The 288,358-nt window shown below is 39.6% G+C and overlaps 3 protein-coding genes across 16 annotated transcripts in view; 2 read left to right on the forward strand and 1 right to left on the reverse strand.

The window, feature by feature from the left end:
• The first annotated feature begins 2,094 nt into the window (after window positions 1-2,094).
• ipo13b (importin 13b) lies at window positions 2,095-203,064 on the forward strand. Of its 5 annotated transcripts, XM_069938710.1 has the most exons (21): window positions 2,095-2,541; window positions 24,355-25,088; window positions 36,164-36,304; window positions 51,514-51,655; window positions 74,836-75,002; window positions 76,413-76,533; window positions 77,197-77,344; window positions 78,602-78,783; window positions 79,620-79,646; window positions 80,498-80,632; window positions 140,612-140,755; window positions 140,923-141,003; window positions 148,388-148,525; window positions 150,559-150,655; window positions 164,493-164,545; window positions 165,679-165,745; window positions 167,146-167,204; window positions 173,897-173,986; window positions 188,469-188,650; window positions 194,827-194,938; window positions 202,623-202,735. In XM_069938710.1, exons 1-21 carry the CDS (start codon window positions 2,479-2,481, stop codon window positions 202,635-202,637), a joined length of 2,898 nt encoding a protein of 965 aa, XP_069794811.1. In that variant the 5' UTR covers window positions 2,095-2,478; the 3' UTR covers window positions 202,638-202,735. The 5 variants fall into 5 exon arrangements, with proteins under 5 accessions (XP_069794811.1, XP_069794812.1, XP_069794813.1 ...); XM_069938711.1 differs by lacking the exon at window positions 194,827-194,938 and having other exon boundaries at window positions 202,623-203,064; XM_069938712.1 differs by lacking the exon at window positions 140,612-140,755.
• Window positions 203,065-214,779: 11,715 nt separating this feature from the next.
• LOC138763854 (AP-1 complex subunit mu-1-like) lies at window positions 214,780-255,673 on the forward strand. Of its 4 annotated transcripts, XR_011357861.1 has the most exons (13): window positions 214,780-215,042; window positions 217,096-217,252; window positions 217,344-217,411; window positions 228,642-228,772; window positions 230,712-230,859; window positions 241,334-241,460; window positions 247,845-247,987; window positions 249,555-249,626; window positions 250,540-250,698; window positions 251,041-251,166; window positions 252,739-252,814; window positions 255,318-255,428; window positions 255,538-255,673. XR_011357861.1 is itself a non-coding variant. In XM_069938715.1 (12 exons), exons 1-12 carry the CDS (start codon window positions 215,001-215,003, stop codon window positions 255,335-255,337), a joined length of 1,269 nt encoding a protein of 422 aa, XP_069794816.1. In that variant the 5' UTR covers window positions 214,780-215,000; the 3' UTR covers window positions 255,338-255,673. The 4 variants fall into 4 exon arrangements, 3 of the variants coding, with proteins under 3 accessions (XP_069794816.1, XP_069794817.1, XP_069794818.1); XM_069938715.1 differs by having other exon boundaries at window positions 255,318-255,673; XM_069938716.1 differs by having other exon boundaries at window positions 247,848-247,987; window positions 255,318-255,673.
• A 9,116-nt stretch (window positions 255,674-264,789) lies between these two features.
• LOC138763856 (fizzy-related protein homolog) overlaps window positions 264,790-288,358 on the reverse strand; it is a 56,972-nt gene continuing 33,403 nt past the window's right edge. For 5 of the 7 annotated variants that reach the window (XM_069938724.1, XM_069938723.1, XM_069938720.1 and 2 more), the window contains 11 exons: window positions 283,339-283,466; window positions 280,361-280,443; window positions 279,230-279,413; window positions 274,739-274,804; window positions 272,583-272,685; window positions 270,404-270,588; window positions 269,857-270,090; window positions 269,123-269,227; window positions 267,265-267,357; window positions 266,682-266,757; window positions 264,790-265,430 (listed from right to left, as the gene is read on the reverse strand). In XM_069938724.1, coding sequence (XP_069794825.1) covers window positions 266,698-266,757; window positions 267,265-267,357; window positions 269,123-269,227; window positions 269,857-270,090; window positions 270,404-270,588; window positions 272,583-272,685; window positions 274,739-274,804; window positions 279,230-279,413; window positions 280,361-280,443; window positions 283,339-283,466 — 1,241 coding nt within the window. In that variant the 3' untranslated portion in view covers window positions 264,790-265,430; window positions 266,682-266,697. The remainder of the gene's footprint in view (window positions 265,431-266,681; window positions 266,758-267,264; window positions 267,358-269,122; window positions 269,228-269,856; window positions 270,091-270,403; window positions 270,589-272,582; window positions 272,686-274,738; window positions 274,805-279,229; window positions 279,414-280,360; window positions 280,444-283,338; window positions 283,467-288,358) is intronic. The other 2 variants (XM_069938726.1, XM_069938725.1) reach the window with 2 other exon arrangements.

Here is a 288,358-nt window from a genome sequence, read left to right on the forward strand (position 1 = left end):
AAGATAGACATTAATTCATCTCAGGTATATATATATTAGGCTCCAAAAATTGATCTAATTGTTCTGCACATCCCTGAGGGTCTTCTACCAGAGAGGTCATTTCCTTTTTAAAATTGCGCACCTCAGTACTAGTCAAAGGCACGTTTACAAATCCGAGACCCCCTCCATCCCCTCCCAAGGGAACCTCCCGTAAAGGTCTCATCCAGTTAGGTTCTGGCTTATCTCCTCTTCTATGATGGTTAGATTCCAGCCCTCTGGGAGATAAATTAAAGAGTCCAGCCCCTTTCTCCCGAAGGGCCTCACACTGTTCTTCTGAATGACCCTCACAATCAAAGTCTCCTCCCTCTCGTGTCGATTGAGGCGGTAATCTTGCACTCTGTGAGCGAGTCCTCATACCACTCCTACTTTATCCTTCTTTCTTTAACTGTGGAGGAGAAGGGGAAGATAAAGAAGGGTAAAGTGTAGGGGAGAGGGAAGGGATGGGAGCCGGTACAGGGGAAACATAAGGTGGAGGAAGGGAATATAACACATCCCATCCTTTTATTTCGGGGGCAGAAGGTTCCTCATCCTTCTTATTTGTAAGTTTCTTCTCATCCAAAATCATCTGATTAGACAATCCACTAAGCCAACAGGCTGCATATTCCCTACTCCCGGTATTGTCACCTTGATTTTGGTAGAGCCAGATGTTCAATGCCTGACACATCCAGTCCTTGTCGGATCCAAACTTTGGCCAATATACTGAACTCCCTTTTATCGGATTCTTAACCCATTCCTGTCAACAATGCCTGACCATGGTCTGCTTATCCTTCCCACGGGTTTTCCCCGCACTCCAATTGGATAACATTAGTTCTAACGGACTATGTTTCGATATTTTATCCTCCCGTCCTTCTTTAGGACTTTTTCCCTTGCTACTTCCTCCTCCCATATTGGCAGGAAAATAAAATTCCTCTTACCGGAATCCAGTAGCTATTCCTAGCGTGCTTCCTTAACGTCCTCCCGTCATTTGTTCTCAGTGCCTCTTCTTGGATATCACTCGCTTTGTCCACTGACCAGCTTTACGTTGACTGGGAGTCCAGCTGAATCAGCCGGGGTGCACCTACCCCCGTCGTCAGGCGCTCCGTCAGTGGAGGGAGTGCAATCCCGGACAAGCCCTCAAGTTGTGAGAAGCAGAGGTGCCTTCACAGATTTCACTCGAGACAAAAATTGAGAACAAAGAACATTTATTTTACAACAGTGCAAAGCTGGGTGCTTCCCCTTACCCTGGGAATACAATGCCCGACCATGGTCTGCTTATCCTTCCCACGGGTTTTCCCCGCACTCCAATTGGATTACACAACTTTTTATACATTCTATTTCAGTACAGAGGTACCTCCCCCCTTAATATTCTTCTGCCTCCTGGATTGGTTTAACATTAGGTAATTCTGCCTACAGTGCAGTTTATGTGCCTTTCTGTAAACTTGTTTACCAGGAAGTGACATGTCTTTGTTCTTATTCATAAATCTCAACCCCCAGGACTTGCTAAATCTATCTACTTGCTATAAGACCCCTATTCTATTATACTTGCTTAACCCTCCCTCACATTCCATTCTTACTCCACCCTTATTCAACCCATCATAATTCATTCCTATTTAGCACTTGCTTGACATCCCATATTCCATTATCTCTCACAGAAGGGTCTAGTCTTAATGCAGCTGAATGGGGCATATAGTGAGATAATTTGACCACCGTACAGAACACTGCAACCTCCACATTACAAGGCCAGCAGGCCACATCATCTGGATATATTGGGACCCCTCTAACATTTCTCATCTGCTGTCTAACAGTCAAGCTCGGTGAAGGACTACATCACCCAGAATCCAGGAAGGCCCCGTGAAGCATTACGTCATTCAGGTGGCCGGTTGCTCTTCGTAAAGTAATGCCGATTTCCAGGTTATTGTTGCACCATTCCAGAAGGGAGACTCATAATTTTGTTTTAAAAAAAGATGAGGGAAATCTTTGTTAAGCAATACGCTAAACCAGGATCATTTAGTAGCTTGCTGAATGGGTCTCTTAAAGCCGGCGATTACTCGGACTCCTTTAGCATGGTCAGGACCCGTGGACCTGTCACTGCAGGCCTGCGGTGCCTGCCAGAAATCTGGGGTAGGAGCAGCGCCGATTGAATGGCCCGAGTCTCTCGAGTACAGCCATTGTTAGCGTTAAATGTGTGCGTGTGATTACTTTTAAAGGCGAATGATGAGTTGATCTTTCCTAGTTTGGCATAAAGTGTGAAGCGGGTGGGCGAGGTGGTCAGGACCAGGAGGTGGACACAAAGGATAGATCCGAGGGGCTGGAGGAAAGCGAGAGCTGGAACAGGGTCATCCTGACTGTCAGCAACCCCTCCCCTTCCCCACCCCCTCCATCTCCATCTCCACAGGGCTGCTGCTCAACTGAGGAGGAAGAGCAGCAAGAGTGATTTTCTTCTTTCGCAGCCCGGTTAAAATGGATCGCGAAAGAGGAGAGAGCGAGGATAATCTGGATTTCTCGGTTGCCAATGTAGAAAAGGTAAGGTTATACAACAGGTTTATTTCATTTCTGACGCTACATCTTTCGACATCCTATTTTAATTTCAGTGATCTTACCGAAACATAAGAACGTGGGTAGGTTTAAACCATTTGCGGGTAAATGTATGGGTTGTCATCAGTGTAACAGTCTAAAGGATAACTGGTTATTTTTGACAGTTTGTAATACAATGGGTTGTAATCTTTATTTTTGGTGTATATTTTGTAAGGTACCTTGCATTTTTCATTTCATAGAAACGGTGGGCCACAAACTCACACCTGACAAACTCGTATTGTTTTTTTTAGTGGTAGCGTTTATGGACATTATTTCAATGTATTTTTTAGAGAGCATTGGACTAACGTCTTGAATAAGTAACTGCATGTGGGAGATAACACCTTTTTGAAGGCATTTTGTCCAGAGCAGTCTGGAAAATTAGTTGAATTGCAAGACACAAGGAGTTCAAAAGCTGGGCATCAGAAATGAACATTGCCACAATATATAATCTCATGGACGGGCACATCCCATTATCAAGCAAGGTGTCAATCCCAGCTCAGTGACAAGTGCTGATGGTCACATCGGGACTAGGACCAGGCATACATAAAAATGAGGTGCCAACCAAGGAAAACTGCAATTCAGAGCTAGATTATGCTAATCTACATCGATGAGACAGCCAATGGATCATATTGAAGTCTGCAGTTCTATTACATTTAAACCTGAATGTTTCTGGCCTATTAAATAACATGTGTTAAGAATATTTTCATCTTTAACAGCGGCGGGGCCCAAAATCTGAGTGCTTAAGACCAGGCTGAACCATTTGCAGCAATGTTTATAACTGCCAGATGTATGATCCCTCCCAGGTTCAACCTGAGATTCCTGCCATCTCAGAAACTAATCTTAAAAAAATTAGATTAATTCCAAGTGGCATCATGGCTGAAATCACTGAATACAATGATAGATGTGGAACCAGACAACGCTCCAGCTGTTGTATTGAATTGTATATACTTCAGAATTGGATGTGCCTGTAGGCAAGCTGTTTCACTTCTGTTGTGACACTTGACCTTGTGGAAAATTCCTGAGGTATATGCAAAAAAAAGTACACAATTTAGGATCATTACCTAGCTAGTTCTTTGGAAGTGGCAAGCAACATTTATACATTGCAGGCACTGATCATCAACAAGAGAGAGAGATACTTGACATGCAGTGGCATTACCATCCCTATGTCCTCCATTGTAAACCTCCTGCTGTTCCCTTTGACCAGAAACTCATTTGAACCATAAGTACAAATGTAGGTATGAGGCTGGGTATACGAGTGTGATTAATTGGCCTTCTGAAACCCCAAAGCCTTTTTCACTATATCATAAATGAAGAATGTGGTGAAATGCTCCCCACTTTATGGGGTGAGTGCAGGTTGACATCATCTCAGACAAAGCAGCTTTCTTGATTTGGCACTCAAGGCATCCTAAACATTTATTCCCTTTACAGTGTTTATTTACAACAAAATGCACTGCACTTGTTCCCTTGGGCTTCTGCAACTTCAAGGGTAACAGATGTTTGGGAACACCTGCAGGTGCCCATTCAAGTCATGCACCATCCTGATTTGGAAACATTGCCATTCTTTCTTTATCCTGCAATTCCTAACTGAATAGCACTGTGGAAGCACCTTAGTCAGAAGGAGTCTAGGAGCTGAAGGGAGCTGACTACTGGGCTCCAAGGACATTTGGATATAAGCAATGCAGATTTGATTTACTATTGAAACCCAAGAATCTGAAACAAAATGAATCAATTAAAAATAAAAGAAACTGCCCTGGTATATTATAGCTGAAACTTTTCACTGCCTGCATTCAACTTTGTCACAGATGCACAATTGGCAATGTAAACAGGAATAAAGAAACTAGTGAGTGTTAAAGATTTTAATAACCAAATGGGAAAAATTGAGGTAAATATGAAGTCATTCACTTTTGAATTCTGAAATTAATTCTGTGCATCATTTCTCTGAAAATATATTATTCTCAAAGGGAAATTAGATTTATAGGAATGTTATCTAGACTTTGAAGGATTGATATGCGTGAGATCACACAGATTGGAGTTGTATTTCTGAAATAGAAAAGATTAAGGGGTGATTTGATCAAATTTATCAGTGTATTGAGGGAAATGGAAAATATTTCTGATGCCTGTAACATCAAGAATAAGAAGGCATCTTTCTGGAAAGTGGAGTTAGCTTTCTACACAAGTGTCAATAGAAATTTATAACTTTCATTTTCAAAAGAATAATTGATGCTAAATAAGTTGCTGACTTTAAAATTGAAATTTTTGTTGTTCAGAGATCAAAAAATGTGTAGTGTTATGGGTTATATTATATATTATATATTAAAATGTTTTTAAAGGAGATAGATTGTGGGGGTTTAGTGTAGGTCACTTCACAAACTGACATTAACATTTCACAAAAGTCTTCTCATTTGAAATGTAAGAGCTATGCATAAGCAGAGATGTCATGACCACAGTGACTTTACCTAAACTTTGAAGAATGCCTATGCAGACTTCACAAGTAGGTATTAATTGGACTGATGTTGTGGAATAAATGGACTATTGTCTTTAAAGCAACTGATGTGTAGGCTCAGAACTGATTCCAGTGCCAGCAATCTGTCTGGTTGCAGTTTCCTGTTCTAAGAGGGGTCGAGAGAGAGAGAGAGAGAGAGAGAGAGAGAGAGAGAGAGAAAGAGAGCAGTTCTACAGTTCTGTAGTGGCTTTTGGAGGCTGCAACATGGAAAGCTGGGAGGCTTGTTGAACACTCCATTTTGAAGATGGGTTGTGAGTTCTACAGCCTGTTGAAAATCCTTGTGGTGCTTACAAGAGGAAATGGCTGGCTAGAGTTTCTCCTGAAATAAGGGAATCAAGAGGAATTCTGTGGTGACCTGGAAAACCCAAGATGGGGCAAGTTTCTTTAGCATGGCACTGAAGTGTATGATAGGAGGAAATCAGTTTGTGTGTCCAACAAGCAACGGATCTCTCTCTGAAATAAACTAGAACCTTCCTGAGCGGTAACTATTTACTTGTAAGCACCAGAGCATGATGAAAATTTATAAATGTTAAATTCTGTGCACAGTGTAAGAACTGTCTGATGCCAGTGAACTTGGAGAAGTGAGAAGTGAATAACTGGACTATTAAAGCAAAGAACTTTCCTGAACATGTATACACGTATGCTTAGAATTAGAAGGGGGTTAAGTTAATAGAATCAAGTTGAAGTTTGATCCTGTTTGTATGTTTAAAGAAAATTAAAAGCAACTTTTGTTTAAGTAACATTTGTCTTGATGAATTTCTATTGCTGCTGGGTTTTGCGGTCCTCTGGACTCATAACAGTAGTGAGCATTAGATCTTAGACCAGCCATAAAAATGCATGATGAAAGTGTTGGATGGTTAAAATGCATTTCATGTTACAAGCTGCCCACAGATAATGCAGCTAAAAGTCAATGAAGGAGGATTCAATTAGTTTTGAATGATAGAATGACTTAGAAGATTGGTTGAAAGAATGGAGATCGAAGAGAAATTTTTTTGTTTTTTTTTGTCTTAAGTTGAAAAATACACAAAAATTATTCTATATGGTAACTCCACCTCTAGTGTCTTTTAATGAATGACATCAAAAGAACTAAAGAGTGATTAAAACAATTAGTAAATGAATTTATACATATTTGTTGGACTTGTGAATTTAATAATAATAATGTATGTAGTGGTTGTCCATAAGCTGGTCATTCATGTTTGGGGGATGTTTTGTATTATATCATGTAATCTTCCTCTGGCTTGTCATTGGAACAATTGTTGGAGCTGAACTAGTTATAAAATAGCATTATAATAAAAATTCTTAATCCAACTACTAAGGTAACATTTGTATATTTTCTAATGATTGTATAATTATACATTCCAGAATAAAGTTAAAAAAATATTTGGTGGGGTTTACCAGAGGAGAAAATGTACATTTGCCTTTTTCTCAGAAAAATAACACAAATACTTGATAAAGGCATATTGCACAAGAAACAATTTGATTTGCATGCTTGTCTGTAAACCAAAACCTGGTAAAGGTATTTGATTTTTGCGACTGTGAGTGAGTATACAGAAATTCTGCCTTGTCTGCAGGCGGAAAAAAATCAAGTGTTTTATATGATGTCATGTACCTACTCTGACAATAAATTTCAAATTTATTTGTCAATGGTAAAAGTTCTTGAGAAAATGATCCCATTATCTTTCCAGTCCATAAGGTAAAATTATTTGCAATTTGTATTATTGCAGAAACAATTTCTGTAAAATCAAATGAATTTTGAAAACACTCAGGAAATGATAAGAGCAGAAAATGGGTGATGTGACCAAGGCCTTGATATTAAGCAATGGAAATTGAGATTTGGTATGTCTGTTTTAAAACTGGGAAATTGTACCAAGGGCAGAGTGAATTTTAAATCCTTGTCTTTAACACCTAATTGTCTACAATTTGTCCTTAATCATGAGAAAGGCAAGAACTACAGATCTAGATCAAAAAGTAAGAAGCTGGAGAGACTCAACAGGTCAGGCAGTGTCCCTGGAGAGAAATACAGTCAATGTTTCAGTATGGGACCCTTTATCAAGACTGAGGTGAAAAGGAGAAATAACATGCATAAAAGGAAAGGGTGGGAGAGGGCTGGAAAGGGTACAAGAGGGTAAATGGAGAAGATAAATTAAGAAATTCCGTGAATTTGAAGAATTCAGTTTTCATGACATTGTTTTTTGGGATACTCAGGTGGAATACCATATGTTGTTCCTCAGGTTTATGTTTGGCCTTGCCCTGACAATGATTGACTGCTCTGTGTGAGAATAGGATAGGAATTAAAATGGCTGGTTGGCAACTAGGCATTCTGGTCTCTACTAAAGTAGAGAACACAGACGTTTGGTAAAATAGTAATGCCGTGAACATTGAGTTCTCCAATTTTAGGTAACCTCCAGCCCAATTGGGTCCACTGTTTCCATCTGTCCTTGCTCCCATTTTCCAAGACTGTTCCAATATGCACTTTTCTCTCAACTCTTCTTTCCTAAGGGTCTCTCCGCCTCTCCCATTTAATTTGTTCAGCATCTTCCCTGTGCCCTTCCCTCCCCCACCACCTGCCTTTCTATTGCTGAAAGCTACATTGCCAATTTTAAAGCAGTTTGGGGAAAAAGAGTCAGTGATTCTATGATAGACAACTACATTTGAAGGATTTGATAGATGGTAAATAGCTAGAGAATTTATAAGGAAAAGCAAGTTCTGTTTATAGCTTTAATATTGGGGGGGGGGGTGCTTACTGTAGCAGTTAGTGTGGAACTGTTAAACTGCCAGCAATGCGGGTTATAATCCGGCACTGTCTGTAAGGGTTTTGTAGCTTCTCCCTGAGTCTGCATGGGTTTCCTCCGAGATCTCTGGTTTCCTCCCACCCTTCAAAATACATGGGGCTTAGTAGGTTAATTGTATATTTGGGCAGTACTGGCTCATGGGCTGGAATGGCCTGTTACTATCCTGTATGTTTAGATTTAATTTTGAAAAATAATTTGAAACTGAGGCAAAGCAAATGTTGGGCAAGCTTGATGAGGACCATAGAATAGAAACTATGGTCTTCTTCTTGTGCCAAACCTTTTTTGGAGAGTCTTATTGAGCTGCACCTGGACAATATCCCTCCTTACCCTTCTGTTGTCCAAATTTTTCTTAAACATCAAAATTGAGCCTGTATTTACTGATTCAGCTCGGAGATTGATCCACACCCCCACCATTCTCTGTATGAAGAAGTTCCTCTAAAATTCCCATTAAACTCATTCCCTCCCCCCCCCCCCCCACTTTCACCCACTCAGTGGAAAAAGCCTGCATGCATTTACTCTACCAATATGCATAATAATTTTGTATATCATTATCAAATCTCCCCTCATTCATCTGCGATCTAGAGAATGAAGCCCTAACCTGTTTAGCCTTTTCCCTGTAACTCAGTTCCTGAAGTCCAGGAAGATGCTAGTAAATCTTCTCTGCACTCTTTCTATCTTATTGATATCTTTCCTGTAGTTAGGTGACCAAAACTGCACATAGTACTCCATATTTGGCCTCACTAATGTCTTGTACAACATCCCAACTCCCACACAGGTGCCTAACCTTTTATGGGGGATTCCGAAGACTGGCAACCTCTGAAAACTGACACTTTTTTTTAGTAGATTACATCTGCTCATCAAAGATGGAGTTTGGTGTCAAACGTGACCCAATGTGACCCTCGCTCAAGTCCCATGTATCTTGCCATGTTTCAATTGCTAATTAGTGGTATCATTACTTTATAAGTAACCTAACTGCCAAGCATAACCCTTGCTCAACTCGCATGGGAATATCCTGTGTCGTTCTGCTACTTTATAAGTGTCTCTGAATCACCATGTACTAACGCCTGTCCAGTGTCGTGGCACTTTCAGTCGGCCCAGCAGCGATGGCTCAATGGCCATCTTCGCTACTCATAATCTCCCATGCAGCTGAAGCTGCTGTACCAGTGCCAGCGCAGGGGAGCCAAGAAAGGGGTACTGGTACAGCAGTGGCGGGGGGGGGGGGGGGGCGGGGTGAGAGAGAGATAGCAGTGTGACTTGGGTGATTGCAGGGTGGGGGAGAGATGGCAGCACGACTCGGGCAGACAAGGGGTGGGGAGAGAGACGGCAGTGCGACACGGCTGGGGGGATGGCGAGGTGGCAGAACAACTTAGGTGGGCGGGCTTAAATGGGCTAAAATCAAAATGATTCCAGAATCCAGAAGATTCCAAACAATGGCAGGTGTCCAGTCCCAACAATCTCTTATAAAAGGTTAGGCACCTGTACTCAGTGCTCTTATTTATGAAGGCTAATGTGCCAAAAGATCTCTTTGACCCTATCTAGCTGTGTTGCCACTTTCAGGAAATTGTACATCTGCATTCCCAGATCCCTCTTCTACTACATTCCTCAGTGCCCTACCATTTACAGTGTATGTCCTACCTTGGTTTGTCCTACAAAAGTGTAATACCTCACATTAAATTCCATCTGCCATTTTGCACCCTATTTTTCCAGCTGGTCCAGATCCCTCTGCAAGCTTTGAAAGCCTTCTCACTGTCCACAATGCCTCCAATCTTTGTGTCATCTGCAGACTTGCTGATCCAGTTTACTACATTATCATTCAGATCATTGACATAAATGATATACAGCAGATCTTTAATGCACACCTCTAGTCACTGGCCTCCATTAGAGAGGCAATCAACCACTACCAATCTCTGGCTTCTCCTTTAAAGCCAATTTATTACCTCACCATGAACACATAGTGACTAAACCTTCCTGACTAACCTCCCATGTGGACCATGTGAAAGGCCACTAAAGTCCATGTAGAAAACATTCACATCCTTTCCTTCAACATTTCTGGCAACCTCTTCGAAAAACTTCATAAGATTGGTCAAACATGGCTTAGCATGCTCGTCCATGTTGATTATCCCTAATCAGTCCCTCTTAATCCAAATGCTTGTATATCCAATCTCTTAGAATGCCTTCTAATAACCTATCCACTACTGACATCTGGCTCACTGGCATATAATTTCCAGGATTATTTTTAGAACCTTTTTTAAACAATGGAACAACATGAGCTACCCTCCAATCCTCCAGCATCTCTCTTGTGGCTGTTCCCCTGCCAGGGACCCCTCAATTTCTATTCTAGTCTTCCCTCAAGGTCTGAGGCAATACCTTGTCAGGCCCTGGGGATTTATCCATCTTCTTAGGATTTTCCCTTTCTTTGTCTGCCAAAGCAACCTGATTTCTTTCTTAATTTTTGTCTTGCTTTTTTTAATACTCCTCAAATACTTCATGTGTTCCTGGTTGCATATTTCTGCTATATTCCAGATCCCCAGTATTTATCAAAAACCAAGGTTCTCTTTGCTTGTTAATTTTGCCTTGAAATCTGACAGGACCTACAAACTCTTCACTCTCAAAATTTCACCTCTGACAGCCTGCCACTTTCTAGCCAGAAAACCTCCTGTCCCAATCCATATTTACTGGATCCTTTCTCATTTCCTCAATATTGGCCTTTCTCCAATTTAGAATCTCAACATGAAGACCAGACCTATCCTTCTCCATAATTATCTTGAAACTTCAATTTTTGGGAGTCACTATCTTGGAGTAGCTTTCTTGGACCTGTTGTATCAATGTCACCCTGAAATAAGCATGTTTGCACCTCTACTTCCTCAAGAGTTTGCAGAGGTTTGGTATGATATTGGAAACCTTGGCAAACATCTACAGATGTGCAGTGGAAAATGTTGACTGGAGGCATCACACCTCTGAGTGAAAAGCCTCCATAAGGTAGTGAACACAACCCAGTACATCAGGTAAAATTTTCACCATCATCAAGAAAATCTACATGGAGAGCAGCATCAATCATCAATGATCCACAGCACCCAGGACATGCTCTGTTCTTACTGCTGCCATCAGGAAAGAGGTATAGGAGCCGCAAGACATGTACCATCAAGTTCCAGAACAATAGCTACCAGTTTACCATCAAACTTCTAAGTTATAGATTCAATGAAAGACTTCTATTTGCACAGTGAGTTTATTTCCAATAAAAACATAATGCTGGAGAAACTCAGCAGGGCAATTAGTGTCTTTTAAAAAGCAAAGGTACAAATACATAACTGATGTTTTGACCTTGAGCCCTTTTTCAAGATATGGAAACATGAATTAAAAGACCACTGGGAACTAAGGGACACCTTCATAGAGTGAATGATAATGCCGCTGAGACAATCTCCCACAATCTGTCTTTAACTTTCTTAATTGTAGAGAAGACTATATCGTGAGCAACTTTCTAACTTTGAAGTACAAGTACATTACAGCTTCAGCGGAATGGAGAGTTGGCTTTTGGATAAAGGGAAGGAAGGAAGCTGCATTTACTGTGGCTTCTTGTTGGGTTTGCTGTGGGAAGGGGAGTAGGAACCAGAACATTGGGAAACTTTAGGGAAGGGGGAGATGTATCTGATGAGAACATAGCATTGAATGTGTCAGCAATTCTGGAGGATGATCATTTGAATGTGGGGACCGGTGAGGTAAAGGCAAAGGTAACTCTTGATCTGGGTTGGAAAAGAGAAGGTGAGAAAAGAAATGTGAGAAGTGGAATAGAGAGTCCTGCTCATTATGGTGAGTTGGAGCCAGACATTCTCTTTTTTTTTAAATTTTATTTAAAATTTTATGACATGAATAAAATAAAAATTACATTTAAAGAAATAATAAAAAATAAGATAATAAAAATTAGAATACTACATCATTAAACTACACAAATTAACCCCCCCAATAATTATAACACAACATTAATCATCTAATTTAAAATTAATCCAACCCTCCCCCCAAAATAAAGAGAGAAGAATTAATTAACAATGTTGTAAATAAAATAGAAAAAACCCCACTTACAAAAAAAAGGATAAAACTTAACAACAAAAAAATTACTAACAAAAAAATCAATACTAAAATAATACCCTTAAACATATATTTAAATCAAACATAATTCATGTATTTAACAAATGAAATCCACTTTAAAACTAAATTCAAATATTAAAATCATATATCAACCACATATCTGTTATACAAAAAATCATAATTAATAATATATAAATACAGATTTACATTAATACCAAGTTTCCTTTATAATTCATCGAGAGAACAAAAACATCCCTTAGAAAAACAATCAGATAAACTTTTTATTCCCTTCCCCTCCCCTTATATAAAAAAGAAAAAATGTTCAAACTCTTATAAAATTCTCCATATTCTTCATTTATAACATCTTCAAAATTCTCTATCGAAATTAACTTAATTTTATTAAACTCTTCTCCCTCAATGTATTTGTACTTAATTTTCTTCTTCTTCTTCTTATCACTTCCCCTCATCTTCCTCTTCATCTAATTCAACATCCTCAATTTTGACTTATTATTTTCTGTGACATCATCCTCTTAAAAAAGAAAGAAAAAAGAGAACCCCCCCCCCATTTTTTAGAAAAAGAACTCCCCCCCCCCCCCCCCGAGCCAGACATTCTCAATGGAATGCGATGTAGCAGTGGAAAAAAGAAGGGAATCCAAAACCAATGATGATGAAAACATAGAGGGAACTTTAGCAGATCTTCTTCACCCAGAGAGTGGTGGGTGTGTGGAATGAGCTGCAAACTGAATTGGTAAATGCAGTCTCAATTTTGACATACAAAAAAAAAATCGGACAGGTACATGGATGGGAGGGCTATGGAAGGATATGGTCTGGGTGCATTTAGTTGGGACTATGCAGAAAAATAGTTCAGCAGAGACCAGCAGGGCTGAATGGCCTGAGATGATTGATGCCATTTCGAAGAAGTTGGGAACCTCTGACTGCAACAATGAGAGGTTGAAATGTTCGTGAACACTCCGGCTACTTAGTTGGCACAGATTTTCATACCCTGCCAGGTATGCCATCAGGGCCTGATGCCTTGTGAGGGTTCACCCTCTTGAAAGTTATTTTGACATCGGTCTTAGAGACAGATCTCACAGTGTCCTCAGCCTTTGCAGGGATTCTCATAGGCATATTGGGTTTTCTTTCTCAAAGTGGGCATAGATAATGTTCAGCTCAGTGGGTAGTGAAGCATCACAGCCATCTATGGTGTTTGCCATTGCTTTGTAGGCTGTAATAGCCTTCACTCCCTGCCATAGCTGGTGTGTGTCTGTCCCTGTCTCCAGCTTCCTCCAGAATTGCTACTTTTGTTTCACAGATAGCTTTTCACAGGTCATCCTGGACGTCTTGTAGAGATCTAAATCCCGACCTTAAACACCTTTGATCTCACCCTCAGCAGGTTGCAAGTCCTTTGCTTCATCCAGTGATTCTGGTTGGGGAACACCTGATATGTGAATGTGGGCACACACTTGTCCAAGCAGGTCCTGAAGTTCGTGACACATGTTGCATATTCATTCATGTGTATGGATGAGTTCTTGAATTTGAATATGCTGTTTTGGTCTTCTTGCTTAAGGATGTGCTTTCCATGAAGGGAGTTTATTAAAGACCAGATTGTTTCTTGGGATGGCAGGACTCTTTGGGGAGAGATTGGGTTCATTTGAAATCACAAATAAAGAGATGGTGTGCATTGAGATGTATACAATTCTGACCGGCTGGAGAGACTGGATGTGGGGAAGAGTTTCACTTGGTTAAGGAGAGGGATAGATGTAGAATAATGGAGTCTCAATTTTGGGAAAGAGGGTAAGCATGCAAGTGAGCTAACAAAAAGCAAAAATGCTTATTTGCAGTTGTGAAGCTGTGGAATTACTGTGGGTGGTGGAGGCCAAGTTGCTGAATATTTTAAGAGGACGTTGGATGGATTTTGAGGCATAGAAGACATTGATTTGCATAGGAAATAGGGGGTTGGCAATAATCATTGAATGGCAGAGTATGGCTAAATAGCTGCTGCCGTTTTGTGTTTCTATATTTGATGAACCTGATTGTTTGCACCATCTCCCCCTCCCCCCACCCCCTACAAAATTCCAAAAGGGAAGTAATGGAAATAGTGGATGTATCATGGATGATGTGTTAGAATTACTTAGATTCTGGAGCAGGTCAAGCAAATTGGAAGACAGCAAGTGTGTCACTGCTATTTGGAGAAAGGAGAGAAAATGATGGGGAGAGGGGAAAACTCATCCAGTTAGGCTGTCATTTGTTGGCAGAATGATAGAATTCAATATCATGGATATAGTGGTAAAATTGCACTTAACATTTTCATTTTGTCAAAGATTTTATATTTGACAAATTGAAAATTAATTTTAAGGATGTAACCAGCAGATTACATAAAATATTTCACTAGATGTAGTATATTTGCATTTTCAGAATTAATTTAGAAAGGTGCCATGGAAAGTATCTTGTGTAAAATAACAGCTAATGGTGTTGATATGTAGTAGCATGTACAGGGGAAATAAACATGCCATTAAGTTGGCAGACTGTTATTAATTGGATGCAAGAAAAATCAGTAGCAGAACCTCAATCATTCAAAACTTTTATTAATTACTTGATCACATTTGATCAGGTACTTGGGTAAAGAACAACTGTGAAGTGAGAATCTGCAGAAAGAATAGATTCAGGTTAAGAATGTGAACAATGGGTGGCAGGAGAATTATCGGAAATCTTGAAATATGGGAGGAAGATTTTTATTCTGCGTTAGCAAGCAAATGATGAGTAGATGTGAAGAGGCAATTTCCCTTGATGGTAGGTAAGATTTAAACAAGAGGTCATGAGTTGAGAGTTAGGGGGTAAAAGTTTAGAAGTAACACGAGAAGGAACTTCTTCACTCAGAGAGTGGTGGCTGAGTGAAATGACCTTCCAGAAGAGGTTGTCGCAGCAAAGTCAATTTTGTCATTTAAGGAAATGTTGGATAGGTATATGGATGAGAGGGGTTGAAGGGTTATAGACAAAGTGCAGGTAGATGGGACTAGAAGAGGTCACTTGGATCGGTACAGACTAGAGAGCAGAGATGGTCTGTTTCCATACTGTAATTGTTATATGGTTACAAAATAATCTTCCTGTTCTTGTTGCTTAGACTGTCACTTCACATTGCAAATAGTTTCATTAATCTGTCCACAGTGTCCAAATTCACTTTTCTCTATCATATCTTGGAGCTCAATAACTTGATAAAATTTTCAAAATAATTAAGTTGCTGCTTCATTTTACTCTTGTCAGCATTGCATTTTCATTAATCATTTCCAATTGGCCTCTCAACTCTTCATCTAGTTGATCTATAGTACAGGTCCTTATCTTTTGAGATCCTTGGGACCAGACATTTCTCAATATTCGGATTATGAAATTAAAATGGCGAGGGTACAGATTCACGCAAAACATAAGCCCTTTCTATGGAGCAAAGCTGCATTGAAGGTGGCTCATTGAGCAGTGGCCATCTTCATTATCCATAATCCCCCACACAGCTGGAACCGCAGAGCATTCCAGCTGTGTAGGGGATTATGGGTAACGAAGACAGCTTTTGATTCCACATGAAAGCCCAGTGTCCCCTTGTCCTCTCTTCCTCTGGCACCACCACCTTCTGCTTGGTGCCAGCTTGATTCTCTCCTCTTTCCTCCTGGGCCATGGAGCAGAGCACCCAAGTTCCTTTGCGCTCTGGCCCTGGTGGCTCTTTGAGCTGCATTCGCTCCTCGCTTCTCGCCCGGGCCGTGCTCTCTCTCCACCTGCCCAGGCCATGTTGTTTCCTTGGTCTCTCTAGAACAGCTGGAAATATACTGTGCATGCAGTAAAAAAATATTCGGTTTTCAGAATTGAGGATAAGGACCTGTACTTTTCCTTTGGAGCTTGTACCTTTTTCACTTTTAGATTTTTTTTTGTCTGATCCTTGGATCCTTCTTAAATCATTGTGTTTTGTAGTAAAAAGCCAACATTTTATTGGGGCTTTTAGCTAATTCCTTTTCTGCCACCAGCCAACCTACAGGTAGTCCCCGACTTATGACCTAATGGGGACGGAAGGATTGGTTACAACTCTGGTTTGGTTCTAAGTAGGGGAATGGGGTCCTTGGGTGATCACAAGGAATGGGGACTTTGGGCTGCTGCCGGGAGAAGGGACCATTGTGTACAGTTCTTTTAATACAAAATATGTACTTGGACAGTAGTTTTAATAAAGATTTTTAAAAACTTTAGTTGTGTGTGTGGGTGGACATAACTTGTATAGGTTGGAAGTCGAAGACTACCTGTAACTTGATGTATAACCGGTCTCTGCCTTTTTATTATAATTCCAAATCTACTTCAATATCTGTCTCGCCTTCCTAATTTTTAGGTACCACCTGATTATATAGTATTAAATTCAAAATCTTGTAGATGGAAAAAAAAACAAATTGCTATAAGCATCTGTGGAGGGGAGTGGGAAGGAATTAATGATATTTCAGGTCAGATGCTGTATCAAAATTGAGAGGAAACATAGCCACTGTCAAAAGAAGAGCAGAGCAGAGGGGTGAAACAAGGGCTAGAAGAGATGAAGATTGATGGGCAGATGCTGCGAGGGGGAGAGGACAGAGGCAGGTGGGTGAAATGTGCAAACAGATTGGAGAATAAAAGAGAAAATGGAGCCAGATGAAGGCAGGAGAGCATGAAGGTGGAGATAGCTGTTGGAATAATTCCCTCTATGTTCTCCATCTTGAAAACAAGATAGAGAACACAGAGAAAATTAGAAAACCAGAATGTATCACTTGCATTTCCTAATTATTTCCATTTCTTCTTGGCCCCAAATTATTATGCTGGTTTGCACTTTACCAGAAATTTCATGATAGTCTACTTCATTGGTATTGTGATGGATTATATTATATTTTATATTGTATATAGATATGTTTTTGAAGGAGATAGATTGTGGGGATAGTGTAGGTCACAAACACTTCACAAAATCAATCTTATTTAAAATGCCAGAGCTTTGTTCAAGCCAGACGGTCCAGGCTCCGAGTGCCTTTGCAAAAACTTTGAAGAATGCCTATAGAGACTTCACAAGAAGCTGTTAATTGGACATGCTGTGGAGTCATGGATTATTGTTTTTTTAAATATTTTTAAAAATTTTAAATTGTATAACATTAATTATAACATATTCATATATTATATAAGTAAGTAAACCCCCCCAACCTCCCACATCCATCTCACTAACACCTTCCACCTACAAAGACAGAAGAAAGGAGATCATCACTTAAAGACAATCATATTTTTAGTTATGGAAACCGAGACAACCACCGGAACAGACCGAGAGATGAAATCTTCAAACCAAGAATTTTTAAATATGGGCTTCATACTTTTACAAAAAAATGATATGTATCCCTCAAATTATATGTTATCTTTTCTAAAGGAATACAGGATTTCATTTCAGTATGCCATCTTTGCATTCCTAAAACTAAATCAGATTTCCATGTAATAGCCAAACATTTTTTTAGAAACTGCCAAAGCTATAAGTAAAAATTCAATTTGATACATAGTCAATCTTGGTCCTAAAACAATTGACATAATGCCCCCTAATAAAAAGAACATTGCATTTAACGATAAACTCCCTTTTAATACTTGCTCTAAAAACAATTGAACTTGTAACCAAAAATTCTTAACTTTAGAACAAGTCCAGGTTGAATGAAATAAAGTACCTATCTCTTGTCCATATCTAAAACACAAATCTGAGGAATTTAATTCAAATTTCTTTAATTTTTGAGGGGTTAAATACAATTGACGTAAAAATTATATTGTACTGATCTAGACTTTGGTTTATAACCTTAGTCATACTATCCTTACACAAATTTCTCCAAACATTTTCGTCTATCTTCCTGTTTAGATCAAGTTCCAATTTCATTCTTGATTTATGAATATTCAACTTAGGCATTTTGTTTTGTAATAACTTGTACATCTCAGAAATAAACTTATTTGTTTCTTCCTTAGTAAGCAATAATTCCAAAGCAGATTGTCTAGGTAATTTTAAACTATGGGCTAATTTTTCCAATAAAAAAGTTTTAACCTGATAGTAACAAAAAAAAAGTATTGCTAGGAACTTGAAATTTCTCCTTCATTCGATTTAAAAGATACAAACTTCCCTGCTTCAAACAATCTTCAACTTTTTTAAATCCCCAGTTGATTCCATATCTTTAAAAACTGATTATTTACAGAAAAAGGAAAAAGTTTATTTTGATATAAGGGCATTTTCACTGAAATCTTTTCTTTTCCACTCATCTCAATCAATTTTATTCCATATTTCAATTAAATGTTTCAAAATTGGTGGATCCTTACCAATTAACAATTTTGAATTCCATTTGTAAATAAATTCTGACATAGACTTCTCATCAATTTTATCTATCTCTATATTTGCCTAAATAGAAGGTTTAATTGAGATCAAACATTATTAATCAATTTCAAATGTACAGCTTTATAACAATTCTGAAAATGTGGAAGTTGTAAACCACCTAATTCAAATTTCCAAGTTAATTTCTTCAAAGATACCCTATTCATTTTCCCCTTCCATAAAAATTTCCTTACATTTGAATTAAGATCTTTAAACATTTCTTGAGGTACCAAGCAAGGAACAGATTGAAAAAAGATATTGAATCCTTGGAAAAATATTCATTTTAATACAATTCACTCTGCCTATTAAGGTAATAGGCAAGTTATTCCATATATTTAAATCATCTTTAATTTTATTAAATAATGGAACTTAATTTTACATATTTAGATTGTCTAAATTTCTATCAATTCTAATACCTAAATATTTAATTGGGTTATATGCCCACTAAAATTGAGCTACACATTTACAACAATCATAATCTCCTTCTACTAATGGCATAACTTCACTCCTATCCCAATTAATTTTATAACCAGATATTTCTCCATAATCTTGTAATTTTTTATATAAAGAAATTAAAGAATTTTCAGGATCTGTTATATAAATCAATACATCATCTGCAAACAGACTAATTTTATACTCCTTATTCACTTTAATTCCTTTAATACTAAAATCTTGCCTTATTGATTGTGCCAACAGTTCAGTTGCTAAAACAAATAATGCAGGAGATAAAGGACAACCTTGTCTAGTCGATCTAGTTAATGAGAAAGAAGAAGAAAGTTGTCTGTTAGTAACTACTCTAGTCAAAGGATTTCTATATAAAGCTTTAATCCAATTTGTAAATATTGACCCAAATTTAAATTTTTGCAAAACCTTAAATAAATAATTCCATTCTAATCTGTCAAAAGCCTTTTCAGCATCTAACGATTAAATTAATGCTAAATCCGATTGTTTCTGAGAACAATGAACTAAACTAATTAATTTAGCTAAATTAAATTGATCTAAATGAACTAACTCAGATAAATATTCATTCAATCTATTAGCCAAAACTTTAGCAACAATCTTATAATCAACATTTAATAACGATGTAGGCCTATAAGACTCAGGTTTTAATAAATCTTTATTTTTCTTGGGTATTACTGTTATTACAGCATTTGAAAAGATTCTGGTAATGAACAAGTTATAGTCGCTTGTTTAAAGGCATCAATAAGTTTTTTAATTTTTTTATAAAATTCAGACGTAAACCCATCTTCAACAGAAGATTAACATTTTGCATAGAATTTAAAGCCTTAATAACCTCTTTCAATGTTAATGGAGAATCTAAATTCTTCTGAGCTTGGCAATTCAAAGATGGAAGTTGAAGATTCTATAAAAAAAATCATTAATTTCTTCTTCATTGTTCAATGATTGAGATGAATATAACTTAGTATAATACTCTCTAAAAAAATTATTTATATCCTATAGTTTATAAATAATTTTTAAATTCTTTTTTAACTGCATTAATAATCCTTGATGCATGCACCATTTCAATTGCCAAGCTAATACCTTGTGTGCTCATTCTCCTAATTCATAATATTTTTGTTTAGTTCTATCAATTAATTTCTCTATCCTATAAGTTTGAATTTAATTATTTGGCATTTTTTATTTATCATTTCCAACTTTTTTTTATTCAGATGGGTTTTTTGTAAATTTTTTTCCAAAATTACAATTTCCTTCTCAAATTTATCTACTTCCTTAAGATATTTTTTCTTCATTTTGGTTGAATAACTTATTATTTGGCCTCTTAAATAAGCTTTTAAAGCAACCCATGAAACAAATTTATTGTCAACTGAATTAATATTTAAATTTAAATACATCTGTATTTGACTTCTCATAAAGTCACAAAATTCTACATTTTTTAATAATGACGAATTAAATTTCCGTCTGTAAATTCTATCAGAATTTAAACATGACATCAATAACGGTGAATGGGTTTGATACAATTCTAGGTTTATATTATACATACTCAATCCTTCCTTGTAGATGAGCTGAAATAACAATCAAACTGATAAGAATAAAATGAATAATCTCTCTCTTTAGGATTTAATTTCCTCCAAATATCCACCAAATTTAAATCTTCCATTAATGTCAATATTCTTTTAGCCATTTTCGTTTTCATTAAAGATTTTGTAGATTTATTGAAAGTTGGATCCAAACAACAATTAAAATCTCTACCAATTATTATATTTCTATTTGCTTATACCAGATTAAAAAAAACATCTTGAATACATTTTTCATCATCTATATTAGGAGCATACACATGCATAAAAATCCAAGATTTTGAATAAATTTGACAATTTACCAACACAAATGTGCCAACAGGATCTATTACTGTTGATTGTAATTTAAATGCAAAGTTTTTATTAGTTAAAATAGCCACTCCTCATGCTTTAGAATTAAAAGATGACCAACCCATTCTCTCTTTAACTTTTGATATTCTTTCTCAGTTAGATGAGTTTCCTACAAAAAAGCAATACCTACTTTCAACCTCTTAATATGAGCTAAAATCCTCTTCCTTTTAATTGGGTTATTGAGCCAGTTCACATTAAGCATTACATAATTCAAACCATGTGTTATCATAATATAATTTAGAAAATACTCTCCTCTCCACCCCGGGTCGTCCCAGCTTTCAAAACATATCATCTCCAAAGATAGAAAGCAAGAAACTCCAAATAATAATAAATAAAAGAACAAGAGAAAAAAAACAAAAGCGCTGATTAGGTCAGTATTAACTCCCTTAATTACAAGTGGCATGAGGCCTCAGAAGAGGGAAAGTGAGGGAAAAAAAGAGAAATCTGCCTCCCCCAGATAGAATATCACAATTTAATTTCAATTAGTCAAGAATGATAATCTTCAAGGTCTCTATTAACTTGATCATTATCAGTTTCAACTTGAACCTCAGTCGGCTGCCTTCCTGGTGAAATCCCTTCTTTCGATTCTTCTTGATCCCCTTCCATTTGTTGAGACAAATAAGATGGTCTTCCATTCTGCTTATAATTAGGCAATGAATTGGCAAATTCCAAAGCTTCAGACTCATTAGCAAAAAATTGTGCTTGAAGATGTCAATAAAAAAACTTTAAGAACTGCTGGATATCAAAAAGCAAATCTATATTCCTTCTTCAACAAAACTGACTTTGCTGGGTTAAATTCTTTTCTTCTTTTGACAATTTCATTACTCAAATTTGCACAGAAGAATTCTCTATTATTCTGGATTATTAAACTGCCATTTTCAAAATAATTTCTCTATCTTGGTAACGTAAACATTTAATCAAAATAGAGCGTGGCAGTTGTCCTGGGTATGGTTTTTTTCCTTAGAGCTTTATATGCTCTATCAAGTTCCAAACTATTTGGAAAATTCTCTGATCCCAGAATTTCAGGCAGGTGATTTTGACAAAATTGTATTGGATTAGTGCCCTCAAAGTCCTCAGACACACCAACAATTTTTACATTATTTCTTCTACTCTGATTTTCCAACATATCAACTTTTTGCAATAAGTTTTTCTTCTGAATTTCCCATGCCATTAAAGAATCTTCTATCTTGTTAACTGTATCTTTATATTCTTCTACCTCCACATGACATTCCTGAAAATCTTCTTGAAATTTTGAATTTTGATTTTAATTTTGTCAACAGTTTTATTATACTTTGACATTCATTCCTTCTTCTGATTCCTCTCCCTGTGATTGTGGCACAAGACTTTCCTCTTCCACTCCTACCTCTTCTTCTTCTGTGGAAGTTGCCAGTGGTTGAAATTGCAGGAGAGCTTTCTGCTGCAACCATAGAAGAAGTAGGGTCCGCAAACTCTGACAGTCACTTCCGCAGTGTGCATGCGCAAAGTTCTGCACATGTGTGTTGGTTCCACAGTCAGTTCTTCAGTTTTCTTCCATGCTTCAGCGCCATCTTCTCCAGCTCCCTGAGAAAGTGGTGCTGGAATTTGGATTCTTACCTGTGGAGGCTTTGAAGATAGAGGTTGGAGAAGAACTAGGATCGGAGGTTGAGTCTTCAAGATAGGCCCAGTTTCTTTCATCACAGTAACTTCAGTTATAGCTGTTTTTTTTGCAGTTAGTGTTCTAGATTTTTTTGCAGCCATCTTTTAAGACCGCTAGAAGAATTTTAAAATTATTCAATACATTTAAAATTTTTTAAAAAAAGTCGAGTATTAATTAATTCTGCCAGGAGAGACGTTTTCCACATCTTCTCCCTACGCTATCACGCCACACCCCCTGGATTATTATTTTGAAAGCAACAGATGAATGGACTCAGAAGTTTGGGCCTGGTGTCACAATCTGTCTGGTTGCGGTTTGCTGCTCTCAGAGGTCATATGTTTTTGCAAGCAGAGAGAGAGAGGAGACCAAAACATGACAAGCTAGCAGCTTGTTGAAACCCCATTTGAAGACTGGTCATGAGTTCTGAGTTCAGCCTGTTGAAAATGCTTGTGGTCCTTACAAGAGGAAATGGTTGGCTAGAGTGTTTCACCTGAAATAAGGGAAACAAAAGGACCTGCAGAAAAAGAGGTTATCCTTTGGAAACTCAGATGGGGCAAGTTTCTTCGGCAAGGCACTGAAGACACTGATGGAAGTAAATCAGTTTGTGTGTGTCCAATGAGCAACAAATCTGTTTCAAACCAACAAAGTGGTAAGTATTTAAGCACCAGAGCTTGATGAAAATTCATAAATGTTACATTCTGTGCACAATATAAGAATTGCCTGATACTGGTGAACTTGGAGGAGTGGGAAGTGAGATTGGAATATAAATCAAATAACTTTTCTGAACTTGTACACATTATATACATGTGCATTTAGAGTTAGAAGGGGGTTAAGTTAATAGTAATAAGTTAAAGTTTGATCTTTTTTTATGTTTAAAGAAAATTAAAAGTAACTTTTGTTTAAGTAACCATTTGTCTTGGTGAATTTCTATTGTTCTTGGGTTTTAGGGTCCTCTGGGCCAGTGCCATCATATAATTAAAAGTATTTGTATTTTGCATTAACTTCAGATCATAAATTTTAATCAACTGGCCAATGGCCTTGACTTATTTCAATATCTTCATCAATGGTTCCTTTTCAGTAATTACTATTCTTGTAATTTTGTCCTTTCCTACAGAATCAGTCCTTGCTCTGAAAGATCAAGAGCTACCTTGAACACTTGCCAAGAAGCTTGATTTTTTTTTTCAGTTACCTGGTTCTACTTGTATTTTCTAATGATTGCAAATGTTCTGTATTGCAAAATTTGTAAATTTCAAATGTTCTTTATTTGGGACTTTCACATAATCTGTTAGAACATTTACTTTATTTGAAGAAACATCTTTATTCTCAGTCTATTTCTCATCCCTCTTTGCATGTCTGTATAGATTTGTTTATTATTGTCCATCGATTTCTTGTCATTCTGCCCATCTTCCATGGTAATGGAAATATTTTACCCATCGTTATATTTTCATATTGCATTATTGTGCAGTATTATACATTAACATGCATTTAAATGTATACCAGTTCTTCGTTCAGTTTTTCCCCATAAAACTTTATTCCATTCCAGTTTATTTTTAAATTTGTCATTTGTCAATTCTTTCTTCATATTTTATGATTTCAAGCGTGTGTGTACTCCCCACATATTTAGATTGTAAGATAAAATTTCCATATATAATCTATTTTATTTTCAGAGTCTTTTGAGGCTATATTTCTCTAATTGATTTAAATCAAAAGATATTCATTTAAAAAAAAAATCACCCAATGTACAGTATTTGGTCAGGTGCTTTTTTTCTCTTGTTTGCTGTGCTCTACTTTATTTGCTGTACTACGTATGGGTTGCTTGCAAAACAAACTTTCTCACTGATCTTCTGTACATGAGCTAATAAACGATCTGCAGATATATCTGTGCAATTTAGGATTATTTGTTTTGTTTCAGTATGTCCATTCTCTTATCCCTCTCATTGGGTAAAGGAGGTTGTTCTCATATTTTCATCTCTTTATCTTTGCAGGCATTGCATCAGTTGTACTATGATCCAAATATTGATAATAAGAACTTGGCTCAGAAATGGCTGATGCAGGCTCAAGTCTCTCCACAAGCATGGCAATTTAGCTGGGCACTGCTCAGTCCAAATAAAGTGCCTGAGATTCAGTACTTTGGAGCCAGTGCTCTTCACATCAAGATCTCCCGGTACTGGAATGATATACCCTCGGATCAGTATGAGAGTTTGAAATCCCAACTTTTCAATCAGATTGCATGTTTTGCTTCTGGATCCAAGATCGTGCTCACCAGACTATGTGTGGCATTGGCATCATTGGCACTCAACATGATGCCTGAGAGATGGCCAAATGCAGTAGGTGACATGGTAAAGATGTTCCAGACTGAAAGTTCAGATGTGGACGGCAAAGCTAGATGCATGGCTTTGCTGGAACTGCTAACTGTCCTCCCCGAAGAATTCCATACAAGTCGTCTGCCTCAGTATCGGAAAGGTGAAGTGCGAAATGCTCTAGCACAAGAATCTGGTGCTGTTTTTCCTCTTCTTCAGCAACTGCTACAGACAGATTCGCCAGTGTTCATCAGTCAGAAGGCTCTTAAGTGCTTCTCAAGTTGGGTGCAACTGGACATTCCTCTTCTGGATTGTGAATCTTTGATGCAGGCTTCATTTTCATCACTACAGAATGCCGAACTCTTTGACATAGCAGTTGAAGCCCTTGTCAATGCAATTTCACAACCTGATGCTCAAAGGTAAGGGAATTTGCTGACAGTATGTTAACTTTCTGTGGGTTGTTGGCATCTCTAGAGAACAGGGCAATTTGTGCTCTTGGTGCACTATTTTTTTAATCACAAATTCCTTTTGTTGTTAAAAACCGATGATGAATATTTAATGTTTGCTACAGTGTCCAATTTGCTTTTGAATTGTATAGAGCTGGCACAAGTGCAGGACAGGATTCTTTCATCAGATTAAACATTCATTTTCATTTTCTTTTTGCCCCAAATAGTTTGTTGTGTTGGAACAAATTAATATGCATTCTATTTATTCATTATATTTTCAATGTTCCCCAAAGGATCCTGGATTGATATTTATTTTCTTCTGTTCCCTGTGCACAAATATGTGTGTATGTAAAAGGCCAAGTTTAAATTTTGTCACATGAACATATTAGCATAGAGGATCAAAGAACCTGTACTGCAGTGTTCTATGTTGTGCCGACCATATTTTCCCACCAAAAAAAGACCTTCTTATCTCATCACCCTCTATTTTTCTTTCATCCATAAGAGTCTCTTTAAATGCTCCTAATGTTTCAGCCTCCACCACCATACTTGACAAGGCATTCCAGGCACTCTGTGTTTATTTTAAAACAAACTTGCCCCTCATGTCTTGCCTTCCTTCACTTTGTACATATGTCTTCAGATGTTTGCTATTCCTGCCCTGGGGAAAAAGGCACTGGTTCGCCACCCTTTCTAGACCTCTCATAATTTTGTAGACCTCTATTAAGTCTCCCCTCATCCTTCTACACTTCAAAGAGAAAAGTCCCAACTCTGCTAGCCTTGCCTCATAACACTTATTTTCCAATCCAGGGAACTTTTTAGTAAATCTCCTCTGTACCCTCTTCATAGTTTCCACATCCTTCCCATAATGAGGTGACCAGAACTGAATATAATATTCACTAGATCTCACTAGAGATTTGTAGAGTTGCAACATGACCTGTCAGTTCTTGAACTCACTCCCCTATTAATGAAGCTCAGCACCCCAAAGGCCTTCTTAACTATCCTAACATTCTTTTCAGCGACCTTGAGGGATATATGGGTTTGGACCCCAAGATCCCTCTATTAATTCATACTCTTAAGTAACAGACCATTAACCCTGTCGTCAGCCTTCTGGTGAGGCCTGACAAAATGCATCACCTCACACTTATCCAGATTGAACTCGATCTGCCACTTCTCCGCCCAACTCTGCATCCTGCCTATATCCTTTTGTACCCTTCAGCACTATCCACAACTCCTCCAATCTTTGTATCATCCACAAATTTACTGACCTATCCTTGTCTTTTCATCTGGGTCATTTATAAATATCACGAAGAGCATGGTTCCCAGAACAGATCCCTGCAGAACTCCATTAGTCGCTGACCTGGCAGAATACTTTCCATCCACCACTACTCTCTCCTTTGTACATGCAAGCCAATTTTTAATCCACACAGCAAAGACTCCATGGACCCCATGTCTCATGACTTTCTCTCACGAACGACCTTGTTAAATACTAAAATCCATATAGACTACATCTATCGGCCTACCCTTATCAATTTCTTTTGTTACCTCCTCAAAAACCTCGTGAGGCACGACCTTCCCTTTACAAAGCCATGCTGATTATCCTTGAGTTGACTGTACTTCCCCAAATGCTCATAGATCCTATCTTTAAGAAATCTCTCCAATAGTTTTCACACCACTGACACACTGGTCTATAATTCCCAGGATTCTCTCTATTACCGTTTTTAAACAAGGGGACCACATTTTCCATTTTTCAATCCTCCGGCACCTCTACTGTGGCCAAAGAGGACTCAAAGATCATACCCACTGTCCCAGCTATATTTTCCCTCACTTGCCACAGCAACCTGGGGTGTATCACATCCAGCCCTGGAGACATCAATATTAATATTTTTAAGAAGATCCAGTGCTTCTTCTTCCTTAATCTCAACATCATCCAGCACTAAAGCCTGTTCTATTCTGACCTTACCCTGATCAAGGTCCTTTTCGCTTGTGAATACTAAGCAAAGTATCCATTGAGGACCTCAGACACCTCCAGGTACATGTTGCCTCCTTTAGAGGCCCCACCTTCATTCTCGTCATCCTTCTGTTTTTCACATATGCATAGAATGTCTTCAAGTTCTCCCTAATCCTACTTGCCAAGGCCTTCTCATGGCCCCTTTGAGCTCTTCTAAATCCTTTAAGTTTCTTCAAGGCTACCATATACTTCTCATGAGCCCTTTCTTTTTTGTGTCACCTGTTTTGGGATTAATTTTGTGATTTTTTTTTTGCTTAAAAAATATTCTAACTTCAGGTATTACTCTTGCCCATAATCTTTAATAAATCTTTGAGGTGAATGAAATATAGTATATTTTTGTGTTGGTACATCTTCAGGATATTTTGCAGAATTTAAAAAAAATATTTTGATTAGTATTGGTTGTTAACGGATTGTTTTGGTTGCTTTGTACAATTTTTAAAAGTGTTTGTGAAATATAATTTTTTTTAAGCAAATCTTCTTTAGTACGTTAGATCACATGGGGTCTAAGGTGAGCTGGACAATTGGATTTCAAAACTGGCTTAGAGGAAGGAGATGGAGTGTAGTTGAGGAGGGTTGTTTTTCTCATTGGATGCCTGTGTCCAGTAGTGTGCCTCACGAGTGAGTGCTGGCTCCACTGTTTGTTATCTAAATCTGTAATAGAGATAACAAAGTTAATTACATTGGCAGTTGACACCAAAATGGGTGTTCTAGTGGCCAGTGAGGAAGGGTGTCTAAGCTTACATCAGAATCAGTTGGGAAGATGGGCAAAGGAATGGCAAGTATAATTTGTCTCTGAGAAAGATCTGTATCTTCATAGTTCCCAGATAGTGGCAACGCAGTGGACAGGGCATGCTTGCCTTCATTGGGCAGTGTGGTGCAGTGTTACAAGTCATTGATGAGGTAATCATGGAGTAAATACTTAGGGATTCATGATTGCCCAGCAATTGGAAGGGTTTAATTAAGTTGGAGAGGGTGCAGAAGAGATTCATCTATTACTAGAACTTGAATTATAGAGAGGCTGGATAGTCTGGGGCCTCGTGGGGCTGAGGTTGACCTTGTAAAGGTATACAAAACCATGAGGCCTGGATAAAGACCTCACATTTCCTTTCCCCAGGGTAAATTATTTATGGAACTAGAGGACAAAGGGTTAAAGTGAGAAGAGAGACTTGAGAATGACCTGAGGAGCAATGTTTTAACTTGAAAGTGTAGCCCATATCTAGAATGAGTTACTAGAGATAGCTATAGATGTAGGTACAATTTTGAGGTTCAAAATTGATAGGAAGAGTTTGGAAGGATATGGACCAAATGCAGGCAAATAGGACCAGCCTGGAATGACTACTTGGTCAGCATGGACCATTGGATTGCAAGGCCTGTTCTGCACCATTTAACTTTCTCCAGAAGTCTAAGACTTTGAACAAGTTGTTCATCTCATTGTTGTTGGTGCACTTTTCCTTGCTGCACTATAAAAATATTAATTGTCAAATTTAGATTTCCAGATTATGCATGATTAAAATGTTTAAAGTAAATTAACATTCATAATAGATGATTGTATTGAAGTCTAGAATATTATTTTAAAAAAGTGCTTGGGAAGAATTATTGGCCTGCATTTTGCATTCAGCTGGTGACCTGAAAAATGCATAAAATATAATTTATATTTCTTTGTGAATTCCATCTACTGTTTATAAAATATTAGCTTTTGGTTCTTGAGAGTTTGCTGAGCATTAACAATATCTGGCTGTTATCCTTTGCTGTATGAACAATGTTTAAAAATAACATTTTCACTTATTTCTGAATATCTGAATTGTTAAGCACTGATTCAACTGATCATAGAATCAGCATTCATTGTTGTGAACATCACGAAATTTGTTGTTTTGTGGCAGCATCACAATTCAAACATTTATATGAACCACTTTACAAAATAAATATAAACAGTGCAAGAAAAAGTTAAAGTAAGGAATCTGAAGGCAGAGGGGAAGAAGCTGTCCTTGTGCCTTCGAGCACTGACTGGGGGTAACCTAGAGAACAGTAGAGCCCAGTGGAGGAGGCTTGAATTGGTAACAACAAACAACTTTATTTGTGTTAAAATATGAGCATGGCAAACTGAATGAGATCATTTTCATTATACAATAATTGCAAATACTGTCAAGACCAAATCGTAGGCCATTGTTATAAGAATTTTCTTTGTTTCATTATTCGCTCTGGTCAGTCGGGAAGATGAAAAGTACAGTATCGTAAGAAAGTTCTCCATTCTTCCCACCTGTCAGAAGTGTACAACAGCAATAACTTACATTATTGGCACTGTTTAAATGCATCCAGGGAATTGCATTATTTGCATTTGGCTTCACTGTGGCAATGAAGAAGGACGATGACAGACGGGTTGGTGTGGAAATGACATGCAACTGGAATCTCAAGATGGCTTTTGAGGATGGAGTGCAGAAGCTCTGCATACATTCACCTCGTCTATAATTGGTTCTGCTAGCATAGAGGAGGCCATGTCATGAGTAAAGAATCCAGTGGACATGGTTTGAGCTGGTGTGTGAATCTATGGCTCACCTGGAAAGGCTGTTAAAGTCCCTGGATGGTGATATAGGAACAAATAATTTTTCTCTCACATTTCAAAGACCTACTGGTTAATTGGTTACATGGGTGTATTTGGGTGGTGCAGGTTTGTGGTCCAGAAGTGTCTGTTATGGTGTTGTAATTTTAAATTGATGAAAAAAGATTTCTGCAGCAGTTCCAGTGACCAGTACGGGGACCAGCAGCGGGCCTTCAGGAAAGACCAGGTAGCGGTCTTCCGAGGGAGAGCAGGACAGCAGTATTTATTTTATTCTGACAAAGGATCTTCAACCTGAAATGTTTCAATGTTTTTTTTTGAATATTTTATTTGATTTTCCAAACTCAAACTCTAACAGATATCAGTATTGTCAGTGTCCATGTTAACAATATCAGCATTGAGTACATTTTACAATTGTCAGTTCTGTACAGATTTCTCTGCAGAGTTCAAGCTCTTTCCATCCCCCTCCCCCTGCCAGACCCTCAACATATTAACACTTAACTTCTGATAACAGACCTCTATGCACCTTATGCCATTATGACACCAGATAGAAACATAGAAGATAGGAGCAGGAGTAGGTCATTCGGCCCTTCGAGCCTGCTCTGCCATTGAACGAGATCATGGCTGATCTTAAAGTTCAGTAACACGTCCCCGCCTTCTCTCCGTAACCTTTAATACCCTTATACTGAAGAAATAGATCTAATTCCCTCTTAAATAGATTTAATGAACCTGCCTCTGTCCAGGATCTTGTTACTTACTGTCAATGATATTAATTTTTTTGGTGTTGGGAGTGTTTTTGGGGACAGCCCCAATTTTATTCCAAATAGTGATGATTTGTTTTCTTATAGGGTTGCCTGCTTCCTCATTTAGCAATTTAGTATCCCATTTGTAAATAAAGTCCTCTGCTACCGTTTCGCCCACCATGCACAGGCCAATTTGTGCCCAGGATGGTACATCTCCCCCTTCAAAGGAGATATATCTTGATTGGGCTGCCCAGTAGTATTTCTTGAAGTCTGGCATTCAAAGTCCGCCCAGACTGTAATCCCAGGTCAATTTTTCCATAGAGACCCTGGCTACTCCATAGAAATGTTCTTGCTCGTGAGAGCAAGAATCCCTAGGGCAATGCCACAGGCAGTGTCTGGAAGAGGTACTGAAGCCTTGGCAACATAGTCATTTTAATACAGTTGACCCTGCCCACTAAAGTTATGGACAGGGACCTCCACCTATTCAAGTCCTCCTCGATTCTCTCAAGCAAGGGGGTATAATTTAGTTTATATAAATTATTCAAGTTGTTGTCTATTCTAATTCCTAGATATTTGATTCCATTTTGTGGCCACTTTAAATAGATGTTTCTGTTGAAATTGGCTGTAGTTCCCCTTAGTGATTGGCATAATTTCACTCTTGTTCCAATTATCCTTAAAGCCGGAGATCTCCCCATGGTCTTCCAGAGTAGAGCGCAGTTTGGATAATGAGTTTACTGGGTCTGTCAGATATATCAGTAGGTCATCTGCAAATAAACTGATTTTATGTTCTTCCTGGCCTACTCTGAAACCCTTGACTTTGGCCCCCTGCACTGATTTAAAGAAGTTAACTTGAAGAATAGCATCTCTTACTTTGTCTGGCCAAGTTGCAGCCATTTGAACTCTTTAACTCTGTTTCTGTGTTTATATCAGACTGGGCCATTTCTGCTGCAATTAATTCATATTCATCTGTTTTCCCCTGCGTGGGCGCTTCCCCTATCTGCAACGCATTTTCAATATCTCTGCAATTCATAGCTTTTGGCTGCCCTTTTATTTATCCCCCTCTCCTTTTTTTCTCCTGTTCATCTTTCAGTCATTTGTTTATCAATCTGGGCCTCACTCTAGCAGAGATAGTTTCTTTATTGCATCCTCTTTTTGCAGCTTAACCTGCTCTTTCTCTTATTGTTCTTGTGAAGTGTCTTCCATCCAAAATGTTTAAATATAGAAAAGTACATACAGCCCATGTGTCGGTGCCAAATATGATATCCAAATGAAAGTAAAATATGCTGCTTACACATGATTTATATACCATCATCCCCTTTATATTCTTGAGTTTCTATTAAAGCTTCATGAAAACTACTATTGTACATAACTCTTGGGAGCCTGTTCTAGGCTCCCAGTTTGCCATGTTGCAGCCTCAAAAAGTGACTGCAGCCCTGACCTCTCGTGCACTCTCTCTTTATCAGCAGCACTTGAGCCTGGACTCTTCCATTTGCACTTCCTTTTGAAATTCCTTCTAAAGCAGTTCCATTGCCTTTTGTAAAGCCACTGGTGTCTGAATGTCCAGCTTCAACAAAGCTCTTGCATTTTAAATGAGATATGAAGTTTAAGTATCTGTTTGAGAAGTGACCTACATTAAACCCTCCACAATCTCTCTCTTTTAAAACATTTTAATATAGCCATAACATCTTGCTGTAGGATTAAGCCCCGTCCAATGAGTTTGGAGGGATTTGGTTGAACTTGAACAGATAAAATGTTTCTATGTACCTCAGAATTCATTTTGCGATTAATTATTGAAGATAAGTGATTAATGAAGATAAATGAGCCAGTACCTGTGGCAACCATACATGCCAAGACCATAACACCCCCACCATCATGTTTTACAGATGGTTAATCTTGGTTTCATCTGTCTACATCCTTTCTCCAGAATTCTTTTAAATACTTCTTGGCAAACTGTAATCTGGCCATCCTGTTTCTATGGCTAACTAGGGGTATGCATCTTCCTCTGTAGCATCTGTATTTCTGTTCATGAATTCTTCTGGTGATAGTAGTCATTGACACATCCACACCTACCTCCTGAAGAGTGTTTTTGATCTGCGGGACAGATGTTTGGGATTTTCCTTCATTATGATGAGAATTCTTCTGTTCGTCAGCAGTGTAAGTCTTCCTTGGAATACCAGTCACTTTGAAATTACTGAGCTCACCAGGATGCTCTTTCTTCTTAATGATGGAACAAACATCATTAATCCTAAGGTTCTCTTCCTATTTTGTTATTGTTTTTTGGCCTAATAATGGCTTCTTTGACTTTCATTGGCATAACTATGCTCCTTGTGTTGAAAAATGGGAACTACAGATGCCAAAGGTGATTAAAAGTGTAGAAGCAAGCTTAGCTATCTTATACCTGCACGAATGAAGCAATTAAACATACTTGAGTAATCATAACGCCTGTGAACCCAAATGTCCCAAATATTATGGTGCTCTGAAATAAAAATAACCTTGAATAAAATCTGGAATATGCTTTTGAATCACATGTGAATTATTTGCTCCACAGTTTTAAAATTGTAATCACAGAAGCAAATATAGGAATAAAAAAATGTCTTTGTCCCAAACATTATCATTATAACAGTTGTTACAACGTAGACCAGCAGCAATAGAAATTCACCAAGACAATGGTATCTTCAAAACAATAATCTTGCTTAACTCTAAAATTAACCCCATTTATGCAGAAATGTGTGTGGCAGATCCAAATCATTACAGTTCTGAAAAGTCATTTTCAAAGTTCAGACTTATAAATCTTTTGTGTTGAAACTCAGTGTCTTTAGCTGTTGATGAAAAGTAATTATGGAGTAGGTGAGGTGCCAAGTCATCAGACTTCTCAACTCACAAATTCTTGTAGAGTTGCTTTCAGATCAATGTTTCTTCATACGAATGATTTTTCCTCAATTTTCCTCGCTTGTGTGGAGGTTACGGAACCTCTGATTTCCACCATGATTTCACAAACCCAGGCAAGGGATATAGATGAAATACCGATTACAATGGCCACAGTAGCACTGCTCTGTCTTAAAGAAAGACAGTTGAAGTAGCCATCTTTTCTGAAGCCACTTTGATTCTTTGTTCCTCCCTTGATAAGGAGAGCACAATAGTAGTCCTTTCTCACAGTACGTTGCTGCATTTCAGACTTCAGATGAAAATTGGTTGAATACTTAAAATGCTGCTTCAAATATCTTTCAATAACATGACTGCTTTGATCATGACATGATTTTTAGGTTTCAATCTCCAATTTCTCCCAAAGTATGGGTTAACAAGGAGATGGTCTCCAGTTTGTCCACACAGGGCAACAAGCAAATGGCTGTTTGTGTACACAGGTGCTTTTCTGTGCAAGCATCCATTCTATTTTCTATTTCTATAGAACAATCAACTCTAGTTTAATGGCTCTCCAGCTTCAGTGAACAGTCTTCAGTATGTTATCTGAGTAAGTGTCTTTGTGTGTGTGTTTCTGTTTCCAACCCACAAAGTATTTCTTTAAAATATATTTAATATCACAAGTCTGTAACATAGTACTTTGGTGATCATATGCCTGAGTGCTATGCCTTAGTTGGTCTTTTTTATTTAATACCTGCATTGGAGGATAAAGGAATAGCACTGGGAATAAATTGAGCTGGTTGTCTCTATACTTATTGTAGAATTTAAAAAAAATTTACAAGTGTGCATATTGGAACACAAGATTCTGGGGGGATTGATGGTCAATCTCAGTGAATGTTTACTTTTGTGGAGTATCAGTGGGCTGTAGAGTTTCAGAATAAGGGTCCACCATTTAAGGCAGGCAATGTGTGGAATTTCTTCTGAGTGTTGTACATCTTTAGAATTTTCTCCCTAAAGAACCCTGGAGGCTAATTATTGGAGAGCACTTGATTAGTGAAGAGGTTTGCTTGCATAGTTCTTATTGCTTTATTGGATGTGAAATGTTCACAATTTATGTTTCCACAGATGCTGTCTAATCAAAGTATTTCATCACGCTGTTTTTATTTCAGATTCTCAGCATTTGTAATTTTTTTCACTTTTTTTTTGTCTTCCTCGTCTAACAGCATCACCATTGAGATCCACCCAAAACTTTAGATGAAGCGTTCATTCTGCGGGTTATGCAGTCTGCAGTGTAACAAACTGGCTGATTAATTTATTTTGAGGTTAAATGTGTATTTTATTGTCTTGTTCTACTTATTTTGTAGTTTGGAGAATTGGAGAGGACTAGTGCATCATTAATAGATACATCTTAAAAAGGAAAATTAAACTGCCTCTGCAGTTTCATTCCATGTACTACTTAAAAGAATTGGTTGACTCCGTGTGTTACTTCAGAGATATTTTTTGAATATTTTAAAAACAACCATGAATACAAAGATAATACAACAATAAAATATATAAACCATGTTAGAATTATGATATATAGGAAAAAAATTCCCAAACCCCCCACTCCCCTACCTACAAATACATCCCACCCCCCCAATCTTACCCCTATACCTACTGACCCCTGAAAAGGAATAAGAAAAAGAGGAGAAAAAAGAGAATACCAAACACCAATTCTTATATTGTGGATTAAGGAAACCCCATTACAACCAGATCTCCATCTTCAAATTTTCCATTTAAAATAATCCAGATATGGGTTCCAAATCTTTTTAAATACATTATTTATCCCTTAAATTATACATTCTCTTCTCCCAACAGAATACCTTAATTCCGAATGCCACCTTTGCAAATTAAGTTTCATCTGATCTTTCCACGAAATAGCTATATGTTTCCTTGCCACTGCCAATCTCAAAAAAAGCTAATTGAAATTTATCCAATTTATATGACAAACCAAACTCATTAATATCACCAATTTTAATTAAAAAAATGTTTTGGATCTAAAGAAAATTTTATTTTCAAAATAATCCCTAAAAAATCCTTAACCTGAGACCAGAAGGATTTAACCTTATCACAAGACCATAATGAATGTAAAAACATACCTCTCTGACCATTATGTCGAAAAAACAAATCCGAATAATGCAAATTATATCTTTTCAAATACTCCAGAGTCAAGTATAATTGATGTATAAAATTATAAGTTACTAACCTCTACTTAACATTTATAATTTTTGTCATATTATCATTACAAATAATTTTCCAACAATCAATATCAAAATCAACTCCTAAATCTTTCTCCCATTTAAGACTTGATTTATACAAATCAATTTTAGGTATTTTCTGTTGCAATAATTTATACATTTTCTTCCCTCTATCACGAACCAACATTTCAAATTTCGACTCTTTGGGTAAAAGCAAATTCTTCCCAAAATAATTATGTAACATTGATTTAGTTTGATAATAACAAAAAAGGGTATGAGTTGATATTTGATACCTTTCCTTCATTCTTTCAAATGATTAAAAAATGACTTAATTTACAACAATTATTTATCATCTTAATCCCTTTCTGATCCCAAATCTTAAGAAGGTAATTATTAACCGTAAAAGGAAAACATTTATTCTGATACAAGGGAGTATATCTAGATATTTTACCCTGATTACTAATTTCTTTATATATCCCATCCAAAATCCCTATCAAATGAGAATTAATTGTTTTGAATGTTCTTATTTCTATTCACCTGATTTGCCTGGAATTTGTCAGTTGTAGTTTTAAATTGCTTAAAAGATTTTGTGCATCCAATATATTTTCTTTTCCATCGTTTAACGCTGGGTTCTTTTTGGGAACCTACAGATACGTAAACACTTTACTGAAGCTGATCCCTCAGGTCTTGCAGCTGCAGGAGCAGCTGAGACAAGCTGTTCAAAATGGAGATATGGAAACATCACATGGTATCTGCAGAATCGCTGTGGCACTTGGAGAAAATCACTCAAGGTATAGCTTGCAATATTTGTATTTTGATCATTGTTACAGTACAATCAGCTTACAGAGAATACTGCAGCACAGTACCGACTCTTCGGCCTTTGGATGTTTTGCTGACTCGTGCATTCCTTATTTATTAAAAAAAAGTACTAAACCCTCCCTACCGCATAACCCTCTATTTTACTTTCATCCATGTTCCTGTATAAGAGTCTCTTAAATGCCCCTAAAGTTTCAGCCTTCACCACCATCCCCGGCAAGGCATTCCAGGCACCCACAACTCTGTGTTATATAAATTTTTTTAATCCCTGATGTCTCCCCTAAAAGCCTCTCCATTAACTTTGTACATGTGTCCACTGGTGTTTGCTGTTCCTACCCTGGGAAACAGTGCTGGCTGTCCACCCTATCTATGCCTATCATAATCTTGTAGACCTCTACTGTGTCTCCTCTCATCCTTCTACATTCCAAAGAGCAAGGTCCCAGCTTTGCTAATCTTGCCTCATAAGATTTGTTTTCCTTCCACATCCATGAGGTGACCAGAATTGAACACAATACTCTTAAGTCTGATCTTGCCAGAGATTTGTAGAGTTGTAACATGACCTCTACTCCTGAACTCAATCCTCCCCCCCTCCCCCCCCATTAGTGAAGCCCAGCATCCCATAGACCTTAACTATCCTATCAACCTGTGCAGTGACCTTGAGAGATGTATGGATTTGAACCCCAAGGTCCCTCTGTGCATCCACACTCTTAAGTAACCAATCATTAACCCTGTACTCAGCCTTCTGGTTTGCTCTTCCCAAATAGATCACTTCATACTTATCTGGATTGAGCTTCATTTGCCACTTTTCTGCCCAACTCTGCATCCTGTCTATATCGTCTTATAACCTTTGACAACATTCAGATCCATCCACAACTCCTCCAACTTTCATGTCATCCACAAACTTGTTGACCCATCCTTCTGCCTCTTCATCCAGGTCATTTATAAAAATCACAAAGATTTACCTTCTTGATAAATGAGAAACTAAAACTAACTCCCAGAAAACATTGCATTTCTTGAAGAAATAGAACCATAGATCACTACAGCACAGAGACAGGCCCCTTCAGCCCTTCTAGTCTGTTCAAATCTTTTTATTTTTGCCTAGTCACTCTGACCTACACCTAGTCCATAGGCCTCCATACCTATCACATCCATGTACCTGTCCAAATTCTTCTTAAATGTTATAATTGAGCCTGCATTTACCACCTCAGCTGGCAGCTCATTCCACACTCCCACCGCTGTCTGTGTGAAGAAGTTCTCCCTCTCGTTCCCCTTGAATGTTTTTCCTTTCTCTCTTAACCCATGTCCTCTGGTTTGCATCTCACTTATCATCAGTGGAAAAAGCCCATCTACATTTACTCTATCTATTCACCCTCATAATTTTAAATATCAAATTTCTCCTCATTCTTGAATGTTCCAGGGAATGAAGTCCTAACCTGTTTAACTTTTCCCTGTAACTCAGTTCCTGAAGTCCAGGCAGCATCCAAGTAAATCTTCTCTGCACTCTTTCTATCTTATTGATATCCTTCCTGTAGTTAGGTGACCAAAACTGCACACAATACTCCAAATTTCTTGTAGCTCATTGGCAGCTCATTCCACACTCCCACTGCTGTCTGTGTGAAGAAGTTCTCCCTCTCGTTCCCCTTGAACTTTTTTCCTTTCTCTCTTAACCCATGTCCTCTGGGTTAATGTCTTGTACAACTTTACCATAACATCCCATTTCCTGTACTCAATACTTGGATTTATGAAGGCCAATGTGCCAAAAGCTTTCTTTACAACCCTATCTACCTGTGATGCCACTTTCAAGGAATTATGTATCTGTATTCCCAGGTCCCTCTGTTCTACTGCACTCCTCAGTGCCTTACCTTTCCCTGTCTATGTTCTTTCTTGGTTTGGTGTTCCAAAATGCAATGTATCACACTTGCCTGTATTAAATTCCATCTGCCATTTTCAGCCCATTTTTCCAGCTGGTCCAGATCCTTCTGTAAGCTTTGAAAATCTTTGTCGTTGTCCACAACACCTCCAATCATAGTGTCATCTGCAAACTTGCTGATCCAATTTACCACATTATCATTTAAACAATTGATATAGATGTCAAAGAGCAATGGTTGCAGCACTAATCTCTGAGGCGCACCACTTGTCACAGGCCTCCGATCTGAGAAGCAATCATCCACCACTACTCTCTGGCTTCTCCTGTCGAATCCAGTTCACTACTTCACCATGAATACCTAGCACCAGAAGCTTCCTATAAACCTCCCATGTGGGAATTTGTCAAAGGCCTGACTAAAGTCCATGAAGACAACACCCATAGCCTTTCCTTGGTCAATTTTTCTGTTAACCTCCTCAAAAAGCTCTATAACATTGGTTAAACAAGACCTACCATGCACAAAGTCATGTTGACTATCCCTAATTGGTTTCTGGCTATCGAAATACTTGTCTATCTGATCTCTTCAGAATTTATTGTCATGAACAAGTCATGAAATTTGGTGTTTTACAGCAGCATTGTTGTGTAAACATTCAGATTCGAACCATCTTACAATGTTACTATATATTTTGAAAAAGCACAAAAAGTTACTTTCATTGATTATTCAGGAATCTGATGGCAGCAGGGAAGAAGCTGTCCTTGTGCTGTTGAGTGCTTGTCTTTAGGTTCCTGTACCTTTTTCCCAATAGTACCTTTTTCCCAATTGGGCATGGCCTGGGTGGTGGGGGTCCTTGTGGATAGAGGCCTGCTTTTTTTTTTAAAGACACTGCCTCTTGTATATGTCCTTGATGGAGTGAAGTCTGGTGTCTGTGATGTTGCAGGCCAAGTTAACAACTCTCTGTAGTTTATTCTTGTCCTGAGAGTTGGCATCTCTATACCAGGCAGTGATGCAACAAGCCAAAATGCTCTTCATGGTACACATAGATGTCGCAAGTTTGATAGTCTTTGGTGACATACTGAATCTCCTCAAACACTTCACAAAGTAAAGTCACTGACGAGCCTGCTTCATGATTGCATCAACATGGAGGCTCCAGGGGAAGTCTCGTGATGGAGTAGTGGCTGGTTGGGGAAAACCAGCCCTCCACAGAAAAAGTAGGGGAAAAAAGTAAAAAAAAACAAAGCAGAGAAATAAAACACAGAGAACCTGCAAGATGAAGAGTACAAGAAGATCCTGAGGATGGCTCCAAAGAAAGAAAAGACCAAAATGACAGACAGAAGAAACAAGAAAATTTCTGGAAAAAAACGAGGAAGGCCTTACCTGTGCATGGGACCGGGGAGCTCCCACCAAACCTACAAAGCCAGAGCGACAATGTTTCCCGGGGGATGCTGCAGCACCAGCTGGAGAAACCGGAGGAGAGACAATGATGGAAGAAGAAGCAACACGGAGACAAGAAAGGGAGCCAGAGAAGGAAGACAAAGAGCAGGATAAAAACTTACAAGGAAAAATAGGTAAAAAGCAAAAGCAGCTGATAAATAAAGAAAATTTTGACAACCAAACAAAGGCAGTAATGGACACAATAATGGCAGAGTTTAACACAATAAAAGAAAATATACAAAATGCAGAATTAAGAATGCAAAGAATGGAAAATGCTATAGCAGATATAGGAAAGAGAGTTGATGAAGTGGAAGAAAGAGGGGCAGCTGTAGAAATGGAAATGAATGATTTAAAAGAAAGACTGGAAGATAGAGACAAGGAGATTAAGGAGACAAAAGATTTGGTAGCCCAAAAAATTGATGTTTTGGAGAATTTTAGCAGATGTAACAATATAAAAATAGTGGGCGTGAAAGAAGGTGAAGAAGGGGAAGATATAAAAGGATTCATAAAAAGATAGATTCCACAAATCTTGGGAGTGGAAAAACTCCAAAAAGAAATAGAAATTGAAAGAACCCACAGAACACTGACACCAAAGGCATAACCACATCAAAAACTGCACTCCATACTAATAAAATTACTGTGATACACAACGAGAGAGAAAATATTGGAGCTGGCAAGGAAAAAAGTGAAGGAAAATAAAGAACCATTGGAGTACAATGGGGGGAAAAATTTTTTTTATCTGGACTTCAGTTTTGAACTTTTAAAGAAACGAAAGGAGTTTAACTTGGCAAAAACAGTACTATGGAAAAAAGGTTACAACTTTGTGTTGTGACATCCAGCAGTGCAAAATGGTGAGCAAAATAGACTGCTTTCAGATCCAGAACATGCTCATCGCTTTGCTGAACGATTGCCAAACAGACAATGGGAAGAAGAGTAGAAGGAAAAGAAAAAAAATATTAAAAAGTCCATTAAGATAATGTATAGAAAGTTGGAAAGTTGATAATTTGAATACAGACATTTAAGGTTAAAAAGGAAAAAAAAAGAAAGAGCTTTGTTATATTTTTAGAATAATATAGTGTTTTCTCTGAGGGAGGGCTGGGAAGGGGGAAGATCTACCCACTGCGAAATCTGTTGACATTTGTGGTCAGTATCGCAACGCAGGTAGAAAGGGGAGTTGTGGTTGTCTTGCAAGGAGCCAAGGACAACTCAATACAGGGGGAGTTCATATTTTTTTATATAAAGTGTATATCTTGTTTTTGTTGGGGTTTTCGTGTTTTTGTTAGTTATATTGTTGTGTATAGTAAAGAGTAAGAAAAATTTAAAGAGTGATTTTGGAAAAAGAGAGATGGAAGGGTTCAAGAGGCGAGAGAGAGAGCTGAAAATGGATGAGTACATTGAACTATATGACTATTAATATTAATGGAATTCTCAACCAAATTAAGAGAAAAAAGTTATTGACACTACTTAAAAAGGAAAGAATAGACATAGCATTTATACAAGAAACACACTTAACTGAGATAGAACATGGTAAATTGCAGAAAGACTGTAGTGGCATCATCATACAACTCAAAAGCCAGCGGAGTAGCTATACTAGTTAACAAGAATCTGCCAATTAAGATAAAAGAAGAAATAACAGACCCAGTGGGTAGGTATGTAATGATGAAGAGCCAGATTTATTCAGAATTTTGGAATTTGCTAAACATTTCTGCACCTAACAAAGAAGATCAAGAATTTATGCATGACATCTTTCTAAAGATAGCAGATACACAGGGGCACATTTTACTGGGGGGGGGGAAACACTTTAATTTTAACCTTGACCCAGTGATGGATAAAACCGGGAAGATGATCAAAAAAAATAAAGCAACCAAATTTATGCTAAATTCAATACATGATATGAAAATAATTGACATATGGAGAAAACAACACCCAAAAGAAAGAGAGTATTCATATTATTCAAATAGACATAAAACCTATTCTAGGATAGACATGTTCTTGTTGTCGGCTCAGATTCAGGGGAGTGTTTGAAAGACCGAATATAAGGCAAGACTTTATCTGACTACTCACCCTTGTTACTAACAATCGAGTTTAGAAGGTTTTCCACCAAAAACACAGATGGAGGCTAAACCCTATATTGTTAAAAAGGCAAGATTTTCACGAATACATTGAACGACAAATTAAAACATATTTTGAGATAAATACAAAGTCAGTAAAAGATAAATTTATATTATGGGATGCAATGAGGACAAATATTATTAGAGGACAAATAATTAGCTACACTATTAAGATTAAAAAAGAATATAACCGGGAAATAGAACAGTTGGAAAAAGAGATAATAACTATAGAAAAGGATTTAATGAGAAGGGAAGATGCAGAGAGAATTGGCAGAGAAAAAACTAAGATACGAGACATTACAAACATACAAAATGAAGAAAAACATTATGAAAACAAAGCAAAGATATTATGAATTAGGAGAGAAAACCCACAAAATGACAACTTAAAACAGAACAAGCAAAAATAACCATTTTAGCAATAAGAAAAAGGATACGCAGATCTCATATCACCCATTAAAAATTAATAAAAATTTAAAACAATTCTATAAGCAATTGTATCAAACCAAAAATACAGGAAAGAACTATAAAATTGACAAGTTTTTATCAAACATTGAATTACCATAACTATAATTGGAAGATCAAAATAAATTGATAAAACCTTTTACAATTGCAGAAATGCAGGATACATTAATGAAACTACCAAATGATAAAATACCAGGTGAAGATGGATTCCCTGCAGAGTTTTATAAAGTATTTAAGAATCTATTAACTCCACCCCTTCTAGAAGTAATGAAACAGGTGGAAGAGACCCAAAATCTGCCTGACTCGTGTAAAACAGCAATAATCAAAGTAATTCCAAAAATGGGAAAGGACTGCTATCACTGGCGTCATATAGACCAATATCCTTACTAAATGCAGAGCAAATTCATTGCAAAACTACTAGTTAATAGATTGACTCTGTAGCAAAATTAGTGAAGTTGAATCAGACCGGATTTGTTAAAAATAGAAGAGCAGCAATGTCTGTAAATTTATTAATATAATCTGTACAGTGCAAATTAATAAAATGCCAATTGTGGCTGTTACTCTAGATGTGGAGAAAGCTTTCGACAGGGTGGAATGGAACTATTTATTTAAAGTATTATAGAAATTTAAATTACCAGAAAAATTAATTAATTGGATTAGAGCACTATATAATGGACCTTTAGCAAAGGTATAATAAATGGGTATGTTTCAGACTACTTTAAATTGAGTAGGTCAACTAGACAGGGGTGCCCATTGTCATCTTCCCTGTTTACCTTGGCTATAGAGCCATTGGTGGAGCTGATAAGGAAGGAAATGATAAAAGGAATAAAAATAAAAAAGAAATAATTTAAAATTAGCCTATTTGCTGACGATATTATAGTATATAACAGATCCAAATAAATCAATAAAAAGGCCATATATGAAACTGAAAGAATATGGAGAGAGATCAGGATGCAAGGTTCATATTAATAAAAGTGAAGTGATGCCAATGAGCAAAGTTGATTATAAAAAAAATGGAAAAAAAAATCCCCTTTTAAATGACAATCACAGGCAAAATGTTACCTTGGTATCAGGATAGATAATAACCTAAACCATTTCTATAAATTAAACTATCAACTGCTAATAAGGAAAATACAGGATGATTTAGAGATCTGGAAAGAGCTGCCGTTAATTTTAATAGGGAAAGTAAACTGCATTAAGATGAACGTATTTCCACGGATACAATTTCTAGGGTTACTTTTGGAGCCTTTTCTAAACAATGGAATAACATGAGCTACTCTTCAATCCTGCTGCACCACACCCGTGGCTAAGGACATTTTAAATATTTCTGCCAGCACCCCTGCATTTTAGACAGTATCCTTCCTCAAGGTCTGAGGGAAGTTCTTGTCAGACCCTGGGGATTTATCCACCCTTATTTGCTTTAAGACAGCAAGCACTTCCCCATGAATCTGAATAGGGTCCATGACCTCACTGTTTGTTTTCCTTACTTCCTGAGACTCTGTGCCTGATTCCTGAGTGAATACTGATTTAAAAAAAATTAACATCTCCCCAATCTCTTTAGCATCCATACAAAGGCGCCCGCTCTGATCTTCAAGGGGACCATTTTTGTCCCTTAATAATACTTTTGCTCTTAATATTACCTGAAGAAATCCTTGGGAATTTTCCTTCACATTGTCTGCCAAAGCAACCTCATGTTTGTTTTTTTTGCCTTCCTGATTTCTTTCTTGAGGTTTTTCTTGCATTTTGTATACTCCTCAAGTACCTAATTTGCTCCTTGTTGCCTTTATCTGCTAAACACCTCTCTTCTTCTGAACCAGATCCCCTCAAAAGCCAAGGTTCCCTATGCTTGCTAACCTTGCTTTTAATCCTGACAGGAACACACAAACTCTATACTCTCAAAATTTCACCTTTGAAAGGCTTCCACTTACCTCACATATACTTGCCTGAAAACAACTTATCCTAATCCTCACATTCTAGATCCTTTCTCCTTTCCACAAAATTAGCCTTTCTCCAATTTAGAATCTCAGTGTGAGCCCCAGACTTGTCCTTCTCCATAATTAATTTGAAACTAATGGCATTATGATCACTGGACCCAAAATGTTCCCTACATATACTTTTGTCACCTGTCCTGTCTCATTCCCTAAAAGGAGAACAAGTATTGCATTTTCTCTAGTTGGTACCTCTATATATTGATTTATAAAACTTTCCTGAACACATTTGACAAACTCCAAACCATCCAGCCCTTTTACAGTAATGAATTTTCATGTAATTGAACATTTGGGGGCAGAAATACAATTGGGATTCAAATGTGAAGAAACTATATAACTAGAAAAAACAAATGCATCAGAACCCATGCCAATAAATTAACTGCTGCCAAAATAACAGAACAGTAACCTCACAAATTGAGAGTTTAGTGATCTGAAGCATTAGTAATTTTGTTGGGCCAAAAGAAACCTCCACTATATAGAACAATTTCGACAATGAGCAAGTCTGAATGTCCTTTTCAGAAGTATAGTAAGATGAAAATTGATGCCAAGCTAAAACTAAGTAACAATTAAGAGGATAACTCAAAACCTTGCTAAAAGAAGGGTTGAAGGAAAAGCAGGTGAAGAGCTTCAGGGAGGGAATTTTGAGAGCTTGTAGCTTGTTGGTAATGATGTGTGTATTCATTTAAAGTCCAGAATGGGAGGACTGCAAAATTAATGTTAGGAAAGTTCTGACTTTTGTTTAAATTAACTTATGGTTGTGAGCCATTTTAATTTTTGTGTCATGTTCATTAAGATTGTTTTACTTCTCAACAACAATAAACCGTGAGCACTGGAAAAATATTGAAGTATTGTAACTAAGATCAAGGCAAGTGCCTACTTTTTTTTAATGAAAATTGTGGATTTTAAAATTTTTAAAAAATTTCTCACACTATGAACGATATTAACCAAAATACACACAAACATTTCCCTCTTGAATATACACAGTGTCATTTTCTCCCCTTTCCCCCCTCCCTTCCCTCCCTCCTTCCCACCCCCTCCCCACCTATTAAACGTTCACATATCCAATACATTAAACCCATTAAACAATGTCATCATACAATGAAAATAAACAAGAAAATTGTGTCATCTACTTTTACCCACTGGGTCAGTTCATTTCGTCTTCTTGGGTGGTGGAGGTCCACGGTAGGACCTCTCTGTTGGTATGGTTCCCAAATTTGTTCGAATACTGTGATGTTATTTCTTAAATTGTATGTTATTTTTTTCCAATGGAATACATTTATTCATTTCCATGTACCATTGCTGTATTCTCAGGCTATCTTCTGATTTCCAGGTTGACATTATACATTTTTTTGCTACAGCTAAAGCTATCATAATAAATCTTTTTTGTGCTCCATCCAAATTGAGGCCAAGTTCTTTATTTCTTATATTACTTAGAAGAAAGATCTCTGGATGTTTTGGTATGTTATTTTTTGTGATTTTATTTAATACCTGATTTAGATCTTCCCAAAACTTTTCCACTTTCTCACATGCCCAAATTGCATGCACTGTTGTTCCCATTTCCTTCTTACAACGAAAACATATGTCTGATACTGTTGGGTCCCATTTTTTAACTTTTGGGGTGTGGTGTACAGCCTGTGTAACCAATTATATTGTATCATGCGTAACCTCATGTTTATTGTATTTCTCATAGTTCAGGAGCATAGCTTTTCCCATGTTTCATTCTTTATCCTTATGTTTAGGTCTTGTTCCCACTTTTGTTTGGGTTTACAGCTTATTTCATCGTTCTCTTTCTCTTGCATATTGATATACATGTTTGTTATAAATCTTTTAATTATCATTATGTCTGTAATCACATATTCAAAACTGCTTCCTTCTGGTAACGTCAGCCTGCTTCCCAATTTGTCCTTCAAGTAGGTTTTCAGTTGGTGGTATGCAAACATTGTACCATGAGTTGTACCATATATGTGCTTCATTTGTTCAAAAGATAATAATTTATTTCCCGAAAAACAATTTTCTATTCTTTTGATCCCTTTTCTCTCCTATTCTTTAAAGGAAAGGTTATCTATTGTGAAAGGGATTAGTTGATTTTGCGTCAATATTAATTTTGGTAGTTGATAATTTGTTTTCTTCCTTTCTACGTGAATCTTCTTCCAAATGTTGAGCAGATGGTGCAGTACTGGTGAATTCCTATGTTGCACCAGCTTTTCATCCCACTTATATAGTATATGTTCAGGTACCTTCTCCTCTATTTTATCTAGCTTTAATCTGGTCCAATCTGGTTTTTCCCTTGTTTGATAAAAATCTGATAGGTATCTTAATTGTGCTGCTCTATAATAATTCTTAATGTTTGGTAGCTGTAATTCCCCTTGTTTGTACCATTCTGTTAATTTATCTAGCGCTATCCTCGGTTTCCCCCCTTTCCATAAGAATTTCCTTATTATTTTCTTTAGCTCCTTGAAGAATTTCTCTGTTAGGTGAATTGGTAATGATTGAATTAGGTATTGTATCCTTGGGAAGATATTCATTTTAATGCAATTTACCCTTCCTATCAGTATTAGTGGTAAATCTTTCCAATGTTCTAAGTCATCTTGTAATTTCTTCATTAATGGCTGATAATTTAATTTGTATAGATGACCTAGATCATTATCTAGGTGAATACCCAGGTATCGGATTGCTTGTGTTTGCCATTTAAATGGTGATTCTTTCTTAAACTTTGTGTAATCCGCATTATTCATTGGCATCGCTTCACTTTTATTTGCGTTGATCTTGTAACCCGATACTTCTCCATATTCCTTCAATTTCTTATGTAATTCTTGTATTAATAATTCTGGATCTGTTAAGTATACTATAATATCATCTGCAAATGGACTGATTTTATATTCCTTCTCTTTTATTTTTATCCCTCTTATTTTATTTTCTGTTCTTATCAGTTCTGCCAAGGGTTCTATAGCTAATGCGAACAGTGAGGGAGATGGTGGACATCCCTGCCTAGTTGACCTGCTTAATTTAAATTGGTTTGATATATATCCATTTACTGTCACCTTCGCCATTGGTCCTTTATATAATGCTTTAATCCAATTAATATATTTCTCTGGAAGGTTGAACCTCTGTAGTACTTTGAATAAATAATTCCATTCTACTCTGTCAAAGGCTTTCTCTGCGTCTAAGGCAACCGCCGTTGTTGGCGTCTTGTTTCCTTGTACTGCATGGATTAAGTTAATGAACTTACAGATATTGTCTATTGTTCGTCTTTTCTTAATAAATCCAGTTTGATCTAGTTTTACTATTTTTGGTACACAGTCAACCAATCTGTTTGCTAATAGTTTAGCTATTATCTTATAATCTGAGTTGAGTAGAGATATTGGTCTATATGATGCTGGTGTTAGTGGATCTTTCCCCGTCTTTGGTATTACTGTAATTTTTGCTGTTTTGCATGAATCTGGCATGTTTTGTGTTTCTTCAATCTGGTTCATTACTTCCAGGGGAGGAGGAATTAATAAGTCTTTAAATGTTTTATAGAATTCTATTAGGAATCTGTCCTCTCCCGTCGTTTTATTGTTCGGTAGTTTTTTTTTAATATATCCTGTATTTCCTCTATTTCAAATGATTTTATTAATTTGTTTTGCTCCTCTTCTTGCAATTTCAGTAGTTCAATTTTAGCTAGAAACTCATCTATTTTGTCTTCTTTCCCTTTGTTCTCAATTTGATATAATTGCTCGTAGAATTCCTTGAAGTTTTCATTGATCTCCGTTGGGTTATATGTAATTTGTTTGTCCTTTTTCCTTGATGCCAATACCGTTCTTTTAGTTTGTTCTGTCTTAAGCTGCCAAGCTAGTATTTCGTGCGTTCTTTCTCCTAGCTCATACTACTTCTGTTTTGTCTTCATTATGTTCTTCTGCACCTTGTATGTTTGTAGTGTTTCATATTTTATTTTTTTTGTCCGCCAATTCTCTTCTTTTTGTTGTATCTTCCCTTATTGCTAATTCTTTTTCTGTACTTGCTATTTCCCTTTCCAGCTGTTCTATTTCCTGATTGTAGTCCTTCTTTATCTTAGTTACATAACTTATTATCTGCCCTCTGATGTAGGCTTTCATTGCATCCCATAGTATAAACTTATCTTTCACTGATTCTGTATTTATTTCAAAGTAAATTTTAATTTGGCGCTCAATGAATTCTCTAAAATCCTGTCTTTTAAGTAGCATGGAGTTTAATCTCCATCTATACGTTCTCAGTGGGATGTCCTTCAGCTCTATTGCTAATAACAGGGGTGCATGATTCGATAACAATCTAGCTTTATATTCTGTTTTTCTAACTCTCCCTTGGATGTGGGCTGACAACAGAAACAGCTCTATCCTTGAGTATGTTTTATGTCTGCTCGTATAATATGAGTATTCCTTCTCCCTTGGGTGCTGTCTCCTCCATATATCCAAAACTTGCATTTCCTGCATCGATTTAACCATACATTTGGTTACTTTATTCTTTCTGCTAGTCTTTTTTCCAGTTTTATCCATCTTTGAGTCCAAATTAAGGTTAAAGTCCCCTCCTATCAGTATATTCCCCTGTGTATCTGCAATCTGCAAAAAGATATCTTGCACAAATTTTTGATCCTCTTCATTGGGTGCATATGCATTGAGCAAATTCCAAAATTCTGAATATATCTGACACTTTATCATTACATACCTCCCTGCTGGATCTATTATTTCCTCCTCTATTTTGATTGGTACATTTTTATTGATTAATATAGCTACTCCTCTGGCTTTTGAATTATATGATGCTGCCGTTACGTGCCTTAATTTCTTGTGTTCCACTTCCATTAGATGTATTTCCTGCATGAATGCTATATCAATTTTTTTCTTTGTTCAGTAAATTTAACAGCCTCTTCCTTTTGAATTGGTTATGTATTCCATTAATATTTATAGTCATATAGTTCAACATGGCCAATTCATAGTTCGTTTACCTCTCATTTCCGCTTCCTCATCACCACCTTTCCCCCATATCTATTTCTGTTTTCTTTTTTTGAATGCACTGTAAGATAATACTTCTAAAACATAAAATATTTCCACTATTCCCACATCTAAAATTCCCTTAACCCCAAATTTCCCCGCCCTCTCTGAGTTTCCCCTTGTCTCTTGCCGGGCAACCACAACTCCCCTCTCCATTTGGATTGCGAACCCGCTCGCAAGCGTCAACTGATTTTGCAGTGGCTGTTATTCTCTCCCACCCAACCCCCTCCAGATAAGACTTTTATCTTCACATATAACAAAGCTCACCCTCTTTATTCCCCCCTTCCTTCCTTCCCTTTTCTTCCCCTCCATAGTTCTTACTTATACATTATTTTTCTTCTTTATATGAAGTTTGTCGTCGTTCTTTGTTCTTGTTACATCTCTTCGTCTCTCTTTCTGTTTTGCAGGCGTTTTGCAAATTCTTGTGCTTTCTCCAGATCCGAGAACAGTCTGCTTTGCTGCCCCTGGATAACTATTTTAAGCACCGTTGGATATCTTAACATAAATTTATAGCCTTTCTTCCATAGGATCGATTTTGCTATGTTAAACTCTTTCCTCTTCTTCAGGAGCTCAAAACTTATGTTTGGGTAGAAATTTTTTTTTTGACCTTTGTATTCCAGTGGGTTTTTGTCTTCTCTCATTTTTTTCATTGCCTTCTCCAATATATTTTCTCTTGTCGTATATCTTAGGAATTTTACTAAAATTGATCTTGGTTTTTGTTGTGACTGTGGTTTCGGGGCTAATATTCTGGGTGCCCCTTCTATTTCCATTCCTTCCTGCATTTCTGGCATTCTCAGGACCTTGGGGATCCATTCTTTTATAAATTCTTTCATATCTTTGCCTTCTTCATCTTCCTTAAGGCCCACTATCTTTATATTGTTTCTCCTATTATAGATTTCCATTATATCCATCTTCTGATCTAACAACTCCTGTGTTTCACTTTTTTATCAGTTTCTTCCAATTTTTTTAGGCCGTTCACTTCCATTTCTATGGCTGTTTCTCGTTCTTCCACCTTGTCTAATCTTTTCCCTATTTCTGTTATGACCAGCTCAATCCGACTCACTTTTTCTTCTGTACTTTTCATTTTTCTTTTTATATCACTAAATTCTCATGTCAGCCATTCTTTTAATGCTTCCATATATTCTTGAAATATTTTTTAAATCTATGTACTGTCCATTCTCTTTATCTTCTATTTCTCTGTGCAGAGCTTGATGTTCTTCTTCTTCTTCTTCTTCTGTGTCTGCTCTAGGGTTTGTGTCTTCTACTTCTCTTCCTTGTATCTGTCTCTTCTGACTTTCTTGTTTGGCTGCTTGTCTCAGTTTGTTGGGTATATTTTTTTTAATGGTGTCTTGATGTTGGTCTTCTTCTGGGCTGTTTATCTGTTGTGTCTCTGGTTTCCTTTTTTCATTCTCACCCCTCCCGTTCCCATTATTTTCTGAATCTTCCCGCTGGGAGCCCTGCTGTCGGGTCATTCTCAGCTGTTCTGCTGTAGAGTTCCACTCCACAGCTGGTCCCCCCTTCTGTCGGTGGTGTCTTTGTCGTGCTTATCGCGCATGCGTAGTTGCGCACCTCTGTTTGGGTCCGTGAGCCATCTTTGCAGTCCAGAGTTCGATGGGTCGCAACCCTGCAGAGTCTCCACTGACCTTGGTGAGTGGGCTTCTCTTTCTACGGCGAGCCCCTGCTTTTTCGTACAGGTAAGGCCTTCACCTTTCTCTTCCGGCATCTTTCTTTCTTTTTTTCTTCCCGTTATTTTTGGCTTTTCTTTCTTTGGTGCCATTTCCTCCACACCATATTTTTTATTTGTTGTGATTTGTGTGTCTGGGGCTTTGTTTTTTCCTCACTTTTTTCCTTCTTTTCTGGAGAGGGCTGGTATTCTCCATCACGTGACTCTTCCAAGGCAAGAGCCTACTTGATCAGAACCTTGATTGATGGTGTGGTATTGCTGCTGAATACATCTAATTTTTGTAAGATCCAGCTGTCTAACTATAAAGGGGTGTCAAAAATATTTTTGTCATGTAAATTTGAAAATAAAATATTTTCCTAATTTCTATAAACCTGCTGAGGAGGTCCATATATTTATTTTGGTGTAAAGCAAAGTAAAATTGTGATTTTTTTTTTCTTGCATTGAGCAGTTTGGTTGCAGCAAGATTTGGACCATTTATCTGAAACCAAACGATAGTAATATTAAATTTTGCTGATATTCAATCTTATAAAAGATTTTACAGTCATTGAATTACCTTTAGTATTTTGCTGTTCCTGAATTATGTTGTGAGTATGTATTTTCTGGAAATGTTCTGACTAAATCTTCCTTGTTTCCTGTACAGAGATTTGTTGGAGCAGGTAGAACACTGGCAGACCTTCCTTGCACTTGTCAACATGATCATGTTTTGCACTGGAATTCCAGGCCACTACCCAGTGAATGAAACTACAAGCTCTTTAACGCTAACCTTCTGGTACACACTGCAGGTATGAACAATGTATTTATGGATGTATATAAACTAAATACACCATGCCAATTGAAGATACAAATTTTGTTCTTAATAGTGCATAGTGTGATTTTTCTTTTCTCTTCATCTATCTCAGTTTTGCACTATTGTAAGCTGAGAAATCTTTTGAATTTTCCAAGGAAAATGGACAATATTTGAAGGATACTATTTATGAAAAATAAAATCTTTGAGTTCCTTACTTGCTGATTGTTCCTTTACTTCTTTTGGTATGTCAGCATCAAGAATTTTTGCTCTTGATTTTCATTAGAAATATTTGTTCACTTTGCTTGTGTGTCATTAATACCTCAAATCAAACATGAGAAGTTAACCCCGTAGACTTTTAAGTCCTCTTTGTCAAAAATAGAGAGTATATTTGACAATGAATGGCCACAAATAATTTACCAATCTCTATTCAGAGCTAGAGTAGAACTAGCATACAGATACCATATAATGATTTATGACACAGAAACAGGCCAGCTTGGCCCTACTAATCCATGCCGAACATCTAGTCTCACTGACCCGCATTCGGCCCATAACCCTCCACACCTCTCCTGTCCAAATACCTATCCAACCTTTCCTTGAATATTAACATCAATCTTGCTTCTACTATCTCTGCCGGAAGTTCATTCCACATCTCCACCACCCTCTGCGTGGAGAAATTCCCCTTCCTGTTTCCCCTTTTACTCTCTATCTATGCCCTCTTGTTTGAATCTCTCAACAGAAAAAGCCTATCCACATTGACTTTATCTTTCCCCCTTATGATTTTGAATACCTCTATCAAATCACCTCTCTTATTCTTTATTAACCATAACAACAGAATTCATCAATTAATTACCGTGGATTGACCTCAAACCCATATAATCCAAATAAGGGCTCCAAGTTTTACGATGTAAAAAAAATTAATTATCACGCAAATTATATGTTATCTTCTCCAATGGAATACAAGACCCCATCTCTGAATACTCAAATCAGTCTCATTTTTCCAAGTAATTGCCAAACATTTTCTAGCTACAGCTAATGCCTTTTAATATTACCGTACAAAAGTACTAAAGGATGTAATGAAAATTTCACTTTCAAAATAACTTCTAAATGTTCCTTAAGTCTATTGCAAAAAGGTTTTACAGTTTCACATAACCAAGTAGAATGTAAAAAAAAACTTGCATCCTTGTGACATCTAAAACATAAATCCAAAGAAATAAAATTGTATCTCCTTAATTTTTCTGGAGTTAAATATAATTGATGAGTAAAATTATAATGAACTAATCGATACCTTACATTTATAATTTTAGTCATACTATGCCTACATAAATATATCATCCTGAGGAATAAGTATACCTAAATCTTTCTCCCATTTCAATCTAGATTTTAGTAAACCCAACTTGGGCATTTTATTCTGTAATAAAGTATACATCTCAGATATAAATCCCTTCTTATCACCCTCAGTAAGTAAGTAAAAATAAGTAAGTAACTGTAAAGTATGTCCAAAATTATCCATCAATAAGGCTTTAATTTGATAATAAGAAAAAAGAATATTTGAAGATGTATCATATTTCTCATTCATTCTTTGAAAACAAATAAAATATCCTGCTTCATAACAATCTTGCATAAATTTAATACCCTTTTGATCCCATAACTTCAAAAGTTGATTATTAAGTGTAAAGGGAAAAAGATTATTTTGATACAAAGGAGTTTTGCCTGAAATCTTACCTTGAGTACCTATAATTTTTTTATGCCATAATCCATTAAGTGTTTCAAAACAGTTAAATTATAACTACTGTTAGGTCTGCATTGTTCATGAATGAGTGAGACAAACACCAGACTGAGTCGAAATCAGGGTTCTTTGTTCTTTATTACCGGATTGTAACACTTGCGACTAACGATGTTAGCCGGAGAATGCATTCTGCCGTTATCAGCAAAATGGTGATTTTTTATACCCTTGGATATGTGCTTAGAACATCATCATATCATTACTTGTCCAATGACTAAAACTGTTGCTATCCTTTCCCTGCTAGCTTCCTGCCTCTCAATCCATCAATGTCTCTCTTATCTTGTAAGTACAAGGATGCATTCTGTTACTCCTTAGTACTGGGTGACTCCTTCTCCGGTCCCATCTCATGATGTTTTACCTAACAGGAGTACAAGGACACCTCCCCTTCTTGTTACTGCCCTGTACAGGGTAACTCCCTACACATTCCCATCTCATGATGTTTTACCTTACAATCCCTCCTTTGTCCTCTTTAGAGGACAATCTCGCCCTGACTATGCTACCACCGCGTTACATTAGTTCGCCTATTATTGCCAAGCTCTATACGGGTTCTGTTCACAGGGTAGTTCGGCTGGTGGGCGAGGGCTCCCCCAACCCTACTTTGCGTACACCCCCCATCCGTCACCCCGATCCCATTGCCCGTTTACAAGTTTCATCCCATTTGCCCCCAAGCAAAAAACTAGCTAACCCCCCGTACATTAGTAAATTCCCAAGTTAACATATGGTCTACAATCTAATTCATAATACTTGTTCTACAATCTGATTAATAATGTTTGTGTTACAATCAATGTTATAATATTTGGGTTACAAGCAAGGTTAAAATTATATGTGTAACAATCTAATTCACAATCCCTCCTTCCCATCACATTCCCCTTCAGACTCCAGATCGATCTCAGCAACTTTCTCCGCCTCCTGTAATGTGAGATAGTCTTGCTCCACAGCCTGCACAGCTTGATATTTCGGAGGCAGTTCATCACGGTCAGCAAAGGCTTTCTCTATGGTCCTCGTGACCAGCGTTCGAATGCATGGAATACAACAACAGCCACAAGTGATAAAAATTGATACAGAAATGAACAAACCCAGCAAAAGTTGTCCTAACAATGTGCTCCATCTCCCAAACACTCCCTGTAACCAGGATAAAACAGGATTGGAGACTCCAGACTGGGCTTTTAATTCTTTCGCCAATGCCCTAAGTTTCGTTAACCCCTTAGTGAGTGATCCACCTGGCCCTGTGTTATTAGAGATAGAAGTGCAGCATAGATCTCCAAACATAGCACACACTCCACCTTTCTCTGCCAGGACCATATCAATCGCTATCCTATTCTGAAGTGTCATAAGGGAAGTTTCTGACAGTTGTTGATGTATTGCCTCAACAACGTCCCTGGTCAAATTTGCAAGGCGCTGGACATTATAGTGAATAAGGTTGATCCTATTAACATTCTTATTTACAGTGATGGGAAATATTGCACTAAAAACAGGAAAGCTTTCAAACCCAGCTGCAATCTCATCGGCTAATTTAAATTCGTCCGGAATATTCCGGGCTTGGCCAATGGCATCAATCCATACCCCATCAGGGTTCCTTCCTCCCGGCCCCAAGAGTCCAACACTCCTCCTTTTTCTCCACAGCCAACTCTCTGTGTGGCGCAATTCTAGGGAATCCTCGTCTCCCTCCTGCCTTTTGACAATCAGCACTGGCGCATTAAGGGTTACTAGAGCACACCGACCATCCCAGTTAGCAGGGAGCCAGTTGTACAGCACTCTTCCTCCACAAAACTCATCTGTGTAGTCATTCAATCTGCTACAAGTCTCCTTAGTTTCAGATTCATTTTTTTTGTTATGGGACCTCAAAATCATCCCCTGTATATGTTCATGATAACCAGTAACCTGTTTGGCTGCCCTGTCAGGCACCCATGTGGCGTTTTCCCTGCTAATAGTAGGTCGTCTACATACTGAATCAGTGTAACATCTTCCGGGAGCTTTAATTTCATTAGGATTTCGCTAAGGGCCTGATTGAACAGTCCTGGACTGTCCTTATAACCCTGAGGTAATCTAGTGTATGTGTACCGATGTGCTTGGTAAGTGAAAGTTAACCAGTCTTGCCATTCCTCAGCTAAATTCAAGCAGAAGAATGCGTTTGCCAGATCAATGACAGTATAGTATTCGTGCTCCGGACTCAGAGCCCTAAGTGCTACATATGGGTCTGGGACTGGTCTCCCGATGGTCTTGGTAGCCAAGTTAATTTCCCGGAGGTCGTGTACCATCCTCCAGTCTTTTCTACCCTGTTTGGGAACAGGCATGATGGGCGTGTTCCACATACTGTCAGGTGCCGCCCTTAAAACCCCTGACTCCATTAACCCTTCTATCGTTCCTTTAATACCCTCCTCCTGACTGGGCGACAAGCGGTATTGTTTTCTCCATATTGGTTTCTGCCCGGGGTTGGCCAATTCTAGAAATACCTCTCCTTTTATTACTCCCACATCATAGGGCCCCGTTGTCCATATATGTGGACTCAGATTAGAAAGATATTTGTCTGAGTCTCTGTGATCAATATTTTCTCCTTCTATGGCTCGGTCTCTTTCTACTTTCTCATTCACTACCTGGTCCCATGCTTCAATATTCAGTCTGACAAATTTTCCTCCCTCCGAGGTGGAATATCCCGGGATTTCTGTCTGCCTGTATTCACACCCTATCGCTTCCTTTACCATCGGACCCAGCTGTCGAGCGTGATGATCTTTGGCAATACCCAAGGTCACATGAGGCACACTTTCTACTCCTAAGCAGAACCACTCCATTTGTTCTTCTGTCATGACAACCATAGCAGCTATTCCCTCCTTACCTACAAAGATAAATGGACAATGTATCGTTTCTGTCTTCCCTTCTTTTAGAGAGTCCCACCTCTCCTCATATTCCTGGTCCGGGTGGATGGTGTAGTTTAATGTAACATGCATAGGATCTAGTGGATAATGGTAATCCCCATACCGAGGAATACTGGCCCTCCACTCAAAAAACTGTTTAATCAGCCCTGGGCCTGGTTCATCATACAGTAGCCGACTCCAGAAAATACTTCTGAAGCGTTAGATGGGGTCATTACTATAAACTGTCCTCCCCTTCTTATTGTATCCCCTGGGTATGTTAACCGAAGGCCCTTCTCAGAACATTGTATGGTTATTCCTAGTTTGGTAAGAATGTCCCTTGCTAATAAATTAATGGGGCAACTTGGCACAACCAGGACAGGCGTTTTAACCCTTTGTCGTCCAAATGTCATGTCGATGTTATCTGTATAGGGCTGTGTTTCCCTTATCCCGGAGAATCCTATTGTAGATAATGTTTTGCCCGAAAATGTGCTCCCTGGGGGTTTTTTAATCACTGTCGTAACTGCTGCCCCTGTGTCAACCATAAATTCAATTTTTTCTCCATTTACCGTCCCCCAAACTTTTGGTGGCTCCCAGGGAGGCGTGATTTTTGATTCTCCTGGGCACCGTCAATAATCAAATTCAGCACCTTCCTCAATATAGTCATTACACTGAGGTGCCTGGACTTGTTGATCACTCTGCCACCCCCCGATTCTCTGGGGCCCATCAATGTGTCCACCCCTACCCCTTGCTTGTCCTCTTAAGTTTCCTCCTCTTCCCCGATAGCCTCTCATAGAGGGTAATCTTTTTCCCCTTGCTCTCCCAGCCTCCGGACAGTTCCGCTGGTAGTGTCCAGGATTTTGGCAGTACCAGCATACTGCATGTTCCCCTCTATACATTGTACCTAGCTGTCTTTCCCAACCATTTCTTACTTGGGGTCCCGGATTTATCACTGGCCCCATGACCTGTGGGACTATCTGTTGGGCCGCTAATTTAACCCCTATATGTTCTATGGCTCTCACCAATTTATCGGTTGTTTTGTCCACCTCCTTCTGGGACGCACTTTCTGACTTAGCATGCTCTGATTGACGATGTCGTTTGATTGCATGTGTCAGGTGTCTTTTCCACAAATCCTCTGACATTGTCTCTAATCCCACAATGTCCCTTAATTTTGCTTGAACCGTAGCAGGTAGTCCGTTTATTATCCCATTACGAAAGTGAGCCCTTCCTAAGGGGCTGTGGTCGGGTCTTTCTCCAGTCCCTGTTTCCCATAAGTCCCATGCTCGAGTGAAATACTCGTGTGCAGTCTCTCCTTCCTTTAGTTGAAGGGTTACCAAGGCATCCAAACTATAGGGTGTAGGAAATGTTTCTCTAAGTGCTTCCCAAAATTTATTCCGAAGTGGGTTAAATTCTATTTCATCCCCCAATTTACTGCTTCTTACAATTCTCTCTATTTGCTTCAGGGCCCCTTCTGCCTTTAATTTTATCATGATAGTTCTGACATCTGCGAGTGCTAATTGTTCTTGGCAGGTTTCTCGCTCAAAACAAGAAATCCATGGACTAGCCCCATTACTCAACGGAGGTAGTTTTTTCATTAAACTCTCTAAGTCCATTCGTGACCAGGGTACATATTTTTGAGTTCCCCGTCCCGTGATCAGTAATGGGCATTGATATCTCAATTTTGGGGATTTCTGCTCCTTCTTTACTCTTGGCATGCATTTATTTATCCCACCTTGTTCTGACTCTTCTTCGTCACTGTCACTGTCCCTATCAGCTTCCAATGTCTCAGGGTCAAAGGTATATTGGTCACGTTCATCTCTAAGATAATCTTTTCGGCCATAGTTTAGTTGTTTCACATCTTTCTCTTTTGTTCTAACTATGTCCAGGTAGGCATGTCTATTTTTCTCCCTCCCGAGTCTTTTCCTTTTACTTTCCTCCCATGGTGGATCGTATCTCGTTTCCTCATCTGTACTACACTTTTCGTCCTTTACTCCTATTACCATTCCTTCAGCTTTAATTTCTCCTGACAGTGTTGTAGTTATCTTTTCCACTTCCTTAAATACACCTACCATTAATTCTTTTTGATCCTCACTGATCTGCCCCAGCACATTAATATCTCTGTTTAAGTTTTTAATGTTATCCTGAACCTTTTTCATGTTCCATTTCTGTATCTCTAACTCCTTTTCTATTTTCTTGGACTCCAGAGGGGTCTCTACATCTATTACTCCCCCTTCTATTTTTATTAAAGGGGCCTGTACCTCGTCTGATGTGTCCCTATTCCCGTGGTTCTTGTCACACCCCAGTGTCTCAATATCTGGATATAAGGGACGTGACTCCAGTATCCCATCTGGGGTGTCAGAGAGAGAGAGAGAGAGAGAGAGAGAGAGAGAGAGAGAGAGAGAGAGAGAGAGAGAGAGCATAGCGAGAGAAAGAGATAGAGAGGCAGATACACAGAGCACAAGAGATAGAGAGAGAAAATGCCTTGCACTGGCCCCACTGGGAGAAAAGTCTTCAGATTAACACTTTCGTTTCAAAGGTTTTAAAAGGTTCTCATCCTGTGATCACTGGCCTGGATCAGATTGGGTCTCCCACCACTGGGAACTATCACTCCTTCCTTCCCTCCCACCTCGAGTGAGCTACACGTCAGCCCACAATGTCTGCCCTGATCCCGCAATGGTGGGGGTGCGGGAAAAAGGGAGGGAGAGAGGATAAAACAGGATCCCATTTGATGCGGAACTGGAATTGTGGGCACAAAATTAAAACCAAATTGTATTTCTCTGCCCTGCCCAACCTGGGGATTTCAGGGCAGCACCGCCACAGATTGGGATTGGGAGGGGGAGTGGGTGAGAGAGGAGGGGGGGGAGAAGAGAGAGAGGGGGAGAGAAGAGAGAGGGGGGAGGGTGAAAGGAGGGAGGGAGAGAGCAAACCCGGACACTTCGTGGCTGGAAACTGGAAACAGGCACTTTTCCTTTCCCTTCTGTGTTTTGTTTCTTCCAGCTTATCTAAGACACTACGTTTTAAAATTTTTTTTCCCTCACCTGTCAGGAACATCTCAGTGCCCCCGGGTAACCAACCCCTCTTCCTCCAGCGGTCTACACATTTTCGGAGCATTTTTTGTTTTTCCAATGCCGCATTACTGGTATTTCGCTCCTCTAATTCCTGATTAATTTCCTTAATAACTTGGTCAAAAGTCTTAGCAGGCAACTGTACAGCCATAGCTGCGGGACCGCTTTCTAATGCCTGTTTTAATTTAGGTTTTTGTCCGTTTAGGGGATCTATGTCAACGAAAATTGCTTTTAAAAATGTCTCCTTGCAAGCTGGATGACTAATATCTTTTAAAAGAACAGTCTCTAAGTCTTGTCCTCCAATTGACTTCAGACTGTCCTGTATACTCTGATTGCTCGTTTTCCACTCTCTGTTTTCCCAAAGGGGTCTGAAAGTTAAATTACAACTAGAAAACCAAATATTTGGGCTATACTTTTGTCCTGTTTCCCTGTACCAATCTATGAATTTACGTAACTTTATCTCCTTGGTGATGTTGGGAATACCCTCATTTAACTTATCAAAAGTATTTCGAATAAACTGGGTGTCTCTTAGGAGTTTGTCAACTTTTTCATTAATATCTCCTACCTGATCCGGACACAGCTGTCGCAGCCTTCTGTCGTCGTTCTTGTTCACCAGGCAGGCGTCCCTGAGTACTTTTTTTGTTGTCTCAAGGTCTCTAGTGTCTGCTGTGGTATTCCACCACGGCGAATTGGGGAAATAAATTCTTAACTTCTCAAGTGTACAGACATTATCATACCTACCGGACATTTATAAGTCAGTCTCTCAGATACAATTGAGGCCAATAAGCCTGAACCTTTGTTTTCTTTCAAAGCCCAACCTTCACGTGGGAGATTTCTCCTCTTAATAACCAGTTTAGGGCAGAAAACTCAGGTCCTCAATTGTTTATAGACCACCTTCTCACTCTATTGGACTTTGCAACGACACAATAAAGACTTTTAAACTCTAGTAGTTTCTTGCGAAGCACTTAATAAATGTCATTCAAACACCTTAAGGACTTTTATCTTGTCTGTAATCACTTACGTGTTACAATCCTGGCATGCGACCTTCAATTGTGGTCGTCTAATTTGTCCGATCTCCAGTTCTTACTGACAATCATAAAGATTTTTAAAAAAAAAAGAGAATTTTGTTAAAACAGGCTTCTCTGGACCTTTTTATCAGCCGGCTGAGATGATTGTCAGAAAAAACAGAAACCGTCGTCCAGTGTTCACTCACCCATCACGTCGGGGTCACCAAATTGTTAGGTCTGCATTGTTCATGAATGAGTGAGACAAACACCAGACTGAGTCGAAATCAGGGTTCTTTGTTCTTTATTACCGGATTGTAACACTTGCGACTAACGATGTTAGCCGGAGAATGCATTCTGCCGTTATCAGCAAAATGGTGATTTTTTATACCCTTGGATATGTGCTTAGAACATCATCATATCATTACTTGTCCAATGACTAAAACTGTTGCTATCCTTTCCCTGCTAGCTTCCTGCCTCTCAATCCATCAATGTCTCTCTTATCTTGTAAGTACAAGGATGCATTCTGTTACTCCTTAGTACTGGGTGACTCCTTCTCCGGTCCCATCTCATGATGTTTTACCTAACAGGAGTACAAGGACACCTCCCCTTCTTGTTACTGCCCTGTACAGGGTAACTCCCTACACATTCCCATCTCATGATGTTTTACCTTACACTACTCAATAACTTAGGGTTTTATCTATAGATAAACTGATCCATCCTCTTCTCACCAATTTGAGATAATTCAATATTAGCCCATATCAAAAGTTTGTCCATTTCAAACATCTTATTAATAAATTTAATTTGTGCTGCACCATAATAATTTTTTAAATTATGGAGTTGTAAACCTCTTAATTCATATTTCCAAGTTCACTTTTGTAAAGATACCCTTACCATTTTATCCTTCCATTAAAAAGTTCCTCACCAAAGCATTTAAATCCTTAAAAAAAATTCTTGAGGAATCTTACAAGGATTGTAAGAAATAAATAGAGTAGAGGAAAAATATTAATTTTGATAGAATGAACTCTTCCTATTAATGTAATTGGTAAATCTTTCAATCGATTCAAATCATGTTTAATTTTAGACAATAACGGTAAATAGTTTAATTACTATCTTCCTTAACACCTAAGTACTTAATATGATCTGACCATTTGAATTTCACAATATGATTATAAGAAGAATAATCTGTTTCAGTTAGTGACATAATCTCACTCTTTTCCCAATTGATTTTATAACCTGATATCTCACCATACTGCTCCATTCTGCCATGTCGACACTTCAAAGAATTTGAGGTTCTGTTAAATATATCAAAACATCGTCTGCAAATAAGTCAATTTTAAATTAATCCGATTTCACCTTAATACCTTTAATATTACTATCTTGTCTAATCATCGGAGCCAAAGGTTCAATAACTAATGAAAATAGAGCTGGTGACAAAGGACAGCCTTGTCTAGTCGATCGAGTCAACATAAAAAATAAAGATAACTGTCCATTTGTCACAACTCAAGCAGTAGGACTTCTATATAAAGCCTTCTATATAAAGCCTTAATCCTGGGCCAAATTTAAATTTCTCTAAAAATTTAAATTAAAAAACTCCACTCTACTCTATCAAAGGCCTTTCCTGCATCCAACAAAATAACCATTGGTAGGTTGGATCCCTCCTGAGGTGTTGATCATGGAATCAAATTCACAGTATTATCTGCTGAGTAATGATTTTTAATAAAACCCACCAGATCTAAATGAATTTAATCTGGTAAATATTTAGCCATTGTTACAACTTTATAATCAACATTCAGTAACGAAATTGTCTAAGACCCAGCTTTCTTTGTCCCTATCTTTCTTAAGAATAACTGTAATAATTGCTTGAGGAAAAAGAGTCCGGAAAAAAAAATGATCCTCCGTCGCCTGTTTCAATACTTCCATCAATAATGGAATTAACAAGTCTTGAAATTTTTATAAAATTCAGAAGTAAAACCATCGTCCCCTGGAAACTTCCCATTTGGCATGGATTGAAGTGCGTCTATTACTTTAGCGGTAAAATTAACAGCCAAATCTTTAACATCCTTACACTCAAAGAGGATAAACCCAGATCAGATTTAAAAAAATATTTTTTAACCTCATTCTCCACTACTTCAGAGGTATATAATTTTTCATAAAATTTTCTAAACACTTCTTTAATCTCCTGAGGTTTATATGTAATTATTGAGTTATCCCGAATAGCATTTATTGTTCTAAAGGCTTATTCCATTTTTAACTGCCAAGCTAAAATTTTGAGCTTTTCCCCCTAATTCATAATACCTTTGTCTAGTTCCCTGTAATAACTTCTCAAACTTCTAAGTTTGTAATGAATTATATCATAATTTCATATTAGTTAAACTTATTTTCTTAACCTCTGAATTCTGCTGTAAATCTTTTTCTAATATCTCATTTATATCTTTCCTGTAATTTGGCGACCAAAACTGTGCACCATATTCCAAATTTGGCCTTACCAATGCCTTGTCCAATTTCAACATAATATCCCAACTCCTGTATTCAGTACTCTGATGTATGAGAGCCAACATACTAAATGCCCTCTTCACTACCCTATCCACATGTGATTCAACTTTCAGGGAATTATGTACCATGACTCCTAAATCCCTTTGTTCAGTTGCTCTCCTCATTTGTCTACCATTTAACGTGTATGTCCTATTTTGATTAGTCCTACCAAAATGTAGCACCTCACATTTATCAGTATTATACTCCATCTGCCATCTTTCAGCCCACTCTTCTAACTGTCCTACATCACTCTGTAAGCTTTGATAATCTTCCTCGCTGTCCACAACACTGCCAATCTTTGTATCATCTGCAAATTTACTAATCCAATTTGCCACCCTATCATCTAGTTCGTTAATATATATGACAAGCAGCAGTGGACCCAGTATCGATTCCTGAGGCACTCCACTCATCATTGCCCTCCAATTGAACAAACATTTTTCCACCACTCCTCTGGCATCTCCCATCCAACCATTGCTGAATCCATTTTGCTACTTCATCATTAATACCTAATGCTTCCACCTTCCTTACTAACCTCTTATGGGGAACCTTGTCAAAAGCCTTACTAAAGTCCAAATAGACAACATCCACCACCTTCCCCTCATCAACCTTTTTAGTAACCTCCTCAAAAAACTGAGATTTGTTAAACATGATCCACCATGTACAAAAACCATGCTGACAACTCTGAATCAATCCCTGTCCTTCCAAATAGTTGTATATATCATCTCTAAGAACACTTTCCATTAATTTACCCACCACCGACGTCGGACTTACAGGCTTATAATTACCAGGTTTACTTTTTAATCCTTTTTTGAACAGCAGAACAGCATCAGCTACCCTTCAGGCCTCCGGCACTTACCCTGTGGCCAGTGACATTTTAAATATTTCTGTCGGAGCCCCCACTATTTGTTCACTAACCTCCCTCAGGGTCCTTGTGAATATTTTGTCAAGACCTGGAGATTTATCCACCTTGATCTTTTTTAATATAGCCAACATTAATCCTTATATTATCCATGACCTCCCTACCATATTTCTTCACTTCATCTGGCTCAATATTCCTTTCCTTTGTGAATACTGAAGAAAAAAAAAAATCATTTAAAATATCTCCCATCTCCTCTGACTTCTCCCGGAGCCTAACGCCCCGATCTTCAAGGGGACCAATGTTACCCCTCACTATTCTTTTATTTTTAATGTACCTATAGAAACCCTTTGGATTCATTTTACTTTGCCTGCCAAAGTAGCTTCGTATCTCCTTTTAGCCTTTTTTATTTATTTCTTGTTTTTTTTTTAACTCTCCTTGTGTTCCTCAAACAATTTACCTATTCCCTGCTATTTATACCTGTTGAACACATCCCTCTCCCTCCGAAAAAGTGAGGCTCCAGAGATCAGGACAACCAAGAAATGGCTGTGGGAGGATGTGGAACAGTTACAGATTTGCCTCGATTGGGCCAGTTTCTAGAACTCCACTTAGGACCTGAATGATTGCACCAGGGCTGTTAGAGTTTATTAAAACAGCTGTTGATGAGTGTGTCCCCAAAATAAAGTTCGGGGTTTTCCCCAACCAGAAGCCCTGAATGAACAATGAAATCTGGAACCTGCAGAGAGCCAGATTAGGAGACCTATAGAAAGCCACCTTCCAGGCGAAGTGGCAAATTCCAGACTAGAGTGGAATCAACAAGTGAGGGTGTGTGTGAAACAGGTTTGATGTGACCCAAGGATAGTGACTCTGAACACAGCTGATGGAACAGTAGTTTTTATTTACATGTGTAGGGGAGTCGGGGAATGGGACACAGACACTCACCACATTAAACAATACACTCGAAACCACTCGCAGGTAGAAGGCTTTACAATCTAGTTACAACATACAATACCCGCCACCACTTGATGTCCCTGCGCATGGCTTTTATCTAACTAAACTAGGGACACTAGGCACACCATACTACAGTTCCTAACCCTTTGGTAAAGTGTGTGCAACGATCTTCCAGCAATGTTGCCCACAGTTCTCAACCCGGAGGGGAGCACGGCTTCATCCCAGAAGAGAAAGAAGGAAGGTGGTTCTCATATGGTGGGCTTTATAGTGCCAACAGCTGGAGAGTCTGGCCAGGTTTCTGAAGCAATTAAAGGGGCCAATGACCAGATGTGCACTGATCTGTGGGCAGGGATTGACCTTGATTGGCAGGTAAGGTGACTACTGATTAGGTTCCAGATGGAGAAGTCACTTGCTCCTCTTCAATCTAGATTCCCTTCAGATTCCAAAGGGGTCACATGGCCCTCCATAATCCATACTACAAAAAAGGGATACCTGACAGCTGTAGCAGAGTTTAAATGACATAACTTGCAATAAAGCCAAATCTTGTATAATGGGGGACATTCCCAGATGAGCCTTCTCTGCCTGATTTGATTACCAGAAAAAGGAGAAAACTTTGCGAACCCCCACATCTCCTGATGATCCTCTACTGTCAGCATCTGAGGCTGCCTTCAGGATAGTGAATCCAAGGAAAGAATCTAGCCCAGATGGAGTACCTAGCCATGCACTGACAACCAGTGCCGACGACTGGCTCACGTATTCTCGGATATCTTGAACCACTCACTCTGAAAGGGCGGGTACTCATCTGTTTCAAACAAGCTTCAATTGTACCAGCACCCAGGATAACATGGTAATTTACCTAAATGCATTTTTACTGCGTCCTATATTTCTGGTTTTCCTTTCCTGAAGTCTACAATCAGTTCCTTGATCTTGGTGATATTGAGTGAGAGGTTGTTGTTAATGCACCTTTCAGCCAAATTTTTTACACCCTATTACACAGGCCAGATTGGTGGTATCATCAAGAAGCCATTCACAATCACATTTGTGTTTTGAGACACTGGTATTGAAGCAGTTGTGAATCCGTTCCAATTTTCCTACCGTAGCAAGAGGTGCTGTCTCACTGGCTCTTCACAAAACCATGGAACATTTAGACAGCAAAGATGCATACATCAGGGTGATATTTATTGACCATAGTTCAACATTCAACACCATCCCCTCAAAAATGATCAGCAAACTCTGAGACTGGTCATTAATGCCCTACTGTATAAATGGATCCTAGATTTCCTCACTTCAAACCCCAGTCTCTTCAGATTGGCACCTGCCTGCTTCTTGCTCATAGGGCTCAGGCCCAAAACATTAGATATGTATATTTATCACCTATAGATGCTGTGAGACTTGCTGAAATCCTTCAGCATTTTTGTGATTTTACTTCAGTCACAGCATCTGCAAACTTTTATGTTTCACTCTTGTGCATTACTGTCATCATTGGGGGATCACAGGTGAAGATAAAATTCCTGGGGTCACTATTATCAGAGGACCTATTCTGAATTCCCATCATATCAAATCAATGAAAGAAAGCACAACATCGCATCTCCTTCCCCAGGAATAGTGGATGTTCAGTAGGTCATTGGAAATCTTGGCAAATGTCTACAGATACGTGGTAGAAAGTGTGCTGACCAATTGCATCACAGCCTGGTTGGGGTGGGGGGGGGGAACCAATAACTTAGAGTGAAATGCCCTGCAAAAGATGGTGGATTCAGCCTACTACATCACAGGCAAAACTCTCCCCCCCATCAAAAATATTTATATGGAACATGGAGTCAGAGAGCAGCATCAATTATCAATGCTCTGCACCACCCAGAACATGCTGTGTTCTCACTGCTGCCATCAGGAAGGAGATACAGGTGTCACAGGACTTGTACCACCAGGTTCAGGAATAGTTGTTATTCTTCAGCTATCAGACTCTTAAAAAATGGACTAATTCTGAGAACTCATTGCTTATTACTTATTACTATGTATTTACACAGTTTGTTTACAATTCTTTATTTCTTAAAGTACAGTTTACAGTTACCAGGTGAGTGATTATCGAGCCTGGCCCACAGAAAAAAGGATCTCAGGGTTGTATGTGATGTCATGTATATACTTCGACAATAAATTTGAACTTGAATATTTCAGGAACTGCTATTTTTAAAAATGAAATAATGCCCAGCTAAGCCAAAAGATTGTTGTCATTTTCTGAGCTTCTTATTTAGACAATAAAAGATAGATGAAATTAGCTGAGGTCTCCATACTTGAGGAAGGATATACTGGTCTTGGAGGCACTCCAGAGGAGGTTCACCAGGTTGATCCCAGAGATTTGATTTGCGAGGAGAGACTAAATCGCCTGGGATTATACTCACTCGAATTCAGAAGAAGGAGAGATCTTCTAGAAACATGTAAAATTATGAAAGGGATAAATAAGATAGAGGCAGTAAAATTGTTTTCACTGGTGCGTGAAACCAGAACTAGCCTCAAGATTCAGCAGAGTAGATTCAAGACAAAGATGAGAAAAACTGTTTTTCCCAGAGAGTAGTGAATCTGAGGAATTCTCTACCCAGGGAATCGGTTTAGGCCCCTTAGGTTCAGTTAGATTTTTACATAAAAAAGGAATTGAGGGATATGGGGAAAAGGCAGGTAGATGGAGTTGAGTCAGTGATCAGATCAGCCATGATCTTATTGAATGGCAGAGCAGGCTTGATGGGCTGAATTTTTTTATGTTCTTTTGTTCAATGCCAGCACACCCTTTCTCCAGTAAAGAGCCCAAATTTGTACTCCGTGCTCCCAAATGAAGCCTCACCAGTGTCTTAGAAAGCCTCAACATCATATCCCTACTTTTATATCCTATTCCTCAAGATTTTGAATGCCAACATTACATTTGTTTTCTTCACCACTGACTCAATCTTTGATATCCTGCAGGAAGACTCTCAAGACCTTGTGCACCTTTGAATTTTCTCCACATCCAAATAATAATCTGTCCTATGACTCCTTCTACAAAAGTGCATGACTGTACATTTTCCAAAATTGTATTTCATTTGTTGACATTTGCCAATTCTCCTAATCTAAGTCTGCTGACTCTCAGCTTTTCCTCACTACCTTCCCTTTACCTCTCTGTATATCATCGGCAGACTTAACTGTTAAAGCCATTTATTCCACAATTCATGTTATTAATGTACAGCGTAAAAAGAAGTGGCCCCATTACTGTCTCCTGCGATACACCACTGATGACTATTAGCCAACCAGAATAGGATCCCTTTTTTCCACTCTCTATTTCCTGCTGACCATGCTTGTAAATTTTCTGTAATTCCGTGGGCTGTCATTTTGTAAAGCAGCCATGTGTGGCACCATGTCAAAGGACTTTTGAAAGTCCCAATATACAACATCCCACTCTATGTCCTTTGTCTAGCCTGCTTGTTGTTTCTTCAGAAAATTGCAGTAGGTTTGGAAGGAAACCATGTTGACTTTGGCCTATCTTGTCATGCACCTCATCGTGCACCTCATCCTTGTGACAATTGTCTCTAACAACTTCCCAATCACCGATGTTCGGTTAACATGTCTATTATTTCTTTTCTGCTGCCTCCCTCCCTTTTTAAATAGTGGAATAGCTCATTCCACCTCAACCCCCTCACTCTGTGTGAAGAAGGTCACCCTCCTTTTCCCCTTAACCCATGTCCTCTGGTTTTTAAGTCACCTGCCCTCAGTGGCAAAAGTCTATCTACATTTATTCTGTCTATCTCCCTCTTAATTTTAAATATCTCTATCAAATCTCCCTGCATTCTTCTATGCTCCAGGGAAGTAAATCCTAACCTTACCCTGTAACTCAATTCCTGAAGTCCGGCAATATCCTAGTCTCTCATTATAATTCTCCAGTGTCATTTTCTATCAGTCTAAAATCTATTATTGCTTCTTATTACTTTTAATATAGTTTTTTTTAAATAAAAAGCTTCATAGTGTTAGCGCTGTGACGTGTGGAAAGAAGACACCCACATGAGGAGTTGAAATTGAAGATTGCTTTATTGCACCTGCAGTTCTTGTATGGGCCCCAGGCGCTGATGTCAGGGGCTCGCATCATCGATGCGCTCACCTCTGGTTGGTTGGCATTCCCGGCAGAGTTCCTCATCTTCCTGCCATGCGGAGGTCACCTGGGATGACGGCTGGTGTCACCCCCACGTATGCACGTTCGTCGGCCGTTTTGCAGGCCTGTTCGCATATCCGACCGCGGGCTGCTACACGACACCCCCCCCCCCAAGAACTGGCCATTGTCTAGCCATCGGTGTCCTGCCCCTGTGTCATGGGGGTGAAGTGCATACCAGCTCATTACAGTCTAGATATGCTGATTTTAGGCGGTTACCTCCTTACTGCAGATGTTGAGGATAAAGGTGGAACCATTGTCTCTAATGACCTTGTAGGGCCCCTCGTAGGGTTGTTACAATGGTGGACTGTGTGCTCGCCTTCTCATGAACACATACAAGCAAGTCCTTAGGTCATTTGGGATGCTATGTGGTGGGGGCTGCCGTGGGGCCAAAGAACCCAGCTTTCACCGCAGGCTCTCAAGGTTTGCTGCAGGGTCATCTGGGTGTTTATCGTGGGTGAGGAATTCCACGGTGTTGATTAAAGGCGCACCATAGACCATCTCTGGTGCTGAGGCATTGAAGTCCTCCTCCGGCCTGGTGCAGTTTCCCAGCAGGATCCAAGGCAGTTTGTCCACCCAGTTGGGACCCTTGAGATGGGCCATCAAGGCTGCTTTGAGGTGCCTGTGGAAGTGTTCCACCAACCTGTTGGGCTGCGGGTGATAAGCCATGATATGGTGGAGCTGCATCCCCAGAAAGTTAGCCAGTGCTGTCCAGAGCCCAGAATTGAATTGCCCCCCTTCTCCAAGGTGAAATGTTCTTGGACCCCGAATCAGGACACCCATGTATCAACGAGTGCCTGGCACAGGTTTCTGTGGTGGTATCAGCCAGCGGGACTGCCTCTGGCCACTTTGTGGAATGGTCTACCATGGTCAGGAGGTATCTCACCCCATGGGAAACCAGTAGCAGCCCACTAAGTCAATGTGCACGTGGTTGAACCTTTGCCGCGCTGGCTCAAATGTCTGTGTGGGCACTCTGGGGTGTACCTGCACCATGGAGGACTGACAATTTGTGAAGGTCTTGGCCCACTGGTTGATCTGTTTACGGAGGCCATGCCAGTCAAACCTTTTGACCACCATTTTGACTGTGGTGCAGATGGCAGGGTGTGCCAGGTTGTGAATAGCCTCAAACCTGGCACCTCCAAGAGTCCAGGATGATGGGGCGGGGTCTGCCGGTAGAAATGTCACACAGCAGTGTCCCAGGTTACCTAGGCCGACCGGGATGCCTTCCACCCTGAGATCAGAGACTGCTGTCCTGTAAATGGTGATTTCTGTTTCATTGCTGTGCTTTGTCAAGGGCCACATAATTGACCCCTTGGGATAGGGAGTGTATAGACTTGATTGCGAGGTGTGACAGAGCGTCAGACACCACGTTGTTTTTCCCAGGATATGTTGAATGTCCATAGTAAATTTGGACATATAGGACAAGTGCCTCTGCTGTTAGGCTGACCACTGGTCCAATATCTGATGGAAAGCGAAAGTTGATGGCTTGTGGTCAGTGAGCACCCTGAATTGCTGGCTTTCCGAAAAATAATGGAAATATCTTAACGCCAGGAACAGCCCTAACAGCTTCTGGGGGAAAGTGCATTTGAGTTCTGGGTGGGGGGGGGTGGATGGCAGAGGTGCCTGCTGAAAAAGGCCATGGGTTGCCACTGACTCTTGATGAATTGTTCTAGTGTGTCCCTTACTGCAGTGCTGGAGCCGTCGACAGTTAGAGCGGTAGGTGCCTCCAGACTGGGGTGGACCAGAAGGGTGACATTGGCTAGCTCATTGGAACACCCTCGAGGATTCTGTGTCCCAAGTCTTTTGCTTTGCTGGTCATCAATGCATGATGCATGCCACTGCCGATATGAACCTGTGGTAAAAGTTTATCATACCAGTGAATTCCTGCAGCCATTTCACCATGCATGCTTACCATACATGGCTTAGCGAAGTGCTGGACTGCCTCAACCTTTTCAGGGAGGGGTGTGGCCTTGTGCTAGTTAATTCTGTGCCCCAGGAAGTCCATGGTGTCCAGGCCGAACTGGCACTTAGTGAAGTTGATGGTCAGCCCAAATTTGCTCAGACAGGTCCACAGCTGTCTCAGGTGGGCGGTGTGGTCTTTGTGGCTGCAGCTGGCGATAAGGATATTGTCCAGATAGATGAATGGAAATGGGAGATCCTGCCCACTGTGTCCCATCAGCCATTGGAAGTTTTGTGCCGCATTCTTTAGACCAAAGGGCATGCCGATAAATTCAAACAAGCCAAATGGGGTTATGATTGCAGTCTTGGGGATGTCCTAGGGTGAACTGGGATTTGGTGGTACTCCTGGATGAGGCCCACCTTAGAGAACACCTGTGCTCCTTGCAGGTAGGCGGCAAAGTTTTGGATGTGGGGCATGGGATATCTGTCAGGCACTGTGGGTGTCGAGGCCTGCAGGGTGCTTATCTCAATGTCTGTGTTGCCCAGGAAAGGCCTGCCCGACAGTGAGTCCTGGACATAGAGGAGGCTATCACGTGGGGCAACCACTACAGCCATCATCGACTGTTGGCCAGGGCATTTCCCGAAACCCTGCAGGGTGGGCGGCATCGACAGGCCACCGCACCCCATCACTGGTGGTAGTAGTATAGATATCCTGGAGTGTTCACTTGCCTCTCTGCTGGCCTTGATCTTGCTGAGGTCTGTTCGTGGGGCTTGCTGATGTGGTCTACGACGGCGCTGGCATCCTTCTTCGCTCTCCAGAGCATGTCTTTCCAGGAGGTGACCCTCCGAAGGTTGCTGAAGTCCTCATCTGTTAGCAAGAGCTGTATATCCTCAGGCAGCTGCTCAAAGAAGATCTGCTTGAAGAGCAGGGAAGGCTTGTGGCCCTCCGTTAACGCGAGCATCTTGCTCATTAGGGCGGATGGGGCCCTTTCCCCCAATTTGTCCATATGCAGCAATTGGGCAAAGTACTCGCGCCAGAAAAGCCCAAAAATGCAGATTAGTAGCTCTTTGAGGGCCACGTATTTGTCTTGCTCCAGAGGCTAAGACCCTTGCCATTGAGTCCTGATAAAGGGGACTCACGACGTAGTAGTAGCAGGAGCCGTCAGTAGTGATGTGGCGAAGCTGGAACTGGTCCTCTGCCTGCTAGAATCACATGTGTGGCTGTAACACCCAGAATGTTGGAAGCCTGAGATAGACCATGTGGATAGTCACTGGCTCCGCTTGATCTGTTATCTTTGGGTCCAACTGCTACGATGAGTGTGGAAGGAAGACACACACATGAGACGTCGAAATCAAAGAGTAGTAGCTCTGTTTATATGGGCCCCTGGCACTGACATCAGGGTCCCACGTCACCGGAGTGCCAACCTCGGTTTGGCTGGAATTCCCACCAGAGTTCCTAATCTTTCCATTGTGTGGAGGTCACCTGGAATGAGGGCCAGGGTCACCCCCAGGACTGCATAGTCGCTGTGTTCGTCGGCAATTTTGCGGGCTGGTTCGCGTCTCTGTGGGCATGCTGCTACAGCTTTTTAGTGCCCTTTTTGATATTCTTTACTAGCCTTTTGAAGTTTTCCTTCTGTATGCTTTTAAAAGTTTTATGCTTCCTTGTATGTCCTTTCTTTAGCATTTACTTTGGCTTTGACTTCACTTGTCAGCCAAAGTTGTCAAAATATTTATTTTTTTTAGAATGCCCTTTGCTTATTTCTCACAGAAACTCCAGCTATTGCTCCTCTGCCATCATCCCTGCTAGTGTGCCCTTCCAATCAACTTTTGCCCATTCTTCTCATACCTCTGTAGTCCCTTTTATTCCACTGATATACTGACACTTCTAATTTTAGTTTCCCCCTCTCAAACTGTAGGGCAAATTTTATCATATTAGGATCACTGCCTCCTTATGGTTCCCTTACCTTATCGACTCTGTTTTTACCACTCTACTTTATAACTGAGCAGACATTGAAAGTAGGTTAATTCTTGTATGTGAGTCATGTACCCTTGAATAAAATGAATAGTCACTTTCTAAGGGGTTGAGCTGCCTCCATATATCAATTAATTTTAAATCCTTCATAAATGATAGTCATTTTTTGCAGCTTTTTCCCTTGTTACTGTTCTCACTGATTTGTTTAATATTGGATCTAAACAAAAATTGAAATCTCCTCCAATTAATATATTTTGTATTCCCCCTGCAGTTTTTAAAAATAGATCCTTTATAAAGAGTTCATTGTTAAAGTTTGGAACATAAATATTCATAAATGTCTGTGATTCTGCATACATTTTACAATGTGCCATTACCAATCTTTCAGCTTGATTTGTGTATGTCTCCTATTATTATTGGTATATTTTTATTAATTAAAATCATACACCTCTTGCTTTTGATCCAAATGAAACCTATATTACTTGCCCACCCATCCTCTTTTTAATTTTGCATGTTCCAATTTGGTAAGATGTGTTTCTTGTAGAAAGACTATATCAGCCTTTAATCTCTTTAGGTATGCCAAGACCTGCTTTTCTTCACCGACCCATTAATATTGAAACTAATACATTTCAATGTTCTATCCATATTCTTCTTTAAAACAATATTTTTTAACAGTAAAATCTATTAGACTCTTTAAATAGTAAAGCAATCCTTCCCCTTTAAGAATAACACACAATGTCCCTACCCCGACGGTGACATATACGTAGAGCCCAAGAGCCTGAGTAAAAAGCCCGTGGAATCTTTCGAGAAAGAAGAACCCCTTCCTTTAGCATCATCTTTTTTTGTTATGCCTTTCCAGGCACCATTCTCCCTTTTAAACTGGAGTCTCCATCCTGCTACCACTGTTCCCAGATTTTTTTTTCCCTTTTACTGAGCTTTCCATGAACACTTGTATTTATTGTTTCAAGGTAAAAGTGATATAAGACAGTTTAGCAAAAATTTTAAAAATACAACTTTTACTACTTAGTTCCATTATAAATATTTTCACAATCTCCACCTTCGGCAACCTCGATTATTTTTTACAAACTTTTCAGAAAGTCTTCCACCTAATTTTTGATCTTGAAAAATTGCCAATTCCCTTCTGCTACTTTGACCCTCAAAGTCACAGGATATATCATTGAATATTTCAAGTTTTTAGCACATGGTTTTCTTTTCACATCTTTAAATTCTTTTCTTTGTTTAATTAATGTTGGGCTAAAATCTTGAAAAAAATGGTACCTTTTCATGATCTAACTCAGGCAGGCCATTATTCTGTTTAGAGTAGTTATGTACTGCTCCCAGAATTATCTCCCGTTCTCGGCAGCTTAAAAGCCACACTAGAACTGGTTTTGGTCTCTGGTCGCCGGCTCTTCTGGGTCCAAGTGTTCGGTGAGCTCTCTTGAAGTGCAGTTTTTCTCCAAATTTAACTCGCCTCTTGAGTTAATGTTATTCTTTATCAACAGAGTCACACCTGCTTCTCTGCCTATCCTTTCGATACATTGTGCATCCTTGGACATTCAGCTCCCAATGACATCCATCCTTTAGCCATGACTTCGTGGCAACACCATATCTGCTGATCTGCAGCTGGACTACAGTCATCTACTTATTTCCTATGCTGTGTGCATTTAAATACAAAACCTTTAGCTTGTATTTGTTGCTTTTTTGGCTTTGCATCCTTGTTGCATTGACACTCATCCCCATGGCTGCAGTTTTGCCCTCTCTTCATGTCCTTCCACACAAGCTCCCTACCAGCTTGTACCCGAATAGCCTCTTCACTTGGGTTCCCTGCCAATCTAGTTAAACACCCCCAGCACATGATATAGCTATTTACACATTAAAAGTAAAATTCTCAACCAAAAAATATAAATAGTTTGGTAAGTTTTCCCTGTGCATATTTTCAAAAGATGAATAAATTTTAATTTCAGATGTATAGCTTGGAATTATTTCAGAAAATGGAATAAGAACTTATTTTGTTGAGCATTCATTAGTCTTGTTGCTTTTTATGCTCTTCATTTTAAAAATTATTAATTCAAGTAATTTTTTTCTTGTCTGACATCTAGGATGATATAATGTCATTTGAAGCTGAGAAACAGGTGGTGTATCTGCAAGTTTATCGTCCTGTTTACTTTCAATTAGTCGATGTCCTGCTGCACAAGGCTCAGTTTCCCTCGGATGAAGAATATTCCTCCTGGTCCTCTGATGAAAAAGAACAATTTAGAATATATAGGTAAGGAAATGATTGTTCACAGCAGAAGGTTTAGATGTTTTTTATACCTGTCAGCTTCATGTCTTGGCATTGTGACAATTTATAGCATTCTACTTGATGTATCTTGCCTACCTGTTTGTCTGCAGGAAGTAAGAATTTTGGTGCATCAAAGCATGATGATAAACTCTCATCTTATCATCTTAGCTTGTTCATTGTTGAAACTTGAGTATTAAATAGTGGTGATGACACTTTGCAGATATTGATTACGTTTTACTGAAGAATATTTTATCACTTTCAAATGACTGATTTGGTTTTATACTTTTATGTTTTTGTGAATTCCTGATGTCATTTTTATTGGTTAAAAGAAAGACTTGATCATGTATACATTCAAGGGCAGAATATAATTTAGTTCTTAGGATTAAACTTGGAACAGTGTTTTAGTTTTTATTTATCAGTCGCGTGCAAGCTCGTGCATTTGGTGAGTAGATGAATGAGATGGAACTGCAACTGTAATTTGAAATTTCCTTCTTCAAGTTGTTTGCATTTCGATGAATGATCTTTATAGGATGTGCAGTAATTTGCCTTGCCACAAGGGAAAATAAGAGATTTTTAAGAATTTGTTTCTGGTATTATGCATTGATTTTTTACTAGTATTGTCATTTAGCAAAGTGAGGTCTAGGTTGGGGTGGATGACAGTGGTTACCAATGGGGAAAATTGTGAGACAGAAAGGTTTGGGTTAAAATTCTCTTTTTAAGATGTGCATTAAATCTACGCTTTCGTGCAAGTCAGAAAAAAATATTAAGTGTGTTGCCCAAGATGCTGTAATCTGTGTAAGTATATACACTGATATACTTGACTTTCTTTTAAAAGATCCTATAATACTATTTGAAGAGCAAAGCTGGAAGAGTCAATGCTAAAATCTTAACTGAAGCATTGGTTAGTTATCTTGTCAGTTATCTCTTGTGTGCCACTTACCTGCAATGTTTGTGTATTGCCTCGGAGCGACACTGTTGGCTGTGAAGTGTTTTGCCCTTCTAGGGCATCGGTGTTCTGTAAATCCCCAATGAATGCTCAAAATAGATTTTTGATACTTTAATTTGGTTGAAAAGTTGAGATTATGGATTAACCAAGACCTTATTCAATAGTAGAACTGGGGACAGGTTACCCATGGCATTATTCTGCTCCTATTTCTTGTGTTCTTCATAGTTATAGCATTTCCTATCACAGGTTTTATACTTACAAATAGCATTATATAAATACTCCATTTCATTTGATGAAATGTAGCATTCTGGTACAAATCAAATTTTCAAAAATTTTTAAAAATTTTCAGTTGTACATGTAAAGCAATTCTAGGTAATTTTGTAATTAGGTAATGCTTTTATAATTTTGTATTAATTATTGCAACAAAAAATTGTATCTTTTCTTTGCAGAGTTGATATCTCTGATACTCTGATGTACGTATACGAAATGCTGGGAGCAGGACTGCTAAGTAATCTGTATGACAAATTAGGAAGACTTTTAACTAATGCTGAACAACCAACATCATGGCAGGTAAATATTAAAATCCTGTGTTACTACAATACAGTACAACTCCAATTATCCAAAATGGTCAGGACTGGGCCTATTATCGGATAAACTTTTTTTTTTCGGAGAACTGGTCATTTTTTAATAATTTGGGATACCTTGAACACACTACCTGAATTGGTGATAGAGGAGGATCCTCTCAACTTTAGTGACAACAGCAAATCACTTGTAACAGTGTTTAAACAACAACAAACAGCAAGGGAAGGCTTCTTAAGCATTAAAAATGTTTAATTCTCACCAAAAAATGCTGGCTGCCGCCAATCACTGACATCTTCCCATCGAGCCCCCACTCGTACCGGGAGCCTGAGGTCCATGCTCCTGCTGGGAGCCTGACATCCCCACTGCCTCCAGGAGCCTGAGGTCCCTGATCAATTTGGCTCTGAAAAAAATTCAGATAAATGAGGATTTCTGATTTGTTTTGAATATTCTGATTTTTTTGAAATTTAAAAAAATTTTGGATAAATGAGGATTTCAGAAATTCTGATTTCAGATAATCGAAGTTGTACTGTATTTGTGTTCAATTTATATAAGACATTTAATCTACATTTAGAATAAATAGTGTCCTGTTTTCTTTAATTATAAAGTACTAGATATGATGTGTTTTATGACTGATTTCCTCTTTCTGTTTAGCACATTGAAGCCTGTTTGTATGGGTTTCAATCTGTTGCAGAAACCAATGATGTCAACTACTCCGATGTGATTCCAGGGTTGATTGGTCTTATCCCACGGATAAACATCAGCAATGTGCAGTTAGCTGACACAGTAATGTTTACAATAGGTAAGCTTTTGAGTATATTTATTAGAGATAGCTATTTCTAATACCTGAAGTTTGCTCTCTGAGGAGAGAGTTGTAATCATCCAGCATCAATATGGTCCTTTCAAATGATCATGTTCAGTTGTTCATTTATCAAGAACCTATCTATGCTAACCCCCATCAGCACTTGGACTGCAGTTATCTCTGTTGATGATTCAATTCTTTGTCTATCTATTTCACTAAAGTTGAGAGTATCCTCCTCTACCACCAATTCAAGTAGTGTTGTGTTCCAAACATGCTCTAGGGTATCCCACGTTCATTCTTCTCCATTACATCTATCTGTGCTGCCACCTTCAAGGAATTTTGGACTTGCATAATAAGGTTCCTCTGTTCCTCAGTTCCTCAGTCCAGGGTCCTAACATTCCTTGTGCACATAGCATTGTTATTAGTCCCCCCAACAGATTTTATGATTTATTCATGATGATAAATTCTGATTCAAAGTACATCACTTTACATTAGGATCAGGATTAAATTCCAGCTATCATTGCTTTGCTCATTTTACCAACTGATCTATACTGCTTTTAGATGGAAGAGTTAAAAGGAAGACCCCATTTGCCCTTGCAGGCTTGGCACTAGATTTGTATATATTCCCTTCAGCCCATTATTTGCTTGCCTGGACAGGGTTTAATTGAGAGAACTCACTTAACCACCCTCTCAGACAGATTGTTTCTGATCCCAACTATGAATTAGATGACGAAAATATCTTCCTCTAATCCCTTTTCTTTCTCTTCCCTCTAATCCTAATCCTTTGTCCTTGAGATTTTGCCACATCTATGTTTTGGGTAAAAGTTTATTAATCTCTACCAAGGGAATGATTCTTGGATTGCCTATTCTTCTGCAAGGCTACTAAAAGCAAATTATCCATCGTTAACATGCTATGGTAACCTAAAATGTGAACTCTACTTCTTTCTCCTAAATGCTGCTTGATGTATTCCACTTTAATTTCCTCTCATTAATAACTATCGTATTATTCTTTTGTATTATTATGTTGATGTTAATAGAAGCTTGCTATGTGAAGTATAATCACTTAGCAACATGCAAAATAAATGTGCTGTCCTATAGAAATAAAATCCTAGAAGTCAATCTTTCAGTTTTATGGCTTCATACTTAAAATCAGAAGATTGATATACTTACGACAATTTCTCTGATTGCAATTTCAGTATCATTTTTGGCTGGTGTAACTTTTTGTTCTAAATCTATTTCTTCTAATTTCTACTAAAGGTGCATTGGCTGAATGGCTGGCTGATCATCCAGTGATGATAAACAGTGTATTGCCACTGGTATTGCATGCTTTGGGCAATCCAGAGCTTTCCATATCCAGTGTTTCCACACTGAAGAAGATCTGTAGAGAATGCAAGTATGACCTACCTCCCTTTGCTGCTAATATTGTGGCTGTTTCTCAGGTAATGATCATCGAGATTTAATAGCTATATTTGCAGCTGGGAGTTACTGCAATTCCTGACATTTATGAAACTAAATTAAAATTTTTGAAACTTTTGGAATTATAGGCATTTTAATTTAGTTATGAGAAATTGTATTTCTCAATATGACTGTGAACCATGCCACTTATTTAGAAAAAGTAAAATACATTTTTTGAAGTCTACTGATAAAATAGTTAATGATATTTGCATTAACCATGGCTCAGGATGAAAATTCATTTGGTGAAACAAATTCTTCTAAAAATGCATTGCTAGCTCTAAAAATGCATTGAGTGCTCTGTGGGCACTTTTGGATTTTTGTTCTGGTTCACTTGCATATCACATGTATAGACAAAGAGAAAGGTGAAGTTGCAGCAATGTTAGATAAATTGCAAGTACAAGTAAAAGTTATTCTGGCATTAAGAACCTTGCATACTGAATCCCTTAACCAACCGATTGAGTGAGGCCTATTTTGATGCTGTATATATCTGAATTTTCTGTATACCTATACAGGTACAAGCGTAGAATCAAAAATGAGTAAAGATGGTAGTGTGCTGTTAAAAGGGTATTTGAAAATCAATAGGGTAAAATTTGCGGTTCTACTGAAATAGATTAAGTAGTTATGACTTTAGTATTCAGATGATGTAATTTTCCAAATGTATATATAATAATATGAATTAATTCAATTGTTAATAACTTCATTAGTTGACATTTTCAGTGAGAGATTTGTCCGGCTTGCGGATAAAGGGTAGGAAGCTATTAAACTAAATTGTTGCAATGCAATGGATGATAATTGGTATTTTCTTTGCTGTTTTTAACAGGAAGTTTTAATGAAACAAATTCACAAGGTTAGTCCATTAAATTTTATTGATTGACAGTTGAAACTCTAATATTAAAAATCGATATATCAATGAAGATGATTTATACTTTTTCTGTCTGAGAATATTGCTTTTTTCTTTATCTTTCTTGCTGGAGAGATGCTCATACGGAGCAGCTTCAAATTTTTTAACAGGAAATTCTTTTAATTGTTCTGAACATCTGGTCTGGATATGTGGATCCTCGCATTAGTACAAACTTTAGTTTCTGTGCAATAAAGAGTAAAATTTAAATGTTGTACAACATAAATAAGGCCACTAGATACTGAATGAGCGGTTAGATTCAATCTTACTTGATACTTTCTGTAATATCCATGTGCAACTATATTTTTAGTAATTTTAAACATCAATGTTGCCAGTGAATGAATGCAAATGTAATTTTGAGCAAGACTTGTACTGAATTCACTGAATGGTTAGATTGCAGATCCAACTGATGGAAGAAAAAAAGGCTGACTAACAAGTTTTGTGTTTAAAAATTGAAAAAAAAAGCACATGTATAAATATTTGAGTGTGGATTGTTCAAAGATCCCACAGGATGTGACCAATTATTAGGGCATAATATATATATATATATATATATATATATGATATGTGTGTGTGTACTCCAAATCCTCCTTCTACAATGTCATGTGTTGCTTCACCTTGCTGATCTTGTTCTGTATTTGGTTTTGAGGTGATGTTCGGAACATGTTTACTTTTAGAAGATATATTCCTTTTTAACTTTTGACTTATTTGCTGTTGCAAAAATGCATATGATCTTTTTTTGTTGTTATTTTCAAATTTAAGATCATTTGTCTTCACTGAGCTTTTTTTCCCTTTTTTAGACAAGTCAGTGTATGTGGCTGATGCAGGCGTTGGGATTCCTGCTCTCTGCTCTTCAGGTGGAGGAAATCCTCAGGAACCTACACTCCCTCATCAGCCCTTACATCCAGCAACTGGAGAAACTTGCTGAAGAGCCGGTAGGTAACCATGAAAATCCAGCATCTTGACAACATTTTGTTCTGAAACCAAGATTTCAGAATTTTATGAAGCTATTTTATTTGCGTCTGTCCTCCTGCGGTACTCTTGTTTTTCATCTTTGATCCCTTTAATTTTCCATCGTTGGTGTTTTTGTGGCTTTCTTGTATTCTGAATCTCAAAAATTTTATTATCTTTAGGCTTTTTAAAATTTTTTAATGTTCATAAATACGATAGAGAGAAAAAAGCATAAGTTGAGCAAATTCCTGCACAGTATTAATTTTGTATCAGAGAGCTTAACAGTCTGGAAATGGGCACTTTGGCCCAACATCCATGTTGGTTAAATTGCCTACCTGAGCTAGTCCCATTTGGCTTATACCTTTCTCCACCTTGCCTATTTTTATATTATCTAAATGACTTTTAATCTTAACTGCACCCATGTCTACCACTTCTGTGGGCAGCTCTTTCTACATACCCACCAACTGTGGGGGGGGGGAAAAGAATTGCACCTCAGATCCTCTTTTTTAAACCTTTCAGCTCGTATTGAATCAATACGCTCTAGTTTTAGACTCCCTACTCTTGGGGGATAAAAACTGACCATTCACCTAATTTTTTTGTCTTCATAATGTTGCATATTTCCTTTATGTTCATCCTTCAGCCTCCTATGCTGCAGGGAAAAAAATCGCCACACTATCCAATTTCTCCTTGTAACCCAAGCCCAGTAACACCCTTATGAATCTTTTTTGTACACACTGCAGATTAATGACATCCTTCCTGTAGCTAAGTGACCAGAACTGCAGACAGTACTCAATGCATCTCAGAAATGCCGATGTGCATTTCCCTTTACTGTAATTGATAAAGCCTTCAACTATATCTCTTTCATTTCTTCCATTTCTGCCCGTACCCCACCTCTCCCTCAAGGACGCACTCACTCTGGTTCTCAATTTCTACATTAATCACATTATCAGCCAACATTTCTGCCAACTTCAGCACGATCCCACTACCAGACATTCTTTGATCTATCCACTTTTCCTAGGGATAATTATCACCAAGACCTCCTAATCTGCTCTTCCCTTCCCAGCTAACTTTCCAACATTCCATCCCCTAAGGCACTTCCCGCTGTAAACACAGAAAATTGAAAAACTTGTCCCTACATCTCCTCTTTCACCTCCTCAAGTGGACCTTCCAGGTGAGACAGGGTTTTTCATGCTCATTGTCCCACCTAATTTACTGCATTTGGTGTGGTCTCTACATTGGTGAGACCAAATACAAATTGGGCGACTGCTTTGCTAAACACCTATGCTCTGTGGATATAAACTTGAACATTCCTTCGCCAATCATTTTAACTCTTCCCCACCCCAACCACTCCTACAGTGACATGTCTGTTTCTGACCTAATCCATTGTCAGGTGAGGCTAAACCTAAACTTGAGGAATAGAGATAAGAACATAAGAAATAAGAGCAGTAGTAGGCCAATTGGCCCATTGGGCCTGCTCTACCATTCAATAAGATCATGGCTGATCTAATGATGGGCTCATCTTCAGCTACCTGCCTTGTCGCCATATCCCTTAATACCCCTTCTTTGTAAAAAAAAACTATCCAATCTTGTCTTAAGAATATTTACTGAGGTAGCTTCCACTGCTTCAATGGGCTGAGATTTCCATAGATTCAATACACTGAAAATCAATTCATCCTCATCTCCATCTTAAATCTACTACCCTGTATCTCAAGATTATGTCCTCTAATTCTAGTCTCACCTGCCAGTGGAACCAACGCCTACATCTGTATACCTTTTATAATTTTATGTGTTTTTATACTGTATATACTCGTGTAATAGTCAATCCCATGTAAAAATCGACTTCCCTCCTTTCTGGCCCAAAATTGCTTATTTTCAGTACATTCCATGTAAATATTGACCCCCCCATATCCCATTTTTGGCCATGATTGCCTGGCTATCCGAGCTCCCAACTGTGAACCCTCACCATGGCCTCCCACCCATCCGAGTTCCAGATGCCCTGACCACCAGCCCACCCAAACTCCCGACCCTCCCAACAGCAAACCCTCGCCTCAGCTGGCCGCCCATCCGAGCTCTCAATGCCCCAACTGCCTGCCCATCAGATCTCCCAATGCCCCAACTGCGAACCCTCGCCTTGGCTGCCCGCCCACTGGAACTCCTGACGCCCTGATTGCGGATCCTCGCCCCAGCCGCAAATCTGAGCTCCGATCCCTTGAACAATACAGGTACTTACAGTAGTCAAAAGTAATATCCCCGTCCCCAAATTTGACCTGATAAACTAGTCCCCAAAACACGACTATTATACAGTATATACAGCAAGATCCCCTCTTAATCTTCTGAATTCCAGTGAGTACAGTCCCAGATGACTCAATCTCTCCTTCTTGACTAAGCCCCTTTTTTCTGGAATCAATCTGCTGAACGTCCTCTCCACTGCCTCCAAAGCTAGAGTATCCTTCTTCAAGTAAGGATATACTACTGCACACAGTACTCTAGATGCAGCCCACTAGTACCCTGTACAGTTCCAGCATTAACTTCTCTGCTCCTAAATACAATCCCTCTAGCACTGGCCAACTTTTGTCTTCTTGATAGACTGCAGCTCCTGCAAACCAGCCTTTTACGATTCATGTCCTTCTGCATAACAGCATGCTGCAATCACTTGCCATTTAAATAATAATATGATCTTCCATTTTTTTTACCAAAGTGGATAACCTCACATTAACCAACATTGTACTCCATCTGCCCGACCCTTGCCTACTCACTTAACTGATCTATATCTCTCTTCACAATCTCAGTATCTTCTACACAATTTGATTTTCGACTCAACTTGGTGTCATCCGCAAACTTAAATATATTAAACTCTGTGCCCTCTTCCAGATCGTTAATGTTTATCGTGAACAATTGTGGACCCAGACCGAACCCTGTGATATACCATTCACCACTGATTGCCAACCAGAAAAACACCCATGTATTCCAATTCTCTGCTTTCTATTGGTTAACCAATCCTCTATCCATGAAATACATCACCCCCAACCCTATGCATTCTTATCTTAACATCATAATAATTAATTTTTGCTAACTCCTACCTCTATATGATTCCACTGTTTCCATCTCTTTATTTACATACTCCTGTATGTTTTTCTTTCTTTAACTTTTCTTTCCCCACGCATTGATTTCTCCCTCTACCTGCCTCTCCACTTCCCATGCCTTCTGTGCTGGACTACATAACCTCTGAGCCACTCCCTCAGCTTCTTTCTCCCTCTATGTGATTTTGCCTATTCTCACCCAGTCTTGATAAAAGGTTCCTGCCTAAAATTCTGACTAACCATTTCTCACAATAGATACAGTCTGACCTGCTGAGTTCTCCGGGAATTCTATTGGTGCTCAACAATGTTTTGTACACTTGTAATGTGGCATCACAACTCTTGTTTCTAATGTCCTGACCCATGAAAGCAAGCGTGTCAAACACTACTTGTGTCACCATTTTCAGAGAATCATATATTTTCACCTTGAGTCTTTCAGTCCTACAACGCTCTCCGGGGTCCTGCCATTTACTGTGCAAATTATAGCCTGGTTTAACTTTCCAAGATGTAATACATTGAAATTGTTAAGTTAAAGTTCTATCCGCCATTCCATGACCCAATTTTGCAGTTGATCTAGATATTATTCTAATCTTAGATAAACTTCTTCATTCTCAATTATACCACCAATTCTGGTGTCAGTCACAATCTTACCTGTCGTGTTAAGTACATTTTCATCCGAGTTGTTAATATTGGCAACAAACAACAAATTTCTGAATTATTGTTAGAGTACATGCAACACATACAACCCTGAGATTCTTTTTCTTGCAGGCGAGGCAGAATGACCACTTTTTGGTAATACAAAAAAATCTACACAATGTACACATGTAAACAAATAAAGAAATATAAATAAATGTGCAATACAGAGAGAATTTTTAAAAAAATAATTAAGTAAGAGTCCTTAAATGAGTCCTTGATTGAATTTGTAATCAAGAAGTAGCTACAGGAAGGATATCAATAAGGTTGAAAGAGTGCAGAGAAGATTTACTAGGATGTTGCTGGGTCTTTGAGAGTTGAGTTACAGGGAAAGATTAAACATGTTAGGACTTTATTCCTTGGAGCAAAGAAGAATGAGGGGAGATTTGATAGGTTTACAAGATTATGAGAGGTAGAGACAGAGTGGATGCGAGTAGGCTTTTTCCACTTAGGATGGGGGAGATAAATACAAGAGGTCATAGTTTTAAGCTGAAAGGGGAAAGGTTCAGAAGGAAAATTAGGGGAAAGTTCTTCACTCAGAGTGGTGGAAGTATAGAATGGGTTGCCTTCTGATATCGTGAAAGCGGGCTCGATCTTGAGTTTTAAGAATAGATCAGATAGATACATGGATAGGAGAGGTCACTTCATATATATCAGTTTAGGGCATAGAAACAGGCCATCTTGGCCCTACAAGTCCACACCGGTTCACTCAAACAACTCCACAAGCTCCCCCTGCCTATTCTCCACCTATAACCCTCCAACCCCCTCTTATCACTTCTTCCAATTTTCTTTTTAAGTCGTTCACTTCCATTTCTACAGCCATTACACATTCTTCCACATTTTCTAATCCTTTCCCTACATCTGTTATGACCAGCTCTATTCTACTCAATATTTCTTCTGTACTTTTCATTTTTCTTTTAATTTCACTAAATTCTAGTGTCAACCATTCTTTTAATGCTTTCATTTGTTCTTGAAATTTTTTAAAATCTATGTAATGTCCATTCTCTGGAGGGTTATGGAGTGGGAGCAGGTCTGTGGGACTAGCGGAATGGTGGTTGGCACAGATTAGAAGGGCTGAATGGCCTGTTTTCTGTTTTGTAGAATTCTATGATTCTAAGTCTGATGGTGGAGGGGTAGCAACTGTTCCTGAACCAGGTGGTGTGAGTTTTGTGGCACCTATATCTCTTTCTTGATGGTAGCAACAAGAACAGTGTGTATGGTGGGTGAATAATTGCTGCTGCTCTCCAACGACAGTATTCCCTGGAGATGTTCTTGATGATGGGGAGGGTTTTGCCTGTGATATTATGGCTGTGTCCACTACCTTTTGGAGGGCTTTACACTCGGGGTATTGGTGTCCCCATTATCAAACCATGATGTAGTCGGTCAGCATACTTTCCACTGCACATCTCTTGAAATTTGTGAATGGGCCCAGCACTGATCCATGTGGTATAGACTGCATTCTTTCAATTTTAAAAACAACCATCCACTCCCACCATCTGACTCCTACCACAAGCTAATTTTGTATCCCATTTGCCAGCTCAGCCTGAATCCCATGTTGATCTAACTTTCTGTCCACCTACAATGTGGGACCTTGTCTTTTTCTTTATAAAATATTTTTATTGAGTTTAACATATAAACATGCATACAAAATTTTAAGAAAAACACATAACAAGTCATCTCATGTACATACAAGTACAAAAAGGAAATGGATGGAACTACATTAGACACTTCCTTGATCCACATGAGAAACAAGTTATTGAATTAGTCAATGATAAGCATATTTGGGACCTTGTCAAAGGTCTTGCTAAACTCTATATAGACAATGTTTACTGCCGTGCCCTTGTCAATCTTATGGACGACTCTTTTTTTAAAAAAAACACTCAAATTAAATACATGACTCAAAAAGCTATGCTGACTCTCCATAATACGTCCTTGCCTTTTCAAATGTAGATGGAATCTGTCAATATCTCCTCCAGTACTCTTCCCGCCTCTGACATTAAGCTCACTGGCCTGTTTTCCCTGGCTTATCTTTTTTCCTTTTTTAAATAAGTATATATCTGGTATCCTCCAGGCTTCTTGCATCATTTTTGTACATAACAATGATAGAAATATTTTTGTCATGGTCCCAAAAATTTCCACGGATACACTTAGCCGAGCCGTGGGAATTTATTCTTTATGTGCTTTAAGATTGCCAGAACCTCCTTAAAAACATAATTAAATTCTAATTATTAGCTTATTTATAAAGTGTGCAATTGCATTTTGACCAATTTTTATCTATTGCTACAAACCTTCAATTCCCTATACCAGTTTGTGTGCCAATAATATATCCTGAAATGTCAACATTTCCAATGTTCTGAGCAAACATTTTTTTTAAAAAGTTGATATTTTGTAAATAATGGCAGGGAAAAAAATCATAGGCAGGGAAAGCAAATTTCACCCTTCAACCTCTTAAGGCTACTCATGCAATCAACCTATCAATTTTAAACATCTCTTATTTTTCCAACTACAAATATATATGGCATATTATACAAAGTATTTAACCCCTGTAAAATATAGTCATATTTTTTAAGGCTACTTCACAAATTTTAATTTGTACTTTTGTTCATCTCAGTTATTTTCAGTATTTTATATGTACTATTTAATTCTTAAAATAATTTATTTCTTCACCCTACTATTAATTTGCTTGTGCTTAATTTTTTTTTCCCATGGTTCATCCATTTTCCATTTGAAAATAGGCTTAATTGGATTTCTCCATACCCTATCCTAATTTTGGCAACTTTTTTGAGTCTGCAGGAAGATCTTTTGTATGGTTGGCAGATCATACAAGATCCTTGGATTCATAAATAGATAGGAAGTTACATTGAATATGTACTGTCCAAATGCTGGAGGAATGTGTCCATTCTGGCTACATGTTTTAATACTGGAAAGAGTGCAGAAAATTTTGCAAGAAAGTTTATAGGATTGAGAGATTTATGAAGTACATGTAGTATGGAGAAAATTGGGTTGTTTCCTTGGAGTAAAGAAGTTAGTGAAGAAACAATGAGATGTGTAAGTTTATGATTTTATTTTTTTTGCCTGGTAAATAGAGAAAGGCTATTCTCATTTGTACATTGATCGTGTGAGAAAGCTCTTGATGCAAATGGTTATGAATTGGAATGCATTGTATGTAAGAATAGTGAAAATGCAATAGGTTAATGCTTTCATGGGGATCAGTGGGGAAGGGACAGATAGAAAGTGAAAAAATTGCAGAGGCTGGATATCTGATGTAAAAAGTAATACACTCTGGGGAGATTTCTGATGAACTAAAATGTTCTTGAAATGGACTAAAATGGACTTGAAATGTTAATTGTTTTCATCTCCATAGATGCTGCCTGACCTGCTGAGTATTTTTAGCATTTTTTTTTAGATTGATGAGAAAGCTCTTCTAGGAGCTGACATGAATCTGCTGGGCCAAAACATGGTGATCAGAATGGAAAACTGTGGTCTTCAAACTGCTCTATCCAATATCTTTTTATAACCATAACAACTCATGAATATTACTACTTAAATTTTACTAGTCTAGACATTAAAATCTACAAGCCTTATTACTTCTTCCGATTCTCATCTGACTCTTTCATTAATTTTAATGTTAGAATTGTTGAATTTTACCCACAGAACAGAGCCACATGTTATATATTGTGTAAGTAATGATTATCTGCCAGTCTATATCACTTATTTTTTCTTTTCTCCACATCCATTTTTAATTTAAAATCCAATTTAATTTTTAATGCCAGGAATAAATTCTGCCTTTACTGCTGTTTTATTGTCCAAACTAGCCAATGGGGAAAAGAAGAATTTTAGTTCCAACTTCATCTTTTTTTGATCCTAAATCATCATGAATATTTGATGAATTTGTAATACTTTATATGTATCAGTCAAATTAATGTAATGTTTTCTTTGTGGTACAAGTGATCGGCAATTTTTAACTTTCCATTACTCCCTATTATAAAAAGTTTGGCAAAGTTGTGTTTAGATTTTAGGTTATTGAACAAATTTGATCATAAATATCCCAATGAGTCAGAAAACCTTTGCTCGATCCAAGTTGAATTGTTTCTCAAGTAGTCCTTTTGATTCATGTTTTAATGAGGCTAATTGATTTTCTGCAGCTTGTAGGTTAAATGAAGTATTCCATGTAGATCTTCAAGAATTCTTAAAGGTTCTTGTAATCCATGCCTTAAGAAGTTCTACAATCTACTTTACCAAGTCATAAAGCATATTTAAAGTTAGTAAAAAATATTAAGGTTTGTCACACTCTGTCTTTCTGGATTTTTGTTGTTTTGTTAAAAGTTCTATCATATTTTCAGACAGTGCTTTCAAATTAGGTGCAGGATATGTTGTCATCTTAGTGTGTTTCAAATAAAAGTTCACTATTTTCTTTGGCTTGGCTTCGCGGACGAAGATTTATGGAGGGGTAAATGTCCACGTCAGCTGCAGGCTCGTTTGTGGCTGACAAGTCCGATGCGGGACAGGCAGACACGGTTGCAGCGGTTGCAAGGGAAAATTGGTTGGTTGGGGTTGGGTGCTGGGTTTTTCCTCCTTTGTCTTTTGTCAGTGAGGTGGGCTCTGCGGTCTTCTTCAAAGGAGGTTGCTGCCCGCCGAACTGTTCACTATAATGGTATAGAAAAGGTCAGTAATATGGTGCAGATAACAAAGAGGAGAAAATCATTGAAATTGAGGCCCAAGAGAGCAAAGGAAAAGTGAGATTGGGGAACTGAAATTCTTCCCTCTGCCTGGTTATGTGAACAAACCTCTACTAATAGTGATATTGCCTTTTAGTATTTAACCAGTGGTTTGATTGCACCTACAATTTATTGTTAGGTGGTAATTGCATCGTGTGTGAACTGTTTGGTTAAGTTGGGTCTCCTGTAAATGTAAGTGGCAGAGTTTTACTGAAGTTTAATTTGGCCATCATGTTTGGGCAGGCATCACTTACTGAAAGGCCTGTTCCTGCTGGTTAATATTTTCCATTTTTAAAGATAAATACTATATTTTTTCGTTTCCAAACCTGTGGAGCTACAATGATTAAATTCATGAAACATGCATAATTGAGGTTATAACGTGGAATGGGTGGATGTGGTGTACTTAGATTTTCAGAAGGTGTTCTGGACGACTTCTGCTTAAGAAAAGGATGCACACAGATGTGGGTAATGCATTGACCTAGATAGTCTCGCTAATAGAAGGCAGAGAGTTGGGATAAATGGGTGTTTCTCTGGTTGGCAATCAATGGTTATTGGGATATCACAGGGATCGATGCTGGATCTGCAACTGTTCACAAAATTTATAAATTATTTGGAAGAGAGTGCCAATTATAGCACTGTTGCAGCCCTCCACCACAGTGAGCATGCTGGCGCTCCAGGCCACACTGGCCCCAGCAAGCGAACCGGCGGATGAACAGCTAAAGCAGCATAAAGAACCAGTGACCCTAAAATCACACTGGCTCCGCTGTACAGCCAACAGACTGGGATAGTGTGTAGGGAAGAAGGTGTACTCGTGCAAGAGTGTACCCATGTGCGGGAAAACCCGCCTTTGTCATTTAGAATGTGATGTCAGTAATCGGGGCAAATAGCAGGAACTTGAACGATATAAAAGTCGGGCTTGAGCCCTAATAAACCAGAGCTTAACCTGACCACATTTGTGAGTGTCATTCTTTTGTGTAGCACATGGCTACAATTGTTGATGGTGATGGTTTAGATGGCATCTAAACCCAACGATGAGTGAGCCAGCAGCAGACCACACAGTCGCCCTCAAGCTGCCGGCCTTCTGGATGAATCATCTACATGTCTGGTTCGACCAGGCTGAGGCACAGTTTCAGATCTGGCAGAGTCCACCTGGTCCTTCCACACGGTGAGCGCCCTGAACAAGGATGCAGTGAGCTGGGTAGCCAACTTTATCCAAGAGCCCTCGACCAATGGAGCTTATACCGCCTCAAAGAGCTACTCATCGAGATTTTTGGGCTCTCACGGCACGAGAGAGGAACACATCTGCTCCATCTGGACGGGCTAGGGGACAGGTCCCCTTTGGCGCTCATGAACGAGATGCTGGCGCTCCTTGGCAAACGTGAGACCTGCGTCATGTTCAAGCAGGCTTTCCTTGAACAGGTACCTGAGGACGTCCAGCTGCTACCAGCAGACACCGACTTCAGTGAACCCCGGAAAGTCGCTGCATGAGCGGATGTCCTATGGAAGCAAAAAAGAGAGTGCTTGGCGTCCGTGGGACTCTTCGCAGGACCCTGCAACCAGATAAAGTTAGACCCACTTAAAGAGCAGCAGCCCCTCAGAAGGAGTGACCCTAACAGATAGAGGTGCTTCTATCATCAGCAATGGGGTTACGGAGCCTGCCGCTGCAGGCTACCCTGTCTGTTTCAGGGAAATGCCAGGGCCAGTCATCGCTAATGGCCATGGTGGCTGGCCAACTTGATAGCCTCCCAAACATTTGGGATCGCCAGTTTGAATGACTTTTCCTCGTTGACATGAGCAGAGGTCAACATTCTGCCCCTATCGGGACAGGACACCAAGAACATATGAGCAGACCCCACATTGAGGGCTGCCAACAACAGTACCATCCAGACCTATGGTACCCACAAGGTCCAATTGGGTGGCAGTATCTTTTTGTGGGTATTCACACTAGCAGCAGTGGAGCAGCCATTCCTTGGAGCAGACTTCCTTCGTGCCCACAGCCTCATCGTGGACCTAAAAAGCCGGCGACTGGTCAACCTTCCAGACAGTTCCCCTCAGAGATGTTAAGCTTCCGGCCCTCCACCTGGACTCTGTACAGAGATCCACGGTCAAGTTCGCCAAGGTCCTGGCCAAGTTCCTGGTGGTGCTCACTCCCCAGTTCTCCACGGCAAGGGGTGACTACCGCTGCCTCAATGAGGCCACCATACTGGATTGAAACCCCATGTTGTATATCCAAGACTTTGCGGCCAACGTGCACGGTGCAAAGATCTTTTCGAAAGTGGACCTCATATGGGAATATCATCAGATCCTGATGCATCCCGATGACGGCTATCTCCAAGACGGCTATCAAAACTCCTTTCAGCCTATTTGAGTTTCTGTGGATGCTGTTCGGATCAAAGAAAATGCTGCACAAACTTTCCAGCAGTTGATAGACACTGTGGGCTGAGACCTGGATGGCACTTTCATCTACTTAGATGACATCCTCGTGGCAAGTAAGGACTGACAGGAACACCTGATGCACCTCTGCAAGCTCTACACCCGGCTGACCGAATTTGGACTAATCATCACCCAGCCAAATGCCAGTTCGAGCGAGAGACCACTGACTTCCTGAACCACAGGATAACCTCCCAGCAAAGTGGAGGCTATTCATAAGTTTCCCAGGCCCAGGACAACCAGGGGACTGCAGGAGTTCGTGGGGATGGTCAACTTCTACCACAGATTCATCCCCTCAGCAGTCCGGATCATGCAGCCATTGTTCACCTGGATGGTATACAAACAAAGGACACTTCAGGAATGGCAATCGGTGGAGTCCTGGAGCAACAGATCAAAGGAAGTCGGTGACCACTGGCTTTCTTCAACAAACATCTGCGTGCCCCAGAACTAAAGTGCAGTGCTTTCAGCAGAGAGCTACTGGCGCTGTACTTAGCCATCCGCCACTTCATGTACTTCCTCGAGGGTAGGACTTTCAAAGCCTTCATGGGATCACAAACCCCTGACTTGCTCTGGCCAAGATTTCTGACCCACAGTCAGCCTGCCAACAGCATCACCTCTCATACATTTCCAAGTATACCACAGATGTGAGGCATGTCTCGAAAAAGACAACATGGTGGGCGACGCACTATCCCGGCAGAGTATCCATGCGCTGTTGAAAGGAGTGGACTTCATGGCATTGACAGAGGCACAGCAGGAGAACAAGGAGATGACCCAGTACAGAACAACCATATTGGGACTACAACTTTGGGACAACCCAGTGGGTACAGGTAACCTCACCCTCCTGTGCGACATGGCCACCGGACAGGTCAGACCCATCTTCCCGGCGGCTTGGAGACAACCAGTTTTTTACTCCATCCACAGGCTGGCGCATCTATCCATCAGGACCATGGTCCAGCTGGTGGCCAGCAAGTACGTGTGGTCTGGTTTACGGAAGGAGGTCAGTGGGTGGGTGAAAGCGTGCACATAGTGCGAAATGGCCAAGGTACAGTGACATACCAAGACCCCACCACAGCACTTCGAGCCTGCCAAGCAAAGGTTTGACCACGTCCATGAGGACATAGTGGGATCCTTGCAAATGTCTCAGGGTTTCTGCTACTCGTTCACAATGGTTGATTGTTTCACTAGGTGGCCGGAGGCATGTCCCCCTGGCAGACACTTCCATTACATCATGCACCAGGGCCTTCATCTTGTCCTGGGTGGCATGGTTTGGACTGCCTTCACACATAATGTCCAATAGGATAGCCCAGTTCACCTCCAGCCTGTGGACCGATCTCACCAGCCTGTGGGACGCCCAGCTGCACCATACAATTGCCTACCACTCACAGTCAAACAGGCTGGTAGAGCGCTTTCACAGGCATTTCAAAGCTGCGCTCATGGCCAATCTCCACAGACCCAACTGGGCAGACGAGCTTCCGTGGGTACTACTGGGGTTACACACCACACCCAAGGACAATGTCAACACTTTGTCAGTCAAACTCATTTTCTGAGCTCCACTGGTCATCCCAGGAGAATTTGGATCATTCCCTGATGGACAACAAAATGATGCTCCAGCCCATCTCTGCAGACTGAGGGAAAGAGTTGGCAACCTGGCCTCGACTCCACCATCCTGGCATGGCACCGCGAGGACCAACGTACCCAAGGACCTGTGGGACTGTGAGTATGTCTTTATTTACATCACTCTCCACTACAAAGGTTTTTTCTGGGGCCACATTCGAGTTGGAGGCAAGACCGAGGTCTTCACCATGGACAGGTTGAAACTGGCACACCTGGACCCAGTGGACCTGGTGGAAACACCAGCGCAATGCTGAAACCTACAAAGACTCTGCCTCTAGGCACCATGGACATTTCCGCTGGTTCTGGGGGGTGGGGTCATGTTGCAGCACGCTGCTGCAGCGAGTGCAACCTAAAGCCAGCAGACCACGCAGCGGCACTGGCCCCAGTAAGTAAACTGGCTGATGAACGGCTAAAGCAGCCTAAAGAGCCAGTGACCCAAAAATGGTGCTGGCCCCAATGTACAGCCAACAGACTGGGGTAACACACGGTGAAGATTGGCATGCAAGGGTGTACCCGTGCACAGGAAAACCTGCCTTTGTCATGCAGAATGTGACGTCAGTAATCGGGGCAATCGGGGTGTGCGGCTACAGCACATCAAAGTTTGATGGTACTAAATTAAGTGGAAAAGCAAATTTTCTAGAGGATGCAGAGATAGAAATATGTTAAGTGAGTAAGATGAAGGTCTGGAAGGTGAAGTACAATGTCTGTAAATGTGAGGTCATCCACTTGGATAGAAAAATAGTAGAATGGACTATTATTTAAATAGTGAAAAATTACAGCATGCTGTTGTGCAGAGAGACCCAAAAACATTGTGCATGAATTTCAAAAAGTTAGTTTGCAGATGTAGCAGGTAACCAAGGAGGCTTTCTGCTTGCCTGCTCTCCATTATCCCTCCTTTCCCTTTCCCTTTGACTTCTTTCCTCCAGCTTTCCACTCCTTCCTTCTCCATTCATAGAGCCATCCCTACTCCCTCTGCTTGGTGCTGCTGTGCCTTCACTCCCGTACCTATTACCTCCTGCCTTTGGGACCGTGGTCCTTCCACCCACCTTCTTGTTCAGAGCTTGCGACGTTTTTCCATTCCTTGTTTTTACTTCAATTACGGTGTCTGTAGATGTTCGTATTTTACTTTACTTGAACAATAAATTGTGCAGAAAACTAGGCTGAGTTGGTAAATTTTGCATGGTTTTGGACAAGTGTTGCGGGGAGTTATTGAAATTCAAAACCTTAGAAGTTGAAGGCACAGACTATAAAATGGTGAATGTTTAAGATTTGGAAATGGAAAAACTACAGATATCTTTGGAGGAGATTAAAGTTGTGACTTTTTACATCTTAGAATTACAAAATCCTTTCTAGTTAGTGGAAGAACATTAGTTTTGATTTTAATGGGCTCTCTACACTAGTCTCACCAATTCAATTTTGTATTATTTTTATTCTTTCAGAGTGTAATTCAGGTGTTTTCCTCAACTCTACTTTTCACTTTAATTTCCTTGTTTGTTCATTTAGATATTCAATTTGTAAATGTTGACTTGCATTCTACACAAATATTGCGACTTTAAAAAGCGAACATTCTTTTTAGATCAGGAAATGTGTATATATAAGTTGATTAAAATAGCAAGAAAATGTTTTCACGGGCTGTTAAACATAAGGCTGCAGTTATAATAAATTTTAACAGACTTGGAGGTGTAGACAAGTTATTTATTTTTTATAATGCTCTTCCTGAAAGGATGGTTGAAGCAGATGTATTTGTCTCTTTCAAAAGAGATCCAGGTATGCAATTGGGGGTGAAGTGGGTGGGTTCTTGTAAAACTACATCGAAATATAAATGTGGAGAATGAAGCATGTACAAGGGCAAAATGGCTGAGTCGGCTCTTTATTTAAGTGTATGATTGACGGCAGCCTTCCTGAATACCGTACTTTCTCCCTTTGCTGCACGATGAGCAATGTATTTTTAATCGCTTAACATTGTGAGCTGGAAATTTCAATGCCATTATTATCCAGTTCACATCCAAACTTGTCCTCACTGCAACTTGGTACATGTGACAATGAACTTGAACCTGTAATGAGTATTCATAGCCTTGGTGTCCAGTGGGCCATTCACCACCCTTTATACAAAGAATAGTAATGAATTACAGCAATGAATTTGCTGTAAATTCATATTTTCTTTTGTTTAGTACCAACAATTATTTAATAATTTAAATTTTGGACTGTATTATGTTGTTGCTCTATTGCATGCTCTGTCCAATCTGATTGTATTTTATACTTTTTTTCCAAACCATTAAATGGTCCTCCTCAATTTATATTTTTTGCAGGCTCCAAAACATTTTGTCTTTTAGTATTCACGATTAATAATATGATTTTTAAAAAAAATGTTATCAATTGCCCTGGTCTGTTTTGCCCACTAGAATTGTCAAACTGAAAAAAAATGAAAACTGTATCCATCTTTTGAGGCTTGGATCAAGTTGTATTTGTTAACTTTACAACGTGAAAATGTACTTTTAAAAGTTCCTAAAATATATTAGGTACTTAAAATTAATTATTGGCACTTCATTTTACACTTAAATTGTCTACAAATTCATGATACTGTAAAATGAAGCTTAAAATTTAAAAGGTTCATATAGAATTGTATTCAAAATTGATACACTCTATTCTCAATTGTTTCACACCTTACAAAGTTCAAATTTATTGTCAGTGTACTGTTAGGTCTGCTTTGTTCAAGAATGAGTGAGTCAGATACCAGATTGAGTCGAAATCAAGGTTCTTTATTACCGGATTGTAACACTTACAACTAACAGTGTTAGTTGGAGAAGGCGCATTCTAACGATATCAGCAAGTGGTGTTTTTTATACCTCAGGACACATACTTAGTAAATTATCATACCATTACACTGTCCAATGAATAAGCTGTTGCTACCCTTCACTGTTAGTCTGCTGCTCATCAGCTTGTTAGTGCCAAGCTTATCTTGAGTGTTCAAGGTCACATCTGCATTCTGTTACTCCTTAGTACTGGGTGACTCCTTCTCCGGTCCCATCTCATGATGCTTTTACCTTACAATCCCTCCTTTGTCCTCTTTAGAGGACAATCTTGCCCTGACTACGCTACCACCACGTAACATTAGTTCGCTTATTATTGCCAAGCTCTATACGGGTTCTGTTCATGGGGTTTTTTCGGCTGGTGGGCGAGGGCTCCCCCCAACCCTCTTTAGCGTATACCCCCCATCCGTTTCCACGATCCCATTGCCCGTTTACAAGTTTTCTCCCCATTTTCCCCCAAGCAACTAACTGGCTTTCCCTTCTAAGCATTTGTAATTAGTTAAGATAATAGTAAACATTCGTGCTACAGTCTATTTTATAACATCTCCTCCCTGTCGCATTCTTCATCAGACTCCGGATCGATCTCAGCATTTTTTGACGCCTCCTTTGAAGTGAGATAGTCCCGCTCCGTAGCTTGTGGAGCTTGATATTTCGGAGGCAGATCATCGCGGTTGGCAAAGGCTCTCTCACTGGTCCTCGTGACCAGCGTTCAAATGCATGGAATACAACAACAGCCACAAGTGATAAAAATGGATACAGAAATGAACAATCCTAGGAAAAGTTGTCTCAACATTGTGCCCCATTTACCTATTGGCGAGCGCCAGACATATACTGTCCGATTGTCATAGATGATCTCCTGTCGTGTAGCACCGCGTTTCATCCATTCCTCTTTATCACTTGGGCTAGCTTTTTCCTGTATTTCTATCAGGTGTTCAATATTTGGTGGGGGTCCCTCTCCCTCCTTCTCTTTTTGGTCATTCAACTTACTACTATTTTCTCTTCCCTCTAATTCCTTTTTCTTGCCATGGGACCTCAGAATCATCCCCTGTATAGGTTCTTGATATCCAGTAACCTGTTTGGCTGCTCTGTCAGCTGCCATGTTTCCTTTCCCTTCCTTTGTGTTTTGAAGGGAATGGCCTGCCACCTTAATTAGGCTTAGAGCCCGGGAAAACATGACTGCCCTGACAAGTCTCCGTAAAACTAGATCATGTCGGAGAGATTTATTGTCAGAGTACATACATGACATCACATACATCCAGAGACTGTGAGAGAGAGAGAGAGAGAGAGAGAGAGAGAGAGAGAGAGAGAGAGAGAGAGAGCATAGCGAGAGAAAGAGATAGAGAGGCAGATACACAGAGCACGAAGGATAGAGAGAGAAAATGCCTTGCACTGGCCCCACTGGGAGAAAAGTCTTCAGATTAACACTTCCGTTTCATGGTTACATCTTTAAAAGTTTCTCATCCTGTGATCACTGGTCTGGATCAGATTAGGTCTCCCACCACTGGGAACCACCACTTGAGAGAGGGGGGGGAGAAGAGAGAGAGGGGGAGAGAAGAGAGAGGGGGGGAGGGGGAAAGGAGGGAGGGAGAGAGCAAACCCGGACACTTCGTGGCTGGAAACGGGAAACAGGCACTTTTCCTTTCCCTTCTGTGTTTTGTTTCTACCAGCTTATCTAAGACCCTACGCTTTAGAATTTTGTTTCCCTCACCTGTCAGGAACATCTCGGCGCTCCCGGGTAACCACCCCATCTTCCTCCAGCGATCTACACATTTTCGGAGAATTCTTTGTTTCTCCAATGCCTCTTTACTGGTATTTCGCTTCTCTAATTCCTGATTAATTTCCCTAATAACTTGGTCAAAGGTCTTAGCAGACAACTGTGCAGCCATTGCTGCGGGGTCGCTTCCTAATGCCTCTTTTAATTTAGGTTCTTGTCCGTTTAGGGGATCTATGTTAACGAAAATCGCTTTTAAAAATGTCTCTTTGCAGGCCGGATGACGAAAAATTTTTTAGTGAAACAGTCTCCAAGTCTGGTCCTCCGGTGGACCTCAGACTGTCCTGTATACTCTGATTGCTCGTCTTCCACTCTCTGTTTTCCCAAATATGTCTGAAAGTTAGGTTACAACTAGGAAACCAAGTTTTTGGGCTATATTTTTGTCCAGTTTCCCTGTACCAATCTATGAATTTACGTAACTTTATCTCCTTGGTGATACTGGGAATACCTTCATTTAACTTGTCAAAGATATTCCGAATAAACCGTGTGTCTCTTAAGATTCTGTCAACTTTTTCATTGATATCTCCTACCTGATCCAGACACAGCTTCTGCAGTCTTTGGTCGTCGCCCTTGTTCACCAAGCAGGCATCTCTGAGTACTCTTTTTGTCGTCTCGAGATCTTTAATGTCCGCTGTGGTATTCCACCACGGCGAATTTGGGAAATAAATTCTTAAGTTTTCAAGTGTACAGACATTATCATACCTACCGGACATTTATAAGCCAGTCTTTATACAATTGAGACCAATAAGCCTGAACCTTCGTTTTCTTTCAAAGCCCAACCTTCACGTGGGAGATTTCTCCTCTTAATAACCAGTTTAAGGCAGAAAACTCAGGTCCCCAATTGTTCATAGACCACCTTCTCACTCTATTGGACTTTGGAACGACACAATAAAGACTTTTTAAACTCTAGTAGTTTGTCGGCGAAGCACTTATCAAATGTCACTCAAACACCTTAAGGACTTTTATAGTTTTGTCTGTAAACACTTATGTGTTACAATCCTGGCAGATGACGACCTTCAATTATGATCATCTAATTTGTCCGATCTCCAGTTCTTACTGACAATCCTAGAGATTTTAAATGAGAGAATTTTGTTAAAACAGGCTTCTCTGGACCTTTTTGTCAGCCGGCTGAAATGATTGTCAGGAAAAACAGAAACCGTCGTCTAGAGTTCACTCACCCATCACGTAGGGGTCACCAAATTGTTAGGTCTGCTTTGTTCAAGAATGAGTGAGTCAGACACCAGACTGAGTCGAAATCAAGGTTCTTTATTACCGGATTGTAACACTTACAACTAACAGTGTTAGTTGGAGAAGGCGCATTCTAACGATATCAGCAAGTGGTGTTTTTTATACCTCAGGACACATACTTAGTAAATTATCATACCATTACACTGTCCAATGAATAAGCTGTTGCTACCCTTCACTGTTAGTCTGCTGCTCATCAGCTTGTTAGTGCCAAGCTTATCTTGAGTGTACAAGGTCACATCTGCATTCTGTTACTCCTTAGTACTGGGTGACTCCTTCTCCGGTCCCATCTCATGATGTTTTTACCTTACAGTACACACATGGCATCATGTACAACTCTGAAATTCCTTTTTTCTGCAGACCAGGAAGAATTTTTACTTATTGGTAGTGAAAACTGCCCTCAAGTAAAACATATGTACACAAAAGAGAAATAGAAATATAGAAAGAAATATAAACCAACTGTGCAAATACAAAAAACTTCAGTAATAAATAGTGTGCAAAGTCAGAGTCCTTAAATAAGGTAAAGTGTATTGTTTAGGAGCCTGATGGTGGGGAGGTAGCAACTGTTCCTGAACCTGGTGGTCTCAGTCTTGTGGCATCTATATCTTTTAACTGATGGTAGCATGCCATGGGTGGTGTAGATCCTTGATAATCGCTGCTGCTCTCTGGCATCAGCATTCCTATACATTTTCTCGATTTGGGGTGGGGGGGAGATTTGCCTGTGATGCACTGGGCTTTGTTCACTACCATTTGCAAGACTTTCCGCTGAGAGGTACTAGTGCCCCCATACCAGATTGTCGTGCAGCCGGTCAGCACACTTTCCACTGTACATCTGTGGAAGTTTGCCAAGGTTTCTAATGTGTTACTGAAGCTCCGCAAACACATGAGGAAGTAGAGGCACTGACATGCTTTCTTCACGAGGACATTAGTGCATTGGACCCAGGAAAGATCCTCTGAAATGGTGACTCTCAGGAATTTAAATTTGCTCATCCTCTCAACCTCTGATCCCCTATTGATCACTGGATCGTACACCTCTGGTTTTCCCTTCTTGAAGAATACAATCAACTCCTTGGTTTTGGTGTCATTAAGTGCAAGGTCGTTGTTTGTACACCATTCAGCCAAATTTTCAAACTCCTTGTTAGATGCTGACCCGCACCCCTTATACAGCCCGCTAAGGTGGTATTGACAGCAAATTTGTAAATGGTTTTGTTGTACGCAGCTACACAGTCATAAGTATAAAGCGAGTAGAGTAGGGGGCTAAGTACACAGCCCTGTGGGGCTCTGGTACTAATTATGGAAGAAATTTTCATGCCAATCCACACTGATTGGGGTCAGGTGGTGAGGAAATCCAGGATCCAATTACATAGTAGGATATTGGGTCCTAGGTCTTGGAGTTTGCTGATCAGTTTTGAGGGGATGATGGTACTGTAGTCAATAAAGAACTTCCCTGGGGACATCACGTGATGAGGTAGAGCTAGGACGTAAGAATCTGGCTCTCCCGAGGAAAACTTTTTTTTTTAAAAAGTGGAAAAAATAGTTAAGAGACTGCAAGTAAATCTTTGGAAACTGTTCTTGAACAGACAAAGAATACTTTATAAATGTCACCTAAAAAAGATAAGAACGTCACTGGCCTGTTGGGAGTGCAACAAAAAAAAACAAGGACCACAAGAAAGGCCCCCAATCCTTTAATATGCGGGCATTGTGCTCACGGCATGAGAGGCTTAAGGTGCAGGTTAATAGCTCCTTGAGGATGTTGTATTTGCCTTGCTCCGGAAGCTGCCGCAGGAAATCGACGACCCTTGCTGCCATGTCCTGATTGAGTGATCTCACGTAGTAGAAATGTGTGGTGTTGGTGGTGATCTGTCAGAGGTGGAACTGGGCCTTGTCCTGGTCAAACCATATGTGTGGCTGCGATGGCCAGAACCTTGGCAGTTTCAATGAAAGTGCATCAACTTCGGGTCCAATTGGTGGTTGGACCTATTGGGGTCACCAATGTAGCGTGCGCACTACCACAAAGTGTGGAAAGAATGACACACACCAAAGAAGTCGAAGACTGGCTTATTGCACTAGCAACTTGGCTTACATTCTCTCACCACTGCTGACAACAGGAGTGACATCACAGCAGCGCCGGCCTCTGATTGTTGTCACCTGGGATGAAGGTCGATGAACCCTGCGAGGTCTGCGCTGTTGCCGCGTTTGTTGGTCTTGTGTACCAGGTTGCGTCCCAGTTAACTGGCTGCTACAGGATAATAGATTCATAATGGGAGATATGAACGTTCCATTGTTGAAACATTTGATCAATATATGGAATAAAGTAAATGTTGAACTGGGAATGAGGAATTATGAGATAACAAAAATGCCATTGATTCAAAATAGACATTCCTTTTTCAATGAATAATAGACTTTTTAGTAATTGGTCTAGTAAAGAAATTAGGAGAATAGTGGATTGCTTTGAAGGGAGGAGTTTAATGATCAATTGAACTATAAATATGGGATACAAAATAATACAATATTTTGTTATTATCAAATAAAAGCATATTTACAGAATAAATTGGGTCTGACAATGTTATTGCCTGAAAGGAATGAAATAGAAAGTTTGATGCGTAATAAATATATTTAAAAAATTATTTTAACTATGTATACATTATTTAAAAAGGGAATACTAAAACAAGGAATCCATAGGTCTTGACCAGGGGTTGGCAAAGTGGTCTATATTGACCCCTGGGGGTTGATAAATGTCTAGGCTATAGAGAAATTTATCATTGATAATATTTATTTATTTTACATGCTTGGGGGGAGTCGATGAGAGATCAAGGATTCCATGAAGAGGTCGATGGCTTAAAAAGTTTATCGACCCCTGGTCTAGTCAGATATGGGAAACTGATTTAAATATTAATATTGGGGAGAAAAATTAGGTGGAACTGTGTTATGATAGTATGATAAATACAATAAATGTTAGCTATAGATTGGTTCAATATAACTTTTTACATCAATTATATCTTACCCCACAGAAATTACATAGACTGAAATCAGATATATCAGATTAATGTTTTAGGTGTAATCAAGAGATCCTTGACTTTCTCATTGGAAGACCACAGTCAATACAAATTGTAAACAACATCTCCTCCTCACTGATGATCAACACAGGCGCACTTTAAGGATGTGTGTTTAGCCACTGCTCTATTAGTTCCACACCCGTTACTGTGCGGCTAAGCACAATTCGAATGCTATCTACAAATTTGCTGATGACACCATGGTCATCGACATCATCACAGATGGCAACAAGAAAGCATTCAGGAGGGACATGGATCAGTTCATTGAGTGGTATCACAATAACAACCTTGCACTCAATGTTAGCAGAATCAAATAAATGATTGTGGACTCCAGGAAGAAACCAGTAGAACACTAACCAGTCCTCATCAATGGTCAAGAACTTCAAATTCCTGAGTTTCAGCATTTTTGAGGATCTGTCCTGGAGCCTCCATGTTGATGCAATCACATATAAGTCTCGCCAATGGCTAGACTTCATGAAGAGTTTGAGGAGATTTGGTATGTCACCAAAAAGTCTGGAAAAATTTTACAGGTGTACCATGGTATGGAGTTGGCAATGCACAGGACAGGAAAAACCTCCAGAAAGTTTTTAATTCGTCAGCGACATCACAGGCATCAGTCTTCACTCCTTCGAGGACATAAACAAGAGGTGGTTTCTTAAGAAAGCAGCCTCTATTCTCAAAGGCCCCTACCATCCAGACCATGCCCCCTTCACACTGGTACCATCAAGAAGGAGGTACAAGAGCCTGTAGATGAGCACCCAACAGCACAAGGATAGCTTCTTTGCCTTTGCCATCAGATTTCTGAATGGACAATGAACCACCGACACTATCTCACTTTCTCCTTTTTTTTTTTTGCACGATTTATTTATTTTGAAATGTAATTTATAGCAATGTTTGCACTGCAATGCTGCCACAAAACTGTGAATTTTGTGACACGTTCATGACAATTTTGATTTGGGTTTTGTAGAATGCCATTGGGATGGCATCTATCTGTTTCTGCTGTAGGCAAATTGGAGTGGATCCATGTTGTCACTCTGGAGCTCGTATGCTTCAACATAAGCTTCTGAAAACATTTCATCACTGTGGATGTGACTGCCATTGGTCACTAGCATTTTAATGTTAGATAATGTTATTCAGAAAAATGCTGTGGATATTTTGTGATTCTCTTCATCTATTTTATAATAGTATTACTTAGACAGATAATTGGAGAAACTTTTTGTAATCAAGCAGTGCTTTGAAATCATAAATTAGACAGGCCTTTTAACATATCCTTATAAGAAGCCAGCACAGATACCTTTAATGATTAAAGCATCTGGAGGAATGTTCAAATCCACAAGTGAGACTGAAAACCATATTCTAATTCACAAAATCCCAAAGCTAAATAGCCTCTGCAGCTCTGGTAGAGGGAACTGCCAAGTTGCACCAGCTGTTGTCACCTATAGACTTCAGCATTTTCTGGAGAATTCTTATTGGAGCATATTTGAAGCAATTTCTCTGCAAGTACTACACCCTGGATTTGGATTCTGTGCAGATCAAAATCATCAGCCCCATGACTAATACTGTAGTAGTCTACTCAGTAGAAGTCCACAAATCTGAATGCCAGAAATCTGGACGACCTGAGAATCCAGTCTTTTTGAAAACTCTGACTTTTAAAATTTAGTGGACTTTTGTGTGCTTGGGTGCATGTGTAAGTACCAGAGATGCACAACAGCCACAAGCGACCACTTTTGTTAACTTTATTTTTCTTTATAACTATTCGTTTTGATCAATGAAACATGCTGTATTTGCTCATGAATAAACTATCAAAATTTACCTGTGCATCTCTTTTTTTTTATTCCACCTTAAATTTGAATATTAAAAGTACTGCCTTAGAATCCGGAATCCACCCAATCCCTGAGAAGTCTAGAATTTGGACTTCGACTTTACAGGTATTAGTGAATCTTGTTTCTGCATGGTTACTGAAAACGTGACCTGATATGTGCACTAAGCTTGATAAAAATATTACTTCTATTTTCTTTGCATTAGAAAGCAGGATGTATTGTTAACATTAATATATTTTAACGACTTTGGAGAGTTGATGTGAATTTATCTCAATGAGACTTACTTGGTCTGCTGGTGCTAGTGTGTTTTTTGATATTGCTTGTGAAAATTTCACCCTTGAGGATGAACCTTTTTATGCATGTGTGTATTTTCTCAGTAACAGAGAATGCATAGAACATTACAACAAAGTACTGGGCCTTCAGCCCATGATGTGCCAATCTTTATAAATCTACTCAATAATCTAAGTCAGTGGTTCTCAACCTTTTTCTTTCCACTCATATACCACTTTAAGTATTCCTTATGCCATAGGTGCTCTGTGATTAGTAAGGGATGGCTTAAGGTGGTATGTGAGTGGAAAGAAAAAGGTTGAAAATCACAGTTTTAATTGTATCTAATTGCCTCATTATGTGCACGGCTTCATAACTCAAAAGGAAATAGGCCAATGACAATTTTTCTCAAGCAAACTATTTCAGTAACAATTGGGTCTTGAGCAGTGATTCTCAACTTTCTCTTCCCACTCACATACCACCTTAAGCCATCCCTTACTAATCACAGAGCACAGAAGGCATAGGGATTACTTCAAGTGGTATGTGAGTGAAAAGAAAAAGGTTGAGTCTAAGTCTCCCCTACCTCGCATCCAAACCCCTCTATTTTTCTTGTTTCCCTGTGCCTGTCTAAGAGTCTTTTAAATGTTCCTATTGTATCAGTCTTTATCATCAATGAATTCCAGGCACCCACTATTCTCTGTGTATGCATTAAAAAAAACCCTGACATCTCCCCTAAACATGTAGACCTCTGTTAAGTTACCACTAGCCCTTTGCTCCAAGTGTTCTTCAATACAGGTAATAATCTGGTAAATCTCCACTGCACCCTCTCCAAAGCTTCCACATCCTTCCTGAGGTGACCAGAACTGAACACAATATTCCAAGGGTGGTCTATCAAGAGTTTTATCAAGCTGCAAAATTACTTTGTGGCTCAAGAACTCAATTCCCCAACGAATACCATAAAATAAGCTTTCTTAATTATCAACCTGTACAGCAGCCTTAAGAGATCTAAGGATTTGTACCCCAAGGTCCCTCTGTTTTTCCACACTTTTAAAAATCCTGCCATTAACCATGCACTCCACTTTCAAATTTGACCTTCCAAAATGTGTTACTTCAAACTTATCCAGACTCAACTTCATCTGTTATTTTTTTCCATCCATCTCTGTACTTTGTATCCTGTCTATATCCTGTTGTAATCTACGCAAGCCTTCTTCAGTATCCACAATATCTCCAATGTTTGTGTCATCTGAAAATTTACCCACCTATCCTTCCCCCAGATCAATCAGAGGTCCTATAAAAAAATCCTCCAGAACACCACTAGTCACTGACCTCCAGGCAGAATATGTTCCATCTGCTACTACCCTCTGCTTTCTGTGGGCAAGCCACTTCTGAATCCAAGGTTCCACGAATCTCATGATTTGTGACTTTCTGAATGAATCTACTATTGTCATATGCCTTACTAAAATCCATACACACCACATCTACCTTCCTACCTTCATCAATTTATTTTGTCCTCAGAAAGCACAACTAGGCTTGTGAAATACTACCTGCCTTCCTGAGAAGACTATGTGATGCACCATAAATAACTCTGAAAGACTGAAGTTATGGAAAACTGATAGGCTTTTATTCACTATAGACTGGAGCCACGTCCATGCTAGTTGATTGCCCTAAACTGAGGAGGGGGCCACGGAGCAGTCACCTTTATTGAGGTGTCTGTGGGAGGAGAGCTACAGGTACAGTCAGCCAATGGGCCTGTCCAGACAAGTTAAACATACACTCCTTGTTTTTAAAAAGAGTTTAGTGGGGTGAAGTGCATTTGACATTATCATAAATTAAATTTCTCAGGTAGTTTGATCTGCCACCGTGACTGTCATAGTGCCAGCTACAGCTGCTTCGGAAAGAGTGGAGTGCCTCAGGGAGGATGTCTTGCCAGCGAGGAACAGGAAGCCTCTAGATCTCAGAGCTAGGAAGATGGCTTCACAGATGGTGGCATTCTCCCTTTCCACTTGACTGTTCCTCCAGGGATTGTAGCTGGTGATTCTGCTTGTGGCAGTGTCCCTGGCCAGCAGGTACTGGTGCAGCTTATCACTCATAAGGGACGGTCCCTGATTGCTATGGATATAGCAGGGGAAGCCAAACAGAGTGAAGAGGCTGTGGCAGCTGTCATGTCTGGGCAGGGAATGGTGAATGGAAAACGTGAGTATTCGTCAATGATGTTGAGGAAGTACACATTGCGATCAGAGGAGGGGAGAGGTCCTTTGAAATCGATACTCAGTCGTTCAAAGGGGCGGGTGGCCTTTATCAGTTGTACTTTGTCTAGCCAATAGAAGTGTGGTTTGCTCTTCGCATGGACCTAGCAATTTCTGGTCAGAGTCCTGATCTCTTTGACTGAGTAAGGCAGATTGTGGGCTTTGACATTGATAGAACCAGGTGACAGAGATGGCAAAGGTCCTTGTGGAGGGATTGCAAATGGTCTATTTGTGTGCTGGCACATGTTCCGCAGGATAGAGCATCTGAAGTCTCATTTAATTTCTCAGGCTGATACAAAATATCATAATTGTAGGTGGAAAGTTCAATGGTGACATTGTCCAGATACGGGTGTTATGGGTTATATTGTATATTATCTTATATATAAATATGTTATTAAAAGAGATTGTGGAGGGTTTAGTATAGGTCTCTTCACAAACAGATACTTATACTTCACATCTCAATTAAAATACAAGAGCTTTGCTGAAGCTAGACATGTAGGTACCAGTAGCTTTGCAAAAGACAATGGAACTGCTTTGGAAGGAACTTCAGAAGTAGATGCAAATGGAACAAAGTCCGGGCTCAAGTGCTGATAAAGATCTCTCAAGGATTGGATTTAGAGCCTTTGGAGGGGTTCTGGTTTTTACAAGCAGAGAGGGGAAGGAAAAAACAGGTTTCTTCGCTGTGAAAGAGAGAGAGAGAGAGAAGAAAACTGAGTTCTGGAGTAGCCATTGAGGCTGCAATATTGCAAGCTGGCAGGCTTGTTGAAAACCCCATTTTGAAGATGGGCTGTGAGTTCTGAGTTCAGCCTGCTCAAAACCCTTGTAGTCCTTACAAGAGGAAATGGCTGGCTAGAGTGTTTCTCCTGAAATAAGGGAAACAAGAGGAACTCTCTGGTGACCTGGAAAAAGAGGTTATCACTTGGAAAGCCCATGATGGGGCGTTTCTTCTGCCAAGACACTGAAGTGTATGATCGGAGGAAATCAGTTTGAGTGTGTCCAATGAGCAGCAAATCTCTCTCTGAAACCAACTAGAACCTTCCTGAGCTGTAACCAATTACCTTTAAGCACCAGAGCCTGATGAAAATTCATAAATATTAAATTCTATGCACAGTATAAGAATTGCCTGATACCAGTGAACTTGGAGAAGTGAGAAGTGATTGATTGGACTATTAGTGCAAAGAACTTTTCTGAACATATACACATTACATACATGTGTGCTTAGAACTAGAAGGTGGTTAAGTTAATAGTAATAAGTTAAAATTTGATCCTGTTTTAATGTTTAAAGAAAATTAAAAGCAACTTTTGTTTAAGTAACCATTTGTCTTGTGAATTTCTATTACTGCTGGGTTTTGGGGTCCTCTGGGCTTGCAACACGGGAAAGTCCTCTAGTCTGTGACACTTCTGTCCTGGTCAAAAGATTCTGACTGTGCACCCTATCAACGGTTCTCATGATTTTATACTTCTCTATTAGATAAGACCGCAGCCTTCACTGCTCCTGAGAAAAGAACACAAGTTTGTCCAATTTCTCCACATAAGTTGTACCCTCTAATCCAGGCAACATCCTGGTATATCTATTTTATACCCTTTCCAAAGTCTGCACATCCTTCCTATAATGGGGCTACTGGAATTGCACTGTATTTTAAGTGTGACCAAACCAAAGTTTATATGGCAATACAACATGACTTCCTTATTTTTATACTCATTGCCTATCCCCCCCCCCCCCCCCCCACCCAACCCATGGAGCCAAGCATATCATCTGCCATCTTTAACACTCTATCTACTTGGCAACTTTTAATGAGCTATGGTCCTGGGCTCCCAGATTCCTCTGCACCTCAATACTTTTAAGAGCCTTATGATTCACTCTTGCTCTTACATTTGACTTCCCAAAGTGCAACACCTCACTTGTCTGGATTGGGCTCCATTTGGCATTTTTCTGCCCTTACCTCTAACTGATCTGTATCTTGCTGTATACTTTGATAATCCTCTACAGTGTTCACAACTCCACCAGTTTGCATTATTTGCAGACTTGTATGTGTGAACTTAATTCATTTTTTTTTACCGAACAATTGGGTTTAATAGAGTTCTACACTTGAATTCATAGTTAGCAGGTGATTCATTGTGAACAAGTTAAATGAAGTTGTGATTTTTGTTGGATATTTGGGAAATCATTCCACTATCTAAAATGGCACGGGGTACTTAATAGAGGTCCTATCTTGCAGCTCCAGTGGCTTGTGTTCAATCCCAACCTCGTGTGATGTCTGTGGCGTTTTCACAATTTCTGTGTGACTGGGTTCATTTTCTCTGGGTGCTCCACATCTCAAAGACTTTGGTCAATAGGCTAATCAGCTATTATATATTGCCTCAGTATCTTGATAAACTGTCATATCTCTGCGAAGTTGACAGAAATGTGTCATTATGAATAAAATAAATGAATAAGTGCTAATGGATATAATGGTAAGCCCCATCGTTGTGGGCTGAAATGTCTGTTTCTGCTTTGTGAAGTGACTTTAATTCTACTTGGTTCCGATTAAAGCTGCAAATTGGATTGTGGACATCACTTTCGTGGAATTTGTTATTATGATACTCCCAATATTTTCAGTTGCCATTTTGATCTAATACAATCCTGTTTTTTTTAAATGACTTAACAATTGCAAAATCATAAGGCTCTTAAAAGTATTGAGGTGCAGAGGAATCTGGGAGCCCAGGTTTTTCAGGTTATTTTTTTGTTCAAATTGTATTTTATTTTTAAATGCATATATGTGTATGAGATAAACCTTGGGTATAACCCGAATAGTTTATACTTCAGATGGATAGGTGGTAATGTTTCAGATTGAAATATGAAGTAGTAAATGGACTTGAATCTTAAAACTTAGTTGTGGGTTAAATTGATTGTCAGTAATTTAGATGTTTCTAAACAAGTGTACAGGAGGAGGAAGAAGAGCTAATTTTATTGTTATTTTGATTTATGTTCATTTAGAGGAAATGGTACCTTATCAGTCTGAAACATATTGGCATTCCTGGCATTGAAGAAATGCTGATATATTACACAGCTGGCAATTGCTCCAGCCTTTACAGTTCTCCCGAGAAAACTGAGGCTTAGAGCGCTGCTTCTGATTCACCATATTCAATAGTTGAGTGCCTGGGTTGGTATGCTAAGATCTCAGTTGTGACTGGATAGTGGGAAACAGAGGGTAGAACATTCTTCTGATCCTGAATTTATTGTTGGCTTGTAGAAGATCAGAGAGTGATGATTTTGAGTTTGCTGACCATTGTCCTTTTAAGTTATCTACTTGCCAACCACCACACCCTTTATCTGTGAGTAATATGTTGAGTTTTGCAACATAAACCAGATCTCCGAATACAGCATGTGTCTTCTCTAAGCATTAACTGAGTTGTGGCATTATTTCATTCAACTGTTAAACTGCTTCTTTCAACAATATAAAATTAAATGTGATAAAAGCCATTTGGTACAATGGTACACCTTTTCTTTGCCTACTGTTATATTGTAAAGTAACACACACTGAGTCCTTAAATTAACAAAAATTGCACTGGGCCAGGATTAATGTTTTAATTGGGTAGCAAGGACAGAATTGTGCTCCAATTGAAACACCGAAGGCAGATTGCTAATTCTACCAATTGCATTTCAAAGGCTGCTATCTTATTTTAAAAAGATTAATCTTTAACTAATTGTCTTAATGACTGTGACCTGAAGACAAATTGCAGGTTTCAGGGTGGGTGGTGGGTAAAAGGTTGCTGGCAAGAGTTTGGCAGTTCCTCAATGCTGGAATTGGCTAGATACCAAGGAGGGTCATATGCTGAACATGACTTTGCCATTTTGCTGTGAGTTGAATTTACTGGGCTAATTCCCCAGTTCAATTATGCTGTTGAAAATGGCATGCTTCCAATGAAGTGCCACTCTGTGAATGTGCATAACTTATTATCAGATGATCTGTGCCATTATGTTCATGGAGCCAATCTTCTCACTTGGCTTTGGGATTTCTTTGTTCTTTGATCATTTGAAGATAATTAACAGTCTAAACCAGTGGTTCTCATCCTTTGTCTTTCTACTCACATATTCCCTATGCCATAGGTGCTCTGTAATTAGTAAGGAGCTGCTTAAGGTGGTGTGTGGGTGGAAAGAAAAAGTTGGAAAACCACTGTTTTAATTGTACCTAATTGACTTGTTATGTGTATAGTTTAATAACTCCAAAGGAAATGGGCCAATGACAATTTTTCTCAAGCAAAATATTTCAGTAACAATTGGGTCTAGAGCAGATATTCTCAACCTTCTCTTCCCACTCACATACCACCTTAAGCCATCCTTTACTAATCACAGAGCGCTTATGGCAATGGGAATTACTTCAAGTGGATTGTGAGTGGAAAGAAAAAGGTTGAGAACCAGTTGTCTAAACAAATTTTAAAAATGTCCTTAATCTACCTAAAATCTTTATCAAACTCTCTTTACAGTGGCAATGATTTTAATGAATATTTCATAGCAATATTAGTAAAACATCTAATATTACTTGCCTTTGCATTTTGGGATTTTGATTTTGTTATTAAGAAATAAGAGTCTATCAAAAATAAACCTTTTTTTCAATATTGAGTGATAAAAGTAAATTGTACCTGGGTAATAAGAATAAGTATCCAACAAAGTAGAGATACTATAACATGGCTACAAGTAACCTACGATACATTTAAAAAGACAAAAAAACATGTAAAGTTATGCTAATAATCTAACTCCTCCCTTGTGAACTTATTGGTTGAACATGTATGTTCCAAATTATAAGAATGAAAGACCAAACCCCAACATGGGATCTAAATATTCTTATAAATTATGAAAATAAGTAAGAAAAGGACCCCATAAATTTGCAAAGTTAAGATTCATTTCAATAGTAGAGCATTTAATTTTTTTTCTCCAAAGACAGGCATGTCATCACATCTGATAGTAAGAGGGACTGGATCTTTCCATCTCACTAATATAGCTCTTCTAGTGATAAGGAGAACAAAGGCAACTACATGAGATTGTAGCCCAGACAAATTCAAGTCAATTGGCTTACTCATTCCATCCCAATACATGGAAAGAAAAGGACATGACAAAAACACGTGAAACAATGTACTTTCTTCAGTCTTACAACTGTCACATTTTGAAGAAATTTTAGAATAGAATTTAGCCAATTGAACTTTGGAGAAGTAAACTCGATGTACTATAGGTGCACAATTCTTTATACAGACATCTAAAATCCAGAAAGCTCCAAAAACTGGCATGTTTTTTCCTGGTGCAGGTACAGCAGAAGGAGAGAGAGACAGAGAGACAGCAGCATGACTAGGTTGGGGGGTGGGGGGAGAGATGGCAGTGCGATTCAGGTAGTCGAGGGGGTAGAGAGATGGCAGGTGGTGTGAGAGACGGCAGTGCGACTCGGGTGGGCGAAGGGCGGGGGGTAGAGACGGCAGCGCGACTTGAGCGGGGGGAGAGATGGCAGCATGACTAGAAGGGGATGGATACGGCAGCACTATTCAGGTGGGTTTAAATCTGGGGCAGCCATTAAATTTGGAATACACTGTCCCCCCACCCCCCCCCCCCAAGGGTTCCAGATAAAGGATTGTGTACCTGTACTTTAAATTGTAATAATGAGTGTTGGGCACATAGAGAAGAAGAATTTACCAATTTCAAAGTAGCATCAGAGAATAATTGTTGAAAATCTTGATCCCATAATTTCTTAGTCTTTTCCAGGGAATTGCCACTGAACAATAATAATGACTCATAAAGAGCTGATATCAACTTATTATTCAGTTTAAAATTAAAATGCAGATCTTGAGTGAGTCTCAATATCAATGAAATTTTTTTTAAAAACCTTATCTTTAAATATCTAAAAAACTGATGTTTAGGTAGTTTAAACTTAAAATATAATTGTTGAAAAGAAGCAAATTTTGGTCAATAAAAAGATCTTGAAAAGATTGGATTCCTAACTCTGATCATTCATGAAAACCAAAATCTTGTACCAAAGGTTTAAAAAAAGAATTAGCTAAAAGGGGACTGAGAACCAGAAATCTACAATACCCCAAATTTTTCTGAAATGAAACTAAAATCTCAACACGTGTTTAGCAACAAAATTATCAGTTAATTTAGAAACCAAGAAAAGTAATGGTGCTCCAACTATCGAAATACAAGAATAGTTCTTGGTAGATTCAATTTCTAGATTAATCCAACTTGCAGCATCTTGTCTATGATGAATCCATAAAGTAATGGCTCTAATATTCACTGCCCAATAATAAAATCCTAAATTAGACAATGCCAAACCTCCTTTCTTTTTCGGGTTTTGAAGAAGAGTTTTATTAAGATGTTTATTTTTCCAAACAAAAGAAGAGATAATCGAATCAAGCAAATCCTAAAAAAGTTTTGGGAACAAATACAGGTACAGTTAGAAAAATATATAGAAACTTAGGATATTCATCTTCATGATATTAATTTGTCCAATTAAGAACATTGTGAGAGGAGACCATTGAGCTAAGGAGTTCTTGACTTGCTTCATTCAGGCAAGAAAGTTATCCTTAAACAAATTATTGAAGTTCTTAGTAACAGTAACACCTAAATAATTAAACTGATTTTTAGCAATTTTAAAAGGAACAGTAAGGACTGTTCAAAGCAAACGTTTCACTTTTCTTGAGATTTAATTTATATCCTGAAAATTGACCAAATTGATGAAAGAGCTTTCCCACCTCTTATAATTCCAGAAATATCATCCAATTGCCGAAAGACCACTGCTAATGGTTCTAATGGTTCTTTCTCTTTGGCTTGGCTTCGCGGACGAAGATTTATGGAGGGGGTAAAAGTCCACGTCAGCTGCAGGCTCGTTTGTGGCTGACAAGTCCGATGCGGGACAGGCAGACACGGTTGCAGCGGCTGCAGGGGAAAATTGGTTGGTTGGGGTTGGGTGTTGGGTTTTTCCTCCTTTGCCTTTTGTCAGTGAGGTGGGCCCTGCGGTCTTCTTCAAAGGAGGTTGCTGCCCGCCAAACTGTGAGGCGCCAAGATGCACGGTTTTCTGCTGAACCAAGCCATGAAAGACCCCAACAATGAAGACGCTGTTTACATCCGGTACCGCACGGATGGCAGTCTCTTCAATCTGAGGCGCCTGCAAGCTCACACCAAGACACAAGAGAAACTTGTCCGTGAACTACTCTTTGCAGACGATGCCACTTTAGTTGCCCATTCAGAGCCAGCTCTTCAGCGCTTGACGTCCTGCTTTGCGGAAACTGCCAAAATGTTTGGCCTGGAAGTCAGCCTGAAGAAAACTGAGGTCCTCCATCAGCCAGCTCCCCACCATGACTACCAGCCCCCCCACATCTCCATCGGGCACACAAAACTCAAAACGGTCAACCAGTTTACCTAATGGTTCTAATGCCAGATTAAATGACAAGGGGAAACCTTATCTAGTTCCACAGTAAATCTTAAATGGTTTGGATTTTATTGAATTGGTATAAATAGAAGCAATATGAGATAATATATTATTTTAATCCAATTAATAAATTTAGTACCAAAGTTAATTTTCTCTACTACATTAAATAAATAACCCCATTTTTCTTTCTTTTTCAATCTTTTTATTAACATTTCATAATACCTGTATTCACAGCACAAGGCGAATAAAAATAATACAATTACAGAGGTATGTTCAAGTCTACATAGTATAAGTATCATAAATTCCAATTCTCCTATTTCTCCTAACAAAGAGAGATAAAGAAATAATTGTGCAACGGATTTGTGTTAATCTTTAATTTAATATTAAACTATATTTCTTTTATAAAAATGTCTTAGTAAAGTAAATTATAGAGTTAAAATATTGTTTCTGTTGTGGTGGCATGCTTGTAATCCACACGACGGGGCAGCTGACCAAGTTGGCGCCGTAGGGGGTTTCCCCTTCTTCTCAGCACTGGGCTCAGAAGCCCGCACTGGGGTCCACGTGATGCCCGTGTAGTGCAGTTCTCAGCCAGGTCTGGGCTGGGAGTATAAGTCCAACCCAGCAGCCTGCAATAAATCAGATTTGTGCACTGAGCTAAACCCGTCTGGTTGTGTGTTCTTTCAGTAGCAGTGTAGCTGCCGCTACAATTGGTGACCCTGAATAGTTCAAACGTCTTTGAACCCAACATGAGTGAACCTGGGATCAGTGCTATACCCGTCAAGCTGCCTGACTTCTGGGTTCAGGAGCCGGAGACCTGGTTCAGCCACGCGGAGGCTCAATTTCATCTCTGCCAGATTTCATCCGACACGACCAAATTCTACCATGTGGTCGCCGCACTGGACCAGGCCACCACCAAACGTATGCTGCACCTCATTCAGCACCCACCCGCCGAAGAAAAATACGGGACCATCAAGCGAGTGCTCACCGGATCCCTCGGACTATCCAGGTGCCAGTATGCCACTCGGATGCTGCACCTCGACGCCTTGGGGGATAGGTCCCCGATGGAGCTGATAGACGAAATGCCTGCACTCATGAGTGATCATACCACTGCCCACTCTTTGAGTGAATTTTCCTCGACCATCTGCCCGAGGACATCTGGCCATTTGTGGCCCAAGAGAGCTTTACCTACCCGACGAAGGTTGCTCAGAAGGCCCAAGAACTATGGCTCGAGCGATTCCCAGGGGGGCTCTGTGGTCCTGCAGGTCACGAGGCACGGGCATGACCATGCCAAGCTTGTCCCTAGCGCTGTGGTAGAACACCCGGTTGGTCCCTGCAGGGGCCATCAAGAGCATGGTATCCGCTCCGGGCCTCTGCTTCTACCACCAGCACTGAGGAGCCAAGGCTTGGAAGTGTCGTCAGCCCTGCTCTTTCCAGGGAAACGAGCAGACCGGCCGCTGTTAATGGCTGCAGCAGCTGGCCAAGGACACAGCCTCCTCTACCTGCAGGACTCAATCAGTGGTCAGCGTTTCCTTGTCGACACTGGGGCCCAGATCAGCGTCATCCCAGCCACAGCCTTTGAGTCCAGGAACCGACCTCAAGGACCTTCCCTCCGAGCGGCCAACGCAACAGAGATACGGACATATGGGGACAAGACAGTCCACTTCCAGATCGGCCACCAAAAATTCTCGTGAAGGTTCACAGTCTCATCCCTTCTGACCACCATCCTGGGTACCCACTTCCTCCTCGTCCACGGGCTCCTGGTGGACATTCGAGGTAGGCGCCTGGTAGATGCCCAGACTTTCCAGGCCATTTGCCTCGAGGCCTCCCGCACAGAGCAGCCGCAGATGGCCACAATCAGCATGCCCCGAGACTAGTTCCAGCGAATCCTGGACGAGTTCCTGACCCTCCTCAAGCCACAGTTCTCCGCTGCCTCACGGTGCCACGGGGTGTTCCACCACACCCCCTCCCAGGGTCCACCGGTTCATGTCAAAGCATGACGGCTCCCGCCTGACAAGCTCCAGGTGGCAAAGGAAGAGTTTTCGTATCTGCTGGAGCTCATTCGGTGCTCTGACAGCCCATGGGCTTCACCGCTCCACCTGGTCCCGAAAGCCTCCGGCGGCTTGCGCCCCTGCAGTGACTATCGACGGCTCAACGAGGCGACAGTTCCTGACCATTACCTCATCCCTCACATCCAGGACTTTATGGCCAACCTGCATGGTGCGAGGGTTTTCTCCAAGGTTGACCTGGTGCACGGGTATCACCAAATCCCAGTGCACCCTGAGGACAAACCAAAGTCGGCGATCATCACTCCCTTCGGCTTGTTCGAAATCCTTTGCGTACTGCGTACCCTTAGGGCTCAAGAACACTGCTCAGACCTTCCAGTGCCTCATGGACTCAGTGGGCAGGGATCTGGATTTTGTCTTCATTTACTTGGACAACATCCTTGTTCCCAGCAGGGATCCTGCGCAACACAAGGCCCACCTGCGCACCATTTTCTCCCGACTGGCCAACTTTGGCCTCACCATCAACCCAGCCAAGTGCCAGTTCGGGAAAGAGTCCATGCAGTTCCTGGGCCATATCATCACAGCCGAAGGAACCACGCCCGCCACTATGAAGGTCACATCTATCAAGGAGTTCCCACGCCCAGACAACGTCAAGGGGCTGCAGGAGTTCGCGGGTATGGTCAACTTCTATAACCGATTCATCCCAGGAGCTGTGTGCATCATGCAGCCGTTATTCGCCTTAATCGCAGCCAAGCACCTGGACCCCGGAGGTCTGCAGGGCATTCGAGGCTACCAAGGACGCCCTTGCGAAGGCTGCCATGCTCGCTCACCCGCACACCGACCTGCATATGGTGCCCTCCGTCGATGCCTCTGCCACAGCCTAGAGCAGCAGGTGAATGGACAAGGGAAGCCACTGGCATTCTTCAGTCGGCTTCTCCACCCACCAGAGCGCAAGTATAGTGCTTTCGACCGTGAGTTGCCGAGCATGTACCTGGCGGTGCGACCTTTACGCTATTTCTCGGAGGGGAATACTTTTACCATCTTCACTGACCACAAACCCCTCACTCAGGCACTTGTGATGGCAAAGGATCCCTGGTTGGCCTGCCAGCAGCGTCACCAGTCCTTCGTGTCAGAGTTTACCACTGACATTCGGCACAAGGCGGGAAAGGACAACGTGGTCGCTGATGCATTCTCTTGACCGGCCATCTGCACGCTGACACCCGGTTTCGACTTCGACCAGCTCGCCTGGGACCAGAAGTCCGACGAGGAGATGCAAGCCTTCAGGACTGCCATCACAGGCCTGCAGTTCCGAGACCTCCCGACTGCTAGCGGTGAAGGCACTATCCTGTGCGATATCTCCAGGGGCTCCCTGCGGCCAGTGGTTCCCCAGCAGTGGCGCAGGCAAGTCTTCCATCACATCCACGACCTTTCGCACCCGTCCATCAGGTCCACGGTCCGTATGGTGGCAGAGCGGTTTGTCTGGCATGGGCTGTGGAAGCAGATTGCGGGCTGGACCAGAACATGCACCCATTGCCAGGCGTCCAAGGTACACAGGCACACCAGGGCACCCGTGCAAGAGTTTGAGCATGTCTGGAAATGGTTCAGCCACATTCACGTGGACATAGTCAGGCCTTTACCTGTTTCTCGGGGTAACCGTTACCTGTTCACGGTGGTGGACCGCACCAGTTGTTGGCCCGAGGGGATCCCGATGCCGGACACCTCCACGGACTCCTACTCCCGTGCACTGTTGCACGGTTGGGTCGCCCAGTTCTGCATTCCGAATCACCTCACCAGTGATCGGGATGCCCAATTCACCTCTGCGCTCTGGGCGCAGCTCGCCAACAGGTTGGGGAATCGAGCTACACCACATCACGGCCTATCACCCGCAGGCCATGGGCTGGTCGAGCGTCTGCACCACCACCTTAAGTCGGCATTTATAGCCTGCTTCACCGGTCCTGACTGGGTGGATGAACTCCATTGGGTGCTCCTGTGCATCCGCTCCACGCCCAAGGAGGATCTGCAGGTGTCGTCAGCTGAGCTGGTCCACGGCGCACCGCTGGTACTGCCTGGTGAGTTCATCAACACACCTCACAACCCCCAGTGATTGGCACACGAGCTACTTCTCCACCTCCGGGCCTACTTGGACTCCTTCGCATCTCCCGCTGCCCAGACACGGCACAAGGCCATCTTGCATCCCCAGCGAGCTTCACTCTGGAGAGTACGTTTTTATTCAGCAGGGCCCACCCACGGCACGGCTCCTCTGCAGAGACCTTACGAGGGGCCGAACAAGATAGTCTAGCGTTCATGGTCTATGTTCATGTTGGACATTGGCGGCAGGCGGGAACCATGTTTATCGTGGATAGGCTGAAGCCAGCTCACCTCGACCCCACTGAACCAGTGATTGTGGCCCAGCCCAAGAATGGGGCCGCCCAGCTAAAAGGACATTGGCGCACCGGTTCTGGGGGGGGGGGGGGGGGAATCTGTGTGACGGCATGCCACTAGGCAGGCGAACCAGCCCCGCTTGTAATCCATGTGGTGGGGCAGCCGGCCAAGATGGCGCCGTCGGGGGTTTCCCCTTCTTCTCAGCATTGGGCTCACAAGCCTGCGCTGGTGGACCACGTAATGCCCGGGTGACATCAGCGCCCCCAGCGCGGTTTTCAGCCAGATCCAGGCTGGGAGTATGAGTCCAGCCCAGCAGCCTGCAATAAATCAGTTCTGTTCACTGAGCTCAACCCGTCTGGTTGTGTGTTCTTTCAGCAGCAGTGTAGATGCCACTACACTGTATTCTTAGTAAGTTAGCTATGGGTTGCTTCAGAGTCACACACAGATCACGGCTAATTTATAGTGAATCATTGTTTTCTGAGAAAAATGTCACATGTCTTGGACAGACAGAGCTAATGGATTTCAAGTGGTTCTTAATTATTCAAAAACTGCTGAGGAAACCATCTGTTTTTAATCTCTTGAACAGAGATGAGGTCAAAGGTTGTTGTGGATATGGAAAAGGAACCGAATTTTGGTAGAAATAAAACTGATGATCACGTGGTTTCCAAGAATTGAGGATGACATCATCCATGATATAACTGTCACATGACTTAGAGAAATATATTACCAAATTCAGACATTTGAGTTCAGTTGTTTTGGAACAGTTCAGCTTGGAGTTCACAAGAGTCAAAACACTGTGTCATACAGGAGTTGAATCCTTGTGAAAGACAGGGTTGAGTTACAGTGACCAGAATTGGTGCTGTTTGTTGTGTGTTATTCCTAGAAGAAGGGAACTGTCAAATCTGTGGCTTTTGAATTAATGAAGAGCACTTTGCTGTCTTTTTGGAAAAGAGGACAGAATTCGACTGGGTCTACTTTTATGTTTGGCCACTTCGTTTAACCCTTGTCTGGGTTTCTGACTTCATTGTGGAAGAAAATAGCCACATTTGCTGTCTTTGAGAAGAGAGGAGATTCTTGGTGTGAAAAATAATTGTGAGTAAAAAGGGCCTGAAGATGTAATGTTTAAAAGCGCTTTATAATAATTTCTGAACTGAGAATTTAAGACCTTCAAGCAAGACTAAAATGATGCTGAACTTCTAAAGATTGACTTTTCATAGTGGGACTTTGAATTATTTACACACACAACATTTACATTTTCACATAGTGGGGTTAAGTTTAGAGTTAAGTAAGAAATGTTATGTTATTAATAGTTTAATAAAAAACTATTATTTCAAATTTACCATTTGTCTGGTGAATTTTCCATTGCTGTTCTTGTGTTAGTGCTAACAAAAACCCTTTAGTCCCAATTGTAGCAATTATAATATATATTAAAAAACTATTTACAATATTATATATTAAAAAACTATTTACAATATTATATATTAAAAAACCATTTACAATATTATATATTAAAAAACTATTTACAATATTATATATTAAAAAACCATTTACAATATTATATATTAAAAACCATTTATAATGTATATTGAAAACTACACACAAAACTCAAAACGGTCAACCAGTTTACCTATCTCGGCTGCACCATTTCATCAGATGCAAGGATCGACAATGAGATAGACAACAGACTCGCCAAGGCAAATAGCGCCTTTGGAAGACTACACAAAAGAGTCTGGAAAAACAACCAACTGAAAAACCTCACAAAGATAAGCGTATACAGAGCCGTTGTCATACCCACACTCCTGTTCGGCTCCGAATCATGGGTCCTCTACCGGCACCACCTACGGCTCCTAGAACGCTTCCACCAGCGTTGTCTCCGCTCCATCCTCAACATCCATTGGAGCGCTCACACCCCTAACGTCGAGGTACTCGAGATGGCAGAGGTCGACAGCATCGAGTCCACGCTGCTGAAGATCCAGCTGCGCTGGATGGGTCACGTCTCCAGAATGGAGGACCATCGCCTTCCCAAGATCGTATTATATGGCGAGCTCTCCACTGGCCACCGTGACAGAGGTGCACCAAAGAAAAGGTACAAGGACTGCCTAAAGAAATCTCTTGGTGCCTGCCACATTGACCACCGCCAGTGGGCTGATAACGCCTCAAACCGTGCATCTTGGCGCCTCACAGTTTGGCGGGCAGCAGCCTCCTTTGAAGAAGACCGCAGAGCCCACCTCACTGACAAAAGGCAAAGGAGGAAAAACCCAACACCCAACCCCAACCAACCAATTTTCCCTTGCAACCGCTGCAATCGTGTCTGCCTGTCCCGCATCGGACTGGTCAGCCACAAACGAGCCTGCAGCTGACGTGGACTTTTTACCCCCTCCATAAATCTTCGTCCGCGAAGCCAAGCCAAAGAAAAGAAAGAAAAGAAAGATAATATATATTGAAAACAATTATAATAAATGATATATTAAAAACAATTATATTGTATTTAAAAACAATTATAATATTATTTAAAAACAATTCTATATTAAAACACAATTCTAATATATATTAAAAACAATGATAATATATTATAAAGACAGTGATAATATATTATAAAAACAATATATTATGAAAACAATGATATATTATGAAAACAATGATATATTATAAAAACAATGATATATTAAAAACAATAATATATTATAAAAAACAATAATATATTAAAAAACAATAATATATTAAAAACAATGATAATATATTAAAAACACAATTATAATATGTATTAGAAAAACAATTATGATATATTAACAACAATGATATATATAAAAACAATGATTATATAATAAAAACAATTATAATATATAAGAAACAATAATAATAGAAACAATTATATATAAAAAACAATAATAATATATAACAAACAATTATAATATATAAAAACAATTATGATATATTAAAAACGATATATATTAAAAACTTTTTATATAAAAACATTAATATATATAAAAACAATTATAGTATATATACAAAACAATGAAAATAATGATAATATATATAAAAACAATGATAATGTATATAAAAAACAATAATATATAAACAATGATAATATGTAAAAATCTGATAATATATATAAAAACAATGATAATATGTAAAAACATTGATAATATATATAAAAAACAATGATAATATGTAAAAACAATGATAATATATAAAAAGAAATGATAATATATAAAAAAACAGTGATAATATATATAAAAACAATGATATGTAAACAATGATAATATATAAAAAACTGATAATATATAAAAAGAATGATAATATATAAAAAACTGATAATATATAAAAAGAATGATAATATATAAAAAACTGATAATATATAAAAAAAAATGATAATATATAAAAACAATAATTATATATTAAAAAACAATGATAATATATAAAAAACAAATGATAATATATAAAAAACAGTGATAATATATATAAAAAACAATTATATGTAAACAATGATAATATATAAAAAACTGATAATATATAAAAACAATAATTATATATAAAAACAATGAGAATATATAAAAAACGATGATTATATATAAAAAACAATGATTATATATAAAAACAATTGTTATATATAAAAACAATGATAATATATTAAAAGAACAAGGATAATATATTAAAAACTAGGATAATATATATAAAAAATGATTATATATAAAACAATTATTATATATAAAAACAATGATACTATATTAAACAAACAAGGATAATATATTAAAAAAACAAGGATAATATATTAAAAAACAAGGGTAATATATTAAAAAACAAGGATAATATATATAAAAATCCAATGATAATATATAAAACTAATTGTTGTATATAAAAAACAATGATAATATTTATAAAAAACAATGATAATATATAAAAACAAGGATAATATGTATGAAAAACCAATGATTATATATAAAAAATTGTTATATGAGAACAATGCCAATATATAAAAACAATGATATATAAAAACATTGATAATATATATAAAAAACAATTGTTATATATAAAAACAATTGTTATATATAACAATTGTTATATGAAAACAATGATATATATAAAAAGCAATGTTAATATATATAAAAACATTGATAATATTAAAAAATAATTGTTATATATTTAAAAAATTGTTATATGAAAACAATGCTAATATATAAAAACAATGCTAATATATATCAAAAACAATGATGATATTTATATTAAAAAAACTGAATGGCCTATCCTGAGTATCTGTCGAATTGAATTGTTTGAAACATAGCTCCGGTCCACGCCTACAGATAACAAAAATGGCAAGATTATATTGCGTCTGGAAAGGAAAAAATAATTAATAAAATAATGTCAGTTATATCCCTTGAAAGTAATCCATAAATGGTTTTCATATTTCTTCAAATGTAGTAGATTTTTCTAAAGTATGATGTTATGGGCCCAGAGGACCACAAAACCCAGCAGCAATAGAAATTCACCAAGACAAATGGTTACTTTAAAAAAATTGCTTTTAATTTTATTTAAGCATAAAAACAGGATCAAACTTTACCTTATTAATATTAACTTAATCTAACAACCCCTTCTAATTCTAAGGGCACGTGTATGTAATGTGTATATGTTCAGAAAAGTTCTTTGATTCACAGTCCAATCTCACTTCTCCATGTTCACCAGTATCAGGCAATTCTTCTACTGTGCACAGAATTTAACATTTATGAATTTTCACCTGGCTCTGGTGAAAAGGTAAATGGTTACCACTCAGGAAGCTTCCAGTTAGTTTCAGAGAGCGATTTGTTGCTCATTGGACACATACAAACTGATTTCCTCTGATCAACCACTTCAGTGTCTTGGCTGAAGAAACTTGCCCCATGATGGGATTTCCAAATGATAACCTCTTCTTCCAGGTCACCACAGAGTTCCTCTTTTTTCCCCTATTTCAGGAAAATCACTCTAGCCAGCTATTTCCTCTTGTAACGTCTACAAGGGCTTTTCAACAGGGTGAACTCAGAACTCGCAACCCATCTTCAAAATGGAGCTTTCCACAAGCTTCCAAAAGCCACTGCTGCAGAAATCTCTCTCTCTCTCTCTCTCTCTCTCTGAGAAAGCCTCTTTTTTCACTCTCTGCTTTCAAAACCACATGACCCCTCTTAGAACAGCAAACTGCAACCAGACAGATTGCGAAACCGGAATTGATTTCTGCCTGACCATCTGTTGCTTTCAGAACAATAGTTCATTTACTCCACAGCATCAGTCCAATGAACGCCTACTTTGAAGTCTCCATGAGCATTCTTCAAAGTTTCTATGAAGTCACTGTGGACATGAAGTCTCTCTTTCAGCAAAGCTCTTACATTTTAAATGAGATGTCTTTTGTGAAGTGTTACTATTCTTTTGTTAAGTGACCGACATACTAAACCCCCACAATCTATCTTTTAAAGACATATTAATGCATAATAAAAACCATCACAATGATTTCTGATTGATTTTTCTAGATTTAAGAAAGACCTAACATGAGAAAGATTTGAAATAATGTAGGAGAATCAGAGTCTTTCCATTTACGTAAAATGGCACTTCTAGCTAATAGAGTATGAAAGGCTATAACTCGATAGTAGTAGGTAAGCAACCTACATATGTAATTCCAAAAAGAGCAGTTAAGCAGTAGGTCTTACCATTTTTAAAATATTTTTTCAAAATTTTTATAACACGGGACAACCAAAACATATGAGTCTATGAAGCCACATCAGTTTTGCATCTATCACCAGTAGAGCTTGTATTAGGAAAGATGTGTGCTAGTTTATCTTTAGACATAAAATCTCTATGAACTATTTTAAACTGTATTAAAGAATGATGTGCACAAAGTGAAGAAGTATTAACTAGTGTAGTAATTTTTCCCCATGTTTCAGGAGATAATGTTAGTTGAAGATCCGATTCCTAAGTCGAATCTTAACCTTGGGGACTGATCCCAAATTTAATATAAATAGAACCAATTAAAACTGTTTTGAAAGGCATTTAACCAGAACAAAATGCCAATTAAATCTGGTTGTAATGTTAGATATTACCACATTCAGGAAATTTCTAATCTGTAGATATCTAAAAAATGCATGCATGGTAAATTATATTTGGTACAAATTTGTTCAAAAGAGTTCAAACCACCATCAGCGAATAAATCTACAAAAGAGATAATTCCTTTAATCATCCAAATAAGGAAGGGTCAAAGGCTTTCTCAGCATCCACTGAGATAATACATTCTGAAGATGAAACAGTGGAAAAGTAAAGGTGGTTTAATAGATGATGGATATTAAAATGTGAATAATGAGCCTTAATAAAACCAATTTGATCTTCAGAGATAATAAGGGCCATAATATTTTCTACCCTATAGGCCAAAATCTTAGACAGTATCTTAGCCTCAGCATTCATAAGAGAAATTGGCCTGTAGGAAGCATGGTCAAAAGGATTTTTATTCTTTTTAGGAATAAGAGAGATTGAGGCTTCATAAAAATTGTCTGGTAGTTTCCCAGCAGACAAGGATTCAGAAAGAACTGTATCCAAATGAGGAAACAATAAATAGGGGAAAATCTTAGAAAACTCTGCTGGGAAACCATCATGATTGGGAACTTTGCCGGACTTCAAAGAGTGAATTGTTGTAGCAATCTCATCAAAAGAAATAGGCTTTTCTAGTAGTAATCGCTTCTCTGTAGATAATGAAGGAATATTGAAATTATACAAAAATTTCACTGTAGAAGCTGAATCGATTCAATACTATAGAACTGAGAATAATATTGATAAAATAATTTGTTTATCTCAACATGATCATAGGTAATCACTCCATCTTTACAGATCTCTGTATTAAGCCATTTAGCTGCACAGTTTTTAATTTGACTGACTATAAGCTTCCCAGTCTTATCTCCATGTATGAAGAATTTAGATTCACTTTTTAGAAGTTGGATCTGTATAGGGTAAGTAAGAAGCAAATAATTTTCAGTTTGACTCTTTTTTTAAAAAGCTGAGGTTTTGGAGTTAAGACTTTGTTGATCAGTAAATTTCAACTAGTTGGCTAGATCGTCTCTCTCTGAATTAGCACTCTTTCTAACTTTAGCCATAAAAGAGATTATTTTACCACTAATGTATGCTTTAAAGCACACATGTCAAACTCTGGCCCGCGATATAATTATATTTGGCCCACAAGATCATATCAAAAATATATTAGAGGTGGCCCGCTGGCCGCCGCGCCAGTATAGCGCATGCACAGTAACTGCTGTGTCCCAGGGTGAGAGAGAGAGAGAGAAAAATCCTGGTCCTTGAAAAGTAGTGGTGGGTGGTTTTATAAACACACTATCGTGTCCCCCCCGCCCACCCCCCCCACCACAGTGCGGCCTGGCCGGTGTCAGGGGAAGCCAAGGCCGCTTCCCAGCGCCCGGAACCCCAGTGGCACAGCTTTTCTTGGAGCTGCAGATGGAGTCGGGACGCCGGAGGGAAGATTGGGGCTCCCCACCGGGCGATGGGGGCGCCGGCTGCCCTGCGCCTTCCCACCGGACCAGCAGCGGGTGCCCGGAGTACACGTGGAGAGTGAGGCTGGTCGGGCAGGTAGGGTGGATGGAACCCCCCGCCAATCTCGGGAGTGGCGTGGGCTGGATCGGGATTAGCCGCGCTCACCTGCTCCTCTACCGCTGACCGGGATCCCAGCGCGGTCCTGAGCGCGGAGACTGCCCTGGAAAGGTCCTGCGACACCGGCACGGAAAGAAAAGGGGGTCCGGGAGAAACTCAGCAGGTCAAGGGGGGTCCGGGAGAAACTCAGCAGGTCAAGGGAGGTCCGGGAGAAACTCAGCAGGTCAAGGGGGGTCCGGGAGAAACTCAGCAGGTCAAAGGGGGATCCGGGAGAAACTCAGCAGGTCAAAGGGGGATCCGGGAGAAACTCAGCAGGTCAAGGGGGGTCCGGGAGAAACTCAGCAGGTCAAAGGGGGATCCGGGAGAAACTCAGCAGGTTAAGGGGGGTCCGGGAGAAACTCAGCAGGTCAAGGGGGGTCCGGGAGAAACTCAGCAGGTCAAGGGGGGTCCGGCAGAAACTCAGCAGGTCAAGGGAGGTCCGGGAGAAACTCAGCAGGTCAAGGGGGGTCCGGGAGAAACTCAGCAGGTCAAAGGGGGATCCGGGAGAAACTCAGCAGGTCAAGGGAGGTCTGGGAGAAACTCAGCAGGTCAAGGGGGGTCTGGGAGAAACTCAGCATGTCAAGGGGGGTCTGGCAGAAACTCAGCAGGTCAAGGGGGGGTCCGGGAGAAACTCAGCAGGTCAAGGGGGTCCGGCAGAAACTCGGGGGGGCCTGACCTCGCCAGGACCGTTGCCCACTCCCCCTCCCTGCCGCAGGCCAACCCGCGACTTACGGTGATGGGGCCGCTGATCCGCCGAGATGCTGCCCTGCAGCGAGAGCCGATGCCCCCGCACTGTCATTGTCCAACCCGATTGCCCGCAAACCCCGCCCTCCCGCACACAGGCCTGAGTAAGGATTATGAACTTTAATCTCAGGATAAAACGATCTTCCAATAGTTTCATGTCACAGTGATAAATATATTCCTGGTTAAAAATGGTCCTGCACCTGGATACAAGCTCATTAGGCATAAAACTTGAAAAGTGTGTAAATCAAAGGATATCTGTACCAATGGAAAAAGGGCATGGCAAATAACCCTGCTAGAGTTCATGCCCACAATCAGTCACCCATTTGATTGTTTCAGGAATCATGTTATTCTCCCACATTCTCAATAGCCCTCAGATTTTACTATTCGACAGCACACTAGCAACATTTGACAAAATGAGAAATATTATTTATTGAATATTTTATTTCTCATTTGTTAATGCTTCTGGAAAGAGTTTATCCAAAACTATTATTAAACATTTATTTTAATAAGAAAAAGTTTAACATTACATATGTTGAAAGAAGAGAAAACATGCAGATGTTGTTGAAAATTTTCAATAAATATTTAGTTCGGCCCTCGACTTAGTCCAAGTTTTTAATTTTGGCCCTCCGTGAATTTGAGTTTGACACCCCTGCTTTAAAGGAATCCCAGATTACCAAACCAGAGACTAGAGGAGGAATTTTTATCAAGAAAAAGACAATTTGATCTTACATAAATTTTAAAAAAAATCAGGGTCAGACAATAAAATGGGATTCAAATGCCATTGCTTTATGGTTCTAGGTGAATCTGGGATATTAATAGATAAAATCACCAGAGAGTGATCTGAAATTACTGTGTTCTCATATTTACAAGAGTCAGCAAGTGGAATTAATTGTTGGTCTGTGAGAAAATTGTCAAATCAGTGAGTAAGTATGATGTAGATTAGAGAAAAACAAGAGTATTTCTTATCACTAGGATGGAGAAATCTCTAACCATCTATCATACCAGACTGCAATGTTAATAAGTATAGTAGACTTATTTAAAGTAACAATTTTGGGAGATGAATGGTCAAGCACAGGGTCTAGCTAACAGTTTAAATTGCCTCCTACAATCAAAGAATATGAATTTAAATTCCATAAAAGAAAAAGTTTGGATCTTCAATATTGGGGTCATAAATATTAACAAAAACAAACAGTTTATTATAAAATTTACCGGACAGAATCAAACAGTGTTCATTAGTGTCAGTGATGATGTTATGCTTAATAAATGGAACAGATTGGTCAATCAAAATTGAAATGCCTCTAGACTTAGCCAATAATGATGAGTGGAAGTGTTATCCTTTCAAAAAGTTTAAGAAACATGAGATATCAGATAAGCTTAAATGGCCTTCTTGTATAAATATTATCCCAGGTTGAAACTTTTTAATACGTGAAAAACTTTGACATTTAGTTGGTGGTTCAAACCTGAGATATTCCAAGAAATTATCATTTGCTTTTGAGACTCAGTAATGTATTTCTTGAAACATTAGTGGAGAAAAAGGTTTCTGGCTCATAAGGAGAAAGGTCTTTGAAGGACAATAAATTTGCTAATCTAAGAATTGATAAAGTTCCATTGAAATGTGATAACGCAAATTTATATAATGCAGCTGAGATGCATGCTATTCTATTTCTTTTTGCTCATTTCTCAATGCTGTCTGATTTTTAGAAATTATATGTGTGAATTTATTCCACATTTTCTCCAAAGCCAAGTTTTTCCTTGATGAAATCTATAGCACTCCAGACCTGATTTTACCAAAGCAGTCTGCAATATCTGCAATATCACCGTCTTTGTGGTATAGCTGCTTAATAACTATTTTCATTTCTTGTACTCCAAGATCCTCATTTACATCAACATTTGCAAGGTTTTCAGTTTATTTAGTAAATCTTAAATTTTTCCACACTTGACTTTATCTGTAATGCTTTTACTCACTTGACATCTATATCCCTTTGCATTCTTGCAGCTCACTTATTTAGCTTTGCATCATCAGCAAATGTAGATGAGAGATGCCCTATTCATTGGAGGTATTGAGAAAGATATGGCCTAAGCTACCATCAATGCCTCCTTGCAAACATTTCTCCACAGAAGTGTAGGTTTCCATTTTAATTGTAGGCTTAAGCAAGTGGTCATGTCTTCCAATTTTCCCTTCACTGTTTTAGTTAGCCAGGTGAAAATTTTCATAGGCTTCCCAGTTCTCAGATCGGGAAACCTTCTTATTGGACCAGAGTCAGATTAAATCTGGGGCAAATGCATTAAATAAGTGAAAGAAAATAATTGTTGGGAGGAAGGTAGATGCACTTTTTTTTCAATTACAGTTATTTTAAATGTTATTTACTTTAATTTTTTTTAAACTAGTCTCAAGTGTTGCCGAATGTTTGTCAATGTCAAAGATAGTTATGACTTTCAATAACACTGATAACTTTAACAATTTATGAACCTGATGGTGGGCTCTCACTAGCTGCAAAACCATTCTGAGTGCAGCAAGGTGTCTGGTGTGCTTCCAGTGGAAGACTGTGCTTGGCCTCCTGTTGAATAAAGTATGGTTCAGGGGTGGGTTTCCAGTATTTTGGGGGCACTGGAAAAAAAAACTGCTGCACAATTATGGATTCTAAATTGATGAAGAACTAGAATTAATCCCTTCCAGTAGTTGCCAACTGTAAATCGACCCATTTCTTTTCTGTCCTATCTTTCCTGTCAGTAAAGGAATAGCTGATATTTGCAGAGGTGAAATGCTTGAAGGCTTGTCAGGTTGTTGATGTGGGATGATGGGGTGGTGCCAGTTTGCAGGCTGCTGAGACCACAGGATTTCCAGGGAGAGAAGAGTTATAGGTGAGAAATATGATTGGCTGTTGGGATTGGTTGGATGTGAAAATTGGGACCTGCAGAAGTACAGTAGGGAACTAGAGGGAGAGCCACCATTAGAATTAATTTTTACTTAAAATTAGACCTACAGCACGGTAAGAGGTCATTTTGGCCCATGAGCCCGTGCCACCCAATTACACCTACAGCCCCAGTCCCTTTTGAACGATAAGATGAAACTGGAGCCTCTGAGGGAAATCCATGCAGACACATGGAAAATGTAAAAACTCCTTACAGACAGCACAGGATTCAAATCCTGGCTCCATTCGCTGGGACTTTAACAGCATTGCACTAACCCCTACGCTAACTGAAACTGGTTCCAAGTAGCAGACTCCACCTTCAGGGTCTACTCAGGTCACCTAAAGTTACTCCTGTAGCGGCGCTATGGTGGCACTGCAATTCCCAGGAGGCATCGAACCAGCCATGTGACGTCAGTGCGTTATGACATCAGTGCGCATTGAGCGTGTGATTCTGGCTTTTAAAAGGTTCCACGGGTGATGAAGAGTAAATCCGTTTGATTAACTCTAGAAATGTCTTTTGTGGTTATTTCGTCATGTCCACTGCGATTCCAGTGGCCACAATTGGTGACCCCAACGAGTCCAAAAACGTATTCTTGGACAAACATGGACTTTGCAGCTGTTGCTGTGAAGCTACCACCTTTCTGGACAGCTGAGCCTGAACTGTGGTTCCAACAGGCTGAAGCACAATTTCACCTTCGCAAAGTCAAAGTGGATGGCCTTGTCTCACTTGCTTGGTACAATTCATCATACGAGTGCCTATCATCCCCAGGCCAATGGAATGGTGGAAAGATTTCATCGACATCTCAAGTCAGCCTTGTTGGCTTGGTTAGAGGGCCTGAACTGGGCTGATGAGCTTCCCTGGGTATTATTGGGCATTAGAACATCTCCAAAAGAGGACCTCAAAGCTTCATCTGTGAAACTCGTGTATAGTGCACCGTTGGTGGTTCCAGGGGCGTTCGTCCCCTATCATTCCAACTCCAGTGATGATCCTAAGGAACTGTTAAGCAGGCTACGGGAGACCATAGGAAAATTGACCCCTATACCATTATCGTCACATGGAGAACACTTCTTCTGTGCCTGAAGACCTCAAAAACTGCAAATATTTCTTTGTCTGAAGGGGAACACTTGTCTACTTTTACAGATGCCCTACGAAGGACCTTTAAGATACTCAGACAAATTAGGTCGACCTCTATTTTGGACATTGAGGGAAAGCACAATCTTTCACTATTGGTAGGCTTAAACCAACTCATGTGGACAAGTCTTCCCTACTGCAGCAGCCAAAGTCCATCGCAGAGATTGACAACCTAAAAGACAGACAAATCTTTCTGCCGGTTCTAGGATGTTGGGCGGGGGTTGGGGGGTGGGTCATATAGCGGTGCTATAGTGGCACTACAACTCCCAGGAGACATCAAACTGGCCATGTGACATCAGTGTGTGATGACATCAGCACATGTCAAGTGCGTGATTCTGGCTCTTAAAAGGTTGCACAGGTGATGAAGAATGTCATAACAGCTTGTGTGGTTGTTTCGTCCACTGCAATGCCAATGGCCACATTCCACTCTTAACTTGTAAAGGCCTGACTCTACTTGCATGAAATTTATGGAATTTGCATCCAGATATGTGATTCTTTCTATTGGATATAACTATATGTGTCTGGGATCTTCCTGAATTTGTTGAACATGTGTGTGGTGAATCAAGAAGGAAAATAAAAATCTGTGCAGTAAGTTGAGTAATGTGTTACATTATAGAATTTCTAGGTCAAGGGCCTTTATGAATTCCTTTGACTAGGTTCCAGCTTGTGGGACTGGGGGAAATCTTGAGAAGGGATACCAAACAATTTACTCCCATTTTGTTTGCTTATCTGACCTGATTAGAGGAGTTTGCTAGGTCTTGTAGAAGGGCACCAAAAATGAAACAAATGGCTAATTTAGAAGACCAAAGAGAATGACAGAAGCATTTACATAAGATGTCTTTTTTAAAAAATGACTGGTTAGGATTTGTTTTTACAAATAAAGGGGTTACTTGTTTGATTGAAGGATCTGTGCTGTGAAAGAACCAAGTGACTTGGGAGAATGCATTTGCTGAATATTAAAAGCAGCACCTCCCCATTGTTGAAACTACATAGAACACTTTAAAGAATGGTCGATTTTTGCCCTCAGTGATTTTTGTGCAGTTACTGAATGTACTTATATTCTCCATTCTAATAGGCAGATATTGACATGTTAGAGAAGATATTGCACATTAGATGTTTAATAAAAAAAGAATAATTTTTTATTTACATGATTGTGCCGTTATACAGAGATATGATGGAAATTTGCCAATTTTGAGACAAAATGTGACTGCTTCAAGTGGTTGCAAAGTGTCAAGAAGCAGGTATAGATCTAGAGTGGGCATGTCTGAGACTGGAATTTACTGCCAGGTTTTATGAGTAAATCTTAAGATGAAATTAGAGTATAATTTAACCTGTTAGAGTGCATGCAAGTAAACACCATATGGTTTGTTTTCATGTTATTATTATCTGGGTATGATTTGTAAATTCAATTGAATGTTCTCAATGTAAAGAAAGCTGAACTCTAAGTTTTTAAGTTTATTCGGCACAAAATACCTAGTACAGTGAGATGGTTCTTCTGTAAGTAGACCAACATGTTAGCATTACATACAGCCCTGTATAGAGTACAATTTAGAGAGTATGGGATAACCCGCACTGTCTTCAACTCATTTGTCTGCGAGGGTTTTCCCCAGGGCCTCTGGTTTCCTCCTACCATTCATACTAGCGGTGTAGGTTATTTGAGTGCAATGGGCGGCACGGGCTCTTGGGGCAAAAGGGTCTGTTACTTTGCTATATGTCTAAATTTAAAATTTTAAAATTTAACTTCAAGCATACCATGGTGCGATTAATTCAGCACATATGCTTTTGAAGGTGCACCCATGGAAGTTGTTGAGAGGCAGAAGAAATAAGCTGAACTTTCTTAGATCTAAAAAAAAGTAGAGGCATTGATGTGCCTTCTTGATCATTGGGTTCATGTACTTTTTCCAGGTCAAGTCATTAGAGGTACTTGTTCTTATCAATTTGAAGCTACCTGCTATTTTAATTTCAGTGGCACTAATATAGACAGAGTGTGGACTTTTCCCCCTCTTCTGAAATCATCTCTTTTGTCTTATTGATGTTGAGAGAGAGGTTGTTATCTTGGCACCATGCCACTAAACTTTAAATCTTTTTCCTGTATTTTGACTTGTCATTATTTGATACCTCGCCCTCTACTGTAGCATCACTTGTCAAGTTGAAGATGGAGTTGGAACAGTATTTAGCTGTACAGTAATGGGTGTTCAGGGAGTATAACAGTGGATTGAGTACATACACATTCTTGAGAAGTGCCAGTGTTGAGTGTGACTGTGGAGATGTTGTTATCTATCTTCACTGATTCTGGTCTGTTAGACAGGAAATCAAGGATTCAGTTTCAGATGGGGGCACTGAGGCACAGATTCTGAAGTTTTGGAAAGAGTTTGTGAGGGACTGTGGTATTGAAGGAAGAGCTATAGTCTATGAACAGTAGTCTGAATGCATAGCCCTGCATTCAGGTATTTTAGGGTTGAATGGAAAGCAAAGGAGATGGCATCTGCTGGGGATCTGTTTGGTCAATAAGCAAATTGAAAAGGGTCAAGTCGAGTTGATAGGCTTGAGTTGGTGCGAGCCATGACCAGCCTCTCAAAACACTTCATGAAGGTGGTTGTTAAAGCCGTCAGCTTGTAGTAATTTGAACCAGAATTAGTATTTGTCATGAAATGTGGTGTTTTGTGGCAGCATCATAATGCAGACATTCAGATTATAACCATTATTGGAACATCATTTGGGCTTGCTATTACAATTTTCTTTGGTATTACTATGATGGTGACCTCTTTGAAGCAAATGGGGACTGTGGGCTGTTGTAGTGAAAGATTAAAGATGTCTGTGAATATCTGTCTAGTTATCTGTGCAGGCTTTCAGGACTCCATCTGGGCCAGTCACTTTATGTGAGTTCACCCACTGGAAAGCAGCCCTGGCTTCAGCAGAAGTGACAGGGGGTGTAACATCAGTTGTAGTAACTGATGAAGATGTCACTTCCCTGCTGACCCACTGTTTAATGTGAGCATAGAGCAGTGATGTACTGTGGCATTCTGTGTTGCTGGGCTTTGTTTTGTATTTTGTAATAGCATGTATTCCCTGCCGTAATCAAGCATGTCTCTTGTGTTCTCTTGGGACTGAGGCTTGGTGTGGTTCTGTCTCTTGGCTTCTCTAATGGCCTTTCAGAGCTCATACTTTTGTGCAACTCATGTTTCAGGTGTTGAGACCTGCAACAGCTCATTACACTGGACAACAACTTTTTCAAAAGATTTGCTTCCTGAAAGAAAATTGGGGATTATGATAGACAACTTAAAGCTAAGCACAAAGATCATTTCAGATTTACTGTATCATGTAGGAGGTTGGAGAAACATTACATTAACTTTTATTCAGTTTAGCCAATAATGATGCTGACACATTAACCTTTGTTCAGCAGATCTAAAAATGTTTTGGTGCTGATTTTCATGTGTACTCAGCATCTGATGCTTCTCGTGCCGGTGTCCAACAATAGTTGGCCAGCATTGATGGATTCCAGTTTCCCTGATACCATGCCGACCATATTTTCCATGGTCGCAATGTCCTGGTGAAACCTTTCACCATGTTCGTCACTGACCACACCAAGATCAGCAGGGAAGAGGTCCAAGTACGAATGCTGAAAATTAATTTTCGTTGACCTGTTGCACTTCATGGTTTTATCAGCTTGAAGAAGTCTTAAAATATGACAGGAAAGCACAAAAATAGGTTATATCAAAAAAAAAGGTACATGATTGGAAAATTTTAAGGCCTTTTTTTGGTGATCAGTAGCCCAAAATCCATAAAATACACCTAAAAATGTTCAGGAATCAAAATCTTCATTGTTCAGTGTAATTAACTAAAAATGGGAGATGATGAGATACTCAACAATTCAGGTATCATCTGTGGAGAAATAAATGATGTACTGTAATTCCAAAGTGTAGTTACCTATTTGTGTAATCTTGAGACTATTTGAAAAAATTTCTCTCATGTCTCAGCATACGTTTTTACTGACAAGAAACATTTCTTCTACTTCGTGCCTAAAATATTTTGTTTTGGAAAATAAAACTCATAAATATTAATATAAAATGGTGTGTTTATTAATCTGTTAAAATTAAGTCTGAATTCTATGTGTTTAGATGCATTTCATTCATTAAAAATTGTATGTAATCTTTAAATGAAAGAAAAGAAAGATTAACACCAAACTTTAATGTAGGTTACATGCTGTTCAAAAGACAGTTTGATAAATGCCTAGGCTGAAAAGTATAATTAGCAGTTATTGTGCATCTGCATTCTTAGTATTTTTTCTCCTCTATATTTAATGTCTTTCCTTTATTTGTTCCCAGCTCTTTTTTTTCTACATAATGCCAATTGATAGCTTCCTTTCATGAATCTGCATGAATTGTGCAGAAGGACAGCAAATAATACACTACACGTCAGAGTGCCTTGTAATTTAGGGGCAATAACTAGCAGGGTACAGATTTATGAAATTAAGAACTTGTCAACGCAATGAGGGTTTTATTATTGGTTCTATTATACCAATTGGTTGCGTGTAACTTTTCTTTTTGCAGAAGCCTGACAAACTTCTGATTTTTCTTCAATTAATGGGTAAGTCATTTTGAGTGCAGAGGGAGCTGAGATAATTAATCATTTTTGTGCCACCTAAACTTCTAAAAAGCTATTTATAATCTTGGCTCTAATAATAAATCACTTTGTCAGTAAATGGCAAGTTTCAAATTGCTTTGCAGTTTTGAAATTTATGCTCTTATTAAATGAATAAAAATTGATTATAATGTTTCCATTGTTCTCAAGTTAACAATTTCTCATTTGGTATGGAAACAAAAAATGCTGTGTTGTACCAAATAGCTCAAAGTACATTGAAAGAGTCCCATTGAATTCAAAGCTGCAGTTCCTGCTATCTTGAGCATCACTTTCATCTGTTACATTTGATTTTGCATCAAGCTTTCAAAACATTTAATATCAGTGAATGACCTTGGTGAAATATATTTTCTGCTATATTTTTTTTTGGGATTCCACCTGTCAATTTTGGAAAGTTTTGATTATCTTTTGTAACTCTGGATAGAATGAAATAAATGATCTAATTGGTATTCAAAGCCCAAAGGATTTTGAGCATCTAATGCTTGGCAGTTATTTGCTAAATACCTGAGTTGATGTGGAATGATATCTAATCCCTGGCAATTATGTTGGATAGTTCGATAAACCTTGTGTTTCCTCAAGAAATACTTTCTTATCAGCTTATATACCTCCAGTGGAATTGAATGAATATTGATTTGGGAATGCTGGATGAATTCCATCCCACCTAGTGGAAGATATGGAGGTGCCAGTTGCTTACATGGAATAACAATGCACACTTGGGTTTTGGATATAGAGATAGCCATTTCAGATGTATATTTTTACCATTTAAATTTTATTGAGAGTCGTGCCAGCCTTATTCATAATATTCTTTATTTGTTCTTATCCATGGTTTAAAATCATGATTGATTAAACATCTCCCACTGTGGTTAATGACATTTGATATCAGGTGAAATTATACGCATGTTGCTCAAATTAAGTAGACTTGTAACTGATTTGTAATTTATTACAGTATGCTTAATACTAAGTTGAATTGAAAACCATTTTTAATGTACAAATAAAATTTATATCTGTGAAACTGGAAAAGCCCTTCATTGAACTGCGGGTCTAAGTGAACAGCTTGAGAATGAGTGTTTCTAACTGAGGGTCTTTGCGTTCTCAATATGTGCACTTGGAGTAAGTTGATTAAATGGAAGGATAAGTATAAGTATGATATTTGCCCCTCATGTGAACCAAAGGATCGCACATTAGTTGTATCTGTTGATGCGATGGAAAATGATGAAGCATGCTCAGAAATTAATCAAAGCCATTTGTTCCCTGTAAAAATGCACACAGTAAGTATTTATTTGCAGTTGTATGGAAATACAAACAAATACTTATGAAATTAACATTCAGACAGCTTGTTATGGAAGACAGTAATTCTGTTGTCTGGTAAACCTAGGTTGGAAATTGTAAAGTAAAAAAAACTAAAACATTGTAAGTAAGCAGCAGGTCAAACAGCATCAGTGGGGAAATGAAAAGTGTTGACATTTCATGTTAAAGTTCCTTCATTGGAATTGGAAATAAATTTTAAGTTGCAGAGAGTTGGAGTGAAAATAGAATGTCTGCGATAAAATGCAGAACAGTTATTCACCTCATAATTACATTAAAATGGCAATTAACAGAATGAGGAAAAAATTAAATGGAAACAGGAAACTTTATCCCTTGATGTTCCATCTGGGCACTGTCCAACTGGATGGCATTAACACTGATTTTTCTGGTTTCTGCTAGCCTACTCTCCTTTCTCTCTCCCTTCCCCTTTGCCTTCTTTCCTTCAGCTCTCCACTCCCTTCCCTCTCTATTCACCGAGCAAATTCTCCTCCCTCTACTTGCTGGTGTGCCCTCCCTCCCTTAACAACCTATTACCTCTTGCCTTTGAGACTGCACTCCTCCTCCTGCCCTTCACTCCCTTTCTTACTATTTTGTTCTGTCGCTTGCTGACATTTTTCCATACCTTGATGAAGGGCTCAAGCTTGAAATGTTAGTTATTTACTTTAACATTGCTGCCTAGAGTACATTGTTTGACCAGCTGAGTTTCTCTAGCACTGTATTTTTAATTCAACCACGGTGTCTGCAGACTTTAATATCTTACTATTTTTTCATAGAGAAAAAATAGTAGAGATAGAGAAGGGTGTTACTTGAAATTGGTAAACTCAGTAATGCGTCCCAAAAGCTGCAACGTGCACCCAGGAAAGAATGTTCTGCTACTTGTACTTAGATTGAGCATTGTTGGTAAAGTGACTGAAAATTAAGAGGCCAGAATGGAAGTGGGGAAAATAATTAAAATGGCAGTAATGATAGTAAACTCATGGTCTGGAGAGAGGTTACAAAATCTCTTTTTCTGAAGTAGAGGAAATCATATCTCACAAAACTGAAAATGCTTTGTGTAGAATGACCACTTGTCCCTGGATGATAGAGGCCATATAAGAGGAAAGGCCATTGTACAGGAAAGTGCCATGAGAAAGGAAGTATTTGTCAATGAAGGAAGGGATACGGGAATTATGGAGGGTACAGGACCTGTGGAATGCTAAAAGGGATGAAGAAGATGCATCTGGCAATGGAAACCTGTTGAAGGTGATGAAAATTATCTCTTGATCCATCAGCTGGTGGAATGGAAAATGAAGGAAAGGGGAACACAACCAATTTGGGGAATGGGATGTGAGCAAAAGTCTTTCCCCTCACCATAAATGTGTGTCCTCTATTGCTTAATTCTTTTACCCTAAGGAAAATATTGTGAATGCCCAACTTATCAATACCTTTCATAATTTTATAAGCCTTCATCAGGTCTCTCCTATGCTCCGGAGAAAACTTATCAGTTTTTCCAGTTTCTCCCTATAACCCATACCCTCTAAACCAGGCAATATTCTGGTAAAACTCTACTGTACCCTTTCCAAAACTTCCACATCCTTCGTACAATAAGGCAACTAGATTTGCACACTGTATTCCAAATGCAGCATAACTAAAGTTTTATGTAGCTGCAATATGTCCTCTTTGCTTTTGTACATAATGGTCTATGTATTGAAGCCAAGCATACCATACACTGCCTTTCGCACCCTATCTACTTGCGAGGCCATTTTCATTGAGCTATGGACCTGTGAGCCAAGATTCCTCTTCACATCAATACTTTTAAGAGCCCTGCAGTTTATTCCAGACAAATGTGCAAATTTCGAAGGTGTCTGGAATAAACGCCATCTGCTTTTTCTCTGCTTTTATCTGCAACTGATCTATATAAATAGCCCCCTACACTGTTCACAACTTCACCAATCTTGGTGTCCTCTGCAAATATGCTACCCACCCTTTGACTTTTTTCATCTGTCATTTATATATCATTCAAACAACACTGATTCCTGTGGAACACCACTGGTCATAAGCTTCTAGCCCAAATAATAGCCTTGCATTCCTACTCTCTTTCTTCTTTGGGCCAACCAATGTTATATCCAAACAATCAACTCACCATGGATCCCATGCATCTGTATCTTCTGGATCAGCATACATCGCGAGACATTGTCAAATGCTTAACTAAAGTCTATGTAGACAACAGCATAACACCATTACCCTACCCTCATCAACCCCTTGGTCATCTCCTCAAAAAACTCAATCAATCTAGTAGAACATGACCTGCCCCTCACTAGACTACATTGACTGTCTATTTGATTGCAACTTTCAAAATGTGTAAAATCCTACCTCCAAGAAACCTTTCAAATAGTTTCCTTACCTTTGATATGAGGTTTATTGGTCTGTAGTTTCCTGGATTATCCTTTTTTTTTCCTCTATTTCTTGAACAATGGTACCAAATTAGCTACTCTTCAGTCCTGTGGGACCTCTCCTATTGCTAGTGAGGAATCAAAGATCTTTGTCCAGACACTAGCAATCTCTTCACTTGCCTCTCAATAACTATGGATGTATTCCATCAGGCTCAGGGGACATCCTCTTTAATATTCTTCAAAAGAACCAACACGACTTCTTTCTTGATCTCAAAATGCTCAGATACATTTGCATTCTCCACTTTATGCTCCCTGGCTTTGTTAATTTCCTTCTTGGTAAATACTAATTAAAAAGTACTCATTTATTCCAATGCCATCTTCCTCTGACATCAATTATAAATGTTTTCCTTTGCCCTTGGTTGTTATGTAAAAAAGCAGGTATAGCATTACATGAAGTTGATTTTAGTCTGCTGTATGGTAAAATGAAATGGTTAAGGAGAAAGGAAGACCTCTTAAGGATATTAGTGTGGAGAGACATCATGAGAGAGATACAATGGATAGAGTGAAACCAGGTGAATGGAATTCTTGAAGGTAGTAAGATGGGAAGAAGTAGTCAAGATGGAAGTGGGACTGGAAGTTGATGGCTTTAAATGGATATTAGTCGTTGGCCTACTAAAAATGGTAATGTTGATATTAAGAGAGGGGAATAATTAGAGAGTGTGGAAGTAACCACAGGTTTGAAATTGGTAACAAAGTTAATGAAATGTTATACTTCTTTATGAGTGTAGAAAATAGCACCAATACATTAATTCATGCAACAAAACAAAAATGTCTATTAACTCCAGAATAAAGAGGAGCACTAAAAAAGGTACCTTTGAGGTTAAATTACTTGCTTGAAAGCTCTTGCATGTTAATTGTGGAGAGCTTTCATCCTTACCTACCTGCTTGGTAATTTCCAAATATCACCTTTCTACTTAAACTTGCTTTGGGGAGGATAGATATTGACCAAAAGTGGCTGGCTGCATACCCCAATCTTTGGCTGTGAATGTTTCAGCCACCAAAATACATTTTAATCTCAATCCATTGCACACATTATTTTGACATTTAATATATAAATGTTTCTTTAAAAAAAAACATTGAAGCTGCTGGGGAAAGGTTCTTTACTTATGTCTACCCTTAAACAAAAATATCCCGATCATTTTCCCTCACAACTTTGTCTGTTCCCTTGTACTGCCTTTTCAGGATCATGGTCTTTCTTTGTGATTTTACTCAATTTACATTATTTTCCTGTATCTCGTTTTGTTTGCCACTGAGTGGATTTTTTAAAAATCTTTTATAATCATTTTGAATATTTTTTCAGTAATTTGTATTTTTGTGCAATGTAAATTTTAATATTGCCTCTTGAAAGTCTTTTATGTAACTTATGTAATCAGTATTGCTAATTTTGTTTTGTATATAAATTTGTTTCTATATAAGTAATTATTTCAAGTTAATTACAATCATTTTTCTTTGTATTAGATTTATTTATGTACCTACCGTGATAATTATACTCATGTTAATTATTATGAATTGTTCTGGCCATTATGAACATACTTAAGTTTTGATGCTATAGGTGTCGATCATTTAAGTTGCTCATAATTCTGTTCTGTTTTCATGCAATTATAGCTTTGTTTTTGACCTTCCCTTGCAGCCAAATCCATCAAATAAACTAGCAATAATACATATTTTGGGTCTGTTGTCCAATTTGTTTACCACATTGGATATCAGTCACCATGACGATGAGCCAGAAGGCAGTGAAGCAAAGAAAAAACCCACCTTGCAAGGACCTAACCCTGTAAGTACTAGCAGTGGTACTAACATGGGATTCTCATAACTTGATCTTGCTCTGTAGAAATACAATGCTATTTATTTAATCAGGGACTTGTTTGTGGGGAATTTTGTGTTTTATAAATTCAATTTGAGATTCAAAATGAGCTACTAAAGGTAATGGTTTGTCCACAGGTTGTGGTGGTCCTCCAACAAGTCTTCCAACTCATACAGAAAGTGTTGTCTAAATGGCTGAATGATGCTCAGGTTGTTGAGGTAAGATAGATCATTAAGGAGAATTACATTTGATACAGTAATGTTAGTCTGCCACTTGTTTATTTTAATTTTTGTCTCCAGATCTACAGTGTGGCTTTTAAAAGAAAAGAAAATTATATCTGGGCTTGGTAACTTAAAAGTTTTAAAAGTAACTGTTTTCAAGCTCTTTAGTTTTTGTATAAAGTGTAATTCTCAGTGCTAGGGGAGTACGTTTGCACATCATGTTGGAGCATCAGCACACAATTCAATTACTGTAGTGGGATGTGAGTTTGTATCTAAGTCCAGGTTTTCATTTGTCTCATTATGGTACAGTAAAAACACTGTTTTTCAGAATTTAAGCAACCAGCAGCCTCAAGCAACTGGGAAAAAAATTGCAAAAAATAAATAGGTAAAAATAAGAAAGTTTAAAATTGGTGCGCTTCGCCGTTAGTTTGCCAATCCACACCACATGCAGTCTCAAGCAACTGGAAAATTCACTTATCTGACATCTAGCAATCACTCATAGGTGGCAGATATCAGAGGTTTTACTGAATGTCTATGGGTAGTAATGGATTACTTATACATAGCATATTTTTGATACAGTAAAACATTCAAGGCATTTCTAGTAGAACCAGCCAAAAATGAAGGTCAGATGAAGGGGATATTTGGTCATAAAAGTGGGAAGGATAAAAGTGAAGAACCAGAGTTCAGGGTAGGAATTCTAGATTCTTAGTCCTACATATCTTAAAACCATGTCTTTGAGTAGCAGGCTGGGAAATTACACGAGGTCTGTGTGAGAAGAACATGAACATAGCAGAATTTTTGAAGAGGTGACAAAGAGGAAAAACTAAAATCATGAGGGGCATAGATAAGTGAATAGTAACATTCTGTTTCCTAAGGTAGGAGAATCAAAGATGAGAGGACATAACTATTAGCTGGGGGGGGGGGGGTAGTATTGAGAAGGGACTTAATAGATAGTTCTTCATTCAGAAGGTGGTGAGCATATGGAACGAGCTGCTAGACAAAATAATAGAGGAATGTACATTGGCTTCCTTTAATAAACATTTGGATAATTGCATGGATTGGAATGTTTGGAGGCATATGGGCATAATGTAGGCAAATGAGACAAAAGCAGCAGAACACATTCTTTGGCATGGACAAACTGGATTTGTGGGCCTGTTTCTGTGCTATAAGACTCTGACTCAGCCAAGTGCTGAACATTATATGGGTAGAGATGGTTTTCTTTTTTTTTACCCCCCCCCCACCCCGCTTCAGCCAACTCTCCTAAGGAGAGCCATAAAAAAAGAAAAAAGAAAGAATATTTAAAAAAAGTGAAATATACATATTAAAATCTAATCAATATAAATTGAAATGTAAATTTTCCGAGTATAACAGCCACTTATTAATAAAAAAAGTTATAATTATCATGCGAAACATACATAATTTTTTCCATTATTAAACAATATTTAATCTCATAATTCCACCTATTAATATCAATCATATTTGTATCTTTCCATGTTCTAGCAATACATTTTTTCGCTACGGATAAAGCTAAATATACAAAAGCAAGCTGGAATTTATCTAATCCCAAACCTTTCAGAGGTTGCAAACTACCCAATAAAAATACTGTTGGATCTAAATCTATTTAAATCTTATACAGGTATTCTAAAAACGATTGAATTTTCTTCCAAAAAGATTGTATATGTATACATAACCAAACAGCATCAAAAAAAGTTCCAACCGAATCACCACATCTAAAACACAAATCTGATTCATTAAAACCATATTTTTTTTAAATTTTTCAGGTGTCAAATATAATTGATGTAAAAAATTTTAATGAATCATTGCATAACGTGGATTTATCAATCTAATTAGACTATCATCACAGATATCTAACCAATCATCTTCAGAAAAAATAAAACCAATATCCGCTTCCCATTTAATTTTAGATCTATCCCAACCCTTTTTATCCATACCATCCTGTAATATTTGATACATAAATGAAATATAACCCTTCTCTGGTACCTTCATAAGAAAAGTCTCAAATTTAGTCATTTTAGGTAAAATCATATCTCTACCAAACATACATTTTACCAAAGATCGAATTTGATAATAAAGAAATAAAGAATTTTTATCAATACCAAAATCTTCCCTTATCTGATTAAAAGATAAAAACTTACCCTCTTTAAAACAATCGCCCAAATTTTTCACACCTTTAAATCTCCAATGCAATAAATTTTGATTATGTATTGAAAAAGAAATAAGTTGATTATTATACAACGGAGTCAAAGCCAATAATTTACCCCGAGAGCCTATCATTTTATTTTTTCTTTATCCATAACTTCATTAAATGTTTTAGTATAGGCACATTATATTGTAACAAATTTATATTCCTCCTAATCAAAAATTGATGTATTTCAAATTCAGAAATACTTGCCATCTCAATTTTAGCCCAATTAGGAGGCTGGACCAAATCCATCAATGAACTAATAAATTTAAGTTGGGCTGCCTCATAATGATTTTGAAAATGTGGTAAACGTAGTCCCCCTAACTCATATATCCAAGTTAAATTATTCAAAGCTACTCTCGAAAATTTACCCCTCCATAAAAACTCCCTAACCATTTTATTCAAATCTCGAAAAAAAAAATTTAATCAAATAAATACGGAATAGATTGAAACAACTATTGTATACGCGGAAAGATATTCATCTTAATTGTATTTATCCTTCCCATTAAATTAATAGGTAAATCTTTCCATTTAATCAAATCAGTTTTAATTTTTTTCATGAGATGGTTATCTTTTTGATCACCTATTTTAATATTGCTTCTTTTGACCAAAGTGTTACTTTTGTACTTTCTGCTGTGGGACTTCATTTTCCTTTAATCTCTCTGTTAATGCAGTTGATATTCATATTAATTCTTCATTTTTACTGTTTTCTTAAATAGATATAATTTGCATAGATGAGCTAGTTATCTGGTTATAACTGATATTAAATCAGTGCTAGTCATTTTGAGGGTCATTTTGTACCTGCATTTAGCTAATTGTGGTCCTATCAGGTGTCGATATGTTCATGATATCAAGTCCACTGTGAAGTGCACAGATAACAAACCCTATATTGGTATTAAAAATATGTTGGTGTTTCTACCATTTTAAATTTTAACTTTCCTGATAGAGCACAATTGATAGTGTAATTTTTTTTTGTACAGGTATAGTCAAAACTATAATTGTCACTTTGTTGGCAATGATTAAATTTAATTTTTAAAAAATTAAATGTAAATATTATTTTTTAAAATTTAGACATACAGCACAATAACAGGCCATTTCAGCCCACGAGCCTGTGCCTATTTAAACCCAATTAACCTACACTCCCCCCTGTATGTTTCGAATGGTGGGAGGAAACCAGAGCTCCCAGGGAAAACCCACACAGACACGGGGAGAGTGTACAAACTGCTGACAGACAGTGTGTGATTTGAGCCTGTCCCAATGGCTGGCGCTGAAAAGGCGTAGTGCAAACTGATATGCCAGCCGTTAAAAAGAGATCTTTTTTAGAACTGAGGAATGTAAGACTGAAGTCCTGCTTGATTCAGAATTGAAATCATTTATTGTATATGGTTTAGCTTTGAGAATGGATGCTCCATATCAAAATTTACAGACGGTCCAAACTAAATGGCTTTTAACAGGTTAAAGAACTGCAAACAACTTCCAGGAAACACTCATGGTTAGCTGGCTAGGTAGAGATTAAATGAAATTTAATGCAGAGAACTGTGAGCAAATATGTTTGAGGAAGTGTAAAGATGGGACATGCATGATGAATTTTGAAAAAAGTAAAAGTATGTAAAGATGGAGATAATCTAAAACAACATCACTGTGTAAAACTCTGGATTGTCTAGAATGGTGGTTTTATATCTCAGCAAATATTACTCATCAGTGACTTGTATGGAGCTGAACATTTGCTAGTATAAAACAAGCTTTGCAATTTATCACTAAGATTATCGAGGGGTGAGTACTATATATAAATGTATGTCTGCCTCTGCATTTGCATCATGTTAATACTAAACATAAATTAGTGGCTGTTTTGGTAAGGGAGGATCTGTTGGAGAAGGTCAAGTTGTAAAGAGAGGAACTTCTATTAGTTGATAATTGGCTGGCTAACTAAGAGAATAAAAGCATCATATTTGCTCTGAGGCATATTTAAAACCAAAAAAAAAGGATAAATATTTGAAAGAGGAGTTGAAATGGCTGGGAAGAAAGATCTGGAATTGTTAATAAGTGGAATGTGCGGAGAACTAATGTAGATGAGTTTCTTCAGAATATTTGGTTATAGTAGATAGAAAAGTCTTTATGAAGAGTTCTGACCCAAAATATTAACAGTTCTTTTTCTCCCATCAATGCTGTTCGAACTACTGAATTTCTTCAGCAGCTTTTTTTTTTGTCCTCAGTTTCAGCTTCTTCAGTCTCTTGTATGTCTCTGGATGAGATGGTTGGGCTCCTGTTATAAAGTTGTTTTTTTTCCTCCTATAAGGCTCTACTCTAATTTCACCACATTAGAAACAATTTGTAGATAAAAGGTTCAAAGGATGACGACTACAGGGCTGTATATCTATCTATCCTCAGTGATAAGGAAGCTAGCAGAGATTTTAAAAAAATTTTGAAGGACAGGTTTAATCTGCACTGGGAATAGCAGGGAGTAATCAAAGGTAAAATAATTAATCTACTTATCAACCAAAAAAGTAGAAATTCTGCCTCGCCCGCAGGAAAAAAAACCTCTAGTTGTATGTGATGTCATGCATGTACTCTGACAATAAATTTGAACTTGAACTTCATTAGTGGGGGGGGGGGGGAGTCCTGTCTAACTAATTAGATCATGAGACATTGGAGGAGAAATAGGCTATTCAGTCCATCGAGTCTGTCTCTCCATTTGATCCATTTTTTTACTCAGCCCTTCTGTCCAGCATTCTCACTGTAATCTTTGATACCCTGGCTAGTCAAGAACATCAATCTCTGCCTTAAAAACACCCAGTGGCCTGGCATACACAACTGCCTGTGGCAACAAATTCCACAGATTTAACACACACTGGCTAAAAAATTCCTTCACATCTCTGTTCTAAACGGATGCGTTTCAATCCTAAAGTTGTGCTCTCTTGTTCTAGACTCCCCCACCATGAGAAACAACCTTTCTTCATCTACCCTCTGTCTGGGCCTTTCAACATTCAGTGTGTTTCAATGAGGAACCCCCCCCCCCTTCTAAATTCCAAGGAGTACAGGCCAAAAGCTGTCAAACACTCCTCATACAATGACCCTTTTATTCCTGCAGTCATCCTTGTGAACCTCATCTGACCCCTCTCTAACATCAGCACAGCCTTTCTTAAATAAGAAGCACACAACTGCTCCCAATACTCAAAGTGAGGTCTCACCAGTGCCTTATGAAGCCTCAACATCACATCCCTACTCTAGTATTCTATTTCTCTTGAAATGAATGTCAGCATTACATTTTCTCCTTCACTACTGAATCAACCTGCAAGTTTGCCTTCAGGCTATCCTGTACGAGGATTCCCAGGTCACTTTGCATCTAGGTATTAAATTTTCTCCCCAGTTAGAAAATATTCTGCCTGTAGATTAAATATTTTAAAGAGTTTACAAAACATTTTAATTAGTGTGGTTGATGTAGCCTACATAGGCTTCACTATGATTTGTGACATGGTCTTGCATGGAAAACTGGTTTAAAAGGTAGGAGCTCGTGATGGTGTAGCTTTAGAAAGTTGGATGCAAAATTGGCTTGGTGATAGGAAGCAGTAGTTGATGGACAAGAATAAACTCCAGAGGGTTGTTAACTCGGCCTACGACATCACAGGCACCAGACCACTCCATTGAGGCGGTATCTTAAAAAAGTAGCCTCTATCCTCAAAGACCCCTACTGCCTCTTCACTCTTCTACCACTGGGGAAAAGGTACAGGAGCCTAAAGACAAGTACTCAGCGACACAAGGACAGCTTCTTCCCTGTTGCCATCAGATTTCTGAATAATTAATGGACCAAAGACACTCCTTTACTTTTCGTGCACTTTTATTGTTATTATTATTTTTATTGTATTTTTTAATATACTGTTGTGATAAGGTGGTTATAATATGAATGTTTGCACTGTGACACTGCCACAAAACACCAAATTTAATGACTTGTTCATGACAATAAATTCTGATTTTGATTCTTATTCTGGAAGAGATTGTTTTGTGAATGGAAGTCTGTAACTAATGGTCTTCCAGAGGGATTCTTGAATACATTAACAATTTGGATATGGAAAAAATAAGTTTGATTAGTAACATAAAGTTGGTAGTTAGGCTACAGGATGATATTGATCAGTTGTTGAGGTGGACAGAGCAATGGAAGATAGAATTTAATCCTCATAAGTGTGAAGAGATGTGACGTCTGGTGTTTGGGGGTGGGGGGGTATTGCTAATAAAGATGGCACAGACACAACGAATGGGTCCTATTGTATATTGAGGAATAGACGGATCTTTTATACAGATCCAGGTATCGTCAAAGTATACAGAATACTTGTTTTTATTAGCCAGGACATCAAATACAAGTAAGTAATAACCTTTTTTGCTCAACTTTAAAAATATTAGTTGTGTTAAGATGGAGTACTATGTACAGTTCTCTTACCACACTACAGGAAGGATATAATTGCAGTGGAGAGACTGTAGAAGATCACGAAAATGTTGCCAGAGATGCAGTGTTTAAGTAACAAGGAGAGACTATGCAAAATTACAATGGGCTTATATAGGGGAGACTGCTGGAAACTTTACCCTTCAATAAAATGTCTAAAACTAAAGTTAAAGGGTAAGAGGTTTAGAAGAATATCTTTTTCCTCAGAGGATGGTTGTTATCTGGAGTGCTTTACTTGAGTAGATGGTGTAGGCAGGTATTCTCATACAATATAGAAATAAGCAATTGAATCACCAAGGTGTGGAAGGCTATTGGCAGATAGCAGGAAATGGGATCAGTATGGATGAGAACTTGATGGTGAATGTGGACATGGCAAGCTGACTGGCCTGTTTTTGTGCTGTATGACTGCAGGGCTTACAAGCAATTTATGAAAAGTTTAATCGTTGATTAATTGCACAACATTTTCCAAACAATGATTTTAATTATACAGTTAACCAGTTTTCTTCTTTAGTTGAATAAGTATTCGTAGTTCTAATTTCTCCTTCTTTAATGCTGTTTTTAATTTTTCTTGGACTGATTCATTTTTTTTCTGGTTAGATTTGGGAGCCTTAAAGGAACATTTATTTGTTGTAAAATATACCTTTAATGTGATTTATATTTGACTTGGCTGTAAAAGCTTGTTATTTAAAAAATAACATTGATCTTTGATATTGTAATAATTAAGATGTCCTCATTCTTTTTAGGCTGTTTGTGCCATCTTTGAAAAGTCTGTGAAGACTCTACTTGATGATTTTGCTCCCATGATTCCACAGCTTTCAGAAATGCTGGGTCAGATGTATAGTACTATTCCACAGGCATCTGCATTGGAGCTAACCCGACAGGTAGAATCAATGTTTTTTTTTTAACAGCAATAACATATTCTTTGGTTCTGTAGAAGTAGGAAACCAATTTTTAACAGGCTTATTTTTACTAAATACAATTTTTCATTCCTTTCCCTGGTTGCCTGGTGCCATGTTAGCAGGCAAATTTATTCTCATATAAAAAAAACTCATGAATTGATGTATTAGCCTAATGAAATAACCATCTAGTATGTGAATCTAAGGTATAACTTTAATCTGTAATCTCTGTGAGCTTGAGAGAATAGAAAGTCGATCTAAGTTCCTACACATATAGACCAATAGGTTTCTTATTAAAAGAAGGGCAAAAAACTGAAATATGATTTCTGGTGGAGGATCTATCAAAGTTTCTGGACCATAACAAATCAGGTTCATGACCAGAAACATTGACATATCCCATTTTGCCTCCACAGATGATTCTTGACCTGCTGAATTCTTTTAGCTGTTTACTTTTTGGCTCTGGATTTCAGCATCTCAGCAAAACCTGCTTCTGCAACTAGCCTCAGCAAACTGAATCTATCAACTACTCCAGAATTTCTGTATCTGACAGTGAAAACCCAGGATTCCAGATTTTCTGCAGCTTAAAAGACTGTATGTCGACAATTCCATCTGGAGCCACAAGTGACAGCTATTGAGATGGAGCTCTCTAACACTGTTTCTACTTAGAAGCGCTATCTGTCTTGAATATTTTCAACATCATCAATAATTGTTTTTGCTGTATAAGAACCTACTGAATTAAGTAACCATGCGAAATATGTCAAAGTTGGGGAGGTTAAGGAGGCCATCTCAAACATGTAGACACAACAGAAAATGAGAATTCCAAAATAAGAACATAGTGCAAGAGGCAAAGAAAAAGAAACAAAAAGCAAGTAAAGGATTAGAGTCATTATTTATGTGTAATTTGCAATTTTACTTTGAATTTGGAGTTGAGAGTTAATAAAATTTAAATTTGAAGGGGTACAGAATAAATAATGAATTTAAAAATACACATAATTTCTTATTTTAATTCCAAATAATTTCAATGAGGACATTTTTACTATTTAGTTAAAACACAATGCTGGAGAAACTCACCAGGTCAAACGGTGTACTTATGTAGCAAAGATAAAGATACATAACCAACTTTCGGGCTTGAGCCCTTCATCAGGGTATACCTTTAGTATTCTTTAGATTCCTACTTCAAAGCAAAACTTTTACACCTGTCAAAATTGCTTTCTGTTGTAATTTAAATTAATTTGAATGTTTTAGAACAATTTCTTCAATGCTACCCAGTTTTATAATGAAATATCCAAAATATTTTTCCAAGGAAGTGCAAAAAATGTCATGCACTCGTACCAGTTATCTCTGATCCACCAACTATCATGCCTGACCACTGCATCTTTAGCCAGCTGATATTTTTATTTACACTAATGTTACTTTCCTTACAATGTAAAACCTTATTAAATTCTGCTTCCTTATTAAATGCTTCTTCTCCACAGCTCATCTTGCTATCTCAATAAAAATGAATAAATTGTTCAAATATCATGTGTCATTTGCAAATAAGATCCGTTACTCTTTTTAAGATGAATTGTGAAAACAGTTAATGCCACATGTGGTTTGAATAAGCAGAGAGCAACATTAATGAAGGGTTTCACCCAACCATGACAATGACTACAACCATTTAAATTTTGTTAAAATGTTCTAAGTTGCTTTACAGGAACACTTATGTTTATAATATCCGTAAAATCTAAATGGAGGGAATTGCAAAACCTTGATGACACATCTGCCAGAGAAGACCAATTAAAAATGAGATGATGTAAGAAATCAGAATTTGAAGTGTTCCAGTTTCTTAGTGAGGCATCCATGAATTTGCATTCCATTGTACTCCAATTCTAAAATTCTAATGTGCTTTGTTGTTGGACATGCTTCAGATTATTATTTTCAAAATTGTTGCTTATTGTTGTGGAATTTGTTTTTTTTTAAAATCTTTCTCCTTGTGTGACGACCCCTGTAATGTTTATTTGGGTTATTATCTTTTTCAGCTGGTGCACATATTTGCTAATGATCCAAATAATTTTGTCCCAGTAAAGGCTCTGTTTCTCCTTGTCACATCTGTGACCCTCTCAATCTTCCAACAAGGTAGGTGACCATTCTTTTAAATTTGAATCAACAAAGCTAATGTGTGCTGTTATTTTCTTTTGTCTTTCAACTATAGTGATCAAGCTGGTGGTTTTCCTGTCCAAGTTTCCTGGTTACTTTGCTGTTCAGGAAGGTTTGTGCAGCCCTGTAATCATCCCTGAATATTAAAAAAAAACTAAATATATAATTGGCAAATAAAGTTTACAAAAAATATGCAAAAATAAGCCATTTGGTTCCTGTAAAGTTATCTATGTTTGCCTTGGATTTCCAAGAAGACAACCAAATGTGGATGAGAAGCTGGTTTACATCTTTGGCAAATTCCCCATGAGATGCATTAACGTGTGCACATGGAGGGAGTGCTTGGAATTTTTGCAAAATATATAGAGGGAGAGTCACTCTGGTGTAATTTTGAGGGCTGTTCCAGTGATGCCTCATGAAAAGTTAAACACATTGCCTTCAAATTAATTTCAAATGGAATGAGATAAATGTGAAAAGATTGTAAATTTTAAAAAAACATTGGAAAATGTGGAAGTGAAAATGAGAGGCAAGTAGTGTGAAGACATGAAGGATTATTGAGCTTCTTTATTCCTGAGGAAAAAACAGAGCAATTATATTGCTTGAGAAATGTAAAACTTTTATAGGTTGTAGTTTGCAGGGTAGTTAAGGAAAATTTATGGATTTTGCTTATCTGGGTTTTTTTTTTAAATTGAAGATCATTTCCATGGTACATTATTAAGAAACCACAGTAATGAGATGAAGGATTAGATAAAGGGCAAAACATGGAACAAGTGGGTAATTTTCAAACCTAGTGTTAAGCTGACACAAAAACCCAGTGCTAGAGGGCTTTACTATTTAAAATTTGTTCTACTGTTTGAAGGGACCAAATGTCATTTACTTGTTGATAATGCAAAGTTTGGTTGGAAACTAAGCTACAAGGAGGACGCAGAAAGCCTGGGAAGGTATATGCACTTTGTAAATGTGGGAATAAAAAAGATGGAATTTCAAGGGTTAAAATGAAAAATATGGAGACTAATTTTGTAGTCAACATATGAATAGAATAGTTTAAATAATAAGAGATTATCAAATATTCATATTTAATTATATTTGTTTATGAGAATATGCAAAAAAAACAGGCAAATTGTATGTTGGTCTTTATTTTAGAGGGTTGGCATGGTAGTAAGATCAAATCATATACACTTGTTAAGCAACATATGGAATGCCATTTTGCTGCTGGAACCCAACAAAAAAATTATTTGGAACAACTTAAATTAACCAGATTGATTCCTGGGAAGATGATGTTTGCTCAATTTTCATGAAATGGTTTTAATGAAGCAGACAAAGTCAAGAAGACATTGGAGTGGGATGAGGAAGATTTTGGCAAGTTGTTATGGTAGGGGGAGGAGGTGGGAGGATTCTGAGGAGCTGTTTTGGCAGGATGGAGATTATCACTAGGGGGGATATAGTCTCAGGATCATGAATAAGCAATTTAGAACAAAACTGTAATTTATTTTGCATGATTATTGTGAATCAATGTAATTCTTTATCCCAGAAACAGATGCTCAGTTGCTGACTATATTCAGAGTTGAACTTGATAGGGTTTCTGAATTTTTAAGGAAATCAGTCAACTTGGTGAGGTGGTGCTGCATGGAAGAAGAATGAATTTATATCCGAGTATTTATGCTACACTTATTTCAATGCAAAAAAAAGTCTTTCAATTTATTTAAGTTAGAATATGGTGCTATTTTATTAAGTGGCTGAAAATGTTGAAATAAATGTTTCCATAAAAGAGTCAAATTTTAGATAACTATGGTTTTTTTAAAATTGAGAGCTTTTCAGAGTTATTTACTATTTTTATTGCTGTATATATTACATTTATAAGTAAATATTTAATAATTCTTAGAAGATGGACAATTAGTTCCCTTTGTACTTTATTTTTTAAAAATGAGTTCCCTCAAACGTTATAACCAGTAACAAGAAACGATTTGCAAAAGTTCATCAGGCTCATTAGTTGAATCTAAATATTAACTGTTGTGGGATTTTTTTTTCTCACACAATATTTTCTAAATTAGTAGGAAAGATGGGATTACACTGGAGTAACTTTTCTTTGAATTCCTTTTCTTGCACTGATTATTTTGATTTTGGGCAATTTATACTGCACTGGCATAATCTATGTAACCTCTTAATATTTTGTAATCCTCAGTCAAATTGAAACTTTATTTTTAATTTAGAAATATTTCATAAATACTTAACATTATGAATCCATAAAAGATGAACACTTTTGTTCACAGTTATCTAATTTATTTAGAATCATGATTCATAAGTGAACGTCAAGGCCCTGATCATATTCAACCAGTTCTGGAGGGTAAGCCACATCATCCATATGCCTATTACCGAATTTCTGAAACAAGAACAATACACCAAGTTTCATCATGCCAAGTGATTTTAAGAGGTTAGAGAAAGCACTTCAAGATAATTCTTAAACCTACTTGGAGGATGTGGAAAGGGGGAGATATTTAACATCCTCTTTGCTGTATGACACTTAACACTGCTAGAACTTTTGTTTCTATGCAAGCACCTGGATGCTAAGTACATACTGAGAAAGAATGTATATCAATGACAAACTGCAAGCAGCCCCTATTAATTTCCAAAAATGTCTCCTCATAAAAACCTATAGGGAGTCCCCTAATAGATATCAAAATTGCTGTACTTCAGTTTCTTGTTAACATTTTCTACCAGGTACCTTGTGGAATTCAATGATTCCTAGATAATGTGCTCTAGAGTTGAAGCATTTCTTCCTCAATAAGTATCCATTGAATTTTAGTCATCTTTGCAAAGAAGTTTTCTTTGTTTTAGACCTGTCCTGTCCCATTCACCCCCATTGTAGAATATCCAGGCTGAGAAAGCTTCTCAGCAACCATGTGTGAGTTCCACTCAGAATCTTGTATATCTCAATAAGATCACTTATTTCTTCCAAACTTCAATGGATGTGTAGGGGAAATTGTGTTGACCAACTACATCACAGCCTGGAATGGGGCACCAATGCTTCTGACCGAAAAATCTTTCAAAAGGTAGTGTATTCAGCCCAGTACATAACAGGCAAAACTCTCCCACCATCAAGAACATCCATATTGCGAGATAAGACTTTTAAATGGAGATTCAATAGTATGTTATTGAAAAGGGAAGATTTCTGCCGGTTTATTAGAGACTCGATAAAGCAATTTTTGGATAATAATGAAGATTCAATGGATAATAAATTTGTTTTCTCGGATGCTATGAAAGCATATATATGTGGACAAATAAGTTTTTCTTCTAAGATTAAAAAGGAATATATGTCTCAATTTGGAGAGGGAAATACTGATTTTAGAAAAAGAATTACTAAAATAGCCTTCAGAGGATAGAAAAAGAATTCTATTGAATAAAAAAATTACAGTATAATACATTGCAATCTTACAGAATAGAAAAAATGATTTTGAGAAATAAACATATTATGAACTGGGGGAACAGGCATATAAAGTATTGGCATGGTAACTGAAAATATAACAAGAATCTAAGGTTATTACTGCTACTAGAGTTGAGAAAGATTATATATCGTATAAACCACAGGATATAAGTAACTGGTTTAAACAATAATATAGGAAATTATGTAAATCAGAATTTGTGCAGCAGGATGGTAAAATTGAATGATTTTTGAATTAAGTCAGTTTACCTAGATTAAGTGTAGAGGAGCAGAAAATATTTGGAACTTTTTCAATTGGTGAGGTTGCAAGAGTCATATCGTCATTACAAAAATAATAAATCTCCTGATGAAGATGGATTTACATCAGAATTTTATAAAGAATTTAAAGATGTCCTATTCCAGTATTTATGAAAGTTTTGTTACATTTGGGTGAAATGGGAAATTTACCTCTTTCAAGACTGCTATTATAATGGTTATCCCCATTAATACCATCATCTTATAGACCGATATCCTTATTGAATGTAGTGTATTAAATATTAGCTAAATTATTGGCCAATAGGTTGTAAAAATTTTTACCAAAATTAATTGACAAGGACCAAACATGATTTATTAAAAACCGAAAATTGGTGGATAATGTGACTCTGATGATCAGCCTAATTCATCTAGCTCAAAAGAAAGGTAATTCAAGGGTTGCAGTAGCTTTAGATGTAGAAAAAGCATTTGACAGAGTAGAATGGGACTTTTTTATAAAACACTTGCTAAATTTGGATTTGGCCAACCATTTATAAACTGGATAAAAGCTTTGTACAAAGATCCAAGAGTAAGAATGGTGACAAATGATGTTATGTCTGTTTATATTCAGTTGACTAGATCAACTAGGCAAGGTTGTCCATTATCACCCGCTCTTTTTGTATTGATAATTGAGCCATTAGCTGAAATAATTAGAATAGATTCAGGTATTAAGGTGTTAAGATAGGGACCACCAAACATAAACTTAGTTTATTTGTGGATTATGTAATTATATATTTAACAGATCCGGAATGTTCACTATGTAAATGACAGATACAATTAGAGCAATATGGTAGAGATTCAGAATATAAGGTTATCTAGGATAAAAGTGAAATTATGCCTCTGACATTTGGTGATTAAACCCAATTTCAGCAAAATATGAAATTTAAATGGCCTGAAGGAGGGATAAAATATCTGGGTATTCGAATTGATAACCAGTTAGAGACCCATTCCAAAATTAATTACAGGCCATTGTTTAAGAAAATTGAAATTGATTTTAAAAGATGGGTTGATTTACCAATTACATTAATAGGGTGAATAAATTGTATTAAAATGAATATTTTTCCAAGGGTACAATATTTGTTTCAATCTTTGCCCATTGATATACCTAAGAAGTTCTTTAAGGACTTAAATAAAATTATAAGAACATTTTTATGGAAAGGATATCTATGGAAAAACTAACTTGGAGATTTGAGTCTAGTGGTTTACAACTCCATGACTTTGAATATTATAATAAAGCAGCCCAGCTATGATTTCTCGCTTTTTTTTGAGGAGGGAGATAAAGTAGCGTGGGTTAACATTGAAATGAATAAAATAGGTGAAAAAAAGTCTGAGGAGGTTCTATATAAATGAAATGAGGTACTATTGACTGAGGAAAGAGATACACCAATAGTAAGACACTTGATTAGAATGTGGCATAAGGTTCATAGGTTGATGGGAATAAGGGGGTATGAGTTAGCGAAGATGCCATTGGTTCCTTTTATGTTAGATAATAAAAAATGTATTGATTGGTCAAAGAAAGGAATAAAACATGTTGCAGATTGTTATCAAGGTTGAAATTTAGTGACATTTGACCAATTGAAAATTAACTATGGAATACAAAATAATACAATATTTGGATGTTATCAATTAAAGGCCTTCCTGCGAGAAAGTTTGACTTCATCTTTCTTACTTGTCTGAAGGCGATGAAATTGAAACTCTGATAACGAACCAAATCTCAAACAATTTATATCAGTCGTGTATCTCATACTTTTAAGAGGGGTTAAAAAGAAAGATTTCCATAAATCTAAACATAGGTGGAAAGAAGATCTATACATAGTTATAAATGATAGAAATTGGGCTCAGATATGTCATGATAGTATGAAAAATACAATAAATGTTAGATATAGAATGGTACAATATAATTTCATACATTCGTTATATATTACGCCACAAAAGCTCCATAAATTGAAATTAGATTTGATGGATCAATGTTTCCGATGTAAGCAGGACATTGGCACTTTTTTTTACATTCTGCATGGACATGTCCCAACTGAATTCCTTTTGGACTAATTTAATAGATTTTCTTCAACAGGTAAGAGGTGTTTCACTCCCATGAAACCTTGTGCTGTTTTTATTGGGGACATGTCAAAAGTCTGTCTGGATTCAAAATTAGAATGGTCTCAGAGGGAGTTCTTAAACATTGCTTTGGCAGTTGCTAGAAAATGTATAGCAGTCTCATGGAAATTGGAAACATATTTGGTATTAGAGAGATGGCATAGTGAAATTCGAAGCTGTATACCTTTGGAAAAAATTACATATAACTTAAAAAATAAATATGGAGACTTTTTGAAAATTTGGTTCCCACATATGCAAAAGATTGGTGATGTCACTTTATAAGTGACTACACTAGGTAATTGGCTAAGTTTGGTGTAACCTTAGTCATTCCCCGGCCTCACCCTGTGATACTTTAATTTTTTTTATTCAACACTGTATGTATACTTTTATCTACTATAACCTTTGAATTGGATTAAGGGATTTAATTACAATGTAATATATTTTTTGTTTGTTTCCGTTCATATATAATGTTTTTTTATTATATATATTTTATATTTAATGGATACAAGGAGTCCTTAATGTTAAAATAATTAGGTTATTATGTAGTTGCAAGATGATATCCAGTAGTGTTGTTAAATTTTTTAGTTTTCTCTTTTTTTTCTTTTCCTTTCTTTCCTTTCTTTCGGATTTTTCTTTGTGGGAAGGTGGGGGGGGGAGAGAAAAAGAAGCATGTATGATTTTAGCTAGATTAAGTTTTGGCTCTGTATGTAACCTGATTACATGTGTTCATTAAATAAAATTTGAAAAAATAAGATCATTCATATGGGACATTGTTATTGGAGAGCAGCAGCAATTATCAAGGATCCACACCACCCAGGACATTCTTTGGTCTCACTGCTGCCATCAGGAGGAAGTACAAGTGTCATAGTATGCATGCCATCAGGTTCAGGAATAGTTGCAAGCCCTCAACTATCAGACCCATCCAGAGACTGATTTAAGGACTCGTACTAATTATTTATTACTGAATATTTATACTTCTATATTTGCATAGTTTGTTTACAGTTTCCGGTATTCTCCCTGGCCTGTATGTACTCTGACAATAAATTTGAACTTTGAAATATTAGTTGGTATGGAGCAACGACAACATAATTTTGCCTTTTTGGGGTTCATTCAGATGTCTGATAATGACAGGAAAGAAACTGTCCTTGATAGTGAGTGACCTCGTACATGTGAATCTTCTTCTTGACTGGCGGGGGGTGTTAAAAGAATGTGGCCAAGGTGGGATGTGTCTTTGTTGGGCACCTAAACTGTCTGCCACGGTGGTCAAGATCTCCCAGTGGCAACCCTTTTCAATTCCCCACTCCATTCCCACACTGACATCTCTGTCCATGGTCTCACACACTCAAATTGGAGGATCAATGCCTCATATTCCATCTGGGCACTCTCCATTAGCATCGACTTCTTTGGTTTCTGGTAAACCACCTCCCTGCCCCACAACACACACACTCTCTCTGTCTCCTTCTCTCTCTTTCTTTCTTCCCCCCCCCCCATCTCTTTGTCTCCTTTCCTCTGGTTCTGTCTCTCTCTTTCTTCCTTTCCCCCTGATTCCTACATTCACAGATCCACACGCCTCCCCCTGATCAATTCTCACCTTTCCTCTCCTGTCCACCTACCTTTTACCAGTTGGCCTGTGCTCCACCCCCAGATGCCTGCCTGCTTTTTGCTCATAATTTGACGAAGGGCTCAGACCCAAAATGTGAGTTAAATATCTTTTTCTCCTATAAACGGTGTGAAACCTACTGAGGGCTTCCAGTTCTTTTTGTGTTTTTACGATCTTTTATATATTACACTGGTTTTCTAAGGCAGTGAGAGGGATAGATGGAATCAGTGGAGCAAAGTAGGGTATGCATGATGGATTGAGTGTAGTTCACAGCCCACTGCAGATTCTTAAGGTCTTGGACAGAGCAGTCCCTGTACCATGCAGCGATGCACCCTGACAGCTTTGGACAGCGTGTCTGTCCAAGAATATTGGAAAATGACATATTTTCACACAAATAATTGCAGTATATTAGAATAAGATGCAAGCTCCTGGTGCATGTAGCAATTACTTTGAGATCTATTGGCTGTTATAATAATTTATAATTAATACAATGGATGAATGAGAGAAATCCTGGTAGGTGTAAATAAGTGTCTTCTTTGGCTTGGCTTCGCGGACGAAGATTTATGGAGGGGGTAAAAAGTCCACGTCAGCTGCAGGCTCGTTTGTGGCTGACCAGTCCGATGCGGGACAGGCAGACACGATTGCAGCGGTTGCAAGGGAAAATTGGTTGGTTGGGGTTGGGTGTTGGGTTTTTCCTCCTTTGCCTTTTGTCAGTGAGGTGGGCTCTGCGGTCTTCTTCAAAGGAGGCTGCATAAGTGTATGGTGAAAGATATTGGCAATTAGTTTGTGAATCTCAATTCGCTGCCCATTGAAGCAGTGGAGGTGACCTCAGTAAATATATTTAAGTCAAGCTTGATAGATTGCTACATACTAAGGGAATTAAGGGATGTGAGGAAAAGGAGGGAAGGTGGAGATGAGCCTGTCATCAGATCAGCCATGATCACATTGAATGGCAGAGCAGGCTTGTGGGGCCTGATGGCCAACTCCTGGTCCTATTTCTTATGTTCTAATGTGAACATTGAAAAACCAGACTTACTTTGTTGCATTCCTCCTTTCAGTAATGTGAATTATTTTGCTAAAAACTTTTGAGTAAAATATCTTTTTAATTTTGTAGTATTGTAGGAATAAGAGTGAGTCATTAAGTAGGATGAAGCCATTCACCATTCAAGTTCAGTTCTGTGTGCCCAGCTTTAGGAAGGATCTCAATATTAGAATGGGTGGAGAGAAGATTCACTAGAATGTTGTTGAGATTGGAAAGCTTGAGTTAAAGGAAAGGTTAGATAGGGTCATTCTTTTTTCCCTTGATCTTAAGAGGCTGAGGCGTGACCTTTATGGAGGTTTATAAAGTCATGAGAGATGTAGATGGGTCGAAGCGACTGCTCAGTGTTATATGACTGTCCCACTACGGTTTGACCATTGATTTCCTTCCTTGCCCTTGTGAAACTTCATTGTACATGGTTTTGCAGTTTCAACTTGCTTCTCTTTTTTCACCTATTCCATCTTCAGTTCTATTTTGATTTCTCTCATTGGATTTCTACCCAATGTGAGAGACACAAATGACATTATCTATAACAATGACATCATGCATTTGCTTTTGTCGCCCGCTTACCTGCCTACATTATTCTCAAATGGTAGTTTTTTAAGGTTTTAAGTATTTAGTGTCCCGCTAAACACGTATTGTGTTCAGATTTTTGATGCTTAGGGTCACTTGCACATTTGACCCACATGTTCTAGATTGTCATTCATTTGTGATTGAATGCAGGGAAATCTGTGAATGTGGACTGGGAAAACTACTTCTATTAGAGAACCACACATTCAGAGTTGATTCCTACTTTTAAATGTGAATATAGATTCCAGTTTCCTCTGTGCTGTCAAGGAAATGTATCCTGGGAATTAATTTGCCTCTGATTAGAAGTTTGAGATCAATAGAAGCTGTTGCTTCCCTGAAATGTCAAGTCAGTTTGGTTTAATTGGTATAGGTATTGACTACAAATTTATGAAATGTCCATGATCTTTTCTTATCCCATTGTAATAAATAGTTTTGTTGATACATTCCATAATTAATATTCAAATGCTCTCACTCATATGTATGAGCATTTGTGGAGAGAATGTTTCAGGTTTATGACCGCTTCTCCAAATCTTTTGCCAGTTTGATGTTTCTTTCTCCGTTGATAAATCTGATCCAAATGTTTCCAGAAATTTTTGGAGTCTATAATGTTATAATTGCAGTGTCAGGAGCTCAATGTGAAGTAAAACACAAAAGTCTGCAGACAGCGTGATTGAAGTAACATAAACATAACATAACAATTACAGCATGGAAACAGGCCATTAGGCCCTTCTAGTCCGCACCGAACCAAACACTCCTCTCTAGTCCCACCTACCTGCACAATGACCGTAACCCTCCACCTTCTTCTCATCCATATACCTGTCCAGCTTTTTCTTAAATAATAAAATTGACTCTGCTGCCACTATTTCTCCCGGAAGCTCGTTCCACACCGCTACCACTCTCTGAGTAAAGAAGTTCCCCCTCATGTTACCTCTAAACCTCTGCCCCTTAACTCTTAACTCATGTCCTCTTGTTTCAACCTCTCCTACTCTTAACGGAAATAGTCTATCCACATCCACTCTGTCTATCCCTTTCATAATCGTAAATACCTCTATCAAATCCCCTCTCAACCTTCTACGCTCCAAAGAATAAAGACCTAATCTGCCCAATCTCTCCCTGTGCTCTAGATGCTTAAACCCAGGTAACATTCTGGTAAATCTTCTCTGCACTCTCTCCACTCTGTTTATATCCTTCCTATAATTAGGCGACCAGAACTGCACACAGAACTCTAAATTAGGCCGCACCAACGCCTTATACAATCTCAACATCACTTCCCAACTCCTATATTCCATGCAATGATTGATAAAGGCCAGCATACTAAAAGCCTTCTTCACCACCCTATTCACATGAGTTTCTACCTTCAGGGAACGATGTACCGTTACTCCTAAAATCCTTCTGTATTCATCAATGCTCTCCCATTTACTACGTATAATTGTGGAAACAATGGATAATAGGGTTTGTGTATCTTGGATAGGAGGGAGAACAGGGCCGAGCAGGGATGGGAAATGCAAAAACAATGCGCCTACCTGGAAAACTGTTTTTTTTTTGTAACTTGGGTAAGAGGTAGTACCAGGCAGTGTGAGAATGGGAAAACATTTTCTCAATGTGGAGAAAATTTTTAATATATTTTCTTTACTTTTAAATAGATAAATAATTATTTTGAAATGAAGAAATTTGATTGCATAGCTTTATTTTCCTTAGGATGTTTAGGAGGTTCTAGGTGGATCTCCTATTCTGGTTCATCTAACAGGAATTGGGGGTTCAAGTGAAAAATCAGATGGAAACAGCTCAATTTGATGCTCCTCATTTACACAACTTTAAAATGTTCTACTAAAAATCAGCAACTGTTCAATAATAATGCTTGATGCAGAATTTAGGAGTTCTGTCCTTGTTAGTGCCTGGAGTTAAACCATTTCCTCTGTGGACTTCCCAAATATTCCATAATTGTTTGGATGAGACTAAGCCCAAAAAATGTTCATTTTCAGCACATAGTCAAATGTCTGCACTTCCAGAGAGCCTAGAATTTTGCCAAAGTGGGGAATTCAGTTGATTATCTCCTGCTTTAGTGTGATAGCATGGATATTAACTGCCTTGGGGTACTTGCTCCAGGATTTAGATTGTATTAAATTGTGAATGCTTGTAATTATATTGACTGGGCCCAGGTATGCAGAGGGTAGTTGCATCATTTCAGTATGGAGCAAGAGAAAGATTTGGAATCTTCTTTTGATGGGTGGTTTTACTAATGTAGTCATAAATAAAGATTCTATCTTTTCTAAATGAATAGACATATTTCTGTGAATTTTATGTGCCTAACTTTGCCTCTGATGGTTGTTCTCTTGCTTTTGATCCAGTGTGTTTAAGATTCAAGTTGCATTCCAAAAACATGAGCAAAATATCTCATCAGAGATGCCATCTTTCAGATGACACATTAGTCCTGCAATAGGATATGTAAGATTCCATCGATTCCATCTTGACAAGTATTTGAAATAAATTATCTGCTGTTCATTAGGTTTTGTTTTTTTTAAGCTTATTGTGCTGCACTGTTTCCCATTTAATCACAGTGACTGCAGTCCAAAAGTAGTTTGGCTGAAGATACTTTGGTTGAAAAGCACTTTTGGATATCTTGGAAGACTTGGTGGAAGATTTATTATATGATGCTGTCAGTTTGTAACATTCTAAATTTGGGATGCAGAATAGCGGCTCTTTTTGGCATATATGATACAATAGTGAATGATAATGTTGCTCAATTAATAATTGAGAGCATTGAGTTAATAATCTATTAGTGCACATTCTAATTCACAATAATAATTTTAGAAATTGAACACTCTAGCTACTGTAAGAAGCAATCAGATTGTCACAGAAACCTAGTGAAATTTGTATGTTTTTCGCCATCTGGCCACTTCAATTCCTGTTCCACAGCAATATACTCATCTTTTCATGCCCTCTAAGATGGCACAACATATCACCTGGTTGCATCAAACCACTTTGTCACGATAGGAGTATTGTCAGGGTAAAGTTGGACAAATTGATCAGAGGTTATGTTGATAAATTGGATTGAATGTAATATTTGAGGCTAGCATGGAGATCACTGTGACTGTGCAGTACTTGCTTTAACAATTTAATATTGAAAAGAAGCAAGAATGTAGGGTTTAGGCAGTAACTTAAATAAGAAGGATGTAATTTTTGCACAATCTTACAACTTCTAGTGATTCATTTTTATATAGAATTTGAAGCATTTTACCTTTTACAAGTTCTCCTCCTTTCTGTTGATCTATGATTTGGATTGTCTTTGATGTCTGCCTCATGGCTGGTTGCATCCCATCAAATTTATTGCTGATGACTCGGTGATTCCTTGTACCGATACCTCTTCTGGCGTATCCTGGAGATTACTGATTTGCTCTTGGTCCTCCAACCTGAATACTCTCAAGTACATACCCGTGTGCCCCTACCATCCTTGCAACTGTGCCAAGAATCTGGCACAGTTTCTTGCCCTCCACTGATGCGCACAGCAATAATTTCCCCATGAGGTGGTGTGGAGAACGCCATCAGAGGCCCAATTTTTTTTTTCTTTCTGTCCCTCTCTCCCTCCAAGCATTAAGCGAGATGCCGCTGTTTGGTATCCCTAACTCTTTGTGTTACTGATTGCTATCTCTATGTAGAACGCTTCATTTTACTGCTGTACATTCCATTAACCTTAAATTTTTCTTTTCATCCAGTGTGCCTCTGTAAACTCCTTCAACCACATCATTCTGATCATTGTTTCTTCTTTCAATTTTTCTTGTCTTTACCTTTCAATTAATCTGCTGTGTGCAATCAAAACATATTTTTGTATCTCTTGCTGAAGCTTCAATTTGGGTGACTTGCTGACCTGGCAACTACTAATGACTTCCATTTTTTTTTTCTGTTGCAGCATCTAAGAAAAATTGTATTGTAACAAAACTTTGTAGTATCCTGTTAAATAATTATTTCAGGGAAAGGGAGTGGAAAGGAACATATTGAATGCTGCTTGATCATGAAAATTTGATGTTGGAATAAAAAATATATATTCTTGCTCTATTGACGGTGTGGAGTCTTGCAGAAGATGCAAAGTTGTACACTAATGAGCGTTATGACTTCTGCATTTTAGACTTCCTTTGCACAACCTTGAGTCATACAGAAATTTTGCATTAGTGACTAACAGTTGTATTATTTGTTGGACTTTGTCTAGTATTAGAAAATAGAGACAAGTTCAGTGATGAAAAATCATTCTGGGATTTAAAAAAAAAGGTTGGTTTGAATTTTAACTGTCTCAGATCAGAGGAATACCAACAGAAATTGAAACTTTAACCTTTGGAGGTCTCCATGAACTGTGCGGTCTGTCTAAATCTGCAAAAATGTGTTTTTGTAACATTTTATTTGGAGTCGTGCAGATCTTATATGAAAAAATGGTCAGGTCAGGGTTATTGGAAATGCCAACTGTACCTCTTCAGTGGGAAAGTAAATGGAAAAATATTTACCGGTGCAGTCTATTAGAATTTCTGTACATTTTCAATTCTTTGAAAATTGCCTTTGGGTTCTTGAAAAAAACATATTTTTGATTGGTTATCTCTATTCCTGGGTTTCAATCTTCTTTGCTGTTTATTTATTTTGGGTTCTGAAGTTTCATATTTCTGTGCATTCTTTTCTTTAACTGCTTTAAGCTGTCCATTTGTACCCCCTCACTGTAACTTACGTAGAGTTCATGAGACAATAAGAATATTGATTTGTTGTTTGTATATTATTTCTTAAGTTACATCTTATTATATTTTAGGACCCAGGGATCATCCTGATATTGTTGATTCATTTATGCAACTCCTGGCACAGGTGTGTTTTTGTTTCTTATTTCATTCACTTTCTTTTTTTTGTTTAATTAAACCTGAAATCAGCTTTTTTTTTGTTTACAAGCTTGCAGAAATACTTTGTAGGTTGTTTGAGGTTCTTAAGGCATGTTGAATGATTGAACACGGCTGTTTTATGGATGTCTAGTAGTCAGCACAGCAGGAGTGTTGAACACTGCTTTTCACTGACAGACTGTGTCTTCTGACAGAAAAGGTGTATTATATCAGCAGTAAGACCACCTTGTGAATTTCATGTCAAGGTTTGGCATGGTTTCATAATGTTTTGTGCTGTTTGCCTATTGTAGCCAGATGGAATTTTTAGCATGTGCCAAGTGGCTAGAATGTCATACGGGAGTTTTGGAAAGGACATGATGGACGAGATCTAAACTGAATTAGTTTATGACCTTGTGCAGCTAAACTAATCATGCAATAGTGTGGACAATGGTATTGCTTGGGTTGTGTTCACTGCACCTGTAAGTTAATTGTGTCCTTCAGAGAAATAATACCATTGAAAATAAAACCAATCTGTCAGTAAATTAAAGCCATAAATATCACTGGTATCTTCAGAGTAATGGTGTTTCTTTCTCATATGCACATTCACTTGTGTCTGATTGTTAATGATTCATATATTCCATACTAAGGTCAGGGATGGCTCCATCCACTACTCTTTCAGGAAATTGATGATCTGTGATGTATTTTCATTTACGTTTTTTAAAAATTCATTTGCATTATGTAACATTTCATTGAAAGTATTTTGAAATCTGTAATCCCATTTTGTTTTTATTTTGGGGAATAATAGTTACGATCCATTTATTTTTCCTCCGTTCATTTGTTACTCCGTGCACAGTCTCTATCTTGCACAAACATTTCACTCCCCCTGTGCAGAAGTGTATCCCTGTACTGGATTAGTTGCTTGATGATAGGCTCCATAGGGAGTTAAAGTAAGCAGTTCTATATTGTCAATGTCTAGCCTTCTGTGGCATGGCTCACTAGTACACCAACGAACTATACCTACATGGAAACTGAGGCAGCAAATGAAGAGCAGTCTCAGCACTAAGGATTCGACAATAACCGAGTTAGACCCTTATGATTTAATGAAGTTTTGTGTCTGATTCCTAGGCTCTCAAAAGGAAACCAGATTTGTTTTTAGCAGAGAACTGTGATGTGAAGGCATTGTTTCAGTGCGGTAAGTATTAAAAGTGCCAAGAGTTGGCTTCGGAGTTCCTGACCCTTTTGATTTTTGTCTGTGCTGAACTGAGATCAAATTTAATCAAAAATGGAACATTTTTTCTAAAGGACTGACTCCTTTAATATTTCTCTAAAGCATGCATAAACTTTCGAGAGTTCCCACGGTCTTGCAATCATCTGCCAAGAATAGGTTGCAAGTTATTATCTCTTCAAAATTCATTATTGAAATGTACGTGCACATGAAAAGTATTTTTAGACAATTTGATTTTGGATGTAAGACTGGCCAAATTCATGAGTTTTTCCTCTATAATCCAGTCACATTATGAACTCTTCATAAAAACCTAAGAAAACAACAGCAGGAGGAGACCACATGTGATTATGGCTGACCTGATTCAGGCCTCGATTCCTCTTCTGATCTAATTCCCCTCAGTCCTCAATTCACTGATCATTCAAAATGTATTCTGCTTTAAATACTTTCCCCATCTTCAATGAGTTAGCCTCTCCAATTCCATTGGATGAAGAATTCCAGAAATTCACCAGCCCCTGTGAAAAATTATGAAGTTAAAATCATGTAATTATATCCCTCATTTAAGATCCTCCCTGTAGAGGAAATCTGGACATCTTTTTTGACCCAAGGATCACGTATATTTCAATATTATTAGCCCTCATTGCCCTGAACTACAAAAGATGTAATTTCTTTATAGGACAACCCTTTCAACCCAATAATTAGTGCAATGAATCTCTTCTGGATTACCTCCAATGTTAGTATATCTTTTGTAAAATAAAGGGACCAGAATTGTCCATGGTGCTCCAGGTGTGACTTCACTCTGTTTAATTGCAACAGTACTTTCCGATTTCTAAATTCCAGTCCTCTCGCAATAAAAGCCGCTTGCTGCACCTGACCACTTGTTTCATGTCGTGAGTAACTGGTATAAGCCAAACATCTCATTTCTGAACCTTGGGATTCTCTGGAGATGCAGCTATAATCTTCCTTGAGGATGAGAAGTAAATATCTTTTATTTTTGTAAAATATAGTCATTCATTTATACTGATCACATTTACAACGAAAGAGCTACACAAGCTGTACAGAACTAGGCATCCTGTGGAATACACCCCAAAGAGCAGTGATAAAGCTAATTGCTTTATTCAAGGATTTGAATAAATGGCATAGTATAAAGAGCTTCTTTCATTGCTCATTAACTGATATATCTAGGCTAACGGCATGCAGATCTACAAAACAATATTACTGGATGTGATTAAGACAGAATTTAAATTAAGACATGCCTTTTTAAATAGTGGGGATAGCATTCATTGGTTTCGTCTTTCTTCCATTGACTTCTCAATACATATGTATTCATGCATTGTTTGTAACCTACAATTAATCTAATCTGTTCTTAGGAATTATCTCTTTGAAATTTCCAGAAGCCCCAACTGTCAAAGCAACATGTTCATTCTTTGTAAGTATACTGGTGATGACATGTTTATGGGAACAATGTTAAATTTATTAAATGAATCTCAATCTTTATGCAGTTGTAGCAGGTTTATTAGATGATAAATACAACTGCAATTGACTGTGCAAAAGAATATTTTTCAGCATGATATTTATGAAACTGTACTATGACCTATAATAATATTTTATATTGTCTTCAGTATATTCTTCAGTATAAGGGAATTAGGGGTTACGGAGAGAAGGCGGGGACGGGGTACTGAACTTTAAGATCAGCCATGATCTCATTGAATAGCGGAGCAGGCTCGAAGGGCCGAATGACCTACTCCTGCTCCTATCTTCTATGTTTCATAATATTAAGATCAACTATAAAGATGCATCAAAGGCAATTTCTCCTTTTGATTTTTCAACTCTATTTATCACATTCTGGTGACTAAATTTAAATTAGCTAAACACAAGTTGCAATTCTTGCAATATACTTATGATGAACTTTACTCTGGGCAGTAGACACAGGCATCCCTGACCCAACATCCAAATAGCTTACAATGGAAAGTATTCAGGAGGGGGAGTGGGAACTCCTAATGTTCACATCCTATTTCGTATGCCTTGGGGTTCTTTCTTCCCTCCTATGCAGTTGCAATGGAATGAGAGGAGATCTTATAGAAACATATAGGATTATGAAGGGTATGGATAGGATAGATGTAGGAAGGTTTTTTGAGCTGGCCAGGGAAACTAAAACCAGAGGACACAGTCTCAAGATTCGGGGGAGTAGATTGAGGATAGAGATGAGGAAAAATAGTTTTTCCCAGAGAGTAGTGAATGTTTGGAATTCTCTAACCAGGGAAGTGGTTGAGGCTGCTTCATTAAACATATTTAAAATTCGGTTAGATAAATTTTTACATGCTAGAGGAATTAGGGGATATGGGGAGAAGGCAGGTAGGTGGAGTTAGGTCATAAATTAGATCAACCATGATCGTATTGAATGGTGGAGCAGGCTCGATGGGCCATTTCTGGCCTACTCCTGTTCCTACTTCCTATGTTCCTAACCCAGATTAACAGATTGGGTCATTTGTGCAATATGTGCTGTTAGGTAGGTACCTTGATATCAAAGAACTTCCATTGCAAAATGTTAGTGTAGTCATGGGATGTATTTTCCTCAGTTTTATAATACAAGTAGTCATTCATTTGTGAGGGGCAAGTTTCATGAAGAATTGTTAAACAAACTGGTACATCAGAAAGATTTTCCTCATTAGTTTTAATGTAAAAATTGTAATTGTATTCCAGAGCTCAAGAATTTTGATCAAGAACAGGAAAGCATTTAATAGTACAATAAAATGTATCTAAATTATATAATGTTGTTTTATTAACAATTAAATGTTAGGATAATAAAAACATGCATGCAATTATGGAGTTCTAAAGGTGACCAAGCTGATCCTATTTATCTGCATTTGGCTGACATCCCTTTCAACCATTTCTTTCCATCTGTCTAAATATTACTATTGCCTCCACTTCTAATGCCTCCACTTCTACTGCCTCCACTTCTACTGCCTCCACCTATTGCATCCACTTTTATTGCTTCCTCTGGCAGATTGCTCCATGTGAAGAAGTTGCCCCATAAGTGCCTTTTAAATCTTTTCCATTTCATGTTAAATGCCTTTTAGTTTTAGATTTCACCTACTCTAGGGGACAAAAGGCTATGACTATTCATCTTATCCTTGTCCCTCACATTATCCTCATTATTTTATAAACCTCTATAAGTCTCCTAATTTCAAAGGAAAAGTTCCAGTCTATCCAGCCTTTCCTTATAAGCCTACTAGTCCTGGCAATGTTCCTGTGAATCTTCTCTGTATGCTTTCCAGCTTAACAATATATTTCTTATAATTAGGTGACCAAAACTCCATGTTATCTTGCCAACGTCCTCTACAATTGTAACATGAAGCCCCTGTTCCTGTACTCAATTCCCTGACCTATGAAGGCAGACATGGCTAACACGGACTTCATCACCCTGCATATTGTGCATCTGTTCAAAGTACTCACAAAATTCAACCTACAAGTTGTCTTGCTCTTCCCCCTGGTTTTTGCTGGCTTTCTCTCTGTTTCCCCCAATCCCAAGGATATTTTTTCTCTTACTTCCATCATCCCAATCACATTCCACTCTCTTCTCCACAACAACTCTGTGTTCTCTTTGTTGATCCTCACCCCACCCCTGCTAGAAACTTTCAAGTGAATAAACACAAAAATGCTTGAGGAACAGCGAGTCAGGCAGCATTCATGGAAGCCAATGGTCAGTCAGCATTTTGAGCCAAACCCTTTCATCAGTCTCGACTCGTGGTTTGCTGTATCTGTATCTGTATGCTGATCTCTCTTCGACTGTGATTTCACTGGCCCAGAACTTCAGTTGTTAATGTTAAACATTGGTTGTTATTCTCACATAAATTGAGGACATTACCCAAAGAGTCAATCATGTCGTCGCAAATGTTATGAGTTTTCAAATTACATGGATAGCAGGCTTTAATTGGAGTGACAACCAGTTTTCAAAAAAAAACCAGTCTTCACAATTTAACTTCCACTGACACTTTAAGGCTATTGAAACCATTCATTGGGTCTGGGATATTCTGGTTTTGTACCATTGCATCTGCACAAGGGTAGGCAATAAATAAATGTACATTTTAATTGGCATTAAAATATTCATCTACATGAGGCGGTGTCTTAAAAAAGCTGCCTTTATCCTCAAAGACCCCAACCACCCGGCCATGCCCTTTTCACTCTGCTTCCATCGGGGAAAAGGTACAGGTGCCTAAAGACGAGCACTCAGCGGCACAAGGACAGCTTCTTCCCTGCTGCCGTCAGATTCCTGAATAATCAATGGACCAAAGACACTGCCTTACTTTTTGGGCACTTTTATTGTTATTATTATTTTTAATTTTTTTAATAGTTCACTTTAATCAGGAAATTCCTATAACTTTCAGAATTTTAAATTCGAACACCAGTCACTGGCGCTGTAACAGTGATAGGCTAACCATGCCACTGGCATAATTAACACCCATCAATTTTAAACTGGCATATATTTACCTACCCTATACGCGGGCATCTAGGACGATCCTAAAAACTTTAAAATGTTACCTCAAAATCCAGGGTCTAAAATCTGAACCTTGAGAGTGAAGTCTCAACACCACATTAATAGTAATGTTGTAAGATGGTTATAATATATAGTTTGCACTGGGATGCAAAACACCGAGTTTCATGACTTGTTCATGACAATAAATCCAGTCTCTGATTCTGAAAGAAAGGCATTAAATGGCTATCCCCTGTCTTAACACATCATTGTACACCTATACCTTCTGCTTGATACACAAGTTCCGGACTTGCCTCTTTTGTCACACGTTTCTGGTTAATTGTACAGTAGAATTCCCATAATCTGGAATTCAGTCAATGGAAATTCAAAGAACTGGCAAGAAAACAGAGTAAAATAAATAAATAGTTTCCAATGAATAAGACCAAGCAGATGGACCCTGCTGGCAAGCGCTAAGAGTTTGTTGGACATATGCATTTGCCCCACTGAACTAGCAATACCCCTCAGTGTGTGTGCATTCTTTTCACTGTCACCACTTGTATCGAGGTGAGACAGGATGTCAGCGCAAGGAAGGTGCATTGAGGACCTGACACGGGCATTTGCATGGAGGTGAGTCTGGTTGTGAGGATGAGGAAGGTGTGCTGAGGGCCTGACTGGGACACTTGTATGGAGGTGAGTTGGATTGTCATTGCGAGGAAGATGTGCTGAGGGCCTGACTGGGACACTTGTGTGGAGGTGAGTTGGATTGTCATTGTGAGGAAGGTGTGCTGAGGGCCTGACTGGGACACTTGTGTGGAGGTGAGTTGGATTGTCATTGTGAGGAAGGTGTGCTGAGGGCCTGACTGGGACACTTGTGTGGAGGTGAGTTGGATTGTCATTGCGAGGAAGATGTGCTGAGGGCCTGACTGGGACACTTGTGTGGAGGTGATTCAGGTTGTCAGTGCGAGGAAGGTGTGCCGAGGGCCTGACCGGGACCTTTGTGTGGAGATGATTTGGGTTGTCAGCGCGAGGAAGGTGTGCCGAGGGCCTGACCAGGAACTTTGTGTGGAGGTGATTCGGGTTGTCAGCGCGAGGAATGTGTGCCGAGGGCCTGACCAGGACACTTTCATCTGAGCCAGTGGGAGGGGGACAGGGTATGGAGGGGGAAGGGGATGATGGCAGTGGTGTTGAGACTTCACTCTCAAGGTTCAGATTTTAGACCCTGGATTTTGAGGCAACATTTTTAAGTTTTTAGGATCGTCCTAGATGCCCGCGTATAGGGTAGGTAAATATATGCCAGTTTAAAATTGATGGGTGTTAATTATGCCAGTGGCATGGTTAGCCTAACACTGTTACAACGCCAGTGACTGGTGTTTGAATTTAAAATTCTGAAAGTTATAGGAATTACCTGATTAAAGTGAACTTTAAATATTTAAAAACTACAATACTGATTTTTCTTCAAAGTTCTTTATATTTTGCTTTGTCTTTTAAACAGAGTATTCTTAATGCAGGAGTATTATTTGGGCATTGGAAGAGTGAGTCTCAGTCAACCAAGAAATATCCAACATTCGTGATCCCTGTAGGTGCTGGATAATGGGGATTCTATTGTATATCCAGAGAGCCATCCTTGAACTTGACAACACTAGTTCTATATTTTGGGTGAAAAATAATTGTCTATGCTTTTAGTAGGAATCTCCATCAAATTCTTCTGATTCTGCTAAAAACATCAACAATTCTTTTCTTTCACTGATACAGCCCACCCTGCTGAGTTCCTCCAGCGGATTGTTTTTTGCTCTAGATTCCATCATCTGTAGCCTCCTGTATCTGGTGTTTTGTGTTCTGAACCGTTGGACCAGCCACCAGTATTTGAATATATCATAGACCATAGAACAGTACCACACAGGAACAGGCTCTTCAGCCCAAGTTTCTTCGGCCAGTTAGCTTAATGTCTATTGTCGAGAAAAGGCTTGAAGCTGTCTTAAAGGATGAAATAGTGAGACATTTAGAATGAAGGGGTTCATTCAGGCAGACACAGCATGGATTCAGGAAGGGCAGGTCTTGTTTGACAAACTTGCTGGAGTTCTTTGAGGATATAATGGGTGCAGTAGATAGAGGGGAACAGATTGATGTTGTACGTTTGGATTTCCAGAAGGCGTTTGATAAGGTGCCGCACAAGAGACTTCTTAACAAGATGCAGGTGAATGGAGTCGGGGGAAGTATATTGGCAAGGATTGAGGATTGGTTAACTGACAAAAGACAGAGAGTCGGGATAAATGGTTGTTTTTCTGCTTGGTGAGTGGGTGCCGCAGGATTGGTGCTGGGCTCGCAGCTGCTCATTGATGATTTGGAAGAGGGGACAGAGTGTAGAGTAGCCAAGTTTGTGGATGATACAAAATTGAGTAGAAAAGCAAATTGTACAGAGGATGTGGAGAGGCTGCAGAAGGACATAGTTAAGTTAGGTTAGTGGGCAAAGGTCTGGCAGATGGAGTACAACATTAGTAAATGCGAGGTCATCTTCTTTGATAGGAAAAATAGAAGAGCAGATTATTATTGGAATTGTGAAAAACTGCAGCATGCTGTCGTGCAGAAGGACTTGGGAGTGCTTGTGCATGAATTGCAAAAAGTTGGGTGGTAGGTACAACAGGTTATTAAGAAGGCAAATGGAATGTTGGCCTTCATCGCTAGAGGAATTGAATTCAAGAGCAGGGAGGTCATGCTGCAATCCTAATGACAGGACATCTTATAGAAACATATAAAATTCTGAAAGAGATAAATAAAATAGAGGCAGGAAAATTGTTTTCATTGTAGGTGAGACCAGAACTAGGGGACACAGCCTCAAGATTCAGGGGAATATATTTAAGATGGAGATAAGGAAAAACTGTTTTTCCCAGAGAGTAGTGAATCAGAGTAATTCTCTACTCAGGGAACCAATTGCAGCTCCTTCATTAAACATATTTAAGATTCAGTTTGATAGATTTTTACATAAAAGAGGAATTAAGGGATATGGGGAAAAGACAGGTAGGTGGAGTTGAGTCAGTGATCAGATCAGCCGTGATCTTATTGAATGGCGAAGCAGGCTCGACAGGCCAGATGGCCGACTCCTGCTCCTATTTCTTATGTTCTTAGGAATATGATGTTCAAATCAAACTAAAAATTTGCTGCATGCACCTAGATATCCCTCCATCCTCTTCATCTTCACATGTCAAGGCAGTTCTATCAGTTGATCTGTGTTCCCATTGTAAAAAATGTAATTTTGCACTCAAAATGGTAAAAATTAAGCAGATAATTATAGTTAATGAAACTGTGATTAACCACCTTATTTTGTCCTGATAGTTCTATTATATCAAAATTTATGGTTTAACAAGTTCCACTATTTTAAGTGATTTTGTTGATTTTTTACATTGTTTTATTTGGTTAAAACTTTAAAACTGTTTGGTGACATTTGAAATATTATTTTATGGCAAGTTGCCTTTGGTAGTTTTAATATAAAAATGGTCATTTCACAATTGTTTACCATCTCTTGGTAAAATAGAAACCATTCTAAAAGGTGTTTATGATGATGTGTAAAATAATATAGAATTGAATTACAATCCTACAAGTAATTAAAGAAATTCAATTAATTTGCTTGTTATTTCTGTTGACTTTGTTAGACTGAGCTTCTACCTCGTTGTCGGGAGATACAGCCTATTGGGTTAGTCGTCCAGGAGAATGGAAAGCTGTTGGTACAAGCTACTCTGGAAGTACGTAATAACAAATTGTGTAAAGTAACTATGGGATAAAAACTTTTATCAGCTAAGGTCAAATTGTTTACATAGCATTTAATTTGAAGTTAGTTGTTAGTTACCAAAAGATTAAGAAGCAGGTAGATATCACATGCATGCAGAGATGTACCCAGTAATTTTGTTTCGAAAAATATTGAAACAAACCTCAAAAGGATTGCTGATAGCTGTAGGTTTACATATTTACAAAGAAGTATAAATATGTAACTCATTGTCTTTTTTATATAAAAACTATAAGATTTCAGAATAGGGTGAGATCTCTTCTAGAAAATGGCTTTAACTTTTAAAATTTACTTTTATGTATGATTTCAATGTCTGTTCTGAAAAATATAGTCCAAGAGTAGTATAGCATAGAAATGGGTCTTTCAGTCTACCAATAAACATGCTGATTATCACGACACATCTTTGCCATTCCCATTTATCAGCAACTTGGTCTGTAACCTTGGCAATTCAAGTGCTTCTCTAGATACTACGTAAATGTTTTAAGAACATTCACTTCAAAAATGCAGTAATAAACTGTGTAACAGATGCCAATCATCCTCAGAATGAAAAGAAATCTCCCTCTAAATCCTTCCCCCTCACCCTAAACTTGTGTCCTCTAATTTTTGACACCTCTGTTATGGAATGTCTACTGTCTACCCTGTTATGACTTCATAATTTTACATACCTCATTAAGGTTCCTCATCACTCCTACCTCCACCCTGTCTTCTCCACTCAAAGAAAACCAAACCCAACCACCCTTTATTTGTAAGTTAACTGCTCCACCTAGGACTACAATGTATCTCCTCTGTCCCTTCTCCAGTGCAATCATGTCCTTCCTACAACATGGTGCCCAGAACTGTGCACAGTTCTATAGTTGTGGCTGAACCAATAAATGATAAATTTGTTTTATGAACTTCTTGATTTATATTTAATGCTTCAGCTAATGAAGGCTGGTATCTTAAACACCTTCACTGCCTTATCTACTTCTTGTGTCACCTTCAGGAATCCTTGCACTTGTTCACCAAGATCTCCTCCGCAGTATTTCTGAGGGCCCTTCATTTCATTGTATATATCCCACTCATGTCAGTCCTCCCAAACTGCAGCACCTGAGTAAATGCTTAATGCACAGTAAATGTCAGGGTCCTGAAGAATATTTGTAATCAATAGATAGGAATGTCCTGAGAGTGCTGTAGAACAGAGAATCCCACAGGTTGAGGTACATAATTCCCTGAAAGTGGTAACACCTGTTGACAGGATTGTGCAGTAAGCATTTGCCATGCTTGCCATCATCTGTCAAGGCAATGAGTACAAGAATTGGGATGTTAAGTTACAGCCGAGCAAGATGTTGGTAAGTTTGCACCTGCTGTATTGTGAACAGTTCTGGTCGCCTAGCTACAGGAAGCATGTCATTAAGTTTAACCATATAACCATATAACCACTTACAGCACAGAACAGGCCAGTTCAGCCCTACTAGTCCATGCCGTAGCAAATCCCCACCCTCCTAGTCCCACTGACCAGCACCCGGTCCATACCCCTCTAGTCCCCTCCTATCCATGTAACGATCCAGTCTTTCCTTAAATGTAACCAATGATCCCACCTTGACCACGTCTGCCAGAAGCTCATTCCATCCCCACCAGCCTCTGTGTAAAGAAATTTCCCCTCATGTTCCCCTTATAATTTTCCCCCTTCAATCTTAAACCATGTCCTCTAGTTTGAATCTCCCCCTTTCTTAATTGAAAAAGCCTATCCACATTTACTCTGTCTGTCCCTTTTAAAATCTTAAACACCTCTATCAAGTCCCCTCTCAATCTTCTACACTCCAGAGAAAAAAGCCCCAGTCTGCACAACCTTCCTCTGTAACTCAGACCCTGAAATCCTGTCAACATTCTCGTGAACCTTCTCTGCACTCTCTCTATTTTGTTTCTATCTTTCTTATAATTTGGTGACCAAAACTGTACTCCAAATTTGGCCTCACCAATGCCTTGTACAATTTCATCATAACCTCCCTACTCTTGAATTCAATACTCCGATTTATGAAGGCCAACATTCCAAATGCCTTCTTCACATGCATGATACCAGGATTGGAGGCTTTTTGTTGTAAGAAGGGGCTGGATAGGCTGGGACTTCTTTCCCTGAAGCATAGGAGGATGAGGTGTGGCTCTAGAGAGTTGTATAAAATCACGAGGGGCATAAATAAACTGAATGGTCACAGAATTTTACCCAGGGAAGGGGAGACCAAAAGTCAGGGGCACATTTAAAGAGAGAAGGGAAAGATTTAAATAGGACTGGGAAAGTGAAGGGGTTGCTTAAGTGAAATATACATTCTCAGGATATTCCTAAGGGACAAATATCTCTCCATCTTTTGAGAAAAATGCAGTCAAATGGTGTTTGCATACAGGGTATTTATAATAGGCATACAAGTGCTTAGTTTGGTTTCTATACTGATCACCCAGTTATAGTACTTCACTTCAAAGCAGAGTTCAACATTCACTTGAAACCAAGGAGTATCTTGATTGGAGTGTTTCACATCATGCACAAACTCTTCAAATAAGTCCATGTTTGCATGTAGGAAGACCTGGACAACATCCAGGCTTAAGCTGATAAAATCAAAATAAACCACCTACCAAAGAACACCGGGAAAATGGCCAGTAAGAAAGCATATGACCATCAACTTTTTCTACATTCAGTGGCATCTACCCCAGGGCTTATCATTAACCAAAAACTCAGCTAGAGCAAAGGATCAGTACATAATGCTGTACCTGTAATCTATGCTAAGGGTAAACTGATGTGTATTTATTCCAGTTTATGTACAAGGGAGAGTTGCTCTTCCAAATGTTTCCAGAATTTGACTCTTCAACTCCTGTCAGTTGTACAGAGTTCAGCATGCTTATACACATACATCAGTGTCCTAACAGTGTGGATGGCACTTAGTAGTAATAGCAACAGCAGTAGGTTGTATTTGTCACTCTAAGAAAAAAAAACGAGACGTTTCCCTGAACCGGCACTGCCTCATAAAAGCAACTAACAACTACAAGCAGTATAGGAACAGAAGCACCAGATCCCGAAGAGGCCGCTGCGAGGGATGCTGCACCACAATCTTGGGCCTTTAGTGCCACCTGCTTCCCACAGGACAATGAAATATAACAAAATTAAACCATCTCTCTTACACATACATATCCCATTACATTCAACTACTTAAAATGTACATTTAAAAAAAAACAGTGCCACAATACATTGATTTTCAGACGCTGGGACATGGTTACAGTAGAGACATGTCAAAATACATCTTTAGGTGTTAAAATGTCCGCTAGAGACCATTCACCCAATCAGTAATCAGTTTGCCTGCCACATGATCCACTTGCAGTCGAGTCTAAATTCCTGGCTTCAGCCAAAGGTGGACATACTGGAAAACATTCGTAGAAAGAATAACGTTAAAGAAGGAGTGGAGGAGCAAGATCCAAATGCATTTTTTGCAAAATGGATCCCTGAAGTATTGGGTCAAGTGAATTTTGAGGACCCTATAGAGATCGAAAGAGCACACTGAGCTCTCAGACCGAAACTGCTTCTGAATCAGAATCCACGTTCTGAATTAATTTTCTTCAGTATCAAACAGAGAAGGTTCTGACACTCGCAGAAAAAGAGGCAAGAGCCACTTGAATATGCTGGGGGAAAAGTTTTATTTTACCCCGATGTAAGTGCTGACTTATTGAAAAGCAGAGATTTTAATCCAGTTAAGAAGATTCTTTAGGAAATGGAATACAGATTTGTACTGCGCCATCCATCAACTTTGAAGATTTTCTTGCCCGAAGGAGAAAACAAGTTTATCTCAAGTTTTGCACAAACAGAAGAATTTGTGCAAAATCTCGCAATAATCCAGAAGGAATAAAGAATGAGAAGTATAAAGGCAACTGATACGTTTTGAACTAATAATGTTGGAAGTATATAATGAGTGATTAGTTTAAAATACTATTTACTTATTTTTCTCTTGTTGCTTATTGAAAATTATTGGATTTTTTTGAATGTTTTTGAATTTTTCTTTTCTTTTTCATATATATTTAATGTTTAAAATTAAAATACCGTGGGGTTGGGGGATGAGATGGGTTTCTAATTCATACATATCATGTGGATAAATGTCACTTTGGTCGCAACCCCTAAAATGGAAGGAGTTAATGTTGGGCCTTTTTTTAACATCTGTGGTGGGGGGTGGGGTGGGGGTGTTCTTGTTTATATATAGCCATAAATGTGTCACTATCTATGGACTAGAAGTAAATCTGTTTTTTTCTTGATCTTATCTGGATTGTTGGGGGAGATACATTGGATATTTAATAAGAACGTTGAGGAAGGAGGAGTCGCAGGCAGGGGCACAGGAAGGAGTGGACTATTAGGATGAGTAACATGGTGAAATGTGTACATTTTAATGTTAATGTGAGATGGTGAAAAGAAAGAAAGTATTGGCACTTGTTAAGAAATGGGAGCAGATTTGGCTTTTCTGCAAGTAACTCATTTAACTGAGAAAGAACATCTGAAGTTAAAAAGAGAATGGGTTGGGTATGTGGCAGCTTTATCATTTAATTCTAAGGCAATTTTGTAGAGAAAAATATCTTCCAATGAAAATACAAAACATGGTAACAGATCCTGTGATGATACATTGTCAAATATATTCAGAATTGTGGACTCTTTTGAATCTTTAAGCACCACATGTAGATGATGAAAATTTTATATAGGAAACGTTTTTGAACATAGCAGAAGCACATGTGAATATTTGGATAGGAAACTTTAATTTTTGTTTAGATCCAATCTTAGATAGAACTATAAGAGCAATGGTTCCCAAACATTTTTGAGCTTCTGCCCCTTTGGCCTCCAGGCCACATCCCGAGCTTTCCCCCCCCCCATACAAAGGTGAGGTGGGGGGGCGTAGTGGCGGTGCCGAGTGTGATGGAGGGGTTAGTGGCTGTGCTGAGCGTGGCGGGGGTTAGTGGCGGCGCTGAGCGTAGTGGAGGGGTTAGTAGCGGCACTGAGCATGGTGGAGGGGTTAGTGACAGCGCTGAGTGGGGTGGAGAGATTAGTGGCGGTGCTGAGTGTGGTGGGTTTAGTGGCTGAGTATGGTGGAGGGGGTAGTAGTGGCAGTGAGTGGGGTGGAGGGGTTAGTGGCAGCATTGAGTGAGATGGAGGGATTCGTGGCAGCGCTGAGTGTGGTGGGGGGGTTAGTGGCAGAGCTGAGCATGGTGGAGGGGGTAGTAGTGGCAGTGAGTGGGGTGGGGGCATTAGTGGTAGCACTGAACAGCGTGGGAGCATTAGTGGCGGCGCTGAGCAGGGTGAGGTAGTGGCAGCATTAAGCAGGGTGGGGCTCATGGCGGCACTGAGAGGGGGTTAGTGATGGTGCTAAGAGGATGGTGGTTGCAGTGCTGAGTGGGGTGGAGGGGTTGGTGGAGGTGCTGAGAGTGGGGTGGTGGCAGCACTGAGCAGGAAGAGTAGTGACAGCACTGAGCAGGCGGTAGTGACACTAGTACACATGGTGGCCACTGAGACCAGCACTCGCGAAAACACCTTGTTGCCGCTAATGTTGCTCACTACTGCACCCTAAGTCTGGCCAGAAAATTACTGCACTGGCTTCTTTTTTTAATGTATTTTATTTAAAAGTTTTAAAACCACATCTACAATTATTAAATGACAACCTTGTCGGCTGTAGGGGTACGTTGGATGAGGTTGCGCAGGTCGGTGTAGAAGTTGTCCTTTTCTGCTGGTTCCGCCTGGAGGGTTGGAGCATAGACACTGATGAGGGTGATGTGACGCTTGTTTTGAAGGGGGAGTCGCATGGACATGATTCGGTCCGAGAGGCCTGTCGGAAGGTTTTCGAGTTTGGAGGCAATGAAGTTCTTGACCATGAAGCCTACACCAGATAGGCGTCATTCATCCGAAGGCTTGCCAGACCAGTAGAGTGTGTAGCCCGCGCCGCGTTCTTGGAGGCTGCCTACATCTGCCAGGCGGACTTCACTGAGAGCGGCTATGTCGATGTCAAGTCTGAGGAGTTCATGTGCAATGAGGGCAGACCGACGTTCAGGTCGGTGGCTGTCAGCCTTGTCTAGCATGGTTCTGATGTTCCAGCATGCTAGCTTGAGTTTGTGAGCATCTTTTGAGGGGGAGGACGTGGAGGGGGAGGACGTGGACCTGTCCTCGGGCCTGCGCAAAGGAGCTTTTAGGTGGAGTGCAGTGCGCGCAGTACTGGCCCCACCCTTTACACCCATGGTTCGTGTGCCGTGGCCGAGCAAGCTGGGACGTGGCAGCGAGGTCCTTGGGTCGTAGGTTTTATATCGGAGTGGCCTTCTCCTATGCAGGTTTCTTACCCGGGCTGGAGGGGTCTGCCTCCCCTCTTAGGTCGGTCCATACTGCCTGGACCGGGGCCGAGGCCGCCGCAGCTCTCCCTGTGCCCGGACTGGGGCCGCCGCCCCCAACGCTCTGCCCGGGTCGGGGCCTCCGCCTGCCTCACTCGACCGAGGCCGGGGCCGCCTCTCCCCCTTGCTTCTGCCCGGATCGGGGCCGCCGCCGCCTACCCTGACCGGGACCGGGGCCGGGACCGGGGCGACTTCAACGCTCGTGTCGGCAAAGACTCAGAAACCTGGCCAGGAATCCTGGGCAAGCATGGCGTCGGCAAGTGCAACGACAATGGGCGCCTCCTGTTGGAGCTCTGCGCAGAACAGCGGCTTGTCATTACAAACACCCTTTTTCAGCAGAGGGACAGCCTTAAGACCACCTGGATGCATCCCCGATCCAAACACTGGCACCTCCTGGACTACATCCTGGTGCGAGAAAGTGACAAACGAGATGTGCTCCACACCAGGGTCATGCCTAGCGCGGAATGCCACACTGACCACCGGCTGGTTCGCTGCAAGCTCAACCTTCACTTCAAGCCAAAGCCCAGGAACAGTAAAGCCCCCAGAAAGAGGTTCAATGTTGGAAACCTGCAGTCAGACGAAGCGAGAGGAAACTTCCAGGCAAACCTCAAAGCAAAGCTCGACGATGCAACCCGCCTCACGGACCCGTCCCCTGAAACCCTCTGGGATCAGTTGAAGACTACCATACTGCAATCCACTGAAGAGGTACTGGGCTTCTCCTCCAGGAAAAACGAGGACTGGTTTGACGAAAACAGCCAGGAAATCCAGGAGCTGCTGGCAAAGAAGCGAGCTGCCCACCAGGCTCACCTTACAAAGCCGTCCTGTCCAGAGAAGAAACAAGCCTTCTGTCGTGCATGCAGCCATCTTCAGTGCAAACTCCGGGAGATCCAAAATGAGTGGTGGACTAGCCTCGCCAAACGAACCTAGCTCAGCGCGGACATTGGCAACTTCAGGGGTTTCTACAAGGCTCTAAAGGCTGTGTACGGCCCCTCACCCCAAGTCCAAAGCCCGCTGCGCAGCTCAGACGGCAAAGTCCTCCTCAGCGACAAGATCTCCATCCTCAACCGATGGTCAGAACACTTCCAATCTCTTTTCAGTGCCAACCGCTAGATTCCGCCCTGCTCCAGCTCCCTCAACAGCCCCTAAGGCTAGAGCTGGATGAGGTCCTCACCCTGGATGAGACATATAAGGCAATCGAACAACTGAAAAGTGGCAAAGCAGCAGGTATGGATGGAATCCCCCCCAGAGGTCTGGAAGGCTGGCGGCAAAACTCTGCATGCCAAACTGCATGAGTTTTTCAAGCTTTGTTGGGACCAAGGAAAACTGCCTCAGGACCTTCGTGATGCCACCATCATCACCCTATACAAAAACAAAGGCGACAAATCAGACTGCTCAAACTACAGGGGAATCACGCTGCTCTCCATTGCAGGCAAAATCTTCGCTAGGATTCTACTAAATAGAATAATACCTTGTGTCGCCGAGAATATTCTCCCAGAATCACAGTGCGGCTTTCGCGCAAACAGAGGAACTACTGACATGGTCTTTGCCCTCAGACAGCTCCAAGAAAAGTGCAGAGAACAAAACAAAGGACTCTACATCACCTTTGTTGACCTCACCAAAGCCTTCGACACCGTGAGCAGGAAAGGGCTTTGGCAAATACTAGAGCGCATCGGATGTCCCCCAAAGTTCCTCAACATGATTATCCAACTGCACGAAAACCAACAAGGTCAGGTCAGATACAGCAATGAGCTCTCTGAACCCTTCTCCATTAACAATGGCGTGAAGCAAGGCTGTGTTCTCGCACCAACCCTCTTTTCAATCTTCTTCAGCATGATGCTGAACCAAGCCATGAAAGACCCCAACAATGAAGACGCTGTTTACATCCGGTACCGCACGGATGGCAGTCTCTTCAATCTGAGGCGCCTGCAAGTTCACACCAAGACACAAGAGCAACTTGTCCGTGAACTACTCTTTGCAGACGATGCCGCTTTAGTTGCCCATTCAGAGCCAGCTCTTCAGCGCTTGACGTCCTGCTTTGCGGAAACTGCCAAAGTGTTTGGCCTGGAAGTCAGCCTGAAGAAAACTGAGGTCCTCCATCAGCCAGCTCCCCACCATGACTACCAGCCCCCCCACATCTCCATCGGGCACACAAAACTCAAAACGGTCAACTAGTTTACCTATCTCGGCTGCACCATTTCATCAGATGCAAGGATCGACAATGAGATAGACAACAGACTCGCCAAGGCAAATAGCGCCTTTGGAAGACTACACAAAAGAGTCTGGAAAAACAACCAACTGAAAAACCTCACAAAGATAAGCGTATACAGAGCCGTTGTCATACCCACACTCCTGTTCGGCTACGAATCATGGGTCCTCTACCGGCATCACCTACGGCTCCTAGAACGCTTCCACCAGCGTTGTCTCCGCTCCATCCTCAACATCCATTGGAGCGCTTTCATCCCTAACGTCGAAGTACTCGAGATGGCAGAGGTCGACAGCATCGAGTCCACGCTGCTGAAGATCCAGCTGCGCTGGGTGGGTCACGTCTCCAGAATGGAGGACCGTCGCCTTCCCAAGATCATGTTATATGGCGAGCTCTCCACTGGCCACCGTGACAGAGGTGCACCAAAGAAAAGGTACCAGGACTGCCTAAAGAAATCTCTTGGTGCCTGACACATTGACCACCGCCAGTGGGCTGATATCGCCTCAAACCGTGCATCTTGGCACCTCACAGTTTGGCGGGCACCAACCTCCTTTGAAGAAGACCGCAGAGCCCACCTCACTGACAAAAGGCAAAGGAGGAAAAACCCAACACCCAACCCCAACCAACCAATTTTCCCCTGCAGTCACTGCAACCGTGTCTGCCTGTCCCGCATCGGACTTGTCAGCCACAAACGAGCCTGCAGCTGACGTGGACTTTTACCCCCTCCATAAATCTTCGTCCGCGAAGCCAAACCAAAGAAGAAAAGAATTATTAAATGAATAAATTGAAAAAGCAATACATCTGTGTTGTGTGTGTGTCTCCCCTTATCCCTCCCTACCTCCCTTCCCACTCCCTAACCACTTATCCACCTCTAACATTAAAAAAAGAGAATGTCAAAATCAAAAATATAATTTGATAACAATTGAGCAGAGAGTTACCACTGGAACAAACTGTTGAGTGCCCCTCAAATTTTCAAACCATTCAAAAGTATGGGCTCCATATTTTCAAAAAGAAATGATATTTATTATGTGAGTTGTAAGTTATTTTTTCAAGTGGAATGCAAGAACTTAATTCAGCATGCTATCTCACCATTCCTAAATCTACATCTGATTTCCACGTAATGGCTGTGCACTTTCTAGAAGCAGCTAAAGCTAATCGTAAAAATTCAATTTGATATATAGTTAATCCTAATTTAAGACGAATCATTTTAACATTACCCTACAAAAATAACATCGGATCAAGTGGGAATTTTACCTTTTAATATTTTTTTTCCAAAAATACTTTCACCTCTATCCAAAAAGATTTTAGAATGGAAAAGAAAAGCTACTTCTTGACCACATTTAAAACATAGATCTGATAATGCTGAATTATTTTTATTAAATTTTTGGAGAGTTAAGTATAATTGAAGTAAAAGATTATACAGAAACAATCTAAATCTTACATTAATAATTTTCATCATACTATCTTTAGCATCCAATCATTCTCATCGATCTGTCTATCTAAATCAGGGGTCGCCAAACTTTTTAAACCATCGACCACTTCATGATCTCTCATCAACCCCCAAGCATGGAAATAAATAAATAAATATTCCCAATGATACATTTTTCTATAGCCTAGACATTTATCAACCCCTTAGATAGTCCCATCGACCAGGGGTCAATATAGACCACTTTGCCGACCCCTGATCTAAATCAACCTCCTATCTTAATCTGTATTTATGAAATCCTAACTTAGCAGCTTTCCTTTGAAGTAATTTATACAATTTATACATTTATGAAATAAATTTGTTTGTATCACCCTTACTTATTAATAATTCTAATTCACTCTGTATAGGTAGTTTCAGATTTATATTCAGACCTAATTTATCAACCAAGAAGATTTTAACTTGATAATAACAAAAATAGTGTTCAGGACATTAAATTTTTCCTTCATTCGTTGAAAAGTAATAAATTTACCAGCTTCAAAACAGTCTTCTATTTTTTTGATCCCCATTTGACACCAAATCTTCAAAAATTGATTATTCATAGAAAAAAGAAGTCTATTTTGATATAAAGGCATTTTTCAAGAAATTAAACCTTTTCCACCTATCTCATAATCTATTTTGTTCCATAATTCAATCAAATGTTTCAAAATAGGTATATCTCTAGTTCCCGTTAACAGTTTTGAATTCCATTTAAAAATAAAATCTTGCATATATTCTTCACCTATTTTACTTAATTCTATTTTAACTCAAGTTAAAGATTTCTATAAATTCAACATCCCATAAATAAACTTCAGTTGGGCTGCTTTATAATAATTCTTAAAATGTAGAAGCTATAAACCAAACTTAAAAGTTATTTTTTTATAAACAAACTCTAACCATCTTTATTTTCCATAAAAAAATCCCAATACTTCAATTCAAATCCTTAGAATTTTTGAGGTATGACACAAGGAATAGACTGAAAAAGATATTGAATACTTGGAAAAAATATTCATTTTAATACAATTTATTCTACCCATTAAGGTTATAGGTAAATCATTCCATGTATTCAAATCATCCTTAATTTTATTAAAGGTAAATAATTCAATTTATATAAGTTATTCAAATCTTAATCAATTTTTATCCCTAAATATTTAATTCCATTATCTGACCATCTAAATTGAGCAAATTGTTACATTGGGCATAATTTCATTTTGTCCCAGTTGATTTTTATAACCTGATATTTCACCATATTCTTTCAATCTCGCACACAAAAAAATGCAAGGAATTTATAGGATCTGTTATATGAACAAAAAGATCATCGGCAAATGATGTTCCTTTCTACTAACTCATATTCCCTTAATATTAGTATCTTGTCTTATTAATTCTGTTAAAGGTTCAATTGACTTCATTGGCTTCTTTATTAAACTTTGCAGCAGGCTGAATAATAACAAGATGGAAGGTTCAGAATGCCCCCTTTTTCCTCAAATATAAATCCCCTTACAGAAGGAGATTATAGTCATTGTCGAACAATACTCAATTTAAATGGCCAAAAGATGGGATTAAATATTAAGGGACTCATGTAGACAACAATTTTTAAAATCTATATAAATTGAATTTAAAAAGTTGAAGATTTTTAAAAATAGATGACCCTACCTCTAATATTAATAGGATGGGTTAATTATATAACGATGAATGCATTTACATGAATTCCGTATGTTTTTCAAACTTTACCTATATTACTGCCACAAAAGTTCTTTTTTTCAAGAATTAAATAAATATGTAAGGAAATTCCTTTGGAAAGGTAAAATGTCAAGAGATTCTGTAGAAAAATTAAAATATGAATTGGGAGGCTTACACCTCCTTAACTTTAAGTATTATTACCAAGCGGCTCAAACGAGATTCCTTATCTCTCTCTTTGAAGGAGTAGAAAAACCGGCATGAGTCAAAATAGAGATAAATAAAATAGGAAAAAATTAGCAAAGGAATTTATATATAAATGGGATTCAAATTTATTAATTGGGGGTAAAGAGTCACTATTATTGAAATGCTTGATAATTGTTTGGAATAAGATAAAAGATGAAATTGGAATAAATGGAAATGTATAGCCTAAGATGCCCTTGATTAAAAATTAGCTTACATTTTTTTTCAAAGAATAACTGATTTTTAACTATCTGGTTTAGTAAGGGTATTAAAAATATCGAAGATGGCTATGAGCAAGGTCAACTGATGGCATTTGAACAACTGAGGAATAAATATGGAATACCTAGCAACACTTTGTTCTGTAATTTCCAATTAAGAGCTTCATTAAAGAATAAGTTGGGTTCAGAACTATGATTACCTATTTGTAGTGAGGTGGAAACTCTTATTTGGAGAGGAAATACCAAAAAAAATATTTATGTAATATATCTTTTATTGTAAAAAGGAACTATTAAACAGGGAGTGCATACATGTAGAAAGAAATGGGAGTTCAATCTGAATGTTAAAATTGATGAGTGAACATGGTCTGATCTTTGTCAATATAGTATGACAAACCCTATTAATGTAAGATATAGATTAGTTCAATATATTTTTTATACATCAGCTATATTTAACAACACAAAAATTGCATAGAAAGAAATCAGATCAATGCTTGAAGTGCAGTGAAGAGATAGTTATTTGCATTCAATTTAGTCATGTTCTCAGGTAAAACCTTTTTGGGTGGATTTCTTACAACAAGTTAGAGGCATACTATTTCCAATAAAAGCCAGATTTATTTTTATTGGGAAATATAGAAGGAACAAGACCCAAACTAAAATTGTCTATATGTCAAACGAAATTTGTTAAAATAGCATTAGCAGTAACAAGGAAATGATTTGCAGTGACTTTGATCGGACTCATATATAGATGTGGGAAGATGGAATGCAGAAATTCAAAGCTGTATTCCTTTACAGAAAATTACATATAATTTGAGAAATAATATCCTATATTTGTGAATTTGGAACCTGTGTACACAATTTTTAGGTATAAATATGTAGAAATGTTCTTCCAGCCTCTTAAGACCTATGTTAACCTTCTTCCTTAAAATGAAAATGATCAGATAAAATCTGTTGAGTTCCAATGTGTTGAGGGGCAATGTTCCAGGCAATCTCTGACACAACATTTTTTCCTCCTATACTATATATAATTTTTATATACATATATTATATTCTTTATGATGGGGAAGGGGGCTGAGGGGTTGGAAGAGGGAGGAAAGGAGGGGGATTTACAATCATCATGTAACAAATGAAAATTTCTTCAATTTAAATACTTATTTTAATGTTTAATGATTTATTCATTACATGTATGGAAATTTAAGAAGTATAAATTCCTGAAGTCTGTGCTTGGTCTTCATTCATAGGGTATGTCTGTTTTTCCAGAGTTTGCCAAGTTTAGCAATTTCTTCCAACTAAGTCGAAAGCCCTGACATCATGCAGCTCCTTTAAATATAAATTGTGTGACTGCTAGTGGGCTTAAAAGGCATTGCATTTGATGGATGTACTTCCTTCTGGTCATCCCAAAGGTTCACCAACATCTACAGAACTCACAGCCTTCAACATTCAAGAAACATTTAGTTCAGAGCAGTTAGCCTCTATTAGCCTAGACAATTGAGCAAATATATTGTTATTGTATTATGTACTATTTGTAGGATGCACTGTGGTAACTCACCAAGGATTTAATGGCAACAGCATCAAAACAAATGATCTTCCTCACCTGTGGACAAAAACAGCAGGATCATCTTTTCCAAGTTCCCTTACTAGTTTTAACCATACTGATTTATAGTCAAAATTATGGACTCCCTTATCTGAAAGGATTGGGAAAGAATACATGCCATGAGAACTGCAATAAATTGAGAAGTGCTACTGCTCATATTTCAGGAACACTTTCATATACATTGCTCTGAGGAATCAGTAGAATGGTGGGATAAGAAATGGACAGTCCTGTTAAAAAAACAAGCTCTGTCATGATAAGCCTTCTCAGCTGTAAATGTCCATGATAGAAGAATTCCATGACAAAATAGAGAAAGGCATCATCCCTTATTCTAAGGCACAGGAAAGCAAACAGAAAGTTTCCCTGCTATGTTGACACCTGTATTAGGAATTGTGTGAAAATACTGCGTCCATAGGTCAGTTAACATAGTATGTGTATTTCTTGAGGTGAAGAAGGGAACGGAATTCAATAATTATTAGGGGATTACATTGGAAGATTTTTAATATTTTCCCCATTACCCAGTATCATTGTTTTCTTTTTTGTCCATATATTTGTTGGTGTTGGCACATTTAAAATGCTCAATTATAAATATACAATTTAGATTTAAATGATTATGATACATCTTTAATGCATCTGTTTTTTTTTAATAGCATTTACTTGGTTGTTAATGTTTCCCAGGCTATTGGCGGACAAGCTCCTAGGAATCTTATGGATCATTTTGCTGAGATACTGTTTGCTTTGAACAAGCATTGTGTTACATACTTGAGCATCTGGTTGAAGGAAGTAATGCAGCAACAGAATTTTCCATCGAGCCGTCTTACTCAAGTGCAAAAAGAAACGTTTAGTCAACAAATTTTAAGGTATGGGAAAATTTTTAAGAATTTTATTAACCATATAATCATATAACAATTACAGTACAGAAACAGGCCATCTCAGCCCCTCTAGTCCGTACCGATGTAAGTGATCTCCTCTGGTCCCACCTACCTGCATTTTGCCCATAACCCTCCAATCTCCTTTCATCCTATTCAACTTTTCCTTAAATGGCAAAATTGACTTTGCTGTGACCACCTCTTTTGGAAGGTCATTCCACTCCGCCACCATTCTCTGAGTGCAGAAGTTCCCTCTTGTGTTACTTCTAAACTTGTGCCCCCTAACTCTTAACTCATGACCTCTTGCTTGAATCTCACCTACCCTCAAGGGAAAGAACCTATTCACATCTACTCTATCTATCCCTCTCATAATTTTAAATACCTCTATCAAATTTTCCCTCAACCTTCTATGCTCCAATGAATAAAGACCTAATCTACTCAATGTTTTGTAATCTAACATATATAACATAACATAACATAACAATTACAGCACGGAAACAGGCCATTAGGCCCTTCTAGTCCGCACCGAACCAAACACCCCTTTCTAGTCCCACCTCCCTTGCACAATGCCCATAACCCTCCATCTTCTTCTCATCCATATATCTGTCCAACCTTTTCTTAAATAATACAATCGACTCCGCCGCCACTATTTCTCCCGGAAGCTCATTCCACACGGCTACCACTCTCTGAGTAAAGAAGTTCCCCCTCATGTTACCTCTAAACCTCTGCCCCTTAATTCTTAACTCATGTCCTCTTGTTTTAATCTTTCCTCCTCTTAACGGAAATAGTCTATCCACATCCACTCTGTCTATCCCTTTCATAATCTTAAATACTTCTATCAAATCCCCTCTCAACCTTCTACGCTCCAAAGAATAAAGACCTAATCTGTCCAATCTCTCCCTATACTCTAGATGCTTAAATAGATTCTGAAATCCAGACAACATTTTAGTAAATGTCCTCTGCACCCTCTCTACCTTATTGATATCCTTTCTATAATTTGTTGACCAGAACTGTACACAGTATTCTAAATTTGGCCTCACCAATGCCTTGAATAGTCTCAACATCACTTCCCAACTCCTGTATTCTATGCTTTGATTCATAAAGGCCAGCACACCAAAAGCTTTCTTCACCACTCGATCCACATGAGATTCCACCTTCAAAGAATGATGAACTGTTATTCCTAGATCTCTAAGAATTTTAATTGGAACCTGTGGTTCTCCCTCCTTTATTGAGACAAAGCCCTCTGACACAAAAGGCTTGAAAACATCCATGACCTCCTTACCAGGTTTGGCACCTCTACTCTCCTTAAATTCCACTGTTTGAATACATGCTTCTGGTAAAACCTCTTTTTCAAGACTAGACAATTCACAATCACATGACCAGGTTTCTTACAAAAATGACATACAAATGCATAAGTTCTGTCCTTTCCTACTTTTTCTTCATCTTTTCTTTTAACATTTTCTCCAGACTTTATTTCAGCCCTACTATCCTGCTCCATACTAACCTTATGAACAGGTAATCTGTTCCACATTAGCTCTCTGAAAATGCCTATTATTCTGGAATGTACTTTTCTGAATCAGAGCAAATTCATCTGCTAATCTAGCCGCCTGTTGCCATGTCCCCACGTCTCTCATCCAGGTATAATTTAATCTCCTCTGGGACACACCTTTTAATTTCCTCTATTAATATTAATTCTCTCAATATCTCAGAATCATTGTTTATTCCTTTTGAGGTGCACCAAAGGTCAAAACACACAGATTTCTTCAGAGCAAAATCTGTATAAGATTGATTCCATGTTTTCATCAAACTCCTAAATTTTTGCATAAATGCTTCTGGAACCAACTCATAAGCTTTCAATACTGCTTGCTTAACAATATCATAATTTGCCACCTGCTGTGCAGTCAAGCTAGAGGATCCAGTTTGTGCTTTTCCCCTCAATACACTTTGAAGCATAAGAGGCCATTTCTCTTTTGGCCATCTTGAGCTCTCAGAAACTTTTTCAAAAAGCTGAAAATAGGTATCTATATCTCCCTCATTAAAAGAAGGCACTAGATTTACCTCTGCTAGCCAAAAACCTTTCCCCAGGAGTTATAGCCTCGGTTCTCGTACTCCTTTCCATAGCCATTCTTAACTTCTCTATTTTAAACTGTCTATCCCTTTCAGCTACCTCTAACTCTTATTTCCTCTATTTTTCTGCTTTCCTCTACCTCATATGTCTTTTTTCTCTCAGCCTCTGCTCTTTGCTTTTCAGCCTCTGCTCTTTGCTTTTCAACTTCATATTGTTGTCCCTGCAACTCAAAATTGCATTTCTCTCTTTCTTCTTGCACCCTCAATTTCTCCCTTTCTTCTTGCACCCTCAATTTCTCTCTTTCTTCTTGCACCCTCAATTTCTCTCTTTCTTCTTGCACCCTCAATTTCTCTCTTTCTTCTTGCACCCTCAATTTCTCTCTTTCTTCTTGCACCCTCAATTTCTCCAATTCCAATTGCAATTCAAAAGATCTATTCTCTGTAAAATTTTTTAAGTCTTCCTCAACAAATTTTCCTTCACTTATATAATATTTCACTATAATCCTCTGTATTTGTACTTTTCTCATCCAATATTTAACTTCAGCAATTCTCAATGCCTTAGAAATAGCCATCGGTTCCTCTTTTCTTATGCTCTGCGGCTCTGCAGGTGATGGTTGTAACAAAAATGTAGCAACTGCTGCGGTTTTGCAAAAATAGCTTGCAAAAATTCCAGACGCAATAGCTTGCAAAAAAACCCAATCAACTAATAATCCATCAAATTGCAATGTTCAAATCCTAAATGACGAGCCCCCATAAAATGTTACGGAGGCCAGAGGACCCCAAAAACCACCAGCAATAGATATGCACTACAACAGAAGGTTACTTAAACAAAAGGAGTTTTTAATTATATTTGAACAAGAAAACAGAATTAAACTTTAACTTATTACTTAACCTACTTACTTAACCTGCCTAACCTGCTTAATTCATCCTCTAATACTAAGCACAGATGTGTGTAATGTATATTTAAAATTAGAAAAGTTCTTTGGATCACAGTCCAATCTCACTGGTTGCAGGCAATTCTTGTACTGTGCACAGAAGTTAGCATTAACAAAGTTCACAAGTCTTTGGTGCTTAACAGGCAAATGGTTACCACTCAGGAGGGTTCTTGCTGGTTTTCAGAGAGAGATTCCTTTTCCAGGACATCCGCAACTGATTCCTTCTCAATCCGTCTTGCTATCGAAACTTATCCCCTTCAGGGTTCTCCAGATGATCCTCTTTCTTTCAGGTCACCTTTCACACCGCTGGTCTTCTCCGTTGACCAGGCAGCCTTCCAAAGTTTGCCAGCTTTGTTTTTCTGGAAATAAATTCTGTGACTCCTCTCTCTGTTTCACACCCTCCCTCTCTGAGAGCCAAACAGTTTTCCTCTTCCTGCAAGGATCACATGCTCTCCCAGGCAAGCTGTTGTCGATACTTTGTTACCTCCTGCAAAATGCATTCTTCAAAAGTCCTGCAAATATTCTGTGTTTTAAAATGTGTATGCAAGCTGCTCTAACAATTCCTCCCAAACCACCTCTAAATACTCTGTCACACTGAACCTTCCATGCAGAACCTTATTGAAGGTCATACTGAAATCCATATAGATAACATCTACTGTTCTACCCTCATCAACATTCCTAGTCACCTCCTCAAAAAATTCAATAAGATTTGTCAAACATGACTTTCCATGTACAAACCCAATTTGAGTATTCCTGATCAGACCCTGTCTCTCAAGATTCTTATATATATTATCTCTAAGAATACTTTCCATTAGATTACTGACCACCAACGTCAAACTTACAGGCCTATAATTGCTAGGCTTACTCCTTGAACCTTTTTTAAACAAAAGAACTAAATGTGCAATACACCAATCTTCCAGCACTACATTCCTTTTGAAAGATCACCGTCAGAGCCTCCACTATTTCTTCCCTGACTTTCCCCAAGGTCCTGGGGAAAATCCCATCGGGACCTGGAGATTTATCCACCTTTATATGCTTCAAAAGCTCAATACCACCTCATTCCTGATCCTTATATTTCCCATAATTACCCCTTTTGCTTCCCTTATCCTCCACAATTCAATATCCTTCTCCCAAATAACTTGTTCAATATCTACCACATCTCACTTGGCTCCACACACATTTGTCCACCCTGATTCTCTAAGGGACCAACTTATCCCTCACTCTCCTTTTGCTATTTACACATTTGAAAAAGCCTTTCGGATTTATTTCACCCTGTTCGCAATAACCATTTCATACCTTCTTTTTGCCTTCCTAATTTCTCTCTTACGATTCTTTTTACAATCAGTGTATTTTCCAAGCATCTTGTTTATATCTTGTTTCCTATATTTAATGTAGGCCTCCCTTTTTATTTGAACCAAATTTCTAATCCTCTTGAAAACCACACTCTCTTGAACTTTTGGCTCTTCCTTTTATCCTAACAGGAACATAAAGATTCTGACTCCTCAAAATCTCACCTTTAAAAGTCCTCCAATTCTCCTCTACTTCTTTCCCATAAAACAAATCATCCCAATCCACTCCTCGCAAATCCTTTTTTATCTCTTCAAATCTGGATTTTCCCCATTCAAAAACCTCAATCTTTGGACCAGACCTATTTCTTTCCATTATTATATTGAAACTAATCGCATTATGGTTACTGGATCCGAATTGTTTCCTAACACATACCTCTGTCACCTGCCCTATCTTATTCCCCAACAGTAGATCCAACACTGCCCCTTCTTTAGTTGGCACCCCAATATATTGCTGCAGAAAACTATCCTGCACACATTTTACAAATTCTAATCCATCCAGCCCTTTCACAGAACGTGTTTCCCAATCAATATTAGGAAAATTAAAATCCCCCACTAACACAACCCTGTGCTTATTACAAATATCTGCTATTTCCTTACAAATTTGCTCCTCTATTTCTCGCTCCCCACTAGGTGGTCTATAATACACCCCTATAAATGTAACTTCTCCTTCCCCATTTCTCAATTCCACCCATACCACCTCCCTTGACAAGCCCTCCAATCTATCTCGCTTAAGCACCACTCTAATATTTTCCCTGACAAGCAATGCTATACCACCTCCTCTTGCCCCTCCAATTCTATCACACCTTAAAGCAGCAAAATCCAGGAATATTTAGCTGCCAGTCACAACCCTCCTGCAACCATGTCTTACTAATCACTACCACATCATACTGCCCAGTGTCTATCCACACCTTCAGCTCGTCCACCTTCCTTACAATACTCCTACCATTTAAGTAAATTCATTTCAGAGATTTTTCACATCTTTCTCTCTGTTTGTCCCTATCTTTACAGTCAAGTATTATTTCCAAACTCTCCTCCCCATCACTGTACTGGTCACTTTCCTTCTCAATCACCTGTCTATTATATACCCCCAAACTTTGTCTACAGACCTTCTCTGTTTGCAGTCTCACCCTCTCCTTGCTGTTCTCCTTTATATGGTTCCCTTCCCCCAACCATTATGGAGAAATGATTGCCACAAACTCCAGAATTGTTTCTCCTAGGAAATATTGTGTGTTGAGGCTGTCCAAGTACCAACTAGACTTTCTTAAAATTGCATTGGTGGTGTCCAGGAAATGTACTGCGGTTATTTGGAAGTCTGACTCCCTTCTGGATGCAGCCCGATGGAATGTGGAAGTGCATAGTTGTGTTCCCATAGAGAAAATTACTTATAATCTAAGGAAGAAGTAGAACATGTGTTTTGCAGGAATGACAGCCATACGTGCAGAATGCAGGATTGAATATTCAGGGATATTTGTTCTGTTTCTGTAGTCTATATCCTTGTTCTTTCCCCTCTGAGATCTAGGCAAGAAAAGGAATTAGAACATCTGAAGTGGATCCCAGATTCAAACAGTTCCTCCTTTTTTCCTCTTTATCTGCTTTTCTGTTTCTTTCCCTTTTATCTATTTTCTCCTTCTTTCTTTTCTATTTTTTTCTATTTTGGGTTTTTGTTTGGGGGAGAGGGGATATGGCTGTTTGAAGATATGGACAACTTGTACTGTTGATTTTCTCATTTCAATGTATGCATTTAAGTAATGGTTATTTCTCGATACATGTTTGGCCACATAATTAGAATAAAGTATTTTTTTTTTAAAATACCAAGCCAGTTCCATGCACTAAAGAGTACAGTGGCAGAGCAGTTAATGCTGCTCCTGGACAGCTCCAGCAACCTGGATTTGATCATGACCTCAGCTGATGTCAGTTTGGAGTTTAATGTGAGTTTGTCATATACAGATGTACTGTTATTCTTAATTGCTGCAGCCAAACAGATACAGTAAGCTGCACCAACTACAATAGTAAAAACATATAATTACAGTACAACTCCAATTATCCAATATTGGATTCTCCAAAATCTTCATTTATCCAAAATTTTTTGGACCCAAATTGACCTCTCAGGTTGAAAAAAAAGCACTCAGTATGAAATTAGAATGACGATTGTCCTCATTTCAGATAACTCCCTCCCCTCTCTCTTTCCATTTTACCTTCCCCCATTGACTTTTCTTTCCAATTCTCCCTCTTAAACTGTGTGCCACTGTCTCTCAGCCGAAAGCAGTCGGAAGAATCCTTTGTGCTGGCATCAACGAGGAGAGCGACCTCCCAGGCAGGAGCGGGGTCCTCGGGCTCAGTGGCGTTCACTTTCCTCCCCTTCTCTCCTATCCACTTCCCTTCATCCCATCTCAGCACATCGAAGCTCCCGATACCAAGTCCGAACCCTCCCTCAGCCTACTACCACACAGGCACACCAGACTCCGTGGTAACTCCAAAGGAAATGGGCCAATGACAATTTTTCTCAAGCAAAATATTTAAGTAACAATTGGATCTAGAGCAGTGATTCTCAACCTTCCCTTTCCACCCACATACCACCTTAAACAATCCCTTACTAATCACAGAGCATCAATGGCATAGGGATTACTTAAAATGGTATGTGAGTGGAAAGAAAACGGTTGATGAATACTGGTGTAGTGTATAGTTATAGAATATAGTTAGAGCCTGATAGCTGTTCTTGAACCTGGAGGTGCATGTCTTCAGCTTTCTGTGCCTTCTGTCTGATGAAAAGAGTGAGAAGAGATTGTGACCAGAGTGATGGGGGTCCTTTATGCTGCTGGTAGCCCCCCTTGAGGTAGCATCTGTCAATCCTTTCAGGAGATGGGAGGTTGGTGCCTGGAATGGACCTGGCTAGATTTGCCTTTTCTGCAACCTTTTGCATTCCTGGACACTCAGATTTCCAAACTAGGCCAGTCAGTATATTTTCTGCAGTGCATCTATAAAATTTCAATAAAGTATTGAAGAACAGATTTCTTGGCAAGTAGAGGTGTTGATGTGACTTCTTCACTGTTGCCTCTGCGCTGTAAAGGTTTTCTAGTACATGGCCTCCCAGGAACTTGAAAGTACTAACCAGTTTCACCAGATAAGACAGGTGGATGACCCTTCTGCCTCCCCTTCCTGAAGTCAACAATAAACTCTTTTGTCTTGCTGATGTTGAGAGCAAGATTGTTGTTGTGGCACTACTCATTCATATACCAGATCTTTTATTGAGTTTAACGTATAAACTTGAATACTAAATTTTAAGGAATTTCATGCAAGAATAAAAATAAAGGATGGAACTACATTGGACAGTTCCTTAATCCACATGCAAAATAAGTTATTGAATTAATCTATGATAACCATGTTGAAACCCATATTTTCCAAATTTATCAATAAAAATTGATAAAAAGAACAAAAAAGAAAAGAAAACAAAAGAAAAACTAAAATGTAAATCTAATCTAACCCCTCCCTCTAATCAAGGTAACCTTTGTAAAAGAAAAGGGAAATTGTGGATTGGATAGTGACCTCCAGACATTGGACAGAGAATCTTTGGAACATTCAAAATTCTTAGTTCTTCCAATCATGATAGCATTCTATGAATGGGCCCCACATCTTTACAAATTGAAACTTTCTATCTTTAATGTTGTATCTAATTTTCTCCAAGCTTAAATAGAACATTACATCATATAACCATTGTGTATGGGTAGGTGAAGAGTCATCTTTCCATTTCAATAAAATACTATTCAACCAATAATGGTGGTGTCATCAGCAAATTTTATAGATTGCGTTAAAGGATAACTTGGCTAAACAGTTGTGAATTTGCAGGGAATATAGCAGAGGGCTAAGCACACAACATTGAGGTATACCCTCTGGGCACTCTCCGAGGATTTGCCCTCAAGATTAATTTAATGCCAGCCTCAGAAACTGGGATAATTCATTTTCTTACTGTGACTGCATAGATTCTTTGCTCTCCCCAGTGCTCCAGTTTCCTCCCACATCCCAAAGGTATGCTCGAAGTTAATTGGTTACTGTAAAGCATGAGAGTTGGGGGTTAATGGGTATATGTCAGAGAATAGGTTACCAGGAAATAAGTGGGGCACTAGGAATGGATCCAATGGCCTCCTCCTATCACATAATTAAATGTGAGAAATATGATGAAAGATCATTAATTTGAAATGTTAACTTTTTTCTCTCTCCACAGGTGCTAAATTGCCCCACTGAATATTTCTAGCATCTTTTAATTTATGATTTCCTGCACTGATAGTTTTTTTCTTTTAGACCCATAGAACACTATAGTACAGAAACAAGCCCCTTTTGTCTGTCTACTCTGTGCTGAACCATTTTTTTTTGCCTCGTCCCATTAACCTGTGCCCAGTCCATAGCCCTCCATACCTCTCCCATTCATGTACCTGTCCAAATTCATCTTGAATATTAAAATTGAGCTTGAATTCATCACCTCAGATGACAGCTCATTCCACACTCTCACCACTCTCTGTGAAGAAGTTCCCCCTCATGTTCTCCCTAAACTTTTCCCATTTCACTCTTAACCCATGTCCTCTGGTTTGTATCTCACCTCCCCTCAATACTCTGTCTATCCTCCTCATAATTTTAAATACCTCTATCAAATCTCTCCTCATTCTTCTATGCTCCAGGGAATAAAGTCCTAACCTGTTTAACCTTTCCCTGTAACTCAGTTCCTAAAGTCCAGGCACATCCTAGTAAATCTTCTCTGCATTCTTTCAATCTTATTGATATTTTTCCTGTAGTTGTGACAAAACTGCTCCAAATTTGGCCTCATCAATTACTTATACAACTTAATCATAACATCCCAACTCCTGTACTCAATACTTTGATTTGTGAAAGCCAGTATGCCAAAAGCTTTCTTTACAACCCTATCCACCTATGATGCTACTTACAGGGCATCTATATTCCCAGATCCCCCTATTCTACTTCATTCCTCAGTGTTCTACCATTTACCCTGGTTTGTCCTTCCAAAATGCAACATTTCACACTTGTCTACATTAAATTCCATCTGCCATTTTTCAGCCCATCTTTCCATGGTCCACATCCCTCTGCAAGGTTTGAAAACATTCTTCACAGTCCACAACACTTCCAGTCTTAGTGTCATCTGCAAACATGCTGATCTAGTTTACCACGTTACTATCCAGTTCATTGATATAGATTACAAACAACAATGGTCCCAACACTGATCCCTGAGGCACACCACTAGGTCACAAGCCTCCAGTCTGAGAAGCAATCATCCACTACTACTCTCTGGCTTATTTCATCCAGCCATTGTTGAATCCAGTTCACGACTTCACCATTAATACCTATCGTCTGAACCTTCCTGACTAACCACCCATGTGGGACCTTGTCAAAAGCGTTATTGAAGTCCACTTAGACAACATCCACAGCCTTTCCTTCATCAACTTTCCTGGTAACCTCCTTGAAAAACTCTTTAGACTGGTTAAACACGACCTACCATATACAAAGCCATGCTGATTATCCATAATCAGTTTCTGGCTATTGTTAGGTCTGCTTTGTTCATGAATGAGTGAGACAAACACCAGGCTGAGTCGAAATCAGGGTTCTTTGTTCTTTATTACCGGATTGTAACACTTGCGACTAAACATGTTAGTCGGAGAATGCATTCTGCCGTTATCAGCAAAATGGTGATATTTTATACCCTTGGATATGTGCTTAAAACATCATCATATCATTACTTGTCCAATGACTAAAACTGTTGCTATCCTTTCCCTGCTAGCTTCCTGCCTCTCAATCCATCAATGTCTCTCTTATCTTGTAAGTACAAGGATGCATTCACATCTTGTTACTGCCCCGTACATTCCCATCTCATGATGTTTTACCTAACAGGAGTACAAGGACACCTCCCCTTCTTGTTACTGCCCTGTACAGGGTAACTCCCTACACATTCCCATCTCATGATGTTTTACCTTACACTATCCAAATAAATGTATATCAGATCTCTTCGAACACCTGCCAATAATTTACCTACTACTGACGTCAGGCTCACTGGCCTATAATTTCCAGGATTATTTTTGGAGCCTTTTTAAACAACAGAACACCGGAATATCTTGTCAAATTTTGGGGATTTACCCACACTTATTTGTTTAAAACAGCAAGCACTTCCTCCTCTTTAATCTGTATCGGTTCCATGACCTCACTGCTTGTTTTTTTCCTTACTTCCCACGACTCTGTGCCTGTTTCCTGATGAAAGAAATATATTTCTCCCCCATCTCTTTTGGCTCCATACAAAGCCGACCACTCTGATCTTCAAGGGGACTAATTTTGTCCCTTACTATCCTTTTGCTCTGAATATACCTGTAGAAACCCTTATGATTTTCCTTCATGACCTCTAATCTGTCCTGCCTGAGCACAGCTGTGATATTTTCCCTGATAAACAATGCCTCTCCTCCCCCTTTCATCACTCCCCCACCCCCCCAACCCGGATCTATCACATCTAGAGCAACAGAAGTCTGGAACAAAGAACTGCCAGTCCTGCCCCTCCTGCAACCAAGTTTCACTAATGGCCACAATGTCATAATTGCACGTGCTAATCCACTTCTAAGATCATCTGCCTTTCCTACAATATTCCTTGCATTGAAATAGATTCACTTAGAAATTTTCCACCACGTACAACCCATTGACTTCTAATGGTGCATGTAATTTTCACATTATCTTTTCCCTCCTCTACTTCTCTATCAGCCCTAGCAATCTGGTTTAACCCCACTGGAGAAGCACTAGCAAATCTTCCCGTAAGGATATTAGTCTCCCTTCAGTTCAGATGTAAATCGTCCCATTGGAGCAGGTCCCACCTTCCCTGGAACAGAGCCCAATGATCTAGAAACCTCAAGCCCTCACTCCTGCACCATGTTTTATGCCACGTGTTAAGCTGCATTATCCTCCTATTTCAAACTTCACTTGCATATTGGCATGGGTAGCAATCCTGAGATCACTACCTTGGAGGTCCTATTCTTCAACCTAGTGCCTAACTCCCTGAACACTCCTTGCAGGACCTCATCACCTTTCCAACCCACGTGATTGGTCCCTATATGGACCACAATAGCTGACTGCTCACCCTCCCTCCTGAGAATGCTGTGAACTTGATCTGAAATATCTTGGACCCTGGCACCAGCAATGCTACATACCATCTGGGATACTCGATCTCTTCCACAGAACCTCTTATCTGTCCCCCAACTATGGAATCCCCTATCATTACAGCTTGCCTCTTCTCCTCCCTTCCCTTCTTACCCCAGGACCAGACTCCGTGCCGGAGACTGATTGCCGTGGCCTGTGCCTGCTAGATCGTTTTCCCCAACAATATACAAAATGGTATTCGTGTTATTGAGGGGATTGACCACAGGGATGCCCTGTGTCTGTTCCCTTTCCCTCTCCTGACTGTCACCCATCTACCCTCCTCCTTCCTCCTAGGAGTGATAGTTTCCCTGTAATGCACTCTGCCTCCCGTATGTTCTGGGGTTCATCCAACTCCAGCTCCAACTCCTTAACTCAGCTTGTCAGGAGCTGCAACTGGATGCACTTCTTGAAGATGAAGTTCTCAGGAATACTGCTGGCTTCCCTGATGACCCACATTCTGCAAGAGGTGCATTTCCTGGCTGCCGTTCCCACTGTTTATGACCAGAGGAACTTGAACCCTACCTACTGAATCCCTTTTGTTCCTTGAAAAGAGTGGCTCTTTCTGACTTCACTCCTACGATTCCTCGCCCCTTACATGTTGAGCCGAAGCCTTACCACTCTGACTCAGTCCGCTCCATTGATGACTGCTCCCATTTTCATGTGCTATTCTCTGTGTTGATGTTGAGATTCATTAGAACAGAGTAGGAGGTTGAAAGGAAAGAATCAATAATGGGATTTGAACAGAGAATTAATACACACTCAATGTCAGCAGAATGAATTGAGTTGCTCTTTACAGCAATCAAACTATGAGCAGCAAATTTATTGCACTCTATGACAGTAGTTCAATGAATTAGAGTTCTGAAGGGAACATCCCCTTTATAATGCTGATAGAGGATGATGTTTGATAGTGACAGTTTAGAAGCATTGTCAGAGGATGATTTATTCAAGATAGAATGGAAGATGTGACAAGGGAAACCCTAAGCTAAACCTGGAAAAAGATTGAGAGCATACGATCAGGAAGGGGAACAGTCATATTTGAGGACTCTCTCAATTATAGTGTGGTGAAGTCCTTAGTTGAAGTAAAAGAAAGAAAGGACCCAAGATCTGAACAAAAGAGATTTCTGAAGGACAGCTGTAGAAAGTATAGTTAGGATAGCTATTGTTCTAAGTTTGTGGTGAATGTTTACTTATAATGGAGATGATGAAGGGCTTATGAAGATTAGGGAAGGGATGAAAATGGCAGTAAAATCAATTAAAATTTCAAATTCTGAATGAGAACAGAAAGCAGGAAAGGTATTAAAAAGAACAGATGGGCCTGAAAATTTGCACAATATTGAAAAGCTTCAAATAATCCAGTAAGTGCCCTGTGATTTTCTGTCATTTTCCATATCCTAGATTCATAGGATTATCCTGGAAAATATCTTAGTGTAGCAGATATTAAAGATAAAATATGAAAAGGGCACTCAAATGGAAAAGGAAGTGTTAAGTGTCTAGGAAATGCCATTAAACAGACTGTCCACTATGAGCCTTCATATTCATATTTTAGCGTTTGGCGATGGACAGATCATCACACTCAAAAATCCTTTTCTCCATTTTGGAGAGTGATCAAGACCACAGGGTTTGGTCTAAGAGGTGGGGGGCGGGGGGGGGGGGGGTTGCAATCTGCTGTTGAGGTGGCATGATATCACATTGGTGTGATGAAAGGAAATGCTGGGAGCCCTGAGGGAGAGCTACCACATTGGTTGTTTTGAATTTAATGTGGACTTAGCTGTTTACCAGCACTGAACATTATTGTCTCTAATCTGTTTTGGTGTATTTCATTTAAGATTTAGCATTACAGATGTTGTGGAACTTTGCTCTAGTTTAAGTAGTTGTGCTGTCTCTAGGCGTGGTATGAAAGATCTTCTCAGCATGCCGCTAGACGCCATAGTATATGCACAAACGGCTCTATGCACTGAGAATCTACAAGGAAAATTGCAGGTTTTGTGGAACAAGCAGTCAGATTTGGATTAACCTTCACAAAGGATTTTCTAACAAAAATATCTTAGCGTAGCAGATATTAATATTGTACTACACTTCAAGAATTCTAAGATTTTGCTTGGATAAAAATCAGCAGGAGCCTAAGAGCTGGTACTGCCAGATGAATTACAACATATGAAGGGATTTATTGGCTTCAGATACTTTATTTTTGTAAGTACTCCAAGTTGATTCTATGTAATAGATTTAGCTTCCAGCAAACTCAAGATGCAATCCATTAAAGGTAACAACAAAGCAATGTTGTTATACTGAATGTATTTAGCAAGGTAATAATTATCACCTTAAAAATACCAGCCATTTCTTTCAGCAATTTGTACCGTTATGAGCAGATTAATACAGTATAAAAGGTGAACAATGGATAGAATCATGCTGTAAAACGATTTCTTTTTCTTTTTACAGAGATCGAGTAAATAAGAGAAGAGTAAAGGACATTGTTAAGGAGTTCACTTTACTGTGCAGGGGTCTTCATGGTACAGAGTATGCAGCTGAGTACTGAAGCTGTATTTATGTTGAAGTGTCACACCTTATTAGCATGCTTCCTGCATCCTCAACATGTTTGCACCGTTTTCTTCTGTAAAAATGCATTTTAGCGTGAAAGATGTGTTTTTGAAGTAAATGAGCTTGTGCCTGTACCACGGGATTTGAGAGGAGAAAAGAACACATGCTCTCGTGTGTATCTGTAATATGAGGCTTTTTTTTAAAAAAAGTGACTTCCTGTCATAGGATTAAGTCACATAATCAAGTAAATTGTGCCAGAAAATTTATGGCATAAGCTGCCCTGACCTGTAAGTAATTTGTGTTCGTTTTGTGTCGTAATTAAAGCTTTATGGAAGCAATATAACTTGCTGCTGGAGTCCTGTGATTTTTGGCACTTTGTAAACACAACAATATCTTGTTGAGGGAGTTAATCCCAGATGATTCATCTGGTGATGCTGCTACAATGTCTGAAACCATTCGAAACAGATTTAGAATGTTAGTTTATTTTTTAATTTTAATTTAATTACAGATGTAATGATGTGGATTCCTGTTGTAATGTAAAGTTGACAATGTTGCAACAGTCTGAGAATTTAAAACATTGTTTGCGACTGTAATAATGGCTATTTGAGTTTCAAAACTTTATATGTTAGAAGAAACTGACTAGAGAAATTTACCAGAACTTTCAGTCACCCCGATCATAGAAAAAGAATGACTCCATCTGGTAAAGAAACTAACTAATCACACACTAGGGATAATTAAAACAATGAATTAACAAAATCAGTAAGGACTTTGATAAAACTTTGAGGCTCTGAAAGCTTTGTTACAGACCAAATTCATTTTGCATCTTTTAAACATTTTGTAATATATATGCTCTGTGCTACTTTATCTGAAAGAGTATCACCTTAATGTCACACCAAACTGTACATGTGTTCTTGTAACTTATTTACTTGTTCTTTCATAAATATGATATATATTCTAGTTTAGAACTAATATTGTAAGCCTACTAGTAAAATCTTGAGAAATGATACTGCGGCCAATTTGTTTTCTATTGTGAAATAAAGCTTCACTTGTAAATGCGTGACTCTTTCCTTCCCAAATCTCTTTAACCCAAATAATTATTGTGGTTGATCAAGAACAGACAGAAGTATACATCCTTTTTAAATATTTTTATCAATTTTAATTTCAAATATAGGCATGCACATACAAACATTTATGGAATACATAATATTAATAACAAATGACAAATTTGATAACTCAACAAGCTATAAAGCAATATAACCATAATTCAAAATTATAACAAAAATTTCCAAGTACAGCGTGATTCTAAACCCAATTCCCTATGCATGGATTCTCAAGGTGGGGCGTAGGAATATTTTGGGAAATAATTAAAATGTTGGTTTGGAAAAAATAAATGCGTTATGTTGGTGTGAAAAATGTGACTGTCAGGACAACACAATTGTGGTAACTTTTAAGTAAAATCACTTTTTTAAAGTTTCAAAACGTGTTTTTGCTCTTCTGATGTTTTTCTTATTTTAACTTGCACCTCTTGGTCAACATTATAATTATTTTTTTTCTGACCGGTCTTATTATCATCCATTCCAAATTATCTCATTGGCGACAAGGATTCCAAATTATCTCAACAATCATGTCTCTGTCCATATCCCTTTACTTTTTCAGTTCAGTAGTGAGTGAGACCTGTATCTATCTTTGTGCACTAGCACCTGGGGTGCTTCCACCCCAGGCACCGGCCTGAGCGGAACACCAAAATTGTAAAAAAAAATAAGGACCCTAGAAAGTAAAGCATGAGGCTAGCGCAGTCTGCGAGGAAAAATGTCAGAAACCATGCTAGTGTTTTTTGGGGGTTTTTTTAGGGTCCGTATTCTTCCTTTGATTCGATCACTACTTTTATTACATTTTTCATTTTAAGACATAATAACAGTTTGCGCTGTTGTCTAGTGAAGTTCTTGAAGTTTAGGTTTATAATGCTGTAGATGATGAAGGGGCACCTTTTTGCCTATTATGCCAACAGACTTTGACAAATGAATCAATGAAAGCAGGCCGTCTTGAAACTCATTTGAGGGCAAAACATTCTAACTACGTCAATTTAAAATTGGAATATTTTAAATCACTCAAAGAGAAGTTTGAAAATAGATCAAAAATCACTTCATTATTCGTTGCACAAACTACAGCCCTGAATCGTACCCTTGAAATTTCTCTGCTGATAGCAAAACATGGGAAGAATCATATGATTGGGGAGGAACTGATTAAACCCGCAATATCATTGTTTCTCAAAACAGTTCTGCAAAAGGCTGACAAAGATATCCGACCAATGCCATTGAGTAATAGTATTGTCTGCAACAGAATAGATGACATGGGTCAAGATGTTGAAAAACAGCTTATTGAGAAGTTGAAATTGCAAAAGTTCTCAATACAACTGGATGAATCTACCATATAGGACAGTGAGATTCGGTTATTGGCATATGTGAGATATAGTGATCGGGAAGAGTTTCAAGAAGAGATTTTGTTTTGTGAAACATTCGAAGCAACCACTACTCCAGTTGATATTTATAGCAAGCTCAAAAATTATTTGGATGAAAATTAAATACCAAAAGGAAACATTATATCTTCTGCTGCAGATGTTGCACCTGCTACGATGGGCTAAAAAACAAGATGTTTAAAATTAATGTAAGATAAAAATCCAAACATGTTGGTTGTGCATTGTGTTATCCACTGAGAAAACTTAGTTGCCAAGAAAGTTTATCCTGTTCTACATGAGATACTGCATTCTGTGATCAAGTGTGTCAATGCAATCAAAGCTAATGCCAAATGTGAACGTCTGTTTAAGCAGTTTCGTGTCAATAAAAATGCAGAACATGTGACATTGTTGCTTCATGAAGTAAGGTGGTTGTCAAAGGAAAACTGCTTCAAAACATTTATGGAACTGTTGGATCTCAGCGAGTTTTTGAAGGATAAACCTGAAATGAAGCTCTTGCTAAAAACAGATAGCAAAGCTTACGTGAGTTACTTGATGGACATTTTTGAGAAACTAGGTATATTGAACAAGCAACTCCAAGTAGCAAATATGATGCTCATTGATGCAAAAACAAAGATATTTGGATTCATGGCATTTCTAGAATTGTGCCAAAGGAATATTTCTGCAAGAAATTTTAGTCAACTCTATTGGTTGAATAAGAGTGAGGTAACTCATGCTGCTACAAATGTCATTGTTGACCATTTGAAAATGTTGGTTACTGACTTCAATAGATTTTGTGATTTTAAAGGCAATGGATTTTCCCTCTTGGTTAACTCAGCCATTGCTGGTGGACTTATCTGAAGTTCCAGTGCAATACCAAGAGGAGTTATCTGAGTTGCAACATGATGAATCTATGAAAACTCTGTTCAAAGTGAAAGGAACTATGATGTGGGCATCTAATGAGATTGAAAAGAAATACCCAAACTCAACTACTTTAGCAAGGGAACTATTGATACATTTTCCATTGTCTTATTTAGTAGAATATGGCTACAGTGCTGTTAGTGTTTTGCTTCAAGCTAAGAGAAACCAACTGGAAATTACAAAATGTGGAGATTTAAGGTTGAAACGAACAAAATTAGTCCCTCGAATCAAAAAAAATCTGTAGCCAGCGTAGTGGCCCACTGAAGTGACGACAATTGTTGAATGTGTGTATGAGATGGTTGAATATGAAATATGTGTTCCAATGTATTCCCAACCATAATTGCAGTATATCTTCTAGTGGTGGGGAATATGCTTTTTTGAAAAATTAAATTAGAACCTAGGGGGATAAAAGGTTGAGAACCACTGTCCTAGCCCAAGGTGTATGATTAAAGGAAATATGTTCTTCGTTCATAGAATTAAACGGCAAATATAAAAAAAATTAAAATGTTACATCTAGAAATTATGAAAGTAATTCAAGAATGGTCCCCACAACATTTGAAACTTTATATTTGAATTATTAATTGAATAATGTATCTTTTCTAAATTTAAACAGGACATGATGTCCCTGAGTCATTGAGCACGAGTGGGTGGGGCAGTGCCATCTAAACAGTATTGCACGTCTAGCCTGGAGAGGTGCAAAAGACAGAATACACCATTTAATTAGAGTTCGAGGAATGTCATCTTCTCCCTTTGTGCCAAAAAGAGCAATCAGAGAATTAGGCTCTAAATTTACATTTAAAATTAAAGATAAGGATTTGAAATGCAGCCCTCCAGTATTTTTCAAGGCTAGTTCATGTCTAAAACATATGAATTAGAGAAGCCTCTCTTCCATTTATCATAGTAAGGATTTACATCTGAATAGATATGAGATAATTTTACTTTAGATATGTGAGCCCAATATACAACTTTAAATTGTAATAAGCAATGAGAGCACATAAAGATGTAATATTAACCAGCTTAAAAATGAGATCCCAAACTTTGATAATGTAAGTCTTAAATCCTGTTCCTAGGCATTTTTAATTTTAACTAGGGGGACATGTCTTCAACCCACTATTTTATCATAAAGAATGGATGTTAAACCTGTATAAAAATATTGTAGCCTAAATATCATATCAACAATATTTGCATTGGGTGCTTGAGAAAAATCCAGTATCCAGTGTCTAATTCGCAAGAAAAAAATGAGTATTTGGTAAGTTGAACTTTTTAGAAAGTTGTTCAAATGACGCAAAACGATTATCAATGAAAAGATCATTGAAACATTCAATACATAATCTAAACCGATCATGAAAAACAGAATCTTGTGAAGGAGGTTGTGTTATGTACTAATCCAGCAGCAATGAAATTCGCCAAGACAATGGTATCTTCAAAACTATTTTTATTAGTAACATAATACTTCTTACTTAACTCTAAACTCTATCTTAATCCCGCTATGTGCAGATGTAAATGCGTATGTGGCAAAAACCAAAACCATTACAGTTTAAGCATCCAAAGAGATGATTTTAAAGTTCAGTCAGTTATGTTTTAAAGCTCAGATTCTTTAAATTGTTGTTCAACAGCAATTACAGAGTAGGTGTGAGGCATTAGACTTTTCAAAACTCTCAAATTAATTGTAGTTTTCAGAGAATTGTTTCTTAATACGAATAATTTCCCCCTCTTGCATGGAGGTTAGAGTATTTGTCATCTCTGCACAATGATTTCACAAACCCAGGCAAGGGTTACATGAAGTGCCCATGTAGAAATGGACACAGCATGACCGCCCTCCATCTTAAAGAGACAGTCAGAAATGGTCATTCTCTTTTGAAAGCCATTTATTCTGTATTCTCCTTTGATCAGGAGTAACATGTAACAGTACCTTTCTGGTTGCTGTATTTTCAATCCTGTCTCATTGCTTTTTCTGTTCTCAAAATGTCTCTGTTTTCAGTAATATGTTCTCTCAAAATGTCTTTAATCATGTGAGATGACATCATTGCTGTCTTTGAAGTTTATTTCAAAGATACTTTGCATCTATATACTAAAAGCATATGTCTTTGTCTCTTTCAAAAGTTTTACGAGCCAATGTCTCCGATCTGTCTGATAACCACAAGCAAAAGTCTGTTTTTGTTTAAACAAATGCCATCCGTCTCCATTCCAACAACATAGGTATAAATTACTTCTGCATGACTTAGTATAACTATTTTCCCTTCTGGACGATGTTAATTTTTATTTTTGTTGGTGAAGACCAGACAATTAAATTTTATCAATAAATTCTCAGGATAGGCCGCCAGTCTTTTTCTTTTTTCAAGATTAGGTGGGGTTTAATATAATAAAAATAATTTTCTTTTGTTGAAGATTTCAGTTTGAGGAGAGGCGAACATATTTGTTAATTGTGGTGTAATACAATATGTTATGTGATGTTATATAGTGATATGTTTCACCTTTTTGATTATGTACTCATGTATCATTTAACCTATCATATGATTAATAAAAAGATTGAAAAAGAATTATGATTGAAAAAGATGATTAGTTAAAATAGGGCTTGAAATGAAAATCCATAAAGGCCAAAATGTTTTCTAAACTGCATCCAAACTCTAACGGCATGCCTGACAATAGGATTATCAATTGATTTATTTAAAGAGAAGGGAAGTGAGAATCCAAGAAGTGCTGGAATGGAAATGTTTTATGCAGAATTCAACTCCATTGCTAACCATGCTGGGCAGTCCACTCAATATAACTAAAACATAAAGATACTATGTTGACTGCCCAGTTATAAAATCTCAAATTAGGTAGAGCCGTGCCTCCATTCCTGTTAGGTTTTTGAAGATGAACCCTTTTAGATGAGGATGCTCACCCCTACATATAATAGGATGATATAATCGAATCAAGTGAATCAAAAAATGATTTAGGAATTAAAATTGGTATAGACTGAAAATGGTATTAAAAGTATAAAAAATTTAGGTAAGATTCATTTTAATAGAATTAATGTGACTGAGCAGGGATAGAGAGAGGGGTGACTATTATGTTAAAGACTTTCACTTGTTTTAATAATGTAAGAATTTTTTCTTTAAAAGGTATTTATGATTCTTTTTAACTATAATACTGAGATATTTGAATTGGTTTTCCACAGTCTGAAAGGGGCAATTGGTATACACTGACACAGGTGTGTTCAGAGGGGAAAAGTTAACTTTCATGCAAATTGAATCTATATCTTGAAAACTTACTAAATACTTTCCCCCAAAAAATTACATGTAATCCATAAGATTTTCACCATTTGACTTGAAAAGAGAAATTTTACACAGAGTGGTAGGTGCTTGGTATGAGCTGCAAGAATTAATGGTGAAAAAAGATATGATAGTAGCATTTAAGAGGCTTCTCAATGAACACACCAATTTGAAGGGACTGGAGGGATATCCATCAGGTGCAGAGTAGAGTTTTAGTTTGATTTGAACATCATATTCATACAGACAATTAGGTTAAAGACACCATGCTGGAGAAACTCAGTGTAATTTACAGAGCAAAGATAAAGATGCATAACCAATTTTTAAAGAGGGACTGAGCCCTTCATCAAGGTAAGAGCAAAATGTAGACAGGTGCCTAAATAAAATGGTGGGGGTAAGGGGGAAGGGAACAGGCTAACAGCTAATAGGTGGATGAGGGAGAAAGAGCACAACGGTAAACAGGGAGCGGGGGGAATGGCTCTGTGAATGGAGAGGTAAGGGGGTAGTGAGCTCGAGGAAAGGAAGCAGAGGGATGGGGAAGAGACGGAAAACAGGAAGTAGTCTACCAGAATCCAGAGGAGTTGATGTTAATGTTATCTGGTTGGAGAGGGCCCAGATGGAATATTAGGTGATGCTCGTCCAATTTCACTTCCTGCACTATTTCCTCCTCGCACTCTCCAACTGGATGCATTAACATTGACTTCCCTGGTTTCTGCTGGACCCCAGCCCATTCTCTCTCTTTTCCATTCCCCAGCCTCCTTTTGTCCAGCTCTCCACCCCTTAAGCTGCCAATTCACAAAGCCAATTCCACTATACCTGTTTGCTATTGTGTCCTCCCTGTGTTCCAACCACCTCCCCCCCACCATCATTTTATTCAGACACCTGCCTACATTTCATTCATATCTTGATAAAGGGCATGGGCCTGAAACATTGGTTATGTATCTTTATCTTTTCTACATAAAGTAAACTGTTTGACCCCCTGAGTTTCTCCAGCATTATGTTTTTTTTTAATTTTAATCATGGTTTCTGTAGACATTTGTTTTACTTCTTAGTCTAAAGGGCCAGTTCCTGTGCTGTACAGTTCAATATACTTTCTAATAGCTCCAATCAACTTGGAGTCTGCAGGTATCCTGTAAAATGAAGCACGTGGCTCCGTCCAAGGTGAAGCCAATTCCTGGAATACTGTTGACCTTTCTGTCAGGTTTCAAAAATTGTTTCTGATATTCATAATCATTTAAAAAATTCATGCAGACATTGATCAAATAATTTAAATGACTTAAAAACCTTGAACTCTGAGAAATTAATTAAAAACAAAGTAAAATAAATGTAGATAAGTGGTTAGTTTTTTGGGTATTTTTATTTAAGGTTGACAACCACATTCAAAGGAATGGAGTTTTTGCTATTTTACCTCATATTTACTGGTGAATCCTGCTCCTTTCAAAGTACATAGATAAAAGTGGGGTATGAATTGATCAAAGAGGAAGATATCACTGCCAGATGCCCAGGGAACTGCTGGCCAGAGGTGAGTGTACAGCAGCCAAATGTGTCCTTTGTCTCAGAAATGATTGAAAAAGGAGGATGTCTCCATATGACATGTACAGGCCCAAATGATTATATTAGTAATTTTATGTTTTTTAATATTCAATAGCCATTCTCGTTGACAATATTAATGAAAATTACAGAGTGACTGGCAAATACAAACGTTTGATTTTTAAGAGAATAGACAGATCACTCTGTGAAATGCAAACAAAAATAGAGGTTGGACTAAAGGACAGACATCTAGAAATTGAGGTTTAATGAAAGGTATGTAACATTGGACAACAAAGATTTTGCTTCCTGAACACTTGGGTGTATTTTATGGATCTTGTGCTGCTGATTACAAAAATCACCTTAAAAGTTTCCTATCACATACCCTTTTTTAGATATAACCAGTTTTTGTGATTTCATGTCATATTTAACTAGTACAAAGCCAGCTATGGCTTTGCATGCCTGGGCATGATTTCCTGGGCAGCCATCTTGGCAGTAGCTGTCCCAAAGGTATAGTAGCGGCAACTCGGACAGTGAGCTGACATTGGCCAGAGCAGGCCACACCAGCTGGGGCTATCAATGATGGACATTGAGATAGACGGCCACACCATGGGCTGTCTGTTCGACACTGGAAACACAGAGAATTTCATATACCCGGGCATGGCCCAACATTATTCCCCAGCAAAGTGTAAGGAAACGCTAGCCTCTAAATCCCTCTCCACAAAAATCTGCAGGTGTTGCACCGTGACCCTAACCGTGAGAGGTATGAAATATAAAAACTTCAAACTGCCCACCTCCGCACGCCTGTCATACTGGAGCTGGATTTCCATTGGCAGCTCAAGGGTATGCTGAAGCAGTTTGTCGGACCCCACCCCCCACTCATGGTCAATAATAACCAGTTCCTGGAAGCACGCCCATCCTCCCGAATAGGTCCAATTAGACAACAGAATGCTGGGAAGGGCATCTGACCTGTGGCCTGGCCACCCTCCGGGTCCCTCTGCCCCCCTCTGTTCCAAAACCTGACCCCAGACTGCAAACCAGTTGCCACTAAGAGCAGATGATACAGCCCCAGGGACAGGGAATTCATTAAGGCTGCTGGGGGAGGGCATAATAGAACCAAGTGACAGCCCCTGGAGGGTGCAAGTGGTGGTGGTGAAAATTGGGGAGAAGTACCAGATGGTCATAGATTACAATCAGACCATCAACAGGTTCACATTAGACACCTACCCTCTTCCCCGTATGGCCAATACGATGAACGAGATTGCCAAGCTCAGGGTCTTCTCCACCATAGACCTCAAATTGGCATACCATCAAATTCTGATTCACCCAGAAGACTGGCTGTACACGGCATTTGAGGAAAATGGCTGCCTCTATCACTTCCTGCAGGTCCAATTCAGCCTTACGAATGGGATGTCAGTGTTCCAAAGGGAGATGGATCACCTGATAGATGACAATAACTAAAGGCTACTTATCCCTATTTGGATGAAATCACCATCTGTGGCAATAACCAGGAGGAACAAGAACCTGCAGAAGTTCCTGGCCACTGCAAAATCTGTCATCCTCACCTCTTTGGCTTGGCTTCGCGGACGAAGATTTATGGAGGGGGTAAAAAGTCCACGTCAGCTGCAGGCTCGTTTGTGGCTGACAAGTCCGATGCGGGACAGGCAGACATGGTTGCAGAGGTTGCAGGGGAAAATTGGTTGGTTGGGGTTGGGTGTTGGGTTTTTCCTCCTTTGCCTTTTGTCAGTGAGGTGGGCTCTGCGGTCTTCTTCAAAGGAGGTTGCTGCCTGCCAAACTGTGAGGCGCCAAGATGCACGGTTTGAGGCGTTATCAGCCCACTGGCGGTGGTCAATGTGGCAGGCACCAAGAGATTTCTTTAGGCAGTCCTTGTACCTTTTCTTTGGTGCACCTCTGTCACGGTGGCCAGTGGAGAGCTCGCCATATAACATGATCTTGGGAAGGCGATGGTCCTCCATTCTGGAGACGTGACCCATCCAGCGCAGCTGGATCCTCACCTACAATAAGATAAAGTGCATGTTTAGCACCAAGTGGGTGGCAATCCTGGGGTATGTGGTGGAGTATGGTGTCATCGCCCTGACCCCGAGTACATGCACCTCCTTCAGGAGCTACCTCTGCCCCAAAACCCCAAAGCTTTGAAAAGATGCCTGGGACTTTTCTCAGACTATGCCCAATGGATCCCCAACTATGCCAACAAGGCCCAACACCTGGTGAAAACCACTACCGTTCGTTCCCCTGTTGGTGGAAGCCCGTAAGGCTTTCAAGGGCACCAAGGGCGAGATTTCCAAGGTGGCGATGCATGCCATTGATGAATACATCCTGTTCCAAGTGGAAAGTGATACCTCCAACTTCACCCTGGCCGCCATGCTGAACCAAGCAGACAGGCCAGTGGCATTTTTCTCTTGAACCCTCCAAGGCCCCGAATGCAGGCACTCCACCATCAAGAAGGAAGCACAGGCTTCAGTGGAAGCTGTGCATCACTGAAGGCACCATTTGGCCAGCAGACCATTCACCTTGCTGACACCATTGCTTTTATGTTTAACAATAAACAATGGGAGGAAATAAAAAATGACAAGATCATGGGGTGGAGAATTGAACTGTCCACCTATAATTATGTGATCTTGTATCAGCCAGGCAAGCTCAATGAGCCACCTGATGCCCTGTTCAGGGGAACCTGCACCAAGATGCAAGTAGATCACCTCCAAGCCCTCCACGATAGCCTCTGCCACCCCGGGGTCACAAGGCTCTTACATTTTATGAGAGCCCATAACCTCCCCTATTCAGAAGAGGAGGTCAAGGAACAGACTCACAATTGCTTGGTCTGCGCAGAATTCAAGCCCACTCGCCCCTTCGAGCTTCTCAGTATGGACTTCAGTATGTTTCTTTGCACAAATCGGAATGTCTACTTCCTGAATATCGTGGACAAGTACTCACATTTCCCATTTCCCATACCCTGCCCTGATATGACTACATCCACGGTCATTAAAACACTCCACACCATCCTCACCCTGTTTGGATATCCCCGTTATGTTCACAGTATTCAGGGGTCTCATTCATGAGTGAGGAGTTGCGGCAATACTTCCTTTCCAAGGGCATAGCAACGAGTAGAACCACCAGCTGCCACCCCTGTGTGAACGGGCAGGTGGAAAAGGAGAATGGCACAATCGGAAGGCAGTCCTTTTGGCCATCAAGTCGAAAGGGATGCCCATCTCCCAGTGGCAAGAGGTCCTTCCAGAAGTGCTGCATGCCACCAGGTCCCTACTCTGCACTGCAGCTAATGCCACACCACATGAAAAATTGTTCTCCTTCCCTAGGAGGTTGCTGTCTGGAACCATGCTGTCGGGCCGGTGCTTCTCTGGAAGCATGTTAGGACTCACAAGGTGGACCCACTGGTCAGGAAGTGCACTCAAGCTGGGGCCACGGCACAGGAGGTGCACCCAGTAGCCTCCGTCAGCAACCAGTCAGCCCCAGGGATCACCCTGACAAGCAACAAAGTGATCCCTCCTCCACCACGGCCCCTTGAGGTCTCCCCCCATCCCTATAAACATATTCCCCACCTCCCACAGAACCAGTACGCACAGATGCAGGTCAGCCCTCCAACACTCAGCCTGTTGAACAAGCCACAAAGGAAACTGACAACACACCCTGGGAAAAAGAACTCTACACTATGCTTCTCACAATATTCTATGTCAATACACAAAAATGTTGGACTCAGCAAATTGTGCAACATCTATTGTAGACTAATGAACTCTTTATATTTGATTTACCAAATGAATTTAACTTTGAAATTAGTGATGATTCCTTGATTATTGAGCAGTTAATTATGTCAGCTTTTAAATTGTGATGTATTTTCAAACATCACTGTTTTTATTTCAAACCCTTGCAGTGTTGCATGTTGGTTGATCAATAGGCCAAAGTACTCAAGTGCTGGTTTCTGTTTGTGTTTACTTTAATTTTTGCCCTGTCCTACATTCAGTGTCCTATCGATTTTATAGTTTGAAAGTTAAGGTATTTGTCCAGACTTGTGTCCTTTGATAGTTTTGTGTCATTCGTGACCAAGTGATCTTCATTCTTTTTAAACAGAATATATTTGGAAACATTTCGGAGATGGCATTTTCTGCCATTTACTTTTTGGATAACAAAGGGCAGGTGGGTTTGATCTGTATTTATGTAGTTATATCGTAAAAGTGCTTTTGCTTTCCATCTTCTTTATTCTTTCCTCCTCAAGGTTTGAGCTTTTTCAGATTATAAGATAGATAAATCAAATAAATTACAAATTTATGAAGTGTTACTGAATTTATTTATTAATATGTAATTTTTCTTTACCAGGTACATTAGTTATTTTACAGGCTTTATTTGTGTTTTGCAGACCTCTAACTTATTCAGATTCTAGTGCCTGATCCGCTCACAGATCAAATCTGAAAGGCTTGAAAAATATTTTATAAAGAATGTAGCATTTCTATTGTGGCTTTCTGAATCCCATGAATATATACATTTATTGTCTTAATGAAAATGGTGGGGGCAAAGAGCAAAACCAAACCGGAGGCCTTCCCAACTCTATACAGAAGTCAAATAAATGCAGGAAGTACTTGGTCCTGTTTAAATGTCTTGCTTTTCTGGGATTATGGAATCATTCTCCATTTCTTTCCCTAAATCAGCACCGTTCCAAGGGCATAGCAACGAGTAGAACCACCAGCTGCCACCCCTGTGTGAACGGGCAGGTGGAAAAGGAGAATGGCACAATCGGAAGGCAGTCCTTTTGGCCATCAAGTCGAAAGGGATGCCCATCTCCCAGTGGCAAGAGGTCCTTCCAGAAGTGCTGCATGCCACCAGGTCCCTACTCTGCACTGCAGCTAATGCCACACCACATGAAAAATTGTTCTCCTTCCCTAGGAGGTTGCTGTCTGGAACCATGCTGTCGGTTTACTATTTACTATTGTAACATAGTTAGACAAGGGACGGGCAAAAGGTTTTTAACAGGTAGAAACAGTCTCTCTCGCTCTCTTCCTCCCTCCCCTTCCTCTGTTTAAAGCCTCTGGGCCTGCCATGTGATTAGACTCATTTGCTTTCTTCAAGAAACCTGCAATTTTGAATATACAGTACATTGATGTGCATCCACTCCAGATTCAGTCATTGGAACGTGCTGTCTGGAGAACTGCAAATGCACTGCTGTTAACTGCTGTCGCACTGGCAGTGACCGAATACCACCCCTCCTGTTCTCTAGTCCAGGCCGAACCAGCCTGAGTGTGGAGCAGAGAAGGCCAGCCTATATCTGACCTTCCTTTCTCATCCTGGAATAACTCTGCCCAGCTTCGATGGGAAACAGAACATGCACATGGGGGTTGGGGTGAACTCTTGAATTCTCACAGCTGCAATTCCCCGCTTACTTCAATGAAAACTCCGACTCTCCCTTTGTTTTGCAAGAGTCTGCTGCAGGCCATGGATAACACAAAGGGTCTTCCAGTGAAGATAAACATTGGGCAAGTCAGGCAGGGTTTTTTTTCCCCCTGCTCCACGCTTACAATCTCTCCCCTTGCACTTTGCAGGATTCAAGCATAAATGTTGCTGCCACTTCAGGGTGAAATAAAGTCTTACTTGTGATTGTTCAGAGGGTCACCATCATCCCCTCTGAGGTCTGGTTTGCCTAATGGTAGTGCTGGCCCTAGGTGCAGTGCTGCCAGAGCTTACAGGAGCACTGCTCCAGAACCTCACCGGGCCGCTCCAGACCGGCATCTCATCAGGCCGCTTAGGGGCTGCTCTGGCACCTTGCTCAATGCAGGATCAATGAACAAAATGGCGGTCTTCCTTGCCTATAATGCCCCACACAGCTGGAACTGCTCTGTGTTTCCCTGGTGCTGGCATTGGCAGCAGAAAGGAAGGGACATTCAACTTAAAGACTCAGATATAGATAGGTTGTGTGGTGCCTTACAAATAAATCTCTATCTGGTTGATGGATAAATTAAAACAGTTTTATTCATCCATTTAACACCCAATTTGGCTTTATACTTTTGACTAATTAATACTTTCAACAATATTTTCTGAAATTTGTATGTAGAATATTAAGATGGCTTTTGAATTCTCGTGAAAAGGGCTTCATAATTAATTTCAAATGAACCATCAAAATAATAGATGGTGAATATAATCTCCATGTTGAAATGATAGTTTATGGCCCAATGATCAATTTTGATGTTATGATTTATAGGTTCTCATCTCGCGCAATTACCGAGGAGATGTTGAAATGTCCATGATTGAGAAGTTTATGCAGCTACTTCTGAACAAAGAGGAGGATGGCACCTTGTATCCTATTTTAAAGCAAGACCAAGTGTATTTTCTATGGATTAAATACAAAAACATCTACAGTATCCTTGAATTTGATTTTACACTAATTTGATTTTGTACTTCACTTTGGCATATGCTTATCGAAGTTATGTGACCTTAACTGAAATTCAGTGGTATGTACAATAAAGAGAAACACCAACATTTTGTTATCATTTTCATTTCTCTTCAAAGTAAAGCAGGTAAGCCAAAGATAGCACAACCTGTTCTTGGATATGTTTTTCAAGGTTTATGTCAAACATATTATGTTCTATTATACATTTTTGGAAAGATATCTAGTTGTGCCACTGGTTCCATTATTTTCTATGAGCTGTCCAATTTAACAGTGTTACCATCTGATTAAATGGAGAAGACTAAAAGTTTAATATTAATTACAGTGAATGAGCCATTTAGAGATCTTGGTATTTTGTCGTATCACTGATGAGATTCACATTAGATCTGTGCCTTGCTTTTAGTGGCTAAAATGAAATGAATGACATCTTAAGTCTTCTTTTTGAAATAGTTGCTGTCTTCAGCGATCGATAAGTAAATAATTTTTCAGTCACCATAATTTAACTAAAATGTGTAAATAAATGAATTCTGGGTGTGGAATGCTTAAAAATACATCAAAGTATATAATGAACATTTAAAATAAGTACTTGATAATCTATTCATCTTAATGCCAAGACAGGAGCTTGAGATGAAAATGTATGTCTAGAGTGGATGTAATTTTTAGCAGTAATATTTAAGTAGTTATTAACTGAATACATGCTTCTCATGGTCATTTCTTTATGACATCATAAAGGAATTTTGGAGAACTTTTCTTATATGATTTATACATTGATATTTAGTTCATTGTTTCAGTTTGAATTAGAATGTGATGAGCAAATGTGATGTCCATTTATATTCTAGAATTAGGATCCTATGCGTTTAAGCAAAGAGATTCTTTTCCAGTGAAATGTTAATTTAACAAAATCTAATAGAAAAGAAATTTAATTATAGAAATCTTTCTCTTTTACACTAAATCTTTATTATTCATATTTTTCTCAGTTCTGTCTCTTTCAAAAATTGTATAGAATTATTTCTGGAATGAACTTGTATAACGTGTTGAAGATACCTTTCAAACTTCAAAGATATTGCTTGCTGTGTTCATAAGAAAAATGTAGAGTAATTGATCATTTCTCCCTGCTCATTTTTCATTTGTGCCAAACAAGATCATTTTATCTTTTTAAAATGGAAGCTAAGTGAGGCCAGACATTTTCTCCTCTTAAATATGTGAATGGGTTTGAACAACTGTCTTAAAATTCATGAAATAAGACATAATTTCCCTAGCCCTCTCAGACATTAGCATCTGATGATTACTTGGTAGTTTTAGCCATTGCATTAATGACAGAATGTGAGCAACTGTTACATTCCATCACCAGCACCTTGTATGGTCTATTCAACTAATTGTAAAAGAAAACAAATCTTCCTGTGAACTCTGTAATAAAATCTAGTGCCCTACTGATCTTTCATTTAAAAAAAAATGTATTAAATTTAAAACCACAAAAATGTAAATCAATTAAAAATACATGTGGTATATATAAGAAAAAAAGAAAAGAAAGAGCCCTCCAATAGCCCCTCCCCCTCCCCCCTCTACCCCTACAAAGCAAAGAAGAAAGGGTGACAAGAAATCTTCAACAGCAGCTCTCCTTACTATGTCTTTTTTTTAATATACAGAGACCTTTAGGAGAAAGGGAATGCCTGAGATTCATTTAAATATTCATACCCAGTGCACCATATTCTCCAAAATATGTATTATCTCTTAAATTATAAGTAATTTTCTTGAGGTTTATAACTCTGAACTTCCGCTGCTATCTTTCCATTCCCAATTCTGTATCAAACTTCCAAGTTATAGCAATACATTTTCTAGCTATTGCTAAAACAATTTGAACAAACTTCACTTGATACATATTCAATTTTAATTTAGGTTTAATCCCTTTAATATCACCCAATAAAAATATCATTGGATTCTGTGGAAATTTAACCCTCGTTATTCATTCTAATAAACTACTTATTTCCAACCAAAAAGATTTAATCTTAGGACATTGCCAAGTAGAATGCAGCAATGTACCCACCTCCTGTCCACATCTAAAACATAAATCCAAAAAGGCATTTAACTTTTGTGGTGTCTAATATAACTGATGAATAAAATTATTTTGTACTAACCTATACTTCAAATAACTCCATCCAATTATGCTCATCTACTTGCTTATTCAAATCTACTTCCTATCTTTGCCTTGATTTATGTAATCCTATTTTCTGAGCTTTCTTTTGTAACAAGCTATACATAACTGAAATAAATTTAACTGTATCTCCATTACACAACAATGACTCCACCTCTGTCTCTGTTAGCAATAACAGATCTTGACCAAATTTTTCATGTAAAAAAATTCATAACCTGATAATAACAAAGTCTAGTGTTGTCAGATACCTTAAACCTCTCCTTCATTCTACTAAAAGTAATAAATTTCCCCACTTCAAAACAATCCTCAATCTTATTAATACCAAGGTATTGTCAAATCTTTAAAAATTGATTTCTCATCAAAAATGGAATAAATCTATTTTGAAATAAGAGTATTCTTCCTGGCATTAAACCTCCTCCTCCTATCTCTTTATCAGTTTATTCCAAAGCACGTTTAAATATTTCAATATAGGGGTTTCTCTATTCGCTATTAACAATCTTGAGCCTACCTCACTGACAAAAGGCAAAGGAGGAAAAACCCAACACCCATCCCCAACCAACCAATTTTCCCCTGCAACCGCTGCAATCGTGTCTGCCTGTCCCGCATCGGACTTGTCAGCCACAAACGAGTCTGCAGCTGACGTGGACTTTTTACCCCCTCCATAAATCTTCGTCCGCGAAGCCAAGCCAAAGAAGAAGATTAACAATCTTGAATTCCATTTATAAATAAAGACTTGCTTCCCCTATTGTACTAAGTTCTATATTTACCCAAGCTGGAATTTTGTCTGTTAGACATTACTTTAATAAATTGCAACTGGGCTGCTTTATCTTTCTTCTTTGGCTTGGCTTCGTGGACGAAGATTTACGGAGGGGTAAATGTCCACGTCAGCTGCAGGCTCATTTGTGGCTGACAAATCCGATGCGGGACAGGCAGACACGGTTGCAGCGGTTGCAGGGGAAAATTTGTTGGTTGGGGTTGGGTGTTGGGTTTTCCCTCCTTTGTCTTTTGACAGTGAGGTGGGCTCTGCAGTCTTCTTCAAAGGAGGTTGCTGCCCGCCGAACTGTGAGGCGCCAAGATGCACGGTTTGAGGCGATATCAGCCCACTGGCGGTGGTCAATGTGGCAGGCACCAAGAGATTTCTTTAGGCTGCTTTATAATAATTCATAAAATTGGGGAGCTCCAACCCTCATAAATCATATCTCCACATTAATTTTTCCAAAGAACCCCATGCCATTTCCCCTTTCCATAAAAATTTCCTAACGCAAGCATTTAATTTCTTAAAAGTTTTTGGAGTAATTGAAATTGGAATTGATTGAAAAAGATATTGTATCTTTATCTTAATCTTAACATAATTTACACTACCTATCAAAGTAATATGTAATTCCTTCTCTCCAAATCATCTCTTATTTTCTTTAATAATGTTGAGTAGTTTAACTTGAATAAATATTTTAACTATGGTTCCACATGAATATCTAAATATTTTATCCCAGTGTCTGGCCATTTAAATTGAATTACTTTCTTGCTTTGTGTATAATCCACATTTGAGTTTTGTGTGCCCAATGGAGATGTGGGGGGGCTGGTAGTCATGGTGGGGAGCTGGCTGTTGGAGGACCTCAGTTTTCTTCAGGCTGACTTCCAGGCCAAACATTTTGGCAGTTTCCGCAAAACAGGACGTCAAGCGCTGAAGAGCTGGCTCTGAATGGGCAACTAAAGCGGCATCGTCTGCAAAGAGTAGACAGTCAACCAGTTTACCTATCTCGGCTGCACCATTTCATCGGATGCAAGGATCAACAACGAGATAGACAACAGACTTGCCAAGGCAAATAGCGCCTTTGGAAGACTACACAAAAAAGTCTGTAAAAACAACCAACTGAAAAACCTCACAAAGATTAGCGTATACAGAGCCGTTGTCATACCCACACTCCTGTTCGGCTCCAAATCATGGGTCCTCTACTGGCATCACCTACGGCTCCTAGAACGCTTCCACCAGCGTTGTCTCCGCTCCATCCTCCACATTCATTGGAGCGACTTCATCTCCAACATCGAAGTACTCGAGATGGCAGAGGCTGACAGCATCGAATCCATGCTGCTGAAGATCAAACTGCACTGGGTAGGTCATGTCTCCAGAATGGAGGACCATCGCCTTCCCAAGATCGTGTTCTATGGCGAGCTCTCCTCTGGCCACCGAGACAGAGGTGCGCCAAAGAAGAGGTACAAGGACTGCCTAAAGAAATCTCTTGGTGCCTGCCACATTGACCACCGCCAGTGGGCTGATATCGCCTCAAACCGTGCATCTTGGCACCTCATAGTTTGGCGGGCAGCAGCCTCCTTTGAAGAAGACCACTGACAAAATACAAAGGAGGAAAAACCCAACACCTAACCCCAACCAACCAATTTTCCCTTGCAATCGCAGCAACCGTGTCTGCCTGTCCCGCATCGGACTTGTCAGCTACAAACGAGCCTGCAGCTGACGTGGACATTACTCCTTCATAAATCTTCGTCTGCGAAGCAAAGCCAAAGAAGAATCCACATTTACTACACTGTAACCCTCTATTTTCCTTCCATCCATGTCTCTCTCTAGGAGTCTCTTAAATGCCCCTTATGTTTCATCTTCCACCACCATCTTTGGCAAGGCATTTCAGGCACCCACAATTCTCTGCGTTTATATATAAATAACCTTGCCTCTAATGTCTTCCCTAAACTTCCCTCCCTTCACTTTGTACATATGTTCACTGGTGTTCGCTATTCCTGGCTCTCCACCTTATCTATGCCTCTCATAATCTTGTAGACCTCTATTAAGTTCCTCTCATCCTTCTACACTCCAAAGAGAAAAGTCCCTGCTGTACTAATCTTGCCTCATACAATTTGTTTTCTAATCCAGGCAACATCCTGGTAAATCTTCTCAGCACCCTCTCCATAGCTTCCACATCCTTCCTGTAATGAGGTGACCAGAACTGAACACAATACTCCAAATGTGGTCTCACCAGAGATTTGTAGAATTGCAACATGACCTCTCTACTTCTGAACTCAATCTCCTGACTAATGAAGCCCAGCATCCCATAGGCCTTCTTTGTTTTGAATATTTTGTTTTGATTTTCATAGACTCATAAAATTCAAACAAACCATACAATAATTTTTCACATTTATGTAACATATGGCATCTTTGTTTATCACCCCTCCCATCTCCCCACCCACCTCCACCTTCGTACAACTGAAAGTACAGTCAATTAAATTGAATTTAAAAGAACGTTTTTTAAAAAAACAAAGCGAAACTGAAAGAAACTTGTTTTCTGCGCCATGTCCCACTTCATTTTTTAAAATATTTAAAACATTTTCCATACTTGTAGAAATCAAGATTTAATATAGTAATACATGTTCCAAAGAGAAAACAAAATATTACATACATGATGGTATTTACCTCCTACCCAAACTCCTCCCCCCAAAAAAAAAAACAACCAATATAAAAAGTATAATATAGTTTATATAAAATAAAAGAAGAGAAAGAAAATGAGAATTTTTGGATTGCATAAGGATGTCGCTTAACACACATTTTAAAAATTCATTAACATAATTCAGAGGAGATTCTCACAGGTGCAGAGGTGTAGGAAGGACAATTTAACAAATTAAACCTAATATTTTGGTGCCAAATTTGCAAGGGAATACAACTTTGAATTTCTGCATTCCATCATGCCACACCCAAGCATATATCCATGTAACTGCAATATATTTCCTTGCCACCGCTAATGCAACTTTAACAAATTCCATTTGATATATTGATCATTTTAACTTATGTCTTGTACCTTCAATATTTTCCAATAAAAATAAATCTGGATTTTGCGGAAATATAATACCTGTAACTTGTTCCAAAAAATTTGCTACATCCACTCAAAAAGGTCTTACCTTGGGACAAGACCAAGTTGAATGCAAAAAGTTCCTACATCCTCACCACATCTAAACATTGGTCTGATCCAATGTGATTTCAATTTATTCCACTTCTGTGGTGTAAGTTTAACTGATGTAAAAACATTATACTGCACTAATCTACATCATGTCCCACTTCTTTGATCACATTCATTTCCCGACTGGATGAATTGCTACAGTACCCCTATTTCGAAGAGGGGGGATAATCAATCAGAGAGCCAATATTTTTCAAGTAAGGTTGCCACACCTTAACAAATATGTTATGTTCCTTCTTAGATTGTATGTTGATTTTCCCCCCAGTGGAATGCAACTCTCTATTTTCATATTCCATCGTGTGGTATTTAGCTGGGAGTCGAACTTCCATGAAACTGCCATACTCTTCTTGCCTACCACCAAAGTGACCTTCATGAACAAAATTTGGTATTTGTACATGCTAAAACTCATATCCCCAATGTCTCCTAGAAAGTACAACTCCGGATCCTGTGAAAAATCCACCTATAATTTTTTTAAGGAATATCTTCCCAGAAAAATCTTACCTTTTTACATAGCCAGGTGGAGGGACTGATGCACGAAATTGTATTGCGCCATCCTGTGTCTGGTGTTGACAACCCCCATCACGCTATCCAGACACAGGTTCTGCCACCATTCTTCATTGATTGTTGTGTCCAAGTTCACCTTCCATCTCTCCCTTGACCTTTGTAAGCCCGGTTTCAGGCCCTCACTTTCGAATATGTGATATATCTTAGAAATAAATTTACACAGATTCCCCTGTCAAATTAGAATCTGCAAGTTACTACATCTAGGGTCATAGATGGTCCCAATTTTTCCCTTAAGAAATATCTTATTTGCAGATAGCAGAAGAAAGTTCTATTAGACAAATTGTATTTGTTCCTCAACTGCTCAAATGACATGAGCTGCTTTCACTCGTAACAATCCTTGATACCCTTGATCCCCTTCTGGCACTAGGTGCCCCATAGGCCTTCTCAACCTGTGCAGCGGCCTTGAGGGATGTATGGATTTGGACCCCAGGTTCCTCTGTTCATCCTCTTTCTTAAATAACTGACCATTAACCCTGTGCTCAGCCTTCTGGTTTGTTCTTCCATAATACATCACCTCACACTTATCCAGATTAGACTCCATCTGCCACTTTTCTGCCAAACTCTGCATCCTATCTATATCCTCTTGTAACTTTTGACAACCTTCAGGTTCAACTCCTCCAACTTTCATATCATCCACAAATTTACTGACCCATCTTTCCGCCTCTTCATCCAGGTCATTTATAAAAATCACAAAGAGTAGGGGTCCTAGTCACTAACCTCCAGGAAGAATACTTTCCTTCCACTAATACTCTCTGCATTCTACTTGCAAGCCAAATCTTATCCACACAGCCAAAGTTCCATGGATCCCATGCCTCAAGACTTTCTGAATGAAAGGGGAGACCTTGTCAAAAGCCTTGTAGATCACATCTTCTGCCTCCCCTCATCAATTTCTTTTATCTTCTCAAAAAACTCAATTAGGCTCGTGAGGCATGACCTTCCCTTCACAAAGCCATGCTGACTATCCTTGAGTTTCTATTTAGTATTGTCTGGTGCCTTCAAAGATTTGATTATAATGATAAGGTTAATACCATTAATAATCTTGTATAAAATTTTGAAAAAAATTGCATACGTGTGAAATGTAGTTGGCAATGAATAAGCGATTGAGTAATAACCCACGTACCTCCAAAAGATCTGGCCAATTAGTCAGCATGTTTCAGTTTTGATCAACGATGGAATATTTCACTGCAACTCAACTATACCCACATCCTTGAAAAAATCGAAGACGATTTAAAGAGATGGAGAAGCCTGCCCAAATACATTAAAAATACATTAAAAACGATAGTTTTTTCAGATGTGATACTATGTTTTTGGAAAAATAGAAAAATAAAATAAACTATATTTCACTACTAGAGGCAGTGATTACAAAGCAGTCCTTTTTACATGTTATGTTGTAATTCAGTACCAGGTCATCAAAAGTTGTTTGGGGAGAAGTTTATTTATCCCTTAGTTACGATTTGAAAAATCTACAGTGATTAAAAGCAAATAAGCTGTTTGGAGAAAAAAAGTTTGTTAATAGAGTTAATCAATGACATTCTCAGAAATCCAGAAGGTAATGATTCACATCTTTGGTTATGGTGCCTTGTGTTGATTGGTGCACCCTTGTTTACACAGATGAATTGATTAGAAATTTGGGCATTATACAGTATCTTCCTTTATCACATTACTGAATTATATTTTCTTTTGTCTAATGAGGCAAGGTTAACAGTGCTAGGGCTTTTATCTTTGAAGTGAAGAAGGATGAGAGGTGACTTGATCGAGGTCTAGAAGATTAAGAGGGGCATAGACAGAATGGACAGCCAGCACCTTTTTTTCAAGGGTGACAGTAGTAAATACAAGAGGACATCTGCATAAGGTGTGGGAAGGAAGGTTTAAGGGAGAGGTCAGGAGTAGGCAGTGGCATTCATGTTCAGCACGACCCACAGAGGCAGGGTCAAAAACAGCAAGATTTTGCACTGGAGAGTCGAGTTGGTCATGTTCAGCTATGACATTCAGTATAGGCCAAGGAAGCTCGATGACTCCTCTGATGCCGAGTCCCGGACCTGCACCAGTGCACAGTCTGACTAACTTCAGGGGCCGCACGACACCATTTGCCACCCGGGCATCATGTGCTGTACCATTTCGTGAAATCCTGAAATTTTCCCTTCACTGTCCAGGAAGTCCGGACCATGACTGAGCCCTGCCAGCTTTGTGCGGAATGTAAACCGTGCTTCTTCCGCCCAGCACAGGCCCATGTAATAAAAGCCACTTAGCCTTTTGAACAACTGAGCGTCGACTTTAAGGGGCCACTGCCTTCCATGAACAAAAATGTCAATTTCCTCTCAATTATAGACGAATACTCTTGTTTTCCCTTCGCCATCCTTTGCCCTGACACCTCCACTATCTCCATTAACAAGGCACTGGCGCAGATTATTACCATGTTCGGATTCCTGCCATTCATCCACAGTGACTGGGGGTCCAGCTTCATGAGTGAAGAGTTGCACCAGTACCTGGTGGTGTGAGGCAATGCGCCTGGTCACACGACTAGCTACAACCCCAAGGGCTACAGGCAGGTAGAATGTGAAAATGGGGTAATCTGGAAGGCAGTCCTCCTGGCCCTTAGTTGAAAGGATGGTCCACTAACTGTTAGCCAGGGGCCCTTCCTGAGGCACTCTATGCTATATGGTCACTCTAATGTACGGCTACCAACTATACCCCTCACGAATGCCTCTTTTCCTTCTCCAGGAAATCGGCAGTGGGGGTCTCACTGCCAGCCTGGCTGATGTCTACGGGACCAGTCCTCCTCTGTAGACATGTGAGGACTCACAAATCCGACCCCCTGGTCAAGCAGGTGCACCTCCTCCATGCCGACCCACATTAAGCCCATGAAGTGTACCCCAATGGACATGAAGACACCATCTCGACACGGGACCTGGCACTGTTGGGAACCCATCCCGGGTACCCCTGGCATCTCCAGAACCCTCCCGGAGCCGACATACTCCCCCTGCCCACCATCAACCACAGGACCCCACTGTCTGTGGACCCACCCCAAACCTACACCCCTTCACTGCCATGCACCCGTATCGCCAGCCATCCTGATCACCCCGAACCAGCCAATCTTCAGGTGGCCCTTTCCCCACTGACCATTGACCAAGCACATGTCCTGCGGCGGTCCCAAAGACAATGGCAACCAGCAGATCATCTGAATTTGTAAATCAGTAAATATGTTTTCTCTCCCAACTACTCTGTATCTAGCAGACTCTTGGCATAAAGACAGTGGTAGACACGGTTTTTCCCTCCCAAGGGACTCATTTTAAGAAGGGGGTGAATGTTGTGATACAACTATTGGATTGTCTGTGACTGCCTGCCTTCTGCAGGGGTCAACCCACAGTACCTGCAGGCAGGTAACCTGGGAGGCTGGCTGGCTCCACCTACTCCCTGCCAATCACTGGCCCCATATAAAGGCTTACGCTGGTCCTTGGGTAGGAGTAGAGCACATGGAGCTAGAGGGATACTGAACCTTGTGTGCCAGTTTTAAGCTAATTAAAGCCTGTAGCACAGCCTTCGTAGTTTGAGCTTGTTTGTTCGCATTGCAGCACATCACTGTCAGGTAGAGGGCTCCTGCACCTCTTACAAAGACATGGCATTTAGTACTTCCTCTTGTGTAAGTGAATTCTCCATCCATAATTTAATAAAGTAAATGGTATCTACCCACATCTATTTACAGTGCCATTAAATAACTGGAGAAAATGATTTTTGAATGTATTTGATATGTGGTAAAACTAACAGAATTTTAAAAGTTGCAAAGGCTGCACAACATCCCAAATATTGAACCAAGGTAGATTCATAACACAAGTGAAACACAGAAGTCTGCAGACACTGTGATTGTTGTAAAAACACAGTCAATGCTGGAGTAGCACAGCCAGTCTCACAGCATCTTTTGGAGGTAAAGATATATTACTGGACGGAGTCCTTCTCCAACTTTTCACACAGTTGCAGAAAAGTCAGTGTTTTCTCTCAATCTTTCCGAATTAAACCTGACAGATTTTCCTGATCTTCCTTGAAATTCTTCCCTGCTTCTTCTAGTTCTGTCTCTCTTCTTTGGGGCGGCATGGTTGGCTGTTGCAGCGCCAACAATCGGGTTCTGGGTTCAAATCCCACGCTGTCTGTAAGGAGTTGGTTCATTCTCCCTATGTCTGTGTGGGCTTTTCCGGGGGACTCAAGTTTCCTCCCACTTTTTGAAACATTCCAGGGTTGTAGGTTAATTGGGTGGAATTGGGCAGTATGGGCTTGTGGGCTGAAATAGCCTGTTTCCATGCTGTATGTCTATATTTAAAAAAAAATTAAATTATTATTTTTTTAAATTAAAATTTAAATTTAAAATTCTTCTCTTTTCACAGAGTCAAAATCAATTCTCACCTTTCCTCTTATCATATGCCTTTTGTTGCATTGGTCTGTACTCCTCCCCCCCCTCCTATTCTTCCCCCTTTCTCTCCCACTTTTTTAATTCAGATGCCTGCCTACTTTTTGCATTTACTTTGAAGAAGGGGTCAGGCCCGAAATGTCGATAATGTATATTTCCCTCCAATGGATGCTGTGAGACCTGCTGAATTCCTTCAGCATTTATTGTGTGATATTACTTTGATTCATAACGCAAAGCTATTAACTTTTATTTATGTGGCTAACGGTATATTTTTCTTTTAACATTTTAGATTTTCATTGAGTACTTTGGAGATCTTGAACAGGAGAGCATAAAAGACAATTTTATTCTAATCTATGAGCTACTTGATGAGATTATGGACTTTGGCTACCCACAGATCACTGAATCAACCATCCTGCAAGAGTAGGTGCATTCTGCATGTCTGGTGATGTTTAGTATATTCCATGAACTCTCTTCTGCAAAAGGCATTTGACGCTGAGTAAATTGTTAATATTGTATTGAGTTTGCGAAGAAATATGAGAAAAGGTGTTTCTCCTTGAATTAATACACGAAAGAGCTGGAGAAACCCAGCAGGTCACAAAGCATCTGTCGGAAGCAAAAGGCAGTCAAAGTTGCAAGCCTGAGCCCTTTGTCAGATTTTTTTGTTGACCTTTATTACCACTCACGTCATTCATGATCACAGTTGGCAGAATGGTTAGTGCCCTTCAGTGCCAGCAATCAGGACCAATCCGGAGTTCAAATCTCAAGCTATCCGTAAGGAGTTTGTACCTTCTCCTTGTCTGCGTGGGTTTTTTACTGGGGGCTCCGGTTTTCTCCCACCATTCAAAACGTACCAGGGTGTAGGTTAATGGGGTGTAAATTGGGCAGAATGGACTTGAGGTCAAAATGGCCTGTTACTGTGCTGTAAGTCAACATTTAAAATTTTTAAATTTAAATTTACATTTTAATTTTTTTTTAACATTTTAATTAAAAAATTTCTTGAATGGCACAACAGACTTGTGGGGCAGTCTAAATTGTGGCAGAAAAAAAAAGTTGGTGTTGATTCCTCCCTTGATGAGCCAGGGCATCAACGGTTATGGGGAGAAGGCTGGGCAATGGGGCTGAGTGGGAAAATGGATCAGATTATGATTAAATGGTGGGAGAGTCTCAATAGGCTGAATGGCCTATTTCTGCTCCTATGTCATAATCTTTCTAAAATTACTCAAATGTTTTCTCTCACCATCTAAATAGTGGTCTTAAAAGTAATTGTATATTTATTAATTTCAGTGGACCGAGTTATATCATTAATCATCGACACGGAATGTAATTTTTAAAATCTGTCCTGATCTTTTTAATTTAACCACTTGGTCAATTCATTTAAGCAGCACTGAAGGACAATTCCAATGGTGCAAAACACTGTTTGGAACATTTTACTGATAATTCTTTCTCATATTTCCCTTGATTTGAGTGTGCATAGAACCATAGAACATGACAGCATAGAAACAGGCCTCTTCGGCCCTTCTAGTCTGTGCTGAACTTTTTTTTATTAGTCCCACTGACCTGCATCAAGCCCATAGGCCTCCATATACCACTCCCATCCATGTACCTGTCCAAATTCCTCTTAAATGTTAAAATTGAGACTGCATTCAACACCTCAAATGGCAGCTCATTCCATACTCCCACCACTCTCTTTGTGAAGAAGTTCCCCCTCACATTCCCCCTAAATTTTTCCACTTTCACTCTTAACCCATGTGCTCTGGTTTGTATCTCATCTCCCCTCAGTGGGAAAAAGTCTATATACATTTACTCTGTCTATCCTCCACATAATTTTAAATACCTCTATCAAATATCTCCTCATTCTTCAATGCTCCAGGGAATAAAGTCCAAACGTATTTAATCTTTCCCAGTAACTCAGTTCCTGCATGTTCCTGATTTCTTTTTCGAGGTTTTGCTTGCATTTTTTATACTCTTCAAATACCTCATTTGCTCCACATTGCCTATACCTGTTATACACCTTGCTCTTCTTCCAAACCAGATCCCCAATATCCCTTGAAAACCAATATTCCCTATGCCTTCTAATCTTGCCTTCGATTCTGACAGGAACATGCAAACTCTGTACTCTCAAAATTTTACCTTTTATTATCAATCCTACACTTATCAAACTTTAGCCCTAATTATCTTAATCTTCTCCATACATCACCGTCTTTTTGCATCTTGTTTATCTTTTTATTTCCTCGACTTTTCTTCAGGAAAGTGGTTTGAGGTCATTTTAAGGTCATGTGAACTTGTAGTTGTTGAGTAGTTTCCACTGGAGAAATTCTCAATACCATCTTCATCTTCTATCTTCTGCATGTTTTGACAGATACATTACACAGGAAAGCTACAAATTGAAGCAGGGGGCACCTAGACCTCCAGCTGCTGTAACCAATGCTGTGTCCTGGAGATCAGAAGGAATCAAATATAGAAAAAATGAACTTTTCATTGACATCATCGAGTCTATTAACTTCCTGGTGAGTATCAATGTTGCAGGTAATTTGTGTTGAGCATTGCCACACCAGCTAGATTTCAATAGTACATAACAAAGCTGATCTGATGTTCACCTTTAAGGCGATTAAGTATCTTTTCTGCAGTTGACAAAATTGTTTTTTATTGATTGCACTTCTGTTTAAAACTTGACTGATTGATGTGGTTTAAGATTATAATCAGTTTAATTATTTAAAATAAGAATAGCAACTCATGAATGGAAAATGACAATCACCCCTCCTAAATTCCAGGGAAAACATTTCCAGCCTATCCTCATACTCATGCCCTTCAATTCCATTAACATCCTTGTGAATCTTTTCTACAAACCATAACTGCACATTATTCCACGTGTGGTCTCACCACTATCCTATACACCTGGAACATGATGTACTCAATGCCCTGTCTGACAAAATAGGACTTGCCATATGCCATCTTGATCACATTTGTCTACCTGTGTCACTACTTTCAGGGAACTGTGTATTCCTTGATCTCTCTGTTCAACAACACTCCTCGGGGTTATTTATTGTTCATGTCCTGCCCTTGTTTAACTTCCCAAAATACAATTCTTCACACTTCTCTGAATTAAATTTCATCTGTTATTCCTTTACCCACTTTACCTGTTTTACCCTTAGATAATGCTCTTCACTGTCCACCATTTTGGTGTCATCCACAAACTTACTAATTACATTCTCACCCAAGCCATTAGTATATATGAGAAACCACAGGGGAGCTATTACTGATCCTCGTGGCACATCACCACTCACAAGCTTCCAATCTTCCACCCTCTGACTCCTTCCACCAAGGCAATTTTGTTTCCAGTTGGCCAGCTCACCCTGAATCTCATGTGAATCTTATCTTTTTGGACTGGTCTACCATTCAGGACCTTGATAAATTCCATCAACAACAATACCACATACAAAGCCATACTGTCTATCCTTAATTCATCCTTGCATTTCAGAATCCCCTCTGTAACTTTCTCTCCACTGATGCTGGGTTCACTGGCCTGTAGTTCTGTTACTTGGCCTTGCAGCTCTTCTTAAATAAAAATACAATATTATCCATTCTCCAACATTCTAGTACCTTAGAAATATGGTGGAACCACTGTGTAACTGCTAGTACTGTCTAATACAAATGTATTTTATGAACTGGCCTGCCCTTGTACCTGTGACACCTCCCCTCAGAATTCCCATAAAGGTAGTTACACCCAAACCTCTCCCTCAGTACCTGCCTTAGAACCAGGCCAGCAACATGTGAAACATGTTTGCACTTTAATGTGATTCTAGTCTGATTTGAGTCATTGATAGCATTTCAATTTAATCAACAAACTTTTGTGCCAAGGACAAGGAAATACAGGTGAATAAATTGGACATCAAACCCCAAAGCTCCAGAGGCCTCCATAAAATTTGATCAGTGGCTGCACTGCCTGAACGCCTTCATGAGTTGAAATGACGTGCAGAGCAAAGAAGATCAATGGGACCTGCTCTTCGCACAATTCAGCCACCGTGTTCTTCAAATGATCAGAGACTGCAGTATTTAAACAGCCACTATAGAGCTCCTGTAGAAACAGTACCATACCCCAATGAGCTTCATCTATGCCAGGTATCCTCTGCGCCATCGCACACAAGTGCCTGGTGAGTCAGTGGACGAGTAGGAGCCTGTGGGAGCTGGGGAAAACCTGTTGGCTGCAGAAAAGTTTCTGCTGCCATCCACTTAGAGGACCGGATCTGAGATGCGTGTGTAGCCAGCTTCAGGTCTGAACACATTCACTAGAGACTCCTAGAAAAGGCTGATCAGAGCCTGCAGGAAGTCATGGATCTGGCCAGATGCTTGAAACAGTGCAGCAAAATGCAGAGGTCTTCTCCTCTGGCAATATGACTGCCATGCGGGGAGCACAGGCACTAGCATCTCGGGACACAGGATCCCAAGTCACCGCCATCAAGCACCCAAAGTGTCACTTCTACGGCCACACGAAGCATTGACGTAGAAGCTGCCGGGCCAGAGATGCAACTTGTTCTGGCTGCGGGAAGAAGGGGCACTACAAAAGGGTATATAGGTCCAAATGCTCCAGCAGCAACGCTGCATGCGGGCGGCAGCCACTGCCATCTTGGACCACGTCAATTCCAGTAGTGAGGAACAGCGCCGCGTGCATGACACGGAGGCTGCCATCTTGGAAGGCGCCATCGAGCCAATACAGTAGCAGGAAATTAGACGGTGACCAGCCATTGGCCTCGATCATCCTGGACCAGAACAGCGCACATCAGCTAGCCAGGTCTATGATAGACATCAAGGTAAACAGTCGTGTTGCAAATTGCCTGTTTGATACCAGGTGCATGGAGAGCTTCATACACCCAGTCACAGTACGGCACTACTCCCACCTAAGTGTAAAATCTCTTTGGCCTCCAGATCCCATTCGACCAAGATCCACCCCAGCTGCACCATGACATTAACCATGCATGGCACTAAATACAAAAACTTTAAATTTCTTGTTACGCCACAACTCTGCGCACCGGTCATATTGGGACTGGACTTTCAGTCCCAACTTAAGAGTGTCCTAATGGAATATGATTGGCCTCACCCCTCCCTCAAGGTCCACAACAACCAATTTTTAAACCACCTGCTCTCCTCTCCGAACACGGCCAATTGGCAACCTGAAATCCACCCATTGCAGTTTGTCAACCCTCCAGGTCCCACTGCTGCCCCTGTTTGTGAACTTCACCTCCAACTGTAAGCCTGGTGATACAGCCTTGGGGAAAGAGCCTTCATTAGAGCAGAAGTTAAATGACATAACCATATAACCATATAACTATATACAGCACAGAACAGGCCAGTTTGGCCCTACTAGTCCATGCCGGAACAAATCCCCACCCTCCTAATCCCACTGACCAGCACCTGGTCCATACCCCTCCAATCCTCTCCCCTCCATGTAATTATCCAGTCTTTCCTTAAATGTAAATAACGTCCTTGCTTCAACAACCTCTGCCGGAAGCTTATTCCACATCCCAACCACCCTTTGCGTGAAGAAATTTCCCCTCATGTTCCCCTTATAATTTTCCCCTTGCAATCTCAAACCATGGCCTTTGGTTTGAATATCCCCCACTCTTTATTGAAAAAGCCTATCCACATTGACTCTCTCTGTCCCTTTTAAAATCTTGAACACCTCCATCAAATCCCCCCTCAATCTTCTACGCTCCAGAGAAAAAAGCCCCAGGCTGCTCAACCTTTCTCTGTAACTTCTGGCTGAAGGGATTATAGAACCTAGCACCAGCCCCTGGAGGGCACAAATGGTAGTAGTAAAGAGCGGGGACAAACACTGCATGGTCATAGACAACAGTCAGACCATCAACCGATTCACCCAACTGGATGCCTTCACCCTCCCGCACACAGCCCAGTACGATCGACCTTAAGTTGAGGCATACCACCAGCTCACAATTCAACTGGAGGACAGCTGGTACATGGCATTTGAGGCAGGTGGCTACCTCTACCACTTCCTCCAGCTCCCCTTTGCAGTCACCAGCGGGGTTTCTGTCTTCCAGAGGGAGATAAACCAAATGGTGGATGACCACGAGTTAAAGGCCACATTCCCCTATTTGGAAAACGTGACCATCTGCAGCCATGTCCAGCAGGATCATGACGCCAACCTACAAAATTTCTCCAGATGGCCATAAAGCTCAACCAGAAGAAATGCATGTTCCGCACTTCTCTTCTGGCTATACTCAGTTGCGTGGTGGAGAATGGAGTAATTGGGCCTGACCCTGACTGTATGCACCCCCTGCTGGAACTCCCATTGCCCCACAGCCTCAAGGCCTTGAAAAAGTGCTTGGATTTTTCTCCTATTATGTCCAGTGGGTCCCTTATTATGCAGATAAGGCCCACTCCCTGGTGAAAACAACCAACCAACCCCCATCAACAGAAGCCCAAGCAGCCTTCACATGCAACAAAGATGACATTGCCAAGATGGCAATGCATGCTGTGGATGAATCCATCCCGCTCCAGGTGGAGAGTGATGCGTCTGACTTTGCACTGACTGCCACACTTAACCAGGTGGGCAGCCCGTGGCATTTTTTTCCTGCACCCTCCTGGGCCCCAAACTGCGGCACTCAGCCATTGAGAAGGAGGCCCAGGCCTTAGTGGAAGCAATACACCATTGGAGGCACTACCTTACCAGCAAACCATTCACCCTGCTGACTGACCAATGTGCAGTTGCTTTTATGTTTAATAATAAACAGTGGGGAAAAATCAAGAATGACAAGATCCTGAGGTGAAAATTGAGCTATCCACCTACAACTAAGAGATCTTGCACCAGCCTGAGAAGCTCGATGAGCCCCCCCAATGCACTGTCCCAGGGGACATGCGTCAACATGCACACAGACTGCCTCCAAGCCCTCCACAACAACCTCTGCCACCCTGGGGTCAACAGGCTCTACCACTTCATTAGAGCCCGCAACCTCCTTACTTGGTTGAGGACATCAGAGAATTGACCCAGAACTGCCCAGTCTGCACAATTCTACTGGCTAGAGGAAGCTCACCTGATTAAAGCCATCTGCCCCTTTGAACATCTGAGTATGGACTTCAAGGGTCGTCTCCACTCCACCAAATGGAACATGCACTTTCTTAACGTCGTCGACAAGTACTCATGTTTCCCATTCGCCATCCCCTGCCCGGACATGATCACAGCCACGGTCATCAAGGCACTGTGCAACTTGATCACTCTGTTCAGATACCCCTGCTATATTCATAGTGAGTGGGGGTCCTCCTTTATGAGTGACAAGTTGCGCCAATACCTGCTGGCCAAGGATATAGCCACGAGCAGGACCACCAGCTACAATCCCTGAGGGAAGGGCCAGGTGGAAATGGAAAATGTCACAATTTGGAGGGAAATCTTCCTAGCCTGCAGGTTGAAAGGCCTGCCCATGTCCCAGTGGCAAGAGGTCCTCTCAGAGGCACTCCACACTACCTGGTCCCTCCTCTGTACCACTACATACATGACCCCGCATGAAAGGCTGTTTTCCTTCCCTAGGAAGTCAGTGTTGGGAACCATGCTGCCATTCTGGCTAATGATCCCAGGGCCTATTCTGCTCCAGAGACACACCAGGAGCCATAAGACAGATCCCTTGGTCAAGAAAGTCCACCTCCTCATGTGAATCCCCAGTACACTTATGTGGAGTACCAGGATGGACAGAAAGACAATGTTTCGCTCCGGGACCTGGCGCATGCAGGAACCCCCATAATTGACCAACCAGTACTCCCCCCCATGACTACCCGGCCCAAACAATGACACCCCCTTGAGGCCCTGCCCCAACCACAAACTGAATGACCCACACCCACACCCCCCCCCCCACCCCCCACACAATCCAATTAACTTTTTTCAGCCATCAGACACCCAGCCTGTCATGCGAAACACCACTCAGGAGCCAACAGCTGAATCACAGCCGACACTACGAAGGTCACAACAACAGACAAGACCACCTGACAGGCTGAACCTATAATGGACTTTGATCTACTTCACCCACCAGACTCTGTTTTAAAAGAAGGGGTGAATATGGTGGAACCACTGTGTAACTGCTAGTGCTGTCTGATGGGAATGTACTATATGGGCTGGCCCGCCCCTGTACCTGTAACTCCTCCCCTCAGAATTCCCATAAAGTTGGTTAGATCCCTCAGTACCTGCCTTGGAACTGGGCCAGCAACATGTTAGACGTGCTTAGATACGCTTGCAGTTTATGGTGATTAAAACTTATTAATCACAACTTCTAGTCTCTAATATGAGTCAATGATAGTGTGTATCAACTCATAACTAAGGAAAATCTCTGGCAGGACATCAACAATTTCTACCCCAATTTCTCAAGATGTCCTGAGTACATTTGGTCAGCCCCAGGGATTTATCTGCCTCCACAAAGCTCAAGACAGGCAACACCTCCTCTTAATGTTTCAGGACACCGCTATTCTTCTCCTGAATTCCCTTGCTTTCATAGTCATCTCTATGATAAATACAGATGAGAACTATTAATTTAAGTCCCCCCCCCCCCCATCTCCTACGGCTCCACACATAGATGGCCGCATTAATTCTTAAGCAGACATCATCTCCCCAGTTACCATTTTGCTTTCAATTTACATAGAATCTCTTCAGATTCTCTGCCAAAGATATCTAGGTCTCCTTTTTGCTGTCCTAATTTCCTTCTTACATGTATTCCTTTGTCCCTTATATTTAAATATTTGCTTAACCTTAGCTCTCTAAACCTGACATATGATGCCTTTATCCTGACCAGGGCCTCATTATCCCTCATAAGCTAGGATCCCTACTCTTGCCTTGCCCTTCACTTTAACGTGAATATGTTGGCTCTGAACTTTGCCTATATCACCTTTAGAAGCTTCCCACTTGTGAAACATTCCTTTACCTGCCAACAGCTTCTCCCAATCAACCTTTACAATGGCATCAAAATTAACCCTTTGGACTCTGGGCATTTCATAATATATAGTCTGGACTGAGTCCATGGGTGAATAACAGTTCGAACACCAGTGCGAACCAATTGGTGATTGGGTGTAAAACCAGTCCCAGTAAATGGGAACACAGGGTAAATGTGCTTGTTAGTAGTCCCTGAAAACAGGGACATGGAGTTCAAAGGGTTAATATTGCTCCAATTTAGGACCTTAATTTGTGGACAGACTTATCTTTTTCCAGAGATATTTTAAAATTTAGAATTATGGTCAGTGGTCCCAAAGTTCTCCTCAACTGACACTTCAGGCACTTTCCCTGCCTCATTTCCCAAGAGGACAGCCAGTGTTTCCCCCATTTTATTTGAGGTATCTATGTGTTGCTTGAAAAAACTCTCTTAACTCTCTTAACAAATTCTGTCCCATCTATTCCCTCAGTGCTAACATATTATCAGAAAAGATAGGTCTCAGGTCTTCCACAGAATTTGAGGAGGTTAGAAATCCTGTTTGGGAGCAAGAACTTGATAGTTTTTATTCCCAGCTACATGCCAGAACAATAGAGAGAAGGATGCTCTGTGTATAGCTAAAGGGCAATGTTATTTTGTAATAGCAGCTTCATGGAATATACAAGTTAGTCAGCAAGAATAGATTAAGTCAACGCAGAAAAGAAAGCAATGATTTGTTCAAATGTATAAATGGAAGAGTTATTCACCCAGGAAAGCAGGAGGCAGAGTGAGAGAAATTACATTGTACTGCAGGGAATAGACAAGGAAAATCATTGAATATAAAATGGAAGGACATTGCTGAATACTTAAACAAGGTGCACGTTTGCAACAAGTGAAATAAAATGAGGAAATTGGAGAATCACATCAGTTATAATCTTTCTTATGGTGGAGCAGGTCTAATTTCTTTATCACCTTCTGCAGTTTATATTCTCGTATCTCTTACAATCTTATGAAATCTGCACGATCGTACACTTGGCCAGAAACTGGCAGTATCAAGAATCACTTTCAGTTCTAAGGTAAAAAAGTAAATCACGAAAATCTGTAGACATCGAGGTTGAAGTAAAAATAAAAATGCTGGAGAAGCTCAGCGTCCTTTATGTAGCAAAGGTAGAGATACGTCACCAATGTTTCGGGCTTGAGCCCTTCTTCAAGGTATGAGAAAATGCTGGCAGCTGTCCAAACAAATGAGTTGAGCCGGGGGGGGGGGGGTGGGGGAGTGGGTGGCAAAGGCAGGAGATGATAGGTGGAGAAAGGAAGGAGAGGACAGCAGAAATGAGGGGAAGGAGGGATGGCTGTGTGGGTAAGGAGGAAGGGAGGGGAGAACTGGAAAGACAGGAAAGGGGAGGAGAAAGAAAAGGTGAGCAGGTTTAGTAGAAAGCAGAAAAGTCAATGTTATGGGCTTCTGGCTGGAGAGTGCCCAGATGGAAAATAACGTGATGTTCCTCCAGTCTGTGGGTAGCCTGGGACAGTACATAAGGCCATGGTCAGACATGTGAGTCTGGGAGTGTGACTCACAATTGAAAGGGTTGGTTACTGGAGGTCACTAAGGTAAAAACATGATGCTGGAGAAACTCAGCAGGTCAAACAACGTACTTTACAGTATATCGCAAAGATAAATATATATAACCAAAGTTTTGGGCTTGAGCCCTTCATCAAAGTATGAGCAAAATGTAGGCAGGTACCAGAAAAACATGGTGGGGGGTTGGGGGGGGGGCGGAAACACAGAACTGCAGGAAAGTGTTAATAGGTGGATGAGGGAGAGCACAAGAGAAATCGAGGGGGGGGGGAGGGATGGATAAGTCTATGAATGGAGAGGAAAAGGGTTGGAGAGCTGGAGGAGAGGAGACAGAGGGATAGGGAAGAGAGGGAGAATGGCAAGCGGTCTAGCAGAAACCAGACAAGTCAGTTAATGCCTCCTTGTACTACCTATCAACCACAATCAGACAGAGAAACATAATTAATAGGCTTTAATCATCTTAAAGTGTCAGCACGGCTTGCATATTGCTGGCCCAGTTCCAAGGCAGGTACTGAGGGAGGGGTTTGGGTGTTACAGCCTTTATGGGGATATCTGGGAAAGAAGAGTCACAGGTTCAGGGGATGGGCCAGCCCATACAGCACATACGCATAGCGGTAGAACCACACTCCTCAGTTCTAAGGTAAGAAAGGAGGTGCAATGGTGGCATTACTAATAGACAGAATGCATATTGACTGTTTTATGGAGTGAATGGTGTCACACAGAAATATTGGAGAAGATTAAAGACTATGAATTATGGAGTTGATCTACATTTGAAAGTAAAATGTGCCTGACAAAGAATGAGCAAAGATCAGGATAGCTTTTTGCACAAATTTCCACAAAAACTTTTGTTTTGAGGCAGTAGCTCTTTCAGGTGGCCAAGATACCCCAACGTAAAGCAACATATTCTACCCCTATGCAGCTGTTGGGAGGCCACTTGAAAGAGCAGGAGGTGCTTCCGAGGCGCACTTTCCAACCCTCCTCCGAGAGGGATAATTGCCGGAGCACTGAAGTCCCCCTAGCCATCTGAATGCAGCCGCCTCAAAGCAGCTGCTAAGGGGCGGTCTGATGACAATCAGCTGGTGACCCAACTCCCCACGCATGACTGCCTGACAGCCCCCCTCCCAGCTGCCCCTGCCCCGAAGTTCCATGACAGCAGCCCCAGCCCTGTAGTCCCGCGCTGGCCGCTCCAGCCCTAACCCACGCATGACTGCCTGACAGGCCCCCTCCCAGCTGCCCCTGCCCCGAAGTCCCATGACAGCAGCCCCTGCCCTGTAGTCCCGCGCTGGCCGCCCCAGCCCTGTAGTACCGCGCCGGCCGCTCCAGCCCTAACATTCCGTGCCAGCCGCCCCAGCCAGGTAGTTTCATGCCAGCTGCCCCAGCCCTGATATCCCACCCCAACCACCCCTGCCCTGACATCCTGCACCGACCGCCCTTGCCCTGGCGTCCCTCGTTGGCTGACCCTGCCCTTACGTCCTCAACTGGCTGCCCCTGCCCTGATGTCCCGAAGGGATAGGAGCCAGAGTGCACACTGAGGTGCCTCTCCTGCAGCTGTCCCTTTCAGATGGACAGCGCTGCGCTTTCAGGTCTGCCACCTGAACAACCATTCCACAGGTCTGCATCCGCTTCTGTAGGTGCATTCTTGGCGGAGAATGTACCTGAAAGCAGCAAGAGCTTGCTCACATTAAGCATTTATCATTTGATTTGGAGCCAGATGGTTTCTCAAATTTGAGTTTGATCCTAAAAATGGTAAGCCTAATAAGTGTGTTTCCCTGCTATGACTTCCATATACCATATATGCCGACGTATAAAATGACTCATGTAAAAGACGATCCCTGAATTTCCACCTAAAATATAAGTTTTGAGCTATACTCACTGTATAGGACTACCACAAGTCTGGCACTTACCATTGACCAGTGGAATGAGGCTGCTAGGCACATTTAATATACTCATTCACAATATTTAAAAGCAAATTACTCAGCAAAGGTTTAAATTTTATCAGCATTGGCTCCTTTAAAAGGCAGCTTAAAGCCTGTAGAAAGCTGACAGCAGATGGACTGTGTGCTGGATCCCGCACGGGAGCACTGAGATGTTGCTGTTGAGGTTTGGTTTTTAGAGTGGGATAGCACTGAGACTTAGCTATTGAGGTTTGATTTTAAACTGGGCATGGAGGAACGCTGAGACTTCACTGTTAATGTTCGGATTTTAAACTTGGCTCAGGAAAGCACTGAGACTTTGCTGTTAAGGTTCAGATTTTATACTTGGCATATAAGACGATCCCTGGTTTTGGAGTCACATTTTTAGCTTTCAAGGTCTGTCTTGTACACCGGCATATATGGTAATTCTATGTCATGAACTAAGAATGGTTGATGCCCTCCTTTTATTCCCTAAAGCAGTATTGTTGGCAAAATGGAATCGTCACATTCTGCATGACAACAAAATGAGAGCCAAAAATTAAATAGTAAGAAATAAAGAAGTTGTGGATTTCTTAAAGTTATGATTTTTTTGTAGGTAAATACTCGTGGTTCTGTGATGCACAGTGAGATTCTGGGGCAGATTCTGATAACTTGTTGCCTGAGTGGAATGCCAGAAGTCAGTTTCTGTTTTAATGACATTGCTCTCTTTAACCAAGATCAAAGTAAGTCCACGAGCTCTGACTTTTACAACTTCATGAGCAAATAGAGAAAGTCTTTTTACTGTTTTTGACCTTGTAAAGACAAACGTTTATTGTTAGTTTTTCAAATAAAGGAAAAGCGAATGCAGACGAAAGATTTTCAAACCATTGTGCCTTTGGTAGATCTGAATAACCATTTAACAAGTACAGCACAGAAACAGGCCTGTTCGGCCATAATAGTCCATGCCGAACACTTACTTCCGCCGAGGCCCATTGATCTGCAAACAGTCCATAACTCTCAACACCTCTCTCATCCACATCCAACTTTCTTTCAATATTAAAATCAAACCCGCATCTACTACTTCGGCCAGAAGCTCATTCTACATTCCCACCATCCTCTGAGTGAAGAAATTCCCCCTCGTGTGTTTCCCCTAAACTTTTCCCCCTTCAAGTTCAATCCATATCCTCTTGCTTGAATCTCTCCAACTCTCAATGGAAAAAACCTGTCCACATTTTGACTCTCTCTGTCCCCTCATAATTTTAAATTCCTCTATCAAATCACTCCTCAATCTTCTACGCTCCAGGAAATAAAGTCCCAGCCTGTTCAACCCTTCCCTGTAACTCAAACCCTGAAACCCAGGTAACATTCTCATAAACCTCCTCTGCACTCTCTCTATACTGTTTAAATACTTCCTATGATTTGGTGACCAAAACTGCACACAATTTTGCCAAAATTTGGCCTTACCAATGTCTTATACAACTTCAACATGACATCCCAACTCCTACATTCAATACTTTGATTTATGAAGACCAACGTGCCATATGCTGTCATTACCACCCTATCCACATGTGACTCAGCTTTCAGGGAATTATATAACCTGTTGAATTATTCCACCTTGATCTTCACCCACTACTTACTACCCCTTCTCCTGCCTTAAACCTTTCTCCTCCTCTTGGACATTTCATTCTGGCTTTTTGCCCACACTGGATCTTTATACTTCCAACTGCCACAGAGATATCAACCTTTTAACTTCACCACTCCCCTCACTTATTCTAATCTCTTGCTCTCGGAACGCTCTGCACTCCACTCTCTCCCCACCAATTCTCACCTCACGATCAAACCTGCAGACAATGATTGTGCTGTTGAGGTCTGGCGCACTGACCTCTACTTTGCTGAGGTCAGATGACAGTTCTCAGACAGTTCCTCCTCTTACTTACCCCTTAAACAGGACCCCACCAAAAAAAATCTAACCACCATCTCAAACACCATCTCTGACCTCACTTCAGTGTGCAGAGATATAGAGCAAGATAAGCTAGAATAGATAAGGGCAACATTAATTTACTGAGAATATCGAGTTGCATTCAGGAGTTTCATTTTAATTTTTAATTTTTATTTTTAATTTAGACATACAGCACGGTAACATTTCCGCCCACGAGTCCGTGGCACCCAATTTACTCCCTGTTAACTTACACTCTTCTGTATGCTTTGAACGGTGGGAGGAAACTGGAGCCCCCAGCGAAAACCCACACAGACAGAGAGAATCTATAAACTCCTTACGGACAGCATGGGATTTGAACTCCGGTCTAGTCCTGATCACAGATGCTGTAAAGGCATTGTGCTAACCATTTGATAACACTGTTTGATAACAGCGTTAAAGAAACTGTCCTTGCATCTGGTGGTATATGAATTCACACTTGTAAGATTACTTCCCGATGGAAAGAGGGGTATGAGAACACGGTTGAGTCCATTAGTACATTGGCCTCCCCTCTTTGATAAGGCAACGGAAAGTGCAGATGGAGTCAATGGAGAAGAGGAAGTTTTGTGTGATGGTCTAAGAGGTGTTCGCCACTGAAGGTGGGTGCAATTTGAATTAGCGAAAACTTTTCTCCTTCAGATTATTAGCTTACTAAAAAAAGCTAATACCTATTACTCCAAATCAGCATTTTAGGGACTCGATATATTGTTAAAGGAAACTGAGACACAAAAGAGAGCAATGGGTTCAGGAACACTACCAAACAAGCTACAGTTCAAGATCACTAGATCTTTCCTAGAAGTGTACATTTTAAAATGGCAATTGGGCAACTCCAGAAATGATGCCCAAGAGATTTGTTACAATTTCCATTGCATTGTCTGAAATGGCAGTGTATTGAGATACTGCAGTATCTAAAATTCAGATGGAAAGAAAAAGAAAACAGATGCAGGACCATAGCAATTATTTAGACAATATTAGGACAATAGAACTAAATACACAAAAGTGCTGGAAAAACTCAGCAGTTTATGCTGCATTTTTTATGAAACAAAGATATATTACCAATATTTCAGGTCGGAGCCTTTCCACAGAACCATAAATCATTACAGCACAGAAACAGGCCCCTTTGGCCGTTCTAGTCTGTGCCAAACCATTTTTTTGCCTAGTCCCACTGACCTGCACCCCATCCATATCTCCATACCTCTCCCATCGACGTACCTGTCCAAATTCTTCTTAACTGTTAAATTTGAGCCGGCATTCACCACTTCAGCTGTCAGCTCATTCCACACTCCCACCACGCTCTGTGTGAAGAAGTTCCCCCTAAATTTTTCCCCTTTCATTCTTAACCTATGTCCTCTGGTTTGTATCTCATCTACCCTCAGTGGAAAAAGCCTATATACATTTACTCTGTCTATCCTCCACATAATTTTAAATACCTCTATCAAATCTTTCCTCATTCTTCTATGCTCCAGGGAATGAAGTCCTAACCTGTTTAATCTTTCCCTGTAATTCAGTTCCTGAAGTCTAAGCAACATCCTAGGAAATCTTCTCTGTACTCTTTCTATCTTATTGATATCTTCCCTGGAGTTAGGTGACCAAAACTGTACACAATACTCCAAATTTGGCCTCACCAAAGTCTTTTACAACTTTAACATGCCATCCCAATTCCTGTACTTAATACTTTGATTTATGAAGGGTAATATGCCAAAAGCTTTCTTTACAATGCTATCCACCTGTGACACCACTTTCAGAAAATTATGTATCTGTATTCCCAGATCCCTCTGACCTACCTCAGTGCCCTACCATTTACTGTGTATGTCCTATCTTGGTTTGTCCTTCCAAAATGCATCACCTCACACTTGTCTGCATTAAATTCCATCTGCCATTTTTTCAGCTGGTCCAGATCCCTCCGCCAACCTTGAAAACTTTCTTCACTGTCCACAACACTTCTAATCTTAGTGTCATCTGCAAACTTGTTGGTCCAATTTGTTACATTATCAGCCATGTTGTCTATCCCTAATCAGTTTCTGGCTATCCAAATAATTGTATATCCAACATGAGCTACCCTTCAATCCTCCAGCATCACACCTGTGGCTAAGAACTTTTTAAAATCTTTCTGCCAGAGCCCCTGCAATTTCTACACTCTCCTCCCTCAAGGTCCAAGGGAATATCTTGTCAGGCCCTGGGAATTTATCCACCCTTATTTGCTTTAAGACAGCAAGCACTTCCTCTTCTTTAATCTGTATAGATTCCATGATTTCACCGCTTGTTTTCCTTACTTCCCACAATTCTGCCCCCATTTCCTGAGTGAATACTGATGAAAAATAAAACATTTAAGATCTCCCGCATCTCTTTTGGCTCCATACAAAGCCGACTACTCTGATCTTTGTGGACCAATTTTGTCCCTTACTATCCTTTTGCTCTTAATAACAGGCCTTACAAGTGAAGCAACACTTCACTTGTGTATCTGCGGGACTGATTTACTGCATTGGTGCTCCCTTTGTGACCTTCTCTACATCAGAGAGACTAGGCACAGACTGGGAGATCGCTTCGCTGAGCCCTTCACTCTGCCCACACCAGTGACAGAGACCTCCCAGTAGCCAACCATTTTAGTTCTGTGTCACATTCCCATACTCACATGTCTGTCCATCGCCTTATGCTCTATTCCACCAAGACCACCTGAAAATTGGAGGAACAATATCTGATTTTGCCTCTGGGCACTCTCCAACCAAATGGTACTATCATCAACTTTTCCGGTTTCTGCTCAGCTGCTCTCCCTTTGCCCCTCCTCCCTTCCTTTTCCCTTTTGAGTTCTCCTCCCTCCCCTCCCCTAGCCATCCCTCCTCCCCTTGATTGATACTGCCCCTTCACTCCCTTTTCCACCTATCACCTCCTGCTTTTTCAACCACATCTATCCCCCTTCTCTTTTGTTCAGACACCTGCCTACATTTTTTCAGGGCTGAAGTCTGAAAGGTCAGTTATGTATTTTTACCTTTGCTACTTCACCTGCTGAGTTTCTCCAGCTTTGTGTTTTTACATGTCCCTGTAACACCTGTCCATCATTCCCTCTGCCTCCCAAATGATCCAGAGTTCATCCAACTCCAGTTCCAATTCCTTAACTCAACTTGTCAGGAGCTACATTTGGATGCACTTCTCGCAGATGAAGTTGTCAAGGATACTACTGGCTGGCCTGATGACCCACATTCTGCAAGAGGAGCATTTCCCTGCCTTGGCTGCCATTCCCACTGGTTATGACTAGAGGAACAAAATACATGATATATAAAACCTGCCCTTATTTATGCCTACCTGCTGAATCGTTTTTGTTCCTTGAATAGGGTGGACCTTTCTTACTTCAACTCCTACTATCCCTCATCTCTTACCTGTACTCTCCGAAGCCAGTTGAACCAAAGCCTTACCACTCTGACTCAGTCGACTCTGATGACACCTTCCTTGATGATTTCATCACATTATGAACAAAATCATGGAGGTGCCTTAATAAAATAGTTGCCTGGGGCGGGGGAGGAGTAAAGACCCACAGGCAAGAGGTCATAGTAGATACGAGTGGAGGGCAGAAGAGAAAAAAGCTGGTGAGTGGAAGGTATAGGTCTCTGAATGGAGAGGGAAGGTGATGGTGAACTGGAGGAAAGGGGGAGGGAAGAGAGAGAGAGATAGCCTAATGGAAACTGGAGAAATTGATGTTAATGCCATCAATTTGGAGAGTGCCCAGATGGACTATTAGGTGTTGCCCCTCTAATTTGGGTGTGACCTCGGCTTGGCAATGCATGAGGCCATGGACAGACATGTTGGCATTGGAGTGGGGCACAGAATTGAAATGATTGGTCACTGGGAGGTCCCCACTATTGCAGTGGACAGAGCGAAGATGCTCAACAAATCGCTCTCCCAGTCTGTGTCCAGTCTCTCTGATATAGAGGAGGCTACAACAGGAGCACTGGATGATCCCTGCAGATTCACAAGTGAAGTCAAAGGTTCTTTTTATTGTCATGTAATAATACATAAAAAATGTAATACACATGATACAACTTTTGTCTGCCATAAGTAAAATAGAGTTGCCATGAGCATTGATCAATACCCGTAACAACAGAAGGCAAAAAGCTCTTGAGAAATTGAGTGTCCATGGAATCACTTCTCGCACTCTCGCAGCCTCTGCAGTCGCACAGACTTCAGTGCAAACCCATCGACAATCCGAGCTCCAGATCCGAACCTCTGATATGATCAGGAAGTCTTTTGCATCCAAAGCCCTTCAGAACTCTTTCTTGCCCTCAGCACCCTCTTGAATCCTGCTTTTGATATTTGGTTCCCATGCGACTATCCCCAGCAGTCCACAGCCTATGTGCATCTTAACAAAATACTAAGGACTCATCCTACCCTTACCATGTTTCGTCACCCTCTTCCCATTGTGAAGAAATCTCACGCCACCACCTTCTAGGTCAGTTTCTTTTCTGCTGCTGTCAGACACCCGAATGTATCTCACAACAGTAAATTAGCATTGCCCTTGTCTGTTCTAATTGATCTTGCTCTGTAACTCTGCGCACTAATTTATGTATGGGTTGACCTGCTGGATAGTACACAACCCCACCCTTTTCACTGTACCTCAGTATATGTGACAAAAAATTTGAACTTGAGAACTTGAACTAGTTTTCTCTGGATCATCGATTGAAATTTACTTCAGTATAATATTGTTATATTCAGAGCATTTCCTTGTCAGCAACAGTCTTGTTTCTGCTTAGAATGGTAAATAGAGGAATAGCTAGTAATAGAGCATACTTTATTGAAGGTAGTAAACTCTCAACTAACAGTTGCGACAACAATGTATCAAATATTATTCCACATGGTACATTTGTACACCAAGGTCATCTAATACAAATGTCGGTGCTTCATAATATGGCATTAAATCAAAATTGTATACTTATCCAGAAACCTTTTCTGCTATATTTTGAAATCAACATAGAGGTGCTATGATTCAAAACATTTTCAGTCTTGAGATCAAAGGAAATAAGCTACTTCTGCCAAAGTAATTGAAAATCTTTTCATGCAAATTTGTTAGATAAAAACAAATTAAGCTGACTTGCATTTCATTTATGGATAAAATGAGGGGAGAGCATCACTCCCTGTTAATTTTAACTTTGTCATTCTAAAGCAGTAAATGCAAACGTTGTGGATTTTGAAGATATAAAATTCCATTCATGTGTTCGGCTATCTCGCTTTGAGAATGAACGTGTCATCTCCTTCATTCCGCCAGACAAAGAATTTGAACTGATGTCCTATCGAGTTACTAATCGAGTGAGTTGCGACTAATTTTATTAATTAGCCCAGAGGACTCCAAAACCCAGCAGCAACAGAAATTCACCAAGAGAATGGTTAAACAAAAATGTTTTTAATTTTCTTCATACATAATATCATTATTTAACTTATTACTATTAATTTAATAACCTAACCTAACTTATACCCCTTCTAATTCTAAATGCACATGCATGTAATGTTTATGTGTTCAGGAAAATTCTTTGTTTCACTGTCCAATCATTCACTTTTCACTTCTCCAAGTTTACTGGTATCAGGGAATTTTCCATACTGTGCACAGAATTTAACATTCATGATCTTCACCAGGCTCTGGTGCTCTAACTTAAATTGTTACCTCTCAGGAAAGTCTTTGTTGGTTTCACAGAGATTTTCATTGTTCGTTGGACACTTCAGTGTCTTGCCAAAGAAACTTGCCCCCCTTATGTGTTTTTGCAAGAGATAACCCTCTTCTTCCAGGCTTCCACAAAGAGTTCTTCTTTTTCCCCTATTTCAGCGCAAACACAATAACCAGCCTAAGTCTCTGTAATTGACAGCAGAGATTCACAATAGGCTGAACTTAGAACTCAAAATCCATCTTGAAATGGGGTCTTGCAGCAGATCTGTAAAACTTGCAGTTTTCAACACCAAATGCTGCAGTAAAACTGATTCTCTCTCTCTCCCCCCCCCCCCACCAACCCCCAAAGAATTGTTTTATCTCTCTCTTTGCAAAACCACATGACTCTTCCTAGAAAAGCAGACTTCAACCAGAAATTAGGATAGCTGGCACTAGTTTAGCAATAAAAAATTAACCAGTTTCTGAGCCTGGACATCTGTTCGAACATACTATTCTTTTAAAGAGAATAGTCCATTTCAATTCTACAACATTAGTTCAATTAACACCTACTTGTGAAGTCTTCACAGGCTCTCTACATGATTTCTGTAAAATCAATGGCAGACACTAAGGCTCCATCTCCACAGGTTTTTGCATTCCAAATGAGATGTTTGTTTGTGAAATATAACTGAGATGTCTATTTGTGAAGTATGACCTAAACTAAACCCTCCCAATCTATACCTTTTAAAGATATATTTCATCCTAATTTTATTAACCTATTCCATAACAAATGTATTATCCGGTATTATGACACTTGATCTGAGTGATGAAATGATGAAATGATGAACTGAGCATGTGAAGGATCACTTGTATAAACTTAACATGATGCTACTTGTTAATCACATTCTTAAATCATGTATTTTAATTCAATCAGATAGATAATGTATAAAATTATAAGGCAACTTTTAAGTTTCTTCAATTGACACAGTTACTCCTTGACATGCATTATTTCAATAACATGTTGCTAGATCATCATTTGGTGATGGGATTAATCCCTAATTATAAAATGTTGTTTAAATAGCTTCATCTTTTTAGCCATTTACAGATTCAACTTTTTGTTGCAAAATTGGAAGGAGTGAAAGTAATGTTTTATATTTTATTGCACATAGCAAGTAATATACATAAAGAATTTATTTATTATAAATTGAGTTGTTTCTTTATGGGCACGTGTCTATTCAGGTCAGGCCATATATATTGGTTGAAGCAATTGTACAGAAATACTCGCACAGCAGAATGGAGATCAAAACGAAGGTAAAGGAATAAGCAGACAGGGGTGCATGCATAAAATGAATTAGATTGGACGCTTTTTATAACAATGTGAAGAGACTTTTTGCATTCGAAATCTCATCAATCCATCTTTCTGCTAACCTCCACCCTCCCACAATGTTGAATTATTCCCTAAGCATGTGTATTGATAAATGAATTGTTTTAATATCTCAGCCAAACTCCTCAGTGGAAAGGACTGAGCCTAGGGGCAAAGGATTTGTCCTTTAATTTTTACCTTTAAAGCTCATGATGGAGTTTTATATCTTTAATGATTTATATTCCCTTGAAATGTCAATTCCAATGGGAAACTTGCATAATCCCAGATTCATAAGCTATATTACATCCTACAATGAGGAACCTTTTAAATAAGTGCCATTTATCTTTTTCCCTCGTACATTCGACTACTATGTAGAACCATGTCTCAAAGATGCCTATAATGAATCATCTTGGAGATCTTACATCTTCTCCAAACAAAGAGAGGTGCCAACATCAAAACATTGCATCTTACTCATGTCTGAGACATGGAATGAAGAACAGAAACAAGCTTGATTTGCTTTCCAGCACTTAATCTGTTATCCTACAATCACAATTCTTGAAGTGCATATACAAGAACTGTTTAGATTCGTTGAAGGCTCTTATCCCTGCCATTCTTTTCAGTGGTGACCTCCAGACCCTACCACCCTGTGTATGATTTGTTTTTCCTCTAATCTCCCCTTGATTTCTTCTATCTGTTACATTAACCTTTGGCCTCCACAGAGGAAAATCCAAAACAAAAATATTGGTCCATTACTGCAGATACAAAGTGCGTACTTTACTGAATTGAAGACATCAGATGATGTCAGCATTGAACTGTAGAAAATAATTTTAAAAAATTATATTACTGTCGATGATGTTGCAGGTAAAAGGGCAATTCAAGGAGCGCCTTGTAGCTACAGATGTTGTGATTATTATTCCTGTCCCCAGTGATGCTTCATCCCCAAGATTCAACACTGTTAAAGGATCTGTAGAATGGGTACCTGAGGACAGTGCTATCGTCTGGTCAATAAAATCAATTAAAGTAAGTTGGTGTAAAATATTGTTTCAACCAATCAATGTACACATATGAGGTTGGGATAAATGGAATACCACAATTAATGTATATGGCAGCAGAAAACTATTATTTTAGATTTGTCCTGCGGGGTGGGGGGTGGAGGTGGGGGTGGGGAGAAGGTAAGTTTTGGGCATTGAATTTTGTGGTAATTTCAGCCAAGAAACAATCAGTGCATGGAAATCCCTTAAAACTTTGAGATCATTCCACAAGAGACCAACAGCTTCCTTCCACAACTTTGACACTTCAAAGAAAAGCTTTCCTTAAATTTGAGATGGTTGATAATGCTTTATCTTTGCTTGATTGTTTAAGGGGGGAAAAGAATTTGCAATGAAGGCTCATCTAGGACTACCAAGCGTAGAGGCAGAGGAACCTGAAGCAAAACCACCAATCAGAGTGAAGTTCAAAATCCAATATCTAGCGGCATCAGGTTTACAGGTATAGTTCATTCTTCCTGAACACCTACACTGTATTAGATAGATGGCATGGATCTAGTTAATGGTTGTATCTTTCCAAAAATTATGATCTAACAAGCAGAAACCTTGATCTTAAAATTGAGGTCTGCATTTAAGGTAGAGAATATAAGCAACTGGAGATCAGAATTGGAATCTGAATTTATTGTCATGAGCAGGCAGCAGGCAGCCTTATTGTGCATTACCAGTGCAAACATTGCTATAAATTACATTTCTGCAAATACACTGTTTAAAAAAAATGAACAAATTAAAGCAAAAGAAGAGAAAAATGTGAGGTCATGTCTGTAGTTCACTGTCCTTTTAGAAATCTGATGGCAGAGGAGAAGCTGTTTTGGAACCATTGGGTATTTGCCCTCGGGCTCCTGTACCCCCTTCCTGGTGGTAGCTGTGTGAAGAGGGCATGGTCTCTAATGAGGACCCTTGATGATGGAGGCTACTTTCTTGATACACTGTCTCTAAAAGCTGTCCTTAAGGGAGTGAAGACTAATGCCCATGACGGAGCTGGCCGAGTTCACGACTCTCTGCGGCCTTTTCCTGTCCACTGCTGAACCCTCGATGAGGACTGGTTTACGTTCTTCCTGAAGTCTGCGATTAATTCCTTAGTTTTGCTAATGTTGTGACAGCATTCAACTAGCTGATTTATTTCACTCCTGTATGCTTCCTCATTGCCGTTTTTGATTCTGCTGACAACCATGATACCAATGGCAAATTTGTAGATAGCAATTGAATTGTGCCTGGCCACAGAGTCATGGGTGTATAGTGAGTAAAGCAGTGGGCTAAGCACGCATCCTTGAGGTGCGCCTGTGACAATTGTCAGCAAGGAGGTGTTGTTTCTCATTCAACTGACTGTCGTCTTCTGATGAGATCACTCCCAAGTCAATCAAATCTATTCTTAATTTGTATCGAGATAGTTCAAATTTGTTATGGAACAGTATAGAACAGGAGCAGACCCTTTGGCCCACTATATTTTGCTACCTGCTACATCCCTCCTGCTCACGTCTGTTTAAATGTCACTCGCGATGTTCTTGTATCTTCTTCTATCAACTCTTCTGGCTGCGCATTCCAGGCACCATGTAAAAATGTCCTTTAAATGGTTTTCCTTGAACCTTAAATTTACGTCCCCTAGTATTAGACTCTGGGAAAAAGACTGTATAATCTATTGCAGTTACACTTCTCATAATTTTATATACTTCTATCAGATGACCTCACAGCCTCCAAACTCCAGAAAAAGCAATCCAAGTTTGTCCAATGTTTTCATGAATTTAATACTTTCTCAGTGAAATGAGATTAGTCTGTCCAATTCCATTAGAAAAAAATTCCACATATGAGCAATTTCCTGCAATAGATCCTAAAGATGGTTAATCTAAGGAAGAGAAGTCTTACTGATTCAGTAGGTGTATCATCCATGAGATCATAACCTTTTATATTGGATGCATTACAAACTCTAAGCAATTTTTCTCTATCACTGCTGTCAAATACTAATATGTTTTTTGTTCAAATATTCCATGTTTCACCTAAATAAGTTTTATTTTTGTAGCTCAAATATGTGCGAATAATTGAAAAAGGAAACTATGAAGCGATTTCCTGGGTTCGAAGCCTAACAAAAAGTGGAGGTAACGCTTTTGTTGAAAAATTGCCATCATGCATTTATAAAATATATTTACTAGAGTTCACTGATGTACAATATGAAATTTTGTTGTAAATGGAGAAGGCCTGTTTTAATCACATTGTCACGGTCACGTACCAGGAGTGGCGCCAGCCGCTGCTGACGATGTAAGCGATGCAGCACGTGGGGGTAATAATGTGCATGCGCAAGTGTGTTAGGTGCCAGTATACGGGTGATGAATCTCAGATGTAGGAGGAGGAGAATGAGAGAGTTAGGATCATCCGTGTGGAAGTGAGCCAATGAGAAGGTCAGAGGAGTTAGCTGGGTGGTGTTTGGGGAGTTGAAGGACGCAATGTTGTGTCAAGTGAAAAATAAAAAGAAAGTAGACTTCATGATGTGATTGAAAGAAACGAGTGAGTGCATTCTTTACTTGTTTGTAAGCTGTGGTAAATCAGTGCAGTTACAGTGTAAAATGACACTTCAAGTAAAGACCACAAATACCAAAAGGAAGTGAAGTATAATCAGAGGAAGTGATTCTAATGTACAATCTTACTTAATTGACCCAATAATTAGGCAGACAAAGACTGTATGATTTTTCTGAGAATTGTTAGAAAGCCAGAAAAAAAAACCCAAAACCCAAGTTCTCAGCCTAAGGAGAAACAAGTTTGGAATCACTGGCGTTCAGATCTTTAAACACAGGTGGTCAAATGTGGTCACCTCAGGCAGGTGAATCTGTCAGTTCCCTTGGCTCCTAATTTCATATGGGACAAGTCAAAACACAGAAATGCAGGAAGAACTCAGTTGGTCTTGTAGCACCTCACAGTTAGATATATTACCGACTTTTTGGGCCTGAGCCCTTCCTCAAAGTATGAGTGAAAAAAGCCAGATGTCTGACTAAAGGCTTAGAAAAGAAAGTGGGAAGACTACAGACCAAAAAGGGGAATCCTTTTCTTGTTGTGCATGGGGCAGGAGGGGCCAAAGCAGATGTGCGTTAATGGAGGCAATGTGGGTGAGGGCCAAGATGATGGTGGTGGAGGGGAAGCCACGTTGTTTGAAGAAGGACATCTCTAATGATGTGACATGGAAGACCTTGTCTTAGAAGTTGATGCGATGGAGTCAGAGAAATTGAGAAAAAGTAAAGGAATTCTTACAGGGTCAGGGTGTGAAGAGGTAAATCAAGGCAGCTGTGGGAGTTGGTGTGTAGAAGATGTCTCCTGAGATGGATAAAGAGAAATTGAGAAAAGGGAGAGTGTTGCTGGAGATGGACCAAGTGAATTTAAGGTCAGGGTGGAAGATGGCAGCAAAATGAATAAAGTCAACGAGCTCATCATAAGTGCATGAGGCAGCACCAAAGTAGTCATTGATGTGTGGAGGAAGAGTTGAGGGGCCTTGCCTGGGTAGGCTTTGAGCATGAATTGCTCAACATATCCAACAAAATGACAGGCATAGCTGGGGCCCATGTAGGTACTCATGGGTAATTTTGTGACTTGGAGAAAATGGGATGAATTAAAGAAAAGGTTATTGAGGCTGATGATAAATTCTGCCAGTTGGAGGAGGGTGGTGGTTGAGGGGGACTGGTTGAGAAAGAAACAAATAGTTTTGCCTTTAATATGGTGTTGGAGGTGTATAGTGATTAGATGTCCATGGTAAAGATGAGGGAGACTGGTTGAGATAGAAACAATGGTTTTGAGGCCTTTAATATGGTGATGGAAGTGTATAGTGATTAGATGTCCATGGTAAAGATGAGGCCGTCATCTTGAGGGAACTGGAAGATGCTGAATTGTGAAGTATCCTGGATATAGGTGGAGAGGGAGTGACCCAGGGGAACAAAATGGATTTGAGGTAAATGGATACCAATTCAGTGGGACAGGAGCACATGGAAATAGTTGGTCTGTTGGAAAAATTGTATTTGTGCATCTTGGGTAGAAGATAGAAATGAGCAGTGCAGGTTTGGGAAACAATGAGATTGGAGGCCATGCTGGGGAGATGATCAGAAGTGATGAGTTCAGGGATAGTGCATAATACAGTGGTTTAATGAGTTTTGGTGGGGTCCTGTTGGAGGGATAAGTAAGAGGAGGTGTCTGAGAGTTGTCATCTGGCTTCGCCCAGATAGAGGTCAGTGTGCCAGACCACAACAGCGCCACCCTTGCCTATGGGTTTGATGATGAGTTTGGGATTAGTACGGAGATAGTGGAAAGCCAGGAAATCCGAGGGGGTGAGATTGGAATGAATGAGGGGAGAGGGGAGTGGTGAAGTTGATGTCTCATTGGAAGTTGGAAATATAAAGGTCCGGAGAAGGTAGAAGACCAAGATGAGGCCTCCAGAAGGAGGAGACAGTTTAAAATGGGAGAAGGGGTCTGTAGTTGGGGGAGGAGACTATAATCACAGAATTTATAGACTTTCATGTTCCACTTCACATGGGGCAAGACTAACATCAGTTGTCATGTATGCTGGGAAGGCAACATCAATAATTAGGATTGCTTTGTAACAAATTTATCATTTCTCCCTAGATTTTCAAATTCGTATTTGAAGTATTGCCAAGTTTATATAGAAGATTGGGATGATTCACACCATAGACATCAACTTTACTATTGTTGGAAATTGTGAAACAAGGGACCTAGGTATTTTGTTAATTTTGGGATAAAATTCGGATTAGTAAGTATTTTTAAAAACCTAATTTTTAACTTGAATAACACTGTTTATTTTATTTTACTTTTGTATATTTTGTAGAAATTTACGAGCCACTGCAACAAGTTCTGAAATTAAATCAGTCTTTCATGCCATCCAGGTTCTGAATACGGCCTTGGATACTGTTATTTTGGCAGTGTGACAATGTCTGTTCATTAAAGGTGTACGCACATACCCATCCCGACCTGGTGGTGTTTTTTTTAACATTTGATGTTAGTTGTCTTGGGACTTTGTGGTTCTAATTTGTGCCATGATTCATTAATAATTGTGGTGTTCTGAAAGCATGTGCTTGGTCTTCTGGGAATGTACAAAAGGCCACAGAGGGAGAAGTACCAAAGGAACTTGTTTTGAAGAGGACCTTGTTTAGATCTTGTTGCATCAGTGCAAGGTAATGGGTTGTTACCATCTTAAGTGAAATGAGGGATGTGTCTTAGTGACAATACTAATATCCTTTACGTAAGACCACCTTAAGACCATCTTACGTAAGACAGCCTTAAGACCACCTGGATGCATCCCCGATCCAAACACTGGCACCTCCTGGACTACATCCTGGTGCGAGAAAGTGACAAACGAGATGTGCTCCACACCAGGGTCATGCCTAGCGCGAAATGCCACACTGACCACCGGCTGGTTCGCTGCAAGCTCAACCTTCACTTCAAGCCAAAGCCCAGGAACAATAAAGCCCCCAGAAAGAGGTTCAATGTTGGAAACCTGCAGTCAGACGAAGCGAGAGGAAACTTCCAGGCAAACCTCAAAGCAAAGCTCGACGATGCAACCCGCCTCACGGACCCGTCCCCTGAAACCCTCTGGGATCAGTTGAAGACTACCATACTGCAATCCACTGAAGAGGTACTGGGCTTTTCCTCCAGGAAAAACAAGGACTGGTTCGACGAAAACATCCAGGAAATCCAGGAGCTGCTGGCAAAGAAGCGAGCTGCCCACCAGGTTCACCTTACAAAGCCGTCCTGTCCAGAGAAGAAACAAGCCTTCCGTCGCGCATGCAGCCATCTTCAGCGCAAACTCCGGGAGATCCAAAATGAGTGGTGGACTAGCCTCGCCAAACGAACCCAGCTCAGCGCGGACATTGGCGACTTCAGGGGTTTCTACAAGGCTCTAAAGGCTGTGTACGGCCCCTCACCCCAAGTCCAAAGCCCGCTGCGCAGCTCAGACGGCAAAGTCCTCCTCAGCGAAAAGATCTCCATCCTCAACCGATGGTCAGAACACTTCCAATCTCTTTTCAGTGCCAACCGCTCAGTCCAAGATTCCGCCCTGCTCCAGCTCCCTCAACAGCCCCTAAGGCTAGAGCTGGATGAGGTTCTCACCCTGGATGAGACATATAAGGCAATTGAACAACTGAAAAGTGGCAAAGCAGCAGGTATGGATGGAATCCCCCCAGAGGTCTGGAAGGCTGGCGGCAAAACTCTGCATGCCAAACTGCATGAGTTTTTCAAGCTTTGTTGGGACCAAGGAAAACTGCCTCAGGATCTTCGTGATGCCACCATCATCACCTTGTACAAAAACAAAGGCGAGAAATCAGACTGCTCAAACTACAGGGGAATCACGTTGCTCTCCATTGCAGGCAAAATCTTCGCTAGGATTCTACTAAATAGAATAATACCTAGTGTCGCCGAGAATATTCTCCCAGAATCACAGTGCGGCTTTCGCGCAAACAGAGGAACTACTGACATGGTCTTTGCCCTCAGACAGCTCCAAGAAAAGTGCAGAGAACAAAACAAAGGACTCTACATCACCTTTGTTGACCTCACCAAAGCCTTCGACACCGTGAGCAGGAAAGGGCTTTGGCAAATACTAGAGTGCATCGGATGTCCCCCAAAGTTCCTCAACATGATTATCCAACTGCACGAAAACCAACAAGGTCGGGTCAGATACAGCAATGAGCTCTCTGAACCCTTCTCCATTAACAATGGCGTGAAGCAAGGCTGTGTTCTTGCACCAACCCTCTTTTCAATCTTCTTCAGCATGATGCTGAACCAAGCCATGAAAGACCCCAACAATGAAGATGCTGTTTACATCCGGTACCACACGGATGGCAGTCTCTTCAATCTGAGGCGCCTGCAAGCTCACACCAAGACACAAGAGAAACTTGTCCGTGAACTACTCTTTGCAGACGATGCCGCTTTAGTTGCCCATTCAGAGCCAGCTCTTCAGCGCTTGACGTCCTGCTTTGCGGAAACTGCCAAAATGTTTGGCCTGGAAGTCAGCCTGAAGAAAACTGAGGTCCTCCATCAGTCAGCTCCCCACCATGACTACCAGCCCCCCCCACATCTCCATCGGGCACACAAAACTCAAAACTGTCAACCAGTTTACCTATCTCGGCTGCACCATTTCATCAGATGCAAGGATCGACAATGAGATAGACAACAGATTCGGCAAGGCAAATAGCGCCTTTGGAAGACTACACAAAAGAGTCTGGAAAAACAACCAACTGAAAAACCTCACAAAGATAAGCGTATACAGAGCCATTGTCATACCCACACTCCTGTTCGGCTCCGAATCATGGGTCCTCTACCGGCACCACCTACGGCTCCTAGAACGCTTCCACCAGCATTGTCTCCGCTCCATCCTCAACATCCATTGGAGCGCTTTCATCCCTAACGTCGAAGTACTCGAGATGGCAGAGGTCGACAGCATCGAGTCCACGCTGCTGAAGATCCAGCTGCGCTGGATGGGTCACGTCTCCAGAATGGAGGACCATCGCCTTCCCAAGATCGTGTTATATGGCGAGCTCTCCACTGGCCACCGTGACAGAGGTGCACCAAAGAAAAGGTACAAGGACTGCCTAAAGAAATCTCTTGGTGCCTGCCACATTGACCACCGCCAGTGGGCTGATAACGCCTCAAACCGTGCATCTTGGCGCCTCACAGTTTGGCGGGCAGCAACCTCCTTTGAAGAAGACCGCAGAGCCCACCTCACTGACAAAAGGCAAAGGAGGAAAAACCCAACACCCAACCCCAACCCACCAATTTTCCCCTGCAACCGCTGCAACCGTGTCTGCCTGTCCCGCATCGGACTTGTCAGCCACAAACGAGCCTGCAGCTGACGTGGACTTTTTACCCCCTCCATAAATCTTCGTCCGCGAAGCCAAGCCAAAGAATATCCTTTAAGTTAAAAATGTAGTATCGGAATTTAGTACTATTCAATCTAATTTCCATGCCATTACTCTGCAATTCACAGGTGAAGCTATCAACATAGATGGTTAATTATGACAGCAATGTGCTGAAACTATTTGTAAAAGGTTGTGGGACAACACACCTGGTGGGTAAATGGAATCATCCACAGGTTGAAGCCTTGGAGTCCATTTTCCAGGTCACTGGTAAGTGTTAGGACCTTTGTGGAGAGAAGTGGATTGAGGACTTGGTGACCAGAGATTGTTGGGACTGGTGCTTTATTCAATTAAGTTAAAAAAGCGGAACAAGGACAGTTTAAACGTTAAACAGAGCAGTGATTGGTTGGAGGGAGTGTACAGATATGGGACAGTAACAAATAAAATGAAGGGAAGCTCAAGTGGAGTGGCCATTGAGGAACGAACAGGTTGAGTGGCCCAGTGTAGGAATGGGACTTTGAGGCCCTGGCTTGAGAGGCTTTGGTGAGCAGAGGCTGAGGATGAGCTTCTTTTAGGTAACCTAAGGTCAGGTAAGGTCTTTGTATATTAACAAAAATAGGTAATGGAGATGGCAGCTAGGGCATTGAATGCTCTGAATGCAGCATGTGGGAAATCTGGGAGGTCATAATAGTTCCTGCACCTGCAAGTGGTGCATCCTGCTGTAGCTCCTTGGAGACCAAGTTAGGGAACTGGAGGCGGAGCTGGATGAACTCTTGATCATTTGGGAGGCAGAAGGCATGATAAACAGGAGCTTCATGGAGAAAGTCACCCTCAAAAGTCAGGAATAAAACATGAAAGTCTGCAGACCCTGTGGTTGAAACAAAAACACAATGCTGGAGAAACTCATCTGGTCAAATAGTGTACCTTATATAGCAAAGATAAAGATACATAACTAATGTTGCAGGCTTGACCCGTTCATCAAGTCAGGTGGAAGGCAGCTGGGTAACTATTAGGAGAGTGAAGGGGAATAGGCAGTCAGCGCAGAGCACCCCTGTGCCCATTCCCCTCAACAATAGGTTTACCACTTAGGATACTGTTGGGGGGGGGGGGGTGGAAACACAATTACCCAGGGACAAATCATAGTGGTCATGTTTCTAGCACAGTCTGACTCTTTGGCTCAGAAGGGAAGTGAGGAGAACAGGAGAGCTATAGTCATTGGAGATTTGCTAGATAGGTGAACAGACAGGTTGCTGTGTGAATGAGGTTGAGACTCCCAGATGGTATGTTGCCTCCCAGGTGCCAGATTCAGGGTCATCTCTGATCAAATCCACCACATTCTCAAGTGGCAGCCAGATGTCATTGTCCATGTTAGTATCAATGACATAGACAGGAATAGGAATGAGGTCCTGAAGAGCAAATATAGGGAGTTAGGAAAGAACCTGAAAAGCAGGACCTCAAGGGTGGTAACCTCCAGATTGGTGCCTGTGCCACACACCAGTGAGGGTAAGAATAGGAAGTATGGCTGAAGATTTGGTGCAGTGGGCAAGGGTTCAGATTAGTAGATCATTGGGATCTCTTCTGGGGAAGGTCTGACCTGTATAAAAAGGGCAGGCTACACCTGGAGAGGGACTAGTATCCCCGCAGGCAGATTTGCTAGAGCTGTTGGGAGGGTTTAAACTAGATTGGCAGGGGAATGGGAACCAGAAGAAGAGTGCAGAGAATAGGGCAGAAGGTGAAAAACTTGAAGCAACATGTGGCAAATTTATGAGGACAAGCAGGGAAAGATTCATAAATGTTGTCAGTTGGAGAGTTTGAAATGTGTTAATTTCAATGCAAGGAATATTAGGAATAAAAAACTTACAACATTAGAGTACATGGAATTGAGATGTTGTGGGCATTACAGAGACTTGGCTGGCAGGACAGGATTGGCTGATGAAGGTACTGGGGTTTAGATGTTTTAAAAGGAATAGGATGGAAGGTAAGAGAGGGAGGGGTTTGGTCAGGGATAGGTCAGGGATGGTATCACAGCTATAGAAAGGGAGGATGCTGTAGAGAGAGTGTTGACGGAGTCAGAGTGAATAGAAGTCAGAAATAGGAAGGGAGCAGTCACTGTACTGGGAGTAGTCTATAGGCCCCCAAATATCCCTCAGGAAACTGAGGAACAGATCAGTAGACGGATTTTGAAAAAGGGCAGAAATTACAGTGTTGTTGTGGGAGACCTCAACTTCCTTAATATTGACTGGCACATCCTGACGACAAGATAGATGAGGCAGAATGTATCACATGTATCCAAAAATGATTCCTGACACAGTATGTGGACAGGAGAGGCGACACAGGATCTAGTGCTAGGTATGAACCTGGTCAGGTGGCAGAACTCTTGGTGCGGGAGCATTTCGGCGATAGTGAATACAACTCTGAGCTTCAGCATAGCTATGGACAAGGATAAAAGCAGACCAAATGGGAAAATGTTCAAATGTGGTAGGGCTAATTACGATGGGTTGAGGCAGGAACTGGGGAGAGTAAATTGGGAACAGATGTTCATGGGAGAAAACAGAGAAGTAATGTGAAGGATGTTTAGGGACCACTTGCATCGAGTTTTGATTAGGTTTGTCCCACTGAGAGAGGAAAAAGATGGTAGGAAAAGGGAACCATGGTTGACAAAACAGGTGAGGGAGTTCATTAAGAAGAAGAAGGAACCTTGCATTAGATATAGGAAGCAGGAAACACGAAGGGCTCATGAGAATTATATGGTAGCCAGGAAGGAACTTACTTAAGAAAAGACTTAGGAGAGCTTGAAAAGGGCATGAGAAGTTCTTGGCAAATATGATTAAGGAGATCCCCAAAGCATTCTATGCATATGTCAAGAACAGGAAGATGATAAGAGTGAAGGTGGGGCTGCTAAAGAATAAAGGGGGAAACATGTGTCTGGAGGCAGAGGAAGTTGGGAACATCTGAAATGAATACTTTGATCAGGGTGGTCAGAACTGAACAGGCTTGTGTGCAGGACAATGTTGAGGTTAGGGAAGAGGAAGTGGAAATGTTAGATCTTCTTAAAAACATCAAGATTGCTAAGTTCCCAGGGCTGGAGGGGATATACCCAGGTTACAGTGGGAAGGGAGGGAAGAGATGGCTGTGTCTATAATCTTTTGAGTCCTCTTCGGCTGCAAGGGAGGTGTTGGAGGATTGGAGGATGGCAAATATGGTCCCCTTATTTATAAATAGGTAATAGGGAGAATCCTGGGAATTATAGAGCTGTGAATCCTACATCAGAAGTGAGTAAATTATTGAAGAGTATTCTTAAGGCTAGGATTTATGAACACTCGGAGAGGTACAGTCATCCAATATGGATCTCTCTGGAATCTAATTCTGCTACAAAATTTTCTCTCATTTCTCTTCTTGGATCCTCACTTCCTATATCTCTAAACAAAATTAACCAATAATCTGGTGGTTAAACATACTTTGAGGATATGGATACAATTTAGAAAACATTTTAGCTTAATGAGATTTTCTCTTTCTAGTCCTATTTTTTCTAAACCTTCCATAATTGATGCAACTTTTAAAGAATGGAATAGATTGGGCATTAAATGTTTTAAAGATTTATTTGTTGAGGGGAATCTCTCTTCCTTTAAACAACTTTCAGTTAAATACAGTCTACCAAATACTCATTCTTTTGTTATCTACAGATTAGAGATTTTTTTTACAATCTCAATTACATACATTTCCTAGGAGGATTGATAAGAGTTTAATTGATGTAATTTTTAATTTAAAACCTTTCTATGAAGGTGGATGTGATCTATTTGGATTTTAGTAAGGCTTTTGATAAGGTACTGTGCTGTAACGTTTGCTATTCATACCCTGGGAAAAAGATACTGGCTGTCCGCCTTATTTATGCCTCTCAGAATCTTGTAGACCTCTATTAAGTTTCCTCTCATCTTTCTTTGCTCCAACATGAAAAGTCCAAGCTTTACTAACCTTGCCTTCTAAGACATTTTCCAATCCAGGAAACATCCTGGTAAATCTCTTTCTGCACCCTCTCCATAGCCTCCACTTCCTTCCTATAATGAGGTGACCAGAACTGATCACAATACTCTGGTCTCACCAGAGATTTGTAGAGTTGCAACATGACCCCTCTGGAACTCAATCTCCCTAATGATGAAGCCCAACATCCCATAGGTCTTCTTAACTATCCTATCAACCTGTGTGGCAGCCTTGAGGGATGTATGGGTTTGGACCCCAAGGTTCATCCACACTCTGAAGTATCTGACAATTAACTCTGTACTTCACCTTCTGGTTTGACCATCCAAAATGCATCATCTCAACTTATTCGGATTTAACTCCTTCTGCCACTTTTCTGCCCAACTCTGCATCCTGTCTATATTCTTTTGTTACCTATGACAACCTTCAGCACAATCCACAACTCCAGCTGCAAACTAACCTACTCAACCTTCCATTCTCTCACCCGGGTTGTTTATAAAATTCACAAAGAGCAGGGGTCCCAGAACAGATCCCCATGAAACTCTACTGGTCACTGACCACCAGAAATAATATTTTCCACCCACGAGTACTATTACTATTCTGCTTTCGACAATGAAGCCCATTTTTAATCCACACAGCCAAGGCTCTATGCATTCCATGCCTTGTGACTTTCTGAACAAACCTCATGGGAAAACCTTGTCAAATTCCTTACTAAAATCCACAAATTCATCAATTTGTTTTGTTACCTCCTCAAAAAACTCAATTAGGCTCATGAGGCATGGCCTTCCCTCATATTTTTTCATACGTGTAGATGTTCTGCATATGTATCATTTGTCTGTATGTGGGTTATGTTTGTTTTTGCTCAAGGTCGTGAGAACACGGTTTCATTGGGTTGTACTTGAATTGATAATAACCTTGAATTTGTACTACAGTATAACCCTAGACCCCAGTATCAATGTTTCAATCTTCACCAAGAAGCTTTTTCTAACAAAGGAGTGAAGCTTTGAAGAAACCCCACCAAAGCATCAACATAGTTCTGACAGTTTTGTGTTCAAACTTGTACACTCCCAATCATTTTCAACTCTATTTTACTGGGCTAAATGAAGGAAGTATTTGGTTTTATTTAAAAAAAAATATTTTCTTTCTAGCTGATGCAATTATACTTTTAAACTGCAACCTCCTGCATTAATTGGATTATTTCCCTGTCACCAAAAAGGTAGGATGACTTGTTTCAACACTAGTTTTGTAAGATGGGAACTGCACCCTCTTCCATGAATGGAGTATGGTGGTTGGATAGTTTATGAGGTGAGGCACTCCTTTGACTAAATACACTGTGCCTATGTATTCCTGATGCATGGATCTGAAATGTTGACTACTGCATCAAGTGGTTGAGGAACAGGGAAAATGTATTGTTTTTCAAGAAGGTGTTGAACACAAGCTACTTCTCTGTCCATGTGGTAATTTTCACCCATCGCCAGAGGGTCTATTTCAGGTATTTAGTGTACAGACAACATAGCTTGCCCAAGGGCAGTGAATGACTCCAGCATTGGTTTAATTATTTTTCCATCATTGGTATCTTTGGTTGATGCCTGCTGTCTACAGTTATTCCAGATGTTATTGTAGGAAAGCTCTTACTTACCCTATGGACAAGTTTTGTGCTAGATTTGAGGTCTTGATCTTTAAACACAGATTCCCTCATTTCACAACTGTTTTGTTGGTGGGTTAAAGGTGCTGGTGAATTTACCAATGACAAATTGCCTTTGCTCAAAACCGGCTCCTAAGCGCAAAGAAGTGATCCACATTTTTCATGATTTCACCTTAAACCTTTATTGCCCAAAAGTGTTTTTCAGGAGGAGTGGATTTATCAAGATCCTTTGTCTTGGAAGGTCAATCCTTGGGCGCTTTGGTGTATGTACATAACTGTACACAAGCTACAGCTAAAAAAAATGGTCTCTTCATAATTATTAAAACATGACTTTTGAATGTCAGTAGCCAACTTGGTCCATATAAAAAGTGGGATGTGGACGACCATGGCAGATTTAATACAGGCTAGCCCATATGGCCAAACTCAAATTTACATCTGGAACACACGAGTGAATATGGCTCATGAAGAGGGGCAGGTGAAGATACCTAGAGATAATATGATAGTACACATTTACAATGGGAATTGAAGCTGGTCTCAAACTAAAGCAGGAATCAAGCTATTAATTCTCAACAACTCAATAGAAGGCAGTTTATAAATAAACAATTTAAACTTGCATGTTAAATATTTTTAATTATGGATCCTATATGCAATGTCTTTACTCCAACTGAACACGATTCATAAGTGCAAAGTAAGTTACAGAAAATGAAGTTTCTCAGCTCTAAATGATCATTTAGAATGGGGATGGCCAATTTAAAATAAAAACTATATTTCTTCCTCTTCAATTTTACAACACACCACGCAGGTCAATCTGTTTTGTTTTTCTATACAAAAGATTTGAAGGAACTCTCAATCTAACCCCACAACCACTTCCATGCAACCATCAACAGGGCAAAGCATTATCCTTCATCTAATAAATAGTTTCTGTACACATTGTACAATAGATACATACAGAGTGGACTCTCTCCCTTAACACAACACACTTTTTACATTCTTTCATCCACCATGGGTTGAGAGGAGTCCCAACATTTTCTGTCCAATCAGCCTTAGTCTCAATCTCAGCAAATGAAAGTGCATTGACCACTTGAACAAAAACAGTGACGAAGGGGTTACGTGAGCTCTGATGAACTTTACTGCTGCTTGTGTTTGGGGATGACAGTCTGCTTGACCAGTCAGTGTTCTTCAGGACAGTTTTATCGTACCAGGACAGTTTTATCGTATCCTTGTAAAAAGATTAAGGACAGATTTGGATTCCTACAAGATGAGAAATTAAACAGTTAAGTTCATATGTACATTAAGTGCTTTCAAATACCATTTATAAAGTTTAACACATTGGGAAGACAACATACTAAGATGAGCTTATTTGAATTGTTACCTTATAACTAATGAATAAAATGAAGTATAAAAACTGATTAATCTTTATTAATATTCTTTATATCATTCCATTCCAACAGCCGTTCATGAACATAGAAAATATTCGATTCACAGAAGCATTACCTGAAGATCAGGGTGAAGCAGAGCAGAATAATTGATTGGTCATAAAAGTGGGTTCAATGAAAGAAGGTGAAGGGGAGAGTTAGGGAGAGAATTTTAGTATGTTTGCTGAGCATAGATATTGAAAGCACAATTGTCAGTTATGGAATAAACAGGTATACAGAAGACCAGAATTACGGTGGGGATACAAGGAGAAGTGCATTAACGGGATCTCATTATTTGTCTTGTTTTCCCTTTTAAGACAATCTGTTCTATTACAATAGGGGAATTTAAAAGACTCTTAGGTAGGCACATAGATCCAAGTATAATGGGGGTTTATGGGCTGTTAGGGAGGGAAAGGTTCGATTGATGTGGAGTAGATTTATATACATCAGCACCACATCATGAGCCGAAGGGCCCATACTGTTCTAGGTAGAAGATGCAGTACTAAGAAAGTAGTAAACAGTTTAGGGGGAATGTGCGGATAGAGGGAGAGGAAATAAATCCCATGGGAGGAATGAGAGTTAAGAATGGAGTGTGCAGGTGGAGGAGGGGGGGCAGAGTTGAAGCTGTTGAGCGGATGGAATCCACTTTTTTCTGAGTGAGCATGAAAGTGCAAGGAGAAAGTGTAGCTAGCCCATTGCTGGTGAATTGAAGGAAGGCATAGCTTATCCTAGTAGGATGCACCTGGAGTAATTTTGTCAGAGGAGACAATTGCAGAAAGTGCTTGACCATATCCTACAAATTCTGGGTAATGAACAGCTATACCAATTGAAGGAAACTAACATATCGCAAACCCACCAGGGTCGTAAACAGAAAGCTAGGAAGTGGATTTTGTCCCAGTGCTTTCTTTTAGTGTAATGAATGCATGAAAACTGTGTGGCCTTCTTCTGAATCATACATTTCTACGGTGCCGTGAGACAGTTATAGTTCCACTTATATGCCACGCTTAAAAATAGCTCAAGGCTTTTGCAGATGTGTAAACTAACAAAACTGTGATGCTTAGGTACACAAGTAGACAAGGCAACTTACTTATGGGATGTGATCACTATTGAGAACAAGAATGACACATGCCACAGGTTTCTTTCCCCCAAGGGACCTGCATCAGCTAAGAATGGATTATGTGAAGAGAGAGGTGGGAAGAAGAAAAATAAACAAAAATAAATAGATCACTCCTCCTGGAATATTCCAAGATTTTATCTTACAGCTGATATGTGATTTTCTTCCATAAAATTACTAGATATCCAAAATTGTTCCACATAGTGTGAAGGGGTGTGGCCTGTTGATGTAAATATTAGTAACTTCCTCTAAAGGCAGGAAGTCACAAATAGAGTGGGCAACTGGGCAGCAGCTAATTCCTTAAAATTTTGGCAACTGACTCATGGCACCCCAGGATTAAGGCTTTCCTTTAATAATTTAATCCCCTTCTGTTATACGTTACAGAAACAAATGCATTTGAATAATAGTCAAAAAATCCAAAGCAAAAGCAAATTATCAGCAACAAAAATCGTTAATATAAAAATAAACGCCAATATTGATAAATCATATTGTCTCAAACCAACCATATTGCTTATAAATAAACCCTGCCCGAAAATAGAATTAAAACACTCGGTACCTTTGTAGAACGGGTTTTACTGAAAACGTTCCAAAACCGCAAAGTTTCATCTCCTGCGCCTGTCACAATAGCTTCTCCATCTGGTGATATGGCCTAAAAATCAATGAAAGGTCAATTTTGTCATTAAAGGACATTTTGGATAGGTATATGGATGAGAGGGGATTGGTGGGTTGTGAGACTAGATCAGTACGGACTAGAGGGGCTGAGATAGCCTGTTTCCGTACTGTAATTGTTATATGGTAATATCATTACACCCATACATGGAAAATCTGCATGCACGTACTCTACAAGGTCAGTAGGGCACAATACACCACAACTCTAACCAGAGACTGTGAATGTAAAGGGCAGAGAAACAACCATCTCGTTCAGAATTTCTGGGCTGTGGTGTATTGAATCTCTACATTGGCTGAAAATCAAAGTTGGATGGGTAAATACAGCTCTAGGAGGTCATTTAACCACCCTTGGTTTAAATATTTATCCGAGGTTCTTCAAAACCCCCGCATGTGGGAACAAAATCCTACCAACATGCTGCTGATCTAGTTAAAATGGCTTAGTACACATTCATTACAAATGATGCCCGTACTTTGTCTTTAAATCACCAACAATTGTGTAGATTTTGTAATTATGTTTTTAAGTGACTAACTTTATTATACTTTGATTTTACCAAAGTAAGAAATGATGTATTAAACCTCTAAGCTAGTGTGGGATGTGTTTTGAAGGATGAGCCAGCTATGATTATAAAATTGATTGCTTCTACAATACCAAAGAGGGTTATGTGGATTATTTCTTTTTTAAATTCTAAAATTAATCGTATATTCTAAACAACTGCCCCGTGTGGATTTTGCTGGGGAATGCCACTTCTCCAATTCAAGTAATGATCAATAACCCCCCTTTCAAAACAAACCACTTGGGTCAGGTTGCGTGCAAGGGCAAAAACAGACATCCTATTAACCAAGGGAAAACTGAGAAAGGAGAACATATTCTTCTGTACATTCTTTGGAACAAATGAAAAGGAGTACATTTTTTATAATTCCTTGAGACAATGGAAAACCAGTGAAGAGAGGGGAGAACTGCCAGATTTGAAAACTAACAAAAAGGCTTCACCAGAATACTGACGTGACTGTCGGATCCTTAATGTCAAATGGCTCACTGATCACTGCTGGCTGATGGTCAGAAATCTATGCAAGGACATTAAATCATTCACTAAAGTTATCAAAATTAATTTTAGGGTGAGATTGCCACCTGCAGATAGATAAGGCAGTGGGACAAATTTGAAAGGGAAAATGTGAAGGCAATTGATTTCCTTAATTTGTAAAATATGCAAAAATGCAATGAGAGGGAGGACGAAGACAATGAGAATAACCACAAGTAAGTTTGTACATAAAATATGAAATCTTGTCTTAGTTACAAAAGGTATGTCAACATTAATCTCAAACACAAATATTGCACAAGAAACAATCAAATTGAGGAACACTAAGCTAAATAATGTAGAAATCTTTGTGGTCTTCAATTCTTGTCTCTATTCACAATGTATTATTACTATTCAATTAGGCTGTATAAAAATTAAGATTGCCCAAGGTTTTTACAATTGAAAATATTTGTGATGCAAGTTTGAGTCATTCATTTGAGATCTGCAATAAGGCTCAAATGGGAAGTTACAGCATACAATCCCAGAATACCACATGTTCGTTCCTCTAGGTATTATTAAACAAATGAGTAATATCATGAGTTAGTCATTCCTGTTTACACATTGCACTCACAAATGTTACATCTTCAGTCAACTAATAACTTGACTACTAAAGAAACTGTGGTACTGGTGCCAAAATCTTGAAACCATTCACAACATTAAAACACTTACCAGGTAGAGTACTCTATACGAATGCCCTGTAAGTTTGGCAACTTGTGTTAGAGATGGATATTTCCATACTAAGATCTGATTCTGGGAATAGCCGTGTGTACTAACCTGCAAAACAAAGCAGTCACTTGTACTTTAAGGTCTTGAATCCATCTCTTTCAAGGTTATTTCTGATCTAGCTGAAAACTGGTGGTCTGCAAAATGTCCTTATTGGCTAACTAATCAATATCTTTGTCGTACAAGGCACTTTGGCCATTGGTTCTTTAATGTCATTCAAATGGACTCCAACAGCTTCCATTTTGCCAAGAACATGACAATCGAAAATTTTCTAACCAGCAGCTTTGCAGTAGAGACAGAAGGACCCATTTTGAACTCTCTACCTGATTCACACAAGGGAGAAAGGACTGACTGGATAACTCTAAGCTGGCACACACTCGCTGACACCTCCTCCCATGAGGAAAATAAGAGATATATGGTCTGCATCAAATGTAACAGGCACAGACTGTGCCCAAAGATGAGATAGAACAAGAGCAATAAAAAGGGCTGAATATTCTGAATAAATAGATACATTATGTAAGAGCATTAGGTCACAAATAGTCGGCATTATGAGTAAAATGACCAAAACAACTCCTTTGTTCATCATTTCATTTCTATGCTAATTCACTCTGTGCACACAAATCTGGCACTAATGCACTGTATATTCAATTTGTCACAAGACTTGATTATTGGAAACTCACCAGTTCATTTGCATGCTTTGACCAAGCAAGATTGCAGACTTGGGAACCTGTGTCAACACACTGCAGTGGCTGACAGGTCAGCGTGTTCCAGAAACGTATGCAACGATCAGCTGTGCCCCCTCCCGATGCAAGGAGTCCATGCTGATGAGGGGACCAGGCAATGGCCTTTACAGCAGCTAAATGTTCTGTGTACTGTTGCACTGGACTTAGACTGGAGTTGTTCCACACAAATAACTGAAAGATAAATAAATTGCTGTGACAACATAAAAGTATATTCAACCATTGAAACCTCACAGAAACTTCTGTACATCATTAAGCAATGACAAATTCCAAAAGGACATACATCTACTTTACACACACGTGAGCACACACCTAGCAAGTATGTCAAATGCGATGTAGAAGGAATGTCATTTAATGGTACTTAACATTTTAACTTTGCAGAATTTATATCTCAGTCATTTTATTCATTTGTCTATGAGTGTGCAAATCCTTACATTACATGTTTAGTTTACAAGTCTACAGTATCAAGCCTCAACATGTCTGTTACCTTGTTATCATTGCCTCCAGAAGCCAGGTGCTGGTGATCAGGAGACCACTTTAATCCACACACTTCCTGTCTGTGTCCTTGTAACCTGCGCTCTGTTTGAAGGGGAGGTGTCCGCACATCCCTCTGTAAAATGAGACGGTCCCGACTACCTGATGAGAGTTGATCAGCATTCCAGGCCAAAGCCCCTGAACATCAAGCAACATAAACAAGACTGCGTTCAAAATCAGTTAAACAGAAAAGCTTCCAGAGTCTGATAGTAGTGCAATACACAAAAGTGCTGGAGAAACTCAGCAGGTCACGCAGTGTCCATAAGCAAAGGGATATAACCAATGTTTCGGGAAAAAGGGTCCAGGCCCAAAATGTCGGTTATATCCCTTTGCTTCCTATAGACGCTGTGTGACCAACTGAGCTCCTTCAGCTCTTTTGTGTAATGCATTAAAAATCAGTGTTTGTGTAAATTGCCACATCAGCTCCTCAATACAGTTATTTCAGAAACATTGTGAAATATTTAAGAAATATTGAACTCTTTTTACTCAAAGTCAATGTCATCAAAACCATGCAACTGTGGTCTAGCAATGTAACAATGTAAAATAGTAGGCAGGGCTGATGAAGATCAAAATATAATTAGTCCTGCATAATTCTGAAATTCCCTGTGAAACAACTGATGTACATTCAATGGCGTTAACACAATTTCTATTTTGAGTAGTGGTTGCCAACTCTGTCTTCTTGGAAAAAATAAGCTTGTGTTAGAACATGATGGGGAAATCAAGATCAGAACAGCCCTGCTCTTCCTAGAAAATCTATATTGTCTAGTAGAAAAATCTTAAATTTGCATTATAGGAAAATGCCATTTCAGTCCTTCTGAAAACCTGCCATCAGCAGACCACCTGTTCACATATGTGTTCTTTTAAAAATAACTTCCTAAAGCCCAGTCCGCTACAATTACAGGAGGATACAAAAGATTCCTTGACACTATTTTAAAGGAAAGGTAGTAGAACCATAGAACATTACAGCACAAAAAGAGGGTCTTCTCATCTGTGCTGAACTATTATTCTGTCTAGTCTTGTTGACTAGACTCAATCCATATACTTCCATACCCCTCCCACCCATATACTTATCCTCATTTTTCTTAAATGTTAAAATTGAGCCCGCATTCACCACTTCAGCTGGGAGCTCATTCCACATTCCCTCTCATCTCCATCTGAAGATCCCCTAATGTCTCCCTTTAAACTTTTCTCCCTTGCACCCGTAAGCCATGTCACCTACCCTCAGTGGCAAAAGGCTTATCTTGCTTTTCCTTATAATATTTATCTCAATCAACATCACCAAAAGCAAACAGGATTTTGCACCATTGCTCATCACAAACCGCGAGCCACATTTCTTATGATAATCACTGCACTTCATGTTCAGAGCAACTTGGAGATGTAAAGCTAGAATAGAAAAATCAAGCATCTCTGTTTCTTAAATCTGATGATTGGAGCAGTCTCGCTCAATAACCCAATTTGGATTTTCAGAAAGTGGCTCTGTAGGTTTCTGTGAGGGGCACTGGACAAAGTGCCACCTCTCTGTCTGCCTTATGGTAAACAAAAGTTAAACAATTTCATATATGTTACATGCTAAATGTAGTATTATTTGGCAATAATGGAACCTTTACCTTTAAATTGTTTGTGTAATATCCTGTTAAATATCAGATGTTCATATTCCTTCCCTCCAAGGTTACATTTGAAACAATTTTTAAAAAAATCTCACATTGAAGGGACTGTAAAATGACAGTTATTTTGGGGGCACAGAAACAGGAATCATTAATTTGGTTCTGTAAATCTGGTTTGCAATTCAACTTAATCATTGCCTTGTTTTTGTGAACCTTACCCAACTAAAATCTATCAATTGACACTGAAATTTTCCATTGATTCTTGATGGAAACCCCAGATTTTCATGACCCCTTCTGAAGAAGAGCTTCCTATCACCATCATTTAAATGCTCCAACTTGGTTTTAAGATACATGACAGAATTTCAGAATACATAATGCAAACTGGGGCCATGTTCAAACCACAAATACTCAAGAGTTGCAAGACGGTGGTACTCACTTTAGATGCTGACTGCATGATCTGATAATAATGTGTACACTCACATTTCCATCTGACAATTTAAACTCAACTAGCAATTAATTGGGACTCACCAACTCGAGCAGAATGTCCATCGAGAGAGGTCAATTTCTTTCCAGCTGCTGCATCCCAGATCTGCACATATCCTTTATGGGTGCCCACAGCCACAAAATTCCCCTGAACATATTAAAAGCATGCTGTATTAGATCCATATTAACAATACGGCACAGAATTAGACCCTTTGGCCAGACAAATCTTACATTTTCAACCAATAAACCGACCAATGAAGCTTCGATAGCTCAGTGGTTAGAGCACTGGCCTTGTAAACCAAGGGTTGCAAGTTCGTCTTTGCAGGGGACTCGTTTCTGTGAGGGGCACTTAACAAAGTGGTGACTCTCTGTCTTCTTAACGGTTAAAGAATTTCATGTATGTTACACTCTAAATGTAGTATTACATGACAGTAATGGAATCTTTACCTCATTCTCATTAGTTCTCCAACTCAAATACTACAGGCTGTGTTGAAGGTGAGTTGAGGGGTTTAAAAAGAAATGCTCATGGCAGGTTTGTGAGTTTTAAATAGTTCAGAGTGATTGATGCCTGGAAGGGATTGCCAAGGGTAGTGGAGGAAGAAGATATTAGCATTTGAGAGGCTTCTTAGTAGACATAACATATGCAGGAAATAGAGAAATCTGAATCTACCTCGCGACCATCAGACTCCTCAACAACAAACTCAGTCAGAGATTCATTTAAGGACTCTTACTTGTGCCCTTTATTGATTTTCTTTTGTTCTCTCTGTATTACACAGTTTACATTTGTTATGTGTTTACAGTTCTTTTACTTGTTTACATGTTTAGGCTGTGTACAGTTTATTTTTTGCACCTCCAATTAGTGGTAATTCTAGTTGGAAAAAGGAATCTCAGGGTGTACGTGATGTCATACCTGTACTCTGACAATAAATCTGAATCAAGCAACAAAGACAGATTATTTTGGCATAATGTTCAGCACAGACGTTGTGGGCTGAATGGTTTGTTCAGTACTCATACTCTATTTTTTATATCTCAGTGTCTTCATACAAGGGGTAAATTAAAGTGGTCAATTAACCAATCAACCTGCACATCTTTTGGGCGAGGGTGGAAACTAGAAGCCACAAGGAGTACATGCAGTCAGAATCAAACCCAGGTCACTGGAACTATGAAGCAGAAACTCTATTCTCTGTCCCACTGTGCTGCCAAAGGCCAATTAGGTTCCTGCTTATTTGACAGCAGTGGATAGATTGTTGACCTGCTCCCATTGGTCACCTTCCCACGTAAGGTAAATAGTGGTGTGACTGACAGGAAGCCTGAAAATAGAGGGAAATTGTGAAGCAATCTCCAACAAGTGCCTCCACGGAATTGATCAGGCACTTTGCCAGAACGTAGGGAGGAAAGGAGCAAATAAATCCATCAGCTCCCCTAACACTTCTGCCAAAATTGCTCACAAATTGATCATTTTGTCATTTTATCCACAGTATTCCCCCGGCCTTTGTGTTGAAGTTGATCAACAGTAACTTCATCATCTTCATTCTGTAGTGTCTTGCAGTGTTACTCAATTATTTTCTATTTTCATGTTCAAGCTTCTAGAATCTGTGGCTCTATTTATTTTTAAAAAACTCAACTCTCATACGAAGGCTCCATTTAAAGAGAGACTGCATTTTCTAACCCAAAATTACAAACCATTTTTGATCTATTTACTCAGCTACCCAGTCACCAGTTCAAAGTGACTGAGCAGCAATTAAACATTTGCATAGCTCAGAATTTATCCCTGACACAACCAATTGACTAAAACTAAATAGATGAAAGAACGTTTAACAAGTGAATTAATATTTAAATAATATTCATTTTTCAGAAGTAGAAAAATCATTCCCGTTTACGAATACGGGTAGCATGGTTTAGCCCAACACTAGAATAGCACCAGCAACCCGGGTTTGAATCCAGTGTGGACTGTAAAGAGTTTGTATGTTTTCCCCATGTCTCCATGGGTTTCCTCTGGGTGCTCCAGCTTCCTCCCACCTTTCAAAGCGTATGGAGGTTGGAGACCATTTGGGCAGCAAGAGCTGGAAGGACCCGTTACTGTACTGTAGATCTAAATTCTTTACAAAAAAAAATAGAATGCAACTAATTTCATTGAAAATTTTGCCAATGAGCAGAACAGGAACTGAATGCAGCAATGACAAAAGCCTAAATACACTCACTCTCTCATTCCAACATACTGATGTAACAGAGTCCCCATCTATGGAAAGGTCACAAAGTCTTGTTACCTGGGAAACAAAAAGGCAAAGCATAATTAACGCTGCTTTCTTCTTATTTAAAGTTCCAACCCCTCAATAAATCAGTATTCTCTTTCTGGCTCCTAATTATACCACTCTTACTCATGCATCTTTTCAGAATAATTGTCTAAGAGGATCAGAGTCTTCTGTAAGTTAGAAGCCACATGCTTCATTGAAGCAATGATGTATTCAGGCCAAATGTAAGGTTCCTTCATGTCTTCCATCATGTCGCAAGAATACTAGCAATTCATTGCTTCCCCATCAAACTGAGAGATTAAATGGAAAAATATGCTTATAACCTCAAAGATTTTAATATCTTTTTTTTTCAGATTTCCTCACAAAGTAAACAAGTTGCTGTTTGACCCATTTAATTATATTGGCTCTCAGAACAATCCTATCAATCCCCATTATCCATTCCCTCTCACGTGCCTTATCAATTTCACCCCAATTCTCCTAGTACCCTACACGAGGGATTATTTCCAGAAATTAATTACTTATTTTTTTTATACTTTATTTTTAATTTTCTAAAGACCCATGTAAATCCAATAAACAAAATATTACATTCTCTTTCCATGTAATATGATTTACAGAGTCCTTATTTTCCCCCTTCTTACACCTTCCCCTCCCTATCTCTTAAATTATACAAATACCAAAATACAAAACCACCTAAGTACTGACAAAGACAACAATCCTCCTCAAAACTAGAGGGCCTCTGAAATTAAATAAAAACAGATAGGGCCAAAATACACACGTCATCTGCGCCACATTCCCATTTCATACTCTTAATCCTTTACCTGCTGGGACGAATTGTTTCTATTCGGGCAGAGAAGGAGTTGTGAATTTTATCTGTGGACCTATGTGCCTCACCTACGAATGTAGCCACACTTCAACAAATGAGTCATATTTCTTCTGTAAATAGTAGGTGATTTTCTCCAATGGAATGCAACACTATTTCCATATTCCAATTTACAAACTGAATTTGGTGTAAACTGTACTTCCCCAATGTCCCCTAGAAAGTACAACTCTGGATCCTTTGTTATTTTTTTCAGTGTCCCCCCAGGTCTTCCCAGAAGGAAGGTGGAGTGGACAAAGGTTCCAACGTCCACACTGCACCTAGAGCACATTTCTGGCTTTCACTTGTGTAATTTTAAAATCGGTGTGAGGCAAGTGTCTGGCATTAACAATTCTTGTCAGGCTATTCAAACACAAATCTTCCCATAATTGTTCATCAATTGTTATACCCAAATCCCTTCACTTTGGATGATGGAATACATCCTAGAGATAAATTTACATACATTCCCCTTTCAAATTACAGATTCCATATCACTACAGTCAGACAGGGTCATTTTTGGTACTTAATTGCAGAAATCAGAAGACTGTTCTATTTGATAGCTCATATTTAGTTCTCAACTGCTTGAATGACCTGAGCTGCTCTTGATAGTAACAATCTTTGATACACCCAATCCCCTTCCAGCACCAAAGTGTCTAGGATCTTATTGCCCAGAGTCATGGGTATTAAATTGTTCTGGGTCAAGGGCATTTTAGGAGATAACCCCATCTTCAATCCAATACATCAATTTATTCTTTGCCATGCTTGGCAAACATTTTATTATAGGGTTTTCTTTTTTTTTTATATATTTGTATATAAATTCTCCTGCTATCTTTTCCCCTATCACATGTAACCCAATTTGTGCCCAAGAAGGGGGACACCCCTCCCTCAAATAATGAGGCAACAAACCTCACCTGGGATGCCCAGTAGTATTTTTTTTTAAATCTGGCAGTTTTAAGCCCCTCAAATTTATATTCCTATATCAACTTTTCCACGGAGACTCTAACCACATTACCATTCCACAAAAAGTTTCTGACACATCCTTTGAGCATTTTAAAGAAGCAATGGGGCAACGCCATGGGCAGAGTTTTCCCTCTCCAACGCCATGGGCAGAGTTTTCCCTCTCCAACGCCATGGGCAGAGTTTTCCCTCTCCAACGCCATGGGCAGAGTTTTCCCTCTCCAACGCCATGGGCAGAGTTTTCCCTCTCCAACGCCATGGGCAGAGTTTTCCCTCTCCAACGCCATGGGCAGAGTTTTCCCTCTCCAACGCCATGGGCAGAGTTTTCCCTCTCCAACGCCATGGGCAGAGTTTTCCCTCTCCAACGCCATGGGCAGAGTTTTCCCTCTCCAACGCCATGGGCAGAGTTTTCCCTCTCCAACGCCATGGGCAGAGTTTTCTTTTTGAATACTTTATTTAAAAATGATTTGAATGTACAATGCAAACCCCGCACCCCCTAACCCACCCTCCTCCCATCCCAAATAAACTCCAAAGAAAGGAGGAGATTTAAACCATCAAAAACATAAAAAGGACCACCATGAATCAAAGCAACACCACCTCTCCGAGCTCTAGGGAATTCAAAATTTTAAACCCATATAATGCAAATAAAGGCTCCACTCTTTTGAAAAAAGATAATTATCACATAAATTATATGTTTTTTTTTCCCCAAAGGGACACATGATCTCATTTCTGAATGCCATCTCTGCAACCCCAAATCAATCTCATTTTTCCAAGTTATGGCTATACATTTTCTTGCCACAGCCATTGCCAACCTTAAAAGCGCAATTTGATACTTAGCCAACCTCAAAGACAAACTCAACATTTTAGCATTACCTAATAAAAATAATGTTGTGTCCATGACTAATTGAGTTTTTAAAACTTTCTCTAAAAATTCCTTCAGTCGTATCTGAAAAGGTTTAACTTGATCACATAACCAAGTCGAATGTAAAAAGGAACCTACTTCTTTAGTACATCTAAAACATAAATCTGAAAAAATTAAATTATATCTCTAATTTCTGAAGAGTTAAATACAATTAATGTATCAAATTATCATGCACTAATCTATATCAAACATTAATAATCTTAGTCATATTATCCTTACATATAGATCTCTAATCATCTTGGACAATTAATATTTCTAAATCATTCTCCCATTTTAATCTTGATTTATGAATAACTAATTTCAACATCTTGTTTTATAACAATTTATACATTTTGGAAATAAAAGTTTTTTTATACCTCCTTCTGTACACAAAATTTCAAATTTATTTTGTCTTGGAAATCTTAAATAAGGTCCAAAATTTTCCAACAATAAAGCCTTAACAATAATAACAAAAAAATGTATTATTTGGAATTTCATATTTTTCTTTCATTCTTTGAAAAGAAATAAAATATCTGGCTTCATAACAATCACCCACCAATAGTTTTAATTCTTTTCTGATTCCACATTTTCAAAAACTGATTATTAAGAGTAAAGGAAAAAAGTTTATTCTGATATAAATATCTTTTAACTGAAAATTTTCCCTACATACCTATCTCATCATTTATCTTATTCCATAATTCAGTTAAATGCCTCAAGACAGGTGGATTATTATTAACAATTTATTATTCCATTTATAAATAAATTATTATGGTGGCCCCTCTGGGTGCCTCACAAAATGAACAACGAACATCATGATCCAGCAGGCCCACAGCGCTGCCCTCCAATTGGCCACAACTAAAGGATCCTAGCTGGCCTATCAAGAAAAGCAGATTGCAAATGCACCAATAAGCGCTGAGGAGGCATTGACCACACCCCTCATCTTGAGAATAAAAGCAGGGCTGTGGGCCCAATAAAACTCAGTATTAACTACTCAACTGGGGTTTGTGTCATTCTTTCTGGGAACAGCGTGTTCTTTCTGAGCTAACCTGCATACAGCTGTAACCTCTCCTGCACTATAGGCTCTGCAGAGACACAGCTTGTAGCAGCTGGCCACAGTGGTGACCACGACGGTCCACACGGCACTTTGGACTCCGCAATGGAGGGAGACTCTTCAATCAACATGCTGTCATTGAAGCTGCCAAGCCACAAAAGGTAGTGAAGAAAGTGGACTGGCAAAGCCTCCGAAATACTTCTGTTTCTGCCGATAACAAATGTTTTTTTTTAAATATAAAAAGTTAAAAATGATTTACCTTAACATGACCAAATATACAAAAATTTAGGAATCCACCAGTATTGGAAAATATTCTTAAATGATCATGTTTCTTTTTTCACAGATATTGCCTAACCTGCTGTTGCATTTTTTCAGCATTTTGCCTTTATTTCAGATTTACAGTATCAGCCTTTTTTAACCCAGGATGAGGATCAAGTGAAACCATTTAGATGGCACTACACCCACAGTCACCTTGCACAAAGTGCTAAGATCAGACCTCCAGCTCCTTTTTGACCTCCATAAAGCTTTGTGCAGAAACAGTTGTTGCCAAGGAAAAATTGGCTGAACAGCAACACCATTTGGCCCCATGCAAGAGGTCAATGGGATAAGCTTTTCTATTTAATACTCAGTTACTTCATGTGAGAAGGGACCAAAAAAATTAACATGGCACCCTACCTGACTAGTACACGCACTCCATAAGTAAACACATGCTCCAAGACCAACGCTCAAGACGTTTGCTGCTGACCAGTCCACTAGATTGAGGTAAAAGTCATCCTGCAACTCTGGAGCATCCAGAACTTTAAAGGGAATCTTTGAGATCTTCCTTGTTGGTTTTCGTGGTGACCGCAACAATTTTTGACTATTCAAAAAAAGTAGAGAGAAGAAGTTAGATTTATGGTTAATTACGAGATATAGCTTGCCAACTCCATCTCCGACCACTGAGGATATTCTGCCTTTAGTTTTATAACATAATGGATTCAATCTATTTGAAAACATGCTCCAGAGTTGGTTGCTGATGTCTGCCCAGTAATGAGCCAAAGAGAAACTTTTCATACGCATTGGCAATTCAGCTCTTTGGATAGACAATGTTATAAAACCGAGTAAGAGAAATACCCCTGTAAGAGTGGTTGAATCAAGCTCATAGCTTTTTATGCAACAGATGTTCAAAACATAGCTGATCGATCTTGTTTTTAGTCATTCCATGAGGACAATTCTGACATTCCTGTGCTCCAACCATTCACTTCCACTTTGAAAAATTGCTGTATCACTGATTCAGTCCTGCAGCCAGTTTAAGCCTATTGGTCTACATCTTTTTGTTTTTCATTAAAAGATGTATTGTTTTAAAATGCTGCATTATTTCTACAAAATAATTCTAGTCCAACACTGGGATCCTTCACTCCATTCCATGCATGAAGAATCAAATACTAAGCAATTTGTATCATAGCTGCTCCTCTTCAGAGGACGTTCAAGGGTAAGCTGAATTAGTTCAAATAAACCATAACTTAATCGAAAAATTATTAATTTTCGTACAATTGCTCATATTTGATGCAACAACAACAAAAATTGTTTTTACATTCTCAGCCATTTCACTTTGAATGTTTCATCAATGAAAGGAACTTCTAAAAAAAAAAATAACTTTTTTTTTAAAAAGCAGTGGAAGTGTGACATTCATTGGAATTTGGGGGAAGAGTGTCAGTTGAGAGAGCACACACAATTTATTTTCAAAGTCAATCAACAACTATGTTTCTTTATTCTTACAAAAAGTTTTTAAAAAATGAAGAAAGCCAATAATTCTCTCTACACTACCTTTTATTACTGACGGGTGATAATGAATATGGTGAAATCTCATTCCCACTTTCAGTAGTGGATCTCTTCGTGCTCAAAGCATACTGAAAAAAAATTGCAACGCATTGATTAAACTTCAATTGAAAACGACATTCTATTGCAACGAGAAACACATAGTGAAGCAGAATTAGCTACTATCAAGAGTAATCCTTGCATAGAATATGCATTTAACAATAGATTAGAATTAACAGCTACTTTTACATTCTTCATTAACACATTATAAACCAAATATCATTAATATATAATTAAAGAATATTCAACCACTGTCTTTGTTCATGATGATCTTAAATACAGATATACAAATCAGCATTTTATTCAAATAATTCAGTGGTACGTGCTGACCATCTTTTAGTTCAAGAAAGAACTTTTTTTTTAAAACCTTTTCAAAATCAACATGAGAAAAGTACACAAGAATGGTGGTAAAGTAGCCTACAAAATTCACCATCTTTGATCTGGGCCAAAAAATTGACATCCTGAAATCATCTAAATGTATTTTCTGCCTTTGGTAGATTAAATAAACCATTTGAGGAAAAATAAATCAGAGCGAGAAGCAGGACCTCAAGACAACACATCAGCAACCAATGTGCAGTAAATTATTGTTCAATCAATGTTATCTTGTTGCAAATTTTGCACAAAGCAAATGAGAAGAAAATAATCTATTTTGGACATCATAAACTGAAGGGAGACATTGGCCAAAATACCAAAAATCTTTAGCATCAACCTGAACCAAACTGATCTGAAAAACCAATCTTGGGGAGTGGGAGACAACTTGATAACTTGAGTTTATTTATTCGTCCTTGAGGGAGACACAAATCCACAACTTTCAAAAGCAATGAATGAAGTGCAGACAACTCCCAGAAGGCATCAAACTGGCCATGTGACGTCAGTGCACGATGACGTCGATGCATCGGGCACGTGATTCGAGCCTTTAAAAGGTTGCGTGTGTTCTGACCAAAGAATTTGTTTGATTCACTGAAGAAATGCCTTGTGTGGTTATTTCCTCATGTCCACTACGATTCCAGTGGCCACAATTGGTGACCCCAAAGAGTCCAAAAAACATATTTTTGGATGAACATGGACTCTGCAGCCATTGCTGTGAAGCTGCCACCTTTTTGGACAGCTGAACCTGAACTGTTGTTCTGCTTCCTGTTTCACGAGGATATCTTTTTACAGTAATGGACAGGTTTACTCGATGGCCCAAGGAAGTGCCTATGGCACATGCTACTACAGACACTTGTGCTCGGACGTTCTTGGAGTCTCGGTTTGGTTTACTAGCACATGTTACTTTGGATAGAGGACTATAATTTACTTCCTCGATGTAGACGGCCTTGTCTCACTTATTCCGTACAATTCATCCTAACATCCCCAGGCCAATAGAATGGTAGAAAGATTTCATTGACAACTCAAGTCAGCCTTGATGGCTCAGTTAGAGGCCCAAACTGGGCTGATGAGCTACCCTGGGTATTACTGGGCATTAGAACAACTCAAAAGGAGGACTTCCAAGCTTCATCTGCTGAGCTTGTGTACAGCACACCGCTGGTGGTCCCAGGGGAGTTCATCCCCTACCAATCCAACTCCTAAGGGAGACAGTAGGAAAATTGAACCCTATACAACCATCTTCACAAGGACAACACTCTTCCTTCATGCCCAAAGACCTCAAAAACCACATCCATAAGGGAACAGTTGGTCAACCTTTCCAGACACCTTACAAGATACTCAGACAAACTAGGTCAACCTGTATTTTGGACATTGGAGGGAATCCACAGTCTTTCACTATTGACAGGCTTAAACCAGTTCACGTGGACAAGTCTTCCCCACTGCAGCGGCTAAAAGTCCATCACAAAGGTCGACCACCTAAGGGACAGACAAACCTTTCTGCTGGTTCTGCGGGATGGTGGGGGTGGGGAGAGGCGTGTAACAGTGCTATGGCGGCACTACAACTCCCAGCATTCTGACCAAAACATGTTTGATTCACTGAAGAAACTCCTTGTGTGGTTATTTCATCATGTGCACTACGATTCCAGTGGAACTGAGTGAACTGACGCTACAGAGAAATATTCATCAGGTGGATGGTGTGGTGAAGAAGGCATTTGGAATGTTGGCCTTCATAAATCGGAGTAATGAATTCAAGAGTAGGGAGGTTATGATGAAATTGTACAAGGCATTGGTGAGGCCAAATTTGGAGTACTGTGTACAGTTTTGGTCACCAAATTATAGGAAAGATAGAAACAAAATAGAGAGAGTGCAGAGAAGGTTCACGAGAATGTTGACAGGATTTCAGGGTCTGAGTTACAGGGAAAGGTTGTGCAGACTGGGGCTTTTTTCTCTGGAGCGTAGAAGATTGAGAGGGGACTTGATCGAGGTGTTTTAAGATTTTAAAAGGGACAGACAGAGTCAATGTGGATAGGCTTTTTCAATTAAGAAAGGGGGAGATTCAAACTAGAGGACATGGTTTAAGATTGAAGGGGGAAAATTATAAGGGGAACATGAGGGGAAAAATTATAAGGGGAACATGAGGGGAGATTTCTTTACGCAGAGGGTGGTAGGGATGTGGAATGAGCTTCCGGCAGACGTGGTTGAGGTGGGATCATTGGTTACATTTAAGGAAAGACTGGATCGTTACATGGATAGGAGGGGACTAGAGGGGTATGGACCGGGTGCTGGTTAGTGGGACTAGGAGGGTGGGGATTTGCTACAGCATGGACTAGTAGGGCCGAACTGGCCTGTTCTGTGCTGTAAGTGGTTATATGGTTATATGTTGTTTCTTTAGGAATCCGAGCCACCTTTCAGATTCAGATTAGCTGCAATGTTGTCGAGTTTCACCATTACAATTCAGGAAAACATCTAATTTTGCATAGTATGATTTCACTGACCGCAGACAAAGGGATTAATTGAGCCAGTCTATAAATAATAGGATAATTGAACGTTAGTAGACTTACTCTGAATAGGTTGCGTCGCTCCTGCATTGGCATCTGGAATCTCCGATCTTCAGTCTGTGGGTCACTCACTTTTTCAATGCCTGCCCCCAGTAACTCATTCTTTAGTAAGGCAGCGTATGCTACACCATCTGTCAACGGAGAAGGCATTTTCTTTACAGCAATACCATTTCACTATCGTCATGAAGAACAGCAAGTTATTTTATTCCGGGCCATCATGTTCATTCATTTACCACCTGGAATCCTCATTTGAACACAAAGGAGGATCGCTCTACTTGCAACGGTACACGACAATGGAAAGAAAATAAAAAGACTCCTTTCTTCTCAGACACAAGCACGAGTTCAAACAAGGAACAGCAAGCAATGAGCGTCTCAACTATTAGCAATACTAACACTTGCTCAGGTCATTCAGTTACCCAAATTTCCTCAAATAATGCCACGGATCTTTTAAGAGGCATGTTGATTTCAAGTTTGTTTTCTTGATAGTGCTGGCCTATATTTTTGTGCTCCAACTTCTGGGGTAGTGCTGAACAGATGGAGGTCTAGACTCAAAGAGTGGGACATCACATTAAAAAGTCCTTCCGCTCACAATGTTCACGCCAACTCTATAAATGATCCCATCTGCCCACAATAAGACCATCCTCGAGCTGATATTTAGTCGGACAGCAGACCTCTTCTCTCCTGGGTGGGCTGGCAGACACATTCAGCCCGTTAGCATGATGATCATTATTCAGCAACTCGCAGGAGGAGATTGAACAAAAAATGGATCAGGCATTTTCTTGATGTTTCCACATATTAAGCAGCCAGCCTAATAAATCACTGTTTTCTATTTTATCTTGTGATGTCCTGGCATCTCCAAGAGGGGGAGAAAAAAAAGTGTTGCATATGCTAAGAAAGCTTCAATGCAGCACTTCACCCATTCAGATTCCAACCACAACATTTTATTTTGTGAAAAGCCTCTCTATCACAAATTCTGGTCTGTCTGGTCAGTTCAAGTACATTACATTTAAAAAAAAAGAAGGTTCTATCCGTCTTGCCAATATTTAAGCTACATCATGGATGTAACTCTCCAAGTGAGTTGCTCATTCAGGACCATGTGATGACAGTTTCTGCCTCACTCTTTCAGGCAATGAGTTCTACACCCCACTGTCCTCTGGTTGGCTTTCCCATCCCCCACCACTACCCCACAACTCCTACATCCATCAACTCTCGATGCTTCTCACAATTTTGAGTACCTCAGTTAAATCTCCTGTTTCCTTCATTCCAATTAGATTGCTGATTCAACATCCCAAATAAAAATGACAGAAAAAATCACTTTGGCTCAGCTGAGATCAAAAGTGAAACCAACAAACAGAAAAATTAGAAGTTTACAAGCATAACTGCCTCATCTTAAACTAAATACACAAGGATGGAACTACAAGTACTCCATGTAACCAGAGACTTGCTTACCATGCAAGGAAAACTGTGATTTGCTCAAGAGTTCCATCTGTCAGATACAGAATATCTTATGAACTCTTATTTACAAGTATTCTGAATTATGGTTCAACTGCAGTCGGTGTGCTGTGCAGCGAGCAAAAGAAAAACCACAAGGAAGCTGTGAGCAAGCTGAACCAACCAAATGACTTTACTAAAACTCTCCGAGAGCTTATCAGAATGACCCTCACGATCCTTTGCGCCCCCACCCCCTGGACTGACGTCAGCCCAGTGTGAGCCTGCACTCCGTGACCTGGTTTACTTGTGGATCAGTGCAGCCCGTACATGGCCACCGCACCCCCCCCCCCCCCCCTCCAGGAACCTGTGTTTGGAGGTGCTGAGCCTACAGTTCATAAACAGCTCGTACGTTTGGGATGCCGACCTCTCCGACCATGAACGTTTCCTGCCCAAAAGGCACATAGTCCTGTTGTGTCATAAAACCTTGTATGGGTGCTGATGGGGAATCCAGTGTGTGCCTCACCTTACAAAGACGTATTTGCAATCTTCGAGATCCTTCGGGATGCAGGATGAAGCTGGCACAAACTCTCCTGGGGTTGTCAGCAGTGCCCCATAGATGAGCTCAGTGGAGGACATGACCAAATCCTCCTTCGGAGCTGTGTAGATGCCAAGGAGCATCCAAAACAGCTCTTCCACCCAATCCAGGCCTCAGAGCCGCGCCACGAGGGGAATCTTCAAATATTGATGGAATCTTTCTACCAGGAGGTTAGACTGTGGGGTATAGGCCATGGTGTGATGTAACTGGATCCCTAGGATTTGTGCCAGTGCTGCCCATAGGCTGGAGTTGAAATGTTCCTCCCTGTTTAACGATATTGGAAGGAAGACTGAAACAGGCTATCCAGTTGGCAATGATGGCCCTGGTGCAGGATGTCATGGAAGTGTCTGAAAGCGGGACAGCTTCCGGCCATCTAGTGAACTTGTCCACCATCGTGAACGGTTATGTGGCATCTCTGGAAACTGGCAGCAGCCCAACAACATGCATGTGGACGTAGTCAAATCATCTGTGTGTCAGTGGGAAGGACTTAAGAGAGGTTTTAAAGTGTCTCTGCACCTTAGATGTCTGACAGTACAGGCAAGTGCTGGTCCAGAAGTTGACCTGTTAACGCAGGCCATGCCACATGAATCGGAGTTGTTGCCTGGATGGATGGGTGAGTCAACCCATGTAGCGCATTGAAGATGTGACGCCTCCACACGGTAGGAATGTTTGGCCTAGGTTGGCTTGTGGACACATCACAGAGAAATGTGGCTTTGGATGGCCTGAAATGCACGTCTTCCAGCTGTAGCCCTGAGACTGCAGTGAGGTAGGCTGGTATCTCGCTATCTTGCCATTGGGCTGCTGCAAGCAATGTATAGTCAATTCCAGGGGAGGAGTACACAGACAGGATGGATGTATGGGACAGAGTATCAGCTACTAGGTTGTTCTTGCTGGAATTATGCTTGATAGCCATCATGTACTCCGAGATATAAGTGAGGTGATGCTGCTGCCATGCCGACGATGGATCTGACACCTTAAAGGCAAAGGTTAGGGGTTTGTGATCGGTGAATACCATGAAATCTCATCCTTGAATGAAATAGTGGAAATGGGGTATGGTGAAGTAGAGGGCTAGCAACTCCCTGTCCAATACACTATACTTCTGCTCCAGGGTCGCAGGTGTCTGCTGAAGAAAGCGAGTGGTCTCCAATGTCCATCGAACAGCTGCTCCAGGATGCTACTGAAAGCCACATTGGATGCATTGACTGTGAGGGCGGTGGGCACATCAACACTCAGATGTTCTAGAAGGGTGGCATTGGCCCAAGCATCTTTGGCCTGGTCGAAAGCTACCGGAGACTCTGCGTCCCAGCTGAGTTCTTTGGACTGACCAGACAGCAACTTGAAAAGGTCACATGATTTTGGTAGCTGATGGCAGGAATCATTGGTAGAAGTTGACAACCCCAATGAACTCCTGCAAACCTTTGACCATAGTTGGTTTGGCGAACTTACAAATGCCCTCAACCTTTGATAGAAGAGGGATCGCCCCACGTCAATCGATGTGGTCCCCAAGGAAATCGATGGCCGTCAGGCCGAACTGACATTTTGGTGGTTTGATGGCTGGGCCTTAGTCGCTCAGTCACTGGCAGAGCAGATGCAGGCGTGTTAGGTGCTCCTGTTGTGAACAACTGGCGAGGAGGATGTCATCTAGGTAGATTAAAATGAAATCCAGGCTGCACCTCATCAACTCCATGAGTCTCTGGAAAGTCTGCGCTGCGTTTTTGAGGCCGAATGGCACGTACAGGAACTTTAAAAGGCTGAACAGAGTGATGAGGGCTGTCTTGCAGATGTCGTTGGGTTGCATGGGGATCTGGTGAAACCCGGACCAGGTTGATCTTTGAGAAGATCCTCACTCTGTATAGATTGGCCATGAAGAGTGTGGGGAACTAGGTACCAGTCGGATCTCATGGCGTCATTGAGCCAGCGGCACTCCCCACAAGGTCTCCAACCCCCAGAAGGCTTCAGCATCATGTGTAGAGGTGAGGGCCTGGGCTGTATGAGCGCCAAATGATTCCCATCTCTTCCATCTTCCTGAATTCTTCCTTGGCGAGCCGCAGCTTGTCGGGAGGAAGCCTGCATGCCCGGGTGTGTAGCAGCTGTCCCTATGTGGGGATCTGGTGCTGGACACCATGGTTTTGGACCACAGCGGAGAACTTTGGCATTATAACGGCTGGAAATCCTGCCAGGATTCTGGCAAATTTGTTGCCCAATAAAGTTACTGAGTCGAGGTGGGGGGCCTTGATCTTGGCTTATCAAACGGTGAAGGTCTGGAAGGTCCTGGAATTGACCAGATGACGCCCTTTCAGGTTCACCAGGATGCAGTGGGCTCGAAGGAAGTCTGTGCCCAGTAGCTGAGACACGTCAGCCAAAGTTAAGATCCAGGTAAAATGACAGGTGATGAACTTGAGCGGGATGGTCCGCACCCCATACATGCGAATGCTGCTATTGTTGGCGGCAGTGAGGGATTGTCCCGACTTCCCGGCATGGGCGTCTCAGTTTGAGGGGAGCAAGACACTGACCCCCGCCCGTGTCCACGAGGAAACGCTGCCCTGAGTGCTGGTCCATAGATAAAGGAGGCCATCTTGGTGGCTGATCGTCGTAGCCATCAGTGACGGCCGGCCCCAGTGTTTCCCGGATGGGAGCAAGGTGGATAGCAGTGGTGGGCTCCAGGACCCTATTTCTGATGGTAGAAACACCAAGTCTGAGTCTCCACCTGATGCGGCTGTCACCGGCCTCCTCGGTGAAATGGGAGAGAGATGAGTCGCTGGGCATGACACTAGGACAACTAGGTCAACGGATGCCCTGCCATATTGTTTGCTGTGCCACAGGACATCTGCGTGGGCTGCTAACTTGCATAGGTCGTTGAAGTCGTCATCCATGAGGAGTAGGCGACTGTCTTCCAGCATGTTTGAAAAATATCTGCTCAAATAGTAAGCAGGGCCTGTGGCCGTCCATTAATCCCAGCATATTGTTCATAAGGGTGGAAGGCGTGCGGTTGCCCAG

This window comes from Narcine bancroftii, chromosome 5, assembly GCF_036971445.1.
Source record: "Narcine bancroftii isolate sNarBan1 chromosome 5, sNarBan1.hap1, whole genome shotgun sequence".
In the NCBI taxonomy this organism is placed as follows: Eukaryota; Metazoa; Chordata; class Chondrichthyes; order Torpediniformes; family Narcinidae; genus Narcine; species Narcine bancroftii.

What these genes read in the sequence shown, in the direction of transcription:
- ipo13b (XM_069938710.1), top strand. Translation starts at nt 2,479, where the DNA reads ATGGATCGCGAAAGAGGAGAGAGCGAGGATAATCTGGATTTCTCGGTT. An exon ending in CCTTCTGGTACACACTGCAG is followed by an intron (nt 51,656 to 74,835) that starts GTATGAACAATG and finishes TCTGACATCTAG; the next exon opens with GATGATATAATGTCATTTGA. An exon ending in TTATGCAACTCCTGGCACAG is followed by an intron (nt 164,546 to 165,678) that starts GTGTGTTTTTGT and finishes TCTGATTCCTAG; the next exon opens with GCTCTCAAAAGGAAACCAGA.
- LOC138763854 (XM_069938715.1), top strand. Translation starts at nt 215,001, where the DNA reads ATGGCATTTTCTGCCATTTACTTTTTGGATAACAAAGGGCAG. An exon ending in TAAATACAAAAACATCTACA is followed by an intron (nt 217,253 to 217,343) that starts GTATCCTTGAAT and finishes ACTGAAATTCAG; the next exon opens with TGGTATGTACAATAAAGAGA. An exon ending in TTCTCTTCAAAGTAAAGCAG is followed by an intron (nt 217,412 to 228,641) that starts GTAAGCCAAAGA and finishes TTAACATTTTAG; the next exon opens with ATTTTCATTGAGTACTTTGG.